Genomic DNA, 284702 nt, shown 5'->3' on the forward strand with positions numbered 1-284702 from the left:
TCTCAAATAATTTGGTAGCATGCACATTACTTTTTTTTTGAATTTTATTTTATTTTTTTATACAGCAGGTTCTTATTAGTCATCAATTTTATACACATCAGTGTATACATGTCAAACCCAATCAAAGTGGCCCCCGCCACTTTCCCCCCTTGGTGTCCATACGTTTGTTCTCTACATCTGTGTCTCAATTTCTGCCCTGCAAACCGGTTCATCTGTACCATTTTTCTAGGTTCCACATATATGCGTTAATATACGATATTTGTTTTTCTCTTTCTGACTTACTTCACTCTGTATGACAGTCTCTAGATCCATCCACATCTCAACAAATGACCCAATTTCGTTCCTTTTTATGGTTGAGTAATATTCCATTGTATATATGTACCACAGCTTTATCCATTCATCTGTCGATGGGCATTTAGGTTGCTTCCACAACCTAGCTATTGTAAATAGTGCTGCAATGAACATTGGGGTGCATGTGTCTTTTGGGATTATGGTTTTCTCTGGGTATATGCCCAGTAGTGGGATTGCTGGATCATATGGTAATTCTATTTTTAGTTTTTTAAGGAACCTCCATACTGTTCTCCATAGTGGCTGTATCAATTTACATTCCCACCAACAGTGCAAGAGGGTTCCCTTTTCTCCCCACCCTCCCCAGCATTTGTTGTTTGTAGATTTTCTGATGATGCCCATTCTAACTGGTGTGAGGTGATACCTCATTGTAGTTTTGATTTGCATTTCTCTAATAATTAGTGATGTTGAGCAGCTTTTCATGTGCTTCTTGGCCATCTGCATGTCTTCTTTGGAGAAGTGTCTATTTAGGTCTTCTGCCCATTTTTGGATTGGGTTGTTTGTTTTTTTAATATTGAGCTGCATGAGCTGTTTATATATTTTGGAGATTAATCCTTTGTCCGTTGATTCGTTTGCAAATATTTTCTCCCATTCTGAGGGTTGTCTTTTTGTCTTATGTTTTCCTTCGCTGTGCAAAAGCTTTGAAGTTTCATTAGGTCCCTTTTTTTTTTTTTTTTTTTTTTTGTGGTACGCGGGCCTCTCACTGCTGTGGCATCTCCCGTTGCGGAGCACAGGCTCCGGACGCGCAGGCTCAGCGGCCGTGGCTCACGAGTCTAGCCACTCCGCGGCATGTGGGATCTTCCCGGACCGGGGTACAAACCCGTGTCCCCTGCATCAGCAGACAGACTCTCAACCACTGCGCCACCAGGGAAGCCCCCCATTTGTTTATTTTTGTTTTTATTTCCATTACTCTAGGAGGTGGATCAAAAAAGATCTTGCTGTGATTATGTCAAAGAGTGTTCTTCCTATGTTTTCCTCTAAGAGTTTCCTAGTGTCCAGTCTTACATTTAGGTCTCGAATCCATTTTGAGTTTATTTTTGTGTATGGTGTTAGGGAGTGTTCTAATTTCATTCTTTTACATGTAGCGCTCCAGTTCTCCCAGCACCACTTATTGAACAGACTGTCTTTTCTCCATTGTATATCCTTGCCTGCTTTCTCATAGATTAGCTGACCATAGGTGCGTGGGCTTATCTCTGGGCTTTCTATCTTGTTCCATTGATCTATATTTCTGTTTTTGTGCCAGTACCATATTGTCTTGATTACTGTAGCTTTGTAGTACAGTCTGAAGTCAGGGAGTCTGATTCCTCCAGCTCTGCTTTTTTTCCCTCAAGACTGCTTTGGCTATTCGGGGTCTTTTGTGTCTCCATACAAATTATAAGATTTTTTTGTTCTAGCTCTGTAAAAAATGCCTTTGGTAATTTGATAGGGATTGCACTGAACCTGTAGATTGCTGTGGGTAGTAGAGTCATTTTCACAATATTGATTCTTCTAATCCAAGAACATGGTATATCTCTCCATCTGTTGGTATCATCTTTAATTTCTTTCATCAGTGTCTTATAGTTTTCTGCATACAGGTCTTTTGTCTCCCTAGGTAGGTTTATTCCTAGGTGTTTTATTCTTTTTGTTGCAATGGTAAGTGGGAGTGTTTCCTTAATTTCTCTTTCAGATTTTTCATCATTAGAATATAGGAATGCAAGAGATTTCTGTGCATTAATTTTGTATCCTGCAAATTTACCGAATTCATTGATTAGCTCTGTAGTTTTCTGGTGGCATGTTTAGGATTCTCTATGTATAGTATCATGTCATCTGCAAACAGTGACAGTTTTATTTCCTCTTTTCCTATTTGTATTCCTTTTATTTCTTTTACTTCTCTGATTGCCGTGGCTAGGACTTCCAATACTATGTTGAATAATAGTGGTGAGAGTGGGCATCCTTGTCTTGTTCCTGATCTTAGAGGAAATGCTTTCAGTTTTTCACCATTGAGAATGATGTTTGCTGTGGGTGTGTCGTATATGGCCTTTATTATGTTGAGGTAGGTTCCCTCTGTGCCCACTTTCTGGAGAGTTTTTATCATAAATGCGTGTTGAATTTTGTCAAAAAGCTTTTTCTGCATCTATTGAGATGATCACACGGTTTTTCTTCTTCAGTTTGTTAATATGGTGTATCACATTGATTGACTTGCATATATTGAAGAATCCTTGCATCCCTGGGATAAATCCCACTTGATCATGGTGTGTGATCCTTTTAATGTGTTGCTGGATTCTGTTTGCTAGTGTTTTGTTAAGGATTTTTGCATCTATATTCATCAGTGATATTGGTCTGTAATTTTCTTTTTTTGTAGTATCTTTGTCTGGTTTTGGTATCAGGGTGATGGTGGCCTCATAGAATGAGTTTGGGAGTGTTCCTTCCTCCGTAATTTTTTGGAAGAGTTTGAGAAGGATGGGTGTTAGCTCTTCTCTAAATGTTTGATAGAATTCACCTGTGAAGCCATCTGGTCCTGGACTTTTGTTTCTTGGAAGATTTTAAATCACAGTTTCAATTTCACTACTTGTGATTGGTCTGTTCATATTTTCTATTTCTTCCCGGTTCAGTCTTGGAAGGTTATACTTGTCTAAGAATTTGTCCATTTCTTCCAGGTTGCCCATTTTATTGGCATAGAGTTTCTTGTAGTAGTCTCTTAGGATGCTTTGTATTTCTGCGGTGTCTGTTGTAACTTCTCCTTTTTCATTTTTAATTTTATTGACTTGAGTTCTCTCCCTCTTTTTCTTGATGAGTCAGGCTAATGGTTTATCAATTTTGTTTATCTTCTCAAAGAACCAGCTTTTAGTTTTATTGATCTTTGCTATTGTTTTCTTTGTTTCTATTTCATTTATTTCTGCTCTGATCTTTATGATTTCTTTCCTTCTGCTAACTTTGGGTTTTGTTTGTTCTTATTTCTCTAGTTCCTTTAGGTGTAAGGTTAGATTGTTTGAGATTTTTCTTGTTTCTTGAGGTAGGCTTGTATTGCTATAAACTTCCGTCTTAGAACTGCTGTTGCTGCATCCCATAGGGTTTGGATCATCGTGTTTTCATTGTCATTTGTCTCTAGGTGTTTTTTGATTTCCTCTTTGATTTCTTTAGTGATCTCTTGGTTATTTAGTAACGTATTGTTTAGCCTCCAAACGTGTTTGTGTTTTTTACGTTTTTTTCCCTGTCATTCATTTCTAATCTCATAGCGTTGTGGTCAGAAAAGATGCTTGATATGATTTCAATTTTCTTAAGTTTACTGAGGCTTCATTTGTGACCCAAGATGTGATCTATCCTGGAGGATGTTCCGTGAGCACTTGAGAAGAAAGTGTAATCTGCTGTTTTTGGATGGAATATCCTATAAATATCAATTAAATCTATGTGGTCTATTGTGTCATTTAAAGCTTCTGTTTCCTTATTTATTTTCATTTTGGATGATCTGTCCATTGGTGTAAGTGAGGTGTTAAAGTCCCCCACTATTATTTTGTTTCTGTTGACTTCCTCTTTTATAGCTGTTAGCAGTTGCCTGATGTATTGAGGTGCTCCTGTGTTGGGTGCATATATATTTATAGTTGTTATATCTTCTTCTTGGATTGATCCCTTGATCATTATGTAGTGTCCTTCCTTGTTTCTTGTAACATTCTTTATTTTAAAGTCTATTTTATCTGATATGAGTATTGCTACTCCAGCTTTCTTTTGATTTCCGTTTGCATGGAATATCTTTTTCCATCCCCTCACTTTCAGTCTGTATGTGTCCCTAGGTCTGAAGTGGGTCTCTTGTAGACAACATATATATGGGTCTTGTTTTTGTATCCATTCAGCAAGCCTGTGTCTTTTGGTTGGAGCATTTAATCCATTCACGTTTAAGGTAATTATAGATATGTATGTTCCTGTGACCATTCTCTTAATTGTTTTGGGTTTGTTTTTGTAGGTCCTTTTCTTCTCTTGTGTTTCCCACTTAGAGAAGTTCCTTTAGCATTTGTTGTAGAGCTGGTTTGGTGGTGCTGAATTCTCTTAGCTTTTGCTTGTCTGTAAAACTTTTGATTCCTCCATCGAATCTGAATGAGATCCTTGCCGGGTAGAGTAATCTTGGTTGTAGGTTCTTCCCTTTCATCACTTTCAGTATATCATGCCACTCCCTTCTGGCTTGTAGAGTTTCTGCTGAGAAATCAGCTGTTAACCTTATGGGAGTTCCCTTGTATGTTATTTGTCATTTTTCCCTTGCTGCTTTCAATAATTTTTCTTTGTCTTTAATTTTTGCCATTTGATTATTACGTTTCTCAGCATGTTTCTCCTTGGGTTTATCCTGTATGGGACTCTCTGCACTTCCTGGACTATTTCCTGGGTGGCTATTTCCTTTCCCATGTTAGGGAAGTTTTCGACTATAATCTCTTCAAATATTTTCTCGGTGCTTTCTCTCTCTCTTCTCCTTCTGGGACGCGTGTAATTCGAGTGTTGTTGCGTTTACTGTTGTCCCAGAGGTCTCTTAGGCTGTCTTCATTTCTTTTCCTTCTTTTTTCTTTATTCTGTTCAGTAGCAGTGAACTCCACCATTCTGTCTTCCAGGTCACTTATCCATTCTTCTGCCTCAGTTATTCTGCTATTGATTCATTCTAGTGTATTTTTCATTTCAGTTATTGTATTGTTCATCTCTGTTTGTTTGTTCTTTAATTTTTCTAGGTCTTTGTTAAACATTTCTTGCATCTTCTCGACCTTTGCCTCCATTCTTTTTCGAGGTCCTGGATCATCTTCACTATCATTATTCTGAATTCTTTTTCTGGAAGGTTGACTATCTCCACTTCATTTAGTTGTTTTTCTGGGGTTTTATCTTGTTCCTTCATCTGGTTCACAGCCCTCTGCCTTTTCATCTTGTCTATCTTTCTGTGAATGCAGTTTTTGTTCCACTGGCTGCAGGACTGTAGTTCTTCTTGCTTCTGCTGTCTGCCCTCTGGTGGATGAGGCTATCTAAGAGGCTTGTCCAAGTTTCCTGATGGGAGGGACTGGTGGTGGGTAGAGCTGGCTGTTGCTCTGGTGGGCAGAGCTCAGTAGAACTTTAATTCGCTTGACTGCTAATGGGTGGGCTGGGTTCCCTCCCTGTTGGTTGTTTGGCCTGAGACCACCCAACACTTGAGCCTGCAGGCTCTTTGGTGGGGCTAATGGCAGCCTCCGGGAGGGCTCATGCTAAGGAGTACTTCTCAGAACTTCTGCTGCCAGTGTCCTTGTCCTCATGGTGAGCCACAGCCACCCACCGCCTCTGCAGGAGACCCTCCAACACTAGCAGGTAGGTCTAGTTCAGTCTCCCCTGGGGTCACTGCTCCTTCCCCTGGGTCCCGACGTGCACACTACTTTGTGTGTTCCTTCCAAGAGTGGAGTCTCTGTTTCCCCCAGTCCTGTCAGAGTCCTGCAATCAAATCCCACTAGCCTTCAAAGTCTGATTCTCTAGGAATTCCTCCTCCCGTTGCCGGACCCTCAGGTTCGGAAGCCTGAAGTGGGGCTCAGAACCTTCACTCCAGTGGGTGGACTTCTGTGGTATAAGTGTTCTCCAGTCTGTGAGTCACCCACCCAGCAGTTATGGGATTTGATTTTATTGTGATTGTGCCCCTCGTACCGTCTCATTGTGGCTTCTCCTTTGTCTTTGGATGTGGGGTAACGTTTTTGGTGAGTTCCAGTGTCTTCCTGTCAACGATTGTTCAGCAGTTAGTTGTGATTCTGGTGTTCTCACAAGAGGGAGTGAGAGCACATCCTTCTACTCCGCCATCTTGGTTCAGGCTCCTACTTATTTTTTTAAATTAATTAATTAATTATTTTGGCTGCGTTGGGTCTTCGTTGCTGAGCACGGGCTTTCTGTAGTTGCAGCGAGCGGGGGTTACTCTTCATTGCGGTGCGTGGGCTTCTCATTGCGGTGGCTTCTCTTGTTGTGGAGCACGGGCTCTAGGCGTGCGGGTGTCAGTAGTTGTGGCATGTGGGCTCAGTAGTTGTGGCTCGTGGGCTCTAGGGTGCAGGCTCAGCAACTGTGGCACACGGGCTTAGTTGCTCTGCGGCATGTGGAATCGTCCTGGACCAGGGCTCAAACCTGTGTCCCCTGCATTGGCAGGCAGATTCTTAAACACTGCACCACCAGGGAAGTCCCAACCACCTTGGTTCCTGATTGCAAAATTCAAAAGTTTACTCTGGCTAATTTAAAGAAAAAAAATAGAGCTCACAGAATGGCTGGAAGACTTGACAATTGGAAGTCAGGTTCTCTCTCTGGGGCTGGGCTCATCTTCCCTAATTTCAAGAAAGCCCTACCTAATACCTGAAAATAGGATTTTATTAGCAAGAATGGAAAAGAAATAGCTCCTCTGTATTGGGGTAACCAGTCTCTAGAATGGCTCCCAATGACCCTTGTCTCCTGGTAGTCACACTCTAATGTAGACCCTTCCCAAATGAAATAAGGCCCACCTGGGTAATTGATAGGATATTGTGGAAATGACAGAGTGTGACTTTCAAGGCTAGGTAACAAAAGACCCTGTGGCTTCCGTCTTGCTCTCTCACTCTAGAGAAAGCCAGCTGCCATGTCTTCAGCACACTCAAGCAACCCTATGGAGAGGTTCATTACACTGAGGAACTCAGGCCTCCTGCCAGCTTCAGTTTTCTTGTTTCCTCATCCATAAATGGGTACAACAATCACCATCTTGATGCCTTTAAAAGGTAATTGAGGGCCTTCCCTGGTGGTCCAGTGGTTAAGACTCTGCGCTCCCAATGCAGAGGTCCCGGATTCTATCTCTGGTCAGGGAACTAGATCCCACATGAATGCTGCAACTAAGACCCGATGCAGTGGAAGGGAGGGAGGAAGGGAGGGAGGGAGGGAGGAAGGGAGGGAGGGAGGGAGGAAGGAAGGAAGGAAGGAAGGGCAGGAGAGAGAGAGAGAAAGAAAGAGAGAGAGAGAGGGGGAGAGAGATAGACAGAAAGAAAGAACGAAAGAAAGAAAGAAATTGAAAGAAAATTACCTTCCAAAAGGTAAAGAAAAGCCCTGCATAATCTGAGGCCCCATTTCCTCTCTTCCTCAGAGCCTACCTGTCACTGCTATTCCTGGGATATGCTAACCATCCCCCTGCCTAGAGTGTTTTTATTTTTTCGGCTGAGCCACATGGCTTGCGAGATTTTATTTCCCCAACCAGGGACTGAACCCAGGCCACGGCAGTGAAAGCGCTGAGTCCTAACCACTGGACCTCTGGGAAATTCCCCTGCCTGGAGCTTTGGCACTGGCTGTTCCCTCTGCCCGAGTACCCTTCCCGAAGATATGCTTCCTCACTTCTCTTAGGTCCCTGCTCAATCATCACCATATCAGTGAGGCCTTTCCTGACCCCCTTATAGAAAATACCTCCCTCTTCTCCTTTAGTCCTTTAGTTTTCTCCCTGGTGTTTATCACCGTCTGACTTACTATAGACTTGTAAGTTTGTTATCTGTCATCCAACACCCACCAACATATAAGCAGCCTCCATGAGGTCAGGGACTTCATTTATAGCTACACCCTCAGGGCTATAATAGTGCGTGGCACACAGTAGGTACTCAGGAAATATTTGTTGAATGAATGCATTGCTGTGGCCATGGGGTGAGGTACTATGATTGACAGCCCACTCTGGAGGAAGCACGTGGGTAGAGTGGGAGGGGTTCTCCAGAGAACTTAGGGAGCATGGTGCACAAACAAGGCTGCTGGGAGAATCAGTGAGAGCTGGGACCCCCCCAGTCTTAATAGTCTGATACTTCCCACATTCGCGATTCCTCTATTCTTCACAACACCCTGGAGAGGTAGATATTATTATTCCCATTTTATAATTGATGCAACTAAGGCACAGAGAGGCTAGGCAGTATATGAAGGCCACAGAGGGCTTCAGGAAAGGGTCCAAGGCCAAACTCATGTGTATGGACTCTGTCGCTGCATCTATTTCATCCCTATCCTACGGTGCTCACTAAACACCAAGGGGCATGGCATCCCTGGCCCTGCTTCTCGCCCTCATTTCCCAAAAGCCCCCACCAGTGTCAACCAAGTGAGAGAAGCCAGCCCCAGCCTTCCTCTGCTCCCCAGGCTCCAGGGCGGGCAATGCCAGGAAGGGTTAACAAGGAGTGTTTGTAGCAGTCACTGTCTCCAAGGAGAGGAAAGCAGAGTGGAGAGGCCGCCAGCCAGACTCCAGGCTGGCCGGTGGTGGGTGGGATGCAGCTAGCACAGCCTGTCCAGCCCTGGGGGGAGAAAGGAGTATCCTCACCTCCATCTGTCCTGGGAGGTGGCGACCTCTGAGTGGACTGGGCAGCTGGGGTGTGAGGTCGCTGCAGGGCTACCAAGTAGGAAAGTTCTGGCAGGGACTGAGGAATGGGGAGGGGGAGGGGGCAGGCCTGGCCCAGCCCAGTGGCGGCAGTGACCGTGGCTGAAGCCAGCGGCAAGTAGCAGAGCCGTCCTGGGCTCTCGGAGGACAAGGGGAACCCCTGAGTCAGGGAGAACCCAGCAGGTGGTAGGAGTGAAGACACAGCTGTGGGAGAGAGGAGGCAGCTGCCCCTTCCCCGGCTGGTGGTCCAGCCATGGCCCAGCCTGGGGTTGGCAGGAGGAGGCCTGGGACCCCGAGGCCTCCGGTGAGCAGCATCCGGCCCTTTAAGTCCAGCGAGCAGTACCTGGAAGCCATGAAGGAGGACCTGGCCGAGTGGCTTCGGGATCTCTACGGGCTGGACATCGACGCGGCTAACTTCCTGCAGGCGCTGGAGACGGGCCTGGCGCTGTGCCAGCATGCCAACGCCGTCACTGAGGCCGCCCTGGCCTTCCTGGCTGAGGCACCTGCCCGAGCCCAAAGCATGCCCCTGCCCCGGGCCGGGGTTTCCTGCAATGGGGCCGCCCAGCCAGGCACCTTCCAGGCCCGGGACAACATCTCCAACTTCATCCAATGGTGCCGCAAGGAGATGGGTATCCAAGGTAAGCACCCTGGCCCCCCCCCTCCCCAGACCCTTATCTTGTCAGGCGTCAATCTCCTCTCTAAGGCTCAGGCTGCATCAGGGGTCAGGAGCCACGGTCCTCCTTCCAGATTTGCCTTGGGCCAGCTCATTCCTTTTCATGCCTCAGTTTCCCAATCTCATAGGAAATCCCCAATAAATAAATGTGTTGATTGGATGATTCGAGCACCTATCTCCTTTGGGTAGAGCGTCGTGCTGGGCACCGAGCGCTAAGAGGGCTGAGAACCAGTGCCAAGAAGTTTGTGGCCCAGGAAGAGAGACAGCTGAGAAGATGCATAAATTATAGCCCAACGTGGTAGAAGCTCAAGGAGAGGCATCTGTGCTGGGGAGACAGAGGCGGAAACAGCCACCTGATGGGCCTGGAAAGACCATATAGTGGATGGAGATTTGAGCTGAGTCTTGGAGAATAAAAAGAAGTTTGGCGGACAGGGAGTTCTAGGCAGGGGGGCACAAAGAAGGCGTGTGTTTGGGCTACAGTGGGGTGGGGAGGGGACAGGGGAGGAGGCAAGTGGATGTTAGGGAGGGGCCAGCCGTGTTTGGGGCTTCCAAGACTCTAGGACTGATATCAGGCTCCCTCATCTCCTTGGCCTTGGACCCAGCAGCGGGGATGAAGCTGGGTGCCGCACCATCCTTCAGACCAAAGGCAGTGGGGGTGTGGCAGAGGGAGGGGTCAGGCCTGGCCTACCGGCCAGGTGGCAACACAATACGGAACAGGACTGGAGGGTTGATAAAGTCCAGCGTTTTATCGGGCACTTACCACGTGCCAGACATTGCCTGCAAACACGTAACTAGCCCTACAGCAACCCATGAAACAGACTACTTTCCCGTTTTACAGAAGAGGAGACTGAAGCTGGGACTAGCCCAAGGTCATACGTCCGGTGCGTGGGAGCGTCAGGGTTCCAAAGCTGGCAGTCAGGCTCCAGAGCCTGTACTCACCCCAGCCTGGTTATGTGTGGGCTGGGAGTTGAGTCTGGGGTGCCTGGGGGTTACTGGAGGTGAGAGGCGCGGATGGGAAGCAGCACAGACTGCTTCTTGCTCCTGGACCCATCCTGGCAAACAGAGCGGGGAGAAGGGCTGGTGGAGTTAGGCTCCTTCGCTTGGCTGTGTCCCCTCTTCTCCCCCACACCCTGCCCCGCCATAAGGCAGCCACCTCGTCTTGCACTCAGTACCTGAGCAATTCTGTCCAGACCCTCCTAGGGGCTGGCTTGCCGCCAAGAACCTGAGACGCAACCCCCCATCCCCCATGCCTGCGTCCGCGCCCTGGTCCAGGATGGCCCCAGGGCTATCCCACCTGTTCCGCTTGCTTGCTCCGGGCAGGTCAGCAGGGATCTCAGGCTGCCTACCCTCCTCTCCCTTCTCCCGCCCCGGCCAGAGGTGCTGATGTTCGAGACGGATGACCTGGTGCTGCGCAAGAACGTGAAGAACGTGGTGTTGTGCCTGCTGGAGCTGGGCCGCCGGGCCCGGCGCTTCGGCGTCGCGGCGCCCAGCCTGGTGCGGCTGGAGGAGGACATCGACCAGGAACTGCGGCTGGAGCTGGCCCTGCCCCCGCCCGACCCCCCGCCGCCGCCCGAGCCCCCCACGCGCCCGCCCTGCCACTTCCGCAACCTGGACCAGTTGGTGAGGGCTCCGGACACGCCCTCGGCCCCGCCTTCCTTCGCCCCGCCTCCCTCTCCCCCTCCGAATCCGGCCCCTCTGAGCCACCCCCTTCTTCAGCCCCAGTCCCCTCCTCGACACTCTCTCACCGCGTGGTTGTTAAGTAAGTCGTGTCCACTTGGAGCCTCGATGCTCATCGTTTTCTTTATGAATCCAGCACCCTACGCCTCTCTCGTTTAAACCCCGTGGGACGGTTGTTAAGAACGCAGAACCTTTTCTGACTGCTTGGTTTAAGTCTTAGTTCCACTGCTTTGCAGCCGTGTGACTGGGCAAATTATTTGCCCTCTCTGTGCCTCAGCTCCCTTATCTGTACTGTGGGGATGTAACCGTGCCTACCTTCCACGACGGCGGTGGCTGTTAGATGAGCCAGCGCACGTGAAGCGCTCAGCCAGTGTCTGGCACAGAGGGTCCTGTCCTGGGAGTTAGCTCTGACTGTGACTAGGAATCACTTCTACCACCAAGGAATCGAGCTCAGGGAGGTTTCTTACCTTGCCCAAGGCCTATAGTGCGGTGGAGGCAGGATTCCCACCCAAACCTGTCAGGTTCCAAGGTCCACCTTAACCATCACACTCCACGGCCTCTGTTAGCTGACTCACGAGGGTGCTGGGCCGTAGGTGACCGACCACTCAAGGTCTTGTTCTCGTTGAGCCATTAAAAGGCTTCTCTACTTGCTTCTCAGACCCCCGCCCTGACTTGGCAGAAGACTTGGGTCTGGGGGGCAGGCAGGCCGCCCGTTGGGCTTGACCCAGCATGCAGGGGGAGCTTGGCTACCTGGGCAGAGGGGAGGGCTGAACCCATTGCCCACTGCCCGCAGGTTCAGAGCCTGGTGAGCCGCTGCACGTGCCCGGTTCAGTTCTCCATGGTCAAGGTGTCCGAGGGGAAGTACCGCGTGGGAGACTCCAACACCCTCATCTTCATCCGGGTAAGTCCCTGGTCGGGGGTGGAGGGCCCTCTCTGGGGTCGGCAGAATCAGGTTTCCTTCCGTGGGACTTTGCCCAGGCCTGAAGGCAAGGACAGGAAATCACCATTCATCGCCAGTTATCAGGCCTTGGGGCTTTCCTTCTCTCCCTTGGAGAATTCCAGAAGATTCCTGACAAAGTTGGCAAGCATGTCCCCTCCTTCCATGAGGGCAGCCAGAACTCCTTCTCTCCCTTGGAGAATTCCAGAAGATTCCTGACAAAGTTGGCAAGCATGTCCCCTCCTTCCATGAGGGCAGCCAGAACCAGAACACCCCCCCCCATCTGCCTCCACCTTAGTTCAGAAGGGGGTCTCCCCAGTCAGAAGTGAGGATGAAGCATACTCCCACTTTTCCACCCACAGGCTTGGTCACAGCAAGGGGCCTGAGACCCTGTTCCCCGCCCTCCCCGCCCAGTTTGTGTTCCCCGCAGGGCCCAGCCACATCAACCCCGCGGCCCGCGGCTCACATGCCCAGCTTGGTGCCTTCTGAGCGGCAGTACAAGTCTGAACTGTGCCTCCCGCTACTCCCCACTCCCCACCCCCTCCACCGCGCCCCATGCCTGGCCACCTGGCCAGAAGCAGTCTGCACCTGGGGGTGTGGCCAGCGGCTCAGGGGCACAGCTAAGCCTTCTTCTCCTTGGGTCGGGCCACACCTGGAGGCAGAGCCAGCTCCCTGGGCCTTCACCCAGAGCCTGAGCCAAGAGCTCTGTGAAGCAGGTGGGGATGGATTGTGGCGCCCCGTTTCCACTAAGGAAGTGGACGCCTGGAGAGGCTACGTGACCTGGAGCGGAGTCGGGCCAGGACTCCTGCGGGTCCTTTAACACACACACCACGAGGGCAAAGCCAGCGGCCCCCCCCCCCCCCCCCCCCCGTTTCTGATACAAACGTGCGCAGGCGTCAACCGCTTCCCAGCGAAGGGAGAGGAGGGAGTCGGGAGGTAGACTACACAGTGCTTGGGAGATCCCTTGTCTCGCCGAGGGGCAACTTGCTGTATGTCAGCTTGGCCTCCACCCTTGACAACATGTGCTATCTGATGCCAGTCCTGCAGGGGACTCAGGCTGCAACATAGGCACGCTCCCAACTACACGTGTGCATGTGTACGTGGATGGGAGCAAGGGCTGAAGGCCTGCAGGCTGGTCCATGGAGAGGGGACTCCCTCACCTTGCCCTCCACCTCACCCTTGCCCCCTGCAGATCCTCCGGAACCACGTGATGGTGCGTGTGGGGGGCGGCTGGGACACACTCGGTCACTATCTGGACAAACATGACCCCTGCCGGTGCACATCCCTCTGTAAGTCCCCTGAGAGTCCCTTCCCTATGACTCCGGGTCGGGAGGCCGGAAGCAGACGCGGGAGGTAGGCCTGATCTCCAGGGGCAAGAGGTGTGCAGGGGATGGAGGAAGGAAGATACTGTAGAAGGTACAGGTGTGGGTGGCCTCTCAGTTCTAGGCGGAAAGCGGGCCAGCCACGGTGCAGTACCAACTTGAGCCACAAGGTGGCGCCAAATACACAGAGAATCAGTATTTGGTCATGAGGGCATGTGGGCAGGGCTTAGGTCTGGCTCTGATGGAGGCGCCAAGCATGATTTGGAAGGTCTTTAGTCTTCCCGTAACGTCCATCAGCACCTCAAGCCACCCCAAATAAGCATGCAATCTAAGCTAAAGACGTGGACTTGCAGCTTTAAACAAGTCCCCCAGCCAGGCCCTCTGACCAGATTTCATCCCCTAAACCCCTCCCTTGAGGAAATTGCGGTGCTGTCACTGTCACAGTAGGTCCCACTGTCTCTAATGCGGGATTCAGGGTGTGGGACAGCTGGGGGAGGGAACGGTGGACCCCATCAGCAGGAGTTTAACCCTTTCCTCCTCTCCTGTCTCTGGGGGGCTGTGTTGGTAGCACACAAGACGGGCAGCTTCCTGAAGCCCCCTGTCCCACTGGTGCAGCATGAAGTGAGGGTGGACGATGGGCCCTCACAGCCCCAGCCTACGATGACCATCAGCCGCTCCCAGAGCCCCCTGCCCTCCGTGGACTGGACGACATATACCTCTTCGGGTCGAAAGCAGAGGCCCCCTGCCGCCTCCTCCCCTACACCCCACCGTGAACGGAGAGCAGGAGCAGGGATCCTCAGAGAGACAGCACCATTCCCGAGGTACTGGGGAGGGACAGGGCAGGGCCTTTTCCTGCTTTGGAGTCTACATTCTCAGAGGCCACCCCACCCCAAGATAAGGGGAGCAGGTCTCCCAGCAGTGCCCCTATCCCAGCAAGACCTCAGGTGTTCAGAACCAAAAAACACCCAGTACCTTTAGGATCATCTAGTTAACTTCATACACCCTCCCATTTCACAGATGAGGAGGCTGAGGCCCATAAAGGGAACAGACTTACCCACGGTCCCTCTGCCATTTCATGGTAGAGCAGAAACTAAGACCCTCCCCACCCAAGACTGGTGACCTGTAGCTGTGGGATCTGAAGCAACCTGGGGTCCAGACCAGGCTGCTTTCTCTCTGCTACACAAGGAATGGGGGAGGACAGACTTAAGCAGTATCTGCTGTAAGGAAGAGTCTCTGGCAGGCACGGGGGAGAGAGAGCATCTGCTTCCTTCAACATGAAGTCTGACCCCCTGGGAGTTCTGGCTGGGGAAAGGCCATCCCTTCGCAGAGCCAGGGGACTGGGAGCCAGGGGACTGGATCAGATAGCCCTGCCGATAACCTATGATTCTCCCTTTCAGGTGCCAGGAGAAGTCACTCGCCCTGTGTTGGAGGCAGCTGCCAGATGGGGACAGCCCCCCGAGCCCCCAGTCCTCACCTACTCCCAGGTGCCAAGGCACACAGTGCACCTCCTCAGGGAAGAGGGAGGACAGATACCCCCCTGAACTCCCCGGGAGAAGGACTCCCACATCTTGGGTTCATGAGGAGACAGACAGCTGGGGAACTCGTGCCAGGACCCCCATCCCCCAGGGACTCCAAGCCCCTGAGGCCACTACCACAGGGACACCAGCAGGAGGAGCATCTCCCCTGCCTTGTTCCTCCAGCCCAGCCAAGCCTGTGGGCCCCAGGCCACCCCCCGGGGATGAGGCCGAGGGTGCTTCCTCCCAGCTTAGGGAGACAGCATCTGTCCATTCTCCGTCCCCTGTTAAAGGACCCACCAAGATCCTGGTCCGGTTGCCCCCAGCTTGCCCCCCGACTCTGGGAAGAAGCTTTCCAGGGACTGCAAGTGGAGGTCCCAGGACAGAACTGGGGAGAGGGCCCATTCCATTAAGGGCCGTCACTGGGGACCTGTCTGGGTCCAGACATGGGGACTGCTCTGTGGAAGAGAGGCAAGAGGACCAGAAGCTGGATGTCCAGGTGACAGCAGAGGCCGGAGAGCCCTGGGGCCTGGGCCCACAGCACCAGGAGGGGAGGTGTACTCCCCTGCCCTCGGGTGGGATCAAGGAGCAAGCCATCCACCACAGCCTTGGGGAGCAGCTTTTGGCCAGCATGAAGCTGCTAGAGGTGGCCGCTGTCTGCCCCCAGGGCGCAGCGTCTGGAGTCGTTCCTCGCAGTGGAGTCTACGTGCCCAGCCTGGGTGGGCGGTGGCCTGAGCCTGGGGGTCCTTATGACAAAGTCATCCAAGAACTGGCTCAGGGCCCCCCACCCCTCCTTAAGGTGGACCTGGGAGCCTGGAAGGCAGCCCCTACAGGCTGCCCTAAGCCGGCTGTAAGTGCAGGCCCAGGAAGCCCAAAACGGAAACTGGGAGCCGAAGAGAGTGGGCTGAGGACGAAAGCAAGCCCAAGTGCCAAGGGTGCCGGGACAACGAAGGTCCCGGCTCAAAGGGGGCAGGACTGCTCAGCCCCTGCTGTGTCTGCCACCCCAGAGTCCTCCACACCTTTGCCCTCCGCCCCCAGTTCTGATAAAGCCAAGGCATGTCCAGGCAAGGGCAAGAGAACACTCCGGAAGCCCCGGAGAGTCCCATCCATCTACAAGCTGAAGCTCAGGCACAGGATTCGGCCCCGGAGAGACCACAGGCCCGAGAAGCAGCCTTCACGAATTCCCAAGCCGTTGACCTGCCTCCACCTGGGTCCAGCCAAGGCACCCCCCAGGGGCAGGCTGGTGAGAGCAGTGCTGGGCAGCAATGGAGGGAAGGCAGCCCTGGGGGCTGGAGCCTCGGCGGGGGAGAAGGAGGAGGGAGAGGAGAGGAAGGGGCCAGCTGCACCCCTGGAGAGCAGCTCCCCGCCTTTGGAGGGGCCTCAGCAGCTTGATCAAGCCCCCGCCTCACCTGAGGAGGAGTCTTGGTTGTGAGAAGGCGCTTCTCCTCCCCGAGCCTGTGGGTATAGAGGAGGAGGGAAGTGAAAAGATGCCCGTGTATTCGTTGCACTCCCAACTGCAGGAACAGAAAGGAAGGTCCCTCACCTCGATACAGGGCCTTGGCCAGGAGAGTTTAGAAGACAAACAGAGACTCCATCTGGTCGGTTGAGCAGGAGGGCAACCCATGAGTCCCAGTCCAATTCCAGGGTGGTAGGGCTACTGTCTCCCAGAACAGCTCCCCAAATTCCTGTGCTCTGTCCTCCGGCCATGCCCATTTCCACAGCTCTTATCAGTTATTAAACATGAGTGGGTCTGTCCCTGAGCCCCCAGCTCTTGAGTCCTTCACTCTACCACGGTGCAGGAAGGTGTGGCAGCATTTTCCCGCTGGAGGGGAGGAGGGGGAGGGAGCTGGGGTGAGAGAGGTTTCCCCTCTGTAGCCCCAGCCGACCTTGCCAGACAGCCCTTCTCTCCTGGAAGAGGCTGCTGCCTCAGCATCACGGACAGGGACAAGGTCGCCCCACACGGGCTCCTGCAGGACTTCAAAACTTTTCTCTGGGGGCTGAGAACTGAGATCACTGAGTCAAGAGGGATGGCTGAGAGCATTCCTTAACACACCGACACGCCTGGAGTTATGATGGGTGTGGGCTGGGGGGGGCTGCAGAGCCTCGGCCATGAGTGCGAGGAAGACACAAGGCAGAAGCTGGGATTGAGTCCACTTCTGAAAGTCTTCCCAAGAAAGTGGCAGAGGGAGATGTTATGCTTCTCTTCTGAATGGTTTTGATCACCTGGCGGGGTAGGTGGAGAGGAGATGAGTCCCCAGCTCTCTCCCTTTCCCTTCATTCTGGTGGGCCTGGGCTTTAGGACTCAGGCCACCTCATCGCCCAGACTGTCTGTCCCTCCAGAGCTCAGCAGGCAGAAACCCTGCGGGGAGTCCCTTCCTTCCCACGGCAGGAACTGAGCCAACACCTTGGTACAGAAACGAGGGAAAACACTCCCTGATTTTTAATCTGACTTCTGATCACAGCGCAGTGGGCGTCACACACACTTCCAGACCCTGTGGTGGGAAACCCTGGGGAAGGGAGGGCAGGGTGAAGGCCAGACACTCAGAACGGGGGCGGAAGGAATCAAAATCAAAGATCTGGGGTGAAGCGGGGGTGAGAGGGTGGGTGAAGGGGGCCAGCCAGGCAATAAATTCCAACGGCTCCCACAGGGGGCAGCCAGAGGCCTGGGTCCCTCACTCTCACCTCAGGTGCCTCAGAGCTCGGGGGTGACAGTGATGGGGCAGGTGAGATGCTGTCACCACTCACCCCATCCCCCTGGTGAGTCAGGGGGCAGGGATGCGGGGGATAAAGGGGGGCAGCCCCTCTTCCTTACCCTCCCAGCCACTGCAAGGTGTGGGGGGAGGGGAGCCACCTCCTCTGCTTCAGGGGGAGGCTCAGAGAGGGCAGGTCACTTGCCCAAAGTCATGCAGCACAGCAGGGACCAGAACCCCAAAATACTGGACTGCCCAAGGTCAGGGCAGTCACTGTCGGGCTGCGTCACCCCCAGTGAGCGGAGTGGGAATCACCTGGGGAAGCAGAAGAGAACATCGAAGCTTCCCTCTCACGCTGGATCTGGATGAGAAGTTTGCCACCCATGACGCCTCCCCCAGACTCCTCTCCATCACCACCCCGAGCTACCTGGTTTCCTGGTCTATAGGCCACAGCTTGGCTACATCGAGGCTAGGCTCTTCTCTCTGTCTCTCTTCTAACAAGGGACCTCGCTATCCTCCCACCAGAGAAGGGCTGAGGGCTCAGCCTCAGGGAGAACTTGGCTAGGCGGCCGGGGACTCGCACCATTTCTCCCGCCCTCCAAATCCCCCAGTAATCCCGCAGGTCACTCCTAGTATCTTCATTACTTTTGTTATTTCTAAATCGGTACAAAACTGACAGTGATCAGCTCCGGTGACAAGAGGTAGAAACTGGCCAGGCAGCCGGAGAAAATGGGGCGGAGTGAGTCAAGGTATGGGGCCAACTGGTGTCGGGACGAGGGGGCGTCAGATCCTGAGGGCCTCCATCCAGGGGTGGGGATGCCGGTATATCTCCCCCAAGCATAGGGGTTCCCATAATTCTTTTCCCGGCTCTGCCCCTCCCCAGATTAATCGGGGTAATCGGAGATTCAAGGCGGGCAAGGTCTGGGGCAGTCAGCTTGGGGTCAGATGGGGAGAAAGAGTCTTCCCTGGCACGACCTGACTGCTTCCCTCCACACCCCGCCCACCACCAGACACCTCCCCTCCCCCTCAAACATCCTCCAGTCTGGCAGACCACTGGACGCTGGCATCATGGAAATAAATCTATCATTTGTGGGCGATCCCTCTCCACACTCGGTCAAGAAAAAAATGTTGAACCCAGAGGGTGATCTGACTTTAGGGTCAGGAAGTGGGAGAGGGGCACCCGGCAGGGACGGACCATCGAGTTAAGGCTGGAAGGTAGCTTGTTGCGTCTATTGGGGCTGTTGGGCAGGGAGGTCTCCCTGGAAGCGGGGGGAGCTCTGCCTCCTCCCCCTGACTGATCCAGGACTTCAACCCTCGGACCCCGGTTGTGGTCCCTGGGCCACCCGCATCGCCCCGCCCCGTGCCGGTGGTGCTGACGGTCAGAAGGCTGGCCTCACGAAGAGGTGCTGCCGGGACCTGCGACAGGGGGTGGATAAAATGAGAGCCCTGTGAACGAAGCTGGAGGTGGCGAGGGTGGGTAAGACAGCTGAGGACCAACTGACGCTTGGGCAGACAGACAGACACGGGAGAAGACGACGCGGAACAATGACAGACACACTCTCTGGAGGTGACGGGTGCGGGCCCGGTCAAGAATGCACCTTTCCACCCCCGCCCTCCGTGTCACGCGCTCACCCCCAACCCCCAGGGGCGACGGCGCTCCTAGGGGCCCGGCCGGGCTCTGCACGAACTACAGCACTAAAGGCGGCCGTCCCAGGAAGACAGACTGGGGAGAGGCGGGAGGACGGGGCAGCTAAGGGGAAGCTCCCTCTCGCCCTCCGCCTCTCCCGGGGAGGGCGTGGCTGCGGGGGCGGTCCAGGAGTTCTCTTCCTGCCCCTCCCCGCCCAGGCCTGCCGGGGCTGCGGCCCGTGGGGCGCGGCGTCACATGATGGCGCAGCGGTTGCGGCGGAGCGCGCCCTGGAAGCGCAGGGCGGCGTGCACGTGCTTGCAGCGTGCGCAGCCGACGCTCTTGAGCAGCTCGCTGAAGAGAAGCAAGATGTGCCAGTTGTACTTGGCCGAGCACTCCACGTAGCCGCACTTCCAGGTCTTGCGCACCAGGTGTGACACGTTCCAGCGCGGGATCACGCGTCCGCGCTGCAGGTCCCTCTTGTTGCCCACGATGATGATGGGCGTCTCCGAGGTGCCGATCACCCTGCTGGGCGAGGTGGGAATCTCAGAACCCCACAGTCTAGTCTCACAACCTCCCCCCCCCCGCCCCGGACTTCAAGAAGGGCGGGCTGTGCCTGGTCAATACTACTACTACCATCCATCTGTTCCAGGCGCAGCGCTGTAACTGACGCAACTGATGCAAAAGGTGGGTGTTAATGTTCTCCCCATTGTACAGATGAGGAACCTGAGCCTGGCTTAAAGCCGTGCGGCTGAGGCGCCCTGGAAGTCTCCTTCCCCTAGCCTCTGCTCTTTACTGCACTAGACTAGCCACCCCATGGTAAGGGTCCCCAAATGAGTTAACAGAAACGGGGACAGCAAAATGTCGTGAGTGTGTGTTTGAGTGTGTGTGGGAACCAGAGGCACGTGATCTGTTTCCCTCCCCCTGCACCCTTTTCACAGGAAGTGGCCAGCATTGGGGCATCCACTGAGGTGGCAGTGGAGTGTATCCTGGCCCCTCACCTCGTCTCTAGGATCTGCTGGCGGATGGTCTTGACGTACTCAAAGCTGTCAAAGCAGCAGATGTCGTAGACCAGGATGTAGGCGTGGACGCTCCGGAGTCCCCTGCAGCAGGCGTCTGCCCACTCCTGCAACACCCCCAGCCAGCACCAAGGTCAGAGCAGCCATAAGGGCTCCCCTTGCCCCCAGCCACCTCCCGCCATACACAGCACTCTCACCTGCCACTGCACCCTAAGCCTTGCACACTTGCCGATCCCCAGGAGGCCAGGCCCAGGGCACAACGGCAGAGCTCAGGTGTGGCTTCCCCACCTCCAAGCCAGGATGGGGCAGGGCCGCTGTCTGTCCTGTGCACTCCTGGAGCTGAGATCTGCCTTGTCCCATTTTGTCCCCCAATCCATCCATCCAGTCCTTTGTTCGATTACATTTATTAAGCGCCTCTACGAGCCCAGCCCTGAGCTAGTTGTTGGACCTGTTGAAATCCTCTCTATCTTCCCAGGCCTCAGCTCAGATGCCTCTTCCTCCTCTAAGAAGCCTTCCCGCAAGCAGGGGACTATTCCCTTCATCTTCTGTGTTCTAAGAACAGTTCAATTATACCTTGGTCAGAGCTGTTTCCATTCCCAGGTCCCCACTTCTGCTGTGAGCTCCTGAGAGGACCAGAGTCCAGCCTTCCTCATTTTTACATACCTCCTCCTCCTAGGCTCTTTAATTGCACTACCTAGGCTGGTGAACTCTCCACGGTCCTGAATCCCACCTGGTCCGTGCTGGAATCAACCCAATTCCTGCCTGTAACGCAGCCCTTAGATTGCTACCTGATGTACCCCTTCTGTTGGCTCCACTCTGCCCTCAAAGTTGAGAAGAAGGAGGCCTGAGGAGAAAAAGGTGGAGACTGGATGCCTGATGGGGGCTGATGTAGAGCAGGGCCCCAGGGCAGCTCCAGGGAGATGGAACTTCCTGAATGCAGGTGGCAAATTCTCTGGGAAGGGCCCGCGGCTCAAGCGGAACAGGCCCCAGGCAAGCCTGAGTGCACGAAAGAGAAGATTGCTTAAGAGATGAGTTAGCTAATTACCCTGCCAGCAGATGAGAATTGCAAGGGCAGCGGCAGAAAGCAGCCAGAGTGTGGAAAGACAGGGCCTCCCAGGACAAGGGGAACTAGGGTTTTCTCTAGGAACTAGAGCCCCGGCAAAAGATTAGAGGGAGAGGCAGGCATATCTCCTGTGCCAGCTTAGGAGCTGAACTGGGGTAGGGATCAGGCATGGAGGACTACAGCTGGTTCTACACTGCAGAGAAGGATTAAAAGGGGAAAGACTTGGGCGACCGTGGTGGAGCGTTAAGTCCGACTCCAGAAAAGCACTTCCCGATCCAAAGGCTTAGGAGCTGCTGCAGTGGATTTCTCCAGGGAGATGATGTGGCATCTTTTCTTTGTGCTGAGTTTTAACTTTGGTGCAGGGGCAAGATGCTGAGGACAAATCTAAAATCATAGGAAACCATGAACTGGTTTCTCAGGCCAGGAAAGACTGTATTCCACTGGACACAGGACCTCTGGGAGCTTGGGACCCCAGAGCGTACGCTGTTCCTCCATCCCATGCACGGAGCGGAGATCAGCAGGAGTGGGAGGGATGGGGAAATAGGCAGAGAGGCTCCCATATTCCTCCAGCTCTCTGCTGGGGAGAGGGAACAGCTGCCAGCCTTCGAGGGGGACAGCCCCACCTCTCTCCCAACATGCTACCTCCTCAAGGGGGCCTCCAGGCTGCCTCCCACCCACTCCCCTCTGGGGGCTCCTAAAAGGGAGAGAAAGAAGGCTCCCGATTGGCTTGGTTGCCCCTTCACCCCTGATTGAAGGGAGGGAGTAAGAAAGCTCAGCTTGCCTTCCAGCTAGCTCCATGCAGCATTCCAGATGGTAAAAGACCATCTTGGAGCTGTATCAAGACAGAGAAGGAGCAATGGAAACTGAGTCCAGTTCCGAGGACACAGGAGCTGAGGGAGCCTCAGCCACCTGGGTGCCAACCATGCATTTGCTGCTTGTTCCTTGGGTGGGTTGCACACGCCCTCTAACCTTAGCTTCCTTCTCTGATAGGAGGAGAGAGGCTGCAGAAGCAAGAGCTGAGACGGCCCTAGAAACGCCGCTCTCCTGGGCTGGATCTCATCTGGCTTTGGGGAAGAATGTATTCTTATTTTCAGACAGTAACCAGTGGGATTCTACTAGTTGATCTTTGGGGCATGCAGGATCCTGTCTCAGCATTTCTTTGCTCAAAGTCCCTTTCTTGTGCTTCAGGGGTGACGTCTTGGACATCCTTGTAGAGTCCAAAACTCAGGGTCAATCAGGAAGAAAAAGGCCAGTGATCCAACAGAAAGATGGGCAAAGGCATTAATAGTTTTCAGAAAAAGAAAGGCAAAGGCCCTCAAACATATGAAAAGATGCTCAACTTCACTCATAAGCAGAGATGTAAATAAAAAGTACACTGAGATTATCCTATCTCATCTATCAGACTGTCAAAAATCCAAAAGTTTGACAATACACTCTGATGGCTTTAGGGAAACAAGCACTCATGTAACATCCCTCACAGGAGCACAAACTATGCACCTTAATGGAGGGGTGTGTGGAATCTGGCACCTTCCAAACTCCAGTTGCATTTATCCTTTGACCTAGCAATGTCATTTCCAGAAATCGATCCCACAGATATGCCTTCCTGTGTACAAAATGACTATTACAAGGCTATTCACTGTGGCATTGTTTTGAAGCAAAAGTTTGGAAACAACCCACTTGTCCAACAAGAGGGGACTTCATAGTACATCTTTCCAATGGAATACAGTGTAGCCATGAAAAAAAGAATGAAGAAGACCTCTAGATACTGACATGGAAAGACCTACAGGTTAAAATGTCAAGCCAAATAAACAAAGAAAAAACCCAAACAAACAAACAAAAGGTGCAGACAGTTTTGGTTTTGTTTTTGTTTTTAATGCAAGAAGGGAAGTGGAATAAGAATACATTTTCTTATTTGTGTAAAGAAAAACTGGAAGTGTGAATAAAAAAACCAATGAGAATGGCTATAGAACGGGGCAAGAACTGGGGTAAAGGGAGCAGGGGTGGGACTGAGATTTCTTTGGGTGTACTTTTTGTTTGTTTGTTTTAACAAAGTTTGGGCTTTTAAATTGTATCTTCCCGAGTCCAAAATCGAAATTACAATTTAAACACACAACAAAATGTGAAAAATAAACCCAGCTCAATGCACAGGACCAGAGCGGGATCTGAGCCTCCACTCAGGCTACTGTTAGTCTCCTCTGGAGGAGAAACAGAACACCTGACCTTGGACCCACTGCCCTGACCTCACTGTTTCCAAGGCGTGATGTGTGGATCAGGCTTTTGTCTTTGGTGCTGATGCTCCCACACCTAGGATGGGAGAGACAGGTGTCCCTGAGGTTGGGCGAAGGTCCTCCTGCCCGGAGTTGCTGACACAGTGCTGAGCCTGAGCCCTTCCCCAGCCCCCAGCTCCACCCGAGAGATTGCTGTATTTGCACAGTTACAACTGGCCAAGCGGTGGCCCGTGCCCTCCGGGCCTCCACCGTGCCTAGCCTTCCTGGAGAAACTCTGCGCTCTGGTCAGGGGCTTCTTTGGTGAGCCAACATGTCTAGGGCTCAGCTTCCCCCTGCCCCCAATCCCCGCTCAAGCCAGAGGTAGAGAGCAGGAAGAAGGACCCGGTCCTGCAGGCTGGACCCTGTAAGCCAGGGCACTGGGGGCATCTGAATCCAACCCCTGCAGGAAAGGCCGCCCCGAGGGCCAGTCCTGAGGTCAGGGGACAAAGCATCACTTAAGAGAAAAGGCCCTTGGGCAAGAGATCTGATTGGGGTCTCCAGTCTCTGAGAACACACCTTTCCCAGGTCCCAGCCTTTTCTTCTGTTGTCCCTTCTACAGATGACGTGGGTCTGAGGCCACGGGAGGCAGCGCCCAGAATATTAACAGGCATCCGGCGCTCTATGCCTTTCTCTTCACTGACCCTTACCTGCCCAGATCCTACCTAGCTGAGACATCACCTCCCGTGACCCCCACCCTCACACACCTTCGTGGGGCAGATGCCCCTTCAGGGCTGTCTTAGTTCCCGCATCCCCTGCAATCATGACACTCATGGAACTATGTAATAGCTGACTGTTTGTCTTCTCACCAGACTATGAGTTCCTTGAGAGCAAACTGCTCTGTCTTGAGCACCATTCTATCCCAGTGCCCACCACAGGGCCTGGTACACATTAGACGTTCGTCAAATATTTGTTGAATAAACCAGTGCACAAATGAATGGATTCCTGGCACGGCTCTAAGTAGGGCGGCCCGTGGTGCAGCGCGGAGTTCTCAAAGCCAGCAATAGGGCCGGAGCCAGGAGAGGGTTGGGGTCCAGGCTGTCCTCCACCCTGTCCCCCACCCCCACCCCCCTACCTGCAGCGTATTGACAGGGAAGGCGCTGATGGGCGGGAAGTCGAGGATCTGGAGGTCGTGCACGTGGCCGTTCATGACGACAGCAGGCAGGTAGAGGCGGCGGGCGGTGGTGGGCACGCAGACCTCGCTGAACTCGTTGTACAGGAACTGGCGCACGATGGCACTCTTGCCCACGCCTCGCGCCCCCAGCACGGCCACCCGGTAGGTGGAGACCATGCCTCCCGCCCCGCTCCGCCACCTCGTCCTCGCCGCTGCCTGGGGCTCCCCCGGGCTGCATATTCCAGGGGCTGGGGGCTCAGCCACCGTCAGGACCAATCATCGCTGCCCCTGCTTGCCCTGGGCCCTCTGCGGCCTCCACCTGGACTGTGGAAACGAGAGGTGGGCTCGGTGGGGCTGGCTTCTCCTTGGACAGATCCTGTACTTTTCTACCTTGGGGAATGTCACTGGAGCTGTTACTACTGCCACTTGGGATGCCTTCCCTTCCCCAGAGCCCCTATCCCATCTATCCAGAACCTCCCCATCCTTCCTTCTGCATTCTCCCTGCCGTCCATCCCATCAGTGGGAATCAATCTTTCTTGACTTGTATTATGACCTGACTTTTGGCCGGTCTGACTCCCAGACCCAGGCAGGCCACAGAGCGGAGCGGAAAGAGCACTAGACTTAGCTTCAAGTCCCCGCCTTCCCACTGAGCCCGGGGCAAGACAGCAACGCCTCGCAGCCTTGGTCTCCTGGTCCTCAGGAGTGAGACCAGGCCAGTGCGTCTCCGTGGAGGCAGTCCTGGCATTTTGTGGAGAGAGAATTCTTTATCGAGCGGGGCATTTCACATCCCCAGCTGCCTGGAGGTACTTGCCAGCAGCAGCCTCTAGTGACCATGATGACCCAAAATGCGCTCCCCCCGCCTTCCCAAGCGCCCCCTGCTGAGAATCCCTGGATTGGCCGATGACTTTGGCTCTGTGGAGCGCGACACCTGTGGAGCAGTTACTCTAAGTCAGCATGCCCACGCGGTTATCCTTAGTCGATACAGTATCCCCAGGTAATAGGTATTCCCACTTTGGAGAGAAGACCCAGAGGGAGGGAGACACGAGCCCAGGCACACAGCTGGGAAAGGCGGGCTACTCCTTTCTACAATGTTGCATTACTTCAGCTTCCAAGTTTAGGGATTCTAGCTGGCGTAGGCCACAGGCCAAGGGCTGGGTCTGATTATCTGGCAACCCCCTGAGCTCAGAGGACCTGGCATGCAGCAGGTGCCCGGGAAAGGGCTGCTACAGGATTGAACCTTGACATGGATTCGTTAGCTCATTCTTGCTCAGTTTCAATGACTTTAGAGCATGGGTATAAATCCAGCTCTGATGTTTCCTGGCTGTGGATCTGAGCCACATTCTGCACACTTACAAAGAAGGATCATTAGCCTCTACTCCTGAGATAATCCAAGTAAGCCTCTTAGCCAGGTGCCTTCTCTTTCTGTTGAGGATGGTGACCAGGGAGGCTGGTACATGCCTGAGACCTCCTGTTTGGGGACTATTCCCAGGAGGGTGACACCAGTGCCTGCTAAATGGGTCCAAGGCAGATGGGTTCGCTGGGTTTGGATGGGGCCATGCTTTCCAGCACATATGCATGTTTTCTCTGTGGATGCATGCCCTTTCCACATATGCACAGCTCACAGCACAATGTCCCTCAGTCCAGTCCATCCTGGTTCACAGGACCCAATCCACAGGGCATGTGCACATACAGCATAGTAAACCAATGGCAGGATCTGGAGTGAGGTCCACCAGCATTGGATTCTCCGCTCTGCCACTCACCTAAAGTGTGATCTTCGGCAAGGAACGTCATAGGGTGTTGTGAGGCCATAGGGTGTTGTGAGGCCGGAGTAGGTGTTCAATAAACAGTGGCCATTGTTATGCACAGGGGTCCTTCACTCATCGATCACAATGGGACCTCCTAGCCATCCCAGATGGGTCACTCTGCACTACTGCACTGTTGCTCACGTACATGTAGTGTGTGTGTGTGTGTGTGCAATTCTCCCCATTTTATTGAAGGTAAAAACAAAACCAAAAAAACTCCCACAGATTTAGGGATGTGAAGACCACATAGCCAGTTGAGCTGTCAACTAAGACTAGGACTCTCATCTCCTTCTTGTCCCAAGCAGTGTCCCTTCCCAACAAGTGCTTCTCTATTTCTGTGAGCTCCCAACTGGGGGAAGTACCAGCCCCTCCTCCCCATAAATCCCTCCAGGGCCCTGGGCTTCTCAGGCATCCCTGGACACTGTCAGCATGGCAGAGAGCCTCAGCTGGGTTAATTACATAACCAGCACAAGCAGGTGGGGAGGGGGCACCTTAGGGGAGGAAGAGAAGGCAAAGAATGCCAGAAGTGTCCCGGCCTCCCCCTGGGTGTGGCAACTTAGAGGGATCTAGGATGTAGCCTACCTGCAGATTCTCCTGGATAACCCATTCCCTGCCCTGAAATCAACCCTTTCTGGGGGAATAGCTGGGAAATAAAAGCGGGGCACAGCGCTAGAGCCAGGGAGGGGGTGCCAGAGAGGCCCCTAGGCTGGGGACAGCCTCCTGGAAGTCACCAGGCCCTGACTCAGAGGTGACTGGTGTCCCCTGCCGCTTCCCAGGCGGGGGTCCTGGGTCTAAGTGTTTGTTAATGCAACATCCCCAGCTGGGTGGGGGTGGAAGAGGGCTGTCCGGAGAGGCAGGGCCCAGGCCCCTGAGCCTCCCTCCCCAAGGCCTGTGCTCTGCAGTGAGTCTGCAGACAGCGCCCGGGGACATACACTGGGGCCAAAGCCTGCTTCTGGTTCCTCTTCCCTGGACCTGGACGCCTGAGTCCCAGCCCCAGACTGAGGGCGGGGGCTTTGCAGGTCCCGTGGGCCGAGTCACACGTCTGCCCGCTGTCTGTCCCCATCACATTCATGTGGGAGTGGGTGGGTGCGGGCGTCGGAGGATGCTGAGCTTCCTATGACCTGATTGGTGGGAGTTCTGGGTGAGGGGGATGCCGGAGCCCAGCCTGCTCTCCGCCTCCAGCACCTCGCAGGCAACCCCCCTCACCACCCCGCCAGCACCAGCTCTCACGTGGCCGCCCCGCGCCGCTTCCCCGCCAGTCCGCCGGCCCCCACCTCCCTCCTCGCCCCCGTCGCGCCCCCCCATTCCCCCACCGACCCACCCCGGCCCCGGCCCGCCCGCTCGCCCAGCCTCCCGCCGCTTACCCGGGGCCGTCCTAGCTACCCCCAGCCCGGGCCGGCCGGCCGGCGGGGCCGCGCTCCCCCCGGGCTCCGGTGCTGCCCCCCGGCTCCCCGGCCCGGGGGGAGAGAGGTGGGAGCGCCCCCGGCTGCGCAGTCTGGGCGGGCTCAGGGCGGGCGCGGGGGGAGCAGGTGCTGGCCGCCGAGTGGGTAGGACACCTCCAGCCCGGTTCTCCCTCCGGAGCGCGCCGCCCGCTCGCGCTGGGAGGAGGAGGAGGCGGGAGCGGGGCGGGGGGCGGGGGGCGGGGGGGGCGTGCCCCGCTGGCGTTCTGCTGGGTCCCTGAGCCTGCCATATTCACTTGGGAAGCCCTGGACAAATTCTTTAATCCCGAGCCTCGACCTTCACCCCTCCCGACTCTCCCTGCGGTATTTTTAGCTCTAACCTGGAGGGCTGGGAGAAAGGGACCGGAGAGGCCCTAAAGCCTTTGGCTTCACTCCATATCCCACCCCCGCCACACACCCCAGGTTCCCTCTCTAGGTCTCTTCTGACCCTTCCCAGTTCAGTCATTGGACGGTCGCCCACTGTGTGCCTCGCACCGTGTGCTAGAGAGGCATCCAGACTCCTCTCCGCCACCGCACCGGAGGACTGCGAAGGGCGGTCATTTTCACCCCTCACTGCAGCAGGGAAAGAAGAGCAGAGCAGGCTGGCAAAGCAAAGCTCATCCCAGGCCAACGAATGACCTCCATCCCCTGAAACGACTGCTCCCCTCCCCTCTCCTCTCCAGAGGGGGTGATGCCAGCATTTGCCAGGGGAGAGGGCAGAATCGCCCGTGTATTTACTCTAAAACAGTCGTGGTCAGTGTCATTCCTCACGGGTAGCTAACATTTAATGAGTATGTGCCAGGCCATGTGCTCTCAGCTTTGCCTGCATCTTCAGAGTTAACGCTCACAATACTATGAGGTAGATTCTGTTTCCCCCGTTTTACAGATGAGATAGTTGAGGCTGAGAGAGGTTGAGTGACTGGTCTTACTGAAGTGTAAAATGCGGAAGACAAAAATCGGGAGTCTCTAGAGGGGCAGCCACTGACGAACTTGGCCAGGGGCCCACAGTTCATCAGGGAGGCCAGAAGCACACACGTGGCGCGAATATGTGATGTGTGCAGAGTCAAGGTTCTGGGGAAGGGTAGAGGGAGCAGGCCAACTAGGGAGAGGAGTCAGTGGAGGCTTCGGAGGAGGCAACTTTCAAGGAAGAAACCTTGAAAGAAGTGGATTTCGGGTGCCAGGGTCGGGGAGGGTGTGGAAGAGGAGGGTTCAGATGAGAGAAGTTGGGAGCAATTACAGGGGTTTGAGAAGGGGGTCCAGGACACAGACAGGCATGGCAGTGGGGGCGGGGGGCTGGAAGCACAGGGAGAGGAGGCTGAGAGGTTGGTGGAGGTGAAGTCACGAAGGCCTTGACTGCCGAGGAAGGAGTTGGGATCTAGCCCTGTTTGGCTGGGATAGCCTGTAAGCGTTTTGAAGCAGGGCAGCAACCTGGTCAGTGGTGCAGGGAGGAGGAGGGGGAAGCTGGGAGAGATCTCCCAAGTGCTTCTACCCCTGGACCCAGCATCCCGCACTGCACTGTGACTTCCTTCCTATTCTTTCTAGTACTAGCAGGCTGAGCACCCTCCCGGTCACTCCCCTTCCCTCTCCCGTCCAGACAGAGAGTACAGTGGTTACGAGCCTGGGCTTCAGAATCAAGCAGATCTGGATTTAGGTCCTGGCCCTACCACTTACTACGCGACTGAAGGCAAATTACTTGAACGCTCTGAACTCTATGCCTTATTTGTAAAATGAAGAGGTGATCAGTTGTCCCCACAGCATAAATGAGCCTGTGGTGTGTAGAGTCTGTAACGCAGTGCCTGGCGTGGAGTCTCACTGTGTGGCCTTTCGTTTTTCTTTTCTGTTTTAGAGACACAGCCATTCAGAGGGAAGGCTGAACATGACCTTGGGAAAGCGTTTCCATTTCCATTTATGCTAAGACGGCTCCCGGGTGCTGGGTAGGGCTTTGCAGAGAAGGGCCAGGGCAGCTAGAAGCAAATGGAGGGCTGAGAAGGAGACAGGGGGCCCCCTCCTGGAGTGCCACTTTTGTTCTGGAGACATCAGATTTACTGGCCCTGTGGAATTGCAACGGTCAACCAAGTCAACCAAGAGACTCCTAAACTTGATTAAATCATCCAGGGCACTACCAATCCCCCCACTGTATTTGAAAATCTTTCATCCTTACCCCGCCCAAGGATCCCAGAATTTATGTCTACTCCCCCAGGCTATGGCCCGCCATTCTGGTTCTATTTCAGCCCAAGGGAGACTAGAAAGGAGAAATCATGCAATGCTCACACACACCTTGCGGCCAGGCTTCTCAGAATTCTCAACTTAGCTATACTAGGAGAACACAAAGCCACAGGTTCATTAAGGGGCCTCACACTGGCTTGCAGTGATGGGTCATTTAAAGCATTATATCTTACATAAAAAAACAAACCCATAATATTAACATAAAATGCAAAATGTGCCTGAATTTAAGACTCGGTTAAATCATCTTGGTTCGCTGAGAGTCACTTTGGTCTAAGGATGTACGCCCCTAGGAGCCTATTCACTGTCTTCTATGATTAGGATTACCTTGGTGAAAAAACCTGAGAGGCTCTGTCCTTAGTCTGTGGCTCTGGTTCAGCTGAGGACGCCTGAGGTTTAAGGGGATGGAATGCATGGGTCCACCTGCAGCATCTGAAGCCCAGACACGGAGCGGGACAGAGAGGACGAGGACCCGAACCTGCCACTCCGCCGCCCTTGCTCCATCGTAGCTGAGGATCCCACTGGCTTTCAGAAGCTGGCTAGCCAGATCCTGGGGCCTTTGACCATAAGTGGAGAGTGAATGAAACAAGGGAGGGAAAGCCAGAGGCTAGGCTAGACTAGAATATCCTCCTCTAATACCTACCCAGTGGGAGAAGGCGGGTAGTGGAGTTCTCTCAGTCCCAGAGTATTGGGGCAGTCCTGTCTCAAAAGGATAATTCCGGAAATGAAGTCCATCTGGGTCTAACCAATCCCTAAATTAGTCTTCCTCTTGTTGGCAGCATCAAGAACAGCAGGGCAAAAGCTAAATGGGAAACTGAGATGGCAAGTTTGGAGCCAACTCGGAAACTTTTCAAGAAACATCCTTGTTGCTAATAACATGTCTGGGGGCTGGTGGGGATTCTAGGATTAGTGTTCAGGAGACAGAAATGGGTAACGACGGGGGAGGTGTGATCTTTCCCAAGTGCCACACCAGGTATTAAAATAAACAGGCTCTTGCCTCCTGGAGCTGGGGGTGGCAGGAAAAGAAATCTGGGTCCAGGCAAAACCAGAAAAAGCATCAGTGCATGAGGTGGGAGTAGGAAGGCTCCAACCCGGGAGTCCTCAGCTGTTTTCTGGCCTCAGAAACAATGTACCTGAGATCTCTGGTGGCGGGGGGTGGGGGCAGAGAAGGATGGTGCAATCTCAGGTGGAGGTCTGGGGGCCAGTATACCCTGCTTTTGGAGACTGAACACACTGGGACCTCAGGGGCTTAGCAAGGCTGGCTTTTGGCCTGGTGGCACAGATGAAGGGAAGCTGTAGTAGTTAAGGACTGAGGGAATCAGAAGACGTGGCTTTGCCTTCTCTCACCTGAAAAACGGGGATAACGCTCTCCATTCATGAATGGGCAGGCATCTCGCGCGTCTTGTGCATGAAAGTGCTTTACCGTTTTTCAACTGCCACAAGAGCACCATTACTGCAGGAGAGGCAGGAGGCAGACAAGTGTGAGTCTTTCTCTGGCAATGAGTCTCAATCCAGCACTTCTAGAAACATCTGAGGAGTCTTCTGAAATGCAGATTGCCCCAGGCCCCACCCGACTGGCCAAGAATCATCAGCCTTTTGTGAAAGCTCTTGGGTGATATCGATGTGCACCCAAGAGTTGGAAGCTTCTGTCCTAAGGATTTTCTGGGCCAAAATTGACACTCTCAGCTGGTGAACCCAATGAGACCTCAGTAAGGCCCCTCCCTCTTCATATCTCTGACTCTGACCCCACACCACCCTAAGTGTTACTCCAATTAGAGCGCAGCCTAACTGCAGCCAGCCCGTGGAGACAACCAAGAGCTCCGAGAGTTCCTAGCTGCCAAAGGCAGTTTGTTCACGGTGTCTGGACATCCACGTAATAAAAGCAGTTACTCTGCCAAGCATGGTGCAAAGCACCTTACCTACACTCACTCTACTGGTGAGAGAGGCTCAGGGCATCTGGGCATTGGATCCCTCAGCCTCCTTCCCCCACTCCAGGCTGTGGGAGACTTCAGACGCTGTCCACTCATCACAACCAGGGGCAGGGCCTCTAGCTTGACCACACCTGGCTCACGTGTCCCCCCGCAACACAAATGCAGGTGATTAGATATGAACTCCTTGGGAAGTTTGCTTGAAAGCAGCATTAATTCTATCCACTTGGGAACATGCAGGCCCTGAGTGCAGATCTGAGACGCTTTTATAAATTCATTAGTGGAACGTCCTGGGTAAGAGGACACTGACGAGAAGCTCTGCTGTGCTCCTTCTGCCCCTGTGCCTGGCTGGCTGCCTGCCCCTGGACCATCTGCTTTGGGTCCTAGCAGGGGACCTGCCAGGGAAGATGGATGGGCTCCTGCGAGCACTCCCTGCCTGCGGCGAAATGCCTGTGTGGTGATGGTGATGGGGGCTTGGTTAAGAGGAGCCTCTGAGACATATGATCCTTCCTCAGGCCAATCTTAATTTCATCTGGCTAAATCCCTGGGAGGGTTAGGACAGCCAAAAGGCAAGTTCTAATAGAATGCTTATTAATGCCCATCCCTCCCTTGGCCAGCTGTGTCTTGTCCTAGATTGTCACTCTGGGAACAAAGTACATAGGCACAAACTTCATTTTATGTAAATGAGAGTTTATTGACGAAGACAAAGTCAAGCTTCCCCTGACCCCCACCCTCCCCAAGAACAGATCCCAACAACAAAAGAATGATAAGCCTTCACTGGGCAACGTTTACCACTCCCCCCCCACCCCCTTCTCTCCAGAGTCCCAAGGTTCACAACACAGACACACAAAATGGGCTCGGGCGAGGACAGACACTCAGGGAATCTCTGACCAGCAAGAGTTCTGGGTGTGTGTGTGTGTTTCCCTTGCCCTTTGTAAGACACCAGCTGACGTTACAAAGACATACTGAGGCAGAGGAGAGGGGAATGCAGGGCAATCTCCACTCCGATCCCCAGTTTGGCCAGGCTTGAGATGGGCCCAAAGGGAAGCTGTGGTGGAGGCAACAGGCTTTGTCTCCTCAGGAGAGAGGTCCTTTCCGTGGAACAGAATCCCTCCCTAACTGCTCAGGGGCAAACCGGGAGGCAGCCTCTCCAAGGAGTGAAGAGTTCGCACGCGGATTGGCTCAGTCAGGTCAGCTGAGAACAGCAGCTGTTTCCCCTCACTGCCGGGGAGGCTGAGAGAAGCCTGGTTTCAGGGGTGGAGGAACGTATCTTGGTGCAAAATTGTCTTGTCTGCTTACCCTGACACACGCTCTTCCTTCTGGAACTGCAGTTTGCTTTGAGATGAGAACACTGCATTTGTAGTGTGGACCTTCTTCACTGCTTGTATCCAACTGACTCCACGAGTGATTTCCCAAAAAGGGGACTTTACCCACCTGCTTTTCTACCCCACCTGTCACCAACTGACCCACCTCCCACACGCAATCCTGTGCTACTTCCTGATCTCCACGTGCCCGAGGGGTGGTGAGCGCAGGACATGGCTCCTGACCCTCACCCCAGAAATTCTTCTCTCGGAGATTCTCAAGGTTTAAGAAGCTGCTTTGGGGGACCTGCACCCCCAAACTTTGCAACTGGTATGAATCACAGTCATTTCACTTGCGACAGGGTTGGGGGGTAGTTTCTGCTCTTGTTTTCTATGATTCCTCCTTCTCTTGGACTCACTCTTAGGTCTGGGTCCTACATGAGGCCTTTGGACCCAAGTGCCTCTGATTTGAGCAGGGGCATCTGAGAAGCAGTCTTGGTCACGGACCCTGAATCCTGGGCACTGGTCGGCACAGGTGCCCACAGATGAAACAGTGTGAACTCTGCTAAACAGACTGGTGTTCCAGGCATGAAGCATTCTTTGACAGATCACACCCAATGTGTCCAGGGGGCAGGGGGTCCTCACATCTCCCAATCTTTTGAGAGATGAAAAGAACCGCTTGGCCCTCTAGGTGATCTCAATTGCCTTGGAGCCTAAGCAATACAAGTAAAGAGCAGATAGAGAACTGAAGGATCAAGTGAATCTGTGGCATCCCGAAGCTCACTTCATCCCTGCACCCATCCTGCTGGCCTCAAGAACTGCGGCTCCAGGAGACTATTAGCTACTCCTTCATTCTGGCATCAGGATTTACCTTCAAGTCCCTGGAAAGATACTCTGCTGCTACCGGATGCCAATGAATGGAGTGCCAAAATCTGTATGAAGTATGAGAAGAGCCATAAAGAAGCAGGCACAGAAAAGGTAAAAGAAAGGCATTGAAGGAAGAAAGTCATGGAGCCGGTCCTGCAGTGAAGACAACACTGATGAGGACTTCGGAGACCCACTCCCCCACCTCTGCTACTGATCATTAACAGGCCTTAGGCAATAACACCCTGTTTGTCTTTTATCTTTTTCCTTTTTAGAAAAAAAAGGTTGGGTAAGTTATTACTTGAAGTCTGTTTCAACTCTAAAACTAAGATTTTAGATCTGAATTGGACCTGAGAGTTAAAATAAATCCAGAGCGGGAGATGGGGGAAGGGCATTTTGGTTCCTGTTTCCCATCTCTATTCAAATTCCTTAATCAGTGTTATTAATAGATTAGATCAGTGGAAAGGAATGTAGTAAGTTCTCATTTTTCTCAGCCTCAATGCTGACAGGTCCTATTTCCTGCACCCTGCAGCACCATTCAAGAAAGACCACCATTCCTAACTGCAGAGCATCAGAGGAGATGATAATACGGGGCAGGGGGAATCACAAGGAAAAGGAGTTTGGAGAGAAAAAAAAGTGATCAGGGACAAGGCTGCCACAGACAAAAATCCCCTGATGAGGTGGGCAAGAAACTGCGTCTCTTCCTCCAGGACTGTGTGGTTGTTTTAACACTTTTTATCAGTTACACACTATTCCCTCAATTTCTCATATGTACAAAAATATAAAACAATAAAGTGCAGTTTACGTTTCAGTGACACTTTTCCTTGCTTTAATTTTTTTTTGTCTTTTTCTGCTTTTGAAACGGGCTCTCGATCACAAAATATCAAACTACACTCAAAAATGCCAGCCACTGGTACAGGATGGAGAGGCCCACAAGTAAGGACAGATAGCAGCAGGTGGCACGAGGTGGGAAGTGATTGAAGCAGTGGTTACAAATGGTCACAGGAAGCTAAAACTATCCAACAGGTTGTGCCCTAATATTAGCACAGGTTAGACTAGTCACTACCTTGGTGGGTGGCCTCAGTGTGTTTGGGTTCAGATTCTACACGGCAATACAATTTTCTTCCAGTTAAGAGTTCTTGGCTTGCACCGATCACAGGGTGGCCAGAGGGCACCGGACCAGTCTATTAGTTTTTCAAAATGCTGTCGTAGACCTGATAGATGTACTGGGAGACTTCAGGAGCTCTACACTTCAGCGACAGCTGTTCGGAGGAAAAGGAGAAGGAAGGTTAGCACAGAGGCTGGCATTAACTCGAAAGGTATCCAAGTTCTCAGTACAAGGACACCTCTTCCTGATAAAAGGGGAGAAGAGCTTCTACCACTGAGTAGCCAAACAAAGAGATCCTGTTAATAGGTTACATGGGTTTTAGAATTTCGGTTTAATCAATGTCAAGCTGTGCTGTGTTTCTAACGACATTCTATGTGGGTCTACGAGGTTAGGAAATAATCCATATGAAAAAATGTACAGGAAAAGATGCTCTACTGCTTTCCTAAGAGTCATAGGGACTACTGCCAAATGAAAAGGGAAGGGTTAAAACCCTTAACGTGGTCGTCATTTCAGCTGCCTGCTCCAGTTTCTGTCTGACAAGGATGGTTATCTCGGTCCCAATTCAGGAGGATGTATATTCAAGTAAAATAAAAGTGTAAGCTAGATACTAGCTCCAATGGTACTAGCCTTTCCTGTATTACACTGAGGAGAGCATACACTGTTAAGGAGGGAAAACAAGAACCAACACAAAAAGACATTTACTGAGTGTAACTGTACAGCCATTTATGCCAACAGCATAATCTTCCATTTTCTGCCTGTTATTCAGGCCTATCAGGTACTGCTGATAATACTCTACTTCTCTACCACCACCTCTTCTTCTAGTCTAACAATTACCAAATTAAAATTAAAATGTTAAAAAGATTTCAATGTTGAACACTGAGATTTTCACTTTGTGGGTCAACAAGTGCAAAATTTAAACCCATATTTGGACTCCTGAATTGTACGAGATTAGGCAAAACACTATTAACAATAACATAACAGCAAAACCATGCAAACTGCATTTAGAACCAGAAAATTTAATACTTGCTTTTTGTATTACTGACATCATTGCTCTTGACTATTAAGGTAGACTAACAAAAGTTGTCTTTAACGATATATCACCATGAGATTTTAGATTACCTCCTTATTCTCTTATTAGAGACTCTGGATGATTTAACAAAGTACAAAAGGTGAGAATATTTTTGGCAAAAATGTCAAGAAGATGATTGGTCAACGCTGAACTTGAGAAAACTCACATCCTCAAAACTTAGTGATATTTTAAAAATGCAAAACGAAACAAAACCAAGCCAAACAAAAGAACATCAAAAGAGGCTCTATTTATTTGCAGCTTTAATATTCAGTCTCTAAGGCATTTCCAAAATTGCTGCTTGACATGAATCAGGAAGATAATTCTGATAAATGTAGAACAAAACAAATGAACAACTAATTTAAGAATATAAATACGAATAGAGGACTTCCCTGGTGGTGCAGTGGTTAAGAATCCGCCTGCCAATGCAGGGGACATGGGTTCAATCCCTGGTCCAGGAAGATCCCACATGCCACGGAGCAACTAAGCGCGTGTGCCACAACTACTGAGCCTGTGCTCTAGAGTCCGCGAGCCACAACTACTGAGCCTTCATGCCACAACTACTGAAGCCCACGTGCCTAGAGCCCATGCTCCACAAGAGAAGCCATCGCAATGAGAAGCCCACGGACCGCAACAAAGAGTAGCCCCCGCTCACCGTAACTAGAGAAAGCCCACGTGCAGCAACGAAGACCCAACACAGCCATAAATAAATAAAGTAAAAAAACAAAACAAAACAAAACAAAACAATAACGAGTAGAAAACAGCTCCCTTCTTTGGTCAAAGTTGCAGCTATAGGCATTTCCCTGACTTTCAAGCTCCCTGTAGAGGCAATCTGTACCTCCTCCTCCACAGCCTCTTCACTGTCAGTGTTGTAGAAAATTCTCGTGGGAGAGTATGTGGGTTCAGAAAAGGAGGAGGAGAGGAAGCTAAAAAGAGTTAAGAACTGCCTAAGGGAGTTAACTCCCAGCCTAAAGAGAGGGTAGTTCCTCCCCTTCAAAATACTGTTCTGTATTTTTTCACATCTTTGTAGCAATACTGGAACTTCCAACCAGCTGGAAATCCACTTCTTCGTTCACGAGTGATAAGGAAATGTTGCCTTCCTCAATAAAAGCCCTATCTGCCAAGGTTGGCACTGGCAGGGGTCATGGACTGACCACGCCTGGACCCTGAGAGTTTCAGCTGCTCTTTGGAGGGGGAAGAAGGGAGGCGAAGGAAGAGAAGGAAGAACCTCTCTTTCTGGACTGTTCTATCACCTCCCTCCCCCAGACATCCCAGCCTTTAACAAATGGTTAAGTTTAGACTTAAACCCATTCCTTGCTTTCCAACTAGTACAGCTAAAACAAGCCAAATTAAAAAAAAAAAAAAAGATTTTTTGTTGTTGTTGTTGCTAATTCCTAAAGAAAGCAAAAGGGAAACATACATAAAGAACAAAGAGGCTAAAAAATCTCACTTAGGACTCTGGGTCTCATTTTACATGGCTCCTCAGGGAAAAGAGGCCTTACCAGGATTTTAACTTTTGAACCGCTAGCCTGCTTATGTGACACATCTTTAACACCAACCACTCAGGAATGCCACCCACCTAGACTCACCCCCCCCACCCACCCCCGCCTAGGTAAGCCAAGGACTTACACATCCACTTCTGGTTTATAGCCTGGAACACAGACTTCTTCACCTGGGACAAGTTATCTTCCCAGGTGAGATAGAGCTACTTAGAGATATGAGGCCTCTTCCTCATGGGATAAACATACTTTCTTAATGAAATACAGTAAGGGGTTGGGGGAAGTGATTTATCATGTAGTGCACCACTACTTGGTCATAAAAAAACACATGCAACGACTTAGATAGACGTCAAGGGTATTATGTTAAGTGAAAAAAAAAGTCTCAAAAGGATACAGGCTGTAGGAATTGAATTTATATAACACTCTTGAAATGAGAAAATTACAGTAATGGAGAACAAACATACCAGTGGTTGCCATGGGTTAGGGCTAGGGTGAATGTCTAACTATAAAGAGATAGCGAGAAGGAGTTTTTTTGTGGTCATGGAACAGTTCTGTATCCTGACCGTGGTGGTGATTATACAAATCTATATGTGTGATAAGATTTCATAGTACTGTACACTCCTTAACTAAATAAAATAAAGTAAGAGTAATGATGTAGAAACTGGTGAAATCTGAATAAGGTCTGTAGCTTAGTTAATAGTATTGTACCAATAATCAATTTCCTGCTTGAAAATGTACTATGGTTGTAACATGTTCTCAATGAGGAAAACTGGGTGAAAGATACATGGGAACTCTATGTACCATTTTTAAAACTTTCTGTGAGTCTTAAATTCTGTGAGTCTTAAACTTTCTGTGAGTCTTAAAAAGTTTTTAAAAATTTTAAACAAACTATGCTGTTACTAAGAGGTCCTTCTCAAAATTCTCACTATCTTTATAATGAATAGAAAGAATATGGTAGGAAGTGTTGAGATACCTGAGTTCTACACACAACTCAGCTACCAACAACTTATATGATCTCGAACAAGTCACTAATCATTCTTAACCTTGGTTTCCTTACCTGCAAACTGGGGGTAATCATGCTTCTTTAACCTAGCTGAGATGGAATACTATATACAATAAAATAATGGATGATAAAAAATAAAACACACACAAATATATATACTTTGAAGAAATTTCTGGGGAAGCAAATGGAGTTATTTTACAAGACCTTGATTTTACAGTGAAAACCTGTCCCTCCAGGAAGAGTACAGAGGAGTTTTCCTTTCTTAGGGAGCTCAAGGAAAATGACAGAGTAGTTTCTTACAAAAAAGACAAGGCACTGGTCATGGAGGAGGTGGGTGGGAGGAGCATACACTTTATGAGGGAAGCCTGAAGCCTCTCAGCTCACAAATGCTTGGACAAACATCTAGCTTGGTGGAACTCAGTAGCTCACACACACACATGCTAGTCCAGTTTACTTCAAGGGAGGGAACTAGTGGGGAGACACCAAGAATTTTTAGTTCTGGTGGTATTATTTCCTTAATGTATGCTAATGAAAACAGACTTGCCTTAAAATTAAGGAAAGGAGTCACAGACTTTTCTCAGCTACATGGCTAAAAAGCTCCCTTAATCTACTGAATATGAAGCTTCCTCAGAGTTATTCAATTCAAAAGCCTTAAACATAACAGAAGAATAAGATATTTCCCCCATCGCAAGGGTTTTTCTTGTACTTGACAAAATGCAGATGACAAGCAGCATCCTATTGGGAGACTGCATTTCACAACAGCAAACAAACACTGAGTGCCTAGGTATTAAAGCTTTGTTGTTTAACAAAGCAACTGGCTCCTCCCCTAAAAATACTGCCAGGATTCCAATTTTAGTCCAGTGTGGTAATGAATGAAGTTTTCTAAACTAAAGTCCCCTTACAGGCTGTGAAAGGTATGTCCCATTTTGCTTTAACTTTTCAACAACCATTTAGGCCACACAACACAGCTAAAAAGGCTCATATGTCTGGGATTCTGATATCCTAAGAAAAGCAGGAATGAGCTTGAAATGAGCTACGAAAACAATCCTCTTAGCAGCTTGTTACAGTACCACATGCATAGATATGCTAGGTTAAGTATTAACCAATACTGATGAAGTTTTGTGAGCAGCTCTGTATATACCAGGAGGAGTCTGAGACTCGTGCTGGGAGGCACTGTGCCTGCTGGATGGGGCAGACACTACAGACAGAAGGTCTTCTAAGGAGGCAACTGGGGACTTCTTTACTGACTGCTTGTTTTGGATACCTGGTGTCTGAAGCACCTCTACCAGGTCTTTCCTGGATGCTGAGAAAGAATGAAAGGACTCTTACCCACCTCCTTGAACCCAACTCACCCATTCTGAGAAAGGCCTTACCGTGTAATTGGGGTTTCCTGGCTGGATACGTAGCTCAGCCAAAATCCAAATGCCATTAGTGAGCTTCAGGGATTGGTACAGCATGTCCTGCCCTTCCACATTCCTCTTGGCAATAGTATAAACATTGTTGTTTTGCAACTTGCTGGAAACAGTGTCTAGAAACACAGATTCAAAATCCAACACCTTCAGTTAAAATATCAAACAAATGTGCTATGAGCTATGTGTGCTCAAGTCTCCTGAGAAGCACTGTTACATGCATACATGCACATTTCAGAAAGCTCTTCTCCCACAAGAGCGAAGGATAAGGAAGAAGCTCCTGAAGTGCCTGTCCATCACATTCCAGGACAGAAAACAGAATAAGGTGCAAATAAGCATTAGTGTAAGAATTACCTGTGGAGATTATGGTGGGTCTAAGGAGTTGGTAATCTTAAACTAGGTGTTAGACACGTAAAAATGCACTGACGAGGACAAAGACAGAAACAGGTACATGGGTGTGCCACAGTGACTGCCACGTCAGATTCATTTCTCCAACGCTAGTCCCAGATTCACGGGGATACAAAACTGACACTCAAATGCACAACACTGCCTCGCAAGTTGCTACTACTTCACCGTAAGCCATTCTGGTCTCAAGTGCCAGGATCAGAAAAGCACCCAGTTGCAGAAATCCTGCAAGTCAAATTTATTAATCTGGATGTTTAAGATTTTTTTTTAAAAGCAGGCAAATGATTTCTTAGGTCTTAAATTAAATTATTAATTTGGGGGAATACCATGCCCCAAATTAATAATGAAACAAACTGTCTCAACAAAAGACTCTGAGGAAGACTGAAGTTGTGCAAAGATGATTGCTCCAAGGCCATGTAAGCCCGGCTGCCGTTGCTGGTCAGAGTGGAGGACTTCATAGACACCAACACAGGGTAAGAACAGGTTGGTGTTTGGGGTTTTCCTTGTGACTACAGCATCAGAGAGACATGACATTCTAGAATTAAAGGTAATTTCCCTCTCCTTGTTCTCTGACTGCTAGCATGAGATGCTGCAGCATCACAGAAAGAGAAACTTTAAAAACACAGATGATAAACACTACTTCTTTGTTGATAGTTTATTATGTTCATTTCTGATGAGAATTCAAATTACTCAGGGACTAAATTCTCTCCACATAAAATCCTGTCATGTTCTATTGTGCTCTCTAGGAAAAGGCTGTTGTGATGGACAGTCTTTCTGTTCTCCAAGACAGTAAGTAAGCTGAGCATAGGGATCCTAGAGTTTTTCATCACTGTATTTCCCACAGTATCTGGGACACAATGGATACCTGCCATCAATACCTGTGAATAAGCCTCTGACTCGGGTGTTGGAGACGCTGATATGTACATAATGCCATAGGCATTAAAAAACATCTATTTAAGACACTTCTCCAAAGAAGAAATACAGATTACCAATAGGCAAATGAAAAGATGCTCAACATTTCTAATCGTTAGAGAAATGCAAATCAAAACTACAATGAGGTACCACCTCACACCAGTCAGAATGGCCATCATTAAAAAGTTTACAAACAATAAATGCTGGGACTTCCCTGGTGGCGCGGTGGTTAAGAATCCGCCTGCCAATGCAGGGGACACGGGTTCGAGCCCTGGTCCGGGAAGATCCCACATGCCGTGGAGCAACTAAGCCCGTGTGCCACAACTACTGAGCCCACGTGCTGCAACTACTAAAGCCCACGTGCCTGGATCCTGTGCTCCAGAACGAGAAGCCACTGCAATGAGAAGCCCGCGCACCTCAACGAAGAGTAGCCCCCACTCGCTGCAAGTAGAAAAAGCCCACGCAGCAATGAAAATCAAATGTAGCCAAAAAATAAATAAGTAAACAAATTTATTAAAAAAACAAACAAACAAGTAATAAATGCTGGAGAGGGTGTGGAGAAAAGGGAACCCTCCTACACTGTTGGTGGGAAATGTAAGTTGGTGCAGCCACTATGAAAAACAGCACGTAGATTCCTCAAAAAACTAAAAACAGAACTACCATATGATCCAGCAATCCCACTCCCGGGCGTATATCCAGAAAAAACTATAATCCAACAAGACACACGCACCCCCACATTCACAGCAGCAGAGACATGGAAACAACCTAAACGTCCATCGACAGATGAAGGGACAAAGAAGATGTGGCACATATATACACAATGGAATACTACTCAGCCATAAAAAACAATGAAATAATGCCATTTGTAGCAACATGAATGGAACTAGAGATTATCATACTAAGTGAAGTCAGAAAGACAAATACCATATGATATCACTTATATGTGCAATCTAAAATATGACACAAATGAACAAACCTATGAAACAGAAACAGACTCACAGACACAGAGAACAGACCTGTGGTTGCCAAGAGGGTGGGGTGGGAGAGGAATGGAGTGGGAAGTTTGGGTTAGCAGATGCAAACTATTATATACAGAATGGATAAACAACAAGGTCCTACTGTACAGTACAGGGAGCTATATTTAATATCCTGTGATAAACCATAATGGAAAAGAATATAAAAAGAATATATATATGTGTATAACTGAATCACTTTGCAGTATAGTAGAAATTAACACAACACTGTAAATCAACGATACTTCAGTAAAAAAAATCTCTGCTAAGAAAAAAACCCTTTATTTATTTATTTATTGGAAGTATAGTTGATTTACAATATTGTGTTAGTTTCAGGTGTACAGCAAAGTGATCTGGATATATATACATATATATGTATACACATACACACACACTTTTTCAGGTTCTTTTCCATTATAGGTTATTACAAGATACTGAATATGGTTTCCTGTGCTATACGATATATCCTTTTTGTTTATCTGTTTTACATACAGTAGTATGTATCTGTTAATCCAATACTCCTAATTTATCCCTCCCCCACTTTTCCCCTTTGGTAACAGTAATCTTGTTTTCTGTTTGTGAGTCTAAAAACCACCTATTTAGAAGTGGTCTAATTTTAGAGGTAGTTTTTTTTTTTAATTTTTATTGGAGTATAGTTGATTTACAATGTTGTGTTAGTTTCTGCTGTACAGCAAAGTGAATCAGTTATACATATACATCTATCCACTCTTTTTTTAGATTCTTTTCCCATATAGGTCACTACAGAAAACTGAGCAGAGTTCCCTTTGCTATATCGTATTGATAGGTCCCTATTGGTTATCTATTTTATATATAGTAGTGTGTATATGTCAATCCCAAACCCCCTTGGAGGCAGCTCTTGCCCTGATGTCTTTCTTCCACATTCAAACCAGTGAGAGCTCAAGCGAGGAGGCACTAAAGCCCATTCATTAAACAACTGCACCACACTTAGTTATGACTTAATTTCCCTCCTTTTATTTCCAAGGTTTTCACTAACACCAAGCAGAGTAGTTAAAACTCAAGAATTGCTTCTCTTTGGGGAGCTAAAAAGTATATCTCAAGGTTGTTATATGCAAGACTGCTGAAGGAGAGGGCCTCAGTATGCTTTTTAATCACCTTTTGGAGGTTCAGGCAGTTCTGGCTGTCACCTTGGTTCCCACAATGAAGGGCTCTTGCAGCTCAGACTGGGTTGCCAGGCAACATCACCAGCTGGAGTTTGGCTACTGCCTTTTGACAGGACTGTCTTAAATACAAAGTGGGGGGGGGGGGTGGCTTCCCTGGTGGCGCAGTGGTTAAGAATCTGCCTGCCAATGCAGGGGACACGGGTTCGAGCCCTGGTCCGGGAAGATCCCACGTGCCGCAGAGCAACTAAGTCGGTGCACCACAACTACTGAGCCTGCGCTCTAGAGCCCGCGAGCCACAGCTACTGAGCCTGCGTGTCACAACTACTGAGCCCACACGCCACAACTACTGAAGCCCATGTGCCTAGCAGGAGCTTTTGTTGAAGATCTACCTTGTTGCATAGGCACATGTTCTAGACAATATACACAGCAAGGCCCAGATGCCTACAGATGTCTCGTGATTTTACCACCTAAGTAAGAGATAATAGGCTAAGAAAAGGAAGCACACAGACACACATACACACTCGCCCCTTCCAGAATTAGAAAATGTGGCAAACAGCCAGGTAGAATAAGCAAGTTGAATGGATGTAACTTTACTGTGTTTGGAAGCATTCCAGTTAGGAACCTGGCTCTGCTCCTACTAAATGGCTGTTATCGTGATTTCTATCAGAAGACTGAATGGAGGGAGGAGGGTTCTATAACATAAGTATGTGTGAGTCAATTTTCATAAACCTTCGCTATCAGGTTTGAGTTAGAGGGTATGTAGATGGCAGGATAATCAGACTCTGCTAAATGAACCTATTAAGAATGGCAATGCGAGCCAATGTTAAGGAGGCTTCCTTGTCAGACTGGGATAGACTTCTTTACAAGATGTCAGTTTTTTGTAGTTGTCGTTGTTGTTGTTTTAAATATACCTGAACTCCTGGGAAACATGATGGAATCTTACAGTTGTGAGACTTTGAGAATGACAATGCAATGTTAAGACACTGAGATTTGCCCTAAAGGACAGAGTTTTAAAAGATGGTCAAATATGGTTACAAGGGCATCAAGGTGTGATTTCTTTTGGTTCATTTGTCTCCTACCTCAAACCTGGCTTTGGGCCTGAGGCCTGAAGTCTGAGAAGGTGTGAATGTGGTCTTCCCTCCTTCATTTTCCTACTTCAGCTAAGGTCACATCTCTTCCAGCAGCCATAAGAGTGAAGATTCTCAGTGAGTGGGAAGGGGGAATCTGTACAGGGGTCCCAGCTGTGGTACATACTCATCAGCAAGTTCAAAACCATTATGCTTGCTGAAAAGGATACTTTCTACCATTTGAACAACCAAACTATATTTAAGTGCTGGCTGGCAAAGCATTTGCATTTATGAAATGTTCCGAGGGATGGGGAGAACCACGACAAAACAAAGAAACAGAATTCATCCTCACCTAGTCCCTGTGGCAGAAGAAATATTTGTCCCTTACTAGAGAGCCCAACTAGTGAATATAGATACAACATGTCTCTGAGCTCTTCACAGTATAATAAACACTTAATTTAAAAAACAGGTTTGTAGATTGCTTGCCAGAAAGATTCCTTTCTGGATATGGGTGGAGATGCAACTACTTCTTGTATACTTAAGATAGTGGTCCCAGACATGTACTAAGCCCAAATACAGCTATAATATAAGCTGTAAAACAGATTCATACAGACCGCTTGACGCCAGTAGAGATGACCAGTGCTAGGAAGCAGGGAGACCCAAACATTGGTGCCTTTCTGATCTAATATTTTCTAGTATTTACACAACTAGTGGCACCATAAGCACCCCATCATATACACCTTTCTATTAAGAACTGATAAATGATTAAGGCTTAGGAAGAGGGTTTCTTTTCTTCTTTCATCTCTAGAAGACATGGAAGAGCAAAAGTAAAAGCTCAACGCTAGGTGGTCAGCCCTTTAAGCCTGCGACTTCCTGTTGCCCTCAGTGTTAGCTCCATCTGTCAAATGTCTACTCTGGCACAAAAAAGCTATTTAAAGGGTTGGTGCTATTGTGATTAGGACAGATCAGCTGGGGAGGATGGTATTTTTAGCTCTCAGCTAGACCCAGGGTGTTGAATCAGAAGGCACTAAACCCAAAAATGTTCATGTTAATAGAGCCCTCAGACTGGAAGGAAATGTAAAGGCCAGGGTACTCCAGACCTTGGGGTGGCGGCAGAGGAAAAGCTAGAAAGGATTAGTTGCAGGAAGTGGTCTTGTAAGCGATTAGCAATGATTCAGTGTGGGAAATGATGGCCTCGGGCTCCTGAAGAAAACGAAGTGGCTGTTTTTCCCTCTGCTCCATGTGCTGCACTGCCATGTGCTGCACTGTGTGTCACTGGAAAACTGATTCGCTGGTATTTGGAGCACCCGAGGCAGGGAGGAACTGGCGTGAGGCCATGGCAGAACTGATCAAAACTGAATTTGCTTTGGGAAACTGTTCCAGTTTACATCAGAAGCCAAAGACCCTTTGGGAGCAAGACCAGACACCCCTTCTTTGGGCAAGATCACAAATGTACACCAAGGTTCAATAAGGGTTCAGAACCCCAATCTGGAAGCAGGGGGATCTTTTCTATAACTCTGACAGGCCACAGTAAAGCCCTCAATCATCCAAACTTCCATTTTCTTTTTTGAAAAAGCATGTCCCTTTCACACCAGACCTCTGAAACCAAATCTGCTTTCCAATTACTCTGGCCTTTCTCTGCTCTCTATAGGCCAGAGTTTCCCAGATCGTGCATGTTCAAGGAACACCGGTGTTCCATAAGACGTTAATAATAAGCATTTTGTGACTTTAAATTCCACAGTGAAAAAATTCAGTTAATGTTGAGTTAAACTGGTTTCCCCGATGCAGGAAGCCTCAGCTTCTAGTGTGCTCATGTGCAATGGCAACACCCAAGAGAGGCACTTCATACACTGTATTTTCCAACTTTTTTGACCACAGAACCCTGTTCTGAGGGACAAGTGTTCTCAGGAGCATAATAAATGAAATGCCCTGGGACTGACTACACAAGGGTGACTATAACTCTCGCCATGAACCACTGCAGTTCTGCACCTGGAGCTTCCTGAAAAACAGCTTACACAATGGAAGACTGCCCGACCTCCCAACTCATCAAATGAGGCTTGTGGTAACTAACCAGTGAGCCTAGCAGAGAGATAACACCGTCACCTACCTAGAATATGGCATAAAAAGCAGCTCAATTTAAGTATGACTTTTTTGTGAAAACTCAGCAAAAATCTGGTTTTGTTTAATAACTACATAACCAGTCAGGCTGAAAAACCCAGACCAAGAATATGTTCAAAAGAAGGCAGATATGTGGTATTCCTGAAGAGAATCGACAAACTAGTAGCGACAGTGGACATTACAGAAAACTATCTCCTCCAACACCTCTCCAAGGGCTCAGGAGAAGTCTATAAGAAAAGACTTGTCTGAACACAGAGGATGAATGCATCATAGAGCACTCCCACTCCCCGCAAAAAAACTTTTTAAAGAACAAGTTGAACTGAGAAGACAGTGAGTTGTTTTTTTTTTTTTCTTTTTCTTTCTGTACTGCTATACTGCCTCTTTCCCCCACTCAATGCTCCAGCTACAGTGGGAGGGCGGCAGCCAGAAGGAGGAAAGGACGGGTGAATGAAGAAAAGAGGAAAAGAGGCGGCACCCAACAGCACCAAGGCTCACTTTCATTAAAACGCCTTTCATTTCATAAGGCCTTATACTAACCTCAAAGAGAGACTGGAACAAAGGCAAGACCCTGAACAGCTGAAGGCTCCTTCCACTCCTGAGGATGCTTCAGTGAAACAAAGCCCTAGGCACTGTCAGCTGCTATTGTTTCTCCTCCTGGGCTCCCCAGTTTGATGTTCTAGTACAGTAATAAAACTAACTACTAAGGGGGCTGGAGCTTTTTCATGGTGATTAAAGAGGTCAGTATAACCATATGAAAGCTGACACAAGGCAAGAAAGAAAAAGGCTACCAACTAGGCTTTAATCAACTATGATGTAGTCTTATTTAATAGTAAACACAGGATTCCAAATAAGGATCTCGGAAAGAGTCACTACTGAAGGCTGATGTAAAATGACAAACAGTCCTTTTAATTTTTAGGAGAGTGCATATCTTCAAGTGCCACTTCAATTACCTAATGCTTAGAATGTTCAAGTAACATGACTCATACATGTTCAACTACTAGAGAATTGGGTGGGTGGATCCATTCTAGTTCTCTTCTTAAATCTGTTAGTTTGTAAGTAATCTAGTACCTACATCAAAACATCCCAAGTTTTTAAAGAGAAGTTTGCAAAGTAATACCATATACTCACTAGAAATAAGGTAGGTGTGAAAAGGTAGGTAAAGAAAAGACAACATTTTCAAATATCTAATATAATACACTAAGATGAAAATGAAATTTAGACTCATCACTCACCAGCATTTAAATGACATTCCTTAATCTGAAACTGAAGTTCATTTTCATTGGGAATATCCTTCCACGTTGCAAGGAAGACCTGGCGCTCTGTATGGGGAAGCAGAGGGAAAGGAAGGATGTGCACAATCTGTCAATATTCTGACATCTAAGCCCTTGTACCATTTCTCCTTTGGAGTGCTGGTTCTAGCAATACAGCCAGCAGTAGCCTGGGACTGGAGTCAACTCCTAGCTATGCAGAGGTGCTACACTCCAGGTCAATTAATCCCTCATGAGTAGCACTAAGATACACTGGAAAAAAGTCAACATCTAGGGTTTAGTTTTGCCTCCACTGTTTTCCTATTTGGGTGACTTTGGTAAGTCTTGTGATCTTTCTGATCCTTAATTTCATCATATATTATTACATCTGCCTACCCTACCCAAAGAGCTACTGTAAGAATGAAACCAATGTTAAGTGCCAATACAACTTCATATGTATCAATACAAGCTAGTTTTATTAGATGGTGGTTTCCTAAGTAAGGGAAGAGAGAAATATCAACAACCACATGGGGAATACCAATAAATTTATCACAAATTATTGAATTCTTATCTTGAGACAGTAAGAACTCAGGACAGGGCTAAATGCTGAATTTCCATGTATTATCTCAAGTCATTATAAAAACGATTTCTGCTTTGGAAACTGAAACTCAAAAAAATTAAGCACCTTGCTACAGTCACATAGCTGGTAAATAGCCAAGCTGAGATTCAAATCCACATCTACTTGTCACCAAGCCACTTACTCTGTATGCTGTGGTGACTGGCTTATTTGGACAATAGGCATTGTGACTTGGAGACCAACAGCAAAGCAAGATCAACTGTGACTCAGGAGAATATATAATTAGCAATTATTAGAGCTTTAGAATAGCCTTCCTCCATTTTTTTAAACCTCAAAATAGCTTGTCCTTCCGGGGCTATGCTCTGCCTGACACATTCAGAGAAAGAGCAAAGGTATATTTGCAGGACAGGAGGACATACTTACCCATTTTGCCATCTTCTACAAAAAGCACGTTGAGTGGGATGAGGCAGCTGAAGTAGAAGACATCAATATTGTTTTTCACAGCCACCTGCCAGTAAAGTAGCAAGGGAAAATTAGGACATCATAAGAAGCCAGGTAGGAGGGAAAGAACAGTTATGTGTCTAGAAATAAATCACCCAATTTCCTTCCTATTTATTTATTTTTAAATATTTATTTATTTATTTGGTTGCGCTGGGTCTTAGTTAGTTGCGGCACATGGGATCTAGTTCCCTGACCAGGGATCAAAGCTGGGCCCCCTGCATTGGGAGCACGGAGCCTTAGCCACTGGACCACCAGGGAAGTCCCAAAAATCTGTTATTTATTTATTTAGCCTCACTGCACGGCATGTGGGATTTTAGTTCTCCGACCAGGGAATAAACCTGCGCCCCTTGCATTGGAAGCGCAGAGCCTTAACCACTGTACGGCCAGGGAAGTCCCTCCTTCCTCTTTTAGACAGGTTAGGAAACCCCAAATCAAGACATACCAGCCCATACACTGCAAAGCATGTCCTTATTCACTCCACTGTCAAGAGCACCGTGGACAGCCTGCAACTCTGCCTTGCTCCAGTAGGGGCCCCAGGAGGAATGAATTCAAGGCACAATTCTATACCTGCGATATCCAGTCAGTTGTTTTAATAGTAGTTTCTGCTACCACTTACTAAGTACCTATTAATGAGAATATTTCTAATCCTCATTATAACTATCCCAAACAAAGTACTGTTACTACCCTCTCATTTTACAGATGAGGAACTGAGGTTCAGAAAGATTAAGTAACATCCAGTATCACACTGTCAGTACACAGAAGAACCAGGATTCAAATGCAAAATTGACTCTAAACCTTGTTTTTTTTCTCTCCACAATAACTGGTGGCATACTGCCCCTTATCTTTTTTCAGGTATCAGTTTTAAAGCTCTTTCTTTTATAAAATCTTACTTTCCTAAGTCACATGGCTGGAAAAGCTTGCTGGGTCAAACACTCGTAAATCTGATGACTCTCGGAAGGAAAAGCCTTTGAACAAATGAAGAAATGAGTTTTCTTCTCACAATACAAACTTCCGGATTTGGGCAGGCTGTGATTCCACCATGGCCCATTCAATCCAGGGCACGCTGTTCATATTTTTTAAAAAGCTATAATAAGTACCTGTGTTCAGGGGCAACACTGATTGGTGTCTCTATTCAGAAACAGGCAGACTCCACCGTGGCAGATTATAAGAGCCATATACTGTAAGAGGGGAGAGTAGGAGAAGAACTGCTCGAAACTACCACTTCCCGCTGGTTCCTGTCACTGGTGACTTTCCTATTTATGCTCTTGGCACTGCAGAAAACCATTTCTCTGGGTGAGTTTTATAATCAGTAACCAAGTCTATTTCTCTCTAAGAAAATAAAGGTAAAAAGTGCTTATCTAGCACCACTATTCTCTCCCCGCCCCTTCTTGGGGCAAATGCCTATAACTTCAACAGCATATTGAGATTGAAATATCCTCTTTCCGAAGTACTTCCAGTTCTTTTACATTTGTTATCAACTCATCTTCCCCACCTTTTTTTCTTTTGTCTGCATTGGGTCTTCGTTGCTGCGCTTGCTGCGCACGGGCTTTCTTCGTTGTGGTGGGTGGGCTTCTCATTGCGTTGGCTTTTCGTTGTGGTGGGTGGGCTTCTCATTGCGTTGGCTTCTCTTTGTTGCGGAGCATGGGCTCTAGGCACGTGGGCTCTAGAGCGCAGGCTCAGTAGTTGTGGTGCATGGGCTTAGATGCTCCGTGGCATGTGGGATCTTCCCAGACCAGGGCTCGAACCCGTGTCCCCGGCATTGGCAGGCGGATTCTTAACCACTAAGCCACCAGGGAAGTCCCTTCCCCACCTTAAATAGTACCTTTATTTCACCCTCCATAATCTGGTTTGGGTATGTCTACTTGATATCTTTCTGCCCTCTTTCCTGTAAGAATTCATCAAATTACTTTCCTTGTAACTTGTACATTTAACCTTTCAATGACCCACACCCAGGAGTTTCTGACCTATATCACACAATCAGATGCCCAAAATGCTGAGACAGCAGGAGTCTCAAAAAGCTTGAGTCTGGTGAATACAAGCAGAGTAACTAACCTCAGGAAAGAGGGACCTTAGACATTCTTTAAGATGTACTAGAGCACCACTTCAAAAGATCTATACCAGCTGTGGGCTTCTGGGAAGGAGGTATTTTCTAATTCATCTGGTACTCAGCAATGAGAGAACGGGAACTCTTATTTCAAATAAGGGCACCAAGAAGACCTTGAGGGAGTGCCAGGCTCTGTAAAGGTCATTTAGAAGTGAAAACTGGAAGTGGTTCAAGTGGGCTAGCATGGGTCATATGTCCTCCAAGAGGTAATATTAGCGGTTCTCAACCAAAGACTTATATTAGAATCATCTGGAGAGATTTCTCAAAACAGAATCCGGGACTCCATCCTGTATTAAAAAAACAGCAATCCCTAAATCTGGGACCTGGAACATGTATTTTGGAAAAAGTTCCTAGGAAGATCAACCAGACAAGTAATTAATTTACAACAATGTTACCTAAGAAGTCTGTGTGGGCTTATAAATAGATTGTTCATCTGAGGGAATCCTTATTCCAACTGAAGCCCTTTAACAATGGAAAAGACATGAAAATCTCTTCTAGGTCAGCAGTGCTAAAACCATTCTGCCCCAAGGACCCTTTTGACAAACAGATGAAAGTCAGGGACCTTCTTTCTGAAAACCGTACATGCAATGTTTCCACAAAAACTTCAGGGGTTTCAGGACACCCTGAAGACTATCCCTGGACTTCTGCTCTAGAATAATTCTCTGAGAAGCTGGGACACCCAAATCAGAGGCAGCAGACACAGTGGCTCTGAACACGGACTTGGGAACCAGACCAGACCACCTGATTTCAAATGCTGACTCTGTTACTTACTAGCTGTGTGACTTTAGGCAGTAGTACTCAGCTCAGTCTCCGGTCTGAAGGATGGAGATAACAAACAGGACCAAATGCATGGGGTTGTTATGAGGCTAACGAGTAAATGTTTGCAAAGCACTTACAATGGTGCCTGACTTACGATTAAGTACTATTAACAAATGTTTCTCAAAGAAAAGTTCCCTCTTCTTTCACCATTTTCTGCTTTACCTTTTTACTCAGAATTTTTCATAATTAAGGATAACCACATTAGGCTTATGTGACATCTTACACATGCTCAAATGTAGTATTACAACTATGCTAACAAGAGCTCAGTGAGGAAGCGTTTCATCTCTTTTACATTAGATTTTCAAAATCTGCATCTTGCAGCTCTCAAACTTTTACTCTTGGTTATTTTTTTAGGACCACATTTATTTCAAATGTATATGGTTCCCTTGGATCTGGGCCCTGCCTACCTCTCCAGCCTATTTCCTTAACTTCAAGCACATCAGAATTACTTCTTGCTCCCCAAACACTGAAACTGACACGCTGTTTCTTGTCAGATGTTGTTCTTTCTGCTTAATATGTTCTTCTCCTAAAACTTTATCTGTCTGGAAAATATCTATTTAATCTGAAGATTCAGTTCAAGCTTGACAAGGATTTCTCAGGAAGGCTCTAGTTCCTCTCCATAGCACCCAATCCATGCACCTCTATATAGAATAAATAATTGTTTATCTCTGCCTCACCCACAACACAATGATCTCTCTCTCAGTGCAGGGGCTCTCATCTTCATTCGCATTCTAGTGACTCAATAAGTATTTGCTGCATGAAATTTAAGGGGAAGAAGTTGAGCAAATGAAATGAAAAACTGGTTTCTCAACCTTTTTTTTTTTTTCCTTTTTAACCTGTACATCGTTCATATGCAGAACATAATTTCAGGGACTTCCTTGGTGGCACAGTGGTTAAGAATCCGCCTGCCAACGCAGGGGACACGGGTTCAAGCCCTGGTCCGGGAAGATCCCACATGCCATGGAGCAACTAAGCCCATGCGCCACAACTACTGAGCCTGCGCTCTAGAGCCCGCGAGCCACAACTACTGAAGCCCGTGTGCCACAACTACTGAGCCCATGTGCCACAACTACTGAAGCCCATGTGCCTAGAGCCTGTGCCCTGCAACAGGAAAAGCCACCGGAATAAGCCTGCGCACCGCAACGAAGAGTAGCCCCCACTCGATGCAATTAGAGAAAGCCTGTGCCGCAGCAACAAAGACCCAACGCAGCCATAAATAAATAAATAAATTTATTTTAAAACCCCCATAATTTCACCAGTAACATGGCTCATTAGGCACACAGATACTTCATGAGGCAAGGATGGGGGGATAGAATGATACGTGGGCTCTTCTGGTTTCAAATACACTGGGCTAAAATAATATTTAGATGTTGAGGAAGAATAACATAGGCAGTAGATCACAACCCAAAGAATATTAGATTCTCCAAGGATATGCCAATAGCTCTTCAGGAGTCTCAGCAAAAAAGATTCAAGGAAAACACAGTATGAAGCCAGTCCAATTCCAATCCAGACGGCAGCTCTCTCTCTTTTTAAATTTTTATTTATTTATTTTGGGCTGCGTTGGGTCTTCCTTGCTGCGCGCAGGCTTTCTCCAGTTGTGGCAAGCCGGGGCTACTCTTCGTTGCGGTGCGCAGGCTTCTCACTACGGTGGCTTCTCTTATTGCAGGGCACGGACTCTAGGTGCGCAGGCTTCAGTAGTTGTGGCACGTGGGCTCAGTAGCTGTGGCTCGCAGGCTCTAGAGCACAGGCTCGGTAGTTGTGGTGCACGGGCTTAGCTGCTCCACAGCATGTGGGACCTTCCCAGACCAGGGCTCGAACCCATGTCCCCTGCATTGGCAGGAGGATTCTTAACTACTGCGCCACCAGCGAAGTTCCCAGAAGGCAGCTCTCTTAAAGAGAATTGAGTAAACCTTAGAGTATGATATTGACTGCTTCAGCGGGAGAGAGGGGAGTTCTTTGTTTTCTTATTTTGAAATTCACCATCCCAACAGGTACAGAACAGAAAGACACAATCCAGACAAGGTGGAGAAGTATTTTCCAAGAGCTTTAACATCAACGTCTAGCTTGCCTATGGCAAATCAATTATCACATATATATCCAACTGCCTACTTGGTATCTCTACTTGGATAACTAACAGATATCTGAAAATGAACATGTCTAAAACCAAATTCTTGATCTCCCCATCTCATCCCTAAATGGACCCTCCTGCTGACTTTCCAAACTCAGTATATGAAACCCCGCCAAGCTTTTTATGGTGTCCCTGGTTCTGCACTTGTCTCTCCCCACCCTCCCCACCTAGCTTCCCAGTCTACTGTCAACAAGGCAGAGTGATCTTAAAATGTAGATCAATTCATAAATACTTCCCTGCTCAAACTTCCAATGACTTCCCAAACTTACAACTGCCTATAGTTGGATGTCTCTTACCTCTCTGTCGTCATATGCTATGACTCTCCCGTCAGCCACAGGAGCTGCTGTTGTGCCCTGCACATACCAGGCATACTCCTGTCTCATAGTTTTTTGCCTTTGTTGTTTCTTCTGCTTGAAATTCTCTTCCACCAGAAATGTGCAAGGCTCATTCTGGCCTCCTTTAGGTCTTTGCTTTAAATCAAATATTATCTTCTCACGTAGGTCTTCCATGACCAACATATTTATAAAATTATACCACCCAACCTCCAACTCTAGGACTCCCTATCCCAACCTCTGCTTTGTTTTTCTCCATCGCTCTTACCTGACATATTATTTTACTTATTTGTTGGTGCACTGCCTGTCCCTGTGCCACATAATCCACCTCGAGTAAAATGTAAGTTTCACAAGGGAAGGGATTTTTGTCTCTTGTTCACTACTGTATTCTCAGTTTCTAAAACAGTGACTGGCACAGAGTAAGGGCTCAATAAGAATAATGACTGTAAAATACACTACTCAAAGTTCCTGACAGCCATTTGGGTTTAGACAAGATATGAACTTGGTCTAAAGTTTCCAAAAGGACAGGACTTCTCAAGTTTTTTCCAGTGTACTTCCCTTAACAGAGGAGGAAAGAATGGACATATATAGTGGTGTGGAGGTAGGGGTAAGGATCAGGATTAGGGGCATAATATGAAGTAGCCCATCATAAGAACAAAATTTCTTTGAAGTTCCATGCTATTCCATAATGAATCCATGTGTTCTAATATGAAAATGTGTTTCTCCATTTTCCTTTAAATAAAACTGATGCTCCAGGCGAACACACCGTGTGTATTCTTCAGCCTCACGTACCTCCTAACATGGTGGTTTTAAAACCGGTGTTTTGGGGGTTTTTTTGGCAGTATGCGGGCCTGTCACTGTTGTGGCCTCACCCGTTGTGGAGCACAGGCTCTGGACGCGCAGGTTCAGCGGCCATGGCTCACGGGCCCAGCTGCTCGGCAGCATGTGGGATCTTCCCAGACCGGGGCACGAACCCGTGTCCCCTGCATCAGCAGGCGGACTCTCAACCACTGCGCCACCAGGGAAGCCCCTAAAACTGGTGTTTCTTAAAATTAATTTAGTGGGATGAAACTGGCATAAAAAATAGAATAGAAAATGTCATAGTGTGTCTCACGAAGAGTCAGTAATGTTTCCTGAAACTCAGTTTTATGTATTGTGTGTATACACTATGTAAAATGTATCTCTTACTGTAAATTGCAGTCAAAAAAGTATAACAACCATAATACTCATACACCAAATTAAAAAGGAAGCAGTGAGGAAATGGGCTCAGTGAGCTTAGGAACAGAGTGCACACCTCAGTTTCTGCTTTGAGGATGCCTAAAGCAGATCACAGATGGTACCAAGGAGCTGATTACCTAATCCTCTGTTCCTCTGGTCTGTCACGTGTGACATGCGGACATAACAATATTAACTTGCCTCTCAGGGACATCAATAAGAAGAGCAAATAGAAATGATTATAAGGCACTTGGAAAACACAAAAGCGGGCTATAAATGCTTAATAATAATAATGATTCTTAAGAGTTACTTTCAGTGGCTGCTGGGGAAAGAGCAGCCTGTCAGCTTCAGCCTGTAACCAGCAATTAGTTTCTTTCCACAGTATAGGAAGCCTGCTGCAGGAGCTGCAGCCTCTTTATGGTGGCACAGCTGGAGAGGAGCAGACTGAATTAATATTCTAACCTTGTTTCAGTGTGCTCAAAAGTACTATAAAAAGGTACGAGATGAACTCAGTGTGAACTCCGGCAAATGCGGCCTCTCCCCACAGATCACCACAGGAGGCACTGCCACAAGAAAATTCAAGCCAAGTGGTATACAGCTCACCTTTGACAGTATATCATCTACTCTTCCGTGACGTCACTTGTGACCTTTCCAAGTGTCTGAGAATTTTTTTTTTTCCTCCTCTCCATTTAGCTTTTAGAAAGATTATTTGCAGGCTGGTCCAAGCCAGGACCAGGCAGTGACGCCAACCATCGCCAGTTGTCTGAGGAATGATGATTCAGATGTGTGTTAAGCACCACACCACCTAGTCAACAGAGCCTAGGGGAATGGCTCTGAGTGACAGGTTTATAATGACACTGACTCCAACTGTGTGATATGTCATCTGAGACTCAAGCAGAAGAGGCTCTCTGCTAGCTGCTGGAGTTAAATCTACCTGTAGTTCTGCATTCCTAGTCAAGGCCAAAAAATATCTACCATCTTTAGTTTAAATATGGTCTTCCATTTCAAACCCTATTGACTGATACATTATCTGAGACTTCTCAGAGACGTCCTGACAAATCAGGGCTATCTATAATATTTGACAATGTCTGAATACACTTAAAAATATAGCAGAAATAGTCATGCAACCCACCATAGAAAATGTCAATTTACTTTCCTTCCGATGCTAATTACATTTTAACTTGAACAGCCATCTTTAGTTTACTTCCAGGGCTAAGACTCAAACAAGAAGCCTCTATTTTCTTTTTTAGTTCACCCAATAGATCAGATGGACTGCACGGCAGCTGAGCAGCCCTCAAACACTGCCAATCTGCTGTCATTATAGATAAAAGCCACACTCGTTGATTTTCATTGTTAAGAGCATGTGGACGGTGGAGCCTCTTACAGGGAAAACTTGACAGGTTCCTCTCTTCCTGATAAAAGCAGTAGCTCCATGTCCCTAAGCTAATTTCTCCTTGGGCAACAACATGCACTTCAGCATCTGAAATTTCCATGTTAAAGTGGCTCTCAGAATGGAAAGGAAAGCTCTGAACAGACCCTCAGATAGATGATCTCTTAAACTTAAATCTTCTAGTGGTACACATGATTACTGGGTTTTAGAATGGCAATGAGGGGGCTTTCCCTGCTGGTCCAGTGGGTAAGACTCTGCGCTCCCAATACAGGGGGGCCGGATTTGATCCCTGGTCAGGGAACTAGATCCCACATGCATGCCACAACTAAGAAGTCCACATGCCACAACTAAGAAGCCCGAGCCTGCATGCCGCAATGAAGATCCTGCATGCCTCAATTAAGACAAGGCGCGGCCAAAAGTATATATATAATAATAAATATTAAAAAAAAAAAAAGAATGGCAATGAGAACCTAAGAGACAAGCTCTCTTGGTGGGCCCTGTTTTGAAAGGCAAAGAGAAACCAAAAGATCCTGAAACTGATATAACTATGACTCCTCCTGGAGTCCCCATTCGGTCATGCAGTTTTGCTTAATCTCAATCTCAGAAGCCTCCCACAGAGTTAACACCATGAATTAGAATGTAGGCAGATTAAATCTCCAGAACAGCAATGAGAAGACTAACATTGTAAAGTGGTATATATACACAGACATTAGTTTAGAAGAGGAAGGAGTCTATCAGAATGATAGTCTCCAAGGCTGTACACTGGAAGAAGCCTAAAGCACAGGAGGGTTAGAACTACTGGAATCAAATTCTGTAATTCTTCTGCAACTTAAGCTAGACTCTCAAGTATTGCTTTAAAAAGGAATTCCCCCTCTCCGTCAAAGCCATTTGGAAAAGAAGTGGAAAGGTCACAATTTTCATGAAAGACTGCCTCTGTGGACAGAGGCAGTCTTTCATGAAGCTTCCTTTTGAAGCCCACCCATAGCCACCACTAAAGCCATCTGAACTGCAGAGTCAGCCTGAACTCACACCCTTAAAGTCCCAGCACAACCTCCAGTGCCGGCATTGTGACACCTCACCCCAGAGTGAATTTCAGTTTAGGAGTCCCACCCTTTTTACTGCTTACCTCTGAACTTATAAACAATCACACCCATTCCCACCAAAGCAAACTCTTCTGATAGGAAGGGTGGAAAAACCTGGAACTGGGACGTGCTAGACCATTACCTTTTTAAATAAAAAAATTTTTTTTTCCCTTTTAAAGGCAAAAGTTAGACTGTTTTGAGTATTATTTGAAAAAACTGTTTTCTGAAAGCAAAGAACTGAGCGACAAGATACAATGATCATCTACTGGCAGAAGGCAAACCCTTTTGCCCTTCCTTTTAAAGCTTGCCTTCTCATCACTTCATATCCATCAGAATTAGAAAAAAGTCAGGCTTCTTTCTGGTCTCATAGAAAAAGGGGCTTGCTCGGCTCCATTTCCTGTCAGACAGCTAAATGATTCTGGTTTTCCCTGGGGCTCCAAGACACACACAGAGCATCCTTAAGCTTCCAAATTTACTCTGAGAATATGATACAAAATAGTCGGAGGGAATTAGGATAATGGCTTAATAGTTGTGTGGTGACAAGTTGTTTTTATTTTGAAGTGGCACACAGACATAGGTTAGTAACAGAAAAAGTTCCCCAAATGTTAGAATAGTCACATGTTCTATTTTCCTAGTTATCGCCAGCCTTGGAAATAGGGTCCATTAACATGTTGTGATCTTGCCTTTTCAAATATCAATGAACAGAGTAATGGAAGCAGCAGCTTCTGTTTGTTCCGCCCATTTGAGAGAAAATGAATCTGTGACTGTAGGTCCTCAGATTAAACTTGGGATCAGGACCAGACCCACCCAGGTAAAAGGGTATTGAAACAGGGGCAGGGGGTAGACTGCAAAACCACTAAGAAACAACTGGCAGACAGAGTGTTTAGGGATACCCTGTTTGCTAAGATGAGGAGATGCCCTTGCTGAGTTTGGTCAAGAACCAGATGCACCTGATATTTGTAAACACTTTCTTAAATGAAAGCAAAAAGGGTCATTCAACAACAAATATTTATTAAGCACCTATTGTGTGCCAGGTATTGTTCCAGGCACTAGGAGATAAATCAGTGCAGAAAAAAAACGAAGACAAAAACTGTTGCCCTTTTGGAGTTTGCAGTCCAGTGACGGGGGTGGGGGTGGGGTGGGGTGGGGGTGGGGTGGGGGGGGTGGGTGGGCAGGAGAGTAAGAACAATAAACAGTATTTAAAATGGGTAAGTGCTCTGGGGGAGAGTAAGGGTAAAGGGGATCAAGAATACTGGGAGTAGAGTGAGGTGGCCTTATCAAAAAGGTCCTACTTTAGCAAAACCCTGAAGGAGGCAATGAGTCATGCAGATATGGCAATTGGGAGAAAGAACATTCCAGACATGGGAAAACAGCCAATTGAAAGGCCCTGAGGGTGCAGCATACCTGTTTGAGGATCCATGAGGAAGCCAGTGTGGCTACAGTGGAGTGAGGGGAGGAGAAGGAGATAAAAGTCAATGAGGTAAGGGGGAGGCGGAAGGCATGGCTAGATCACACAGGGACTTGTAGACCATTGTTAGGACTTGGGCTTTTCCGCTTAGAAAAAATATCAATGCAAGTTGTTCCACACTGGCGATGTAAACCCATGTATAACAGGGCAGTGGTACAGCAAGAATTAAGCAACTGCCACAACTCTGATAGGACCATACCTAGGTAGAGAGGGTCACTGGCAGCTGTGTGCCTCAAAAGGAACACAGGGTCAAGGGAAAATAATGCTAAGATATACTGCATCCATTCCTGCTCCAGGCAGCTTCCTCCAAGTTTTACATGTTAGGCAAAATAAATCAGAAACTTACAGCAAAAAGCGTACTTGATCTCTTTCTGTCAATACAGAACCCACCTGCCGTGCTATACTGACCAATCTGGTTACTACCCATAAGTAACCAAATGCTAACCAAATTAATCACAAGCCCCTAATGCTCTCCTCCAGCAGCCTACAACAGAATTACTCTATGCAGTTTCAGCTGCCAGAAAGAGCCAGCAATATTTTCACAGGCCTTTCAGCCTGACAGACAGATAAGTTCCCCAAACCCAAGGTCTTACCTTAAACAGGTTCCGCCCGACCTACATAGGCTCTCACCCTAAAGGCACGATCTTTCTTTTTCCCTTTAATGACAGATTTGTGCACCTTGCTAGGACTGGGTGACGTGCCCCTGGTTGCAGCTGTTGCACCATAGAATACTATGAATACACAGAATACGAGTACACAGAATACATCAACAGCACGAACTATTTGCTATGCAGGGCTTACTGTTAAACTTTAAAATACATTTCGTACATACAGTACTGAACCACAAAATGGTGAAGGCAGGACTAATAAACTATCAGTTAAAGTTATCAGCTATTCCACACCCCAGTCTGGTATATCATGGGACTGAAGACCCAGTAAAAACTCAACAGAAGAACAGACTTCAGTAATGAGAATGAATGAATATTATTCATTTTTAAAATCCTGAGGTGAAATTGATCTAGAATCTAATCTAGGTTCTAGGTGGTAAACACACAGATTAGTTCATAGGAAGTTAGAAATCAAGAGGGTTCACAGGTGTGCCTATGTACTGCCCACTATATTATTTAACCTCAACATGGACAAAAAGGCAGGCAAAGGTGGCTGTCAAGATGACTGGGTACATGGGTAGCCCACTGTGCACAGATGCTATCTCTGGGCAGTTTTACTGGGGAATCAGGTCACATACAGAAGGGGCAGAAACTATTGTCAGAAGCACAGCATGAGCTATGGAATTGAGAAGTTTGGTGCTTTCATAGTTGGAGTATCTGCCTTCCATCTCCTTCAGTGGCTCCTGGAAAGGATTGTTGCCACTAAGCTAAGGACCACCATTCATTCACACACTTTTCAAAAATAATTAAATAATGTTTTCCTTTGTCTCCAAACTGTAACTGAGTCTAAGTACATTTACCAGTGTCTCCACTTCTTTCTTTCTTTTTTTAAAAAATATCACTTATTTATTTATTTATTTAGGCTGCATTGGGTCTTCGTTGCTGCACACGGGCTTTCTCTAGTTGCGGTGAGCGGGGGCTACTCTTCGTTGCAGCGTGCAGGCCTATTGCGGTGGCTTCTCTTGTTGTGGAGCACGTGCTCTAGGCATGCAGGCTTCAGCAGTTGTGGCTCGTGGGCTCAGTAGTTGTGGTTCACGGACTCTAGAGCACAGGCTCAGTTGCTGTGGCTCACAGGCTTAGTTGCTCCGCGGCATGTGGGATCTTCCCGGACCAGGGCTTGAACCCACGTCCCCTGCACTGGCAGGCGGATTCTTAACCACTGCACCACCAGGGAAGCCCAGTGTCTCCACCTCTAACCGTTTTTTTTTTTTTTTTTTAATTAGAACAGTAAAACTGATATCTATTTGCAGAACACACAAACATATGTCCTTCCATAAATTTAGGCCTTCCTGAAGTGGAATAAAAGGGAAAATGAATTCAGACTGAGTATATTTTCATTATAGGCCCACCTGACTGATTTTCAGGCCCTATGAACCTTGATTCAGAGAGAAACTTGTTCTATAAAACCTCAAACTGTAGAATTAGGATCTACAGATAGAATTTAAAGACACATAAATTTTAGTTCAATATAAATAACTTCCTAAGAGAGTTTTAGGAAGATGGAATGGGCCATTTTAGGGTAGTAAATCACTAGTAGTATTCATGTAGATGCTGAGGCTCCAATCACAGCTAATACAAGGCAAATTCCATCAGAAATAGGGTTTGAAACAGACAATATTAAAGGTCATCCTTACAACCAGGAGATTTTACATTCTTTCTGTCTGCACACTCATACAGCTCAAAGCTTTTCTCAAGTTTTATTTTCAACATGTATGAACCTCAATACCATGAAACCTATGTATAACCTCTATATTAAAAAATTGTGAATAAAAGAAATTCTTTTCCTATCTCACTGAACATGACACCATAGCAAAATAGCAATATAAAGAGAACAACATGAATGAGGGCAAGATATGGCTCTCAAGTGGGCTTCAATCCAGCTTACGAAAATCCCAGGGTGTTTCCTTTAATTCCAACCTATAATACACCCTAAGGCTTTGCGTAAAAATTATTAGCCATAATGAGAACATAAGTACTAGAAACAAGTACCGACTTTTTATTCAGAATTTAAAGTCCCCTACTGCAAAAAAGATCACATGATTCAATCTATTTTCTAATCATTTATCAAACCAGAAATACAAAACTAATTCCATTTTTCATCATCAACTCCTGACTTACTATCATGATATAAAGATGGCTGAGATTTTAATAGACGAAAATGCACAAATCGCTTCTATTACCCTGTAGAACTACTTTGTGAAATTTATTACCATTTGCTCAAGATTCTCAGCATGGACTTCTGTTACTTGAGTAACCTTAGCTCACAGGCTCTTTTCAATGAGAGATTAGCTCCCAAGCTTGGGTGTCCTACGAACTGAATTCTGGGTTTCAGGAACAACTGTCTCCTACCACTGAGGGCAGATTATTTTTGGCCACGCCACACGTGGGATCTTAGTTCCCTGACCAGGGGGTGCGGGATCAAACCCGCACCCCCTGCAGTGATAGCACAGAGTCTTAACCACTGGACTGCCAGGGAAGTCCCTCAGAATACAGAATTCTTATCTACTGCTTATGTGTGGTTATTCAAGCAGGGCCGTCGCTATTAACAAACATATTCCTGGGACTTCCCTGCTGGCGCAGTGAAAAACAATCCGCCTGCCAATGCAGGGGACACAGGTTCAATCCCTGGTCCAGGAAGATGCCACATGCTGAGGAGCAACTAAGCCCGTGTGCCACAACTACTGAGCCTGTGCTCTAGAGCCTGCAGGCCACAACTATTGAGTCTGCTGCTACAACTACTGAAGCCTGTGCGCCTAGAGCCCATGCTCCACAACAAAGAGAAGCCACCGCAAGGAGAAATCTGTACATTACAACGAAGAGTAGCCCCCGCTCGCCACAACTAGAGAAAGCCCACGTGCAGCAACGAAGACCCAACGCAGCCTAAATAAATAAATAAATAAAAATTAAAAAACAAACATATCCTAAAGGAGAGTCCCAGAAGCCAGTAGTTGAGTTCCGGTTATAGAAAGACAAAAGATACCGTCTAGCAGAATCCTGATTATCCAGACAAAAAGGATAAAGAGGGTTCTTACTAAGGCCAACCTAGTGAAAAAGGAACATCTAGTATATAAGATACCCTATTTCTCAGATGAGATTAAAAGAAACATTTATAGTCCTGATGTGACATGAAAAATATATCAAATTTGAAGCAGCAATCAGAAAAAAACAATTTTTCCTTTGGTGGTAAAATATTTTCATCTTTCATAACCAAGATCTTTCATAACCATTACCTACATACTGCTAATGGAATATTTCAGATTCTGTCCTGTCTACAGGGGTTATTTTCAGCATTGGATCTATCTGTGACCTGGGAATCTCTTATAGTTCTCCTAAGATCCACCACTTCAAGGACTCAACGTCTATTCAAGCAGCATGTGGTTCCATAAAAGCAATCAGAGTGCACTGTCCTCAACTGTGGATCCCGGAAGAGCAAAGGAGGCTTTAATACTGAAGTTGTTTGGCTTGCACAACAGTCAAGAAAAGTCAGTAAATGCCAAGCTGGTTTGCTTCCTTTCATGGAAGCTGCTGAAAAGGTCTTCCGTTTGGAAGCATTTACCAGTTTTTCTGGTACAATAGCTACAGCTGTGGGCTTTCTGAGTGTGAACAGACATATGGAAGACATGAAATATTAGGGACAGGCACCATCTGCAACTGATTGTCTCACAGGCTGGGACTGCAATATAGGAGTAGCAAGGGACACACTTTTCTAAGGGCCATACACTGGCAAAAAAAAAAAAAAAAAATTGGGGGGACTTCCCTGATGGTCCAGTGGTTAAGAATCCGCCTTCCAAAGCAGGGGATGCGGGTTTGATCCCTGGTCAGGGAACTAAGATCCCACATGCTGTGGGGCAACTAATCCCGCACTCTAGCGCCCGGGTGCCGCAACTAAGACCTGATGCAGCCAAACAAACAAAAACACCCTTTTGGCTGACAAAGATCTTAAAGATATGAATAAATGGGATTGTAAGACTGTGTCCTTTGCCGCTAGCATCCTCAGCACTTCCTGCCCTAATCATTCAAAGGTTAAATGAACACAGTTGATGAATACTGCCTTGTTTTAGAAGAGACATTTAAAGAAAAAAACAAGACATTATGCCTTTTCCCTAATTAATATCCATCCTCTTATTAAACAACACTTATGTGGGGTATCAAGGGCATACAAAGATAGATAATAAAAATCATATACACTAAAGGACCAATTCTTCATCCATAGGTTAACCTCTAACCATAAAGTAGTATAGAAGGAAAGAAGAATTTTTATGAAGGGGCCATCAGGCTTTCAGGTAAAGACAGTAGACTGAAAATCACATTTAAATTTTCTTTCTCTTGGAAGAAATTCTGCCATAATTAAAGGGAAAAAATTTAAAGGTATAAATTCATAAAGACGGGGAAGAGAATATACAACTGCAACAAAATCTCAGTAACTGTGAAACAAATGGTGTTAGCAAAAATACCACAGAATTCTCAAAGGCTTAGGACTGGTAGCGCCTCTGGAACTGTATGGAGGGGAAATAGGGGGAGGGGATGTTAAAAAAAAGAGGATCAAGAAACTGTTACAGCCCTAGATCCCCCCACCATTCTAAGCTACCTCAGCCCCTCAGCCCCTGAATAAAACTGAAAGATTGATTCTTTCAGAGAAAATAAGATAGATGGCACTTTGGGACTTCCCTGGTGGCGCAGTGGTTAAGAATCCGCCTGCCAATGCAGGGGACGTGGGTTTGAGCCCTGGTCCAGGAAGATCCCACATGCCGCGGAGCAACTAAGCCCACGTGCCCCAACTACTGAGCCCACGTGCCACAACTACTGAAGCCTGTGCGCCTAGAGCCTGTGCTCCACAACAAGAGAAGCCACCACAATGAGAAGCCCGTGCACTCCAACAAAGAGTAGCCCCCGCTCGCCACAACTAAAGAAAGCCTGTGCGCAGCAACGAAGACCCAATGCAGCCAAAAATAAATAAATATATAAAAAATAAAATAAATAAAATAGTAAGATAGATGGCACTTTGAAGGGGATGCCAGGCATGGCTGAGGGGTGGTGAAGGAAGTAAATTTATGCATATACTGAATGCTGAGACTCTCCAGCCCTCTTTCCCAATTTAGCTCCCAGGAGGCTGGTAGACACTCTTTATATTCTAAACAGGAGAGGCAAGGATAATTTTTTGAAAAATTAAGCCAGCCCCTAAAGAAAGACATGAAAGTACTGACATAGAGGATTCTAGCTACCCTCGGTGATGGGTAACTGGAGCTCCTAACCTGGCCCTCATGGTTTAGAGGGCCATACTCTGATCTTCCTCTGGCCTCCTCAGAACCGCTGTATAGAAGAATCCACACAGCCAAAGAGACATGCCCAGGTAGAACACATAGAATTTCCTGGCTAAAAAGCCCTAACACTGTTTCCAGGGCCTTCTTGAAATGCTTCTACTGGTCACTTTTCCTGAGGGTCAGTAAGCATATCCGTAGGCCCAAGGGATGGCCAAAGGGTGGAAGTTGAATAAAGGAAGAGTAGGCTGTGAAACAGGGTTCTTCAGTTGCACTCCTGAGTGAACAGATGGGGAATTTTAGTAAAGAATCAAATGGAAGTCCTAGAACTGGAAAGTACAGTATCTGTTGTTGTTTGTATTTTTTTTTTTTGGCCGTGCCGTGCGGCCTGTGGGATCTTAGTTCCCAGACCAGGGCCTGAACCTGTGCCCCCTGCAGTGGAAGTGCAGAGTCTTAACCACTGGACTGCCAGGGAAGTTCCGAAAAGTACAATATCTGAAATGAAAGTTATACTGAATGGATGTAACAGAACACTGTAGCCTATAAAAGGAGAGTCTGTATACTTGAAGACAGATCAACAGGAATCACCCCATCTGAAGAACAGAAAGGAAGAAAACAATAACAACTAAAAACCACCCTTAGTGATCTGAGGGACAATATCGAGTGGTTACACATATGTGTAAGTGGAGGTCTGAAAGGAGGGAATAGAGATGCTGAGGCAGAAAAAAATTTAAAGAAATAATGGAAAAAAAAATTCCCCAAATTTGGCAGAAACTATCAATTTACAGATCCAAGCTCAGTGAACCCGAAGCCAGATAAATACAATGAAAACACCTAGGTACATAACAGTCAAGCTGCTGAAAGCCAGATAAATACAATGAAAACACCTAGGTACATAACAGTCAAGCTGCTGAAAGCCAAACATAAAAGAAAAGGAGAGGGTGCCCATAGATCAGCACTGTCCAACAGAACTTTCTGTAATGATGGAAATGTTCTACTTCTGCACTGCCCAATCTAGTAACCACCAGCCATGTGAACATCTGAAATGTGGCTGACGCAACTGAGGAAGTGAATTTTTAATTTTATTTTATTTTAATTAATTTCAATTTATACAGCTATAAGTGGCTAGTGGCTATCATACTGAACAGCGTAGCTAAGAAGCCTTATGAGATATCAACCCATCATAATATGTGCACTTTACTGATTCAAACCAACAGTAATAATAAAAACAAACAAAAAGTTTAAGATATGGAGATAATTAAAAACTTGAGAACTGACTGGATATTTGATGTTAACGAATTCTTGTTAATTTTTTAATGTGCACATAATTATTGTGGTTATGTTTTTAATAAGACACCATCTGTTTTAAACATATATATTGAAATATTTACAGATGAAATGATATAAATGTCTAAGATTCACGTCAAAACAATATGCTGCGGACAGGGGTATAGATGAAACAATATTAACTATGGGCTGATAATTATTGAAGCTAGATGATGGGCACACAGGGACTCATTACACTATTTTGTTTACTTTTGTAGAGTTAAAAATTTTTCATAAAATGTTTCTAATTAGAAAGTAGAGCAAAAGGAGAAAGAGATGGAGAACAGGACAAAAAAAAGGGAGATCGGTCCAGGAGGGTCAACATTCAAATAGCAAGACTTCCAATAAGAGAGACAGAGAAAATGGAGGGACATCTATAAAAAAGAAAAACTCCCAGAACTGAAGGATACAAGTTTCTACATTGAAAGAGCCCAAAAAGTACCTAGTAAAATGTGTGAAAAGAGACACACACACCAAGGCACATCACTGTGAAATTTCACAACATGGAGGATAAAGAAAGGATCGTACAAGCTTTCACTGAGAAAGAACATGGCATAGAAAAGGATCAACAATCAGAATGGCTTCAGACTAGGAAGTAAATTATTTTCCTAACCTAGAATGATATACAGAAACCATCAGACAAGTGTGAAGATAAAAAAGACATTTTAAAACATGTGAAGTCTCAAAAATTTTATTCTCTACATACTTATTCTTAGGAAGCTACTAGAGGATGTTTTTCATCAAAATGAAGGAGTAAACCAAGGAGAGAAAAATACAATAGGAGACCCAACATACCAGACAGGCAAAGGGAATGAATCCCCAAGGCTATTATGAAGGGAGATCCCAGGATGACAGTTCCAGGTGTTGAAGGAAGTCAGTTCAGACTGACACAGTCAAAAGACTCCAAAAGGAGACTATAAGAAAGTGAAACTGATTAAGACTATCTTGAAGGGTCTGATCTCACTGCAATTTGGGAATGAATTACAGTTAACACAAAAAATTAAACAAACAAGAGCGGCCAAGCAGTGCCAGGCCAGGTGGGTACGTCTGTCGGTCCTGCCATGCCTGCACCGGAGACCAGCCCTGGAGGCGGCCCGGGCCCGTCCTGTGGCCGGCACCGTGAAGCAGGAGTTGGCAGCCCAGAACACCCCACCCACCAGGACGACGGCGGCCCCCAAGCGCTGTGGATTTCCGGGTATGGCTCCCTGGTGTGGAAGCCCGACTTCACCTACAGCGACAGCTGTGTGGGCTTCATGCACTGCTACAGCAGCCGCCTCTGACGGGGAGACACCTTCCATTGGGGCAGCGACAAGATGCCTGGTCGTGTGATGACCCTCCTTGAAGATCGTGAGGGCTGCACTTGGGGTGTGGCGTACCAGGTGCAAGGTGAGCAGGTCAATGAGGCCCTGAAGTACTTGAACGTGTGGGAGGCAGTGCTTGGTAGCTATGATACCAAGGAGGTCACCTTCTGTCCTCAAGATGCCCCTGACCAACCACTCAAAGCACTGGCCTACGTGGCCACCCCGCAGAACCCTGGTTACCTGGGCCCTGCGCCTGAGGAGGCCATCGCTACGCAGATCCTGGCCTGCCGAGGCTTCTCTGGCCACAGTCTTGAGTACTTGCTGCGCCTGGCAGACTTCAGGCAGCTCTGTGGGCCCCAGGCACAGGACGAGCACCTGGCAGCCATCGTGGATGCTGTAGGCACCATGCTGCCCTGCTTCTGCCCCACTGAGCAGGCTTTGGCACTGGTCTGAAGGGCTGAGCCCCTACGTGGACACAGGGGCCAGGTCCCTACTCCAGTGCACACAGACAGACTTGATATAGCTGGAGCCCACTGAGAACACTTGGTGGGCCGACTGGGGCCTCTCTCAAGCCCCTGCCTGTCTGCCAGCCCCCAGATCTCCTACCTGACACTGACTTACTACTTGAAACTTTATTTCTTGCACCATGTTGGTGTGGTGGGCAGGGTGGGGGGCCTGCCCTAGATACAGGGGCCCTGCTGAGCGGTGCCCCACCCCAGGCGCCTGTTGCCTGATCAGATTCCCCCCAGTGCTGCTGCTATCCCCATACTACCCAGGCCTCTACCTCCCCAGGGAGCCTCCAAGAGCCTTGACCCTCTGCCCCTGACTCCAGACCAACCATTCCCTAGCCCCAGAAACAACACCCGTCAAAGGTCCCAGCCTGCTGGTGAGGGTAGGAGAGAGTGAGGAGAGGGGGCCCTACAAGAACTGAGGCCCCTGCCAGCCGTGCTCATCCCCCAGGTCCCCAGGGCAGAGCTGGATCTGGAGGCCAGACACAGCTGCTGAGGCTGGGCCTAGGCCTCTTACCCATTTGGCTTTGTTTCCCTGTCCTTCTGTCTGGGCTACTCCTGTCTGTTTGTTGGTCTATTCCTGGGAAGCTCATCACTATAGGTCCTTGCACCTTCCCAATCTGTCCCATACTATAATCCATAAACTGATCTCATTAAAAAGAAAAAATTAAACAAAAAGACAGGTATTAATGTGTAAATATCTAATTACTTATAAAAATTTTATGGAGAAAAAAATAATCACACTATATAGCTCAGCTATGAGGAGTATATATAATCATAACAACATAAACAATGAACACTGATGAAAGCAAATTCTAAGACAGCTCTATCAGGAAAACAGGAGGATTGGAAATATGTATGTAGATGACGGCCATAAGTGGTGAGAGAAGGCTGGGGACTGCGTTTTTCTTTAACTACAGAACTAGTTGACTCTAAATTGTATTTTTATAATCCCGATAAAATTAAAATTTGAAAGAACGGTGCTATCCATTTTCTCACAAGAGTTTATAGCCTGGTGAAAAAGGAGGCCAAGCAGCTGTGAGAACACTACAGCATCTATACAAAGATTGGGATGAACACGTGTTATATCATTGTTCTACTGTCTTTTTGCAGACACTGACTTGAAGAAGCAGTCAGCTGCCAGGTAGCAAGTTTGAAGGAGTATATTGGGAAAATGTTTCTAAGCAACTGACACAGATGATATGAAAAACGAGGATATCAAAGTTGGAGAAAACTCAGAGAAAATTCATTTAGACATTTGTTAAGGTTTTTGTTTTATTTAAATAGAGGGGATCAATTCTCTTTTCTTTTTAAGGAATATAATTATATGATATAAATAAACTCAAGAGAAGCTCCCAACGGAGGCAAGCTAAGCTTTACTTTGTGTAATATTGTTACGTTGAATTCACAAAGGCTTTTACAACCAACATTATTAGTACAGCTGAAAAAATTTTCTAGGTTCAAATTTCTAGTAAGTATCTAAGGTATAACCTATTTTACATTTTAAGAGGGAACAGTGTCTTTCAATAATGTTTCAAAAAGACTATAAGCCAATAAGTAGTTTGACTATGTTTTTAATGAAAGGTTTTTGTACTAAATGTTACATTACAGTTTTGGCGACTAGGTTTGATTTATCTGTCCTATGTTGATATCAATTTAGCCAAAATAGCTAAAACTCACACTGCTTTCAAAATTTCATTTCCTAAACCCCCATTTTTTCTTTCCTGATTTTATGGTCTGGAGTACTAGAAAAGTACTAATTTTTCCTGCATGAGCTCTTGAATTTAAACATTATGTTCGCATAACATTTAAATGCCAATCAACCTTTACCTGGCTTTATCTGGATCTTTATGGTCTAAGCTTGTTGAAGTTAAGATCTGATTCTTTTTGTTCATACTAGGACAAGAGCAGAATGGAAGCTGAAATCTGAAGTAGCCCAGCACTTTAAGCTAGTCATTAGTTTCACCTTGCACTAGCAGACATTAAATAGAGCTGCTCACAGCGGGGAAAGAAACTTCACCTCTTTGCAAGTTTTTGCTTATCTTCTCCATTGGGCAATACCAATTAATGAGAAAATAGCCATTATTATGACATCCCTGCAAGAAAAGAATCCATGGGGAAAACATGGAGAATCGATAGTTGACTACAGATGGAAACTGCTTCATTACATTCTGCTTAGATAGAAAATTTTTAAGATTGCTTTTTATAATGTCACGTTTGTGAAAATGAAAACTTGCTAGTCCTAATATCATAACAATACTTTTGAGGGAGGGGTTTGGACTAAGATTCAATTTCTTTTATGAGGGTTCCTATTTGGGATGTTCATTTCACTGAATGTGAAATGGAAATGCAAATAGGGAAGTAAACTGACATTTATTTATTTACTGTTTCCTTTTGGTTTTAAGAGTAGGAAATTTGCCCTCATTTCTGTGACCCAAATTCCCTTTCCTAATTCTAAAGTAAAGCCTTCTCGCACCCATGCTGACTGTCCTCAAATATTTGGCTTGAGGCTCTGTGGGCCAACAGGAGGTTAGATTTCAATGAAAAGAGAGGAGATGTAAATTTGAGTTAGTTAGTTTCTTTTAGGATTCTGTGCTGGAAAAGCCCCTTAACACATTAGTCTCATTATAGCAACAGAGCCAATTCCTTCTGCACAGAAATCCTTGTTTTGTTCTTCTAGACTGAGCCAAGTTATATTGTGACTCACTCATTGTCACTCTAAATCATTACACCCTTTGCTGAGAAAGAAGCAGTCAACTGCTGAGGCAGCAAGGTAGTTAGTCAACTGGCAAGCAGGCTTGGTGCACTGGCACTTAAACTCTTGAAGAATGTTACTTTCAACTCTAAGTAATTTTATTGCTGATGTCTCACCATAAGTACTAGTATCCCACACTGGTATTTCCAGGAGATTGAGCAATGGGATCCCACCTGTCTTGATTGGAAAGTGGAAGGCTGAAATATTTTGCTCATCATTTGAAACATATTTTATAGTCTCATTCATACTATTCTATCATTTCAAGTTCTCGATAGAAGGGGATAGCAATCCTCTTTGTTGCATCTTCTGACTGACTGTCAGTCACAGTGCACCTTTCCCTCTTGTTTTTTTTTTTTTTTTTTTTGGTTAAATTGTGAGCTGACTTTCAGTAGAGATTTTCTTCTCAGATGGGAGTCCTGATGGCCTTAAAGTTCAAAACCATTGCATAAAGGCCGTTTTGCATTTGCTTCTGCCAGGTACCCTGGGTTTCACCAGTTCTGGTCCAATTTTACATTCATTTACTGGTTTGGAGAATTCTTCACGTACACAGTATAAATTCGGGCCCTGGATTTCTCACAAGAGGTCGCCCAGAACCCAGGTCAAAGAGAACTCTCTCATCACTTGCCCCTGTGGAAATCTTTTTCTAGTTCCCCTTTCATTGAGGGACTTGCCCTTCCAGGGTCTCAGCTTTGTACAGGGATCAGTTACAGTTCCCCATCTCAGGTCAGCCCAAGGTGGTCTCTTCTGTCCTTGTGAGCATTAAAACCCTCAACTTCTTGGGCTTATATCTGTATTTTATCCCTTGAGGGTTGCTACAGCTTCAGCTTACATGCTTACTACTCTGCCTTCACGTTGCTTGAACCCCAGAAGGCTTAAATTTCAAGAGAAATTCAAAGTGGTGAAAACGAAACGATACTCTAAGCTAGGACCTTAAGCATTCTAAAAATTCGATATTTTCAAGATGGAGAGGCTCTTATAAACTTCATAAAGTTCTGAGCTTCTCTAAGATGCTGCTACACTTACCACACACTTATATTTAAATACAGATAACCCAACTATTTATAGCTGTGTGTTCAAAATGACCTCCACACAGCTCTACTGAAATCTATTCTTGTGACATTCAAATTCCCTATGAAAGTCTTAAGAAAGAAAAAAGTTTGTACATAACACCTTGAAACGTTTGTTTGTTGAGTAAAAAGAAAATAACTTTGTGTCAATGAGTGACTTCTGTGTGTATTTTTAATGAAAAATGAAAGTCTTCTCCACAGATTTATTTCAAACCCTATTCCATGACCAAATCTAATATAAGAAAGAGAGGGGTTGCTTTACAGATAACATTGGCAAGACATAAACCTGCACCCCCTGAGTGAAGTAAAAGTCTAACCTGCAGGTTGTTCAGAGGCTCCATCTTCATGACTGGGCCCAAGGTGTTGAGAGGCAGGGAGACATCAATGCTCTGGTTTGGCATCAGTGGTGTATGGATGGCCAGAGGAGTGCTGGGGATGACACCAAAGCTAGGAGAGAGGATGAAGAAACCCCAGAGGTTAATCAGGAGGCAGGATTTAGTCACGTCTTTAGGTTTCGATGGCTTTTTACTCCATTTGAAGGAAACAAATTCTAATTTGCTGTAACACTAGTTACAGCATAACCTCTTTTTTCCATTAAGAAGATTTGAGGAAGGAGAAAACATTCATAAGCACAGAACTGGTTTGCTAATGCTCTGATTCTGAAAGTTTCTTATGTTTATCATGCCACTAGAGGGACAGGTTTGATAAGCATCTTTTTCTTATACATCTTCCTTTAGATAATCTTTGGGAGAAAGAACACTTAAGAATACCCACCCTGTAAAGTATAATGATATTATTTCACTTGCTTGATAACCTGCCTGATCAGACCAGAGGATGATTTACTGGTAACTCTCATTTTCTTTCTTCTTTATTTACTTACACAGGATACGATCATTGGGAAAGAGCCAGTCTAAGTAAAGCAGAGTTGATTGGCTTAAACATTCCAAACAACACCCCAAAGGATAAACTGCAGACTCAAATCTGGCCACTTTCTTCACCTAAGGCAGGCAGTGAGTACCCACCAGTTTGACTTCTCAGAGAAGCCTGCCTAATAATAATACAAGAATAGTAAAGAGATGGGAAAAGCCTGAGTCTGAAGTTACAAAAAAACCCAAAAATATATGAGGGAAGACGGACATGTCTTATGTCTCAGAAACATAAGAATACAATTTTAAAAAGATGGAGCAGAAAGGGAAAAGTAGGCCCATAGGTATAACAAATAAACAACTTAATGATATAAATTTATAATGAATTTATGTTCTAATGAGCCTCAGGAAGGAAGATGGGATTTTAATATTTATAAAATAATTATTGAGTTTATATAGGTAGTATCAATTTCAAGAGTCACAGACTAGCAGAAGAAACATTTTCCTTTTTGTAGATAAACTACACTTTAGAGTCCCAAATGCAATAAAGAAATGATTTTGAGTAGACACATCACTCATTTTGGTATCAACGTTTATGGGTCAGAAAACCCTTTTGCCCTTTTGATCTTGCTCTCATTATTTATCTATGTGGAAAAACATAAGGAATCTAAAAAAAAGGCTACTAGAACTAATAAGTAAGTTTAATGAAGTTTCAAGATACAAGTTCAATGTACAAAAATCAGTTGTATTTCTATATACTAGCAACAATCAAAAACTAAAATATGCTTCTTACTATAACATCAAAACTATAAGGCACTTAAATGTGACAAAAGATGTGCAAGATCTGTACACGAAAATTTATAAAACACTGCAGAGAGAAGTTAAGGATGACCTAGATAAATGGGGAGACATGCTATGCTAATGGATTAGAAGACTCAATATTGTTTGATGCCAATTCTTCCTCAAACTGATCTGCACATTCACTGCACTCTCAAGCAAAATTCCAGCAGGCAAAAGACCTAGGATTTCCAAAACAATTTTTGAAAAAGAACACACATAGTAGGAGGGTTTATACTATCTGACTTCAAGACTTACTACGGAAAAAAAGTTTACTTTGACTCTTACTTTACACATATTATCTCACCAAAAGTACCTCAAAGTGAATTCTAAAAGGTAAAGGTAGGAGCTAAATCTATTAACACTTCTATTAAAAACATTTTAAAAAAATTGTAACTGTGGGTCAGGCAAAGATTTGTTAAACAGAACACAAAAAGCAAAAGACATTAAAAGGAAAAAATTGTAAAGTAAACTTTATTTAAATAAAAAACTTGGGCTTCCCTGGTGGCGCAGTGGTTAAGAATCCTCCTGCCAATGCAGGGGACACAGGTTCAATCAATCCCTCGTCCAGGAAGATCCCACATGCTGCGGAACAACTAAGCCCGTGAGCCAGAACTACTGAGCCTGCGCTCTAGAGCCTGAGAGCCACAACTACTGAGCCCACATGCCACAACTATTGAAGCCCGCGTGCCTAGAGCCCATGCTCCGCAACAAGAGAAGCCACTGCAATGAGAAGCCCGCACACCTCAACGAAGAGTAGTAGCCTCTGCTCACGGCAACTAGAGAAAGATGGCACGCAGCAACGAAGACCCCATGCAGCCAAAAAAAAAAAAAACAACAGTGTATATGTGTCAATTGCAATCTCCCTAAAAAAAATAAATAAATAAAACAAAAAATAAAAAACTTGTTCTTTGAAAAATACTGTTAAGAAAATAAGGCAAGCCACAGACTGGGAGAAAATATTTGCAAGACATATCTGACAAAGGACTTGTATCCAGAATATATAAAAAACTTTATTACTTGATAATAAGACAATTAAAAAGAAAAAGGAACAATTTGAGCAGATACTTCACCAAAGAAGATATAAGAATGGTCAATAAGATTATGAAAAGAATGCTCAATATCACTAGTCATTAGGGAAATTCAAGTTAAAATGAGATACTACTATACATGTATAAGCATGGCTGGCATTGGTAAGAGTATGGAACAGCTGGAACATTCACACTTATTACCATATGACCCAGCAATACCACTGCTAGGTATTTATCCAGGAAAAATGAAAACATATATCCACACAAAGACCTGTACATGAATATTCACAGGCGCTTTAGTCAAAAAAGATAAAACTGGAAACAATCCCCAGTTCCACCAACTGGTGAAAGTGTAAACAAATCACGGTATAAGCATCGACGGAGTCCTACTCAGTAAAACAGAACAGACTGCTGAGACGTCTCAAAGCGTTATGCTAAGTGAAAGAAACCAAATGCAAAAGACTCCATACTACGTGATTTCATTTACGAAACATTATAGAAAAGGTATGATTATAATGGCAAAGACAGTTTTCTTATTCCATATGGATGAGTTTTCCCAGCAAAATTCCCTAGGGCCTCCAGTGTTGAAGCTGACCACTGAACAGATGTGCAACAGCCTCCACTCACTCTACATCAAACATCTGCCAACACGAGAGTTTTTACCCACTGCTAAATAGAACACTCTCTTGTTGGACACAAAGTACACTGCTGTCTCAGGATCGAGCTGGGGAACTCAGATTTCTTACCTATTCTTGTTAAACTGAATTGCAAAGTCTGTCATGTGCTGCAAAGCTTTGTTGGTGAAGTTCATTTCCATATAGATGTGCCCTTGGCGGTGAGTAAATGTTCCCGAAATCTCCAGGCCCTTAGCCTTTACTGCAGGCAGCCAGACCTGAAACACAGTATAAAGCCCAATGAAACCAGACAGGACGCTTCTGAATAAAGATGAAATTAAGATTTCACTTCCTTAGGCAACTAAGGTGATTTTTATACCATAAATACCAAGCCAAATGCAAAAGGCTCTGGATAAAGTCATATTTGCTGAATTTTGAGATCATTCTCAACTATTTAAGAACCAAAAAGAACCCACCAAAAATCAAAAAAACAAACAAAAAAACCCCAAGCAAACAAAACAAAAACCCAACCCAAAACCAAAGCCAAAAACAAACAAACAAAGAAAAACAAACCCCAAAATAGTCTATGGGTAACCATGGCGAAAGGAGAAATTCCAATGAGCATAACATGGGGTTTCTTTGGTTAGTAGCTTTGGTAAAAGGCTTAAAAGGGCAAAAAACTGATCTAATGAAAATCGCATGTTTACAATATTTGAAGACTTTTAAAAATCATTACCAAATTCCTTATCAGTAATCTGTTAAGGGCAAGGACCATGTCTTATGTATATTTTTAACTCTCATTATAGTCTCTGGGAAATAGTAAGTATTCAGATGTCGTTTAAGTAATCTGAATGCCTATTTTCTCTATATAATTCATTCGTGACCCACCTCTGGCCCCAGAATCTGTGATACTCCTGGAGTGTACCAGTTTACATATATATATATATATAAACCAACAGGAATTCATGAACTGTCCTGACTAAAGACAGAATACCCATTAGTCAGTGGGTGGCTAGTAAACATGAGAATATACTCAACCACATTACAGGAAAAAAAGGAAAAAGAAAAGAAGAAAATGACACTATTTAATAGTACAAGATACTATTTTTCATCTATCAGAGGGTCAAAAATTCAAAAAGTCAGTAATACTCAGTGAAGGAGAATATAAGGAATCTGGCAATATTACATTCTGCTTTGGAGAACACAATTTGATGTCACCTTTTTGGAGGGTAAGCTGATAATGTCTTATTTTAAAAAAATAATTTATTGTTTTATTTTTGTCTGCGTTGGGTCTTAGTTGCAGCACACAGGAACTTCGTTGCGACAAGCAGGATCTTTTTGTTGCTGCACAGGCTCTTCGCTGTGGCACGTGGGCTTCTGTCTAGTTGTGGTGTGTTGATCTCTCTCTCGTTGTGGAGCACAGGCTCCAGAGCGCATGGGCTCTGTAGTTTGTGGCACATGGGCTCTCTAGTTGAGGTGCGCGGGCTCAGTAGTTGTTGCATGCAGGCTCAGTAGCTGTGGTGCGTGGGATTAGCTGCCCGGTGGCATATGGGATCTTAGTTCCCCAACCAAGGATCGAACCTACGACCCATGCATTGGAAGGCGAATTCTTTACCACTGGACCACCGGGGAAGTCCCTGTAATGTCTTTTTCTTTTTTGCGGTACGAGGGCCTCTCACTGCTGTGGCCTCTCCCACTGCGGAGCACAGGCTCCGGACGTGCAGGCTCAGAGGCCATGGCTCACGGGCCTAGCGGCTCCACGGCATGTGGGATCCCCCCGGACCGGGGCACGAACCCGTGTCCCCTGCATCGGCAGGCGGACTCTCAACCACTGCTCCACCGGGGAAGCCCCTGTAATGTCTATTTTTAATGCTTAAATGATCAAGCACATTCCAAGTTTATCCTATAGATATGCTTACAAAAATATACCATGATACACATAAACAAGAATGTTCATGGTAACATCATAATAACAAAAAAGGGGGTGGGGATAGGACTAGATGAATAACCTAAATGTCCATCACCAGGAGAAAGATTAAATACGTTGTGGCACACATCAATAAAGTGGATACAGCCATTCAAAAGACTGTGGTAGAGAAAAAACAAGGTGCAAAACAGTATATCCCACTGACAGTATTTAAAGGATACAAACATACAGGTATATGCATGATCTTTCTTTCTTCTGAGAGGACACAGAAAAAGTTAATAGTGACTATTTATGGGGAAGTGGGGACAGAGGGAAACTTAATTTTCCACCTGATCTTTCTACATTATTTAAATTTGTCATTTCTAGGTATTACTGTAATGTTAGTAAACAAGTACGTTGCATAATCTCTTAATCAATTAAAAGTGTGTGGGGATAATATCCAATGCAGTAACCTTACAACAAAGCTACTAAGCTGTGCCAAAACACTATAGCTCAGTTTTGAATCATATTTCTGGTTACTCTACGTAATGGGTGTGTACACAAAGACAAGACTCCTGGGATGGACAACTGGTTTACTATCTGCAGCAGAGATCCCCCACACTGAGCTGGTTGAGCAGGCAGAGAATTCAGAAAGCAACCAGGCATGCTGCCCCTCAGAAAGGCAAAATTAAAAGAAACCTAGCTTAGCCTGGAAGGCACTATTCCCAAGGGCCGAAATATGCTTCATTGACAGGGAGTTTCCCCTTCCCCTTTTGAATTTCAATCTGAGCATGACATCAAGTGAGGCTGAGACTAGAGGGACACCAATGACACTAACCTAAATCAAAACTCTAAAAAGGTGTAGTAAAATGCATGGAAACCAAATCTGGGCAATGGCACTCTAGAATCCATATGCAGTACCAATGGAAAAAGGAGTGGAAAGAATGCAAAGTAAAATGTTACTTCTCTATTACATCTCTTTCCTCCTGCTGTTGCTCTGTATATCACATCTACACTAGACTGACTTCAGTGTTGACAAGCTAGGCAATATTTCTAAACTAGAGAACAAATACTAAATGCTTAGTATTTCCAATTTTAAGTCTAATTATACAAATGGTTAATAAGGATGCTATGGTGCTTCCTATTGCTAGGTTTAAGGCCGCCTTTCATCCTCCTTGTAAATCCTCTAGAAAAAGAGCCCCAACCTTGGATTTATTATCAGTGAGAGTAACACAAATGTCAGATGCTAAATAATTCAGGTCCTGTCCACTAAGAAAGTGTTGTTTTACTTACAGCCTTAGGAGCCACATATCCACCAGGTGCCATGCCTATCCCCGTGGAGAGTTCAAATAGGTCATTCAGACCACTGCTGACCACAGCAGGAGTAGGTGAAGGAGCAAAGGTTGCAGGCACTGATGATGGGATGAAGGACTGTCCCACCTGCAGGGAATAAAAGGGAAGGGGAGCAGGGAGATCAGGAAGAATTCATTAATAGTCCTTAAAATGTTGCTATATATTTTAATAGTATTGATAAATCAATAAGAACACACCATAATTCCAATATTCTTAGGCGTTTAATTCGTATATTCTTTGTCCTTCAAATCATCATGGTTATTTTTCATCATTGAAAAGATACACACACTCTTTAGAAGTTCTATCAAGAGAGTCATCAGTAGGATCAGGAACACAGTGATCCAAAGTTTTTTATGTTTGTTTCCAATTTTAGCTTCCATGATTCTGTGCAAAAGGCCTACAGGTACCCTAATGAAGGGGGAATCTGTTTCTATAGGAAGAAGGAGAAGCATCCAACTTAGACAGCAGTTCCATTTCCACTTGGGCCCAGGCAAGTCTTATTTCCGCATTTAGGCATAAATATCTAGTAGGAAACTCTCCTGGGGGAGATGGATACTCACACCCCCCTAACTCACGTACGAGGAGAGTCTCACTCTGAGTCCAGCTGACGCTCAAGCTCTTTCTAGACGACAGAAAAGAGTATTCTCTCGTCAAGATGGGAGGTTCCATTTCCTTTAGCCCTTTAATGTCAGGAAGACAAAGAACTCTGTAGACACCAGAGCGCCAATCCCTAAAGAGACCCCTACACCACATGTGGTGTATGGTCCCAAAGAATCCAAGTAACCCTACGCTACTTTCTACTCTTCATACACTGCTACAGAGGTTCTGGTGTACAGGGCTAGATAGCAGCAGTGGCTGGTCTGAGAACGTGTGCATAGGAAAGGCATCAAACAGGGGGCAGTGCATCCCACGGTGAAAAAAACCGATGGCACTTACTGCCGGACTTCCTCCAATGCCCCCGCCAAGGTCACTGCCAAGCTGAAAGAGAGAAAGGAGAGAGAGGAGAGAAAGGTAGAGTTCATTTAGCTAAGTACTAGATGCCCATACAGAATCTGTAAATTGCTCTACCAAGTTGCGGGGAATACATGCTATTCAACTTGACTCCCAAAGCCTAAAGAAATTCTAGATTGCAAAGAAATATAACCTAGGGGAACTGAGTAGGGGAAGTGATGGTGTGTGGGAGTTTTGAGAAAACGTGGAAAGAAGACGGAGCTGGGACATCTCAGGGATGTTTCAGATCCAATCTTTCCACTGGGGTACATAGGCACAAACCCAAACAGGATTTAAAGAGTTTACATATTCCAAGAAGCTATATCTCTAAGTCGTAATGTCCTGAATATGTTTTATTTTTTCTTTAAAAGGAAATTTAAGGGGGGGAAAAAAAAGAAAAACTAAAATATGTTTTGAACTACAAAACTTGCCGCCCCACTGAGTAAGTGGGAACCAAACCAGTAATGAGCTGCAATTTCAAGCTTCAAAAATTATAGCTTGAACAAGAGTGATTTTTAGAGTTTAGAACTCTCCTAAGAAAGCAAACGGCTGGGTTAGGAAGATATCCTATCTGGGTAGGAAATGCGAAGGCATGCAATTCCTCAAATCTCTCCCACAGTCAATACAGCTACGCAGAAATGCTGTGATTTATCTGGAGTAGATCATTTAAAAGGATGCTAACTATTGGAGAATTAGACTAATGCAATTAGCTAGGTGACAGGAAAATAATTCCACATGGTCTTACTTCTGCCTCTTTTTCCCGTCAGGGCTCTGATATAATTCACCCTGAATTCCAGGACAAAAGCATTAAAGAAGAACTGAAGCTGAAAATAGCTAGCATGAAGAAACATAAAACACACATACCCACAACTAATGGTGCTGTTCAGAAAGCAAACAATACGCTTTTGTGCTACGATTCTATACTGCAACTTCCCTAGTTCTCACTGTGCATCTAACATTCCCCTCTGAATCACCAAATGCCTTGTATGCTTTACAAAACACTGTTTCCTTTATTGTCTGTCATTTAGTGGTAGAAACTTGGAGAGCTCTAGGCTGTGGTTGTGTTAAAAAAAAAAAACAACAACAACTGTATTTGTCTTCAGGATTTGAGAGAGGGGATTTATTACCTTCTCAATGGACAGATAAATAAAACTGGGTTGCCAAAATCTCAAAAATAATATATATACTGAAAAATAATGGGACTTATTTCCACCACGACAGAACAAAAACCCCAGGCGTTTCATAACTGGCATAAATAAGCATGTTCTGCACTAAGCTACAGAACACTCCAAACCTCAAAGAACCAACATTTGCAAAGTCTGGTTCCTGAAGACTATTTACTGGTTGGACGTGGGGCGAGAAATCACAGGCATACAGATAAAAAGGTCATCACAACCAAGAATTCGAGTAACTGGAAAAGAATGACAGCAAACAGAAAAGATATTACACACCTACCTTCTCCCTGTTTCTAGAATAACACACATCCATAGCATGACATCTGAAAAGCATGAGATTCCTTTTATTCAAACACACACTCACATTTGCTGGACATAAGGTACTATGGGGACTATAAAGATGCCGGGCAATGAGGGGAAAACAATAGATGAACAAGATCCAGGCTTTGCAAACTGGCAAAAAAACAAAACACGAATGCAAAAACCATACAGAATATACTAAAGCAAAAAAAGAAAGTTCTGAATAGAAGAGCCTCCTTTTGGCTGAAGGATAATGAAAAGAAGCTTCAAAGACATGGTAGTGTGAAATTATAGAATGCAAAAATGGGGGGGGTTATTTCTCAAATAGCCTGAACAAAGGTTAAGAAGTAGGAATAAAAGCATGATCAAGAAGGATGAGTAGGGACTTCCCTGGTGGTCCAGTGGCTAAGACTCCATGCTCCCAATGCAGGGGATCCAGGTTCGATCCCTGGTCAGGGACTAGATCCCGCATGCTGCAACTAAGAGTTTGCATGCCGCAACTAAAGATCTCGCACACCACAACTAAAAGATTCCCTCATGCCGCAACGAAGATCCCACATGCCACAACGAAGATCCCGCATGCGGCAATGAAGATCCTGTGTAGCCAAATAAATAAATAAATAAATACTTTTTTTTAAAAAAAAAAGGAAGAAGGAGTAGTAGCCTAATTAGACTGGAGCACAGGGTAGATATGTGTTAAAAAAAAAGTCAAAGAAAATAAGTTTGCAAAGGCAAACTGATTATGGTTAAGTCTTTAGTTTTCAATTCCTCCATCACAAAAACCTGGAGGTTTCTTAGAGTAAGATTCAATCTTTCTAAGATTACTAATAACTACTTCAATTGTGTTCTATTAACTATGGTTTTCAACCTTAGACACACAATGGAATAAACCACCTGCGTGTGTATAACTGTGGGGAGGAGGGGGATTTTTAGAAGTACTGATGCCCGAGTCTCAATCCCAGCCATGGTGATTTAATTGTTCTGAGTTGTAGCCTGGACATCAGAATTTTAAAAAGCTGCCCTAGTGATTCTAATGTACAGACAAGGTTGAAAATCACTGCCTTAGAGAATTAACTATGATCTGGAATCAGACAAGAATATATGCTCAGGAATTACTTTGGCACTAACTCCTGAATTGAAAAGGAAGCTAGAACTTAAGAAGAAAGAAAACCCCATTTATTTATTTTTAATAAATAAATAAATAAATAAATTTTTGGCTGCGTTGGGTCTTCGTTGTGGTGCGCAGGCTTCTCATTGTGGTGGCTCCTCTTGTTATGGAGCACGGGCTCTAGGCACACGGGCTCTAGACACACGGGCTTCAGTAGTTGTGGCTCACGGGCTCTAGAGCCCAGGCTCAGTAGTTGTGGTACATGGGCTTAGTTGCTCTGCGGTATGTGGGATCTTCCCGGGCCAGGGCGCGAACCTGTGTCCCCTGCATTGGCAGGAGGATTCTTAACCACTGTGCCACCAGGGAAGTCCAAGAAAAACCCTTTCTAAGGAAGGGTATGATGCAGAATGTCTCACTTGTCCTGATGCTGGTTTTGATTTAGTTTTATGACTTTCTGATGGGCTTACACATCCTCCCCCCAGCCACTCTCCTCCCTTCTGGCCTATGTCACAACTGAAGCTTGAAAGAGATGGAATTCTTTATGGGCCTTGTCGGCACTCGACGGCAAGAAAGAAAAAACACACTGGAAGAGAAATGACAGTATTATCAAATATGCTACATTCAATAAAAGGCATTGAGAAAAGGCACTCACTAGTGGTGTTATTTCCAAAGGAAATAAAGCCCATTTATAGCCCTTATTTTCTTAGATTTCATTCTTATTATACATGAGTATTATATGAATATTATCTTAGCTGGACAGGATCTAAATGTACTCCCACCCCCTCCCCCCCACCATGCTGCTTGTCAATTTTATTCAAAAACATGTAAGAGAAACTAAAAAGTAATTCTGATACTCCTTTGTTTATGTTCAGCTTATCAAATACAACTCAGCTGCAACCCACAATCAAGAACTCTTGATCTTACAGAGACAGAAGCCAAAGGGTGTTAGAGACATGCAGCCAGAAATATAAAGGTTCACATAACTGTGCTATGTCCAGAGAGCAAAAGGAAAGGACAATTTCAATATGTTTTCTAACTAGCAGAACTATAGCTTACTCAGACTTTATTCAGCATCTTTCCTTTTGACTGAAAAGTTTCTAAGGGAGGTTATCATCTTCCTCTCTGAAAATATGACACAGGTGACAGCACAGTGTTGGGCAAGAGTAACTAACAGGGAGATGTCAGCAAGGATGGGAGCCAATTCCCCAGTAAGGGCCTCTCCTATCTACAGGGACAAGCAGGATGATGCAGATATTAATCGAGGAGGGGGCGGGGAAGGCAAGAAAGCTTAACAAAACACAGCAATGTCGTTGTCATGTTGGCCTGAACTAGCCACTAACCATTTCAGTTCAGTTGCTGATATCATCTGGAGTCAGACAAGATTCATCTGTTTGGTAATACTTACTAATCAGGCAGGGTACAAAATCAGTCAAACTGGACTAGTAAAATTTCAGTGATATCTATTATCCAGTAAGCTGGGAGAGGTGAGTGAAAAGTGCCAGAGGCATAAGGCATGGCTTTAATCTCAATCTTAGGTGTCAAAATACTGTGTACGTTTTAAGTGTCTTTTGGAGCTGTCCATTTCCCGTTAATCCCAGGACTGCCTTAATGAGGCCGCTATTTTCTCCACGAAGGAAATAATGTCAACTACAGACCAACTAAATCAGGATATAGGAAGATGAAGGAGAGGTGCCAATTTCAGGAAAAGAACACTTCAAATGCTGAAAACTGAGCAGAATTTTCCTACAGGTCCATAGCTGATACCCAAGTCTAAAATTTCTGCTAGTGGTAAAGATTCCCCAGCCCCCAATCTAAATCACATTAAACGGCACTAAGAATAACATTAACATTTCGCTACTGCCACAGAGTGGGTGCTTTATCATGCCTGAAGAAGTGCTGAAATAGGTTCAGTTCATGTGGAACTAGGGAGATGTGTCGCTGCACTGTTCATTCAGTAATTGGATGGAAAGTAGTGATTTCATGGTGACTTATTTTATGGGCTAAGGGAATTTCAGCACGGTTGCATGAGCTCTGCTGCAGAACCAGGTTGAGTCAAAAGTTTGAGAGCTGCGTCTGCATACCAAAAGGAAATACCTTCATCCAATGGCAACATGCTACAAAAGCAGAAGTACAGAGAAAGAACTCAAGACTGAGGTTCTGTAGGGGACCAAGTCTGCCTGACTCCAAGAAAAGGAAAAGCCTTGACATGGCCACCAAGCAGACCGAAAACAAAACAAGAACAACAACAACAAAAAACCCTACATGGGATTTCCCTGGTGGTGCAGTGGTTAAGAACCCGCCTGCCAATGCAGGGGACATGGGTTCAATCCCTGGTCCGGGAAGATCCCACATGCCACGGAGCAACTAAGCGCGTGTGCCACAACTACTGAGCCTGCGCTCTACAGCCCGCGAGCTACAACTACTGAGCCCAAGTGCCACAACTACTGAAGCCCGCACGCCTGGAGCCCGTGCTCCGCAACAAGAGAAGCCACCGCAGTGAAAAGTCCGTGTAGCACAACGAAGAGTAGCCCCCACTCACCACAACTAGAGAAAGTCCCTGCGCAGCAACAAAGACCCAACGCAGCCAAAAATAAATAAACAAATAAAAATAAAATTAAATGCAAAAACCCAACCCCCCCCACAAATGTTCACAATCACTGCTCTGGGTTAGCTAGCCCCTTTGAGGTCCATCTGACCAGTCTAAAATATACCTGTCTGCTTCTGAAACTGGAGCTGAGTATCTGAAGACATTCTCTTAATTAGAGGTGTAGATCTTAAGCTCACACATTTCTTTGCTCCTGTCTAGAATTATCACCTCCTTTATTTGACACTTTCCAGAACTGATTTAATTGAAGGGAGTCTAAGGAATGCTTCAGGTCATATAGCTCTGCTAGTTAGGAGTCAAAACAGAATGATGTAAAAATAGTACATAATGATTCCGATCACAAACAAAACTTATACCAAAATCCTACTGGTGTCAGAAACATCAGTCTGTGTTTTTCCTATTAGCTTTTAGATTTTAGAAGGCACACACTATCTTCTAGGTAAAAGTATGGTTTTCCAACTGCTGGGCTACAAATTTTAATTTAATCTTCAAAAAGCTATTTAGAAAAGCACCATAAAATATAACTAATCAAATTGGTGAAAAGAATAGGTAACCATGCAAAAGCTATTAGACAAACTCATGGTGAGAATAGACTTCATGTGGAATAGCATAAATGAGTTGAGATCATACAAAATCATCAGAAGACTCCTTAACTTGAAGGGAAAAAAGTCTTACATCAACGGAAAAATAGGGAGATATAATAGATTACTTCCTGAGATGGGACAGGGAATAGAATGTGACAGAAAGTCCTTAGAATGGCCACTGTTGGTCTCTTAGGTCAGATATAACTCAATGTTCAAGGCAGTAAAAATCCACAGGAGAAGCTCTGCATCCTGTCTCATTTTCCTTTGCAGTAATTACTACCTATGTACTTGTTTGTCATTCGTCTCCCCTCACTAGAATGTATGTTTGTAAGGACTCACCACAACCATATTCCCAGTACATAGAATAGAGCCTGACAAGGAATAAGCACTCAAATATTTACTGAGTGAATGCATTTCCATATAAGCACCACTATGGCAGTATTATTTCTTGGGGAGACAATTTGGAAATGAATCATTTTATTGGTGAAAATTATCACAAAATGGACAGAAGGCTGACAAAATTGTTTTCCCAACTGACTTAGAGCACCATATCTGCATCAACACTGCCAACACATATGAATACAACCAATTAGGGGAAAAAGTGACCCCACCCCCTCCGTTCCCACCCCAAGGCCAAAGATCTTTCTAGAAAGGAAATGTATTGTCTGAGTGGTTTTGATTGCCAGTTTTCAGCACAAGAATGTCCTGTGCATCATTTATTTGCCTTGAAAGTACTTGCTTTATATCACAATTCACCACCAAATAGATGGGAACACAGGATTTTCTGGCTCTACCTGAAAGCAATCTTATTCCTTTTGCTGCGAGACAGATGTGTAAACTTATCCAATCCCTCTCCTCATTAATGAATAAACTTCTAAAGTCTTTCTCAAACTTTCAAGTGCCTCCTAATGATAAGCTAGCCCAAACTCACACACAGGGCATCTGGGAGGTATAGCATGGAGAGGCCTAGGGCAAACAAGCCTTGTGTTTTATCTTAAACATTCATGCAATTTTACATTCTAAGCTGTAATACAGTGTGTTTACATTCCTTACCATCAAGTAAGACTGACACTGCAAGATGATGAACCAGGTTTATCCTGCAGCTTCAAATGCACCCTGTACTCTGCTGTGTACTCCAGAGACTGTGTACCCTAGTCTGAGAAGGACCAAAGTTAAGTGAGACTGAATTCTATTCTGGAAAATGACAATAACAAAAAAACTGGAGGAATCACAGGACAGTGGAAAAGTGCGTATAAACTTTAAAGTTTTGAAGAAGTCTGGGTTCAAAATCCTGACTCTGAGTCTTACTTGCTATGCAACCTTCAGTTTTTTTTGTAAAATGGGACCCAATGCCAATTACCTTGCAGACTTATTTTGAGGATTAGGAATTATAAAAGTTCTAACACAGAGACTGGCACAGAAATAGGCACTCAGTATTTGGTAATTATGCCCAACACTGCCTGAGGCCAGCCTTCACTAAATCTATGCATTGATAAAAAAGACAGTGGTTACAAGAGCCACTGAAGAATTTACCAGGCAAAATTAGGCTACAACTTACAAAACTGTCTTCACAAGACTACCAACTCTAAAACTTAAGCTCTTAAATCACAGCAACTCTTTTCCAGAGGAAGAGATATGAAGATGCAAAACTAGTATGTACAACGGATTTCCCATGGGCTAAAAAAACCCTCAAAATCATTACTACAATAGTTCATGAGCTGAAATATCTGGAAGGTAAAAACCTGTAAGAAACAGGGTAGGAGGTTCTGAAAAACATACACTGGAGTCAGGAGAAGGCAGTTTCTCCTCTCTTCTACTCCATCCTAGCTGGGCACACTGAAGCACATATCTCTGGCAGGAAACCCTTCGTCAGCACACAGAAAGGGCACTCTGGATAATGCTTCCTTTCTATTCTTGATGCACAATAGCACCATTTTCCTAAATAGAATAATGCACAGCACCTTGGATAAACAGAAGGCCGTAATTTAGCCAAGGCCTGACAGTCTGTTGACAGTCTGAAAGTAATGGCAACAAATAACTGAGATTCAATTATTACTCTAGCGATCCTCAGCGATGTCAGACTCATTAGCAGATGGTATATCTTTATAACATGTATGCAAGATTTACATACTGGCTGCCGGGTCACCTCTCACACTACACCAAACCAGAAGGATCTGCACCACCGTCAGAAATGTCACACTACCCAAGATGAGCAGTTTCTTAGATTTGGTAGCAGGGGCGTAAAAAGACACCTGTACTGCTTCTAAAACAAAGAAACAAAAACCCCAATAACATTTAAATAGTATACTATATTGCTCTATACACAGATCAGAGTTTCATTACCTGAATTCATTCCACATCAAGGTGACAGTTAAGTTTACACTAATGGGAGAAGGAAACTATCTACATTTAGGCAAAAGAGAATACACTAAAGGGCAAGCAAAAACTAAGGAGGAAAGTGAAGAGTATGTAGGAAATCCATTTTGATTTGAGTTTTGTGATGAAGAAGCAACATTTTTACAAATCTGAAGCTCTGCCTACATCAGTGATTTTCAAAGGTACCTGTCTCCAAAAACAAACAAAAAACCAAACAACGAAAAACACCATCTAAGAGTCACCTGGGAATGGTGTGCACGTGTGTGTGTGTTTTTTACATCACAGCAATATACCTACTTCACTCTCTTTGGTTCAAGAATCACAGTTGTTATATATGAGTCACGATTATTGATGGAAGAAGGCTGGAGCCTTCAGGTAGCTTGTGACAAATAATAATAATGAATAAATAAATTGATAAGTATTTCCTGAATGACAGTTCTAGAAAAGTCACAGTTCACTAAATCTCAAAACTTCACAAGTGCAATGATGAAAGAGGGCAAACAAGATCTAATGGGAGGGTCACCAGGATGTGAAAATGGAAGAGTAATATTATCCTCTAGTGAATATCAAGTTTTAAAACAGAGGAACAGAAAATGGGTAGATAATCCAAAATACAAGACAATTTTCAGTCTCCAATTATGGAACATGAACAAGGGTGAGAAGAACCCTGGGAATGAGCAACTAAATCTAAATCGGTCAAATTCAACTCTTGGTCAATTTCTGGTAGGCTGGATCACCTAACAGCAAATCACAACAGGAAAATGTCCTGGGGTCAGGGGGTGAGGGTGTGGAGGGGTAGGAGGCAGAACAAAGGTAAAGTCAGAGAGGTCTGTTTTGTAGGAGGTGCCAGGGGCTCACCAAAATATAATTCTTCTGTGAAAATCACTGCCTTGGTTTAAAGATCAATTTTGTAACATCTCTACCTAACTTCACCTGGAGCTTCATTTGGCTCAATATTCTCAGTCTTGGCTGCAAAATTAAAATAACTTCGATTTTTAAAAAAAAATACCAATGTCTAAGGTCCTGTCTCCCAGAAATTCCATTTAATTGCTCTAGGGTTGGGTCCAAACGCTGACAATATATATTTTTAAATACCAGTTATGCAGCTAGAGTTGAGAACCACAAAGCTTGAAATAAAAGGTTAGTAGCTGCCACGCTTCATTAGCAGCACACCACTGACCTCTATGGGTAAGGTTCTGTTAGAAACCAGTGATAAAAGCAGCAAAAACGCTGCTGAGAGCTGTTCTGAGATGAACACCACGTAACCTAAGTGCTGCTTGCCAGACAATCACATAACTCTAATCCAGGCCATATTTTAAATGGGGACCTGGGTCAAATTCTACCACACCCAGCAACATTCTTCTTCCTAGAGAGTGAAAGACAGACCTTTAACAAAATAATTTCAAGAGTTTCTTGCCCTCTCTCAATCTGAGGCAGAGTAGGAGCCCCCTTTCCAGGAGTGTGTTTACTACTGAAGCCAAGAGAACAAGGCATCTGGGTTTACCAACAGCTATTCAAACACTAAAGTGAACTGGTTCACAGTGATCACAGATACTCTATGTCTTTACTATGCAAAATGTGGTCTACAGACCTGGGTGTTTGTTAGAAATGCAAACTCCTAGGTCTCACCCCAGAGCAACAAGAATCTGTCTTGTTCAAGATCTCCAGTTGATTTATGTACACATTAGCTTGAGAAGCACTGCTGTAAGGCAACAATTCATTCAAGAAACAGCACTATCTGTATAGACTAAGTAAAAACTTTGAGAACGATTTTCCTCTTTAAATTAGATAATTTACGTAAGAACAATAAAAGCATTTTAAAACTGGCATAGACTACTGCTGCCACAGAAACTCGTCATTCACACAGCCAGATTTAGGCCTCTTCCTTGTGATATTCTCTTAAAAGGAATCTTGGTTCTTTGAGTGATATATATTTAACTACATACAGATCCAAAGCAAAAAGAAGGGCTTTTACTCCTCATTTTGATTTCTCAGACATATTTATATCACAGAATAAGCTGAAGAAACCTGCATGTAAACACTTTCTGGGGCTATAACGCCAATTATACCATTTTAAATCCCAAAGTCAGAATAAGCTAAAATTTAGAGTTACACAGAAACATTACTGGGCCTACCTAGCAAAGGCTGTATAATATTTTGAAATCCAATTATAAAAACAATTTATTCTCCACCCCAAAGAGAATATCCTTTGCAAAAAAAGAAAATGAAAAAAGGCCCATGTGTGACTTGGGCTACTACAATCTGAGAAAGTTCTAATTGTTTTTCTATCTGATGTAAACTTGCCAGAATTCTGACACATGACTGGATTAGCTGTGTAAAATATAAGGAGAAAACTCACTAGTTTTAAGGGCCAGCAAGAGCTGATACAAAGCCAAATGGAAATAACATGTTTCTTTCCCTTCCATGCTAAAGTGGGTTAAGAAACAAGACGACAGAATCCTGGGCCAGTCAACATCAAAATATAGAGCCTCTTTCTCCCCTCCATCCTTCAAACTTAATTTCTTTGTCTTCTTAGGTTCAGCAAGTCCACTATGTCGTAAACCACTAGGGAAATAAGCAGGGTTGGTAAGGCATAACCGTGGGGAGGATGTAACATTTAACTTGTAGCTCATGTGTCAACAGAATAGGATGAGCTATTTCAGTGTTTATAAGGGATTTCTGAGTCTCCATGAATATTTCAATATTCATTTGTCAGTCTCCTGAGTCTATAAAGGAGGTTATACAGCAACGCAGGATATCACACGAGGAAGCTATTCAGTCAACTCTATTCATTAGAGATATGAAAATGAAAAGCAAATGCTTTTATTCCCAAGGAAGACAAAAGCAGTGCTCATTTGTGTCACCATTAGCTAGAGTCCAGAGCTTGGTCAGTGTACAGACTCTGGAAGCAGTGACTTCCATTAGTAAAATGCATCACCCACAAAGATATGACGGTAACCCTATCTCCTTAGGCTCTCTGTCAGCCAAAAGTAAATGTACCTGTACCAGCTGGCATAAATCCCAGACATAATACTGCTCGTAAAGTAGAAGAGAAAATGCCAGTGTATGAAGCAGAAAGTAAGGTCGTTTTGTTTATGTAATCTCTAAGACATATGTATTTTTGTATCTATGGCATTGCCTTCCAATTTCTGATGCTGGGAAATAAATCAGTTTGTTGGGCATATTTATAGTCATCAGGTTGATGAACAACTTATTTTCAAGTGTTCAGCTAAAAAAGCCCCTCTAATTCCACCACAGTTAAGTATCTAATTTGCAGGGAGCCGTGTGATGAGACCTGCTATTTTTCTGGCCTTCTCTACACAGATGGAAGGTCATCCTTAATATTTCTCATTTATCTTTTACAGCAACAGTAACTAATTGGCTTCCACTGGTGGCACATATTCACAGATACTCTGGACATTGGAGCCTTTTAGTATTAGAATCCTGGAAGCTAATTAAATTGGAAGTATGACAGGGTGGAGTGGGGGGGTGTGGATGGAAAAGGGGAAAAAAGAACCAATCAAGAAGTACTTCTCAACTATAAGATACATTTAAAATAAAAACACAAATGGCTCCAATGAACCTTTTGGAATTAGACAAGGCATAAGCCAACAAAATACAAAAAAGGCAAAAGTCTGAAAGCCTCAAAATAGGATGATCACTATGAGGTCATCTGAACGATGTTCAGGTCAGAAGGGGAATTACAGGGGCTATCCAGAGTTAAGCAGCAGGAGCAATAATAAGCTCTGGAAAGGTGACTAGGTTGGTTAAACATCAAAAGTTCCATTCAGAGGCAGGACAACAAAATAATCATGTACACTTGTAGACATATCCCATACCAATGATGAACAGTATCAATTACATCTCTAGAAAAAATAATCCTGTCCTTTATCAAAGGACATTGCTCTGCTCGTCAAGGAAAGGTCTAGTTCTAAAAAGCAGAATAATTTAAAGTTCTTCAGCATATCAAGAATTAAAAATAACCCCAGAAATTTAAAAATAAAAAGAATTTAAATATCCAAAAGAAAGAAGAAAGATGCTTACCAGACTATCTAGTCCTCCTCCCAAGAGATCCACTGCTCCCATCTGCATGGAGGATACCTGTGGCACATTGACTGGGGGACCAAGGTCAAGGTTTAAAAGATCCCCCAGAAGGTCACCTTGAGAGGGGATAACCTGAGGCTGTTCCAGGTTGGTGGCAGTGGTGGTGCCAACAGGGCTGTCACCCGCATCAGTGCTGCAAGTCACACACAGAAAGAGGGGAAAAGAGAAAAGTCAGTTTCACCCGGGACATAGTAACAAGGCAATGAGGTGAAGGTCAGATATACAAAAACAGGAGGGGGAAAAAACTCTTATACTATATAACTTCATCAGTCAATCAATTTTAATTGAGCACCTACTCTATAAGGGAGCACTGTAATGAGAACTCTGGGGAAATACATCTTTTTTTTTTTTTTAAAAAAAGGAAATATATTTCCTGTCCTCAAATAACTTATACTCAAACAAACAAAAAACCAGCATTCACAAAACAAGTGAAAAGCACACTCACTGTGTAAAAGCAGAAATGAGTATTGTGTGTCTGCACACTGACAGGATACAGATGAGAAGCAAAACAGAACCAGGTGGGGCTGATCCCAAAAGACTCTGAGAATGGTATAATGGCTAGATTTTCAAAAACAGCATAGTTATGAGGAACTACCAGGGAGAGACCTTCAGAAAAAGAAAGGATAGCTTGTGCAAAGGCACAGAAATGAACAATTTGACTTTAGGGGTGGTGAAAAAATTATACTGGCAGGAGCAGACACTGTAACTGGTAAGATTTGGGGGAAGTGAAGATGAGGGAAATACAACTCTGAAAACAGGTCTGGAGAGTTAATTTTTTATGATAGGCAATGTACAATCACTTTTATTTGATGAACAAAGAACTAAAATGAACATTTAGAGGAACATTACCCAAGCAGCTGTGTGTATAATGGACTGAAGTTGGGAGAATGGACATGAAGATGAGCTAAGAGTGACCTAAACCGTTACTGCCACAACACTGTAAAAATAAAAACGAAGTGGTGAGTTCCAAGAGATGTTAAATGGACTAGGCAGGGGGAAATGATCTTAATAGATGGTGCTGGGTCAACTGAATAGCTGCATGGGACAAAAATGAGCCTTGACTCCTACACCTCACAACATAAACAAAAATTAGAGATAAATCAGACATAAACGTGAAGGGGAAAACCAAGAGGATTTCTATGACCTTGGAGAAGACAAAAGTTTCTACAAAAAGCTCTAACCAGGGCTTCCCTGGTGGCGCAGTGGTTGAGAGTCCGCCTGCCGATGCACAGGACATGGGTTCGTGCCCTGGTCCGGGAAGATCCCACATGCCGCGGAGCGGCTGGGCCCGTGAGCCATGGCCGCTAAGCCCGCGCATCCGGAGCCTGTGCTCCGCAACTGGAGAGGCCACAACAGTGAGAGGCCCACGTACCGCAAAAAAAAAAAAAAAAAAAAAGTTCTAACCATAAAAGAAAAAAAGTGATGAGCTGGATTTCACTAAAATTAAGAACATTTCTTCTTCAAATGACACCATTAAGAGAAAGTGAGAAAAGGTATTCTCCACAGACTGGGAGAAGTTTGCAAAATATCCATCTGACAAAATACCTGTATCCAAATTATATATAATTCCTACAAATCATTCAATCGTTACATAAAGAATTCCTACAAAGATGATAACTCATTAAAAAATAAGGAAAAGATCAGGCATGACACAAAAGAGGATATACTAGCAGTCTATAAACATGAAAAGGTACTTCCATCTTTACTCATCAGGAAAATGCAAATTAAAACTATAAGACACCACTATAAATCAACCAGAATGGCTAAAATTAAAATGATTGACAATACCAAGTGCTGCTAAGGATGTGGATCACCTAGAACTCTTATACATTTCTGGAAGGAGTGTGCACTGGTACAATCACTTGGGAAAACTGGCAGTATCTCCCATAGCTAAATATACATCTATTCTATAACCCAGCAATTCCACGAAGTGTATACACAAGAGAAATGAGTATATAGGTCTACCAACAGAAATATATACGAATATTCGCAGCAGCTTTCTCCATAAGAGCCCCAAACTGGAAACAACCCAAAGATACATCAACAGCAGATATAAATAAATTGTGGCATATGCAGCAATGGGATACTATGCACTAATAAATAGGAACACGCAACTGATAACACGGCATTAGAGTAATCTCAGATATTATACTGTGCAAAAAAGCTAGAAACAGAAGAGCAAATGCTGTATGGTTCCATTTACATGATGTTCAGAAGAGGCAAAACTAATCTACAGTGATAGAAATCAAAACAGTGGTTATCTCTGGAGGGTGGATATAACAGCAAAATGGCATGAGGAGTCTTCTGGGGTGCTGGAAATATCCTATATCTGAACAGAGTGGCAGTTATATGAGCGCATGCACACGTAAAAATCTATTGAGCTATACACTAAAGATTAGTGCACTAATACTAAGATAATTATAAATGACATATTCATTTAAAAAGTGAAAAAAAACAATGAAAATTTCAGGCTCAGATGGCTTCACTGTGAATTATTCCAAACATTTAAGCAAAAAGTAAAACCAGGGCTTCCCTGGTGGCGCAGTGGTTGAGAGTCTGCCTGCCGATGCAGGGGACACGGGTTCGTGCCCCGGTCTGGGAAGATCCCACATGCTGTGGAGAGGCTGGGCCCGTGAGTCATGGCCGCTGAGCCTGCGCGTCCAGAGCCTGTGCTCCGCAACGGGAGAGGCCACAACAGTGAGAGGCCCAGGTACCGCCAAAAAAAAAAAAAAAAGTAAAACCAATCTTAGATAAACTTTAAAGTAGAATAGAGAATGACAACTGAAAAAATCTGAAAGTATTTCAGTTTTATTGAATGTTAAGGAATTACCCCTAATTTTGGCTTGATAATATATTGTGATTTTTTTTTAAGTCCTTATCTTTGAGAGATACCAAGTTAAGTACTCATTGGTGAAGTGATATGAGGTCTGGAATTTAATTTAAAATACTCCAGCTCCCTCAAAAAAAAAACGTGTGGGGGTGATAAATGAAACAAGATTGGCAAAATACTGATGACTGTTGAAACTGAGTGATGAGTAAACGTGTTTGTTATACCATTCTATCTTGTATGTTTCCTAAGATTTATATAATTTTTTAAAAACTAAACAACGACTATAAAAATTCCATTAATAAACAAATGCTTTCTTAAAAAACGAAAACCCTACGTAGGTTCTGACAACACTTGAACAAAGAAGAATGAAGAATCAAACTCAGAAAAAACAAAAATGAAGAAGTGAAAGACTAGTGTTGCTCCTTATAAGAGGAATCTGGAGGGATGATGGGGAAAATAATATGCTGCTTTCAGTTCTGTTAAGTTTCAAGTGAGAAAAACAAGTAGGGAAGACCAACAGACAGCTAAGGAAAAGGGACTGGCAGTCAGAGTTACAGAAGTAAACTTGGGAAGAAATTCACACACATGCCTCAGGTGAAATGAGCAGAGTAACTCGGGGGTGCTGTGCTAAGAGCAGGGCGTCTTTAACAGAATATATCAGTGGTAACTGCCTAAGGGAATACATAGAGAAGGTTCAGAATGAGCCTTGTGATACAACCAGAGAAGAGAAGGAACACAAAACTGCAAAGATTAAAAAACAATCTAAAAAAAAGAGGGCTTAGGAGGAAAAAGTGTCAAGGAAGCCAAAAGGAGACCTATCTAGATTGGGGAGAGGGTGGGTACAAATAAAGCCAAAAATTAATAAGGAAGTCAAAAGGGGAAACAATTTCATATACACCTAGCAAGAAATGTATGAAATCTCCATAAGGGGTATCCTCTGCCCGTGAAATTCTATCATCTCTCAACATGTACCATTTGGGAAATGTGACAAAACACATGGATTTATCAGCACCTTTAAATAGAAGGCAGAAAAGGCACATATTTTCCTCCACTCTAATAGACAAGTAGGAGTATTATGAGAAGACAAAAGTGAGTTAGATGAAAAGAAATAAATGATCTTACAGTTTCTACAAATTAAGAACATGATAAATCGTTATTATGTATTTTTTCTAAACTGAAGACACAAGAAAATAACATGAAAATCTTTCCCCATTGTGAAGGCATGGGAAATAACTGCATAAAACTGTCATCCAAGCAGTATTTTTAAAAGGTGAGATATTTCCAAGTTAGACGACTATTTACCATCTCATGCCCACAGAGCAGCTGACAAGTATAGTAAGCAATACTCAACTAAAAGGCACTTTTCCCTTTCCCAAGTGATTTTAAAAGACCTCATGAAGTAAAGCATTTTTAAGCCTCTAAGGTTTTATGGTGCAAACGTATTTCATGTCAGAGGCATATCACTTATTACCCTTAGGACGCAGAAGCTAGGTGATGTCAGTACTCTTACAGACATGCCATTTGCAGCAACATACCCATATTTATTTCAAAGGGGATTTTTCTGCACTTGTGTTTCTTTTTTAAAAACAGGGCTTCCCCGGTGGCGCAGTGGTTGAGAGTCCGCCTGCCGATGCAGGGGACACGGGTTCGTGCCCTGGTCTGGGAAGATCCCACGTGCCGCGAAGTGGCTGGACCCGTGAGCCATGGCCGCTGAGCCTGCGCGTCCGGAGCCTGTGCTCCGCAATGGGAGAGGCCACAGCAGTGAGAGGCCCGCGTAGCGCAAAAAAACAAAACAAAAACACAAAACAAGCACAAATGGACAAAAAAGTCATCCAAAAAGAAACCACATAAGGAATTGTGAAGGTAACAAATTGAAGGCTATTAATCTGATAAAGACCTTATGTAAAAGACTGTGCTTCTTTTTACATATTGGTTCTCTTTTTGTGTTCTAGGAAGAGGTGTTTTTGTTTGTTGATTTGTTTCACTTTCCCCATCCCATTTGAGGGTCAAAGTTATCAGGAGAAAGGTAATTTAAATGGCAAACAACAGAAAGTCCATATCTATTTATCAAAACTTGAAGCACAGACTGGGAGATGTACTTAGAAGTTAAATGGTCATATCTAGTGAATGTTAAATATGCTTGCCCACGAGGTCAAACACCCTGTAACGAGGCCTGATCCTCATGAAACCACAAGTTTCCTTTGGGTGAAAATCACAGCACTGCCCTAAAACCAAAGATTCAACGCAAGGGCTAATGAAAGATTAATAATCATTTTCTTGGGTACTGCCCTTTTCTTTTTGTTTATCTGTGCCCATAGTCTGTCAAAACAGAGCTACAGTATTGTAAACGTTGACTACACTAATTTGTAAAGCAATAAATCCTACACTCTGGCTATTCATGAACCACTGAAACAGCAATATATATTACACAATACGAGACACTCAGATACGGTGCAAGTGCAGATACTCTAACCACTCAGAGATCAAATTCTACTTAGATTTGAGGTTTATTATAATTAATGAAGGGAGATTCTGAAAAGATTCCAAGATACCCATTATAAGAGTTTATTAGAGTACTGCCACTTCCAAATTAAAATTTTAGGGTTATCTACAAAGCAAGAGTTCCATGTTACCTGACAGTCTGTTCATAATAGCATTTCCTTACTGATATGGAGCAATTTATTTTGGTAAAAAAGGTACAGGCAACTGAACAACTATGTCTACACAGAACCTAGGCTGCTCTTATAAAACAATCCTGCAAACATTATTTCATTAACAGCTAGCTTTAAGCATAAGAGAAGCAGTGTCTGCTAACTTCATCCATAAGCTTGAACCAAAGTTACAGTAAAGGATAAAAATAGCTAAATGTATACATGGGCGGACCTCATTTTATTGCACTTTGCAGATATTGCAGTCTTTACAAATTCAAAGTTTGTGGCAACCCTGCATTGTCAGATGATGATAAGCATTTTTTAGCAATACAGTATTTTTTTTTTTTTTTTTTTGCGGTACGCGGGCCTCTCACTGTTGTGGCTTCTCCCATTGCGGAGCATAGGCTCCGGACGCGCAGGCTCAGCGGCCATGGCTCACGGGCCCAGCCGCTCCGCGGCATGTGGGATCCTCCCAGACCAGGACACGAACCCGTGTCCCCTGCATCGGCAGGCGGACTCTCAACCACTGCACCACCAGGGAAGCCCCAGCAATACAGTATTTTTAAATTAAGGTATGTAGACTACTTTTTTAGACATAATACTATTGCACATTTAATAGACTACAGTATAGTATAGACATAACTTTTATATGCACTGAAAACACAACAACAAAAGAATTCATGACACTGCATCGCAGTGGTCTGGAACTGAAGTGCACTATCTCTGTGGTACGCCTGTACAGGCTTTTTACCAAGTTTTCAACTCTGGGAAAATTTCTAGCCTCATCTTTCTGGAAACTTTAGCAACTTTCAAACTTTATCCATTTAGAAAATCTTCACCACAATTTTCTAAAGGCACAACCTTACCTACCCTGAGATTAGAACACAGAGGGGCCTTTTAACCCATTGTTTGTGTGTGGTCACTAGTATTCAGATGAAGCCTCCAGGGCAGTAGAGTAGGTTTGCCAAATGCATAGCAAATTTTTCTAGGCTATAAAAGCTTGAGGAAGACCAACTTCGTCTAAACAGAGAATCACTTCTCACTCAAACCTAGTTTACCTGCTTACCTCCCATGATGCACTGGCAAGTGTTTGCGATGGATTCCATGACTTCCTTCCACAAAAGCATTGGGCGGCTTATGGTACACTGAGGCCAAAGAACCAATGTGGCAGATGAGCTCATCCAACAGAGTTGGCTCAATAAGATCTGTCTCCTCAGAGATCAGTGGCTTCTCGGACAAGACTACTTCTTTGGCTGTGACAGGATCAGTTGAGAGAAGGCGCCAATAAATATAGCCCCGGTCTCGAAGGTCAGGATTATCAGAATCCTAATGAAAAGACAATGGCAAGAAGGTTTAAATGTAACCTTTCTCCATACAGAAAGCCAAACTGCTGGATTTATTATCAAGGCAATGCTGAAGTGATTTACACAGAGCTGGCCGTTAAGAAGATATTTAGACTCAATATATTGTTAATAGTCATAATTCTGTAATCTCTAATGTTTCCAAGAATTTAAATATAAATTGAAGTGGGTTAGTTCTAAGACTCAAATTCAAAATGAAGTTGGGAAAAGGAAAATAAATTTTAAGCCAGTAAAAATCAACTGCTTACGATGGCCTCAGAACATAAAAATAATGTTTTTAACTGCTTTAATATTAGCAGGATTATTCATGAAACACATCTTACATATATTTCACTCATACCTTCTTTCTTCATTCAAATATTTATTAAGTATCTCCTATGGAGACACTAGCTAGGCCCTGGATATAAAGAGACAACAACACAGTGCCTGACTTCAATGAGCTCAAAGAATATTAATTATTACAATATAGTATGAGAGGTACTATTACCTAAATAATAAAAAAAAAAACTGTTCAAGAGAGAACATAACTAAGTGCTTCTAAAAGGGGTGACACTTGAATTTAGTGGTCTCATTTTTTTTTTGTGGCTGTTTAAAAATAATTTTATACATGGTCATGGCTAAGAAAAATTTATTATCAATGACACATCACAATTTAGAAATGTATAATATAAAAATAAGTCTCCCCCATCATCCAACCCTACCCCACCTTAACTCCCCATCCCCAAAATAGCCATATTAACAGTGCACTATATATCTTACCAGAGCGCTCCCACACATACATATATTTATTTTATACAAAACCAGTTTCATAGTATATATACTGCTCCTCAAGCTGCTTTCCATATTGGCACATACAGCTGTCATTTTCCACTGTATATGCAGCACTGCATCATTATTTACTAGTGTCCTATTGATGAACATTTAGGCTGTTGCCTCTTTCTCCCTCCTTCCTACTATTTATTTTTGCAATCATTACAAAGTGGCAATAAATATCCTGGTATCCACCTCTCAGAATGTCTGTATAGTGGCATTCATTTACGCATGAATTGTTCCAGTGGTATCATGTTATTAAAGGCAACAATCAGTCCCATTTCAATTTCTGTATTTAAAACACATACAAAAATATTTTCTTTAAACTAGGCCAGGGTTTTTCCCATGAGTTTCTACATAAGCAGATGAACTGGTTTATAATTTAGCAATTTAAGGCACGTATCATTCAACTCAATACCGGAAGTGACCCTGATGGTTTTATATATATTTTCTTAATCATGTATATTTAATTTGCACTCAAAATGGAGTGCTGGTTAAAAACAAAAAAGTATAAAGAACACTGAGATACAAGTTAATACAGTATAAAAATGGTAAATTTCACCTCAAGATAATCTTTATCACATTCATAGGTTGCATTATTCTAATAGAAATGCACATATACATGTATTATTCATATCAAAATGTTTGTAGTATTTGAAATGCCAGGGTTAAAAAAAGGAAACAGTGATACTATCCAATCTAAATGAGTTTGTTTTGTTGCTTGCTGGGAGGGGGGCTAATTTGCTCCTGAGGAAGTGTTTATAAATAGCAGCCTGAAACCTCCTCACTTGGATTTTCATTTGGAAACAAAGCGTGAATATTATGAAACATAAACAAGTTGAGTTTTTAAAAGAGCAGAATACAAGTTTCTCCAAGTATCACATTAGGAAAGCAATCCCCTGCCCAGCTTTTATTGCTATTTAAATTAAAAGTTAAATTTTAATCTGTATATTCAGTCCCCAAAGCATGTCATTTAAAATTTGTAGACTATGCTTTTTATTACATAATGAACACTACACATCACTTAACTGGGAAAACTTAATTTGCCTTTATATAGTAGTAAAGTTGTTAAACATATTAAAATAAACTACATAATACAGCTTAATAATATACTTATCAAAATATTTTTTTTTTTACTTTAAACTATTTCTCTCATATAGCTGGTACATATTTAACCAAATGGCCAAAAAAAAAAAGATTCCTGTGGGGATTCACAAAATATATACTTCCGTGAAAATAGCTTGAGTCCCCCCACAAATTCAAAACACTGCAACAGGACAAACTTCTGAAGATAGAATCACTGGATCAAAGGGTATACGTACTGTAAATCTTAACACTGACTTAAAAATTTAGTCCTATGAGAAATGAGAAAATGCGTGCAAATTTTCCAGGACTAGAAGTGAAGAGTGGGCAAGGATCTCCACTGTCCAAACTCAGTTATCCTGAGGGGTGATCTGTTAGGACTACTATCGGCTGGCCTTCACTGCCTCACTAATTCACATGGAGACCACGATAAATCAGGCCCAGTCAAGGCTAATGACAAGAAAATAGAAACTTTTTATGATTTTAAGGTGCCATTATGTGTTTGGTGACTCAGAAAATTTGGTTTCGGATCTACTGTACTGCTAGTCTGATAGGCCCCCATAAGGATCTCGAGAAAATAGTGTATTTTCCAAAATTTGAGAGCTTCCAAAACAATTCTTACCAAGCAGGCTCTGAAACAGTAATTCTTAAACTATAATGTGCATCAACATTTTAACACACCAGGAAAGCCACTGAAAGTGCAGATTCCAGAGTTTCTGATTCATTATGTCAGAAGTGGGGCCCAGGAACTTTTATTTTTAACAAGCAGCACAGGTGATTTTGATGATGACGGTCTCTAGTTCACAGACGGAAAAACTAAGGTGAAGACTTCTTTTCCATGTACTAAAAATAGTAATTACTAAAGTTTGGACACTTCTATGAGTATTCTTTACTAATTCCTCTAAAACTATCAAAGCGAAAAGACAAATCTTTGAAATAAAGCCATGGATTCAAGGGTTGGTTTTCTTTTCCCCTAATTATATACATATATATATATATATATATATACACACACACACACACACACATATATATATACACACATATATATATAGTTTTTTTTTCCTAGCCTGTTGACTTCTGTCATTTAACTGGGGTGTTTAGACAACGTTTAATATACTTATTGATATGGTTAGGTTTGGAACTGTTGTCATTCCTTTTTTGTCTTATTTGTTCTCTGCACCCCTTTTATTCTTTTTTCTTTATTGTTGTTGTTTTTATAAATTTATTTATTTTTTGGTGCATTGGGTGTTCGTTGTTGGGTCTTCACTGCTGCGCGTGGGCTGTCTCTAGTTGCCGCGAGCAGGGGCTACTCTTCGTTGCGGTGCGCAGGCTTCTCATTGCGGTGGTTTCTCCCGTTGCAGAGCTTGGGCTCTAGGCGCATGGGCTTCAGTAGTTGTGGCACGTGGGCTCAGCAGTTGTGGCCCACGGGCTCCAGAGCACAGGTTCAGCAGTTGTGGCGCATGGGCTTCGTTGCTCCGCGGCATGTGGGATCCTCGCTCGAACCCGTGTGCCCTGCATTGGCAGGCGGACTCTCAACCACTGCACCACCAGGAAGTCCCATAACATTTCTAATCATACCACCATTTTATTTAAAATTAGAAGCACAAAGATTTCACGTATACTTCACTGAATTCTCAGCATAGATAAACAATAGGATTAAGTCTACTATAAAGACAGAACAGTAGTATGACAGAGAAATTTGCCCAGTCACGTCCTGAACCAGGGGATGTAGCAGAAACAGAACCCCACCACCCAATTCAAATTAATGTAACTCAGCAGATCATGCTGCCCTCAACTTAAAAATTCATGGCTGGTAACATAAATATTAAATTAGGTTCTTATTTCACGAACTTGAGAAAAAAATTCCAGAGGAAAATTCCAGTGGAAAAGACTTATATAAATGTGCTTATTCTATTATGCTAATGCCTCAGATTTCATTAACTGGACAGAAAAGGCAAGCCTAGAGAAACTGTTTATTATTTATAGCCAAATATGAAATAATCATCCACAATAATCTTAAAACCTCTAAGTTCACTTATTTATACTGGCTTATGCACAACAATGCTTCAGGCAGGGAAGACAGGAAATGAGTATTCTCAAAAGTCATTCTTAACTTTCAGACTTGAGAAGCAGCATTAACAGAGTAGAAAAGGGCAAAGACTCTGCAGCCAGGCTACTTGGGTTTGAGTACTAGTTCCATCCCATATTAACTGGGCCGGTCTCTCTATGTCTCAGTTTCCTCACCTATAAAATGGGAAGAGTAACAGTGTTAAAACCCTTACTGAAAGCCTGGCACATAGTAAGCACTATACAGATGACTGTTGTTACTAAGATTCTCTACTAGTCCTTGTACAGAAAATCTAGAATTAGGAACGTCTGATGGTTTATTTATACCCTGCCCTGTTCTAGAAATGGATTTAGCAAATCTTATAAAATACATCTAAGGCTAGAGAACATAAATTAGAAGCAAAGGCAGAAAAATGCAAGCCACGATGACCCACACATTTTCTACGGGAGATCCTTAAATCTGATTCTAAGGTTTCAAACATCTGATATGAAAAACAAGTCTAGTCAGATAAGCCATTCAGAGGGGCAGTTAATTACATACTAATGCATAAGAGAATCCAAAACTGGTTAGGAATTTTTTATGGGGTTTCATACAGGAAAAAAATATATAATGGAATAAATACTTTGATAACAGACCTAAAGAGGATAGTTTCTCATGACAACCCTTACTACAGGATGATGATATTAGTGTAATTCAGTAAAAACTATTCTAATAAGGGTCAAATACAATGCAGTCTAGATCCCCAGCTCTCTACTAATCTGGCTTGATTCAGTGGTAAATTTCAACATCTATAAGAACATAGGGAATCCTCCCTAAACACTTTATCTCAGGCAAATACTGTAATAAGAGTGAGTTTGAACTCTGACAAGAACCTAAAACACAGCTCTCCTATGCTGCCTGTTAAATACAGATACAGAGGCCTTAAGAGACAATGGAGATGAAGGCAGGGTTCAGAACTTGTGAATACAATAGATATCTACCAAAGACACTCACTTGATTATGAGGCTAGCCTTATCTATTCAGAAGTGAGTAGACAGGATTTCCCTGGTCACACAGTGGTTAAGAATCTGCCTGCCAATGCAGGGGACACAGGTTCGAGCCCTGGTCTGGGAAAATCCCACATGCCACGGAGCAACTAAGCCTGTGTGCCACAACTACTGAAGCCCACATGCCACAACTACTGGAGCCCGTGCTCCGCAACAAGAGAAGCCACTGCAATGAGAAGCCTGCGCACCACAACGAAGAGTAGCCCCTACTCGCTGCAACTAGAAAAAGACCGTATGCAGCCAAAAGTAAATAAATAAATAATTAAATTTAAAAAGGGAGTAGAGAAGGAGCAAAGCCAAAATTCTTTTTAGAAAATTGTTCTAACTCCATCTTAACAGAGATACAAATGGGTAATAAAGGGTCTAGACTAGGAAATCTAGAATGCTCAATATAGATAATATTAATTGCTTTGCTTCAGGCAAAAGGAAGTTTTAGAAAAAACACTTCAAAGAGCTCTAACAGATAAATTTTAAAAGATGTAAAATTAATAATAGGAAAGGTGTACCTATTTTCCAAGGTGGATGAATGTCAAGTGGCCTCTCAGCAGTTAAGATGATTTTGACTATTCCACACATACATAAACACAGAATCTTCAATTTGGCTGAGGCATGAATCTGTCACACAATGTAAGCCGAGACAGTCTCTTACCTGCCGAGTGATTCTAGGTCACCACCCAGCACTCCCATCTCTACATTTTTTCTTTCCTTATTTTCTACTTCTTGTGGTAACTTTCATGGAGAGCCAAATATTGCTGATGCTTTGAAATGTGGCCGTCAGGGGAGAGTTAAAACTTGAGATACTTTAATAAACAGAAATCCCATGATTCTTGAAGAAAATGAGATTTCTGAGAAAGCTAAGAGACTGTATAAATAGGTATTTATCTGTGTTCAGGGAGTTTTCTGAAGTGTTAGTACATAGGCCTCATTAAAGTCAAGTTTACTATATTACCATCTAGAATAAACACAAGACTTCTTTGAATCTGGTTAACTTATACAGAGCTCTTTCTTTCATAAAGGAGAGAGGCTCCAGGGCCTGTAGCAAAAGACAGAAATGAACTTCAAGGCCCTAAGATGAAGTCAAATACATGGCTAATTTAATGGCAATCACCCTACGGAGTCTGTAATAAGCACTACATGATTAAGAAGGGGCAATTTCTATTCAAAATGGCCCCCTGTAGATGACCTATTAAACATTAACGTGAAAATTAACGTCTAACCTAAACTATTTTGATTCAGAAGATGACCAATTTCTGCTCTTAGTGCCAAGACATGCCTCATCAGTGATGGACAACCTCCCAGTCCACTTTTCATGGACAGATGGTGAGCCATGGCCTGCCCTTGACTCCACATACTCATATGGATGCTTCTTCACACTAACCATAATGGGGTCAAGTGAAGGTTTAGAGACTTGGGGAAATAGCACATTAAAAAGTTCATTCATAATTTGTTGGAGAAATGGAGAAAACTGAGAGGTACAAGGGGTGGAGTGGGACACCTCTATTTTCTGTGAAGTGAATTTTCTGACATCCTTTAACTCAACTACTGTTGGTCAACTGCTCCTTAAAAGATAATCAAGTGATAATTCTCAGTAATGCTTACTTGCATCAGTAATCAGACAAGACAATTATCTTAATTTTTAGTTTCAGGTCTTCTTCACATTTGAGTTCATTGATTGTAAAACATCTGTACTTGAATCAAGTGTCAGAAAGTAGCCTTTGACTCTAGCAGTTTTCTTGGCTGTATTTTTTTCAGAGCTGTATAGCATATCCTATAAACAACTTATTTAATAATGTTGTCTGCTTTATAGTATTCCATTAAGTATTCAAATGCCTTATCTGCCCGTCAAACTTCTTTTCCTTAAAATGGATTCCTGGCATTTCTAAAATTAAATTCTGTCAGAGGAAAGAAGAACTCTGCATTTATCATGTGCCAAATGATGAGCTTTGACCACTTAACAGATGATGTATTGGCAACTATGCAAGGTTCACATTTGTGGTCTCAGTTTGGAACTGGTTTTCAAGAAGTGTACTAAGTGCACACCCCAACCGTACTAATTAATTACAGGATTTACCATATTTAGTCCTCCAATTGTGCTCATTATTGATATGAAATAAAGCTCCCCAGAGCAAAAAAAAAAGGAAAGATGACAGCTCAGAACTAGGTTAAATAACTATAGAAGAGTTCAAATGCTGTTAATATACAACTATAAAGAGATGAAAGGGGAAAATGGTAAATTGAATATCTGAATCAGATTCCATGTGTAAACACACATCATAACTCTTGACAGCCTGCTAAAGCCAGCCTGTTCTCAAATCTAATTAAGAACATTACTGGATCATGATGGACTGATCATTATACTAGTTACGTCAGAAAAAGTAATTACTTTGATTTCTGTGTATCCAGCTGGTTGCCACATTCCTGAAATCAGAACCCTCCCTAAAAGGACCAAAAATACTAAATAAATAAGGAAGCAGCATTAGCACTTTAAAATTACTTAAAGAGAAAGGCAACTTATCTAGAAGGCAGAACAGCACACGAGATATTTGTCAAAGCATTTACCATCTCTACAGGGTACTTTCATTTGAAAGCTGAAATTAAGTCCCCCAGAAGGAGATACTGTGAGACTCAATGTCATTTTCACTAAGTCATGTCCTTCGTTAACACTAAAGAGTCTAAGTTCAATTTTCATGAATTATTATTAAAACTGGAGTCAGTCAATTCATTTAGAAGCCATACAACCAGTTCTAATTCAGCAGAATATGTAAAAGAGGCACTGTTTTTATTTTTTTAACAGAATCTAAACTCCTTCCGTTTAAAATCTCTGCAAATGAACCTTCTTGGAAGAAGTTTCACAATTTCCTAGAATTTAAAACAAGACAAATCAACTCCATGCTTTTTTCAGACTTCTTACCTGTGTTGCCAAACTCAAGACCTGCTGTACCAGCTCCTGCGTTTCTGATGGTTTCTTGAGAAACAGCTTCACTATGGCAGTAAGCAGAGTGAGCTGTACCTAAGCAAATGTAATTTAATAGGTAAAGTGAAAGACATTTGCATTATTCCACACCATGAATTCCAAAGTGATATTTTCCCAAATATGACTTACTATGAGGTCTTTCTGATTTTGATTAAGAAACAAAGGTTAAAACTCAGCCAATATCCACAATAGCAGTCAAAGGTTTTCATCAACTGAAAACTCACTAGCCTCCTATCTCCAAATTGCATTTTTTGGCATCAAAAACTGCTGGTTTGTTTCTGGCCCAGATAATCACCTGTATTTCTTAAAGTACATGCTAACATACTGATGGCAATAAAACTGGTTCCTGACCAAATTCTTTATTATTTACTTCCACCAAAAGCTACAACTTCCAGGGAATTAGGGAATCATTTATCATACTGAGGCAAGAGCCAAGACAGTAGAATTATGCCAGATCACAACCAGTTAAGAGTGGCATGCTAGGGCTTCCCTGGTGGCGCAGTGGTTAAGAATCCGCCTGCCCATGCAGGGGACACGGGTTTGAGCCCTGGTCCAGGAAGAACCCACGTGCCGCAGAGCAACTAAGCCCATGCGCCACAACTACTGAAGCCTGCGTGCCTAGAGTCTGTGCTCCGCAACAAGAGAAGCCACCACTATGAGAAGCCCTCGCACCGCAATGAAGAGTGGCCCCCGCTCGCGGCAACTAGAGAAAGCCCGCGCACAGCAACGGAAGACCCAATGCAGCCAAAAATAAATAAATGAAACAAATCAATTAAACACACAAAAAAAGAATAAAATTTTAAAAATAACAATTAAAAAAAAAAAAGAGTCGCCTGCTGAACCATGAAACTACTGGCTGGTATATGTTCCTTGTAGGGCCTATTAAAATTACTATGATAGATTACACACATGAACTTCAATTTGCAGTGAGTACAAATGCCGGGGAAAAAGCTTTAATAATTTATCTGCTTCTCTGGGCCTTTGACTCGAAGGTCTCTCAGTTTTGGTAGAAGACAGACAGAAGATGGGAAGGAGTCTAACCACCCACAAAGAATCTTTTCAAACTGCACATGCCAGCCTTCACCCTAGACAGAAACCCCAGCTGCAACTGAGCCACAACCGTTACTAACAGCAATGGGTAATCATCTTTAGGTGACAGAAAATTAAAAAGTAATAACTACTGCTCTAAGTCAGTAGTTGTCAAAGTGTGGTTCTGGACCAGCAGCAGCAATAGCATCACCACCCTCAACCTTGTAAGAAATGAACATGCTTAGGCCCATCTCAGACCTACTGACTCAGAAACTCTAGGGGTGGGGCCCAGCAACCTGTCCTTTAACACAGGTTAAACACCAGTGCTTAGGTGCTTCTTAGGCTCATTAAAGTCTGAGAACCACTGTCTAAATTAGGCAGGCTTGTTCCAACAGAAGTTAGCACAACAGAAAAGGTTACCCCTTTTTGGGAGAAAAATGAACATACTATATGTGTATATAAATTCACACACATGAAACTGCCTAACCTTTACCTTTCCTGAAATCGTCCCCAAAACATCTAATACATAAGATATAGATGGGAACTTACCTGGGTGCTTTCATCATGAAAACCTTCCAGGAAGCTCTCTAGTAACTCATCTGCATTGTCAATTCTTTCAGCATATTCTCCCACAATCCAAATCATAGCTGCTCGAGCGTCTGGTTCATCCAGTGAGTCTAAGTTCTCACACAAAGTGGCAATGATACTTTCATATCTGATATAACAAAATGGACTATGGTTACTGAAAGCAAAACTGAGAAGTATATTTAACAATGAAGCCTAAAAAGCAAAAAACCATGGACAAGGTACCCTAAACCACCACCAAACTACAAAGACTTTTAGCCAAGAGAATGTACAGGCTTTAAAGCCAGAAAATTATAAATGTCTTCAATTTTCCTTCAATTATGTTTTAATAACTAGACCATAAATCTTTGTAAAAGCTTATCAGATATTCTTTTCACAAGGAAAAACTAACCTATGGTTTAAGATAATACCACTACCTTACATTTCTCACAGTCTTTCTCATAACTAGATCAGAGAAATTTCCTATTACTTCATTTTACCTTCATCGTAGAGGAACAGAAATTCCACTTTACTATTAGGAAAATGGAGTCAGACAACAATAGCATCCAGAGACAGTAATTTTGCCTCTTATCCACCTATCTCTGCTTTCTATAGAGATCTTTATGTTCCTTCCTCCCAAGGCACCCACATTAATGACCTGTTTTTCTAAAGAAATAAGCAATTCGAGTATTTATTTTTACAGGTCTATAGCTCTCATTCTTTACCATGTTAAATCCATCTCCTTGGCTAATGTGTTTTTTTTTTTTTTTGCGGTACGTGGGCCTCTCTCGTTGCGGAGCACAGGCTCCGGACAGGCAGGCTCAGCAGCCATGGCTCACGGGCCCAGCCGCTCCGCGGCATGTGGGATCTTCCCGGACTGGGGCACAAACCCGTGTCCCCTGCATCGGCAGGCGGACTCTCAACCACTGCGCCACCAGGGAAGCCCAGCTAATGTAGTTTTAAACATCAGAATGAAATTGTATAATAAATGAGATATGGACAACTGAATAATACACTTAATTGTTTGCCCTATTTCCACTGATTAAACCAGGTTCTCGATAATGCTTTCTTAAAATTAAACTATCATAATCCCTCAGTAATACAGACCAGAAATGGACACATTTCTTTACCAAGCATATTAAGATATACACCTCCCCACTTAATCAAGAAGTTTAGAAACCCAACCCTCCTCTTTCCTGGGAGAACGGTAAAAGTATATGATCCTTTTTCCAAAAATACCATTTCTAGAATTCAAAAAAAATATATATATATATATACAGTATATATAATGCTTAATAAACCACTGCCTTATTAAAATATTTCTTCTAATTCTGAGTCCACCACTAAGCTAACTAACTGTAAGTCACTTCATTTCACATTATCTTTAACGATAATCAGAAGCCTTAGCACAGTTCATCTCTATGATTATAAGGTAAAATGAGATTTAGGATGCTTATAAGATCTGCTCTTATTTCACTCTTTCAGATTCCTTAATTGTTTGCCTTCAAAAGCAAATCTGAAAAAGTATTTTTGTTTCATAACTAAGAGGCCTCAATGTGAAAATTTTTATGGAGTGAAAATGTAGATTTTGTATATCTTAAAGGAAGCAGCTACAATACTTCAGAAAAGGCCTGAAACTCTGACAGTTTATTGTTGCATGTTCTATAATTTTCTACAAGTACTACATAACATACTAAGTGAGTAGTGAAGCTGTCACCTCCCTGGCTTTTACAATAAGGTGACCATATAATTTATTATTCAAACTGAGACGTTTCTGAGAGTGAAAAGGGGCACAATTATTAATTATGCCTGGTAAGAGGCATAAAATGGATTATGCCCAGACAACGTAGAATATATGGGTATCCTTATTTAATAGTAACTTCATCACCAAAGAATCTGGCTAACTTTAATATATGCCAATTGACAATGCATATTCAGACAGAACTTCAATTCTTCTAAAAGTGATAAAGCAGAGTGAAAAATCAGATTTTAATCCTTGTGCTAACCAACTTATACGTTTCTGATTTTTAATAAAGTATTCAATTATGACCAGTTACTTTACAAAGACTAATTCTTACCTAGCCAACCTCAAAGTGCCTTACTTAAACATTTCCTAAATGATCTGAGGAAGAGGGGCAGAAGTATCTGAACGTACTTGTTGGGGTATTTGCGGAAGATATCCCTGATGACAACAATCGCCTCTTGGACCACATAATTTACTTTGGTTTGGATGAGATCAAGCAATGTGCTTACACAGCGCTCTGCAGATTGCTGCAAAGAGGAACATAATGAGAAGTCAGATGATCTATCCAATAACACAACCTCAACATAAAAAATATTTTTTTGGAACATTCAGGTGTATCAACTAAACTAGACTAAAAGATGAGGCACTTAATTTGACCACACTATACTAGAGGCTGGGTTATCTGATGGAGATATACAGAAGTTCTAGATATACTCCAAATTTGACTCATTACAAGAAACAGTTCAAGTGAAAAAAATCATCTTGGATAGCCAGGATGACAGAAATGAGAAGAAAGCATAAGTCAAGGTAGAAGGAAAGAATAAGAATGAAAGAATAAGCCAAGCGAAGAGGTCTTTATCTGAAGTTCATGAATGAGCACAGACAGAAGGCATCTTTAAACCTCTTGAAATGAAACTGCCAAATTTCATTTGTGCACACAAGCATATTTTCCTGGGAGAAGGTTTACAGTTTTCATTATATTTTAAAAGTTCTCTGTGACTCAAAAAACTCTAAGAAAAATTTGCCATCTTCTGGGCTATATAACTGCAAGTCTATGGCCTTAGATAAACTGCAATTTTCCACAGCCTATGTTTCATCTATAAAATAGAATTTAATCTATTAATCTTTTATTAATGAAGGGAATATGGAAGAATACAAGTGACAAAACTAATGTATTGAAACAATAAGTCATAGTTTTTAAAAGGGTTCCAGAAGAGAGATCCTAAAAACCAAGGACTGATTTATCATATATTACAATGTATTATGATGGGTCATTCCATTATATGCCTCCTGATAAGATGCAACAGGAAATTCACAGCAGCATCTAAGAGGTATTCTTGCCAAAAACACTGAATATGAATATTACCAAGCCTCTAGATTTAATTTTCTAAAGGGGATGAAGGGATGAGATAAACAACATCACTAAAATACTATCAGCCAAATCTAGATTCTGCAAAATTCTACAAGCCTAATGAGCTAGTCCTTTCAATAAATGGCACCCAAATAAATAAGTAAAGACTTAAGAGACATATTAACCAAATGCAATGTATAGCTAGCTCTTGTTTAGATTTTGATTTGAACACGGCAACTGTAAGAAGATATTTAGACACGATTAGGGAAAACTGAACATGGACTAGGTATTTAATGAGATTAAGAGTTACTGTTTGTTGAATGCGGTAACGATATCATGACAATTTTTTTTTAGAGGACCTTATCTATTAGATATACACATTGGACTACTCTAATAAGATCATATCTGAGATCTGCATTAAAATATAACAGTAACCCACTCCCTTGAAGGGGGAGGGAGAGGGAGAAGATCAAATGGGAACAGCAATGTGTTGCTATTTGTTCAAGATGGATGGTGGGTATATGAGAGCTCATTAATCAATTTTACCTTAGTGTATACCTAAAAATTTCTGTAATAAAATCTTTTAAAGGTACTGTAATTTAAACCATTCCAAGCAATATAACGAAAACAAAATTGCATCTTGAGGTTATTTATATGAGGTCATATATATGACGATTCTGTTCTCTTTTATTATTGTAGTTTTCCCGTTTTTGAATTCTATTTTATTCATTTTCAGCTAGTTATTTCCTGTGCTGTTATTACAACAGCAAAACAGTTGGGAAATTTTAAATATAAAAGTTATGATAAATTATAAAGCATGTAAGGGTTAAATTATCAAATTAGATAGTACAAATAAAGTACTCAGCATTAAGGCTTGATAGAAAGCTAACATTTACTGAACGCTTAGTTTCATTATTATAATAAAGATAAACAAAAGGCCATCTCCCATGATTCATCAATATTCAAAAACAATTAAGTCTAGGATAGTAATTTTCAAGCAAATTGTCATCTCACCTATATTGCTTTTGATTAAATTTTAAAAACACCATTAAAGCAGTATGGCAGAGGAACAAAAGTAAATATCCAATCATTGTATATACAAAGTAAGTCCAGAAACAGAGAAAGGCATACAGACATATAAAATTTAGTATATGATAAAGGCAACATTTCATAACAGTAAGGAAAGGATGAATTGTTCTGGTGTTTGATCTCCACACTCTTATCTTTAACCAAACCATTGCCATTGAAGTAGAAAATAAAAGTGAATTTTATATAACTTTGAAGTGAAGCACAATTTTCTAGGTGGTCCACTAAAGATATCATTGGGAGAGGGACTTCCCTGATGGCTCAGTGGTTAAGAATCCACCTGCCAATGCAGGGGACACGGGTTCGAGCCCTGGTCCAGGAAGATCCCACATGCCACAGAGCAACTAAGCCCGTGACCACAACTACTGAGCCTGCGCTCTAGAGCCCGCGAGCCAAAACTACTGAGCCTGCACGCCCCAACTACTGAAGCCCAAGCACCTAGAGCCTATGCTCTGCAACAAGAGAAGCCACCGCAAGGAGAAGCCCGCGCACTGCGACGAAGAGTAGCCCCCACTCTCCGCAACTAGAGAAGGCCCACACATAGCAACGAAGACCCAATGCAGCCCCAAATAAATAAATAAATAAATTTATTATTTTTTTAAAAAAAGATACCATTGAGAGAAAACTCACTACATAAGGAAATGCAAACTCCTATGCATCAAGAAGTCAAATGAAATCAAAAGGAAAATAATTGGGAAAATAACTATTAATGAAATGAAGGGGTATTAAATGAATTAATACCTTTAATTAATTATAAAAAACTTTAAAAAATCAATGTGGAAAAGATAACACATTGAAAAAAGATACACATGCCATGAAAAAGCAATTCCAAATGGCTAAGCGTAATGAGAAAAATGTCACCTCAACTAGAGATCAAAGATTTAGCTAAAAGGATCCTCCTTATAACCATTATTTGGAAAAAGAGCAGAAACAATTTTAAGGTCCATACAGGAAGGGAAAGGCTAAATAATTATGAAGCAATCACACAGTATGTCTACAAACCACTAAAAATGATGTAAAATATTATCAGTAACATGGGAAAATGTCCACGTATAATAAGCAAAAAAAGCAGACTACAAAACATAATAGCATTTGTAGAATGATCTCGTTTTTGTAAAAAACACACCTGTTTATGGAGGACTATGTAAACAAAGACTTAAAATCATGTCCACATCATCTCTGGAAGGGTAGAACAGGGGTAGGAGAAAGCAGAGTGTTCTACTTTTAACTTGTCTATTTTTTATGATTTTATGTAGTAAATACATATGCTTTTTGTTTGCATAAGACATAAGTCAGTACCTTATCTTGAGCTACAAAAATGAGAAATGGTAAACACCAAAGAACAGAAGAGTGGGAAGTGAGGAATACCTTAACTTAGTGACTTAATCTCTCTCAAACAAAACCAAACATATAAATAAGTCTCGCAAACAAAATCATTTTATTTGTAAGAAAAGGAGGGCAGGGGTTTATTTCCTCCTTAAAGAAACAGGTATACACTGTAATATATACAGCTTTAAATCTGTCAATCATACCTCAATAAAGCTGGAGGTGGGGTGGAGAGTAAAATCTATTAAAAAAAACAACCAAACAAAAAAGAATAGGCAAAAGTTACTGAAAAAACAGTACTATGAAATTGCTTTTTCAGTGTTATTTATTGACTCAATGGCTTATGCTTAATCTTTAACCTAACCAACTTAATATGATAAAATTATACATTTTTTTCACCTCAGGATACTTAAAGCAACAAGGAAACACCTGTACTTACAGTCATGATAAAAAACAACTCCAACTCTTAACACCCAAATTTTACAATAGGCCCTGTTACCTTAGCTAAGCACTACACTAAAATTCTTTTTTTCTCATCTGTAATATCTTTGAAACCAACTACACATTAAAAAAGGGTCAGATGCCCTGAGAGAAAAGCAGCAGCTCAGTCTGGAAGCTACAGAGAAAGGCTATTACAATTCCCTCGCTGGTTCTTGCCCTTGTCCCATGGATACGTTAGTTAAAAACAGGCAATCACTGCCTCTCCTGCCCCAACAGCTGTGTCTGGACTAGGCAACTCTTTCCAACTAATAATTTTCATGATTTAACCAGTTCTAAGAAAAGTTCTTAGGCAAATCCAGGTAACTGGAGATAAGAGAACACTATCTAAAAGGCAGGATTCTTGAAGGCTGATCTTAAGCTTCCAAAGGAAGTTCATTCCTCACACACTCATATTCCCACCAGGGCACCCTGAATCAAAGGAAGAAGTGAGAGCCACCAGTTCATCTCTTCCAGAAGATGATGGATAACTTTTCCAGTTAGTCACAACAGACGGTACTAACAGCCGCTAGGAATCTAGATGCTTTGAGAACACTTTCTAGTAATTCCAGGGATAGAAAAATCTCTTTAACTTTGGAATGAGACTCTTTGCAAGAGCACTGTCAGAGAGGTTAGTAAGACAATGACATTCTGGCAGTGAAAAGCACAAAATGACTCTTCTGCTACCAAAATAGCTCTGAAAATTGTCTGCATTAATACCATAAGCAGGTGGCTATTCCACAATGAGAAAAGAAAAAGAAAAAAGTTAAGTAGTGGTGGTAAGTTAAGAAGTGTGGTAGTTAAAAAAAAGATGTAACACATCAAGATCCAATAAACAGATTTTCCCATTTCTCAAATGGAGAAGCAGAAGTATATATTAAGTATGTGAAGCAACTGAGCTGGCAGAACCAGAAGTAGAAACCAGGATTAATTGACTTCTTGCTATAACAACTAGTCTACTAAATGATTTATCAGTGGTAACTATATGAAGCAGCATTCAGTAAATAAAAACAAGGAAGGCCAATTAGGAATTTGGCTTTCAGAGACACTTCTCTGAAACAGCATCTGTTTCCTTCTGTTCCTGTGAAGCACTGGTCATACTGTACAAATTATTTTAGTAACTATCCTTGTGAAATCATATGGTCCAATCTGACTCAAAGTAGAACTGTAGGAACTTCCCTGGTGGTGCAGGGGTTAAGAATCCGCCTGCCAATGCAGGGGACACGGGTTGGAGCCCTGGTCCAGGAAGATCCCACATACGGTGAAGCAAATAAGCCTGTGCACCACAACTACTGAGCCTGTGCTCTAGAGCCCACAAGCCACAACTACTGAGGCTGCATGCTGCAACTACTGAGGCTCGTGCACCTAGAGCCCGTGCTCTGCCACAAGAGAAGCCACCGAAATGAGAAGCCCCCATGCACCTCAACGAAGAGTAGCCCCCACTCACCGCGACTAGAGAAAGCCCATGCACAGCAATGAAGACCCAACGCAGCCAATAAATAAATAATTAAATAAAATGTCAAAAGAAAAAAAAAGCAGAATTGCACATAGTCAAGTAGTAAGAACAAATATGGAGCTCTGAATCCACAATATCTTTGTGAACAGAAGCCGTCATTAATTGCAACAAACTTCTGAATGAGGAAAAACAATAGAGGCTTGGTAACTGATGAAGCAGTGCATTGTAAGTTGTAGCCCTTAATACCTACTGGAAGGCTGCAACCAAGCTAGAACCAATCTGCCCTCTAAGACCACAGAGAAGCTCTTCAAGAGGACTTCCAAGTAAAGATCAACTCCCTGCCCTAAAGCAGAAACCTGCTAGTCAACAGTCCTGCCTATGTGCACAGAAGTCCTGACAACTTTTCTGTCATCTCATTTTTAATATAAATAGGCAGCAATTTACTGTAAGTATGGTATACACTTCAATTAAAAAATCATATATAAACATGCAACCATCACCATAAAATGCTCCAGATAGTCAAATTCAAACTGCAGAAACAAAACCAAAAACTGTAACTCACATCACAAGAGATTTAAGAAACTATTGCAACCACAAAAAAAGGAATGCTATGAAAAAGTACCCATAACAAGAAACAGCAATGAAGGGAGGCTGTATGGAAAGACGGCTGTGCAGAAGACAAGAAAGCAACCACTCAGACTGGAGTAAGGACTGGAAGGACAGAGGACTGGAAGAGAGAAGGGTCTAGAACAAAAGAAAAGTTTTATTAATTTGATATTATGCTTGAAAAGCTGGAAGAAGATAGGAGTGCGATGAAGGCACAATGAAATTTAAAAAAAAAAGGCCATTATAAACTACAGAAAAAACAAAAGCCTTTATAAGAAAGAAAACGCAATCACTTGATTGTGTAGGCTACATATTTACAGGCATAATACGCACAGCAAGCTTTGCAAGACTCTAGTTGATAGAACAAGAAACAAAGGTATATTATCTCAATTTACAAAGATAATACAGGAACAAAAACCTCATGATATAACTATACAGGGGATCTATACAGAACGGTAGAAGTAGAAGTGATGGAGTATATGAACCAAGTTGCTTCTCTCATAGCGGAAAGTTAATAAGCGATGTCTACAATTGGTAAATCAATAAATAGTAGCATAAGGATATTAGAGATATGGAAGTAATCAAAATAACTAAAACTAGGAACAGAGTTAAACATGATTCCCTCGGGAAAGAGACGGACCAGGGACAGCTGTTTTTCATTAAAAATTCTTTAATATTTTAACAATGTGCTTTATTATTTTGATAAACTTAAAAATGTAAGGAAAGAGGTGAAGAGAATACCCAGAGTCCCACAACGTGATCACAACTACCACGGGACACTTGCCTCCACCTTGATGGCACACCGTCCAATGGCCCGCACAGCTTTGCGCACAAAGTCGACATCCACCTCTGTGGCATATTCCTTCAGTTCTGCCAAAACCTGTTAAAAATCCATGAAGTGAACAATCATTAAGGATTCTCCAACAGCAATTTCATGGCCTAGATTTTTCTGAAGGCCAGATCTTAAGATCTAAGTTATTAGATCTTAACTTGAATCTACTTTAAGTCTGACCTGAGCAATGTTGGCTTGGGATGCCAAACGAATCATGATGTCCAATTTCTCTAGTTTCACATAGATGGGATCGTTGTACTTCACAAAGAAAACTTTGATCTCCTGCTTCAAGATTTCAGGCCTGTGGTACACAGAAACACAAGATAAGTAAGGTGAGGCATATATTGTTATACCCTTCTGAGTCTGCATTAATACCTAACCTGTGCTTCTCTGCTCTCCATTCACACACTCCACTCCAGGGGAAAAAAACTCACAAACTTCCTCTACACCCCTCTAACCAGATCCATCTGGCAGACTATTTTTATCCTTTTTAAGGAGTATAATATATATTGCCAAGAAGAATCACTGGAAGAACAACCACCTGATCTAAATTACAGCCTGAACCATATTAAGCACACATTAGCTATCATACAACTAAGAGTTCCTTCAGAAAAGGAACTAAACTGTAGAGCAACACCAGGCATTCATTGTAGGAACACTCTAAAATCAACTGTTAGCCTCCTGACCCTGGGCAAGTTGCTCTACCATACAGTATTTTCATTTCCATACATTAAACAGAGTTTTAACACAGTCCTCTTTAATAATGTTATTAAGTTTAATTCAAAATTACAAACACTTTAATCACCAATTCATTTTTTCCCAACCTTTTCTGGACGATTAAGTTGATGTTCCTCAGGGCAACGTACTGCACCTCTGGCTCCCCAGACAGCAAAGTGACAAGTGGAGGGGCCAACTTCTTCAGCAGCATATTGTAGTAGTCAGAGTCCTTGGGTAACAACTCTAGAAATTTCATTAGGACTTTTACTGCTGAAAGCACCACTGCTGAGTTGGCATGAGATAGCCGAGGAGTTACCCGCTCACAGATACTGAGGACAGAAAATGAAAATTAGTACCTTAAATTATAATTTCTTTGCTCAATCCAATCTATAAGGTAATGTTGTCAGAGGTTCCCATGGCCCAGGTATAAAGAAATTAGAAAATCAGTTAGAAAAGTCAAAACTCCATACATAGGTAAATTTGGGATCTAACACTGCAGACGCCTCAATCCCAGCAAACTACAAACAGAGCAGGGATATCAGAAGACTTTAGGAAACCAGCAATAAGGGATGTTCAAACTGGAAGGGAACTAGCCAATACCCAAAACACCTGAAGCTCACACCATTTACCTTCCTATTTTATAGTCCTCTCTGTCTCCCCATATTATGTAAGGGCTCCCTGCCTCACAGCCCATTTCTCCTCAGCCTATAGGAAGTCAAATTAAGCATTCTGAGAGTTATTTCATAGTGAGAGTTATCAACCAACTGTGGCTGAAGTTTCACTGTAAGATGCAGAAGGAGATGGGCTGACAGGGAAAACCACCCAACCCCTTGTATTCAGCATAATAGGGAATCTCGGGAAGGGTGTTTGTTTGTTTGTTTTTAATAACACAATACCACTGCAATACTCTCTCAACCTCATCCCCTTCTCCTAGTCCCTGCCACCTACACTTAAATGTCTCATAAAATATAGAATATTTAGTTATCCATTGAGGGTTCTTCAGAAATTAACCTAATTTTGATAGCTCTTAGGCAACGTGAGTGGCTAGCTGACTCAGTTAAGGACACAAGGTAAGTAAGCTGTGTTTCTCTCCCTTCCTCCTGTATCTACTTGGCTGACTCCCTGACCTCCTTTAGGTATTTATACAAATGCTACTTTCTCAGGGAGACCTTTCCTGATCACCCAGCATATTTGTTAGATCTCTTCCTTACTTTATCTTTCTTGTTAGCACTTATCATCATCTGACCTATTATATGCTGTATTACGTATACATATTATATATACTTCTGCCCTATCCCTCAGAATAAGTGTTCCATAAGAGCTATGATTTTTGTCTGTCCACTGCTATATCCTCAGAGCCTAGAACAATGCCTGGCATACAGCACAGGCTCAATAAATATTTGCTGAGTGAATGAGTAAGTGTGAGATGTCAATGACCAAGAGAAAATAAAATTGTATGTAAAGTTCTTTCCAGAAGATATTTGTACTTTCAGCGATGGAAAGAAACTATCAGGGTGAGCTTTGGTTAAATCCAGAGGGAACAATTTCCCAGACGAGTGAAGAGCACTTACATTATAGTAGCTCGAGCTTTAGCCGGGCGAGGAAGGTTTCTATCTACCATAATTAAAATGAAGAGGCAGGGCTTCCCTGGTGGCGCAGTGGTTGCGAGTCTGCCTACCGATGCAGGGGACACGGGTTTGTGCCCCGGTCCGGGAAGATCCCACATGCCGCAGAGCGGCTGGGTCCGTGAGCCATGGCCGCTGAGCCTGCGCGTCCGGAGCCTGTGCTCCGCAACGGGAGAGGCCACAGCGATGAGAGGCCCACGTACCACAAAAAATAAATAAATACATAAATAAAATAAAATGAAGAGCCAACAATTCTTCAGAATTATTTTGCCTAGTACAGTGCCTATATACACAAAATGCTCAATAAAAACTGATGATACCTCCGATTCTGTAAACTAAAATGTATGTATGTGTATGTGAAATTTAGTAGTCAGTATCTGATAGTCAAAGAAAATCTGCAACACTAAAGTGGTAGAGAGCTGAGCAGAACAATCCAGGTGTGCCTTCCAAAATCTTCTCCAAATTCAGACTGATGAGATTCCTATATCTAACGGAAGACATCATACATTTTGCTGGCTCCAACACAGTTTCTCTAGTACTAATTATAGGTATAAGGCAGCTCAATAACTAGTATCAAGCCACTTACTATGTATCTAAAAGAACGAAAATTTTGTTACTACAGTGAGAGACGCTCAAAAAACCTTTGCCAAATGGCTAGGAATTGCTGTATGGGAGATGTGAGACCATGATGAGGGAGAGTTTTTCAGAGGGTTGTAACTATACTGTTCAAAGAAGAAATGAAAAATACACATCTCCTCTTAGGAAGAGCTATTTTTTGCATGGTTTACTCTACCACCTAAAATGTTCCTAAATACATTGAGAAAATACCACAGGATAGCAATATATATCCCATAAGCCACTGATTTTCTCAATGTAACAGACCCTTATTCTAATACAGACTTACTAGAAATTACTGAACCAGGCAAGACTCCTAGATACTATCCAGAAAAACAGACTGACCTCTGAGCCTCCCGGTCATCTTTAGGGTTGTAATTAGACAGGCAGTCCAGGATGAAAATCTGGCCCCATTCGGTGCACTCATTCAGGGCTGTCAGTAGCTTATTAATGTTCTGTGGATTCAGATCAAGTAAGTTGCTGTTTGGGTGAGATTCACTGATTTCAGATAATGCTGCTACAGCATTAGCCACCACCTGGGAAAGAAGCAGATATGACCTTGATTTGTCAAGAACAGTACAACTATTTCTCTGGATCACTTCACAGATCTCAACCCATAACCGTTCCTGAACATTTTACGCAGTCAGCTAGAAAGAGATATACTGCTTTCAAAACGTATAATAAACCACCAATGATGGCATATATAGCTTCCTCATGGTCAGGCAACACAGAATTAAAACAATTCACATATTAGCAGATAGTCCCTCATGACTTACTATTAAAACAATAATAATTTTAATAGTAGTCAACACTATCAGTAGAATTAAGACACATGAACAGCTGTAAAAGAAGTGAAGGTCAGGGACTTCCCTGGTGGTCCAGTGGTTAAGACTCGTGCTTCCACTGCAGGGGGGCGTTGGCTCGATCCCTGGTTGGAGAACTAAGATCCCACATGCCTTGCAGGCAAAACAAAACAAAAAACACAAAACAGTGAAGTTTAAATATGAAACATGTACATTAGGCAATGGAAAGAAAAATCTAGGCCAAACAATTTTATAGGTGTATGGGTGTGCATGTACTGGGGGGTGGGGAGATGATACTTCAGGTGTCAATCACACCTTAAGTCTCAGAGTAAGAAAATGTGACCTTGAAACCATAGTTCACTGTAACATGATGTTGGGAAAGCACATAATCTCCGTGAAATTCAATTTCCTCATCTGAAAATGGGATAATTTAATCCACCTCACAGATTAGCTTTAGTTTGAGGATAAAATCAGATGACTTATGTATAAGTGCTTTCTACAAAGCCTTATACAAAGTTAAGGTGGCAATATTACCATAATTCATCAAGACTAAGTTGCACAGTTTTTCATATTAACATCTCTGAAGTTGGGATATATTTACTAATCAACAGCATGTCAGTTTAATAGGAGGTATTTTTCTTTCTACGTAATACAGGAAATAATAATGCATCTTAGAATCAATGAAATATAGTACCTCAAATGTATCCTTAACTCAGGCAGTATGATAAATGAAAAATTGCTACCAAATATAAGAAAGTACACTTGTATCCTGACTTACAGACCCAGAAATCCATACTAGCTGCAAGAAAAAAAAGTGGACACTTTATCAAAATTACAGATTATGTCTAATTTAACTAAGAAATCTACAACCAATGAATGTTTAAAGTAATTTTAAGATTATAAAGACACCCAAAAATAAACAAAATAGACAAAAAACTATAGCTCTGTACAAATGAATTTAAAACCACATTTTGCAGTGAGGCTCTCAGCTGTCGCTAAATATTAGCACAGTAAGGCCATATATAAATATTCTGTAAGCATAAAGAGATGCAATAGGTAGCAGCTTCATTAATTACGTATATTGAAAAGATTCTCAGAAATGTCAACTCATTTTTAGTTCTGACTGAAGTCCCTGTTAAAAGCTTGAGAAACTAAGAGCTGTATGATTATCCTTTTGCTAGCAAGAGAAGAAACATAACGGTTACAGTTTAGCTATTGATTTTAATATCCATATCACTTGGGTACTCCGCAGATTATCCCAGTATATGATTTTACCTAGAAGATAAATTCTAGAGAATATGGTTTTTTAAATCAAATAATACATTCATGACAGTATCCATTAACTAAGATAATGATGCCACAAATGGAATCGCCTTCAGTTATAACTTAGTGATCAGGACAAAAAATTCCAAGATGAAAAAAAATCAAAGGTTCACTTGGTAAGTATGATTATGGATATAATATTCTATTGTTATTAAGACAAATCGAGAAGGATTATCTAGTTCACCTATCACATGATAGCATGCATGAGGTTCTTTCCTGACTTAATTTTTCTTTGCCAACCACACCATCAAGCATGGCCTTTAGTAAAAATTAAAAAGCATGAAAAGTGAAACAATAATCTCCATCACCTCAGTGCTTTACATGCAGGGAAAAGGTACTGTGTTTCCCCTGTATAATACAATTAATACACTGGATTACAGGATAAAGGATCTAAATGTCACACTGGAAGAACAAATGCCTGTTTTCCTCTCTTGCTGCCAACACATGCCCAGTCTTGGTTACCAGTTTGTCCAAAACAAATGTCCTGTCACAACTTACCATTTCTGCCAGTCAAATTTTTTTAATGTTAAAAAAAATTAAATATGAGGTCTGTTAACAGGAAATGTTGAACAGAATGAACAATTAGAATTCCTCTGCTAACATCACAGGTAACTGGAAATTAAACCAAGTATATAATGCAGCTAATGAAGTATATGTTCTGGTGGTAAAACAGGCAATTTTCACTTACTATCACATTAAAACAAGAAAAGAAACAGGGAAAAGTAAATCTAATTAAAAGATCCAGAGAGATCAGATTATATGATTATGTTTAGAAAAGTCTGCATGGGGAAAAAAGATCACTGCCAAATGGTCACTGAGCCAATGACTGACCAGAGGAGATACACCCCCAATAACAAAACTCTACTGCTATTCCTCTAAAATTCCTTCTATTCTACCTTTCCACTTTCATCTCCTAATCTTCACATTCATACTGCTAAGTTTTCAGAAATATACTGAGTGAGCCCATAAAGAGCTGCTTAGAGTTCTCCTGGTCAGTAAGCCATGCTTCTCTCACTCTAATGGAAACTCAAAATGAGCATCGAATCTCAAGCAGGCAAAGACTGACTTCAAGACAGCAGCTGGGTAGCTGGGGTATACAGGACAACTCACCTGTCTCTGTGTTTCTTTGGAATTTTGTATAGAATGTAGTACATATATTATCTGTTTGTAAAAATAAACTTTAAAAAATAATGGATTGAAACATGATTTACTTCCTCTTCCCTGAGAGTTTTCTCCAAACAATAATTCATTATCAAAAGAAAAAATCTGACTCTTGCAGTAACTGCCCTGGTCTACTAGTGTATTAAAACAAAGGTTATGTCTCTTTCTCTTGTACCATCACTTTGAATCTGAACTAAGACTAACATGCATAACATTTTCCCCCCTAGAAAACTGGCAGTTCTTTTAGGAAACACTGCCATGAAGAGAACAATGGCCTTTTAATTATAATCTCGGAAAAACTGGAGTTCCCAAGAAAGAAAGGGGTTTCTAAAGGAAGTTTTGCTTTAAAAATGGATTTATAAATAGGGTTTAAGTGAGTTTTCTCAGCACACTGGTTGAGTTACAAAAAGCTGGCATCTAGGCTACAAAGGAACATATCCCATAGCATCAAAAAAAAGTTTTTTTAAATTCATCTTGCCTCCCAATTATGGTAAATTCTGTTCTTTGGAAGATTGCAATGAAACATTCCTCCTCCCCAACCCACCCCTACCCCCTGTAGACCTAATATAATATGTATACTTTACAGATACAGATATTAAACACAAACATATACATATATACAGAAGTATGCGTGCACGTGTGTGTGTAAAATCACACTCAATATTAGACAAATTGTTCTCTGCCCTAACTACAGACTCCCCTTCAATTTGACAGTTCACTGTGGACCCTTGGAGTCTGCTGATTTTTTTTTTAACATAAGCAGTTTGTGTTCTGACTTACTTTATACTATGCCTAATAGAATTGGACAAAGAGATAAAAGACAATAATAGCTAAAACTTACTGAACACTTACTATGCCATTTACCTTCCCAGCAACTCTAAGGTAGTTGCTATCAAAATCCACCTATTACAGATAAGGAAATAGGCTTTAAAAATGAATTTATAAATAGGATTAGAGAAATTCAGTGACTTGCTTAGCCAACAAAGCTGGAAAGGGAAAATGCTTGAATACAAACTCAAGGCCTGGGGCTTCCCGGGTGGCGCAGTGGTTGGGAGTCCGCCTGCCGATGCAGGGACACGGGTTCGTGCCCCGGTCTGGGAGGATCCCTGAGCCATGGCCGCTGGGCCTGCGCGTCTGGAGCCTGTGCTCCGCAGCGGGAGAGGCCACAACAGTGAAAGGCCCGTGTACCGCAAAAAAAAAGAAACAAACTCAAGGCCTGTATCTGATTCTAGTGTCTGAGTGCTAATCACTCTGCCGCCTGCATTTACAGAAGTTCCAAGAGCTGTGAACTTCAAATGGGGGAAAGGGAAAGAATAATCGGAGCTGGGGAGAATAATATAATCAAAACATTATTTCCAGGCAGATTTATACAAGGAGAAAAATGTATTCTCCTACTTTATATATTTCAGAGATAATCACATCCTAGCAGCACTTCAAAGAGGCAAGATTTACTATCCAGCTATAAAATCTGATTTATAAGCTACCCCTGTCTCATATGCAGCAATTCTGAGGACATAAATTTGACATTACTTTTTTTATTTTTATTTTTTTGGCTGCGCCCTGCGGCTTGCGGGATCTTCTTCCCTGCAAGTGGAGTCTTAACCACTGGACCACCAGGGAAGTCCCAGACCTCATTTTTTTTTTTTTTTTAAGGAGCAAGCTGGAGTGGTGGGTATGATTAAAATAAAAATGATCCTGTAAAAAAAGAACTCTAGAAGGAAATCTAGATATACGTTGGGAGTAGAGTATCACAGACAGAAGCTCCTTTAGGAGAAATCTCTCACACATTTCCCTGTCCCTTTGAATGATCTCTCTAATTTCACTCATTTTCATAGCCTCAGAACCCAAGAAAGATAGCACTTCCCATTATAGTGACTTCCTCCTATTAACTATATTTAGAAGACTTTCATTTCTAGCAATGACCTTCAAGGTCACACACTCTGAACAAACACTTCAATTTTCCCACTCAATTTACAATCGTTTTGGCTGCTGCCCCTGAAGACCTGAATAAATTGAACGCAGTAGAATAACTGACCAAAACTATTATAATGGAAAATAAAGGTGATTTGCATACTTTTATCCTCTTGAAAATCAGCAACGGTTCAGAATCTCACTTTCTTCTTTATGGAGTTGCCTCAAATAACACGTTAAAGCACAGGGCATTTATTCTAAGCATGTTTCAGTCATTATCATCTCCTTAAGAATAAAATGACTGGACTTCCCTGGTGGCGCAGTGGTTAAGAATCCGCCTGCCAATGCAGAAGACACGGGTTCGATCCCTGGTCCGGGAAGATCCCACATGCTGCAGAGCAACTAAGCCCATGCGCCACAGCTACTGAGCCTGTGCTCTAGAGCTCTCGAGCCACAACTACTGAGCCCGTGTGCTGCAACTACTGAAGCCCACGCACTGCAACTACTGAGCCCACATGCCACAACTGCTGAAGTCCCCGTGCCTAGAGCCCATGCTCCGCAACAAGAGAAGCCACTGCAATGAGAAGCCCACGCACCGCAACGAAGAGTAGCCCCCGCTCGCCGCAACTAGAGAAAGCCTGCGTGCAGCAACGAAGACCTAACGCAGCCAATATAAATAAATAAATAAAAATTTTAAAATGCATTATTTAAAAAAAAAGAATACAATGACTATACGGTACCAGTTAATTTTACAGTCATGCTTTAATCCAAGACACTGTCCAGACTGCCAACTAATAATATGCTGACTACATGTGACATTCTGTAATGTTCCGTTTTTTTCCCCATCTTCTTTCCCAGAATGAGGAAGCTAAGTGAACACATCTACCTAGTGGAGTCAACACATCCCATTACAGCAAGAAAGTCTGAATATCTGGTAACAAGTAAGATTTAAAAATTAGACTCAATAAAACTCATTACTTACTTAAGGGGCTTACATAAGTAGCTTAAGATGTGTTTTGATGAAATGCGAATATTCACAAAGCTAAAACACTACAAATAAATATCTACAAATGGACAAAAGGCACTCCTAAGAAGCCAAGAGTTACTTGGCACACCAGCCCTAAATCACACAAAAGCATGCTGCAACATGAACAAAACAAAACATTTATTATCACACCATTATCTCCCTTTTGAGAGTAAGTAATCCCCTGCCAAATTAGAGCCTTGAGATCATTTTAAAAGGGACACTAAGAAATGAATAAGCCGTGATCTTTCGGTACACTACTGAATTACTATGTACAACAGATCCAGTTTTCAGGAAGTTGCCTACGAAAACTGCTTTAGGCATATCCTTGAACAATTATCTTTTAAAAGTAATCCTGCAATGATGTGTTAAGTAATATTGTAAATAGATTTACTTCATTTGTGGATAAGCTGCCCTCAGAATCACCCTAAAAAATAATGCCTGGCTTTAAATAATGTATACAAAAGAATTAAATATTTTGGGGACTTCCCTGGTGACACAGCGGTTAAGAATCCACCTGCCAATGCAGGGGACATGGGTTTGACCCCTGGTCCGGGAAGGTCCCACATGCCGTGGAGCAACTAAGCCCGTGTGCCACAACTACTGAGCCTACGCTCTAGAGCCTGCATGCCATAACTACTGAAACCCGTGAGCCTAGAGCCCCGTGCTCTGCAACAAGAGAAGCCAATGCAATGAGAAACCCGCACACCGCAAGGAAGAGTAGCCCCCACTCACCGCAACTAGAGAAAGCCCACACACAGCAACGAAGACACAACACAGTGAAAAATAAAATAAAACTATAAAAAATAATAAAAACAGCTTAATTTAAAAAAAGAATTAAATACCTTTAAAAAATAAATTTTCCGTTGAAATATTAACCCTTCTAAAATCACTAATAACCAGCACCACGATCACTATACAATAAAGAAACCTTTGTTGTTATTAAGGGCTTACTCTATACCAGGTTCACTATTAAGTGCTTTGCAAGCCCTCTTTTATTTTTCACAACGTTCCAATGATAGAGGCACTGTTTATAATCTCCATTTTGTAGACGAGGATACTGAGATGTTCAGGGAGACCACCAAGCTAAGAATGGCAGACCAGGATACAAATCCAAGTCTGGTTGGTTTCAGAGCCTGAGTTTTAACCCTCATGTGTTAGTACTGGAGCGGAAAAAAAAAAAAAGTTCACAGTTACAAAGCACTTTTCTGTTTTTGAGATACTTTCATGAAGAGTGAGTCAACTCTTTATAAAAGGAAGTGATTAAATGCAATTTGGTATGCTGGATTGAATCCTGGAATAGCAAAAGGATATTTGTGTTGAAACAGGTGAAATAAAGTCTGTACTTCAGTTTATAGTAATGTACCAATGCCAATTTCTTAGTTTTGACAAAGGTACCATGGTTATGTAAGATGTTAACATTAAGTAAAACTGTGTGAAGATAGGTATATGAGAACTTTCTGTATGGTCTTTGCAACTTTTCTCTAAATCTAAAAACCCGCCCCCAAAATGAGATTTAAAAAAAACCCAAAAACGTAAGTTAGTGATAACTGATAAAATGAAAACTGATGATTAAAATTCCTAAGGTGAGAATACACATAAAAAGATCTCCACAGAGTTTATCATAAAGGAAAACAAAAACTGTTTCCTTCCTCTGCAAGAATTTAAAAACCGAAAAGCACTGAGATGGGCACTTGCCCTTATAACAGAGCAGCCTCCAATGATTCCACTTACTCAACACTCTGATCCTGCAGAAATTACCAGCAACTCATCTTTTAGTACCAAATACAACATTACTTACTTGGGGCATCCAGACACAGACTGAGTGAACATGTTACCTCCTACATCATTCTTACCCAGTGCCTACCACATACTGACACTCTCACACATGCCTAAAATTCTACCAGCTCTGGTACTCCTTTATGGACGCTGGGCATGAAGAGCATCACGCATTTCTAATTTCGCTTCTATATAATATTTTAATTTTATAACTATTCTCCTATTTATTGATAGATATTTAGGGATAACAGAATTCATATAATTGAAGTACTAAATTAAATGAGGTCATTAATAAATGATTTAACGTTGCCCACGAGGACAACAAACATATTCTGACAAAAATCCTTCTCAAATTTACAAAGTGATCTAGAGAGACTTCAGTTTTTCAACATTTATCATCTCAGACAGACAGCAAACCACCACAAACCTTCTAAAGTCTAACTAGAAATTACAATAATCAGAAAGTACGTCACGTTAGATCTGTTTCTCAAGAATAGCTGTCAGTTATTAAGCATTTACTATATGTCAGGCATTATTTAAGTTTTTAAAACAAATTAGTCCTTCATGTTGTTGTAGGGGGTTCCCTGTGCACTGCAGGATGTTTAAAGTATCCTTGAACTCTACCTACTAGATGCCAGTAGCAACCTTCCCATCAGTTGTGACAACCAAAAGTGTTTCCTGACAATGCCAACTGTCTCCCAGGAAGCAAAATCGTCCCCAGTTGAGAACCACTGTCATAATCTCACGTGGCTTCTACATGCTGGCTAGCACATGGATAAAATACATACTTTTTCTGAGAAAAAAAAATGTTACTTTTCATAAAACAGCTTTCCAAAATAAGTTCATATTAAAAGAAGCTGGCAGTTTAACTAGAACCGTTGCTAAAGGCCATACCGGGCCAAGTTCTGAGAGCATGCTGCTTGTGCAGAAAAACCCTCAACAAACGAAAATATGTTTCTGGGGTTGTTTTTGTTTTGTTTTGTTTAACTAATTCAGTAGTCTGTGCTTTGGCAGACAGGATAGAGCAATGGAAGAAGGGCATTCCCAGGGGCAGTTCTCAGAGTGATGGTAGAACTCAGAAGGCTTAGAAGACAAGATCAAAGGGGCTAAGGCGCTGAGCCAAAGGATTTAGGAGACCTGAGCTCACAAACAAAAAGCAAAGTACATGTGGTGGGGCTGTCAAGAGAGTCTCTGGAGTGGCAGATTCTGGTGTAAACATTAACTGAAGTTGGAATACCTCAAAATGCCTCTAAGAGAGAAAAGGAAAACTGCAGTAAGGAGGGAAAATCCTAATGCATGGGCAAAAGCTAGAGAATTATCACTATCACCCAAAAGTGTATCTTTCTTGCAAACGTCAATTTAGTGAGACAGAATTCTCAAAACTCTGATTATTTGTGAAGAAATCATAGGAGCTATTTTCCTCTCGTGCCAAAGTGCTTCCTCATTCTGAATACGTTTACTTTCAAAATAATGGACTAATAAATCTGTGTCTGGAAATAAGTTTAGCTTTAATTCTCTCAGAAAGATTTTACCATATGAACCTGTATAGCTATCAAAGGGGTCAGAACCCTTTAAATTAATATTGTAGCAATAATGTTAACCTTTGCCTAATGTCTACTTCATAATCATGGCAGCAGCAGCCATCATTTCATGAACTCTCATAAGCCAGGCACTTTCACAGATGCTTTTTATGCAACAGTTCAATTAATACTCCTAACGACTCTCTAAGTTGGTACCTCTCACTCTACAGAAGAGGAAACAGACTCAGGGAGGTTAACCTAGGACTTAACAGTGAGAATTTTTTTACTTCAAACTATCTTTTCTCTTTCAAATAGTATTTCATGGAAAGTCAGTTTTAACTAAAGTATAAAATGGTAGAAACAACTGCAGGAAAATGAGGTGTGTGAGATTCCCCCATAAAAGACACGAAATGAAAATATAATAAAGTCCTATTACTTGTAGCAACGCATACTACCAGGAATGAACCTGAAGGTCAACATAACCCCAAGAGTAGTCAGATTTTTGTCAACATGCTACCCTCCAATTTCAAAGTAATTTCTCCAGATGTTCTGGTGCTTTCACATCTAGGATGCCCTTCTAAAGTGAGCTACGAGAAAACTACTAAGGCAGAACACCCTAGAAGCATTAATTCCTTTTGCAAGAGGTTCTGATATTTGCTGGTACAGTGCTGCCACCATGTGGAGCAACTTCTGAAAAAGTGGAACAAAATTCCCCCTCAAGAACAGTAAAATAGGACCCATACCCATCATCAGATTAAGAGGATTTGGAGGATTTCCATAGTAAAACAGTTCTCAGATAATTAATGCCTTTATCCGTTCAAAATTTTAACCATTTTGAGAAAACGAAACAGTTCTAAACATGTTGTATATATATACTCATGAAGGCAGTGACCAGTAATGGCTATTGGGACTCAGACCTAGGTTAGAATTCTCGCTACATTACCACTAGCTGTATGACTTTGTGATTATTCTTTTTCTTTTTTTTTTTTGCGGTACGCGGGCCTCTCACTGTTGCGGCCTCTCCCGTTACGGAGCACAGGCTCCAGACGCGCAGGCTCAACGGCCATGGCTCACGGGCCCAGCCGCTCCGCGGCATGTGGGATCCTCCTGCACCGGCGAACGAACCCGTGTCCCCTGCATCGGCAGGCGGACTCTCAACCACTGCGCCACCAGGGAAGTCCTGGGATTATTCTTTAGCCTCTTCGAGTATACACTGCTTGATCTCTAACGCGGAATAACTTTTTTTTTTTTTTTTTAGGTAAGGAGTGTATTTATTTAAGGAGAAACACACTCCACAGAGTGTGGGCCATCTCAGAAGGTGAGAAAGGCCTAGAATAACTTCTAATTCAGAATAACCTCTAGTTGAGAAGATATGAGGACTATAAAAAACACTGTAAGTAAAAGCATCTGTCCCTGTGCCTGACACAGAATGCACTTAAATTTAAACTTCCCTTCTCTTAATGACATTAGGAAGGTCATCATTAGCCTCAGGACCTTCTCAGATGTTTGAGTCACTACACCTTATATCTACCACTAGATGTTGGAATTTACTTGACATTCTTGCACTCATCCATTTCTTATCAGCAGCATTTGACCCAACTGATAAAAGGAAAATCAATGATCTAAAGACAGTTGTAATACTTCTGGCAAAAAAACAGGACATACAGTTGAGATGAAAAGTATGGGTTCATGGGCTTCCCTGGTGGCGCAGTGGTTGAGAGTCCGCCTGCCGATGCAGGGGACGCGGGTTCGTGCCCCGGTCCGGGAAGATCCCACATGCAGCGGAGCGGCTGGGCCCGTGAGCCGCGGCCGCTGAGCCTGCACGTTTGGAGCCTGTGCTCCGCAATGGGAGAGGCCACAACAGTGAGAGGCCCACATACCGCAAAAAATAAACAAAACAGTATGGGTTCAAGAATGAAAGTAGGCACGTGGGTATATGTGTTGGTTATCTCTTAGTCCAAGATTTTCAGTTCTTCACTTAAGTAACAAGAATGAAGAGCTCAAAAAATGATTTGAATGTATGTAAAATAAGGCCAGGACAGAGTGAGGCAATCGAGGTATCCCACTCTCAGGCTTGTGCAGGTAGAGTGGGCACCTGAGAATGAATGCCTCCTTAAATTCTGTATCCTGGGCATCTTACTAGCAAGACGTCAAACAATATCAGGGAAAAGTTTTGCTACTAATAAGTCTGACAAGAATAAGAAAAATTTCCTATTTAGTTAGAGGGGAGTAGGTCCAACAATTTAATCTCTAATGCTGACACCTGTCCTAGGAAAATCTGTAATAAAGACACAATAAAACATAAGGCATTCCTGAAACAGTTTCTCACAAACCTACCAAGTAACCGTAAATTTTCTCTAAAAGTTTTCTAAAAAATACTTAAGAAAATCTCCCCAAGTCACCTCCTGATTTGTTGTATAAAAACAGGTTAAGAGGGCTTCCCTGGTGGCGCAGTGGTTGGGAGTCTGCCTGCCGACGCAGGGTCCGGGAAGATCCCACATGCCGCAGACTGGCTGGGCCCGTGAGCCATGGCCGCTGAGCCTGCGCATCCGGAGCCTGTGCTCCGCAACGGGAGAGACCACAAAAGTGATAGGCCCGCGTACCGCAAAAAAACCCAAAAGAACAAAAACAGGTTAAGAATTATTAAAAGCATTATGGTTTACTATAATATCATGATACTTTAAATTCAAATAGAGACCCATTCATGTGTGGCCTCTTTAAATTACCTATATATAGATAGGGGATGGAAGAAGAAAACAGGTAAAAAACAGGCATATATTAATAATTATTGAATCTGGTGATGGTAACTGAGTTCATTTTATTTACTCATTTAGTCACTCTAATTTTGAATTGTTTGAAAATTCCCATATTGATAAGTATAAATAAAGTAATGGCATACATATACTACTTGAGTACTATGGACTGGACAAATGCCAACCCTTCTACTACAGTGAAAACTTGGAATAAATCAGACAAATTAGGCTTGTTCCAGAATTGTTCCATCCTCTCAACTGATTTGGATAAAGATCTCTAAGTGCTACGGGGGTACCAAAAAAAAAAAAAGCCTTTACTAAACCCTCAGTTAGTCCCTTACCCCTGAGGATCTAATTTTACAGGTTCTGCTTTGAAAAATTTACATTAGTGTAAAGATGCCTTTTTCTCCCTGAACTGGAATTGCTTATATGAGCTAGAACTCATTTTTACCTCACTCCACTCCACATTCATAGGCCCACTGAATATTTTAAAAGTTTCCACAGGGTACATGATACTCTGTTCATCTGGATGTCCAAAACTTGGAGAGCAAAGCCCAAACACTTTCAATCTTCTCATCTGTCCTCAGGTAGAAAATTTCAAGAATATTTGCTCAAAATAACAAAGTGAATCAAAAGCAATGTCAAAGATACAACTTAGTACCAGCTAAACATTCTAAAAACAGATACTACTGCTTTATAAATTTATTTCTTTATGGAATTTTTAAAAAGGTAACACGGGCTTCCCTGGTGGCGCAGTGGTTGAGAGTCCGCCTGCCGATGCAGGGGACACGGGTTCGTGCCCCGGTCCGCCTGCGCGTCTGGAGCCTGTGCTCCGCAACGGGAGAGGCCACAACAGTGAGAGGCCCGCGTACAGCACAAAAAAAAAAAAAAAAAAAGGTGACACACAGGGCTGCTTGAGTGAAAAACGTAGGGTTGAATCTTCTAATGACGGTGGTGATTATACCCTGTAAAGTCACAGTTTAAGCATATACACCCACATCATTTCTATGCCTAGAAGGTGGCTAAAGGATTGCTGATAGTAATTAGAACAACAGTATCTTTCAAAAATGTGGCTTACTTCATTTTTTGACCTTGATACTAAGTTTCAAAGATAATAAATAGAAGCCAAGGTTACCCAAAGAGTAAGATGAACCAAATGAAGTATCAAAGCAGAGATCTGAGCAGGTAATTTGCAAGTGAGACACGTCTATTTCACAGCAAATCCAACTCTCTCTTTCAAAAAGTTCAACAGTGAAATATTCAGAGGTTATCCACTGATTAGCTCAGTGTTATTCAACTCCACATAAAGAATGCCTTAGGCAAAAAAAAGGAGAGAAAGTGGCTAAGTTCCTCCATCTTCTCAGTAATGATACTTAATAACCAATCACTCAATTCAAATGAACTTCAGTTACTAGCAGAGCCAATGTACCACTTTGAGACCTACTCTCCTTCATTATATAGGCAAAATTAAAAATGTCAATAGGAGAAATAAAAGGTCTCAAAACTTTAAGGTAAAGTTTCTTTAAGAAAATGATGAAAGAACCGGTTTGTTTCTGAGCAAACACAGGGGTAAGTATTATACAAAGGTTTGCTTTAAGACCCCTGTATTTTAGATACATGCACCCCAATGTTCACAGCAGCACTATTTACTAAAGCCAAGACATGGAAACAGGGGCTTCCCTGGCGGCGCAGTGGTTAAGACTCCATGCTCCCAACACAGGGGGCCCGGGTTCAATCACTGGTCAGGGAACTAGATCCCACGTGCATGCCGCAACTAAGAGTTCGCATGCCACACCTAAGGAGCCCGCGAGCCGCAACTAAGACCCAGCACAACCAAATAAATACATAAACTAAATTAAAAAAAAAGTCTAATCTTTAAAAAAACAAAGACATGGAAACAACCCAAATGCCCATCAACAGAAGAATGGCTTAAGAAGATGTAGGGTGTGTGTGTATATATACACACACACAATGGAATATTAGCCATAAAAAAGAAGAAAATATTGCCATTTGCAGTAACATGGATGGACCCGGAGAACATGATACTAAGTGAAGTAAGTCAGACAGAGAAAGACAAATATTATATCACTTACATGTGGAATCTAAAAAATAATACAAATGAATCTATATACGAAACAGAAACAGACTCACAGACATAGAAAACAAACCTATGGTTACCAAAGGGGAAAGGGGGGGGATAAATTAGGAGGCTGGGATTAACATATACACACTACTACATATAAGAGAGATAACCAACAAGGACCTACTGTATAGCACAGAGAACTATACTCAATATTTTATAATAACCTATAAGGAAAAAGAATCTGAAAAAGTGTGTGTGTGTATATATGTATGTGTGTGTACATATATATATATATATATGAATCGCTGTGCTAACACAATACTGTAAATCAACTGTACTTCAATTTTTAAAAATTTTTAATAAAAAATAAAAATATTGGGCTTCCCAGATGGCGCAGTGGTTGAGAGTTTGCCTGCCGATGCAGGGGACACAGGTTCATGCCCCGGTCCGGGAAGGTCCCACATGCCGCGGAACGGCTGGGCCCATGAGCCATGGCCGCTGAGCCTGCGCGTCTGGAGCCTGTGCTCCGCAACGGGAGAAGCCACAACAGTGAGAGGCCCGCGTACCACACACAAAAAAAAAAAAAAAAAAAAAATTAACCTAGAAAAATTAAAAAATAAAACAGAAAAGCAACAGGATTTACTGTATAACACGGGGACAACAGTCAATATCTTATAATAATCTATAATGGAAAATAGTCTGAAAATACATATATATAAAAAACAGAATCACTTTGCTGTACGTGTGAAACTAACAATATTGTAAATCAACTACACTTCAATTAAAAAAAAAAAAACACCCTTGTATTTTAGTACTTGGTTTTCAGCTCAGAAACATGTAGGGTGTGAGACAGACAATCTGTGGGACACAAAGAAGTCATGCTTCACATAGCTAACCTATGGCTCAATGTCCCAAAGATAAAATTTATTTTAAACATGCTTTTTAAAGGGACCCATTTTAAATACTGCTCTCTTATAAACGCAGAAACATATTACCATTGGATTTGAATCTGCTATGAGATCCCGCAGAGAGTCCAGAAATCCCTGATCTTCCACCATTTGGGCATTGATGTCATGGAGTTTTGCCACACAGACTGCTGCTGTCTTCCGAACATAGGGATCTTCATCCTTTAAGCACTTGCGGAGGGGCTCACAGAGATATTCTGTAATCTTGTCCACCCGGATGCACCCCATGGTTCTGACTGCCAAGGCCCGAATCAGAGGATTGGGATCTTCACAGTCCTATAAAAAACAATCATTGACAACTACAGGTGTACATAAACCAGAAAACTAAACAGTCTGGTTTATATAAGCAACAAAAGAATATTTAATTAATGTAGGCTTCCAGTTTCACTCTACACCAGAACCCACATCTCCCATACGATTCCCTTCCTAAGTACAACAGTTGCCTATTTAAGAGTTTAGGCTAGGAATTCATTTAACTACTTTACATACACAATGAAGAAATGCCCTATAGGATTCATTCCAGAGCTGGGCAGAAGCTTAGATACCTGGTGTTACCATCCCCATGGCCATTGTTGGACCTGCACTAAAAGCAGAAAAGGGCTTTGGGCTTGTATTCTGGTACAGGATAAAATCAGAAATTGGGGCTTCCCTGGTGGCGCAGTGGTTGAGAGTCTGCCTGCCAATGCAGGGGACACAGGTTCGTGCCCCGGTCCGGGAAGATCCCACATGCCGCGGAGCGGCTGGGCCCGTGAGCCATGGGCGCTGAGCCTGCGCGTCCGGAGCCTGTGCTCCGCAACAGGAGAGGCCACAACAGTGAGAGGCCCGCGTACCACAAAAAAACCCAACAACAACAACAAAAAATCAGAAATTGGAAAGATATGTTCCACTCCACAAATATTAAGCAGGGAGAAAAGAGGGCTGGATATCTGGGGCCTACAGCCAAGAAAGCAAAGGAGAATCTAGAAGCTGGTTTGGGCCCAACATAAGTTCCTTGCGTGAAGCAGCAGAGAGGGCCCTCTGAAATCCTGATTAACATACATTCTCCTTTCCTAGCAAGTGCCTCCAAACACAGTACAAGTAGAACACTTACCAAGAAGGAACACCCCTTAAATTGTTCTATATTAAAAAATTTCTTTAAACATTATAAACCTATGCACATGCTAACTTCCAAAAAATGTAAACTAAATTCTTTCCAATGATATCATCCATCTATGAATCACCACACAGAAAGAATGTAATGTTACAATGATCCTGTACATTGTAGCTGAACACAGAAAACGAACAAAAATTCCATGAGAAGGAAGAAAGCATGTTTATTTTCCAAAACAATTTAATAGAAGCTAATTTTAGAAATGCTGTCTGATTTTTGCTTTTAATGTAGACTAAATTCCAGGCAGAGGAAAAAGAAGTAAACAAAACAAAACAAAAACCCTAATAAGAACAACCTTATTACTGTGTTCATCAAGTCTAATGATAGAATTCTGACTGGATATCCAATAATATTAAGGACTTTCTATAATGATCAGCTGATTAAATGATTTTTTCATTCTTAAGATGTTTGGGATTTGCTTTAAAATCATCCAGTAGGAGAGGAGGTGGGGGTCAGGAAAGCATGTATGGAGAGTTTACGTTAAACAAAACTGGCCATAGGTTGGTAACTACTGAAACTACAAGGTAGATATTTAGGAATTTATCATACTATTCCCTCAACCTGAATATGTTTGAAAATTTCCACAATAACAAAAAAGTTAATCAACTATTGTAAGACCTATTCAATAAAACAAAATTGAAAGGTACCTCCTGTAGTTTCCACTACGTCTGAACCATAAACATAATTTCTACAAAGATAAAATAGGTAAAGCCCCAGGTTACTGACACTACAATGATATGCCCAACTTTTGTCAGCCTTGGAAGATAAAACAGTGAGGTTTCACCTGGCTTTCTTCTCCCACCTGGCAAGGATGCACCAAGCCCAGCTGACAGAAGGCTCACCATATGGTCTGAACTGGAAGACAAACTCTGGCATACAGAATGCTTAAATCATGAATATTCCTACTCAATGGCCAATACTTCTCTAGAGGCCCTCTTTTGGAACAGAGGTTGCTTATTTGCAATGCAGACACTAACCATATCAAGAGACACTTCTGAAAAGGTTTTCTGAGGTAGAAGAGACTGTTCTTAAGCCCCTGGGAAAAAGTTACCTTCACAAAGCTGTTGACAGCCATGATGGCCATGTCTGGCTGACTCTTGGCATAGTTCATCAAGTAGAGATACACGAGCTTCTTTAGTTCCAGGTTGTCAGTCTGCATACAATTCACTACATCTGGAAAGAGAGAGCTGAGAAAAGAGGAAGGGAAAGCGAACAGATGTTGGTGCCAGGCTGTTGGACAGAACACAAAGAAACAGCCTTAATTTAAAAAGTGATTTGATGTGAGGACAAATGTCCACTAGTGATAATACTTACCACAGAAATGAATTACTAAAGAATTTATAATAATGGTCCCAAGAAGATGTCTAAAAATAGATTTTTAAAAAACTTTTTACTATGAAAATTTTCAGATTAGAGACAGCAGTTTAATGAACCCATGTATCCATCACCCAGCTGCAAACAAATATTGATACATACCCGATCTTGTTTCATACACAACCTCAACCCACTCGCCTTCCCCCAGTCCCTACCCCATCTAGTTGCTCTAAACAATTTCGAAACAAATCCTGCACATACATTTCATATATAATATTTTAGTGTATATCTTTACAAACTTAAAAAAAATCACTATGTCACAAAAAATTAACCATAATTTTTCATATCAATTCTTTGCAGTTCAAAGCACTACAGTTGTTATGCTTTTTAAGGCACATATTCTTCCATCCGTGACCAGTGGGAACTTATTTGATTAGTTTCCTTATTAAAACAGTTCTCAGATAATTAGGGTCTTTATTCAAAATTTTAACCATTTTCAGAAAATGAAACAGTTCTATACGTGTGTGCCACGTACACATTTAAGTTCTATTGTATATATACACCCATGAAGGAAGTGACCAGTAACAGATATTGGGACCCAGACCCTAGGTTAGAATCCTGGCTACATTACCACTAGCTGTATGACTTTGGGATTATTCGTTAGCCTCTCCAAGTATACACTGCTTGATCTCTAACATGGAATAACTTCTAATTCAGAATAACCTCTAGTTCAGAAGGTATGAGGACTATAAAAAACACTGTAAGTAAAAGCATCTGTCCCTGTGCCTGACACAGAATGCACTTAAATTTAAACTTCCCTTCTCTTAATGACATTAGGAAGGTCATCATCAGCCTCAGGACCTTCTCAGATGTTTGAGTCACTACACCTTACATCCACCACTAGATGCTGGAATTTACTTGGCCTTCTTGCACTCATCCATTTCTTATCAGCAGCATTTGACCCAACTGATAAAAGGAAAATCAATGCATTTCATATTAACATAAATATTTTAAAGTAAAAGTCTACCTATTTTACTTATTTTTTTAAATTAGGATGACATTGTTTTAATTTTTGCTAATCTCTTTAATGTCTACTTTAAACAAAAACAGCTGGATTCTCACACATGCTCCTGCATTCAACCTGTTGCAGAATGTTGTTTAGCTGAAGTGTAAGAAGAAAATCCATTTGCATACACGTATATAAATTGGAAAATGGAGGAGTATTTTAATAGCTTTTTCATATAACTGGATGTTCTCCTTTGATACATTAAAGCTAAACAAATGGTTGTTTTTCTTTTTGTTTTTAGTACACAAATGGTAGTTTCTTAAAAGTTAGGTACAATATGGAATCTGAAACCATATCAATAAACTTTCTGTACTTGGTTGCATTAAATTCCATTCATTTATCACTTATTTTGAATGGATATTTTACCCATGCATAATTTTGTGATGTATGCACTGGTCATTTGGAAAATATTGGTTCAATGAGTTATGCAGATCTTCTCTATGGTGGCATATTTCATTATACAGCAGCAAATAATCACAGTCATTAATTTCACCACCAATCTCATCAGAAAAATCTCTAAGTATTGGGAAGCTATCAAGCTCACGATGGGAGATACAAGTTTTCCAACACTCTAATTTTTACTTTAAAGTCGAAATTTATCTACTGTCAAATTTTTTCCCTTGAAGTGACAGGTTCACTTTGTTCATTTTCTATAAAATGTCTCCCAAATACTGAAGTCTGATTAACTATAGTTCTGTCTGTTAATCTTTCTTTCACAAAGAAATGGTGTTCCCAAGTCAAACAATTGTGCAAGGGCTTTTTTTCAAGTCAACTGTCACACTTTGCTATGCAGTAGAAGTACTTTATGCCTAATTCCTATTTCATCACACAGAGTATTAAAAAGACCTGAACTCAAGGTTCAAGGTTTACTGAAATAAATTTTTAGTGCTTCATGCAGGACAGTCCTAAGGGAAACTGCCCTTTTTTCCTGCAAGCACATGATGGTGAAGAATACAATGACTACTTTTACAGTTTGGCACCACTGCCTTAATTCACACTAAGGCACCAGCCATGCAAATGTCAACACAGTGAAAAGGGTAAATAACACCTAAGTATTATTACAAGAATAGCTTTGACTTCATGGATTTCATGGAAAGGATCTCGGGAATCCTCAGGGGCCTGCAGACAATCCTTATTTATTTCCAAATGGCCTTCCTAAATTACAGGAAAAAAGAGAGGGAAAAAAAAAGACCCTTTGGATTTTGTTACCACTGATTTTCATCTTGAATTCGGCAATTAAAGGCAGAGTTGTAAAGTTGAGGGCACTGGCTTGAGCCAATTGAAGTACACATGGGCTTCCGCTTCTCAGTATATTTTTATCATCTTCTAAAACTACCTCAGCAACAGATTTGTAACTGTGTCAGCTCTCAAGAGGTTTTATGCTAGATCTGTATGCAAGTGAAATCAAACTCGTTTCACTCTTAAAAAAAACAAAAAAAACTTAGTCACAGAGTTAATATAAAAGCAACTACACTTCCTGATGTTTCCAGTGGGACAAACTCATTCTTATATGTTCTGACTGTAATAGCTTTAAATAAAAAGCAGTAGGGCTTCCCTGGTGGCGCAGTGGTTGAGAATCTGCCTGCCAAGGCAGGGGACACGCGTTCGAGCCCTGGTCTGGGAAGATCCCACATGTCGCGAAGCAACTGGGCCCATGTGTCACAACTACTGAGCCTGCGCGTCTGAAGCCTGTGCTCCGCAACAAGAGAGGCCACGATAGTGAGAGGCCCGCGCACCGCGATGAAGAGTGGCCCCCGCTTGCCACAACTAGAGAAAGCCCTCACACAGAAACGAAGACCCAACACAGCCATAAATAAATAAATAAATAAATTTAAATCATATGGGCTTCTAAGAAGACCTCTGCTTAAAAAAAGCAGTAAAAGCCATAGAGTAAGAGTCTAAAATGAGCAAAGCAGAAGAGATTACCCTTACCTCACATCTTTCCCCACAGTCATAGCAGCAATCACTTTCTTCACAGCCTCTTTCCTCTTTTCTTTCTTTTCATTGTTGAGTTCAGCCTTTAATTCAAAGATTTCTCCTAAAAGACAACAAACGGGTGAGGTCCCAGGATCAGAGAACTAGAGCAGAATACTGTACTATATAGCAAGTAACACAACAGCTGACCAGTGGCAGAGCTGCAACTGAAATAAGATTATTTAAAAATTATAGGATAGGTACAGTTCAAATCCCTAGAATATTAACCAACGCATTGATAAGGATGCTATTTTGGGGTTATCGCCAGAGAGGAAGGTGTAAGCCAGATCTCAGGAAGCATAGAAGTAGGAAAAAGGAAAGATATCTCATGATATCTTACTACGATGGGGAGAGAACGGCATCGGAGGGATGATCTCCCGTCAGAATTTCAAAGTCCTGGGAAAAAAATAAATGCAGGCAGCAAACAGGTTCACAAATCAATGTTTTCAAACCAGAAGAGACTCCTCATTCACCTACTCTCAACTCAACAACTGAGGCTCAAAGGTCACTAAGTGAGCGAGTGACAGAGCTGGCCTTAGAACTGTTTCTCCCGACTCTTTAATCCAGTGTTTCTCAACGTTGGCTACACACTATTACCCGGGAAGTATCTAGAAATGCCAATGCTCAGGCTCCACTCTGGACCAAATAAATCAGAATGTCAAGGAGTAGAACTCCTACGTTCACATTTTTTAAAGTTTCCTCAAGTGATTCTAATGTATAATCAGGGTTGAGAATCACTGCTCTAATTAGTACTTTAAGATGATAATGGGCTTTAAGGCCCTATCCTGTTCAATCAATCTAAGAACAGAAATAATAATCTTGAAGCTTCAAGAATGGTACAAACCAGAGTCATTTCTAAAGGTATAATCTTAAATGACTGACTGCTCAGGCGCTGCGCCGTGAAATGCCAGGACTGTCACCACTATTTTAAGGCCCAGGCTCACCTATCTTCAGAAAGCTGGAGCTGAAATAAGAAAAAAGGTTAACCACCCTCAACTGGTTTTAAAAGAAAGAAGAAAATATACTATAAGACCACGAAAAAGAAGTTGACTATTGTCACGTCAACTTTCAATCCACAGAATTGCCTCATTTTCTTCCACCTTTATGACTGTTCTTGATGTTCACTTTAACCTCGTTCACCAGTACAGAAATAGTGGGGGCAGCAAACTAGGTGATCTGCTGAAGCCTCTAAATGGGAAGGATGAACTGGCAAGAAGCACAGAAGTTGAGCACTAAAAAAGCCTGTTACATCAAAATCCATCGCTAACAAAGCAAACAACCTGTTACAAAAATCACCCTTTTATTTGACAGCTGCAAAAATAGCACAGACAGAAAAGCTGGGCCCTTTAAAGAGTCACTCTCCTCTTCTCCAAGTCCTCTGCTGCCAAATCCAGCTCTTAGGGTTCCCATCATTTACTTCTGAAAACAGTAAAGGACAAGCAGCACGGTTTCAGAAAATCTGAATTGTGAATAGCAGCAGGAGCTGAAGAATCAAAACAGGATATAACTGAAATTATTCCAACTCCAACAGCATAAATTTAAAGAATATGCTCCAGTGGCAGTTCTGGTGGGTGTTACAGGAAGTAAAAGGAACACAGTCTATCCATTTTTTAAAATGTGGTATTTACCCAGCCATGATTCATCTGTAAGTCTCAAACCTTTACAAAAATCCCTGAATTAAAAAAAGGTTACCAGGACCCATTATAAGTGAAGGTTTGAAAACTTAGGTGAGTTTTAAAATTACATCTTTTTGTGTTATTATAGAAACATCTTGGCCATCAAAGCACACAAAATGTTAACAGAAGAAATAAATACATTTCAGAATGATAAGAGAATAAGAAAAAATGCTGAAAATGAATGCCAAGGGGCTAAATGCTTTTGTACGCTATAAGCAGTAAAAACAGCAAGAAGTTGGGTGGAGCCAAGGAGGAGCACGGAGCCAAGGTATCTCACACATACTGCAGCTTTATTAAATTCTTATCTTCCCCCCTCCTTTTCCCCTGAATCAAATCTACCAAGCATTGCTAGCAGCTAGCAACAGTTCTCAATCTCGGCTACGCATCAGAAAATTCTGGGGAGATTTTAAAAAAACCCCACGTCTAGGCCATATCCCAGACCAAAGAAATCAGGATATCTGCAGGGGTAGGACTGGACATCACCTATTGTCTTTTACTTCACTGGGCAATTCCAATGTGCAGGCAAGGCTGAAAGCCATGGACTAGTAGTAGCTAATGTAATTAAGCAACTCTCTATGGTGTTTTCTGTATTATAATAGAAGTTTACCCTTAAATAACTCCAAACGACAGAAATATGCTTGTGCTTTCTAGAAAATTTTCTGGTGCTCCAGGCCACTATGTGTGCCCTCCCATTTTCTTTTTCTTTTGAAATCATTTTAATCTTAAAGAAAAGTTGCAAAATTCCCCATCTGCTAACATTATGCCACATTTGCTTTATCATATTTTTATATATTTATACATTTTTTTCTGATTCATTGAATAAGTAAACTGTAGACATCATGTCTCTTCAACTCTAAATATGTCAGTGTATAACTTCTAAGAACAAGGAATTATGTTACATAACTATAATACAATGATGAAAATCAGGAAATTTAACAATGATATACTGTCATTATCTAATCTATAAACCTTATTCAAAGATCTTGATAAAGTCTTTTATAGTAATTTTACCCCCATCCTCCTTGGGCCAGGATCCAATGCAGGATCATGCATTACATTTACTGTCAGGTCTCTTTAGTCTCCTTTAATCTGAAACAGCTGGTCAGCCTTTGTCTTTCATGATAATGACAATTTTAAAAAGTACAGGCCAGTCATTTTATAGAACACCCTCAGCTGTCACGGGTGTACCTTCATGATTACACTGAGATTATGCATTTTGATAGCCATAATTCAGAAATGATGGTATGAAATCATCATGTGTGGAAGGATAAGAAAATATCAAATTTCCATGCATTGTTTTGCATAATCATTTTTTGTTAAAAATTTTAAAAATCATATGTATTAATACATACATAGAAAAGATTGAGGATACATAACGAGTTCCCATCAGGAACAGGAGTAGGGAGGGAGAGAACTTTCATTTTTACTTTTTATTGCTGTATTGCTTTAGTAGTACTCCTTGTAATAAAATGTTTATTTCCAAGTAAAAAATAAAAGAATTTGGTGCAACCACTATGGAAAACAGTATGGAGGTTCCTTAAAAAACTAGAGTTACGGGCTTCCCTGGTGGTACAGTGGTTGAGAGTCCGCCTGCCGATGCAGGGGACACAGGTTCGTGCCCCAGTCCGGGAAGATCCCACATGCCGCGGAGCGGCTGGGCCCGTGAGCCATGGCCGCTGAGCCTGCGTGTCCGGAGCCTGTGCTCCGCAACAGGAGAGGCCATGACAGTGAGAGGCCCACGCACCGCAAAAAAACCCAAAAAACTAGAGTTACCATATGATCCAACAAACCCACTCTTGGGTATATATCCAGAGAAAATTCTAATTCGAAAAGATACATGCACCCCAATGTTCACGGCAGCTCTATTTACAATAGTCAGGACATGGAAGCAACCTAAGTGTCCATCCACAGATGAATGGATAAAGAAGATATGGTTTATTTATACTATGGAGTATTATTCAGCCATAAAAAAGAATGAAATACTGCCATTTTCAGGAACATGGATGGACCCAGAGATTACCATACTAAGTGAAGTAAGTCAGACAAAGAAAGACAGATATATGGTATCATTTATACATGGAATCTAAAAAATGATACAAATGGACTTATTTACAAAACAGAAACACCCAGACACAGAAAATAAACTTATGGTTACCAAACAGGAGGGGAAGAAGGGATAAATCAGGACCTTGGGATTAGCAGATACAAGCTAGTATATATTAAATAAACGACAAGGTCCTACTGTATAGCACAGGGAACTATATTCAATATCTTGTAATAACCTATAATGGGAAAGAATCTGAAAAAGAATATATATATGTATACATATACACACACACATACATACACACACACACACACACATATACACACACACACACCCCTGAATCACTTTGCTGTGTACCAGAAACGAACACAACATTGTAAACCAATTGCACTCAATTTTTTTAAAAAAGAGAAAATAAATGTGCTTCTTCCTTTTACCCTCCTCAGATCTATCAATCTTCAACGGATCAATCTTGGATCGCTTCCTTTCACTAAAACCTTCAAGTCAAAATGATGTGCATCACAGCCGTATCTTTAAAAACCCATACTTTAATAATTTACTCAATACACTTTTCTGTAGAATATCCCCAATGAGATGGTCCAAGACATACATGTCTGAAGAGGTCAGGAGCATTCTACTTGGAACAATCTTACACCATGACTTTTGAAGAATCTTCAAAAAAGGTTGTGATCAGGTTCTCATACTGACCTTTTTTATTGGTTGTGAAGTACTTGGAGTCAGTCATGGTTGTGGATCTTTAATGTGCACCTATAGCAAGAGAAAAGAATTCCTTTAACCAAGTTATTTATGTCCAGCAAGGCATTCAACTAATTTTAAGATCATATATACAAGAATTTCTGCATTCAGAAAGTATCTTCATCCTTACCACCATCACTGGTGATCCAAAGGGATGCAAGGATAATTAAGAATGTAATCCTTGCCTCAAAAGCTAACTGGAACAAAATCCAAAGGCCTAATGGAATAGAGTGATAATCTGAACCTATCATAGTTTTATGATTTTATCCACAATTATCTCCTCAGAGCCTCCAAGACCTAAAGCTACCTTTTTTTACAAATACATCTTCAGTTAGTCACTCCAATATTTAAAATAAGGAAAAGTTTGTTTCAAAAGATCTCCCCATTACTTTCCGTTAAAGCAAATCTGATTTACTTCCCTGCCTCAAGATGGAGTCACTCTAAGACATATATTCTGAAACAGAGTAAAACTGAAAGAGAAAAAAATTTTATCAACCTATTCACCATTACATGCAACTATCAATAAAAGGAATTTCTTTCAGAAAAAAAAGAAAAGCCTAGATTAGTAGGACAATACTCTTTCATGACAAACACCTAGAGAGGCAAACATCTTAGAGAGGTGTTATGAATGGATTTTTAAAAAAATTACGGTTTTCATATTTCCAACAACCTATAATTCCCCAAAATAAAAAATATCAGTTTACAGTTAAAAACAATGCAAAAAACTGAGATATTTGTTTAGTCACACTGAGTACTAAAGAGAATCAGAACTGGTGTTAAAACATAAAAGAACATGGATCCCAGCTTCAACTTTAACTTTTCTGTTCCAATTTCCAGAATTAATCCAGTTGACATAAGGCTCCACTGGTAAAATCAAAACAGCATGGACTGATCACATTTCTCCCCAACTAATGAGACAGTGTTTTCTGATTTGAGAAACCCTAAGATTTTGTCCAATGTACTTGACTTCTTTACATACATTAAAATTTTCTTTTAATAAAGAAAAATGAGCACTCAAAAATGAGTATCTCAAAAATGAGTATCTTCTGGGATTTCCCTGGTGGCACAGTGGTTAAGACTCTGCGCTCCCAAAGCAGGTGGCCCAGGTTCGATCCCTGGTCCAGGAACTAGATCCCACATGCGTGCCGCAACTAAGAGTTCGCATGACACAACTAAGGAGCCAGCGAGCCTCAACTAAGGAGCCCGCCTGCCACAACTAAGACCCGACACAACCAAATAAATAAATTTTTAAAAAAATGATTATCTTCTTACTGACCACCATCATTAATAATACTTATCACCAAATTTTGGACAGATGCCCTGGCACCTACTCATTATTTTCTGGTCAAAACAACATGAGTGATAATACATTTGGCAAACTTGAGTGATAATACCTCCACACACAATGGTAATTATGGATCTGAGAAAAAAGACCTAAGCACTCAACAAATCAATGCAATTAAGGAAAAAAGCCAGAAAATCATAGAATAATGAAAAAAGGTTGGCTCAAATTTGTTCTCTAAAATGTACTACTTGGACTATTTAAGGGAAATTAGACTCATTTGTTATCTTTCCAAGGAGCTACTTAATGTTTATAGTACTGATCCTTATACAATAGTGCTTTTAGGTTGTACAAGAATTTCAGTGAATTTACCTCGTTAAAAGAAGTGAGCTAGAACTCACACAAATCATTACAGAATATAGAAATTTCTGATTTGACACTAATTGTTATAACTTAAAGTGAGCCTGTAACAAAGGCTTGTCTTTTTTGTTTTTAACATCTTTATTGGGGTATAATTGCTTTACAATGGTGTGTTAGTTTCTGCTTTATAACAAAGTGCATCAGTTATACATATACATATGTTCCCATATCTCTTCCCTCTTGCGTCTCCCTCCCTCCCACCCTCCCTATCCCACCCCTCTAGGTGGTCACAAAGCACCAAGCTGATATCCCTGTGCCATGCGGCTGCTTCCCACTAGCTATCTACCTTCAGAGGCTTGTCTTATGTAGTATTTTCATAATGTCTTTTCTAGCTGAAATTCAAAGAATTATAATCTTTTAATCAATTTAATCATTTAATCCATTCACAATGTAAACTAAATGTGAAGCAGGCAAACTGAAGAAAGGAGTCCTTCACATAAAAGACCTGGAATAGGGACTTCCCTGGTGGTGCAGTGGTTAAGAATCCACCTGCCAATGCAGGGGATGTGGGTTTGAGCCCTGGTCCAGGAAGATTCCACATGCCACGGAGCAATTAAGCCCATGTGCCACAACTACTGAGCCTGTGAGCCACAACTACTGAGCCCACATGCCATAACTACTGAAGCCCACAAGCCTAGAGCCCGTGCTCCGCAACAAGAGAAGCCACCGCAATGAGAAGCCCATACACACCGCAACTAGAGAAAGCCCACGCACAACAATGAGGACCCAACACAGCCATAAATTAATTAATTAATTTTAAAAAAAAGACCTGGAATAAATTTGAAGTTATCATCTAAGAACTTATATATACAAAGAGGAAAACCAGTATACAGAAATGATTACAGTACTAGAGCCTGACAGGAGGGCCACAGCTCAAGGCCATTATGGTCTATCCAGGATGTTGTTAAGCCACTCTAGTCCTTTGGGATCATCAAAAGTTAAAACTTGCTTAACATTTAAAGACAAAAGCTGCTTGGAATTTCTCACTGTTTCTTTGAAAAAGGGCCCCAAAATCGTTCTGTTTTCTAAAGCTCTCATACACATTCACATATATTAAATTTTTAACAGAAAATTTCAGCACAATCTGTTAAACATTAAATTAACCTAGTCTTAAATCGTACCTTTATTAGTGACCCACACATTTCATTACTTCCCCTAACAAATTTCATCATCGAGGAATAGATTTGTCCTTTTACATTGTGAGCACTAAGTTCTTAACTAGAGAATAATGTACCAGCCCACAAAATTTCAGGGAAGAGGAGAGAATCAAGTACATGATCTTAGACCCTAAATTAAGAACCCCTGCTTTTAAAGAGAAAGGAGAAACACACCACTCTCTTATCTCGCACTGTCCTACACAACAGTAATGAAATATCCCTTACACATATTGGCAGAGCAACATTTTATCATGTCAGTTCCTGACTTAAGCCAAAAGAAACTCCCCCAAAATAAAAATAAACTAGCCTAAACAAAAACAAATGAGAAGAGGCGGGGCTGCACAACACTGTGAATGTACCAAATGCCACCAAACTCTAAAATGGTTAATTTTATGTTATGTGAATTTCACCTCAAAAAATTGCATATGTATGTATTTTTTGGCTGCGTTGAGTCTTCGTTGCTGCACATGGGCTTTCTCCAGTTGTGGCGAGCAGGGGCTACTCTTCGTTGCTGTGCGCGGGCTTCATTAGTTGCAGGACTCAGGCTCAGCAGTTGCAGCACATGGGCCCCAGAGCGCGTGGGTTTCAGCAGCTGCAACGCGTGGGGTCAGTAGTTGTGGAGCACGGGCTTAGTTGCTCCGTGGCATGTGGAATCTTCCCAGACCAGGGATCAAACCCCATGTCCCCTGCACTGGCAGGCGGATTCTTAACCACTGCACCACCAGGGAAGTCCCTGTATATATTTTTAAATGAGACACTGTTTTTTTTTTTTTTAATGAGACACTCTTAATCACACACCAGAGATGAATATGGTCAGATTCTCTAAAACATAGGATGGTGAAAACTGTTGTCTGGGGCTTCCCTGGTGGCGCAGTGGTTGAGAATCCGCCTGCCGATGCAGGGGACACGGGTTCGTGCCCCGGTCCGGGAGGATCCCACATGCCGCGGAGCGGCTGGGCCCATGAGCTACGGCTGCTGATCCTGCGCGTCAGGAGCCTGTGCTCTGCAACAGGAGAGGCCACAACAGTGAGAGGTCCGTGTACCACAAAAAACAAAAAAAAAAACTGTTGTCTGCTTTAGAAGCCAAAGAAGAAGCAGCCAAGATAGAGTTCAAAGAGTAAGTCAAGTATTTGCTGAAGAGCCTCAAAAATCAAGTTCCTTCTGGGAGCGGGGGGAATTTATTCCTCAGAAGAGTCCCACGGCAAAGCCAAGCCATCATGGAGCTGGAAGTCGCACTACCTTTTTACCAGATCAAACTAGAGAAGTCACCGGCTGTTCTGAGGACCTGAGGTATGACCTCAGGACATTGTTAAAAAAAAAAAAAATAATGCTGCCACAGTCAAAAGCACAATCACTCTAACTTTCCTAGCCCAGAGTATGACGTCACTGCATTTCAAAAAAGGTCTCCCTGTACAGGATTATACATCTAGATTTAACATAACCTAGTTTCTACTAAATATAGGTTCTAAAAGTCCCTTCTCAACTACTCCTCCCTCCTTCCGGTGCCCATAAAGAGAATACGGCCAGAAAAAAATTAATAGGGTCTTAATTTCAAATGGCTCTCTGGGAAATGGCAGCTAAATTAGAGCTGGTGAGGCCACTAAATCCCCTCTTCGCATAAAGTAGGACTTTACACAGTTGGTGCTAGTAGGGAAAAAGTGAACTGTTGACCAAATTATAAAGCAGAAAGGTCATCTCAGCAATCTTTCATTACAAGGGTGAGAGGTGCTAATCAGATATTTCAATAATGCAAAGACAATGGCATCTTCAGGTATCATTTATTGCCTAAGAAATGACAGCAGACAACTCATTACAACAGACACACCTGCAATTTCCATTTAAAAATGGCCACAAAATAATTTGTTAATATTATCCGGTAAGAAAAAAGCTCAAAAGTTTTACATTCAATTCTTAACTGAAATAAACTCTGGAAAACTTACGCCTGGAAGGAGAGAAAAGAAGGAAGAAAGGAAAATGCGTCCTACCTGATTCGTTCCCTGTTCAGCTTGGTTCGTAATATTTTAAAATACAGGTGTGTTAAAGAAGAAAAAGAAAAGATGGAAGAACAGGACTTTCTTGAGTCTCTTAAGTCACAGAACGTTAGCTTTGTATTAAGTTTACCACCCAATTTTCAGTGAGGCTATTTCCAGAACACACTATACTTTCTGCTTCTTTGGGAGTTTAAAATATTAAGATACCTGCAAACAGTTCTCATCTTACCACCACGCTTAGTCATCATTGGAATGTGTTACACGTTTTCTTGTACAGCTTCATCTCCTTCATCTGCTGCTTTCTATTATGACTTTGTAAGTGTACCCTGAGGCTAAGCAACAGAATTATACCAGGGAGGTAATTAATAATTTAAATTGTTCCTCACTGAGACCACTTCCTTTGTCATTCTTCCTTTTCTAAACTTACTGAGTTTTCTTTACTTTCTCTTTTAAACCACATGATTATAAGTGTTTGGCATTTAAAAAACACTTCTTAAAAGTCAAAGTTTAATGAAGCATTCACACTTTATTCACACTGCTTCATAATGAAGCAGCCAGGTGAGTTTAAAAAAAGTCTGCCCCGCAAATGGGCACTGTTTTCAGTGCTCTGAAAACAAAGAGCATGAATCAATTCTTTGGATTCAAAGAATATGGAATAACAGGAAGTTCCAGTTTCTTTACCTCTGTCTTAATCTACAGTCTTTCTCAAACCACACCGCTCCTTCTAAGACCAGAAAGAAAAAACTCCGGGCTAAGATTTACTCCCACCTGCTTCCCCCTCTCTCACATCGGGTCAATTCTGGAGGTTTCTCTTCCCTTTCTCCAATGTCAGGAATTCCTCTTCTCTCCCCAGGTGGTCAAGATTCTAGGGATATGTTCCCCCATTACGAGGTGAGGGAGGAGAGGTGTCTCAACCTCAAATTACAGAAGACGGGCGAGGTCTGCCCATCTATGAGCAAAACTTTGGGGGAACCCCTTTCCCCTTCTGGTACCTGGACATGTCCCAGCCTCTCAGTGAACAACGCCAAACCGGGAAGAATGTTCTCCCCTCGGCCTCCAGTCTCTACCGGCCACACCCCTGGCCTCTGGCCCTCCTAACCCCCCACTTCGAACATATCTTTTCCCCAGTGCCCCCCAACTCCCAGTTGCCACCCCGCGGATTCCCTCACCCCGCTCCAGCGGTGGAGTTCCTTTCTCCAACCCTCTTCCTCACAACGGTCACACCCGACGGCTCACTCCATCTTCAACGGTCACGCTCCTAAGATTCCTCTCCTCCGCCCGCCTCCAACCAAGCCTGGCCCCCTTCCCCATGAAAGGGGGACACACCCCAAAGTTAGCCGCCCTGAACTCACCGGAGGCAAGGGCAGGGGTGGCAGCAGCAGCCACAGAGCACGGCCCGAGCGTTGTTGTAATGGTTTCCTGCACGTCACGACTCCTTCTCCAGGTCTAAGCCACTGCGCAAAACCCACTTTGCCAGGGACAAAGATGGTGGACAGGAAACTCTGACTTCAGAAAGCCTCGCCGTGTGACGTCATCCAGGCGCGCGGGAGAGCCAGAAAGGCGGTCATCTCTGTCGCCTTGGAGATGGAAAAATTTTGCGCAGTCGGGAAGCGACCTGAGGTCCGGGCCTCCGAGGAAGTTCACTGACTATCGGAATGGATCTTTTAAACAAGCTGACATTCCCTGGATTTGTTTCCTCGCACAGGAGTTGTCTTAAAAACTTACACATAGGGATAGTGAAACACCCTGTTTTCTTAAAAAAAAAAAAAAAACCCAGCTAATTTCCCTGGCCAGTTCAGGAATGTGGACAATGGTGATCCAGCCCAAGACCATACAAGGGCAGTGGGACTGGTGGAGAGTTGTGCAAGGAAAAGAGGTTGACATGGCCTCAGATCTGAGTTTGAATCCATCTGAGACCGAATCCCTGTCCTGAATGTGATTAGGAAAGTTACTTAACGTCTCCTCAACCTTAGTCTTACTTGTGAAATAAATCCAGTGATACAACTCTCTCCAGCCTGTGAAGCTTAAAGTAGGTAAGGCTCCCAGCATGTAATAGGCGTGCTTACACAAAAGTAGGTTCCTTTCAGAAACCGAGACCTAGATATCTCTGTACCTTCCCCTCTAAACGAAAACTTCCCACCTAAAACTGCTCTAAGTAATAATAAAGTCTTTATCCAAACAAAAAAGGAATGTGAAGAATGAGAGCCTGAGGCAGAAGCTGGGAAAAATCCAAAGTGCAAAGCAGACTGAGAAGTAGAGAGGTAGAAGGAAAAGCAGGTGGTCATAATCATTTAGGACGTTTTTAGAGTTCTATGAAAGTATAGGAACTATATACTATATCTCTGAGGCCTAGCCGCCCCCTCCCCAAAATCTGTTGAATGGATAAATGTATGAGTGGATAAATGTATGAGTGAGTGGTCAACAACAACAGTTGCTATAGAGAAAAGGAGGAAGGGCCGAAAAGTGTCCAAGGATTTAGCAGCACAAAGGTCTTTGATGTCATTGCTGAGACCATCAGCAGAGATAATGAAGGCAAAAGCCATGCTGTGGAAGTCTGAAGATAAATGGGAGGTAAGGAAATGAAAACAGATAACTCCATAAGAAAGTATGGCTGAAAGAGAAGAGATATAGGATGGTATCTGAGGGAGAAAGTAGCAAGCATTTTAAGTTCTATATTCATACATTTTCTTTACACTAACCCTTTAGCAATACCATGGGTTCAATCATTTTTCCTACCCATATGACTCCAAAATATCTATCTCTAGCCTTGACCTAGTCCCCAAACTTCACCACCAAATTGCTAACCGCACTGATTGTAAGTCCGCACATATGGCCCACCCAAATTAAGCAAATCGTAAGAGTATGGGGGGGTGTTTAAAAAATGTGATTCCAGGTACAACTCATAGAAGACAGAGGTGGATTTTGTAAAGAGATGCCACCAGAAAAATCTTTGATTCATACCTCTCCCCGGTTCAGAAACTTTCAACAGCTCCTCATTTCCTAATTTGTACAGAACCTATCCTTCTCCCAGTTTTCCCCACTTCTTTGCTCTTTAGTTTTCTCATCTATAAAATGGGAGAAATACTAATATCCAATCATAATATTATTACAAGGATGAAGTGAATTAGTGTACGTAAAGCACTTAGAACTATGCCTGCACATAGTATGGACTGTGTAAATATTTGCTATGATTGCAATTATTTGAACAAATTACACTGCCAGAAATTACTAGCCAGAAATCTGGGGGTCATTCTTGATTTCTCTCTCTCTTAACTGCCACATTCATTCCATCTCCAAGTTGTCAATCCTACCTTCAAAATATATTTCAAATTCATCCAATCCCTTCTATTCACCTCATTATTCCAAGCCACCATCGCCTCTTGCCTGAACTACTAGAAACCTCAACTCTCCTCCCATTATTCATACAGCAGCCAGATTTTTGTTTCACTTTTTTTTGAAGTATAAACGAACATTCCAAAAAGTGCACACCAAAAATATAAAGTTTGATGAATTTCCACAAAGCAAATGTAACCACATAACCATTAAGGGGTCATCTTAAAAATATAAACCTGGTCATGACTCCGGTGTATAAATCCTTCAGTGACCTCCCATTATACTTTGACTAAAATCCAGTTTCCTTCCCATGGCCTATGAGTGGTTAGGCTCCTGTCTACCTCTCTTAATATCATTTCATCCTTTCAGTCACTCCTCATTTCCTCTTCATTTCACCTCTTGCTAGCTTTTGCAGCTCTCAAATAGGCCAAGCTCTTTCCCATCCTAGGGCCTTCACAACTACCGCTCCTCCTACCTAATATTCGTTTTCCCCAACTCCACACAGGGCTGGCTGGCTTATAATTTAGGTCTCACTTTAATTGTAATCTCATAAAGGCACTCCCTGATTACCCAGTCTAAAAGGTTCTTCTCTCCCAGGCCCCACTGCCACCCCCATCATAGCCCTCTTATTCCATTTGTAAATTAGGTATTAGTCTCTTTATTTGTTTATTATCTCTCTCCCCAACTAGACTGTAAATTCCATGAGGGCAGATACCAAGTCTGTTTTTATTACTACTGTCTACCCAGCACCTAGCATAATGCTTGGCACACAGGATGTATTCAGTAATAAATGAGTAAGTAAATTATTCAGGAGTAAATGAATGAATGTCCACAAGCAAAGTACTAAAACTAGCATTTAAGAGCCTCTATATTATGGTCAACAGTATAGACTATGTATTATTGGTCTATTTTCCTCTCTATATTTAAAGCAAACAATTTCCTCCTCAAATACAATCCACGCTGCTCCCTTAGCCTGGAAAACCCTGTCACCATGACTGCGACTTTCCCCAAATGTACTCATCTTTTGAGGTCCACCTAATCCACAAAACTTTCTCGGTGGACATCTGGTCCTGATGTAAGATGCAGGAGATACCAGGTTACATCGCTGTATTAGAAAGCAACTGGCAGAAAGAAGCTGAGATAAAACGTGAGGTTAGAAACGATCTTCCCTTTGGTTACAAAGGCCAATATAGCTTCTGTTTAAGCTGGTTTGAACGGCCTCATTTCTCCCAGCTGTTATTGTCTCTTCCTCTAAACTCACCATATTAACCTATCTGATGGCTCTTCACACCTTTTAACATAAGTGCAATCAATTTTTGTGTCTTACTTATTACACCATAAACCTGGGAGTGGGATTTGTGATGAGGTGTTTATTATTTATTGGCTGTAATAATTGACATTGTTAGTTTTGACTGCCTTTTTTCTCACATAACATCAGTTTACTTTTGGAATATTCTCAAAGGAGTATTAAGGTGTCTTGCACTCTTCTGGCTAAGAGTGAAACAGGGAGTGGAGATGAAATCTGAACCAAGGTCAGTCAATACGGATCTGAATCATAAGTACAGTGACAGAAATTTGTTGAAGCTCATTCATTGCAACAACGATGCCTGTATGACACTTTGCTAATTCTTGCTAGAAACATCCAGTAGGACTGTGTAATTCCTGTTCCCTCAGAGCTGGTTTTCCTTATTTTGTTAGCTACTCCATATTCTTCTAATTTTTTAGTTTAAATTAGCCTGTTTTCTGTTGCTTGTAACCAAAGAACCCTAACTGACACCAATGTTTAACTAACTTCCCACTCGTCTTAGGTGATGCTATTTTTCAACTTTGTCTTTTTGCTGTTCACTTAAGAAAAGCCTCTCTGTAAGAGCTACCACTGACCAAGAACCTAAAGCTAGGTGTTTTATATAGATACATTATCTCTACTCCTTAAAATTCTGCAAGGTAAAATCTTCCATCAATGTGACTTTCTCCAGCAGGTATCCAATCAGACTATAAAACACTTTTTTTTTTTTTTTTGGCCACGCTGCATGCAGGATCTTAGCTCCCTTGGCCAGGGATCCAACCCATTCATCCTGCAGTGGAAGCAGAGTCCTAACCACTGGACCGCCAGGGAATTCCCTGAAACACTTTTTGGAACCACAATTACGGTTAATTTGCAAGATTTTATTTCTCCTATTGAAACAACTAAACCCAAACCTTGTTCCAGCGTTCTCATTATGTGAAACAATTAACTATCTTTATACCATAACGTCCTCTATGGTATAAAGTAAGCAAATAATATCTTCCGTTTCTAGCTATTTAGCCCAGGGGTTGAGGGGAGAGGTTGGAGAGAGAGGAGATGAACTTTAACTATTATCCAAATTCAGTAAACCTACAGCTACTCAAGGCAATTGCATACGATGTAAAAGCAGTTTGCAAAAGGTCAGGTTAATTACATTAACTTTGGTATACAATGAAAAGTACCTTCTCTGCCAAGCCTCCCCAATTCATGCTAGTTAGAATTCAACAGCATCACTCCGTTTTAGCACTGTATTCATATCGCTAATGTGACGCAGCCTACCGTGTTCGAGGGTAGGAACCATTTTCATTTAGTGTAGCAAGTGCCTAGAGTTCTGCTTGAACGTAACCTAACCTAGAAGACAATTAAGGTACCAGCTTGAATGAAAAATAATCGTCCCAAATTCTGAACACCAGCAGGAAACTTTTTTTTAAATAATTGGCAGCCATAAGGCTAAGGCTTCTATCTCGGCTTTGTCGCTTCAAATCCTTCCCGAAGGCGGCAAAAATAGTGAGCCACCACCCCCGCCGCAAGCAAAGTGAGCCTTCCATCTCCACATTCCCTTGGGTCCCTCGCCTCTATCTCTATCGCCCCAGGGAACAAAGGCCTCAGCAACAGGCCGAGCTCTGGCTCCAGGCGCCAGACGTCAGTGCGGCGACCCAACACCTTGCCAGAAAGACTCTGTAGAGAGATAGATATCAGAGCTGTGGCTTTCCAACAAGACAGCGATGCAAAACCAGCTAAGAAAAGTAAAACCAACCCGCGGGAAACTCCTCTCCAGCCGAGCCCGCTGGAGCCTTCTTTACTTTCAGCTGGGGGCAGAAGCGGAAGTCGCTGTGAGATCATAGAGTTCTCTAGTTCCGGTCGCGGGGCCGCGTTCGAGGCTAGAGCGCCTCTCCACGGCCACAGGTTTCCAAGCGGCTTCTATTTCCGGTTGCGGCTTCTGACATAAAGCCGAGACCTTTCAAACGCGGCGTCGCGGGTTCCTCGCCCCTCGCCTGGGGTTAGCTCGCAAGGACTGGCGCGGGCGGGGGGATTGCACAGCCAACAGCTGAGCCAGGCCGTTGGGGCCGGCCTGCACTGGCACCTTCGATCCCTCAGAGCCGCCTGGCTTTTGAGCCCTCCGGATTGGGAGTCCGTGATTGGCCGCCTCCAGGACTGCCGCTCGAGAGGCCAGCGCTCCTTCGCCGTACCTGTCCTCCCATAGTCACGCTTTTCCCTGTGAGGTGCAGCATTAATCAACTCACCTCTCCCACACACTACTTCCCTAACGTGGGTGTCCGCGTTGACTTCATTCTTCACCTTCCCTTGAGACCCCTCCCCTCTGCCTCCGGAAGAGGTCTTTTTTGCCCAGTTCCTGTAAAATAGCACCCATCTGGCACCCCCAGAAAGTTCATGCTTACTAGAGAGTTTGTGGGCAAAGTAAAACCCAGTGCACACACGAAACTATGGCTGAGCACGGGGCTCACATCACAACTGCTTCTGCGGTGGATGACCAGCCATCCATCTTTGAGGTGGTAGCACAGGACAGTTTAATGACAGCAGTGAGACCTGCTCTTCAGCATGTGGTCAAGGTAAGGATTTAATTCTCTGAAAAGTTTTAGGAACGTCCGGGTAAAAACCAAGCCAATAATCTGAATTTATTTGTTGGCCTAAGTTTTGAAATAACCAATTAGCATATAATGCACATCACATGATTTAATGGTTATGGAGTCTCTTGTTATGTGTACTGAATACCCAGCACTTCAGGGAGGTTAAGGTAGACCCAGAAAGAAAGGTGTGGAAATTCAGAGGGAAAAAAAGGAAATATAAATACAAGGCATAGTAGCTGTGTAATGGAATGAATTTCATTTATTTATTTTGCTTTAGGTTCTTGCAGAATCAAATCCTGCCTGCTACGGCTTCTTGTGGAAGTGGTTTGATGAAATCTTCACCGTGCTAGATCTTCTGCTCCAGCAACATTATTTGTCTAAAACCAGCGCCTCGTTTTCTGAAAACTTTTATGGCTTAAAGAGGATCGTAATGGGAGACACACACAAGCTTCAGAGACTGGCCAGTGCTGGTCTCCCAAAGAAGCAGCTTTGGAAGTCAGTTATTTTCCTGGTTCTTCTTCCCTATCTGAAAGTGAAGCTGGAGAAGCTGATTTCTAGCCTGAGAGAAGAGGATGAATATTCCATCCATCCCCCTACTTCCCGCTGGAAACGATTTTACAGAGCCTTTTTGGCAGCCTACCCATTTGTTAACATGGCCTGGGAAGGCTGGTTTCTTGTACAGCAGCTTCGATACATCCTAGGAAAGGCTCAGCATCACTCACCACTGCTGAGTCTGGCTGGGGTTCGGCTAGGTCGACTTACAGTTCAGGATATACAAGCTCTGGAGCACAAACCAGCCGAAGCCAGCATGATGCAGCAACCAGCTGGGAGGTAAGGCTTAACATTTCCCCAACATATTTGATTAATAAATCCTAAAATCTTATCCCAATTTTATGAAATTTACCCCCCTCAGTCCACTTCGGGGTATTTCATAAAATCATCGAAAAATTCTTGTGTCCATAAAACAAGGATTGCCATCCTGGTAACCTTCCTCATCATAATGGCTACATTTTTGCACACACTTGCTATGTACCAGGCCCTTTGCTAGGTGTTTACGTATATTATCTCAATCCTCATCACAGCTCAATGAAATAAATGCATTAGCACCACTTAACAGTTGAGGAAACTAAGTTCTAACATTTGAGTACCTTGCCAAGGCCACACAGCTAATAGGCGGCAGAGCTGAGATTCAAGCCAGATCAGTACAATTCTAAAGACTGCTCTTAACCATGGTGCTACCCCGCTCCTAGTGTCTGTGTTCTCTGACAAGTTCAAATATATTCCTCAGTACTGCCGAGTTGTTTTTTAAGTGAGTGATTTTTCTGGATATACTATCTTCCACCCCCATAAAAGGTCTATATAATCAATGGCTCATTAATTTCTTTCTCAAAACACAAAGCAACAAAGCCCTAGTCATTAAAAACAAAGCTTGGCTCCTAGAACTCCTAAAATACGGTAGGTCAGAAAGAGGAATTGTTTCGAATAGACACTTACAAGAGAAAACGCCAGTCCAGCAACTATTCAATCCCCAAGCTGAATCAACGATTCTAATGAAAAGTGTAAGAATTACATGCGTATTAGTTGTTCTGTGATTGTACCTAAGTAAACAGTTTCTCCTTTTGCCTCCTTGTTCTGTTCTCCAAACAGCGTTGGCGGGAAGATAAAGTCAGCTCTGAAGCAAGCCGTGGGAGGTGCCGCCTCATGCCTCTCTAGTGGCCTTTCGGTGGGTGTATTCTTCCTGCAGTTCCTTGAGTGGTGGTATTCATCCGGAAACCAAGAAACCATCAAGTCATTGGCTGCCCTGCCTACTCCACCACCACCGGTACATCTAGACTACAATTCTGATTCTCCCCTGTTGCCCCAAATGAAGACTGTGTGCCCACTGTGTCGTAAAAACCGGGTGAATGACACCGTTCTCGCCACCTCTGGCTATGTGTTTTGTTATCGCTGTGTGTTTAATTACGTGAGGAGTCACCGAGCTTGTCCCATCACAGGTTATCCAACACAAGTACAGCATCTGATTAAACTGTACTCCCCTGAGAACTGAAAGGGATTAGCACCTTGTCTCACAATGAAATGACTGCGCTATAAGGCCAGAGGGCTGGTTTTCCGCATGGTAAATAGCATTGTTTAATCATCCTCAATTAATAATTGTATGAACTTTAAACAGCCACATGGATTTCTTTAAAAGGATGTACTCGTTGATCTTAACCTTTTAGCTTGCTCCCTAGACCACTCTACTTAGAGTTGACCGAGCTGGTCAGAGTGAGAGAATCAGGACTGGCAGGGGATGTGAGGGTCAGCATAGAGAAGGGGATCAAAGAGGGTACTCGGCACAGAAGCTTTTCCTGTCCCCTTCCTTAAAGGACAAGAGGTATAGAAGCTCTCAGGAAAAACCCAAGTTAGACCTCATAGAGTGGGTAGTGGAGGGGAAGCAGGCCTTTTGAGAAAGGAAAGCATTTATCTGCCTATGAGGAATAGGTTTTATCGGTTTGCAAACAGTATGAAATATGGACCTGCTTTTTTAATTTAATTTTATTTATTTTTTAATACAGCAGGTTCTTATTAATTATCACTTTTATACACATCAGTGTATACATGTCAATCCCAGTCTCCCAGTTCATCCCCCCCACCCCCGGACATGCTTTTTATAAAAATACTTAGAAACACTTTCTCCGTCCATATGCTGAGACTCATTTGTTAAGTAACATTTGCTATAGTTTATCAGCTTTTAAAGATCCCTTTGTGAACTCACACATATCTTCCTTGGGAAACTGGTTACAGGAAAATAGGGGTTGAGTGTGTATACAGAATAGTCTGAAGACTTCAGTGTGAAAGCAAAGCTATTAGTGAAGAGATGAAGTAAAATACTGCCCTAACTATGACTGTGTAAAGACAGGATCTTTTCATAAGCTCTTTCTGCTTGCTGTTAAGAGTTTGCTAAGCTGACATGAATTATTCTGGCTATTACTAAAGTTTCTATGAAACGCTTAAGTAAATTTTAAGAATAAATGTTTTTTGGCAAAGAGCTCTTCCATGTCATGATTATGTGGAAACTGAAAGATTAGTCGAGATATTTAGAGTAAATTTTTCATTCAGGCTACCTTTGCCTTTTTTTTTTTTTTGCGGTACGCGGGCCTCTCACTGTTGTGGCCTCTCCCGTTGCGGAGCACAGGTTCCGGACGCGCATGCTCAGCGGCCATGGCTCACGGGCCCAGCCACTCCGCGGCATGTGGGATCTTCCCAGACCGGGGCACGAACCCGTGTCCCCTGCATCGGCAGGCGGACTCTCAACCACTGCGCCACCAGGGAAGCCCTCTTTTTTTTTTTTTTTTAAGGTAAGTTTTTTTGCTTGTCTTTATGCAAATGATGTTAGTCCTTTTTTATGTTTTTTATTTATTTTATTTTTGGCTGCGTTGCCGTGCGCGGCCTTTCTAGTTGCGACGAGTGGGGGCTACTTTTCGTTGCGGTGCGCGGACTTCTCATTGCGGTGGCTTCTCTTGTTGTGGAGCACGGGCTCTAGGCGCGCAGGCTTCAGTAGTTGCAGCACGTGGACTCAATAGTTGTGGCTCACGGGCTCTAGAGCGCAGGCTCAGTAGTCGTGACACACGGGCTTAGTTGCTCCGCGGCATGTGGGATCTTCCCGGACCAGGGCTCGAACCCATGTCCCCTGCATTGGCAGGCGTATTCTTAACCACTGCGCCACCACGGAAGCCCTCAACTTGGTGCATTACTTGCAGGTTTCAGCTCACATACCATCTCATTTATGAAATCTTATCTTGTTCTCACAAGCATAGTCACTGTCACTCCTTAGAACACCCCAAGCACACTGTTCATATGTTTCTAGCTCTCCAGAATGGCACTAGAGTGTAGTGGTCATGTATATGGACTATAGTATTTGCAAGCACCATAAACTCTGTGTTCCTCAGTTTCCCCATCTGTGAAAAGGGAATAATGACAGTACCTACCTCACAGAGCTGTTACGAGAACTGAATGAGAACAATGCGATAACATCTGGTGTTATCACATATGTTGTATTTCAATGAGTTCTTTAATACATGTTTTCCCCCTCTAGATTGTGAACAGGACATGTGTCTTATTCTTCTTGCTAACAGTAAAGGCTGCATGGCAGAATGATAGTAAATGGGTTTGGGAATCAGATAGATAGGAGTCCAAATCCCAGCTCTGCTACTTACTAGGTGTGTAATCTTCAACTTTACTTCCCTGAACTCAGTTTCTTCAGTTATAAGATAATGAAAATAATGCATGTCTTATAAGTTGTTACGAGGACAATTTGAGATCATCACAGTTGCAGATCTGGCCCAAAGAAGGCAGTCACTAAATGGTGCAAATGATGGGTGGCCCCAGGACATAGTACCATGTTCAGAACACAGTAAATGCTTAGTAACTGATTATCGAATGAAAAGCTGACGTTATATGCCAGGCACCATGCTAACATTTTTATATACATCATCGCACTTCACTCTCACAAGAACCGTATGGAGAAGGCACTATTATTATCTCCACTTTACAAAGAAGGAATGTGAGGTTTGGATTATCTTAACGAAGGTTTCTAAGCTAAAAAGTGCTAGAGCTAGGATTTCAAGGCCCTTGGTGCTTTATAAAACAGCTGACTGAATGAGAGAACGAATGAAAGGAGACTTACCCAGAGTCAGGTGGTGGCGTGGTAGAACCAGCACTGTTACTCTTGGTCACCATGCTATCTAGTCTGCTATTCTAGCCGAATCATCTTGACAAATGAATTGAGAGTGAGATGGACGCTGGTATTTGGCAGTTTGTGTCTACTGACCAGGAAAGCTGTGCTATACCTATCTCGGCTGATAAATTGAAGTGCTCGGTGAATAAACACAAATAAATTGGGAGCTCTAGTTCTTCGCCAACTGTCAGCAGTGTGGCCAGATCATTTTCCCAAGACCTAGAAAAAACCCACTGTACAAGCTACTGATTTCAAGTTGCTCTGTATCATGAACATTTGCTTTGAGGTATCAGAGCCAGAATGTGAGCTCCTCGCTGGCCTGATAACGTACTATTCATAGCCAGAGGACTTAACTAAGGAACTCTGAAGAAGGAAGAGAAACCCTCTTTGCTCATCTTTCACATTATCCTTCCTTCTCCTGATTTGGTCCCTAATAGTGCATTAAAGAATAAGAAGGAGAAAACAATACAGTTCCTAGTTCTTCTGCCCCAAAAATGTCCTTCCTGTTGATTGGGAAGGAAAAAGGAGGTACTTAGGTAGATTTCAGATTTTGAAGACTCCAAAGCAATCCAGAATCCCAAACTTGAAAGGCAGTGGAAGGAGTAGGGGCATTTGTATTAAACAGACCTGGCTTTGCATGCCATCTCTTCCACTTAACTGGCCATGTAATCTCAGGTTCCGTATCATGTGCCACACTCCCAGCTTGGTCCCTTGTGCCCAAATGCATATGTCCAGTACATGACGGTCCTTTTTATCTTTCTAAAAGTAAGTGATATCAGAAGGATTTCAGTGTGAGAGTGAAGCTGAGAATTAAGGTAGGTAGTAGAACTAAAAATGAGACTGGGGACTTCCCTGGCGGTCCAGTAGTTGAGACTCTGTGCTTCCACTGCAGGGGGCGCGGGTTTGATCCCTGGTTGGGGAACTAGGATCCCAAATGCCGTGTGGCACGGCCAAGAAATAATAATAATACATTTTAAAATGAAATAAAAGTGAGACTGAATTTGGAAATGACGTGAGTGAAAAAGGGTTAAAGTTGAAGCTGAGAGCAGACCTCTGCAGTTTACTATGTTGCTGTGCTGATTATTGGTCATAGTATGTATTCTGCCTCCTATCCTGGAAATAACTTTTGAGCCAGACAGGTACAAAGTGTCATGCCAACAACGCAGAACTCCATAGGAACAGTAACCTCAGTTAAAAAAAAAAAAAAACCCGAGGGGGTGTTCAGAAACCTATTTCAGAATGCCATTTCAGCATAAGCAAATTGGAGTAGAAACAAAGAGTTGTTTGATGGTTTGACTTACGGGGAGAGAAGTATGTTAGTTTCCTGTGGCTGCAGTAACAAATTGCCACAACCTTGGTTGTTTAAAACAATAACATTTTATTCTCTCACAGCCAGAAGTTTGACATACGAGGGCAGAAATCAAGGTGTCAGCATGGGCTGTGCTCACCTCAGACGCTCCAGGGGAGAATCCATTTTGTGCCTCTTCCAGCTTCCTGTGCCTGCCGGCATTCCCTCACTTGCGGCCATATCACTCCGATCTCTGCCTCTGTGGTCACATTGCCCCCTCCTCTTTTGTAGGTATCAAATCTCTCTCTACCTCATTCTTTTTTTTTTAAGATTTTTTTTGATGTGGACCACTTTTTCAAGTCTTTATTGAATTTGTTACAATATTGCTTCTGTTTTATGTTTTTGGTTTTTTGGCTGCGAGGCATGTGGGGTCTTAGCTCCCTGACCAGGGATCGAACCCACACCCCCTGCATTGGAAGGCGAAGTCTTAACCACTGGACCGCCAGGGAAGTCCCTCTACTGAATTCTTATGAGAACACTTGTGATTGGATTTAGGGCCCACATGGATAATCCAGAATAATTTCCTCATCTCAACATCCTTTCTTAATCACATCTGCAAAGACCCTTTTTCCTTGTAAGTTAACGTTTATAGGTTCATCATCATCATCATCATCATCAATAATTGCTGGCCAATATTCACTTGTTCCAGTTTAACCAGCATCCCCAAAAGAGATAACTGTCTCTTACCTGTTTATTTTTTTTCACTTAATTGTTTTTTTTAAATTACGCAAACGATGTTCATTGTAGGCCATTTAGAAAATACAGAAAAGTTAAAGAAAAAAAGGAAAGGAAAAGAAATTCAATGAAAAATCATCTGTAATCCTCTCACCCAGGGGTAGCCAAACCTTCACCAAAGAGTATTTTTCTAGGCTGGGTCTTGTGTCCAACAAAGAGGAAAAGTAGGAAAAAGAGAATAAAAGTGAATAGAATAGGACAAACGATTTGGAAGGTGATAGAATAGGTTAATATTGTTCATAATAGATATGTACAGGACAGCTTAATATAAAACAAACGTAGAGCTTTGAAATGAAATTAACCGTGACAGGAGATGCTTGTATGATGTATAGAAATAACACTCAGCCCTTTAGAGGAGGGACGTTTTAGCTTTGGCCCCTCACTTGAAAACCCCTGAATTTCCCCACTAATACTTCATTCTCTCCCAGAGGTCAGACCCTGGGCTGCCAATCTGCCCTGTCATAGGCTTTTCTTGAGTCCTTATCAGCCTTCCTCAGGGGTCAATGTTATGAAGACTAGGGGAGTCTGGCAGAGTTCCTGCTCCTCCCAGGCTGATATCAAAGGGCAACAGGGGCTGTGACAGAAGGCAAACATTCAGACCAAAGCCAGATGTGGAACTGAAGCAACAAGAGGAAAAGCAAGAGCATCAGGTAAAAAAATAAAATAAATTTTTAAAAAATCTCAAAAAAAAAAAATCTTATTCCTCTCAGTTTATGTCTGAGAGCATGAAGAGCTTAGTAAAATCATAGCTCAGGAGCAATTTGTAAAGGAGAATGAGTGAGAAATTTGGGGAAATGTGGAGCAGATGTTCATATGGAGCTAGACTCTCAGAAAACTTTGTATCTATCATGGTTGTCATCAGCAACCAAGTAACATCAATGAGCCTTGGGAGTCATGAGAGTATAGTTCTGCTAGTTCAAAAGCAATTAGATTTGTTTGTGAGTCCCAGCAGGTGGAAGTTATAGGGAGACAAATTATAGCTGAAAATAAAGAAGCTATTTCTTTTTTTTTTTTTTTTTGCGGTACGCTGGCCTCTCACTGCTGTGGCCCCACAATCCCGTTGCGGAGCACAGGCTCCGGACGCGCAGGCCCAGCGGCTATGGCTCACGGGCCCAGCCGCTCCGCGGCATGTGGGATCTTCCCCGACTGGGGCACGAACCCGTGTCCCCTGCATCGGCAGGCGGACTCTCAACCACTGCGCCACCAGGGAAGCCCAAGACATTCGGACTGTTTTGAAACTTGGGAAATATAACATTTGAAAAAACAATTTTAATCTGGAGCAAAATAACATTTGAAAAAAACAAGTTTAAGTTGGCAAATGGATGACACAATCGAAACAGCAGAAACCTGCTACAGTTTCTAAAACAAAGCCTGTCCGATGCAGAAAATGCACATTTGAAGCAAATTAAAGAATTTGGACATTGTTGAAAACAGGGCCCAATATCTTGAAGTTTCACCACAAAATTTTGAAAAAGTGCAAATAACTTTTTTCTTTTTTTCCAAAAAAGGATCTTTTTGGTTTCTTGTTTTTTTGGGTTTTTTTTCTTTTCTTGTTGAATCTGCCCCAAGAGCTTCTTGTTTTTTGGTTGTTGTTGTTTTCTTTCTTCTTTCTTGATCCTCTTTTTTGTTGTTGGTTTTGAATTCTTGTCGCCCCAGCCCCCCTTCCTGCTCCTCCCCTTTCTGACTCCCCCTCCCCCCTCGCTGGGAGTGGAGGTGCTGGGTGGGGAGGAACGGGGAGGAGTGAGGACGTTTAGGACAGGACCTCGGAGGGAAGGAGACCAGCCTGAACTGTTGGAAGGCCACTGGAGGTTCAGGAACAAAGGGAAGAATAGGATTGGGGGAGGACACAGAGAGGGCACTGCCCACCTAGGAGCTCCTGGCTAAAGTCAGGTGGAAGGAGTTGTCATAGAAGGTCCTAAGAGACAGGAGGCAGGAAGCTGTCTGTGGGGGGATGGAGGGGAGTGTCTCAGTGACCTGTTGGTTGACCTTCCGCCAGGAGGGAAGTTCCTAGCAGCATGAGGGAGGCGGGCAGAGGCACTGGGGACCAGCTGTGGAGGCCCAGGCCTGGATCTTATTTGCCCAAGTGCCCAGGCTGGTCAGAGATTGCAGGTGTCAAGAAAGGGGAGGGCCTGGAGGCCAGGGTTGACGCCAGCACAGGCACTGCGGCTGCATCGTGGAGGAGCTGCAGGGGCAGGGAACCCGGCAAGCGCTCTCAGACTCCCACCCTCTTCTGGAATTAGTTACCCCTCAAGGGGCCTTCTACATATGGGAGTGATCATGGGATCCTTTGGGGACATGGCAAGAGAAGGGTCCAGAACTCAGGACTTAGGCCACTTTGGGGGGTCCGAGACTAGAGCTGCACCCTGGCTTCATTAGGCAGGCTATTTCCCACCCTGCCGCCTCCGGCCACAGTAATTAAGCTGGGGGTTGCCATGGTAACTGGTTCCTTGCCATAGAAAGGAATTAGGGCGGGGAGGAGACCAAGCCCCCAGGGACCCTAGGGCCTGGCACCCCCTCACCCACAGACCAGGCTACCATGTGGAGCTGAGGCCCACGGCCTGAGTCGAAGGAAACGCCAGGACCCTCCCAGGATCTCTAGCTCCAGTGGCAGCCTTGGGAGCTCGCTCTTCCTAGGAGCAGGAAGGAGGTTTGCTGTGTGTGTGTGGGGGGGGGTTCCCCTGGGTCCAGCAGATGCCCTGAGGAGGGCCAGCCCCCAGCCCTGCCTCTGCTAGGCTTCTTGGAAGGTCTACCAGGCATGGGGAGAAGTGCTGTAGGGCACACCGGCAGGAGGTGGGGTGGGATCTTCTGCCAGGGCTAGCTGGGGAGGGAGGGAGGGGAATCCAGTCTTTCCCCCCAGGGATGGGAGTGACATGTCCCCTGAGCTCTGAGCTCAGGGAGAGCGAGGACGGCGTGTCCGCCAGCGCCTTCGACTTCACCGTCTCCAACTTTGTGGACAACCTGTATGGCTACCCGGAGGGCAAGGATGTGCTGCGGGAGACCATCAAGTTTATGTACATGGACTGGGCCGACAGGGACAATGGCGAGATGTGGCGCAAGACCCTGCTGGCGCTCTTTACCAGCCACCAGTGGGTGGCACCGGCTGTGGCCACCGCCAAGTTGCACGCTGACTACCAGTCCCCTGTCTACTTTTACACCTTCTACCACCACTGCAGGCTGAGAGCCGGCCCGAGTGGGCAGATGCAGCGCACGGGGATGAGCTACCCTACGTCTTTGGTGTGCCCATGGTGGGTGCCACCGACCTCTTCCCCTGCAACTTCTCCAAGAATGATGTCATGCTCAGCGCCGTGGTCATGACCTACTGGACCAACTTCGCCAAGACCGGGTGAGGGCCAGAGGGGCTGGGTCAGGCATCCCTGCAGGTCAGGGCACACACCGCCTCCATCCTCAGCCCCTTCTCTCCCTCTCCTTCACACGGCCATCATTCCTCCATCAAGGCACTCTTGCCTTCTCGACTCAGACACCTGCCGGACAGCTCCTCCGTGTGTGTTGGAGACGCAGAAGAGTTGGACAGAGAGGTCCCTGTCTTTTCTGGGGGGCGGGCTCACTTGGTGCCTTTGGCTCTGAGTCTGTCTCTCCTTCCCTCCCTTGCCCACCCAGCTCTCTCCTTCTCCTCCCAGAGCTCGGCCCGCTGTCTGAGTGCTCCCATCTGTGTATCTGAGTGTGTGTGAGGGTGTGCTGTCTGTCTATTGCTGTCTCCACCTCTCTCTCTTGAAATCTATTGATATCTCTGCTTGCTTTGATCTGGTTTCTCTGTACTCGCTGGTTTCCCTCTGGCTGTCTCTCATGTCCTTTTGTGTCTCTGTTTCCATGTTTCCATATCTCATTCAGTCTTAGACTCTGCCTCTGTCACTGGTGGGGTCTGTCTCTGCCCTCTCTGCCCCTCTGTCCTCATCTCAGACTGTCTCTGGCAGTCTGGCTCCATCCCTATTTGTCTGTCTGTCCGTCCGTCTCTGGCAGTTTCTCTGTCTCTTCGTATCCGTCTCTGTCTCTCTTCCCGTCTCCCCAGCTCACTGCACCTCTGTCCATCTCTCTCCCCATTCCTCCCATAGCACGCCTCCACCCCTGCCTTTCATGGGAGCCTCACCTTACTCCTCCTTTCCCTGCCCCCCTGTGTCTACAGCGACCCCAACCAGCCGGTGCCACAGGACACCAAGTTTATCCACACCAAGCGCAACCGCTTCGAGGAGGTGGTGTGGAGCAAGTTCAACAGCAAGGAGAAGCAGTACCTGCACAACGGCTTGAAGCCGCGCGTGCGCGACAACTACCGCGCCAACAAGGTGACCTTCTGGCTGGAGCTCGTGCCGCACCTGCACAACCTGCACACGGAGCTCTTCACCACCACCACGCGCCTCCCTCCCTCCCTACGCCACGCGCTGGCCGCCGCGCCCGCCCCCTGGTGCCCCCGGCACTCGCCGCCCCCCGCCTCCGGCCACCCTGCCGCCCGAGCCCAAGCCCGAGCCGGGTCCCCGGGCCTACGACCGCTTCCCCGGGGACTCCCGAGACTACTCCACGAAGCTCAGCGTCACCGTGGCCTTGGGCGCCTCCCTCCTCTTCCTCAACATCCTTGCCTTCGCCGCCCTCTACAACAAGCGGGACCGGGGGCATGAGCTGCGGTGCAGGCGGCTCAGCCCCCACGGCGGCTCGGGCTCCAGCGTGCCCGGCGGGGGTCCCCTGCTCCCTGCTGCCGGCCGTGAGCTGCCACCCGAGGAGGAGCTGGTGTCGCTGCAGCTGAAGCGGGGCGGGGGCGTCGGGGCGGAACCTGCGGAGGCCCTGCGCCCCGCCTGCCCGCCCGACTACACCCTGGCCCTGCGCCGGGCGCCGGACGATTTGCCACTCTTGGCCCCCGGGGCCCTGACCCTGCTGCCCAGCGGCCTGGGGCCACCCCCTCCCCCGCCGCCCCCTCCCTCCATCCCTTTGGGCCCTTCCCCCCCCCCCGTCTCCCCCCACCGCTACCAGCCACAACAACACGCTCCCCCATCCCCACTCCACCACTCGGGTATAGGGGGCGGCTCGGGGAAGCCCTCCTCCCCGGCCCTCCCGGCCAGCTCAGAAGGCAGGGAGGAGGACTTGGCGACAGGCTTTTGTCGTGTGGAGCTGTCGCACGTCGAGGTGCTTTAGGTAGACTTGGGTTTCCTCGCCGGGATGTGTGCGCTTCTCCCGCGCGGAGTGGCCCGTTCTCTTCTCCGGACCTGGGCCTTTGAACAACTCCCCTCCATCGTCTGGACACCCGTCTTCTGTGTGTGGAGACGCGGAAGTATTTTCCCACGTGGAGGTGTGCTTTCTCATGAGGGGGTGAGAAACCATGTGCAGGGTGAGGTGTTTTTTTTTTGCCACCCTGGACACATGTTGGCTCCCTCAAAGAATTTCTGTGGGGATTTGTGCCCCCACCTCCTCCCTCCTCCCACCCCCTGGAGACCCTGGAAGTGGTGTGTTCACAAACAGCGACCCTTGGCCACCGGACGACGCAGGGTGATGCCTGGGAAGTAGCGAGGAAATCACAGCCCCCCTGCCCTGCCCCCAGCCATCCCGCCCCAGCGAAGCATGTGTATCCCCCGTGGCACAAGTGAGGTGAAGCACGGTCTCCCCCGGGCAGGCCTCGCCTTCTACAGATGACAGACACACATTCCTTGCCACGGGGAAGGGAGGAGATCTTGCATCCCTGTGCTGCCTGGGAACTTGTCTTCCCCTGGGTCCAGGATGCATTTCTGAGTGGAAACATGTTCTTGCATGTGGATGTACGTTTTCCCATGCAGACGGCCCCTTTCTCTCCAGCACTTCCCTGCATCTTAGGACCTCAGGCCCAGCACTTAACTTCTCACACAGCAGGTGTGAAAGGACTTCAAACTGACAGAAGCTGAGGGGGAGGGACAAACCCTGAGGAGATGAACAGACCCTAAGTTCTGCCCTTCTTTCCCCTAGAGTTTGGGGGGTGGGGGGCTGCGTGGCACCTGCCACCCACAGAGGCCGTGCATGTTTGACCAAAACTCTCACCGCGGTCTGAGGGCAACCCTTCTTCCCTCAGTCCTCAGACCATCTCTCATCCGTGCCAAACTGGTGAGGTGGGTTTGAGGGGCGAAGACCCCCCAAAACGTGCCAAGGATTCCTCAGCCCTGGGCCAGGGCAGGTAGGATACAGGAGAGGGGGAGGTGGCAGCTAAAGGGGTCCCGCCTGCGTCCCTCTTCTCGCCATGTCTCATCCCTCCCTCTCTGCCCGTTTTCCCTCCCCCCTTCGCCGTCCCCCTCTGAAGCCATCCCTTCCTGGTCTCAAGCCAGCTTCTCCCCTCAGCTGCCCACCCCCTCCTTTGACCTGCCCCCTCTCCCCTGGGCCCCCAGGGCTGAAGGAAAGGAGCAGTGGAGGGGGGAGGGGAGGAGAGCAGGGGAGAAAGGCTTCCCCGGACAGGTTGGGGGAGAGAACGGGGTCAGCTGTACTGAGGAACAGATGGAGGGGGCAGTGGGGGACGGCGCTTGGGCAGACACCAGCAGGAAGAATTTGATTTGAAAGGATGTGTGTAAGGTGACTGCCCAAAGAGAAACGGTTTGGGCCTCTGGGGAAAGGAACAATGTCGGGAAGGGTTTCAAGGGACACCAGCCGAGAAGGAGCCAATCCTCGTCTGCTGGCATTTTGTGGGTTCATTAGTGCCAAATTTGAATAGGGGGTGGAGTGCTGTCTTCCACTGACCCCCAAATCCCTGGTCTTGGTTCCCCAGAACTTTGCCTCCTGCCTGTCCCTTCTGCCCCCACCTCCACCCATGGAAACTTAGTTCTTTTCCCACCCCTTCCCTTGCCTGGTCTAGCTCCTTTCCAAACAGCCCTGCCTTCTAAATGCTAGGGACCTGGCCCCTGAACCCTGTAGACAGATGCCCCCAAACTGGGGCATGGGAGGGGGGCTGGGGGACCCCATGATTCAGCCACAGACTCCAGTGCCCAGCCCCTGTCCCCAGAACAATTCCTTGACAATCCCATGTCCCCACCCCAACCCTTCGCGGCACTGTACACATTTTTAAACCTGGCAAAAGATGAAGAGAATATTGTAAATATAAAAGTTTAACTGTTGGATTTTCCTGCTGTTATGTTGGGAGGTAGGGGTGGGGCTCTAAAGAAACAAACCTTGGAAAAGTGACTCTGCCAGTGAGAGAGGAGGAGGGGGTCCGAGCCCACAGCCCTTGCCAGTGAACAGCTCTGAGGTCAGAGAGAAAGGGGGAGTGGGTGCTGGGGTGAGGTTGTCATTGGTAATGGGGTTGTTCGGGGAGTTAAGATCAGGACCAGTGTCTGTGCAGAGGTCAGAGCCTGGCGTAGAGGACCAGGCAGGGGCTGATGGGGACAGACACCAAACAGGCCAGAGGGCCTATGGGCTGGTGCAGGTGGCTGGCTACAGGAGAGACATGCAAGGTGAAGGGTTTGGCCTCTGCTAAGCCCTGGCCCAGGCTGGAGGGTCAAACACAGGCCCAGGACTCTCCCTCTTGGCACATTTTGAGGGAGAGCCCCACATCATTGTGACCCACTTATCCCCAGGAGCCTCTGGGACAGGAAGGCGGCCAGTGGTACTGTGGGCACAGTAGGTTGGGGCCCTAGGGACCCCCATGGCCACGGCTGAGTGGCCCCGGCCCGGGTGGGCCTTGTGTCACAGCCCCAGCACCAACAACTGCCAGGACCTGGGCAACTCCATCCTGTTGCTGCTGGACCTCATCATCTGCGTTAACATTGGCATCAATATGGTGACACTGGTCAGGGTGGGGCCGGGTGGGAGGGTGCTGGCAGGATGGCTGGGGGGCAGGCCGGGTGGCGGGGGCCTGCCTGGAGTCACTGTGTCCTCCCCCACCTAGCTCTGGCGCAGACTCCGTGGCTTCTTACACCAAGTGTTTCATGTTATTTGTGAGAAAGGTAAGTGGAGGATGGGGAGGTTGGGGAATAGGAAAGACAGAAACCAGGTGTTCTAGCCCTGACCTTAAGTGGGCCCCTTCCCCTCCCGCTCTCCCTGCTCAGACACCATAACTATGCAAGCTTCTCTTCCTGCAACCTGCCTCTCCATCCCTGGAGGAGCCAGGCTCCCCACCAGCCTCTCACCTGTCCCCGATCCACAGAAGCTTCTAAGTTATGCTCACCTGGAAAGCAGACCCAGCCCCCGAAGCAGAGCGCCCCTGCAGTCTGCCTTCGGTGCACCATGGACCCTGTGAAAATGACCGTGTCCCCCCCACCCACTCGCCGCCGTCGCCGTCGAGACTCTTCAGCACGCCGCGCCCACCGCCCCATAGCCTGGGCCCCTGACAACTGACAGCGATGACGAGAAGCCCCCACGTCGGCACACAACAATCTGCCCCCACAACTGGAATTGCCCCAAGGACTGGGAAGGCTTTCAGTCCACCCAGGGGTTCTGGACTCCCTGGGCCCAGGATGCCGTGGAGCCACCTACCCAGACCATCCGCTTCCAGCAAACTGTAGAGGGAAGGCCGCTCAAAAGAAAGGCAGTCAGAGCTGGGCCTACAGGCCTACGCGTACCCTGTGAACACCCGCCCCACAGCCCTCAGGCCCTGAGCCACAAGAACGGGTGGGGGGTGCCCCAGGCAGAACAGGAGCAGTGTTCGCCAGCCCAGCCACCCATCCTGGGCCCGGCCCACGTCGCAGACATCCCCCGGCGCCACTCCTCAGGGCGCGTAGCCTATAATGCCAGAGACGTGAGGCGGCGGCTGCGGGAGCTGACCAGGGAGGTGGAGGCCCTGTCCCACTGTTACCCCCCGGTCTCTGGATCCAGCATGGCTGAGGGGATGGGAAAGGCCTAGGTATACCGTTCCCTGGCAGAGAGGTGACTGGGAGAAGAATAAAAAGAAGAGAGGAGGTGGTTTGTGGTGGTGTGGGGGGTGCCAGGGCCCACACAGCACCCAGAAGCCTGGTTGCTAAGGAAATGATCTCCCTGGCAACAGGGCCTAGAGAGCCCTGAGGACCCTCATCAACCTCTTGGCCTCACCAGGCCCTGTCCTCAGCCCTTTCCCAGGCCCTTCTTGGTTCCAAGCCTCCCACCTGCCTCTACTCTGTTCTTTAGTGCCCAGGGAAGCCCCCCAAATCCCACTCCAGATCCCCAGGCAGTACTGCCCTTGAGTGGAGACCCTCATCCCCATGGCCTCAGTCTCTCAGAGGTCCAGCTCCTACGAGAGCCCAGGTTTAGGCTGTAACTACAGGTGAGGTGTGGTCCCTCTGAAGCCCTGGTTTCTTTGGGGAGGGATGGCTGAGAGTGAGGGTACCCAGGCCCTCACAGTTCCCCAGTCAGAACCCAAAGCTCCTGTATACTCGAGAAGGCTTGGAGCGGAGGATAAAATATTGAGGACACTCTCAAGGGCTGCCTCCACACAGCCCTGTGTGCCCTCACTCCTCTGATTAGCACTTCCATGTCACAAATGAGGAGACTGAGGCTCAGAGACGCCAAGTGACTTATTCATGGTCACGCGGACACCAAGGATCAACTTCATGGCCTCAGACGCTCCGTCCCCCTGCTCCCACAGGTAGATTCCCATTGCTACTGGCCCATCAGAGTCTCCTCCCGCCTTCCTCAGTTTCCCATGTAAACTCATCAGGATATTGCATCCACTGGACAGCAGGGAAACCCAGGCCCTACCTACTTCTAGACACTTGGGATCACACACACGCACACAACCTGGGAACAAGGAGCCAGGTCGAAGGGACTAGACCTCACCTTCCATACCAGATGGGTTCCTGGAATGTGAGCAGATGGGCCTTTTATGAATCACCCTGCTTCTCTGTTCATTTTCATTTGACTAACGTTATCGATCATTTTAAGCTGATTCCATTAAGTGGGTCTATATTGAGCACCTGCTGTGTGTTCGGAGTCTTGATGGAAAATGCCCACTGGCTCTTTCTATTTCTTTCTCCCTTTTTTTTCTTTTTGGCCATGCAGTGTGGTTTGCAGGATCTTAGTTCCCTGACCAGGGATTGAACTGGGGCCCTCAACAATGAAAGCGTGTAGTCCTAATCACCGGACATCCCGGGAACTCCCTGTTCCTCTATATCTGTTGAGATGTTCATTGTGCAAAGAAAATGACTTGAGGTTCCCCAGGTACCACTTTCACAGACCCCAGCAATGAAACCGGTTGATAACAGTAGATTCCGTTTGTCATATCAACAACTACATCTATTTTGTGCTTTGTGAATTTCATGTGGTTTTCTTAAGACAGCAGCTAACCGTTTTTCAACTCGGAGGGTTGGCTCAGTGGGAGGGAAGTTGGTTAGGAAGGAGAGAAACCATGGTTTGGGGTGGTCTCTGGCAAAGGCAGCAAACCCTTGCTCTGAACTAAAGGGGCCAGTGACCACCAACACCTAAGGCTGCAACCCCTGGCAGGAAGGGGTGGGTACGGTGGGTACTAGAGGGGTTATGACAGGGAAATCAGCAGGACAAGGAGGGGATGGTGCAGTGGGGCGACCCCAGAGGGGACTCTTACTGTCACTCATCCATCTAGTCACCCTCGCTGCTGGCCCCAAGCAGGCGTGGGTGGGGAATCACAACAGGCTACATAAGCTGCCATAATGTCTCGAACAATGAAATGGAGGAAATCCTTTATGCATGATTCAGTCCCTATGAAGACTGTCTCTCATCTGTAGCAACCATGCTTGCACATCAAGTTAAGCAAGGTCCCATGGAGACAGAAGGACCGACTGAACTCTGGGGACTAGGCTCCATGTAGTGGGAGCCGAGGGCAGAGATGGCCACATAAAGGGCCAGCTGAGTGGATGAAAGATTGGCCACCTCGGCATTGTGACTCCCTGCAACGTGCCCCATTATGACCATGCTCCCTCACCTGTTGGTGGGTGTCCGCAGGTCCTGACATGAGTGCACTGTGGGTCGGGGCCGGTGGTGGTGGGGGGTGGCCCGCGGCCCAGGTGGCCCTAGGACCCCCCCACCATGGAAAACCGGCTCTGGTATGACAACCTGGGGTGCTGCCATCAATACCAAGAAAGTACCCAGAATGCGGAGGACTTCCTACTCCTGCTGCTGGGCCTTGTCGTTCTTGTCAGCATTGGGATCAGCATGGCAACTATGGTCAGCGATGGTTGGGGACCACCAGTAGGGGTGAAGAGGGCTGAGGGTGGGAACCAGCTGCAGCCTGCACCTCCGTCTGCAGGAACGGTCTTGGCTGGGACGGGGGGTGAGGGTGGAGAGCCTGGCCTTCATTTTCACCCACCCCACCCCACCCCACCCCAGGTATGGCATGGGCTCCAGAATGCCTTAGACAAGACCATCTATTGGATTAATCAGAAAAGTAAGTACGGAAGACAGGTAAGGGGCACCACACCCCTGCTACTCCCAGGGCCCTAGAAACCCAGGCCCCCAGATTCCCAACCCTGAACTCTTCTGACAGTTGCCCTGCCCTCACGGACTCTCGCCTCCGCCAGATGAAATCTCGCAGGCTTGTGAAAGTTCCCCCAAACATCCTCCTGCCAAGGCCCAAGACGTCCACATCCACTGCACCCTGGACCCTGTGGAAGTGAAGATGGCCCGGCCCGCTTGCTACTCCCTGTCCTCCTACCATCATCTCCGCAACCGTAGCCGCAGCTGCAGCCGCCGCCCCTGCAGCCACCAGCGGAGGCCGAAGAACCGCAGACAATTCCCCTACAGCCGCTCAGGCTTCCGTAGGCCGCATCGCAGCCACGGGATGTCACAGCTGCGGCCGATGCCCTCCTTTGATTGGGAGGACCCGGACTCCTACCTGGAGGAGGAGGAGGATCTTTCCTTCCCACAACCCAAGTACCCGTGGGGGTGCTGGGGAGGGCTCTACCAGCAGATGGGCCTGCCCTCCAACGTGGGTCTCTGGGGCCGCCAGGGTGGGATCCTGGCCAGCCTGCCACCACCCTGTCTCTACCTGTCGCCCGAGCTGCGCCGCATGGCCAAGCGTGTGGAGGCCAAGTCCGAGCTAAGGCTGCAGTCCTTCGGGGCCCCCTGCTCACCAACCCGCATCTGGAGCAACGTGGAGGCTGACCAGTGGACCTCGTCTCCACCACCTCCCCGACGGCTGCCCCCAGCCCCTCGTGGGTCCCTGGGCACAGCACTTACCCCTCAAGGGGCCAGCTCCCGTATGACTCCTGGGATCAGCGGCGGCGTGGTCTGGAGGGCTCTGGGCCTCCATCCGCTCTGGTGCCTCGGGGCTGCCGGCCCGAAGCCTGGCAGCGCAACTCGCCACCGGCCCACGGACGGAGCCTCCCCTGCTGTGCTCACAGCCAACCCAACCGCAGCCCGCACCCGTCCACGGGACACTTGAACTACTCCCGGGATCCCCACGAGGTGCGGCGCCGGGCGGCCGAATGGGCCGAGATGCTGCCCGTGCGGCGCCCTCTGGCCGCCTCCACCTCCCTCATGGTGCTGGCAGAGGCCTCGTACAAGCGGGCCCCGGCTCCCAGCTCAGCACTGCTCCTCCGCCCCTTCCAGTCCCTGCCCGACGTCCAGGCTACCGAGCACCCTCCACCCCCACCCACCTTCATGCCACTCAGCTGGAACCCGGGGGGCAATGCCAACTACCAGGTGTATGACAGCCTGGTGCTGAAGTGGCAAGTGCAGGAGAGCCAAGCGCGGGCCAACTCGCTGCTACCTTCCACCTCGGCCTCGAGGCCCTCTCTGCACGGGAGCCAGACTGGGCAAATGAACTGACCAGCAGCAAATGGGGGCGGGGGCGGGAGCGGGAGCGGCAGGGCATGGAGAGAGGAACAAAGAGCGCCAGAGTCCAGGAAACACTGGTGGTCTGTGGCTTGGAAGCACCACTCCTTCTGCCAGCCTGGGTCCCTGCCCTTGGCTTCCTGCAATAAGAAGCCAGTGTCCCCTTCTTGGCCTGAGGGTCCCCTTAGTTTAGTGGCCACAGTCCTGCCAGCAGGCCCCTCCCGGTCCTATACCATGCACTAAGTACATCTGCAGCTGCAGACTCCAAACCCCTGGTCTCTGGGCACCTCCTCTGTGTCTCAGCTGTCCCTGTCCCCAAAGAGCCTCATACAAGAAGCTGCTTCCAAACTGGGAGGTTCCACATCTGGGCAGGTCCAGCTCCACGCCCAGTGAAGGGCATGAAGAAGGCTGAGGCTCTGGACTCCAGCCAGGCCTTCCGCAGGGCTCTGAGGCCAAGGTCTTCCTAGTCTCAGGAGGGGCCAAGAGATGGAATGTGTCATTTGAACAAGTGAGTCAGCGGGCGGTGAGCGAATGATTGACCGCTCGAGGGGATGTATGCCGGCCACCGGGCCCTGTTTCACTGTCCAGGCTCAGCTTACCTGACCCTGTTTAACCAGGGAATGCCACTCTGGGCCCTCCTTTTCATCCCCCTCCCTCACTGTGACCTCACCACCTGCCCCATTATGACCCAGTCTGACTCCCAGTTAAAAGTGGAGGGCAGGGGGCCCAGGCAGTCCTGGGACCCCCGGCCATGGGTGAGGGAACCTGCTACACAGCCGAGCCGGCCCCTAGCCCCGAACCCAGGAAATGCCAGGACCAAGAAGACTTAATTCCTCTGCTGCTGCTCAGCCTGATCTTCCTCATCGTGGGGATCAACGTGGTGACTATGGTCAGGGCAGGATCTGGGCAGCGGGGTTGGGGGAGCCCTGGGGTCTTGAAGGGGCTGAGGTGGGGGGGCTGCTGGGGTGTGGCCGGACAAGGGTTGGATTTCAGGGCTAACCCTGCTCCCGGCCTCCCCCCTCCCCTTCTTCCCTCAGCTCTGGAGGCATCTGAAGAGATTCTTGCGGGCACTCTTCAATCGAATTTTCCCCAAAGGTGAGTGGGCGCCAGCGTGGGCTCAGGGGATGTGGGCCTGTCCCCTTTCTTCCATCCCTGCCTTGATTCTCAGCCCCTCATGAACCCAGGCCCTGACCCATCTCGCCTTTCCCCGCAGACAAGCAAGCCAGCTGTGTAGACAGCCATCGCATGCGCAGGCGCTGCTGCGTGGATCCCAAGAAACCGCGCTCAAGAGTTTCTTCCCGCCTCCGCCATCGCCCAAGCTTCCTGCTCGGGCAGCCAAACCACCCTGACTCCTGGATACGAGACAAAAAAGATGAGAAGGCTTCTAAGTACTGCCGGATGCCACCTCAGTGTGGACGGGCTGGGGCTTCCATGCAGGTTCCACGGAGACTGTGGAAGGAGTGGGTAGTGGGAGCTGGGGAGGCCCCTGCTGTCACAGCCTTAAAGTCCCAAGCCAACTTTTACTCCAGGTAAGAGACATCTTCCAAGCTCCGCAGGATGAGCAAGGTGGACGTGTTTCAACTCCGCCTGTCCCAAGAGAGCAAGATTAAGACCCCAAAGTATGACCCAACCAAGGCCCCAGCCCGGGCCCAGACCCGCCCCCCAGTTCAGCCCCCTGCGCATGCTCCTGCGAAGGCCCAGACCTTCTCCTCAGCCCAACCCCCTGCGCACTCGCCCCAGGCCGAGACCTGCTCCCGAGGCCTCGCTCATGAGCACACTTCCGCCCGGGCCCAGGCCTTCTCCCTAGTGCACCCCACTGGGAACACTCTGCCAAAGCCCAGACCTTCTCCTCCACCCACCCCTCTGAGCACGCCCCACCTCAGGTCCAGACTTGCTCCACATTCCACCCCCCTGAGCACACCACCCCCCAGGCCCAGACCCCCTCCCCAGCCCTCACCCCTGAGCACAGCCCTGCTCAGGTCCATGGCCCTGAGCATACTTCAGCCCATACTCCAGCCCAGGCCCAAGCCCAGGCCCCCTCACCTGCCTCAGCCCAATCCCTGGGCCACACTTCTGTCTGCAGCCTGACCCATGCTCATCTGACCTATACCCATGCCAACACTCTGGTCCCTCCCCCAACTGCTGCCCCTGCTACTACTCCTGCCCTCGCCCCTACACCAGCCCCTGTCCCGATCTCTGCCACAACCTCTGTCCCAGCGCTGGTCATGGCCCTGATGACCACTCCAGTCCCTTCCACCACCCCTACCCCCATCCTAGGTTCTATTTCCTCTACCTTGTCTGCCTTCAGCCAAGGCCTCTCCTCCGGCCGTGTGGTCTATGATGCCCGCAGGGTAAAGCAGAACTTATTCCATGTGTGTCCCCCTCAGAACTCTGGATATTCCAGAAAGGACTTGGGTACCCTCTCCAGGCCCCAAGAGAGGCACGGTCTGCTGAGCTCTGGTACAGCAGAGCAAACACTGAAGCAATGTAGTGGGGACAGTGCCAAGCCCTCCACAGGATCCATACTGGGTTACCTGGAGTTGGGGAATATGGAAGGGAAGACCTCAAATGATGCCAAAGACAAATTTGTACAGTCCAAGACCTTCCCTTACTGCAGCTTCCTTCCTTGCAGGTCTCAGAAGAGAAACACGGACCCCCAGACTCCAGTCTACCCCACATTCCTGTACTCCAAGGATGCTGCACCTTCCCAACCTTACTTCCATTCTCAAAACAGTGCCCAGAGCTCACCATGCACCATGCCTGCACCATGCACTCTTTATCTACCTCTTGTTTCTCCCAGATCCTGGGTCCTTCATCAACACAGCAACCACCAGAAGCCCTCCACCTTAATGCAACCCCCCATCTTGCCCCCAACCTCCAAGTCTTCTCAGTCTGTCCTCTCTTCCCAGGGCCCCATCCCTCCCCAGTTATCCACTACTTCCCAAACCCCAAGCCAGGCCCAACCCCCTGAACTTCATGAGAGTCTAGACCTCAACCAAGGCTCTGTCCTCCCAAGGACCCCAGGCCTTTCCAAAGTCTGCAGAGTTTCCAGAAACCCAGGCCTTACCACAAACCCAGGCACCCACAAGAGTCCAGGCCTTATCCAAGACCCAGGCCTCCCCAAGAACACAGGCCTTGCTCAAGATCCAGGCCTCCACAAGCTTCCTGGCCCCCATAAGGGTCCAGCCCTTACTCAATACTCTGGCTTATCCCAGAGATCAGGCCTCCATAACAACTCATGCCTTATCCCAAATCCTGGCCTCCACAAGGATGCAGGGCAGCACATACCATGGACTTCTATCCCACCCAGTCAGAACTGCCGCTCTCCCAAGGCTCAGGTGGCCTACAATGACCTGCTAACCTTCTCAGAGGTACCTGTGCTGATTGTGCTGCAATCACCCTCCCAGCAAGCAGGCAGCCAAGGCTGGGTGTACCACCCCCAGGATACAGTTCCTCCAGCCTGCCAGAATCATCGCCAGATGTCTACGCCTCCCAAAACCAGCTGGAAGCCCTACCACCCGTCAGGCACCCGGCTCGGGCATGTGGTCTTTGACGCCCGCCAGAGACAGTTCAGAGCAGGCAGGGACAAGTGAGAAGCTCTGTCTCCCAGGCGCCTTCACCGAGAGACCTCCAACAACTCACCGGAGCCCATCAAGGAGTGGGGATATCAGTGTGCTCAGAGCAACTTAGAAAAAGAGGGGACAGATATGCATGAGGAATAAAGAGACAAGAGAAGTGTTCTGTGGTTGCTTGAGGACATCCACCCCAGCCCCATCCCACAGGGCCTGATGAGGACCTAAAATATCCCTGCTTTCCCTCCATCACTGTCTAGCTGAATCCTTCATCCCCAAGGCCCTAGAGCTGCATTGTCAATTACAGTAGCCACTAGCCAAATGCCTATTAGAATGTAAATTAGTTAAAATTAAGGAAAATTAATTCTGTTAAAAATTAAGTTAAAAAGTTAAAAATTCTGTTCCCTGGCGGTCCAGTTGTTGGGACTTGGAGCTTTCCCTGCTGTGGCTGGGGTTCAATCCCTGGTCGGGGAACTCAGACCCCGCAAGCTTCATGGCTTGGCCAAAAAAAAAAAAACCTCTGCTCCTTAGTGCCATGACCTTCTAAGTGCTCAGTAGGCACATGGAGCTAGCGGCTACTGCATTGGACGGCACAGATTTAGAACATTTGCATCACCATGGAAAATGCTATTGCAGAGCAGTGCTTTAGAGCTTAGAGCAATTTCCCTTTCCCTGTCACCCACCCCCAGCATCTTAAAGCTCCCCCAGAGCCCAGAGAACTTAGCTCTTTTTAGGGTGGCTCAGAAGCCACCCTCTGGGGAGGAGGTAAGATGTGGGGATGGACAGCCAATGCCTGATTTCCCCAGACTGTGAGAAAGAGCCCAGGCTTCAGTTTTCCTCATCTGGTCTCTTGGGTCACGACCAGATGTATGGAAACTTGCCTCCCCCGTTCTGGGCTGTGTTTGGGGCTCTTGGTTACTGAGGGAGAAGACCTCTCTTTGTCAGTGACTAGGAAACCTTGTGTTTTAGGCTCCCCAAATTGAGCCCTGGATTCTGAGGGTACCCTCCTTCATAGGCCTCTAAATATTTCGAGGTGTCTCCACTTAATTTTCTTGCCCATGGACTTAGTCCCAGTTCAGTGTGGAGACAGACCCCTGGGTAAAAGGCATGTAAGAATTCCTGGTCCAGTGTGCATCGGTCTAATCTGTGAGCGTGTCTCTGGTGTCCTGTCTTTCTGTCCTATTATTCTGGCTCCTAGTTTCATCCTGGATCCTAGCTGTGTCCATGATAGCACTGGTCGCTGAAAGCCATTTCCTTCCCCTGATAATTTTTCATTGCCCTGCCCTAGCCCAGCTGGAGTTTCCTCTGGACTTGATTTTCAGTCCTGATAACTCTTCTGTATACACACATAAGCTGCGAGATTCCAAAGCGTTTTCCCTGCCACCACTTGTGTGTCTGAGGTGGGCAACACTAATATGTCCCTTCCCTGAGTCAGATGTCCATCCCTGGGTCACTACATGCACACTATCGGTGTGTTCTTGTCTAACGTTACCACCGCCGATTCCAAGGAGATACGTCCCAGCCGGAGAGCCCATTTCCAACACCTCTCTGGCTCAGCTCTGACCTTGGACAAGTCATGTGCAACCTTTCTAGGCTTGCAGTCTCATCTCTAAACTGAAGTTATAATTGCATGCAAGAACCCTTCTAGATTTAAATGACCAGGGCTCCTCTACTCCCAAGTGAGATGTAGAGTCCCCTACTTCTCCGCATGCCCTAGTGTATGTCCCTCATTATTGTTTGCTATTCAGATCCATCCTATTAGGCCTCTGTTCTGACCCCAAGGAGTGTTTGTGCGGTTCACCTGGCCTTGTAAAGACACAGAATAGTTTATCATAAAGACACAGAATAGCTTACCTCCATAGAAACTACAACTTCCATCAGGCACTACTTCAACGGAACAGGAAAGGATGTGGGGGCGTGGCCCCAACGCCCTGGTAGCTTTGAAGACAAACTACAACTCCCAGGACAGCCGCGAGATCTCTGCAGAGCAAAAGGAGTGACTGAACTCTGACTGGAGGCCGGGCTGGTCCGGAACCACCCCGACAGTCTCCAGAAAGGGGCGTGGTTATAATTTAAGGGCGTGGCCTTACAGGCAGCAGGAAGAAGTTACCTGTTGAATCTTCCTATCCATTCTCTTCCCAGCCTTTGCAGCTAACCCTAAGAGGGAAGCCGCAAACCACTAGCCTCTTCTGAAAAAGAGGTAAGGGGACGTAGACAAGGGGCAGCGAAGGAGGCTATTGCATTCCTTAGGAGGGGCCAAACAGCTACTTTCTACCTGCTGAGTCAGGTGAACCGTTCCATGGGGGCGGGGACCAGCATATGAGAAAAGGGCAAGGATGGAGGAGGTATTTATTTGTTCTCTTTCAAGACTAAATTTAGGGCCCTTCGTCTGCAGACCCATTGGCGGACTGTGTCTTGGGAACCCTCTTGGCCTCTGGAAGAGCAAAGAACGGGGGCCAGTTTTCCGCAGCAAAAGGTACGGCCCGTCTGGGCTTCCTCCCGTCTGTGTATTTCCTAGCCCCCAAACGACAGAGCCATATGGCTTCCGCGGTCTGGGGGAGTGCTCCCTGGTGGGGCCCACCGCCCCCAGCCCCAGCCCGGCCGCTCACGGACATCGACTTCTGCTCTGCGGCGCAGCTGCAAGAACTAACCCAGCTGATCCAGGAGCTGGGTGTGCAGGCGAGCTGGAGTGAAGGTCCCAAGCCAGGACCAGATCTCCTCCAGGCCAAGGACTTTGTTTTCTCTTTGCTTGGTAAGTAACCCTCCCAGCCGTCGGGAACTTGCAGCTCTCAGCTCCGCCTCACCCCGCCCCGGCTCTGGATCACGACTTTACGGTCCCTTCTCTTTCCTTAGGTCTCGTTCACCGCCGGGACCCTCGCTTTCCTCCTCAGGCAGAGCTCCTGCAACTTCGTTGCGGGATTCGCGAGGGCTCCCTGGATCTGGGGCCTGCGCCTCTAGGGCCCTACGCTCGGGGACCTCACTACGACTCCGGCTTCACACTCCTGGTGCCCGTGCTTTCGCTAGATGGCACCGGGTAGGAGCTGCAACCGGATGTGGGATCCTGTTACACATGGCTCTTCCTCCCAGAGCAGGTACGCGGAACCTCGGTCCGGGAGGCATGACAGGATTGCCTAGGACCCCCAGTCCCAGGAGGACGTGATTCGATCCACCCAGCCCAAAGCAAAGAAACTCCCAAGGATCCGCAAATCTCTGTGGACCAGCTACACGTCACTGAGCCTGAGGCACACGAGTCTTTGGAAAACTCACCTAGTAATGTTTCAGTGCCAGAGTTGCCTCAACAAGACGTAACCGATGTTGACTTTCCCTCACCACTGAAAAAAAACGAATGGTGACGTCACCAAAGCAACCGACGTTAGCCCAGTGCCACAGCCGTTGGAGGCTCCGGAGGCATGGCCCACATTGTGCCCCGCCCAGGTGGCTGCCCGGTTCTCTGCTTCGCTGGCTGCGGTCACTGAGTCCCCGTTTCCGGTTCCGGGTGCCCCGCGCTTGGTCGAGGCAGCCCGCCACGCGGGGATCACCACCATCCTCCTGGCTACGCCCGGGCCCCCGCGCCGCCTCCTGCTTTTCGACTTGATCCCCGTGGTGTCCGTGGCCGGCTGGTCCCAGGGGGCTCGGAGCCACTCGTGGGCCGGCCCGCTGGCCTCGGAGTCGTCTTCCTTCTCCCTGGTGCCCGGCGGCGGCGGCGGCACAGAGCGGCCGGACGCCTCCTGCTGGCAGCTCTACTTCGCACGCCAAGAGCTGGCGCTCAAGACGCGCATACCCGTTCCCCTGCTGCAAGCGCACGCGGCGGCCCAGGCGCTGCTGCGCCCTCTGGTGGCCAGGACTAGGGTCGCGGCGCCCTACCTCCTGCGGACGTTGCTCTACTGGGCGTGTGAGCGGCTGCCCGCGCCCTATCTGGCGCGAGCCGAGAATACGGGCGCCAGCTGCCTCGGGCTGCTGGATGAGCTGGGCCGGGTGCTCGAGGCCGGGACGCTGCCCCACTATTTTCTGAGTGGCCAAAAGCTCCGTGCGGGGGACGGTGCCGCTTCGCTGCTCGGGGCGTTGGCCCTGCCCGCGCCCTGCGCGCCGCTGTGGAAGAGGCCAAGGCTGCACGCAAGGGGGGCGTCTTAGCCGGCGTGGGAGGCGGGGCCCATTAAAGACGCTGTTCCTACTAACCTGGAATGTGCTTCTGTTGGCCAGCGGGATGTGGAGGGCACTGCTCTCCCCTCACCTGGGAGACAGGCTGAGCGCTTTGGGCCCGAAGAGCCCGTTCTAGAAGGCCTCCTCGCCGGTTCCTCCGCTTCCTCCCACCCTCCTCCCGCCCCATCCCTGGCACAGGTCGTTCCATTCTGGCCTTTCCACTTTCCAAATCTGTGGCCAGCACCCCTCCCACTCCGGTGCAGCCTCTGGCATCCATCTCCCTCCAGTTCTTATGCTCTTTTCTCTTAGGAGTCAATCGGGATGGGGGTAATATATTTGCTGAAAAAACGTGTAAAGGAGAAAGGTATGGAGACCAGGGACTGACCAATTTGTCTCACACAAAAGCAGAGACATTAAGGAGGCCGGATTTCACCCCAGGCTAGACCTCACCACCACCGCTACCTCTTCAGTTATTCCCGCCACCTTCCTCATCCTGTTCTGCCCTCCATCCCGGGCAGTAGGGTCCCTTTCTCCATTCTCGGGGCATCCGCCATTCCATCTATCTAAGCCCAACCTCTCCCCCCATCCAGAGTTCCATTCAGTGGAGTCGCCTCCTTGTCCCTCCTCCTCTGAACCCCGAGACATGCGAGACATGCGGCCTTGCCTCGGCTCCGCCTGTCTCTAAGACCGTCGCCGCTCCCTGCCTCCAAGGAACCCCGGGGTTCCGCCCGCCCAGCTTCACCTCCCGCTCTTTCCCGGCGTCTCCGCCCCCTGCCCCGACCCCGGACCGGCTCTCGGAGGAGGGGGAAGCCGCTGTCGCCGCCGCCGCCGCCTCAGCTTCCCAACCGCTGCCGCTGCTCCGCTTGGTCCAGCCGCCAGGCCCAGTGCTCACTTCGCCAGACCAGGGCGCTCTGCGGAGACACCCTCACTCCTTCCTGGGGTCCGGGACGTCTAGCCGGGCGTGGGGGGAAGCTCCGCTTGTGGGGTACAGGGAGGGAGGAGCCTGGAACCGGAGCCAGCGCCAGCCGTCCCCGGATCGACAAGACAGGACAGGTTGAGGGGCCTTCTCTCCACAGTGTCCCTGAGACCTCCCCTTCCAGTCCCCCTGGCCCCTGCCATGTAGTCCCCGGACTGGAGGCTCCCTGCACTCGCCACCACCGCAGCCTGTCTCCCAGCCCTGCTTCTGGCCCTGCTCTCACCCCTGCTGCCACACTCATGCCCTGAGCAGCCCACCAGGTGCTCTACCCTGAGGGAGCCTAGGGGCCGGCCATGACTTCCGGGGCTGCTGAGACCCTTAGATCCTTGGGCCCGGGAAAGGGGTCAGAGAGGGGGATGTCTGAAAATGGACCTGGCTGATCACTTCTTTCCTTCCACACTCACACCCTCCAAAGCCTTTTCCCGAGATGGCACGGCGGGTTCCAAAACTGACAAAACCAGGGCATAAATCTTCCCCACCCCGGGCTCAGCCAGTTCCTGGAGCCCTTTGCCCTTTTCATGGCCACCAAGCCGTAGACTTATAGGTCCACTGCAGCTCAGGATTAGTTTCCTTCTTTCGCTACTCCACCTTTTGCCTTGTTGCAGACAGGTTCTGGAACACCAGGCACCCCAGCCAGGGCCATTTCTGCACCCAGGGTCTGTGCTGGAACACAGGCATGCTGCCAGGCTCTGTTCTGGATCCATCAGCCTTCTGTCCTTCACCCAGATGGACCCCTGTTTTCCAACTAGAGAGAGGCTGGATTTGGGCCCTGTCCAGCTGTTGGTCTTGGCCTGAATTGGGCCAGTCTCAGATCACCACAGGTTTAACTTTCTTACCCCAGAGACACCCAGTTCTAGAGCGTGGTGTTCTAGACACATACGGAGCCATACTTCCTTCTGAATCTTAGCTCTAGGACATAGACCCCGACTCTCAGCCCTTCCCTCTAGGATGGAACTAGAGCCTATATAGGCATGTTATTGGTCTAGAGTAAGAGTTCTAGACCCACGCTCCAACCTTGTCTCGTGATACCTGTTAAGCAGGTGTTGTAGTTTCTTAGGACAGGGCCGAAAGTAAGCTCATCACACGAGATGAATTGTGCCAAAGCACAGCAGTAGAGGGCTGCCGCTCGCTCAGGCAAAACAGCGCCGTCTGTCTTGTTGTGGTAACTTTTATTAAAGTATTATCTAGGTTTACACTTTGAGACTTGTTTTTTTAACATTTTAGAAGTGCCAAAACAGCAAGCTATGTTTTTATTAATTATACAAGCAATAATTGGCTTTCGTGAGCACCTGCCGTGCTTCATCCTTGAGCGCAAGAACAGCAGAAAGTTCCCACCATTATTTTGATTATACTGAAGTAGCAGAAGGAAATTTTCTTGCGTTCCCACCACTCTGATTATACTGAGGACATCTCATGGATCAGTGCCCAAAGCACTCAATGCTTCTTTTGCAGGCCCCCAGTTTGTCGGGGGGGGCGCTCGAAGCATTCAGAACTGTTCACAACTCTGGCTTATTCGCATGCCTCCGGTTTGCCGGGGAGGGCTCAAAGAAATCAGGACTGTTTGCAATTCTGGCTTATTCGCCAGCCCCCAGTTTGCTGGGCGGGGGGGGGGGGGGGGGCTCGTGGGTCACGTCTCCTTTCCATGTCCTCAGTTATCCCACTACAGCAGGAGCTCTGGAAAGGTCCCAGCTATGATTCACAAAGAACTAAGTTCTGGATGGATCCTCCAGAACTTCTTGTTTTCCCTAGACAATTTCCCAAAACTCTCATTCTTCCTATAGAATGCTCACCTTATTTTTTACATGCAGTTTCTAGCTCCTGCAACTCAGCTGGGGCCCTGCCAGGGAACAGAGGCTGAGGAAAGGCAGAGGAGTTTTGGAAGGAATCCCTGACTCATAGACGGGCAGCTAGGATGGGAAAGTGGCCAGAACCATGGCATGACTGGACCTGTGCCTGGGTTGGGGGGACATGAACACTTAACTACCTCAGCAGGAATTCCTTCCAGGTCCCCTTTAAAGCTGAGGTCTTTGGGGTAATGGGTCTAGAATAGAAAAGACAAATGGGACATAGCTTTGACCCCCCTCAAATGAGGAGACACCAATTCAGCAATAAGTCCCACCCTTCTCCCCTACAGGTCAGGCCAAGGAGGGTGAGGGCCTCTTGGTCTCTAGACCTCATACACCCCTCCAGCTTCTAACTGAATAGAACTTGCTTTACCTCAGCTGGGTGTTAGGTATCCAGAAAGGCTCTGCTCCCAGGGGACCAGTCTCCCCTCCGTGCTTTCTCAATTAAAGACGATTTATACAGTTGAAGTGTTGTCTGCCATCTGTGGGTAGCAGGCTTTGGCAGTCGCTCGGGGAGGGATCAAGCCCCAGGGGCGGGGCGGGTAGGCTGGCGGCTGTCCCCTAGTAACAGGTGCACCTTCCTGGGCGCCTCGTCACTTCTCCTGCGCTGGCAGTCCTGGCGGCTCACCCAAGCGGACTCACTGAGCGACGCGGGCGGGCTATGACCCCAGGGGCGCTGCTGCTGCTGCTGCCTGCTGCTGCTGCTGCTGTGGGCGTTGGGGGCGCCGTTCGCCTCGGGTAAGTCTGGGCGTCAAAGGGGCAGTGACAGGGCCAGAGGTCGTGGTCGGGCACCAGGGCTTCACTCAGTTCTCTCCTCCTCCAGGCGCCCGCGTCTCAGAGGCGGAGGGCCGACTCCGCAAGAAACTTTTCTCGGGCTATGATAGCTCGGTGAGGCCGGCGCGGGAGGTGGGAGACCGCGTCGGGGTTAGCGTTGGTCTCAGCCTAGCGCAATTAATCAGCCTGGTGAGGGCGCACGCGGGGAGTTGAGGCCTGGCCCACTAGCCGGCTGGGGGGCGTGGCTTTAGGCAGGGCGGAACCCAGGGACCACTGGGGGCGGGGCCCGGGGCGAGGCCAGGCTGGGTGACTGACGGGCCGTTAGTAGAGGTTGGGTCGAAATCGGACCAATGGACAAGCTGTGGGCGTGGCTGCTGGACGGGCCAGGATTGAGCCGGGTAGGATGATGAACTGGCCTGCTGGCGGATCTCAAAGTGGAGCTGGGGCCGATGGACAGGCCGGAGAGCGGACCTCGATGGACAGGCCGGAGAGCGGACCTTGAGGCGGTGTCACAGGCTGGGGCGGACCTTGGTGCCGGACAGGGTCAATAAACAACAGCGGGCAGAGATTCACTCCGGCCGGGGCCGGGACTGGTAAATGAACTGGCTGGCTGTACGGCCAGCAGGAAGTTTACGAGATAGAGGCGGAGCTTAAGCCAACGCAGTTTATAGGAGGTGGGGCTTGAACCCAAGAGGGTGCGACTCAGAAAAAGAGGGGAGTTTCCAGGGAGAGTTTACCCACCGAGCCCCTCATTTCTCTACACTGACATCATATCTACCCTTTAAACTTTTCCCTTCTAGGACGAGAAGGATGAGGAGATGAGCACAAAGGTCTACTTAGACCTGGTACGGAGACCCCCGCAGGGTGGGAAAGGGCGGGCATCCCGCTGCCTTTACAATTTCCTCGAAAGTTCCGACCAGTAAGATTTTTTTTTTTTTTTTTTTTTTTTGCATCACGACCTCAGAAAACACATTTATAACTGAAACAGAAGCTTCAGGAAACAATACCTATCTTTGCTATGGGAGATGCATTCCATGCATTTTTCATTCTAAATTTTTTTTAACACTGGTTTGGGGCCACTCATTTGATTCCGGACCTATGAAATGGGTCGTTAACTGCAGTTTGAAAGCCACTGTTTTAGAGGCTAGCGTGCAACCCCCTCGTTTTTACAGAAAGAATAAATTGGGGCCCGGTGAGAGAGAAGGGGAAATTAGTTGATAGGGTCCCAAAGAGTGCAGGTGGAGTCTTAAACAGAGCCCCGGCCTCCAGAACCACAGACCATGCCTGCGCGGCTCTCCTCCTTTGCATTCCCTGCCCGGGCTTCCTCAGCACATCCCAAGACTCCTTCCAGCCTCCAGCCCCAGACGGCCCCTCAGCCTCTGCTTCCCTAGGAGTGGACTGACTACAGGCTGAGCTGGGACCCTGAGGAGCAAGAGGGCATCAATTCACTCTGCATCACTGCCGAATCCGTGTGGCTATCAGACGTGGTGCTCCTAAACAAGTAAGGATGTTCCCAGAGTCTGGGAGGTGGGGCAGGGCCTCTGGAGGGGCGCGGCCTCCGGAGGGAGGGGCCTGATCCCAGATGAGAAGATTCTTTCCCGGCAGCAACGACGGAAATTTTGATGTTGCTCTGGACATCAGAGTCATGGTGTCCTCCGACGGCTCCGTGCGCTGGCAGCCCCCGGGCATCTATCGCAGCAGCTGCAGCATCCAGGTGTCCGGGCCCCACCTGGGAAGCTCAAGGCGCTCCTAGAAACCCTCACTCAGATATCCCTCCTCCATTATCCCCATGACCCTCACGTCTCTCTTACCCTTCTGATTTTCCGTTGAGTTTCATCTTCTCTGTCCACTTTCATTGACTTCCAGTCTTCCTCAGTGACCGCCCCCCTCCATTGTCCATGACCTCCCCACATAACCTTCTTATTCCTCTGTGACTCCACTTCTCTGTGATCTCCCCCTGGTGGTCCCTATGTCCCTAGTGCCCCATATCCTCTGACCCCTGTCTGCCCTGTGACCTCCCCAGCTCCCCCAGCCCTGACCAGCTCTCTGGCAGCTCTAGTAACTCTCCACTCCATCCAGGTCACCTACTTCCCCTTTGACTGGCAGAACTGCACCATGGTGTTCAGTTCCTATAGCTATGACAGCTCAGAAGTCAGTCTGCAGACCGGCTTGGGTCCCGATGGGCAGGAGCGGCAGGAAGTGCACATTCATGAAGGCACCTTTATTGGTGAGTGGGCTTGGCTCCCATGTCCATGGGCTTTACGATTTCCAGTTTCTGACAGGCTGATAAATATATTCCCTCAGTGAGTCCCTGTGGGTTCAGCAAGATAGGTGTAACTGTCTATATTTTGTGGTTATGGAAATTGAGACTTGCTCAAATTTATTAGAGATGGGCTGTCCAGCCCAGGGACCATAGCTGGCCCCATATTACATCAGTCCCCCCTGCTCTAGGATGTGGCAGAGAAAGCCATATCTGGGAATTCCCTGGCGGTCCAGTGGTTAGAACTCCACACTTTCACTGCTGAGGGCCCGGATTCAATCCTTCGTTGGGGAACTAAGATCCCACAAGCAGCGCGGTGGCGCAGTGAGGCACACACACACACAAAAACAAAAACAAAAAAAGAAAAGAAAGCCGTATCTGGCACAAACAAAGACAGGTTCCACATCTGTGTCACCTTCTCTTCTCCCCCCCTCCGCCACCCAAAAGAATGGTCAATGGGAGATTATTCACAAGCCTTCTCGGCTAATGCAGCCTCCAGTGGATCCTAGGGGAGGGGGGGAAAGGCGGCGTGAAGAAGTCACCTTCTACCTCATCATTCTCCGGAAGCCTCTCTTTTACCTGGTCAACGTCATTGCCCCATGCATCCTCATCACTCTTCTGGCCATCTTCGTCTTCTACCTGCCACCAGATGCAGGTAAGAGGGGAAGGGGCCCAGCACTCCTTCTTACCAATAGCTCAGGTTCTTGCTCTTCACCCATAAAACAGGGAAGGTTTTCCTGCCAACTCAAGCCTTCATGAACTGTGCCTCAGCAATCTCACCCAGGTTTTCCTTTCAGGAAGAGCCTTTGCCTCTGCATCCAGATTTCCCCTCCAACCTCAAGCTCTACCTCCCCTCTGCTGCTCACTTCTCTGCACCCAGTAACTTCTGAACTCTTCCCTTCAGAATCCTAGGATCTCATCCTTGGAACTGCCACTCCTCTGACCAACAAACTCCCAGGCTCAGCTAACGCTTCCTTTCCCTTTCCCCATTCCTGGCATCCTCTCTCCCCCACTTGTCAAATGCCGCCTACTAGTCCCTTAACCTCCTATGTCCCTTGGAAATAATAGCCAACATTTCTCTGGGAGACAGCACAATATGCTAACAGAGTAACCTTGGGCAAATTCCTTAATCTCTTAGTGTCCTGATCTGGAAATAGGACAGTCGTTGTCCCTCCCACATAGGACTATATTGAGGATTAACTGAGTTAATAGAACTATGCCTGGTACTCTGTAAGCTTTGTGTAAGTGTAGGTATAGTCTTCTGATTTGGAGCACTTGCTATAAGATAATACAAATAATGTGTTACATATGTTAACTCAGTTCTAATCGTCACAACTCTGTGAGGTAAGTACTGAATTGTCTGCCCGTTTCACAGAGGCTAAGTGAGTTTAAGTCATTCACCTGACATTACACAGAGAGAGGCAGTGTTGCTATTCCAACCCTGCTTAGTACTAGTCTGATTCAGAGACTGATATCCTAAACTCTTATATTCAGAACATGCTTTCCTGGGAGTTCCGTGGTAGCCTAGTGGTTAGGATTCTGGGCTTTCACTGCTGTGGCCTGAAACACAAAACAAAACAAAACAAACAAAAAACACAGGCTTTCCTTCTCTCTGTAATCAAGCCCTCTCTCAGTCTGGGGAAGGAGAGTGATGCATCTCTAGAACACACTTCCACATGTAACTTCTCCTTCTTCCTGGAGCAAGGCAAATCTTGGAACCCAATATTACAGGACTAAAGTAGAACAGACCATAATAGTTACTTATTTCAATAGCTTCCATGAAGTTTGCAGCGCCTGTTGTATGCCACAGTAATAACCAGTCACCTGGCATAGTCTTATATACTTGGTTTCATTTTTAGATCCTTCGATTTGCTATATAGTTCCTGCTACAGGGGTTGGTCCACTCCCTCATTTAACAATATTTGTTGAACATCTGTAATGTGCAAGGCACTGGGAATACATCAGTGAATAAAACAGACAAAAATCCCTGCTCTCATGGAGTTTATATTCTAGTGGGGAGACAGTCAGCAAACATAATAAATAAACCCATTGGATAGTATATTATTATTTTTAAAATTAATTAATTAATTAAGGCTGCGTTGGGTCTTCGTTGCTGCGCGGGGGCTTTCTCTAGTTGTGGTGAACAGGGGCTACTTTTGTTGCAGTGCACGAGCTTCTCACTGCGGTGGCTCCTCTTGTTGTGGAACACAGAATCTAGGCGCGTGAGCTTCAGTAGCTGTGGCACGTGGGCTCAGTAGTTGTGGCTGGCGGGCTCTAGAGCACAGGCTCAGTAGTTGTGGCGCACGGGCTTAGTTGCTCCGCGGTATGTGGGATCTTCCCTGACCAGGGCTCAAACCCGCGTCCCCTGCATTGGCAGGCGGATTCCTAACCACTGTGCCACCAGGGAATTCCCAGATAGTATATTAGGAGAGGTCAATTACTAAGAAGGAAAAATGGGAAAAGGGTTTGGGGAGGATGAGAATGGGGGTAGGGGTTGCAATTTATTTATTTATTTAAACAATTTTATTGAAATATAGTTGATTTACAATGTTGTGTTTCATTTCTGCTGTACAGCAAAGTGACTCATTTATAGATATATATATTTTTTCATATTCTTTTCCGCTATGGTTTATCACAGGGGTTGCAATTTAAAAATAGGATGGTCAGTGAATGCCTCACTAAAAAGGGAATGTTTGATCAATAGTTGAACAAAGACTTGAAGGAAGTGAGAGAATGACCCTGGTAGATATCTGGGGGAAGAAATTAGCAGGAGGAGTTAACAGTGAGTGCAAAAAGATCTGAGGTGGGCATGTGCCTTGCATATTCAAGAAATAGCCAATGAAGTAATAACTGAATGAAGTAAGCAAGAGAGAAAACAGTATGAGATGTAGTCAGAGAACTAATGGGAAGGCCTTGTAGACTTCAGTATGGACTTTTATGCTAAAGGCGATGGGAAGCCACTGGAGTGTTATGATCTGATTTACATTTTAACGGGGTCAATCTGGCTGCTCTGTTGAGAACAGTCAGCAGGGGGCAAAGGATGAAGCAAAGAGGAGGCCTTTATAATAACTCATATCTGAGGTAATGGTGGCTTGTGCCAGGATGGTAGTGGTAGATGTGATAAGTCATCAGTTTCAGGATATATTTTGAAGGTAGAGCCAACAGGGTTTGGTATGGATTGGATATGGGATGAGAGAGAGGAGAGCTGAGAATGACTCAAAGGGATTTGGCCTGAGCCACAGGAAAGATCGAGTTGTCATTTGTGAACTGAGGAAGACTATGGCGGGAGTCGGTGGTGAGGGAATTAAGTTTTGGACATGTGAAGTTCGAGATGTCTAGTGGACACCCAAATGGAGAGGTTAAGTAGGCAGGTGGATACAAGTGTGGAATTTAGGGGAATCAGTCCAGGTTGGAGGTATAAATGTAGGAGTTAGGCATGTAGGCATGCAGTTGGCCCTTCCAAAAGCCTGTCCTTGAGTGGGCTGGAAACACGGTCACTGATTATGCCAGGGAGATTGCTTTCTGGCAAAGCCTAATCCTTTCGCCTTCCCCTCTGTCCCCCAAGGAGAGAAGATGGGGCTCTCGATCTTTGCCCTGCTGACCCTTACTGTGTTCCTGCTGCTGCTGGCAGACAAAGTGCCTGAGACCTCCCTGTCTGTCCCCGTCATTATCAAATACCTCATGTTTACCGTGGTCCTCGTCACCTTCTCAGTCATCCTTAGCGTCGTAGACCTCAACCTACACCCTCGCTCACCCTACACCCACCAAATGCCCCTTTGGGTCCGTCAGGTAAGAAGATCTCCTCTCCAACCTGTGTTAACTCTCAATCCTAGTATTTGGCTTTTTGTCCAGGTATCGCTCCTCCCTCCCACCAACTTCAACCTTCCCTTTCACAGACCTGAGGGAGAACTACAACTCCTGGTAGAGTGTCAAAGTGCCAAGGTCTTTGAGTGTTGAAATGTTGCCCAATTAATTTTATCCTCCCATCATTGACGTTGCGTAGATCCCAGACTCTCTTCATCAATACTGCCCATCGTGGGTCCCAAGGAAGCATTCTAAGGGTGAGGTACTATCAGGGTTGAAGCCCTCAGAACTTTTCTTTCCAGTCAGGATGTCTCCTAACCCACTTAAGAACTCTTGGGCTGTGTAGTTGCATTTCATCTGTGGGACGCATGGACGCATGCGCAGGAATGGGCACGTGCCGTGGGGGTGGTTGGCGGCTTCCCTTCTGGTCTGAGAGCATAAGAGCCCCCTCCAATACGCCTCTTCTTCTACTCTGCAGATCTTTATCCACAAACTCCCTCTGTATCTGGGTCTGAAGAGACCCAAACCTGAGAGAGACCAGATACCGGAGCCACCTCCTATACCTCTCAGAGATTCTCCACGAAGTGGCTGGGGTCGGGGAACAGATGAATGTTTCATCCGCAAGCCACCAAATGATGTTGATAGTCCGCCTGACGATTCAGGGGACACGGGTTCGTGCCCCGGTCCGGGAAGATCCCACATGCCGCGGAGCAGCTGGGCCCGTGAGCCATGGTCGCTGAGCCTGCGTGTCCGGAGCCTGTGCTCCGGAACGGGAGAGGCCACAACAGTGAGAGGCCCGCGTACCGCAAAAAAAAAAAAAAAAAAGAAAGAAAAAAAGAACCGTGTAAGAATCCAGATCTATTTCCACCGCAGGGTACCCATTTCTGACCCTCTATTCACAGAGGTTGTTTCTGACCTCAGGTGCCCCTTCACAGCCACTGAGCCATAGCTGACTTGTCAAAACTGCGTTACGAAGATGCTCATTGGGAAGACACGGAGGAGAAAAGAAAGAGAGAGGGCAGAATGAACACTTCCTTAAACAGCACAGCCAAGCTGCTGGAAAAAAACAGCTGCTGAACTTGCATGACCTAAAGTTTCGTTTTAACTTTTATGATGGGATTTCTCGAATTCAGTTTAAAAACAAAACAAGAGAGGGAAATTTCATAATCAAAGTGACTTACCACTTGAGATCTCTGAGCTCCCTGTAGAATTAAGACCTTGGTGCCCCTTGGTGTGTCAGGCTTGGAGTCTGACCCCCATCTCCTCTGGGGCCCACTCTTCTGGTTCATGGCAGGATCCCAGGACTGCACTTCTCTGCTTCTGGGAGACTCTTTTTCTTTCCTCACCTATAGCACAGATATTCCCAGAGGTCTATCCCTACCACATATCTTTGTTTGGAAGCAATTTCAGAGAGAACTTGTACAAGAGACCAAGAACCACACTCTGGGTCCCTTCCTAGCATGTCCTAGACACCATACCCTTCTTATTTGACTATTGATGACAGCTAGCTTATTGATCACTTGCCATATGCTACTCACACTGCAAAGCAAGTTTTGGGTATCAGATAATTTAATATTCACAGTAAACCCCATTTCCACATAAATAAAGAATAGGTAAGGAATTTGAAGTACAAAGAAGTTATATAACTTGTGCTTTCTCTGATACAGATATTAACTAGTGTTCATAGTATCCAAATTCAGAATTTTAACCACTATGCTATTCTGCCTTTCCTAGGGCTGACAGCTAAGAAGCTTCTCTGCCAGGCCTGCTAGCTTCTCTTGTCTCTGACTAGATACTTTGCAAACAATCATTAATGAATTAAATTAGAGTTTAAATATTATTTAATCCAGGAATAGCAACTATGTTACATAGGTAGTACCACTTTCTATTGCTGTACCCATGGCAGACATCACTAATCAATCACAGCATTGCATTTCTTTTGCCCTACCCAGGTACGTGGGGGGGGGGGGTTTCTTGCCTTTTGGGAGGTCTGAGGTCTTCTGCCAGCGTTCAGTAGGTGTTCTGTAGGAGTTGTTCCACGTGTAGATGTATTTCTGGTGTATCTCTATCCACACATTTTGATTGATTAATCCCTTAGCTATGGAATTGAATGGAGACATTATGAAAATATTACATCAGTTTTCTCATAATTATTGTTTATGATTGTGAAAAAATGGAAATTATATAATTCCCAACTGAAGTTCTTCAATTAATTATGGTGCCTTTATATATGGACTCCTGTGGAGTCTTTAACATTCAAGATTATTGGAGAATATTGAATGATTTGTGGACAATCTGGAAATATTCATTGAAAAGGTGATATGCAAACTTGGGTTTGATGATGCGATTTTAGCTATAATACCAAAAGCAACATCTATGAAAGAAAAAACATTGATAAATTGGACTTTATTAAAATTTAAAACTTCTGCTCTATGAAAGCCATTGTTAAGAATATAAGCTACAGCCTGTGGAGAAAATATTTGCAATGCATATATCTGGTAAAGGACTTGAATACAAAATATACAAAGAACTTCTTAAAGTCAACTGTAAGAAAAAAGAAATTTTTTTTAATGGGCAAAAGGTTTGACACCAAAAGCAAAAGACCCTTTTCAAACAGACCCATTCTACCTGAATCTGCATGATATATTGGGCTTCCGCATATCATTTCACTTGGAAAGAAACTTTAGTGTCTAGATAAAATATTTGGAAATCACTACCCTAAAAGATCGGTATTTGCTGCCCAGTTCTTAGGCTACACAACAGAACATTCCAGGGCATTAAGACTTGAAGATTCCTGGATTCTATCGTTCTGCTAAGGTTCTATCAAGCTACCTGTATGAGGTTCTAAAGGAGCCTGACTGATTTAGGATGGCAGGGACACAAATCTGATAAAGAGACCAGGCAAAGCCTTAGGGCCCCATCCCAGACCTCCCGGGACATGGGGAGGGTCAGGCACTGGTTCTCTTCACTCTGTTAGGAACTCAGCTTCTACTCTTCCTTTCCAACAGATCATGTTCCATTTCAAAGAAATCAGAGCCCTTCATAGGCCAATAAGGTCACTTCCTACACTTTACTGGGCATAACCACATACCCTTCCACCACTGCCCCACCATCTAAACAAATGATGGAAACTGCACGACTTCCTTTTCTCGGTATTTGGAAATCACCACCAGGATCTGGTACCTACTCACCACATTTAGGGGCCTATTTTATCCTTCCTTAGACATGACCCTGCCCATGTGCTCTGCTCTCTATAAAAGGCAGGCAGATCAGCCAGAGGAGCCAGAGTTGCAGAGAAGCTGAGACCAACTCAGAAACCTCCAGCTCTCAGGCTGAAGCTCCCGTGCTCACCCTCCGGTATGAAGGTCTCTGCAGCACTTCTGTGTCTGCTGCTCACAGCAGCTGTCTTCAGCACCCAGGTGCTGGCTCAGCCAGGTAAGTCTCCTCTCTTCTTAAGCCTTAACATTTTAACTACCCCAGGTACTAATACCTGGCATGAGTCATCCCATGCTTGCTGCATAGCCTACATTAAAAAGATGGAGAGAATGAAATCCAGAGGGGAATTAAGAAGAGCTGGCATGTCACAACTGGTCAGAGGCAGAACCAGAACTAGAAGCCCAGGCCACTGGAGCCAGGCTCCACGATCTTTCTCAACACCAGCTTTGGGACATGAAATGCAGCTGCTATCTCAACAATCCTCACCTTGTTTGGAGATGTGGCACAGAAGGAAGAACCATTTCTCATTGTGGGTAGGAAGGACATTTCAGGAGTAGTAGAGAGGAAGAAACTCTTGCTGGAGGTTTCAAATGTTGGATTACAGTCCAGGGTAGCTCCCAGAAGGGTGGCTGTGTAAGGAGGATAAGGACCCAGAGGCATCTCAGCATGTGACTTAGGTTGGCTCTAAGCCCATGGGGACAAATAGCTGGGAAGCAAGGTCTTAGAACTTACCTTCCCAGGGTCAGAGGTTTTGGATCTGTAGACCCTCCGAATCACGCTACAAGGATTAATCTTGTTACTCAAGATTTCGCCATCTGCAGTCAACAATGAGGGGCCCCATAGTTCAGCATAGGAAACTGACTCACAGATAACATTTTATCTATGGGATCTGGACTAAAGCTCTGAACTAGGGAATGGTAGGTCTTAGTTAGAACTTGTGTATTTGCTTTGTCTTCTACCTTCTCCTTCTTCTCTTACAAATGCAGGCTGACAATACACTATAACTCTCTGATGCTTTGCAAAGTGTTTTTCAGATTCAGTTTCCATCCCAATCACTTGCTGCTTTATTGTGATCAGTAAGAAGATCCCCTTCAAGAAGCTGGACAGCTACACAAGAAACACCAACAGCCGGTGTCCCCAGGAAGCTGTGATGTGAGTGGACCATGCCCGGGCACCGTCAGCCAAACATTCTATCTGAGTTCTATACTTCCAAATGAGTCAGATAAATATGCCATCTAATCCAAAGGACCCTTTACCCCATAGACAAATGAAGCCCATGAGAAGGAATCCATACTCACTCCAGGCTCTTCTGGAAGCTTGGTCAGATCATCCAAGTTCCTTTAGCCAGGAGCTAAAGGAAGGCTTCCCCTGGAGCAGTAGCAACAGAACTTCCTTTCTGGAAGAGAGGCCTCTTCCTCCCTTTTCCCCTTCTTCCTGTCCCCATCCAGGCTCCTCACCCAGGGAGCAAGGGCTAATCATGTCCAGGGGCCAACGGGCCAAGCTCCTGGGCAAAATCCTCAAGACACTCCATTTAACTGTGCCCTCTTTTCCCCACAGCTTCAAGACCAAAGCGGACAAGGAGGTCTGTGCTGACCCCAAGCAGAAGTGGGTCCAGAATTCCATAAACTCCTGGATCGAAAGCCCCAAGCCCTGAAGGCTTGAACCTTCGTACCTGGACTGAGAGACAGTCAGAGCCCTGGAAAATCTTATTTATTTCCCCCCACCCTTCCCCAGCTGTATTATTTTATTATCATGTCCAAAAAGAGGTTCTTTGTTTAATAATTTAAAACACATAGTTTCTTAAACAATAATTATATTTAAGTTATTGATGTTTTAACTTTATCTGCCATAAATCCTAATGAATGTAAAAACACAACATCTGGTGATGAGTTTTCCTTTGTGAGCTCCATTAAGCTCATGGTAAGATGGCACTGTTCTCCCTCCTACCTGCCTGTAGTATCCTGAGGTCCTTCCACTGATCATCAGAGTGAACACCTTTGGATTCTTAGGAAATCAGTGCTCCTGTAAGTCGGTGTGTGCTATGTAGTATTGTGATGGAAATTAATGTTATTAAATGACTATGGTATTTTCAAAGAAAAAAATCTATATAATTTTAAACTACTTGGTCTTATTTTTCATGGGGTAACATTTGGCAGGAAGGGAGAAAATGGCAGCAGTGAGTGACAATTGGGGGTGTGAGGATCATCCTCTAACTTGAGTCTTTTGGACTCAGCTGAGGATTACGGAGAACCTAGAAGGACCAGACCAGACTGTTCTAGCCCTGTGGCTCCAGTCCCTAAATCACCTGCCCTTATTTAATAGAATCTAGATTCCTATTGCTTTTCTCTCCACACTTACCTTTGCCTGGTCTCTCTCTTGATCTCTTGCAACAGTCTGCAAACTTTTCTCCATAGCCCCAGGTTTTCTCCATCTGATTAATTCTCAAACCCAGAGTAATGTCCCAGAAATGAAACTGAGTCTAACAGGAAACTAGATGTCTATAACTTAGAGGTCCACTTAAGGTTCTTTACTGGAGATGAGCCTTCAACAGGACCGGTCTTGAGAGATTGGAATATGATGGGAAATGAAAGGATTCTTCAGAACTGATACAGGAGGGAGATGAGGGGAGGGGGCCAGAGGAAGGAATCCCATCTGGCTGGGCTCTGGGAAGAAAGAGGAGTCAGAGTTTTAGAAATGCAGGTTGGAGCCAGGTTGTAGGGGCTCTTGAATTTCAGATTGGGAAGTCAGCAGGTAATAGAGATGCACCGAAAGTTTTGAAATAGGAGAGAAGGAGAATATCACATTCAGAGGCGAGCATCAGGAAGAATAACCTAGTATCTGAGTACAGGATGGAGTGTGAGAGATAGAGGCCTGAGAGCAGGCTGCTGCCATGGTGCAGGGGAAATGATGGGGACATAAATGGTACAGGGTGGGAGTGGAGATGAAGTGAGGAAGAATGGGCCAGAAAGAGTGATAGGTTAAATGTTGTAGAAGGTTGAGAATAATTGACCAAGACACAGACCCTTCTCTTATAATCTTGCAAACCAATATCTACAGGGCTTGCACCCTTGAGACACAGAATGAATTCATCTCTATCACTATACCCTCAGCCCCCAATCTCAAGAATTTGCAAAATCCATTTGAAGGCATGGAATCTCCTTTCCTTAATAGCCTCTTAAGGTCAAGATTCTCTTGTACTTCGTGAGCATAGCTGGCTCCTTTTTCAGACATGAGACCCACAGTACCAAGGCACAAAGACCAGACCCCTCATTAAGGGAAAGAAGATTATTGTCCTGCTGACCCAAGTCCAGGGGGGCTGTCATTGGTTGGAGAAATACCATGATTCCAGTACAAACATGGAAACATAGCAAGGCAGTGTTTCTGGGCTCTGATCCCAGAACTGACCCTGACTCTCTGAGTCACTTACAGCAAGTCAATTTCTCTCTCTGGCATTAAGATGCCCCATACAAAAGTGGAAGTTGTTCTGTGTCACAGGCAGGAAGTGAGAGGATCTGGCAGACAACCTCATAAACTCTCTCCTGCTCTAGGAGCCATGTCTCCTGGGACCTTGGCCACATCTGTTGGCTAGGGTAGGGCCAGGAAGAAAGTGCCTAGAATTAAAACCACTGAGCCAGCCAGGAGCCCAGCCTAATGGCAAACACCTGCAAGTCAGGTATATAACCTGTCTGAAGATGAGCTTTCCATTGAAGTCCAAGGTAGTACACCTAAACCCCAGGCATCTAAATAAGGCACCTAAATGTCAGCTGGGCAAAAGGAGTGCTTTCCAACCACAGTAGGCTCCATCCAGTTCTAACCACTCTCTTCCACAGCCTCAAGGTCAAGCTCCCTCTGGAGATCTGGGCCCAGGGTTTCATGAACCACCTAGACACAAATCCTAAATTCCAAAGGCAAGAGACTCACCCTAAACTGGCACCAGGCCACAGCACAAGACACAATCCATTTGTTTTCCCCGAGCATTACCCAGAGGTACTCTGGGATTATGTCGTTGTATTTCAAATCACAATGAACTTTATGAATGACATTAAACATAAATGTGTTAAGTGATATGTCATCTTATTTAAATTGTTGATGTTTATGTGCCTTAACTTGGATATTAATGTTTTGAAAATCCCCATAAAAATAGAGCTAGCATATGACCTTGCAATCCCACTCCTGGGCATATATCCAGAGAAAAACGTTGTCTGAAAGGATACATGCACCCCAGCACTGTTTACAAGCCAAGGCACGGAAGCGACCTAAATGTCCATCGACAAAGGAATGGATAAAGAAGATGTGGTACATATATACAATGGAATATTACTCAGCCACTAAAAAGAATGAAACAATGCCATTTGCAGCAACATGGATAGACCTAGAGATTGTCATACTGAGTGAAGTAAGTTAGGCAGAGAAAGAGAAATATCATATGATATGCCTTGTATGCAGAATCTAAAAAGAAATGATACAAATGAACGTATTTACAAAACAGAAACAGACTCACAGACCTTAGAGAATGAACTTATGGTTACCAGAGGGAAGGGTGGGGTGGAAAGGATAGTTAGGGAGTTTGGGACTGACATGTACACACTGCTACATTTAAAATGGATAACCAACAAGGACCTACTGTATAGCACAGGGAACTCTGCTCAATGTTATGTGGCAGCCTGGATGGCAGGGGAGTTTGGGGAGAATGGTTACATGTATATGTATGGCTGAGTCGCTTTGCTGTGCCCCTGAAATTATCACAATATTGTTAATTGGCTCTACCCCAATATAAATTTAAAAGTTTTTTTAGAAAAAGAAAAACACATCCTTCCACGAATGGGTTCATATCTGTGAGCACAATTCATTCCCTTGTCAACTGGGGGCAAAGAACTGGTGAGGTCACTTGAAGCTGACAAGCATCCTCTTGGGCTCTCCTCTGATTTCACCCTGGGCTCGGGCAGGGAGCTTGCTGCGGGCTTGGACTCATTTCACTCTCTCAACAACTGCTCTGTGTCTCCTCACTTCTTGCTTTCTGCACACAGGCTCCTCCTTGGGTGTCATCTCAGGTCAGGGGTTGGCTCAGCCTGCACATTTGCCTGAGGCTCACAAGGGCGGGGCAGTGAACACTCTGGGTGACAACTTTCCACCAATGCAGGGTGGAAGGCAGATGCTTAAATGCTTCTGCCACCCTTCCTTCCAGCAGCTGATTCTGGGAGCCATTCTACAGGCATGTCAGTCAGTTCGGGAGAAGCTATCCCCATCGCCCACTATACCGACCTTATTCTGCATGCTTCTGTTCATTCCTCCTCCTTTTCCGTCTCACTCGGCTGCCTCTCAGTCATGATCTCGGGGTCACTTCCCAAAGGAGCTATGTATGAGAGAAGATCTCATCTCAGGCTCTGCCTTATTGATTCATTGTTTTATGCAGTCAATATTTGTTCTCCTTCTCCCAGCCAATGCCTGGATTTCAACAGGCAATTTCGCTGGCTCAGGGCCAGGGATTTAGCTGGGCATTTGTTTGGTGTGTTTACCAAGGCTGGGGCTGGGGTCAAGATCAGGGACTCACCCAGTATGTTCTTTGGGACCAGGGCTGGGGCCAAGACTGTGGACTCAACCAGCATGTTTGGTAGAACTGGGTTCAATAGGTCAGCCCACAAGTCAGGGTCAACCGGATGAGGACTGAGTTAGCCACGTAGCTAGGAGAATGGTGACCTAAAGAAGGATTCAGCAAATAAGTAAATGTATTGAAGATAATGGAAGCCATCTCCCTTACTGTTGGAGAAGCTTCCATAGAAAAATATGGAATGTTGGAAGCTAGAAAAACCCTGTGGTGTTGGACTGCAATTGGAGGTATCAGTGTGAACTTGAGGTTTTACAGGTAGATGGTACATATAGATAGATAGATAGATAGACAGATAGATAAAGATAGATGGATAGATAGATGGTAGATAGATGGATAGAAAGATTGATAGAGATAGATAGATAGGTAGATAGATAGATATACACACATGGATGATAGGACATGTATATATTAAGCATATGCTCAACCACCAAACACCTTTCCAGATATGGCTAAATATTTTCCAGAGTTATGTCAGCAGTTTACACTCACTCCTACCAGCAATGTATGAGAGTTTGAGTTATTCCATATTTGGTATTTCAACACTGGGTACTGTCATTCTTTTTAAGTTAGCCATAATGATTATGCGTATAATTCCACATACTTATGGTTTAAATTTGCATTTTACTCTGACAGATGAGGTTGAACATCTATTTAAATGTTTATTAGATATCTTCTTTTATGAAGGTCCACTTCATATCCTTTGCCCATGTTTAGATTGTTTAGATTTGGATCTTGTCTATTTTCAGATTGCCTGTCTTTGTATTATGAATTTGTAGAAGTATTTTCTACATTCTGAATAGGAATCTTTTGACAGACATGTGAATTGAAATATCTTCTCATAATCTGTTATTTTATTTTTCACTCCTGTTTTGCCTTTTGATGATACAGCTTCCTGATTTGATTTGATTGATTGATTGATTTCCATGGAAGGGCTTACAAAGACCAAGATGTAGGTAACTAGAGAGATACAGGATCAGGGTGCTGTACACATGTGTTGAATTGTTCTTAGGTAACAGGTTCAAATGTAATTAATTGGCCTAAGAGAAATTTCTGTCTCAATCTTCAGTGAGTAAGTAGATCAGAGCCTAGTTTTTAACCCCATTGAGTTGGAGCTTCTCTGTATATATCTCTTGGGAGAGAAATGTATTTCAATTCAGCATTGTCTACTGAGTGCCACTGTGTGCTTGGCGCAATGCTGGCACTGTGGAGGGTGCCATAACGGTGGTAAAAGAGACTCAGCACCCCCATCAGGACCTCCTCATCATGCACTAATGAGTATCACTGGGCAGAGGCCAGAGGATAGTTGGCCCAAGATAGGCCTTTGCTGATTTACCAGAGAGAGATGGGGTTAAGAGCATCCAAGGAGGGGGATACTTAGAGCAAAGGCCTCAGATAAGGAAAAGTCCAGAGGGATTGGGGAATGGCAAAGAGACCTCAGTGGCTAGGGTTAGTTTCAGGCTTTGCATTGTGTATTGGATAGGGAGAAGCTAGGAAGGGGAACCCCCGTCTTGTTGACCTTCCTAACAGGAAATACAGCTTCCTAATTTTAAAATAGTCCATTTATCAATATGTTCCTTTATGGTTAGTGCTTTTGTTTTCTGTTAAAGAAAACTTTTTTTAAGCAGACAGCACAAAGTTATTCTCTTACATTATCTTCAAAAACAGTTATTTTTTGTTGTTCACATTTACAACTACAATCCACCTTAACTTGATTTTCGGGTATGCTGAAAGTTAGCGATCAAGATTTTATTTTTCCATATAAATATCCAATTGGTTCAGCATCAGTTATTCAAAAGAGTACTTTTTCTTAACTAGTCCACAGTGCAAACTTAGGTTATATCCAATATCAATGTATGTATGGTTCTATTTCTGCACTCTTTAATCTGTTCCCTGGCATATCATCCACTCTTGGAACAGCGGCACCATGTCATAATGACTACTGCTTTCTAAAAACTGTTATCATCTGGGAGTGTAAGTCCTGCAACTTCGTTCTTCTTTAAAAGTTGTCTTAACTATTTTAGGTTTCTTATTTCTCCTTTAAAAGGAATCAGCTTATCAATCTCCACAAAATTCTGGCTCGGATTTTAATTGGGATTACATTGAATTAGGAGGAAAATCTGTTACCGAATCAAATTTGGGTCCACTCGCCTGTGGACAGAAGAACTTCCGTCTCTTTGGCCACTGCACCAGGGTGTGCCAAATACAAAGCTTTTTCTGCCTGCATTTTTTATTTAGTCGTGGGAAGGGGCAGCCTCAGGCATTCATCCTGGGAGTCTCCCCCAAAGAGAGGACAGCAGAAACTAAAAACTATAAACACCTGAATTAGCAATGCAACAACAGGCAAAATGCTAAGACCCCAGTGGGTAGGGAGACCGCACACCTCAGTTTGCCCAGGACAATTCTGCCTCACCCCTGTCTGGCTTGGAAAATCAATTACATGATAATCTTCCCACAGAGGAGAACCCTTATGTCTTTTTAGGCTCCTTGGATCATTGGTAAGTATTCATTTTTTACTATATGCTGGTCCAGAGCATGACCAGAAGGATGAATCTGTTTTCTAGAGTAGAAGTAGGAGGGCTTGAGCTGGAAGGTCATCAGCCATCCATTTCAGAGCAAGTTTGGTTCCCTATGAAATCTGTGAAGCCAAACCCAATGTAAGCCAGAAAGAAAAAAAGAAAACCCAATGTAAGCCAGAAAGAAAAAAAGAAAAAAAAAAGAATGTTTATTTCAAAGAGGATAAAAAGAAACACCCAGAGAGCTGAAGGAGTGTGAATGCCTGATTACAGTCTTCTTTGGATAAAACAGAAACTTTGCTTCTGTGGTATGTGTGTTTAGGCAGATTAAATTCGTGTTTGATTACAAACCCCAGGGTAGAAGGAAAATAAATATGTTCTTGAAGACTAGGCGTTCCCAATGGGAGGAGGAGAAAAAAAAGTCATTAGCTAATACCCTGATGGCTGCCGTCTCTAGGAGAGTCTCATCATGGTACCCCTGTGCTCAGAGACCCTCTGGGATGGTTCCCCATCTCCCCAGCATAGCCATGCTCCCTAGCATGGCACTCAAGACCCTCCTATCTGAATCCAAAATATTTTCTCTTCCTCCTTCTCCTCTTGTACCCTCTCCTAAGTCACACAGCAGAGGGCTTCCCGTGTGCCAACACCTTCTGAGCTTTGCTGCCTGAGGGCCTTCATCCCTCCCCTTCTTTACCTGATGGAAAATGCTAATCAATCTTTAAAGCCCAATTGAAACGGCTAAATGCCCTCTAAGTCCTTTCCTAGCACCTTTTTTCTGCCCCCTTATTTTTTTTTGCGGTACGCAGGCCTCTCACTGTTGTGGCCTCTCCCGTTGCGGAGCACAGGCTCCGGATGTGCAGGCTCAACGGCCATGGCTCACGGGCCCAGGCGCTCCGCGGCATGTGGGATCCTCCCGGACCGGGGCACGAACCCGTGTCGCCTGCATCGGCAGGTGGACTCTCAACCACTGCACCACCAGGGAAGCCCTGAAATAAACATTCTTGTAAAATAGTGCAACCTCAGAATACAGATCAAGGGATAGAGCGCAAAAAAAAAAAAAAAAAAAAAAAAAAGATGGGTGGAAGACCTAAATAGACATTTCTCCAAATAGGATATCCAGATGGCCAATAGGCACATGAAAAGATGCTCAACAGCGCTAATTATCAGAGAAATGCAAATCAAAACCACAGTGAGGTATCACCTCACACTGGTGAGAACAGCTATAGTTTAAAAGTCTACAAATAACAAATGCTGGAGAGGGTGTGGAGAAAAGGGAACCCTCCTACACTGTTGGTGGGAATGTAAACTGATACAGCCACTATGGAGAACAGTATGGAGGTTCCTTAAAAAACTACAAATACAGTTGCCATATGATCCAGCAATCCCACTCCTGGGCACATATCTGGAAAGAAACTCCAATTCTTAAAGGTACATGTACCTCAATGCTCATAGCAGCACTATTTACAATAGCCAAGATACGGAAGCAACATAAGTGTCCATCAATAGATGAAGAGATAAAGAAGATGTGGTGTGTGTGTGTGTGTGTGTGTGTGTGTATATATATATATGACCTTCAAGATGGCGGAAGGGTAAGACGTGGAGATCACCTTCCTCCCCACAGATTCATCAGAAATACATCTACACGTGGAACACCTCCTACAGAATACCCACTGAAAGCTGGCAGGAGACCTCAGACCTCCCAAAAGGCAAGAAACTCCCCACGTACCTGGGTAGGGCAAAAGAAAAAAGAAAAAACAGAGACAAAGAATAGGGACGGGACCTGCACGAGTGGGAGGGAGCTGTGAAGGAGGAAAAGTTTCCACACACTAGGAAGCCCCTTCGCGGGCGGAGACTGCGGGTGGCGGAGCGGGGGAGCCTCGGGGCCACGGAGGAGAGCGCAGCAACAGAGGTGCGGAGGGCAAAGCGGGGAGATTCCCGCACAGAGGATCGGTGCCGACCGGCACTCACCAGCCCGAGAGGCTTGTCTGCGCACCCGCCGGGGCGGGCGGGGCTGCGAGCTGAGGCCCGGGCTTCAGTCAGAGCGCCGGGAGAGGACTGGGGTTGGCGGCGTGAACACTGCCTGAAGGGACTAGTGCGCCACGGCTAGCCGGGAGGGAGTCCGGGGAAAAGTCTGGAGATGCCGAAGAGGCAAGAGATCATTGTCTTGGAGAGCGCGAGGAGAGGGGATTCAGAGCACCGCCTAAAGGAGCTCCAGAGACGGGCACGAGCCGCGGCTAAAAGCGCGGACCCTAGAGACGGGCATGAGACGCTAAGGCTGCTGCTGCCGCCACCAAGAAGCCTGTGTGCGAGCACAGGTCACTATCCACACCTCCCTTCCGGGGAGCCTGTGCAGCCCGCCACTGCCAGGATCCCGGGATCCAGGGACAACTTCCCCGGGAGAACGCACGGTACGCCTCAGTCTAGTGCAACGTCACGCCGGCCTCTACCGCCGCAGGCCCGCCCCGCACTCCGTGCCCCTCCCTCCCCCCGGCCTGAGTGAGCCAGAGCCCCCGATCAGCTGCTCCTTTAACCCCGTCCTGTCTCAGCGAAGAACAGACGCCCTCCGGCGACCTACACGCGGAGGCAGGGCCAAATCCAAAGCTGAGCCCCTGGAGCTGTGCGAGCAAAGAAGAGAAAGGGAAATCTCTCCCAGCAGCCTCAGAAGCAGCGGATTAAATCTCCACAATCAACTTGATGTACCTGCATCTGTGGAATACGTGAATAGACAACGAATCATCCCAAATTGAGGAGGTGGACTTTGGGAGCAACTGTAGACTTGGGGTTTGCTTTCTGCATCTAATTTGCTTCTGGTTTTATGTTTAAGTTAGTTTAGTATTTAGAGTTTATTATCATTGGTAGATTTGTTTATTGATTTGGTTGCTCTCTTCCTCCTTTATATATAAATAAATATATATATATATATTTTACTCAGCCATAAAAAACAATGAAATAATGCCATTTGCAGCAACATGGATGGACCTAGAGATTATACTAAGTGAAGTAAGTCAGAAAGAGAAAGACAAATACCATATGATATCACTTATATGTAGAATCTAAAATATGATACAAATGAACTTATTTACAGAACAGAAACAGACTCAGACATAGAAAACAAACGTTGTTACCAAAGGGGAAAGGGTGTGGGGGAAGGATAAATTAGGAGTTTGGGATTAGCAGATACAAACTACTATATGTAAAATAAATAAACAAGGTCCTACTGTGCAGCACAAGGAATTACATTCAATATCCTGTAATAAACTGTAACGGGAAAGAATATGAAAAATACACACACACACACACACACATATATATATATATAAAACTGAATCACTTTGATATATACCAGAAACTAACACAACATTGTAAATTAACTATACTTCAATGAACATAAAAATTTTTCAAAATTGAAATTATCGGCACAGGCCTGAGCACTTTGCATGCACTCATTATCTTATTAGGTTCTCAGAACATCACAATGAGGTAATAATTAGCAATCAGTTCCTCTTAGAGGCTCAGAGAGGTAAGCAATTTGCTCCAAATCATATAATCAGTAAATGACAAATACAGTACTTAAATCCATGTCTGGTTGACTCCAGACCCCAGGCTCCTAAACATATTTTCTTACAAGATAATAGGTCCTGAAGCAGAGGGAAGGACAGACAGGAGTCCCTTCAGCTGGAAGTGTTGGAATGTCCCCCCGCTCACTCAATTTGGAGAAGAGTTTGGGGTGCATGTGTAGGAGTGGATTGTAAGAGGATAATAACATACAAGACTCAGTTGGTTAAATTCATTGGCATGAATGTGCTTATCCAGAATTCAGGATTCAATGCACTAGCACAAGTACTTGGGGATGACAAATATTTAGCTAGATTGGCTGATTGGAATCTAGGCTTTAAAACAGGCCTGCAGTTGATGAAGTTGAAATGCCAGAACTCCCCTGGGACATTAGGAAGGTGTCTAAAGGCTCAGGGAAGTGGGTCTATTGAAAAGGATCTATTATGTGCAAGCTGCCTAGCCATCCCTAACTGCACTCCTGGGCAAGGCCAGAGGACACTTCCTTTACCAAGGCATGCTTTGATGGGGCCGTGAGAGGAGGGCAGCGTCCTTAAGAGCTCTCTGGTGGCTATTCACTACAGATCAGAGATGGCCACGGGATATGCTGGAATCCCGCGGTTCTCAAATTTTAGTGCCCATTAAGAATCACCTGGAGGGCTTGATACAACACAGTCTGCCATCCTACTATTGGTGACAATTTAAATAATCATGATGCCAGCAGCTGCCATTATTATGCTCCTAAAATATATGAGCAACCCAATTCCAGAATCCCATTTGGAAGGTCTATTACCAGAAGCCACTTCTGGTACCTAAACCTATGTCAGTGAGGAAGAAATAGATGACACTGAAATTGGAATGATTTGAGGAGGGTTGAATAAAAATGCTATTTACCAAGATGTGGGCTGGGTGTGGAGAAACCATAGGGCTGCTTTGGTACTCTGAGGCTAGTGACAGCATGGTGACCACCCTTGGACCCAAAGGAGCAAGGACAGAGTGTGGTTCCCCAAAACTGGACGGAGAGAGTCATAGAGAGGGCCACCTGGAAAGGAAGTGAAAACCATTGGTTGAGGGCTGCATCCAGGCAGAGGTATAAGGAGGCAACAGAGAAATCAGTGCTTCACCCTAACTACTCCCTCTTTCCAACACCCTGCAGGGTTCCCCCATGTCCAAACCCAACCCAAAGCCAGAAGACCTGCAATCTCACTGATGTGATCCACAAAAGAATGGCATGTGTGTCTGCAGGGACAAGCTTGAAATCTTTTCTTTTGTGGTTCCTGAGAAGTTTTTATGTCAAAGACTTATAAAATGAGTCGAAGAGTGAACACTTTTGATATTCCCTGGAAGCGATTGTGTAAGATCAGAATTATTTGTTCTTGGAATGCTTGGAGGAAGAGCTGTTAAAGCTTCTGGAGACTGGAGGATGTGTTGTGGGAAGGTTTTCCATTACTGACTCAATTTTTTAAATAGTTTGAGGATTTAAAAAAATTTTTTTCTTGCAATCTGGTAAGTTAGATTTTAAGAAATCCGTCCACTTCTTCTAAATTAAAGTTGCTGGCATAAGGTTCTTATTTTCTTCTTGGTGTCTGCAGGCTCTGTAGTGATGTTCCCTACTGGTGCCTTTTTTCATGGTCAGTTCAGGAGAGTTTCAGCTTCTTTGTAGGCTTGTCAAAGAACCAAATTTGAGACTCTTTAGCCCTTTGTCTATATATTCTTTTCTATTTCACAAAACATAGCTCTTTATTTCATTTCTTTTACTATCACTGGGCTTGTTTTGCTAGAGTAGAAAAACTTGCAAGGATGGAAAGTGGACAGGAGAATATTCCAAGCAGGTGCAAAAAGTAAGCAAAGTCTGGGAGCCAAGAATGAGCATGGGGATAGGAACACTCAGGCCAAGGGCCTTGCCAGGTATTCTATCATAGTCCAAGCTGTCCCCTCCTTGCCACCCTGCTCATTGGCACTCCCCCCCACCCCACCCCAAGCTCCTAGCTCAGACCCCTTGCAGGAGGGAGCCAGGTTCAGGAACAAAGAGCCCACTTCATTGCTCTGTTCCCCACCCCGTCCTATCAATGATTCTTCCCGAAAACAAGGGGCTTAGACAAATCAGTTGTTTTCAAACTGTATCCGTCTGGGCCTGAGTAGCAGAAGGGAGCACTTAGATGTGATGGGAGGAGCCTGGTCACCAGAAGCTGGCTTTAATTTGTCTCCAGTATGAGACTTCCACCTAAAACTTGCCTTGGAAAAAGACATCAGCTACATGAAACTCTCTTGGTGATTATATGTAAACAGACTGGCTTTTTCTCCCAGTGTCACCCCTCACTCCCCATGAGACGTTGGGCAAGTTATTTAATCTCTCTGCCCCTCGGTGTCCCCATCTGTAAATGGGCATGATAATAATAGCGCTTACCTTGTCAGGACTAAATATGTAATAGGGGAAAGTCCTTAGCATAGCAGTTCTTTTCTATGGTTTCTTTTTCATTTTGGAGAAAGCAGCTCCTCGGATCACTTACTAGGGTGCGTGCCAGCCATCTGTGTTCTGTCTCCATCTCTGTGGTCTGGGCGGCTGGAGGGAAACGGTGCCTACCCTGCTACAGGCCACAGCTTTTGCCTTGCACTTCCTGGAAAACTCTTCGGCAACCCAGCCTCCAGCTTAGTAGATTCAGGATACACGGTAAGAATTCAGAATCTTAGTAGATTCATCTTGACTTGACTGTACCCTGGCCAGGCAATGATCCCTCTGGGGGCCCCCATCCTCTCTGCCTCTCTACAAAGGCAGGCGGGGCAGCCAGAGCTGCCAAGAGGCTGAGATAAACCCAGAAACCAACAGCTCTTAGGCTGAAGCTCACATCTTCCCCCTCCAACAGGAAGGTGTCCACAGCGCCTCTGTGTCTGCTGCTCACAGCAGCTGCCAGCAGCACCCAGGTGCTCACTCAGCCAAGGAGATTCAATCTTTCTCCCCCTTCCCTTCCTCTCTCTCCTTCCCTCTGTTCCTCATCTTCTAGGAAGGCCTAAGCCAAAGTGACCCACTTCGGAGACTCTCAGAGCACCCGGGGTCCTTGGAGTTTTAACATCTAATTTTGGAGACAGAAAGCAGAAGCCCGGGTTGGGGACAGCAGGCATCCTACCTGCCCCTCCCGCCTCCAGGACACCGCAGAGCCAGAATAAAGCCTAAACTCTACTGAAAATCCAGGGCCTTTTCTTTGACCCCAGATGATCGCCCCAAACCCTGCAGGTTGGGGGGCCATATCCAGGACCTGTCGCACTGGCCTCCCTCAGTCAGCAAAGATGTGTCCTCACCATGCAGAATCAACCTCAAAGTCTTGAGCCACATGTTTCTGGTCCCACCCCCTCTCGGGGCGGCCGGCAGGAGCACTGGACCTGCGTGGAGAAGACACACTTCTACCTCTTAGCTTTCCTTCCCCTGCTGCGTTCAAGCTGAGAAAAGCCTGACATCTCAGATGCTTTTTCTCCGTGACTTTATTTCTAGATGCACTCCGCGACCTGTTCAACTGCTGTTTCACATTTAACCATAAGAAGATCCCCTTGCAGACGCTGAAGAGCTATGGAATCACCAGTGTCCGCAGGCAGCTGTCCTGTAGCTAGGAAAACCCTGCTCCCCTCCAGCCCCCCACCTCATCTCACCCCTTCCCTTTCTTCCATCCCCCCCATCCTAAGTTCTGCCCCACAAGACAGACATAGACTAATTTGAGATGTCCTACTCAGGGGATAAGATCCAACCAGACTATGTAATCCAAAGCCTCCTATTACATCAGGGACAGGCCCAGAGAGGGCCGGTAACATCCCACACCCTCCTTGCTGAATGGGTACCAGCTCACACTCGGGTGGTTGCTTTGCTGGATGCCAGGCCAGCTTCTCCCAGGGCGCGGCAAGAACAGCAACTACCCCCAGAGGGCCTCTCCTTTCCACACCCCTCTGACTTCCTGTCCCAGGGCGGCCCCTCACCTGTAGCAGGTGGGTCTGGTCATCCCTAATGAGTCATCCCTTGGATAAAACCCTCCAACATTTCACCTAACCCTGCCAGCCCACCTTCATCCACAGCTTCAGAACCAAACTGGCCAAGGACATCGGTGCCGACCCAAAGGAGAAGTGGGTCTGGAATGACATGAAACACCTGGGTCAGAAACCTCACACCCTGAAGACTTGGACCCTTTCGGCCACACTAAGAGCAAGCCAGAGGCTGAGAGATGATTCTTCTCCCCCAGGCTTCCTGTCTCTATCCTGGACTAAATTGACCTGAATTTTCAAATAGGGTGCTTTCTGTTTCCTGATGCAAAAGGTACTATGTCTTAAGTAATATTTAGTATTATTTGAATTGTGGCTGGTTGGGGAGTTATTTTGAATATTGGTGATCTCTTTTTTTAAAGCAAGGCCTTGAGCCACTTGGTTCCCGTCATGAGCCCCAGTTCCTTCTCCTGTAAGCTGTGGGCAGTGGGTCTTTCTCCTGCCCAACTCCCCAGGGGTGATGAGCGTGCCTATGAGAGCCATGGCGATGAAGGGCTACTGCAATCTAGGGAGGACAGCGCCTGGTGAATGTGAGGTGTTGCGAAATGTGTTATTATGGAAACATGAATGCAACTGTAGGATGGCTGACTTTTTGCAGAAAATACATTTTGTTTAAAATCTCTAATACGGTAATGGTGTTTTCTTCAGGGGTAACTCCCAACCAGTAGGGGGTGCTCTCAGGTGCAGGTGGATGGCAGAGGGTGCTAGAGGAATGTGGATGTAGCCAGGGCCTGGCTGTGTGGCTAACTTGGGCCCATCTGAGTGTCAGGGAGGGCCTGGCTCATCAGCCCAGGATATTCTAGAATGATGGCTCCAGTCCCCAGCATTAGCTTCCAGTGGGTCTCCCTGCCCTCGTCCTCCACCCTGGAGTAATACAGCCAGTAAGTGCACTTGACACACCCGTTGGCGGGGGTGGGGGAGGGGGAGGAATCAGGTGGCCCCGTCCTGATTAGCATCAGACTTGACAGCAAAGATGGGACTTGGACAGATGGTGTAGCACCGTCACAGCAAAGACTCTCCCGGAGGAGATGCGGGATGGAAAAGAGGGGAGAGGGCCTGCATGGAATATCCCCAAATAGTCAGAGTAAGGGCTCCAGAATGGAAAAGCCAGAGACCTTTGGAAAGGAAAGTTGAGGCACGGTTATAGAGGAATCGGAATATCAAGGTGGGAGTTTGGAGTCAGCTCTGAAGTCTTTGGAGTGATAGGGAGGGCAGGGTGTGGGGTGCCAGGAGGAGTAGCCTGGGATCGGGGCCGAGGGCAGGATGGGGTTGGCAGGGGGGCACGGAGAACAGCCTACTGCAGTGGTCCAGGTGAGGGGTAGCCAGAGAAGCAGGGCAGTCATGGGGGCAGAGGGAAGAGATGTCCTAAGAAGAATGAGCCAGATGCGCTGCGTGCTGAATGCCGGGGCAAGAGGGAAAAGCCCTGAGACACAGGACAGGAGACCGCCTCCCCTAAAGCCACCGAACCCTGAGACCCAGAATTCACTGCCCTCCTTTGCTAGTCTCCCTAGAGTCTCAGGTCACACAACTTGGAGCTTGTGATTGTCCCTCTTAAAGGGACAGGACCTCCTCTTCCTCTCTATCCCCTGAGGGGCCCCCTGTTCTTCCCGAGACTGCCTCCCTCCCCTGGATGACTTGTGTTGGCATCTTCATCAGACGTGGACCCACCGATGCCTGGACCCTCCCCAGAGCCTTTCCTAGGAGAAGGCCCTGCTAACCAACTCTGCAGGCTCCTTCCGGTTGAGACAGGGTCCGGGTATCATGCTGTACCACACAGTCACGTGGCATCTGGGGACTCTGAAGAGTTCTACCCTGGGAGGCATTGTAAGCAGCTTTGGTCAGGAAAGCGCTCTCTGCAGGAGGTCCCTTTTGTCTTGTTGCTAAACTTAAACCAGGCACCCCCATGCTCTACTCGTCTCTGGCCCTAGCACACTTTTCAAACCTTTTGATCACACAATACTTTGCCTAACTTGTTGGTTCTTTACATAGATCAAAGAAGCAGAAATGAAGAGTAAGTAATTAACGGAGTGCCAGATCTCTTCCCCAATTTCCCCTTCAGTAATCTCTCGAAAAAACTGCTAGCAAGCGAGCATCTAAAAAAAGATCACAAGGAGTCCACAAGTCTGCACACAGTGGGGGATGGTGACGACTCTGACCCCCTATTTCAGTGATTAACTGAGATTACTTCCCTGTTTCCCCTTAAAAACGTTCATGGCCGGGCTTCCCTGGTGGTGCAGTGGTTAAGAATCCGCCTGCCACTGCAGGGGACACGAGTTCGAGCCCTGGTCCGGGAAGATCCCACGTGCTGCGGAGCAACGAAGCCTGTGCGCCACAACTACTGAGCCTGCATGCTACAACTACTGAAGCCCGTGCACCCTGCAGCCCGTGCTCCACAACAAGAGAAGCCACCGCAATGAGAAGCCTGTGCACCACAACAAAGAGCAGCCGCCGCTCGCCACAACTAGAGAAAGCCCGCGAGCAGCAACAAAGACCCAACGGAGCCAAAAATAAATAAATTAATTAATTAAAAAAAAAAAAAACTTTCATGGCCGGGCAGAATCTTCGGAGGTGGCTTTGGGGGGACACTGAGTCCACCATCTCCCCAGATTGCCAGCATTCTGATTAACGGCAACTTTCCTTTCTAGCAACACTCGTGAGTTTGGTTTTGTAAGCAGCCGAGCAGCGGGAGCCCTGGGCTCTAACGCCAGATCTAATCCTGACTTTCTGCGTGTCCTCAGGCCTGTGGGTGTCCCTCTCCAGCCCTCAGTCACCTCATCTATGCAATGGGGCCAGCATCGTCTTACAGGCACATGATGCCCAAGACCCCATCCAGCTAGGGCAACTTTTGGATATCATCAGCCTCTGAACCCTCTGGGCAGCGCAGAGTGGGCGGGGGTGATGGGGAACATCCTGCATCCAAATGGGGACCCAGCCCCACAGGGAATCTACATCACAACCCAGAGTCGACGCTTATCCCCCAGGACAAAGGCAGTCAGCTGAGAGACGTAAGTCATTTATTGGCTCCTATGATGAGAAGTCAGTTCTCCTGGCACCTGGTCCAACATGTTTCCTTTTCTCCGGCCCCTGACCCCATCTCCTCAATGTCAATCAGCTTTGCACCCTGAAATCCCTGTGGGGTCCAAGAGGCACAGGGAGGCAGAAGTTGAAGATTCTAGAATTTAACTATATAAAGTGCGACAACATATCTTAACAGGACCCAGCAGACCCTCTGGCGTGACCCGGCAAAGTTGGGGCAGAAGGACTGGTGTAGGGTTGGGCGTTGAGGGGACAGGTAAAGCCACACGGTGTCCAGAGTCCAGGATGGAAAGGAATCAGCTCATATTTCCTTTCACTGGCAGGGGTTTATCCTTTTTAAATAAGCCCGAACCCACGATTTTGTCTGTGAGACACAGGCCTCTCGGCCTCCGTTCAGCTTCAATCTGTAGGCAGAGAACAAAGGAAGGGCTAAGTCACCTGAGCCACCCCCCGGCTGCCACACACAAGTCCCCTCACCCCCTCATTGCTCCTGGGTGCCCCTAAGCTTTTCTCCCGGGGCCTATAAAATGAAGTCGTTGCGTAAGACCTACAGTTTGTACGCTGGGAGGAACACCCAAACTTCAGGGGCAAGGGATGGGGGGCTTTAAAAATTTCATTTCGTGGACCCCTTTTGCGGATTCATTGTATCAGGGTAGAGCGAAGGCTGCCGACATTCTGAGGATCTGCTAACATGGAAAATTCCCCTCCCAGAACATCTCTGAGGGCCCACCTGCTCCATCTTTTCATGTGTCTGTGTCCATCCGGGACCCCTAGTCATTGCCTTGGATGTGTGTGTGTGTGTGTGTGTGTGTGTGTGTGTGTGTGTGTGTGTGTTTCTTTTCTGATCTACCCACCTCCCAAACTTGGCTATTGTCCAAAACCGTAGATCAATTCTGCCTTTAATTATCTGCAAGACCTTAGACAAATCTCTCCAATTCCCTGAACTTCAGTTTTCACAATAATGAAAATGTGTGCACCAAGAGAGTTAGATGAGATAGTAATATACACGAAAGTGCCTTATAGACACTGAGTGGCAAGTGTAAGCTACCTCCCTGGAGCTTCATAACGACCCTGTGATGCAGCTATCGTGTTTACCCCACTTCACAGGTCAGGAGTGCAGAGGGGCTACCCAGATAAGGAAGTTCAGAAGACTTACCTGTCCAGAGTCACTCAAGACTATAGGTTGGCAAATCCAGAAGCAGGAACTATCTGAGAGCCCCTCACTCTTACCATCACCCAGTAGTACCTGGAGCTTTTAAGCTCTGGGCATAAAATATTAAGATATAACACTTGGCGCCTTGCAGCTCCAAGAAACTCATGTCACTGCAGGAACACAGGTGTTCGTCCTAGCGCCCACTCTCAGCTCTGCGCCCAGGTTTTGGCCTCCTCACTAGTTCGGTTAAAAAACCTTAATCCGGTGGAACATCGCCATCTAGCGTCTGCTATTCTAATTCCAGGGCGGCCGCTCTCTGTCCTCTGGAGAAGGGAGTCAAGGATGGAAGAAGATACAACCACTCACATTAGATGGTTTTTGTAGGAGCAGGTGGAGCTGGTGTTCTTGTAACACTGGATGCTCTGCAGGGACATCTTTCTCTCCACCAGTGTGAAACAACACTTGGAGGATGGCACATGCACTAGAAGAGAAGCGCAAAAATGGTTTGCATCCATTTCTCAAGCTGGACTGAGTTCCTCTCATCCAGGATGGGGAAAAAAGCAAAAACAAAAAACCCTTCCAGAACAGGCTCAGGCTTTGGGATCCCATCCAAAGGGCACTAGTGTCTCATCAGCCACCCAGTTCTGTATTTAGGCAGTCAGGACACTGGGGTTCAGATCCCAGCTCCCCACAAAACAGCTGTGTGGCTTTGGTCAAGATGAGCCCTCCCCTGGGCCCCAGACTTCCCAGCTGAAAAGCAAGACTCTTTAGACTGATTTCGAAAGGCTATTCTAGTTCTGACATCCCACCACTAGGGTATGGTTCTGTCCTTACATTTGGGTTCAAGGGCCCTGAGACCCTGTGAGTCTGATTCAACAGCAGTCCACTATTTGGGGCAGGATTAGGGACTGTTTTAGGAGCTCAGACTGATGAAATGACCAGGCAAGAGCTTCCAGGAACTGATCAGCTCCACGCAATCCCAACCTCACCCTCCACCCTGGTCCTCTCAGCTCTGACCCACAACTCCCACTCTGCCGGTTTGTAACCCCCCCTACACACACCCCACCTTCAAAAGACTTGCATTTCAATCCTGGCTCCTTCCTCCTAGTTTGACCGTTTGCAAAGCCCCTTCCATATGTCTGCTGTTAGGTCAGTATTCTCTCATCAGCCTTAGAGGGTAGGCATGATCAAACCCATCTTACTGATAGCGAAACCAGAGTTTGGGAGGTATAGTAACTTGCCCAAGGTTAGCCAACTGTTAAAGCCCCAGATCCTGACCTCAGACTCTGCCCGTTATCTGTTACACTGTGGAGGCGAGACCCCAGTCAGTCCCTCCTCTGGACCTCAGGCCTCCAGCTTGGCCTCAATGACCTCACAGCTGCCCTCCATCAGTCCGCAGGGTCTGGACGAGGCTGGCCTCCTTTGGCTGAAGCCAGCTGCTCAGCGGTCTGTGTTGGCCCCAGGCTTATGGCTCTCCTGCTGTCCCCCTGCCCCCGAGCAAGTCCTCCCTTCCTCGTCTTCAGGGAGAATTCTTTCTGGAGGAGTGGAGGTGAAGGGGTGAGCCTGCCCCCAGCCCCAGAGCACCTGCCGGCGTCTCCGCCCTCCCCAAGGAGGAGCAAAGTGACTCCAGCCAAACTCACTGCTCTTGGCATCCACATCCTGTAGCCATGCCCCGGCCAGCAGCAGGCACACCAGAGCGGAGGTGATGACCTTCATCTCGGGACGTCCAGCTCAGGCCTCCCTGGAAGGAGTCCCTCAAGGAGTCTGGTGGAGTGAAGAGCTGTCCTCTGGCCCATCCTGCAGTACCCAGAGCTTTTATTAGAAGACATGGGTGGGGTTTTCCAAGCCCCAGTGCAGAGGTGGGGAAGTCACAGGAAGAAGAGGTGGTTACTCACATCCAGTGACCACATGGAAAACTCCTTTCCTTACCTCCCCTGGGTGGTGTGAGAGGTGTAGGGAAACTTCCCTAAGCGCAGGAACAGATACGGATCTTGAGAGGCTGAGTAGAAGCTGTCCCAGCTGAACGGGACGTGGAAAAAGGTGAAAGAGAGGAAGTGGCCTGTCTGTGGCTCCTCTGATGTCACGTCTTTCCATCCAGGGACGGAGCTACTGTCCCAGGAACATGGTAGAGCAGAAGAGCTCTGCACCAGCACTGAGACACACATGGGTTTGAATCCCAGTTCTGCAAATCAGCGGATACATAAACTCGCCCGAGTCACATCTCCTGTGCAAGATGGAAAGAGTAACTCGTATCTCACAGGTGACCGAGGAGCATTCAATAAGATCCATTCTGTCAAGGGCCTGGCCCAGATAGTTGCAATTTCTATTTTTTCAATCACTCAACACTTTTCAATCACTTGCCCTGTTCTTGGGCCTTGGTTAGCCCCAGGGAAGACAGCTACCGATGACATGCAAGCCATTGCATCACAGCTAAATAAGGAAAAGCCAGTTGGTGTAAGGACAGCAGTGGACGTGCCATATGGAGGGCGCAGGGCAGGCTGGGAGCTGCCCACAGGGGAGAGGCCTCCCAGGGGAATGTTCTTCAAGCAGAGTCTCCCGCAGGAAGGCTGAAGTGGAAGGCGGCCTCTCCACAGAGGAAGGAGCTTGTGTAAGGACAGCGAGGCGTGGAGGACAGTGCCCGGAGTGAGGAAATGGCTGGAGAGATGTGTGACTGTCCAGCGACCAAGTGGCCAGGTCAGGAAGACATGGTGTGCAGTGCGTGGAGTAAGTAACACTAGCAGGTGCTCAAGAAAAAGTAGCTGGGCCATATCCGTGTGTTAAAATCACAAGGCCAACGTGATAGCTTCCCATGGTCAATGGGATGAAGTGCAAGCTGCTGACCTGGCCATTCGTGCTCACGTGATGTCTCCATGGATTCCCGCATGTTGCAATATTTGCAAGTCTCTGAACAGGTCACATGCTTTCTTATCTCCGGGATTTGCTGCCACCGTAACCTCCACCTGCAGGGCCCTCCTCCTTGTCTCCCTCTGTGAATTCTATCCATTGCAAATGTCATTGTCTCTGTAAAGGCCCTTCTGCTGTCCCCACAGATAGGCCTTCAGCCTCCTTTGAAGCCCCTCTGTGCCTGGATCTCCCACATGAAGGTCTTACATCCTTACAACCCCTCCATTCCGTGTATTCTCCATCCTAACACCTGCGTGGGAGTCCTGGCGTGTTGGAGTTGAAAACTCCCTTGGAGACCATCTGCAGCAGTGGCTCTGAAAGTGTCCTGGGAGAGCAAAAAATGCAAAAATACCTTCGCCCCGTTTCTGAAGCAACATCAAGACACATGTGCCTATACGTGTTGAGGGGCAGGGGAGGAAAACTCCAGGTAATTCAGGCACCAGCAGATAAGAATCTAGTACGGTCTCTTTCTATTACAGATGGGGAACAAACGAGCCTCAGAAAGCAGAAACTGCCTTTGCCAAGGTCATACCGAGACTCCGTTGCACAGATGGAACAGTGGATGCCAAGGCATCTGGTCATCTGACCACCGCGTGTGGCCACCTCTGGGAACACACTGTCAGTAAGGACCACACACTTTCACTAAGGACCTGCTCCATCAATTCTTTCACCTGGCCAGCTGCTTCCTGCCGCCCAAAAAGTACTTAAAGCAGTTGAAATCACTAAGACACTGTTGTCACTCTCCTATTTTCTTTGTCCTCGCAGACTGATACTTTTTTATTCCTTGGTTGTCGTTTTAGTGGGGTCTCAAAGAGGAAGGAGATTAAAGGCATGTGGCTAGTTGGTCAAATGTCACCTTAGATCCTTTAGACTCACTTGGGACACAGAGAGGGGCCAGGTCGCCACCCAGGAAATACTTTGCTCTCCCCTCCTCCCGGGGATGCTGCCCGGCCCACTCGAGACCAGGACAGGGCTGCCCCTCCAGCTGCTCACTTCCCATGCTCCCCCTCACTGCGGCTACCACGAGCCCAGGACAGGAAAAGAGGCGACAGAAAGACTTAGTCATGCCTCCCCCTTCCCAGCTCCCGCAGCCCCAGAAGGAACTGGCCAGAGGCTCCAATTGCATGGAAACCTAGTGTCCCACAGGGTCCCGCCCCCAGCCCCACGCCATCTCTTCTTCTCTAAGCCTGGCACAAAGCACGGGCCAAGTAATAACTCAATAAAATCTCCATGGCCTTGACTGTGATGGATCAGAACTACATAGTTGAGGGAAAGGTAAGAAAAGCTCCCAGCCTCGACACTGAACCAGTTTCTCATGTGAACTACCCTTTTCTTAGTTAGAAGTTTGAAAACCAGTATGTGCCTGTAGAGAGGTTTTCTTTTTTTAAAAATTTTTTTTACATCTTTATTGGAGTATAATTGCTTTACAATGGTGTGTTAGTTTCTGCTTTATAACAAAGTGAATCAGTTATACATGTACGTATGTTCCCATATCTCTTCCCTCTTGCGTCTCCCTCCCTACCACCCTCCCTATCTCACCCCTCGAGAGGTTTTCTTATTAGTCACCTTTTGTGAAGTAGGGACCAATTTACTGCGGATGGGTAGAGGTCAGACAGAGCTCAACTGGTGCGGGTTCATCTTAAGATCATCTCCTCCTGGAGTGGCCCCAGATTCTTGCCTCAGCCCTGCTGGCCTGGGGGTCCTGGAGCCTGGTCCTGCCTGCTTCCCCTCCAGTTACATCTCAGCCTGATTCTTCAGACCAGGACACAGAAACCCATGCAGGTGGAGGAAGGAGTCATTTTCCTGGCATTGCACAGCTGCAGCAATACTGGCCTCACTTTGTCCATCTCTGGGGCCAAGTTTCCTTAGTTCCCTCACTTCGGGAGGAAGCGTGTTTGCCCTCAGAGGTAACTGTGTCAGATTTCAGCCCCACTACTTTTTAGCTGTGTGACCTTAGGCAAGTAACTTAACACTTCTGAACTTTAGTTCCTTCGTTGTAAAATCCACTACCGACTGGATCTGGTAAAACTCTCCCCAATGTTTTCAAAATAAACTCCTCAAACCACAGCCTAACTTTGGGCTATTTGAAGGATTAAATGAGATGTCTCACCTTATCTTGGAACAAGGGAAGAGGAAGGGAAGGGAGGGAGAAAACGAAAGAGGGCAGGAAGGAGGGAGAGGAAAAGAAAGTTGGATCATTCAAAATCATTGTGGAGCACCTAAAATATGACAGGTCCTGAGGACACAGCAGACACAAGACAGACACTTGTCCTGCCCCTGTGGGGCTTACAGCTCACCGCAGGAGGCAGGTACTGGGAACTGTGTTTAGTGCTCGAGAAGAGACCTTGTGTCCTATGAGCTGCAGAGTATACGGAAGCGCTTACCATGGGGCCTGGCACATAGTAGGTGCTCAATAAAACTGCACCCCTCCCCCCTCTACCCATTAATCCTGGACCATCTGAGGCTTCATCACAGGAACCAGGCAGTGCTGCCACCTCCCTAGCTGGGACCCCCTTCCTGGTCTCTTTCCTCTCTAATCCTGTGCTGCCCAACGCCCAGGCCAGGCTTTCTGTTGTCACCCACAGGAGCACAGTGTTCTCTTCCATCCTCACCTCCGCACCCGTCCCCAGCTGCCTCCTATAAGTGCAAGTCCAGCCACAGTGCCTCCAGCACCCAAACATCTTTGAATTAAAAACCGTTTCTTTTGTTTTCCAGCGACTCTTACCCTCCGCCTGGGTTCCCTTGTACACTGTCTTCTAACATTCAGCACCTTTTGTTCTTTTCAGGAGGCCTCTGTTATCCAGCTCTCAGCAACAAAGTGAACGAGGCATCAAGCATCTCTTATAGCAACAGCAGACCCTGGGGATGCCCAAAGAATGTCACAGCAGTGACAGTCACCAGTTTTTCAATTCGCGTCCACAGCCGTGGAGCTCCAGAGTGACAACTCAGCCTGCTGTGCGGAGGTGAAGTACAAATGTCTCGGCTCGGCTCACGTAGTCCCGCACACCGTGGCCCACAGAGCTCTAGCCGCACGGCACTGTTACTGCTCTGCGCACCTGTGCTGGGGCGTCACTGCCCCTTCTGCCTGGGCCGCCTGCTCCAGCTTTATCTGGAAGATCTCCTGCAGGCTGCCCCATCTGAGCTCCCAGCATGAAGCAGGCTCACGCCCCACAGCAGCAAAGCCAATCTTGTGACTGCCTGGTGGTCCACACCCCTCCCTCTTCTGGAAGCTCCCGGGGAGCAGCAGTCCCTGTCGTGGTCCTCATTTCATGTCCCAGCGCCCCACCCAGGGTGGGTGCGTAGTGACTGTTGCTAAAGCAGGCGGAAGGAGAGGTCTTCACATCATTCTCGTCATCCCCCAGCCGCAGATGAGAAACAGAAGTCCTGGAGGTGACAGGAGTCATACAAGTAGCAAGTGACAGAATTAGGATGAGAAGCTCTGGCCCAAACCCTGGGCTTGTTTATACCCCCCTGGACCCTCTAGCATGGATGGGCCATTTTCCGACTGTGCTGATGGGCACCATTCCACACACAGGATGCTGGTGACAGGTCTCAGTTCCTGATGTGGTCATTCATTCATTCCTTCACTCATTCACTCAGGAAACATCTTCTGAGGGCCCACTTTGTGCATGGGCAGTCAGGTGAGAGAGGAGAGCTGACCACAGAGTCAGGGCCTCCAGAGGGAAACAGATACGCAAACCAGTAAGTGGGCACAGATGGTCAAGGCTGCTATAATATGCAGACTAGACTCTGCACATGCCCACTCTAGGGGAGCGGAGAGCTCACTGGGGTGCAGTGTGGAATACTGGCTGGGCCTGGAAGGATGAAGGTGGGATTTCCCCTGGGCAGGGGCCTGGATGGTACATTGTGTGTGGTTACAAGGGTGGGCTCTGCCTGGCCCCCAGGCCCAGCTCCTCTGTGCACCACTGGTGGGACTTCTTTCCCTTTCTTAACCTCCCAGCCTCATCTCCAAACAGGAATAATAATGATACCCGCTCATAGGCTTGTGTGAAAACGAAACGCGCTGTATCTCTTAAGGAAAATCAAACAATTGTTTGATGGCATGCTAATAGCTGGTGTGGAGGCTGATGTCTTCAGGGCATGCGGGGGTGAGGAAGGCCTGCAGAGAGGGGCTGGAAATGGAGCCAGGAGGACCTGGGCTGGGTTTCACAAGATCCTGTTTCTGGGCTCAGACCTTGGGACCTAAGCTTGCTGTCAGTGGAGGGAAGGCCTTAAGTAATCTTTTGCTTGGGACAGGGGTGCGGCCAGATGTGTGGTTTGTGCTGAGGGCTTGTGCTAGAGGCTGCAGGACAGTGACTGGAAGCAGGCAGTCAGACTGGGAAGTTTGAAGGAGTCCAGGAGAGGTGACGGAGGTGGGGTTCTGTAGAAAGAGGGTGAAAAATTAGGATTTCTGAGCTCTGCCGCTCATTTTCTGTGGGACCTTGAGCAGGTTACTTCCTGCCTCTGGGCATCAGTTCTCCCACCTAAAATGTGGGCAAGTTGGCCTAAATCAGTGACTCTTTACCCGGAAATGGGATTCATATTAGGATCATTCGGGAAGCTTTTATCCAAAGACACGTGCTTGAACCTCACTGCGGACCTTTGTATTCTGAGTTCAAGGTAGTTGGAGTATCTCGAAAGGGCCCCCCAGAAAATCCAATCCCACCACTTCCCTCTAGCCTGGATGGCTACTGAGACCTTCTCTGGTTTGGCATGAAATGATATTCTGGGTCCCTAAGGGCAGATAGAGCCCTGCCCACAATCTACACCCTAAACAGCCCCCTCGTCCATCCGAGGTGGAACTGGCCTTTCGGATCAGGCCTGTTGTACTGAGAGAGCCTGCTGGGGAGGGCTCCCTGCCCTTTCTGATGAGGATAGAGGGCAAAGAGCCTAATAAGGGCTGATCCAAGTCCCTGAGGCATTTAGATCCCACCCACCCTAGGAGCCAGGGTCATCTGAAACTTAGAAATCTCCCAGGAAGCCAGAAACTCAAAGAAGCCTGATAGGCAACACACAGGCTTAGATTCAGAATGTTTTGTAGCCTCAGTTTTGTGGTTCTTGAGCCATTCGGCCCTGGACCAAAAATAGCCACATTGCCAAGTCTCTGTGGGTGTATTCGGGGGTCAGCGTGGGTCAGGTGTGTGCCACATCCCCCCAGCGCTCAGCAGGACACTCAGGACAATTGGGGTGGGCCATCTCACGTTACAGCTGAGGAGCCGGAAGCCCAGAAAGGAAAAGCGAGTTGTCGCATGGGGACCCCGTGACAGAGCCCTGAAGATAACCCACCTTAACTCCCAGATAGGGCTCCTTCTCTGTGGTTTTCTGGCTTTATGCTCAGGACCAGAGAGCTGGGCTATGATCAGAGAGAGAAGCTGGGCATGATCGGGGCCCCTGGGATGCTGGAAAGCCCTGCAGGGTTCCTGCAGCCCACCTGGAGGCCAGGGCACGATGCCAACTTTGCAGGGAATGGCAGAAGAAAAAAGCCCCAGCTTTTCCACCCAACAGAGCAAGGACGCAGGGGCAGGAAGTGGCAACAGTTTGACCCCAAAATATACCCACCAACATCAACAAGGTCACCCATGATTCAGCAAACACGCCCACATGCTGCTAGGAAAGTCCCCTGAGGAGCCCTCTTCCCCTGAAGTAGTAGGTGGACGCCTGGGTCCCACCTCTGCTCACCACCAACTTCCCAGTTCCTCTTGGGGCCACAGCTCTGGGAGCCCAGGGGAGCCTGAGCAGGGATGCTCTTCCTTCATTGCCCTTTAGGCCAGGCTCTCAGACTCAGCTTAGACCTGGCCACCCAAAGAGACACCTCCACTGCCAGGTCTGGCTTCATGGGCTCTGGAGTGAGCTGAACTGGTCACAGAGAGTGCATTTAGCTCAGAACTGGAGCCAGGCCTGGGATATGCTAGACAGCACAGCCTGGACATCTGGGTCCCCTGGCCTTCACCTCTATCCTCTAGTGTGATAGGAAAAGCACTGGACTTGGGATCCAGACACCTGCATTTTAATCCAGGTCACCGCTTACCAGCACCATCAATTCTGATCATCTTCCTGAACCTCTGGGTCATTATCCCTAAAACTGAGATCCCAGTGCCTCTGTACTAGGACCATTGTGAGGACTAAATATGGAAATGTGTCAGAAGGCTTGCAGCACAGAGCCCTGCTCATTATCGTGGTTTCCAGGACTGTTCTGTGTTTCCTCCCTCCCTGCTCGGTTTGTCTGAGGCATCTTTACAGCTGCTCTTAAGAGCTGACTGCAAATTGGCCAGGTTCTTTCTCAACTCCTGCTGGCTGGCCCAGCTTTCCCAAGGGTGGGTGAGTTTCAGGAGCCAGGTTCACGTGGGGAGCATCTGAAGTCAGGGCTGCTGCCTGCCAGACCTAGCTGAAGTCTGCAGGCCATGTGTTCCACCAAGCCTGCGGCCCTGACCAGGAGGTTCACATAATTTGCAGGGTCCAGTGCAAAATAAAATGAGGGGTCTTGTTTAAAAACTAAAAATTTCAAGCATGCAACAGCAGAGTCTGCACAAGTCATATGCCATGAAGGCTGCCCTGCGCCTCTCAGCCCTCCTGCCATGTTTCTGCTTCATGTTGGACAGGCATCCATTGGTTTTCTCCTTGAAATATCCCACTTTGGGTCTCCTGTGCCCTGGTTTGGAAAATGATTTTCCAAAATCCCACCATTATGGTTTTATCGTTCCAAAGCCCTTGGCATAAAGACATTTCCCAAACAAATCAGAAGGACGCATTTTACTTCCCACAATCATTGCTGCTTTAAGTGACACATCAACCTGCAAGCCACTCCCACCCGCAACTCCCCAGCTGCAGAGTCAAGGAAGACCAGACCTATCTAAAGTGTCAGAGAAGGGGTTGCAGAGAGGGGCAGCAGTGAAAAATAGACAGTGTTGCCTCTGCTGATGTGGGAGCCCTCTTGCCTCCCGTTTCTAGCTGGAACCAATTTCAACCAAATATTTCTCCCACCACCTGGATATGATGTGATTCAGTAGGATGGGACATACTGGGCACCCAGCGTATGTTAGTTTAAAGGAATCTGTCACCAGCCTTTTCTGCCACCTCCTCCATCCACCTTCAAGAGATAGGTCCTTTACATCCAGGTGTGGTAAAGCAGGTAGACGGCACTGAGCATCCTCCACCCTCTTGCCCAGTCCCCCCTTGCCCACAATCACATCATGAAAAGGGAGAGGAAATGGGTAGCCGGCCTTTCTCCCAGCTCTGCCATTCTTGATCTGTCTATACACGTGTCCTCATTTATGACTTATATTTTCTGCTCTTTCTCCTGCTTAGCTGACCGGAGATTGTGAACCTCATAGGAGACAATGGCGGGATGCAGTGGGTATTTGGCAAAGCACGTGGTTATCGACCTCACCGTCCCTCTACCTCTGCTGCCTCTCACTTGCGTCCCTTCCCAGCCAAACAGCTGGAAGAGTTGGCGCCACTCTCCCCCGTTCCTCCCAACCCATGTGTTCAATATACTGCAAACTGGCCTCTGTCTCTACCACGTCCCCAAAACTGCAATGGCTAAAGTCAACGGTGGCCTCCTTATTGCTAAATCCATGGCACCCTTGGCTGTCATCTTGCCTGACATCTCGGCACCCTTGACCCTGTTGGCCCTTCCTTCTGGAAACATCCTCTTGCCATGGCTTCTATGACAGGTGGCCCTCATGGTTTTCCTCCAACCACTCTGCTGTTACTTCTAGACTTGGTTAGAGGTTCCTGGTCCTCTGTTCCTCCCTTAATCTTGATGTTCCCCTGGCCCTCCGTGGAATAACAGCGGTTATTAGCTAACGTTACGTTGTGCACTTCACGTGTGTCAAGCTACTCTAAGCACTTCATGTGTGTTCAGCTGTCTAGTCTTCCTCATGGTCCTGGAAGTAGTCATTATTATTAACACCCATTGTACAGATGAGGAAACCAAGGCACAGAGAAGTTGTCCAAGATTACTCAGCTAGTCGCTGGGAAGGTGGGATTCCAATGCCGACAGTCTGGCTTCAATCCTGAACCAGTACTCTGCACCACCTCTTGGTAGAGACTCACCCCTGGGTGCTGCCCAACGTCTTAGCTTGTCCTGCAATCTGCCTCCTAATCTGGCCACAACCAACACCACCTGTAACCCCATATATACACTCTGTGCCCTTGGACTGGATTCCACACCCTTCTGCCAGACACACCCTGGTCTTTGCACATGCTCCTTTCTTTAAGGGGAATAAACTTCAACTCTTGTTTCACGTGGTAAGTTCCACTCTTGTTCAAAATCACCTCCTCTGTGAACCCTTCTCTTGTTTCTCCCAATCCTCCGTCTTCCCTGGACCCCAGGCACCGTGCTTTTCCCTCTGTGCTTGCACAGACTGCCTTATAATGTAATTTGTCTGTTCCTGAGACTGCCTTCCTGTCTAGACTCTGAGTTCCTGGTTTAACACAGGCATATGATCCTGCTGAAGAATGTGTAGGTGAACTAATGAGCTGGCCCATGTCTCAGTGGAACCTGATGCTACCGAACCAAACTTGGGTCCATTCATCCAAATGCAGTAAAGCCAATCTATTGATGCTGGGTTGTGGTGAAGGACAGTGCAGCATTTATTGCAAGGCCAAGCAAAGAGTATGGGTGGCTAATGCTCAAAAGGCCTGAAGTCCCCACTGGCTTTTGGGGAAAGGTTTTCAAAGACAGGGGGAGAGAGTTGTGAAGTGCTTGATCAGCTCGTAGACATCCTTCTGATTGATTGGTGGTGATGCATTCTGGAGTCAACATCATCAACCTTCTGGTTCCAACTGGTCTGGGGGCTACATGTAATGGTCATCATGCAGTTAACTCCTTCCATCTGGTGGGGGTTTTAGTATCTGTGAAACAGCTCAGGAATGTGTGTCAGGTACTGTCATTTATGTTCTTCAGGGAAGAACTAAAGATTCTGTGACTCTACTGTATGGCTGATCTATTGTTTAAATTATTACCTGTTCTCCTGACCCAGCTGCTGTCTTTTGTTATACATGTTCACATTCTTCCAATCATTAACTCTTGAGCCACCCTGTTGTGACCAACAGAGGCCTGGGAGACGAAGGCTTTTCCACAAACAAGAGGCAGGCCAGGACATGGGGAGGGCTGTCCCAGGAAGACCCCATCAGGTCCTGCTTCTTTATCCTGAGACTTTAACCTCATCTACCCTGTGTTTTTACCTAAAATCTAAGCCTTCACATTCAGATCCACACATGCTCTCATGTGCATACAATGATACACACACACACACACACACACACACACACACACACACACACACACACATATTCCCAGGCTCAGAAGTTCCCTTAGGCAGTCCCAGCCCCCTCAGGCCATTTTCCTAACTGTACAACCTTCCAGGAGTCTGAAAATCCTGCCTTTCCACAATGTCTCATCCCAACTCTGAGACTGAGTTTTGCATTCTTCCATAATGTTCAGGCCGTTTCATGGGGCCTAGCAGCTACAACTTGACTACTGAGTCATGTCCCACATAGACAGGACTGTCTCCAACAATAGTTACCAAAATAGTCCCTTATGTGTTCATAGCTATTTGTGGCTTCTTTGGTCCCTTACACCCATGTGTTCATTTAAGCTTCACAACAAGGTATGGAATAGTTGCTATAAATCTATATATTTGACAAATGAGGAAATCAAGGTGCATAGAAATTAATACTACACACACACACACACACACACACACACACACACACACACACACACACACACACGCCTCTACCCAAATGCCCCCAGGAAAGGGTTGGGCCCTATGGGTCCAAAGACTGCTTGTCCCATGCTGAAGCAGGTTTATGCCAGGTGAGCATGAGATGGGCCAAGGCCACATAAGAAATAAGTTTTCTCCAAGACTGTGTATGGAATTTCTTTCTGGCCTCCACATCTCTACTTCCCCAGGGCAAGCCTCTGCCAACATCCCACCTGTGTAAATAAGCAAGCAGGTAAGTGTAGTCCAGTTGCACTTGTTCAGGTACATCAGTGGAAAGGCAAGATGAATTCAAGACTGTTATTAAATAAATGTGGTTCTCTTACTTCCAACCATATATAAATCCTTCTAACAGTATTATCGTGTTGAAGCTTCTTCGAAGATACACGTTAATGGAGAGTTTATCAGGATTTGTAATTAGCACAGCAACTGAGAGCACTTTAAAGTAGTTGGAAGCAGGGTAACTCACTAAAGAGAATCAACCACTCAAAAACACAGTTGCAGTATCCATTTACATGCCAGCAATTCGTTTGCCAATTAGAAATGCATAAATTCAAACAGCTACTGTAAATCCTACTCTTGATGCAGTATTTGACATCCCTCCCAGCAAAAAAATACTCATTAACTAAGTCAACAGATATTTAAAGGGTGCCTACTGTGTGCCAATCACTCTCCCATGTGCTGGGAACCAAGATACACAAGGCACTTGCCTTGTAGAGCTAACACCCTGGGAGAGACATAATTTTTCAGTTAATTATATAAACAAGATAATTTCTGATAGGATAAGTCAATGAAGACATATAACAATGGGATATGACCAGAGGGGAGATTAAAGAGTTGGCATTTGAGCTGAGACCTGGAGGGGTAGAATATTCTAGGCAGGGAGAATGGTGAGTGCAAAGGCCTAATGTGGTATCTTAACACTACCCTCTGAATAAGACCCAAGACAAAGATTTAAAGAAAGTAATCTATTTGGGAGGTGCAGGAAAGATGAGTAAGGGAACAGGAGAGCAAAACAAGGACTTGATAAAGAACGTGTTATCAGGCCAGCTCCTTTGTGAGTCGTGGGGCCGGCTCCCCAGGGACACTCTGGGAAACAGTACAGAGCACACAGCTGAGACACAGCTGAGTTATCTCACCTAGGAGCAAGGGAGTTGCGGTATTTATACTCTACTTCCTGCCTCTCACTGGTGAGGCCTGCTCCCCGGCACTTCTGTCCTGTCCTGCTCATGGACAGAGTGATCTTCCATGGCTGAAGGCAGCTTATATGCACTGAGACGGAAGGCCTAGCTAAGCCATGTGAGCTGGCTACTGGGAGCATCTGCTACATGCAGAGACCAGCCTGGAATATTCCAGAAAGAAAGTCAGTGAGAGTGGCATATTAAACTTGGGCAGGGGGTGGGGCGCAATGGTAGGAAATGAAGCCTGAGAGGAAGTCAAGGACCAGCTCAGGTGAAGCCTGGGAAGCCATGATGAGTCTGAATTTTATTCTAAGTGCTTTGGGAAGACAGCTGAGAAATTCAGAGATAAGAACTGACTTTTTTTTTTTTTTTTAAAAAAGAAGATTCCTCTCTCAGTTGTACAGGAAACAGGTGTTTTGGAGAGCAAGAGAGAAGGTAGGAGGATCAGTCAGGAGGCACTGGCTGAAGTCCAGGTGGGAGATGAGGCTGGCTTTGGCTCCTGGGGGTGGGGTGGGGTGGGCACTGTGCAAAGCAGATGGACCCAGGTGTGTCAGAGCGGAGCAGAACTGATGGATGGGTTAGATGTGGGGCAGAGTAAAAGAGGATGAAGCCTTGGCTTGAGCGTGTCAGTACTGAGGTAGGAGGATTACAAGAGGAGCAGGCTGGGTTGCATCGCTCAGGAATTGTGTAACTTGGGTCAGTCACTTCTCCAATCTGGTCCTCAGTTTTCTCATTTGGGAAATAAGGAAGTAGAACTAACTGACTTCTAAGGATGCTTTTAACTCTAATAGTCTATGACTTAAATAAAAACAATCATATATACATACACACACACATTTATATAAATGTATAACTGAATCACTTTGTTGTACACTTGAAACTAACACAACATTATAAATCAACTATACTTCAATTAAAAACAAAACAAAATATAAAAGAGCAATCAAGGGACTTCCCTGGTGGGCCAGTAGTTAAGAATCCGTCTTCCAGTGCAGGGAACGCAGGTTCAATCCCTGGACGGGGAACTAAGATCCCACATGCCACGGGGCAACTAAACCCATGTATCGCAACTACTGAGCCCACGCGTTCTGGAGCCCATGCGACACAACTAGAGAGAAGCCCGTGAACTGCAATGAAGAGCCCATACGCCACAACGAAAGATCCCTCATGCCACAATGAAGATCCCGCATGCCGCGACTAAGACCTGACACAGCCGAAGAAATTAAATAAATAAATACTTTAAAAAGCAATCAAAACAATCCCTCTTTTTTAAAGTTCTAGCTCTTCTTGATAATGCCACAAACCCATGTGAACCACCACTCCAAACAAAAGCTAGAACCTTGACAATAACCTGCTTCTAATTGTATCTTCCCTCTATACTATTTTTCCTGACTCCTTCAACCCAAGGTAACCAACAACCCAAATTCCCTTGCTTTTCTTAATCTGTGTGTTTCTAAAAGTATATATATTTTTACTTTATAAAGAGTATCATAGTGTTTATAATTGTAGGGACTTACTTTTTGGCCAGTAGTATTCTATTAATATATATCCATATTACAGACTGTGCCAACGCAGTTCATTTTAACTGCTGTATAATATTCCATTGGTTAAGTATGCTCCTATTTATTCATCCACTCTCTCTTGATGGGCATTTGAGGTTTTTCCCAGATTGTCGCCATTGTAAATAGTGCAGCTATGAACATTTTTGTACGAGCAAGACTTCTACTACATCTATATGAAAAAGTGCAATTGCTGGTTTAGGATAGTCACTGTTTTGAGTACAGTTTCAATCATTTTCTAAAGTAGCTGCCTGAAGATACCAGCCATGTGTAAGAGGTCATGTAGATCCATGTTCCCTCCAACACTTGATGTTGTCAGAGTTTCCCGTTTTTGCTAGTCAAATTACTTTGAATTGAGATCTCTTTCTTGTCTGGATTTGCATTGCCCTGAACAGTAATGAGGTTAAACATTTCTTCGCTTGTCCATCACATCAATCATTAAGTGTGTCCTCTTCTGTGAAATATCTGTTCCTGTTTTTCATCATTTTTCTTCTGGGTGTCTGTGTTTTTCTTATCAATATCATCAATCTGCTTCCTGCCTGTAAAGTCTGGGGCTCAAGACTGTTTTATGTCCTGAAGAGTCAGTCTTATTTAATCCAGACCAGCAGCACTTTTGGTGATGGAACTCTCAAAAACTTTTTGTGAAAGGTCAGTAGCCAATTCAAGTGTCAGTGGCCACAACATGTGCTTTGAGACACGCCTCTCCGTCCTTCTCTAGATACAACTCCAAGTATTTGGATGCTATCAGGATTAATGAGATTCAGTTTCTTTTCTAAGAAGTGATGTTGTCCAACTGGCAGGATTCCCTGGGACTATCTAAATCTCCTCAGAGGTCTTAACAAAGGGAGTAACAGTCATGTTCTTGATTTGGTCTTGACCCCAGGTCATGCCTTTGTTTTGATATTGCCCCTAAAGCTAGTTCCTATTTTGAGAATATTTTGCAGGCTGCAGAGGCTGACGTAACAGATGATTGCACCTTTCCATCATGCAAACCCTACAACTTCTACACTTTCTACGTTCTCTTTCAATTCTGCTTGCAAATGAGCCAGTCTTATCTGCTGTCACCTCTTTCTTGTATCTGATGAAATGTACTTAGTAACAAGTAACTCACACCAACAGCATTCTGTCTCAAAACTTCTTCTCCCAAAGCCATAAATTCAGTAGGTATATTTTCTGCCTTCTGAATGATCACATGTGACAGTTTTTCCAAATGTTTAACTATTACATTACATAGCTTGCTGGTTTTCCAGCCCCCTATAGTAGTTACTTCCCTGCCTGTCACTCAGCCCCAAAGCCAAAACCACACATTTTATTCTTTGGGTAGCACAGCACCCCACTGCTAGGTACTAGTTTCCATATTGGTCAGCTTTCGCTACCATAACAACCCCCCCACCTCATCCCCCAAATCGGTGACTTCTAACAAGAAATATTCCTTTTTGCTCTCAAGTCTGCAGGTCAGTTGCATCTCTGCTCCAACCTGTGGGTCAGCTCCTTGCCCCACGTCTTCCCACTCCTGGGCTCAGGCTAAAGGAACAGCTCTTGTTTAGGATATGTCATTCTCCTGGCAGAGGATCCAGGAAAAAGACACTTGCAATGCTTTTAAAGCTTCTGCTAAGCTATGACACATGTCCTGTCTGCTCACATTCTGTTGGCTCAAGGAGGTTACATGGCCAAGCACAAAGCCAATGATGTAGGACAATATATTCTGAATCATTTTAAACAAGAATAGAGTCTCTCACAGATGTCAAGGAGCTCTTGATACATTCTTATATAATCCTTTGTTAGGATGTGGATTGCCATATAGTCTACGATGTGTAGCTTATTTTCTTTTTTCTTTCTTTCTTTCTTTGGCTGCGCCGGTCTTAGTTGCAGCATGCAGGATCTAGTTCCCTGACCAGGGATCGAGCCCAGGCCCCCTGCACTAGGAGCGTGGAGTCTTAACCACTGAACCACCAGGGAAGTACCTGTAGCTTATTTTCAAGTTGTTTTTTTAAGAAAGAAAACTCTTAATTTTAATACAGAAAATGTATCATTCTTTTCTTTTAGAGTCAACATTTTTGTATCTTGTTTAAGAAATCTTTCCCTTCTCCAAAGTTCAAAAGATATTTCTATTAAAATTTTCAGGGGCGTATTTTTTTTTTAAGAAGATGTTGGGGGTAGGAGTTTATTAATTAATTAATTAATTTTCGCTGTGTTGGGTCTTCGTTTCTGTGCGAGGGCTTTCTCTAGTTGTGTCAAGTGGGGGCCACTCTTCACCGCGGTGCACAGGCCTCTCACTGTCGCGGCCTCTCTTGTTGCGGAGCACAGGCTCCAGACGCGCAGGCTCAGTAGTTGTGGCTCACGGGCCCAGTGGCTCCGCGGCATGTGGGATCCTCCCAGACCAGGGCTTGAACCCGTGTCCCCTGCATTAGCAGACAGACTCTCAACCACTGCGCCACCAGGGAAGCCCCAGGGGCGTATTTTTAACACTTAACCATCTGCAGTTGATTTTTGCGTATGGTGTAACGTAAGGATCCAATTTAATCTTTTCTTCCATATGGACTGCTATTTTTCCAGGCCTAATTTTTGAATTGATGTGACGTACAAGCCATATCACATACCATAGCGTCATACATACGTGGTTCTCTTTATGGACTTTCTTTTTATTGGTCACCTACTTTATCACTGCATTGACCATAATGAGCCATGGTATCTGGTTAAGAAAGGCTCCCCTCTCTTTTTTTTGTTGTTTCTTTGTGCTTCAACCAGAAGTGTTCTGGCTATTTTCACCCTTTTACTCTTTTATGTCAAGTTTGGAGCCATTTCATCAAGTCCCAGGAAAATCTCTGTTGGGTACCAGTCTGTGCTCTTTACACGTGTCAGCTCATTGAACCCTCACCACTACCTGATGAAGGTCAGTGTTATTTTCCTCATACTACAGCTGAGATGCACAGAGATGGACTGCTGGCACACAGCTGCAAAGCAGTAGCTCCTCTGCATGCCCCCAGCACCCAGCTCACCCAGGCAGCCCAGTGGATACACTGATAAGCCTGAGACCACAAAGCCTGGGTCATCTGCGGAGTCACTAGCAGTGCATGCTGTCACTTTGCTGAGGATCCCTGGTGACAGCAGAAACCATGCAGGTTTCTAAGTTGACCATCTAAGTTTCTAAGTTGACCATCTAAGTCAGTTCATTCTCACTGACTGAAAAACAAAACAAAAAACAAACAGGAAACTGACCCCTGGAGATAGTTCATATTGAAAAAGAAGGCAGGCTGGCAGTGGGTCTCCATAATAGAGGAGAAGATGTGTGTGTGTGTGTGTGTGTGTGTGTGTGTGTGTGTGTGTGTGTGTGTATTGGTATTCACATCAGTGCAAATGACTAGTATCTGGATTGTCTCACCAATTCCATATTTCAGTTCTTGAAAGAGAAGGAGGTAATCTTATTACCAAGAAGATGAAGTCACTCAAGTTCTCTATCCTCTTAGTTCATGGGAGTAATATTTAAGGCACTTCATTTGCAAGGTTATTTTGAGCAAAATCTATGTAGAGCAAGTGGCCCTCCACACTGGGTCAGCAGCTTCAACACCACTTGGCAGCTTGTTAGAATGCAAATTCCTGGGCCCCACTCCAGTCCTACTGAGTCTTATCACAGGGTGTGAGGCCCTGTAACCTCTGTATCAACAAGAAACCCCTCCAGGTGATTCTGGCGCTCCTGAAGGTTGAGGACCTCTGGTGTAGGGCATCCACCACAGCACCCAAAGCGGTCAGTTTTCAGTGAATGCTAACAAGTTCGGTCAAAGGTCACAGAGCTAGTTCATGGAAAGCCTAGACCTTACTTGGTCTCTGGCCCTACTGAATAACTTTTTTCACCAACTGGAGTCTTATCTCCAAGGATCAGGAGCTGCAAGGTCAGATATTGGTATTAAATAGATCACCTGAAAATATTCAAGTTTAGGGCTTGGAAGAATAACAGAGGTGAGCCTTAGGCCTGGGAAGCACCATGGACAATTCTTAGCTTGTCATTTAAGACTCTTGTAGGTTGAGGCTGGGAGGCTGACCAAGTCCAATGTACACATGGCATTCTTAGAGGTGCACGTGTCTGTGTATACAGCCCCTCGAACATAGGAGTTGCTAAGGGTCCATTATCCGCAAGTGGGTTAAATCTTTACTGCAGTTGTCAGGCTGGCTTACATTGGGATTTTTATATTACAGATAGCTTTGGGAACAGAAATCTTTATTATAACAACATTAAAGTAAACAAACAAAAAACCAAATCAATAATAGTCATATCTCTCTCAAAGAACTGTTCGTTTCTCACTTTCCATTGTTTAGCTCTTTGTAGACAAATTTTCATCTCATCCCATCCACAGTGAGCTCCCAGTTTTGTGCTCTTCTTTTCCACTGACTTTATCATAAATATTTTCTGTGATGTTCCCTAGTCTTCATAATTGTCATTGTGATGTGGCTGGAAAAGATTGCCTCAAACTGAGATGACGGGATTTAATTGTAGGTATTTATCTGGCTACCACTATTTCCTAAGTAACAGTGTTGTGGCTATAGGTCAAATTTTCTTCTTGTTGATGTTTTTCTTTAGATTAACTTCCTAGAAGTGGAATTACAGCAAAAGAGAGTATAAACACATCTGACTACTGGAGCGATAAGAAAGATGTTTCCAAAAAAAAGCGACCATTTCTTTGTTAGTGGCAATGTATAAAGACACTTGTTTTATAAAAAGTAGTCCTCAGCATCGGGTGTCATTATTCAACTCCCCTCCAACTTTTTTTTTTCCCAGTTTAGTGAGCATGTAAGTTTACCCTGTTATCGTTGCAATTTTCCTTTTTGTAAATCCTATATCCCTTCTTCCTTCCAAAGACATCTGGTCAAACGGGCTTCAGAGAGAATTCATTTCAGTTAGGGTGTACGTATATGTGTGTGCATGCGGTGTAGCTATGGTTCTTTGTATCTGGATACATATAAGAGTCCGAGTATCTGACCGTCTCTGTGTGTGCATCCGCTTCCATGTTTATGCCTCAAAGAACAGACGTGTTGTGGACTGTATATGTCTGGGGTTCTGCTGCGGACACCTTGTTTCTGAGCATGTATTCCTTAGAGTATGCTCATGTGTATGTGTGAATAAATTGTAGCGTGGAATCATGGAGGAGGTGCAAGGAATGAAATCAAACACAGACCACTTGTGGCTTAACACAGTTCTCTCATCTGTACCTTCCTGCATAGCTCTGCTAACATAGGGAACCAATGAATGAATTCCAAATAACAGTGAAATGTTTAGAAGAGTTGGGACGATTTGGGAAAAAGTGGACAGATCCTACAAGCCTCTAGTTTTCATGCAGAAAATAAATAAAGCTTCAGTGGGCTGGGACTTTGAAAACCATTTATCAAATGAGTGATACTGGGCAGTGATACATACCACCACCAACAACCCCCGCCCATGCCTCCGTGCTCTGTTCTCTGAGTCTAAAATGAAGATCGGAGCAAAGGATGCTTGTGAAAGTTAAATAAGATGATGCTCATAGAAGGTGCTCAGAAGACGTGGTCCCCTGTAGGAAAAGGAGTGGAGGGGACCCAAGTCCCAGGCCTAGGGCCCCAGTCTCTTCTCAGACTCTGAAATAGACAATGACGATTCCTAATTGTAAGTGTTGCCAAAAGTCTTCCCAAAATACCTTAACCAGAGCTAAAAATCTTACACGTCATTGTTAAATACATGTAGTTTCTCTTCAAACCATGGGGTTTATGATGAAAAGATAGTCAAAGGTCCTCATGGGGTAGAGGGAGCTGGAAATCACTGACACAAATCTGTAGATTTCAAACTTCTAAAAAAAAACCAATAGAACCACCCACCCCCCAACCCTGTCAACACACGCACACACTTTTATCCAAACAACTTTTACGGGGAACCCCAAGCTATGAAACAGATGGGGGCAGGGGCAGAGGCAGAGGATAGGTGGGCCTGCCTACTCCTCTCTGGAATCTGACGAGGGGCTCCTGGGGCACGTCCACACACCCTGGAGCCCCCCAGGTGAAAACCATGCATCTAGATAACCCCAGAGTCCCGGCCAGCACTGCGACTCTCTAAGGCTAAACCGCAGTTTCCAAGCAGTAACAGACCGGCTAATGTTTTCTGAGAGCTTCCTATACTCCAGGTTCTGTGCTTAGCTCCTGACACATGCTATCTTATTTTGGCCTCACATGTTCTCCAGGAGGAAGACCCTAGTAGTACTCTTAGGATCCCCATCCTCAGCTGAGGAAGATAAGGCCCGATGCAAGGATACTGGGCATTATAAGAAAAGTGTCCAAGTTCATTCAGCTTGAACATCATGGAGCCAAGAAGCAAACCTAGATAGTCTGGGTCTCGAATCTGTTCTTAACCCAGCCTGTAAAGCCTCCCAGTTTTGAGGGTTAAGTAGCATCTTTGCGAGTTAAAGTTCCCAATTCTCCATCAATTGACATTGTAACACCATTTTTAGTTTTGGGGGGTTTTTTGTTTGCTTGTTTTGTTTTCTTTTGCTTTGTTTTTAAGAAGAGGTATGGGAGTGACCCCCAATTCTCCTCAATCTCTTATCTAAAACCCTCTGTGATCAGGACAAAAGAGTAGAGCTCAGAGTTACTCTCTAACCTGAGGATCAAGTCATTGACTTTGACAGCAACCATGGCTGCTGGGAAGATTGTTCCTGCAAGTATTTTTTGATGACAGGACAAGGTGGGAATGGAAACAGAGAGTAGCATCCAATACCTCTCAGGGCTTTAAAACCCGCCTTATTGGACTCCCCTGGTGGCACAGTGGTTAAGAATCCACCTGCCAATGTAGGGGACACGGGTTCGAGCCCTGGTCAGGGAAGATCCCACATGCCGCAGAGCAACTAAGCCCGTGCATCACAACTACTGAGCCTACGCTCTAGAGCCTGCGAGCCAAAACTGCTGAGCCCACGTGCTGCAACTACTGAAGCCCATGCGCCTAGAGCCCATGCTCTGCAACGAGAGAAGCCACTGCAATAAGAAGCCCGTGCAACACAACGAAATGTAGCCCCTGCTTGCATGCAGCAATGAAGACCCAACGCAGCCCAAAATCAATCAATCAAAAAAAAAAAAAAAAAAACGCCTTATTTACCAGGCACTACACTCCAGTGAAGTAGACAGGATTATCCCCATTTCATGACGGCAAAACTGAAGCTCAGAGAAAATCTGCTGGAGATCCCCTAGGTCAGAAGCGTCAGAACCTGGATTTGAACCCAGCACTCTCTGACCTTCCATCACTCTACACGAGACCTTGGGAAGAGTGGGTCGTTGCCCTTCTTCAGAGCCTTCCTCAAAGCCTTCCTTCTTTGCCTGCTTCCACCATAGCCCTTGTCACCAGCCATGCCAATACTTGTTGCCACTTCTGCCTCTTTTACTACCCAGAGAGCCTTGGTGGTAGAGTGTGAGTACACACAGGGCCCTCTGTGAAGGTCTGCTAGGGAATGAACAGCCCAGTCCAAGTAACCCAGCCCTCCGAGGAGATGAGAACCACCCCTCCACGAAGGAAGGATCTTAGATTACAGGAAAGCACCACTGGACTGCCCAGCACCACTGGACTCCAAGAACTGAGAACCCCTCCGGCCCCTGGAAGTTCACACTTCCTCCCTCCCACACATGGTGGCCTTCTTTGGTCTCTGAGAACTCCCAGGGCAACTTTTGACTTCTAAGTGGGTGCCCAGGGGTCAAATTTTCCCCCAAAGTTGAGTGTGTGATGGGGTATTCAAATTCTCCCAGCAAGAAGGACTCTTGTCTGTCTTTCCCTCTGCTTCAGGACCAAATATCGCACAGGACAGTGTGTTTAAGAACCTGGGATCTGGAATCCACCAGACATGGGTTTGAGTCATGGCTCTGCCTAGCTCTGCGATTTGGGGTAAATTCCTTAACCTCCCTGAGCCTCCAAGAGGAAACAGTTAGTAACTAACCGTGACCACACAGTGATGTTTTGAGAGTCAAATAAGATAATGCACAGAAAATGCTTAGCACAGGGCCTGGTTCAGAGCAGGTTCTCAAAAGGAGTGGAGCCTTGAAATTGAGCCCTGCCCTCTCTCAGAGGCTCTGAGCGGCTGGTAAAGGAGGAGCCGGTGGTCAGAGTGGAGCAGGGAGAAGCTCACCTGTGGGGGGGGGGGGGATGGGGACAGGAAGGGAAGCCCAATGCTGAGTCAGTGGGAGCTGCGGAGGGCACATGACTCAGACAGATGTTCCCACTCAAAGAGCCTGCCCCAATATTAACCACAGGAAGCAGATAGGAGTTCAGGCAGTAGGGCCTTTCCATGGTAGAAACCCACGGGCAGTGTGCTAGGGAAGTGGAAAGGGGACACCAGGGTGGGCAGGGAGGGGAGAAGATTAACCTTCAGGCTGTAAAACAGAGAGGGAGACACAGGGCACAGTCTCTCCCACAGCCCCTCGGCGCGAGGTCCAGGAAGATGAAAAGGGCAAGCTGCCTGGGACCAGGAAGAAGCCGGCTCCAACTTCAGTAGAACACCCTCTTTCCTGTAATCTAAGATCCTTCCTTCGTGGGCTGAGACCGGAGAACCTTAGCTGAAGCCTAGAAAGAGAAGAAAGGAACTCGGGTTGACTGAGCCTCTACCCTGCGCCCAGGGCCAGAACTTTGCAATGAGCTTTATCTCTAGATGCCTCTCTTGTGTCCACACAACCCAACACTGCAGGGCAGCACCCCCATTGCATATCTAGGGGCCCAGGTGAGAGAGACGGCACCAGCTAGATGTGGCAAAGCGGGGCTTCAAACCCAGACCTATATAGCTCTCTCAAACCTGTGCTTTTCCTTTCAGAAAGGCAGCACCATTCTTAAGCACTGAAGCTGTCGGTCCTGGGTTCAAGTTGACACTTCTGTCAACCACTAGATATGTTAACTCGGATCAGTCACTCATCTCTCTGGGCCTCAGTTTCCCTGGCTATAAACCAAAGAGAGTAGTGGTACCCACTGCGTAGGGTGTGGTGAGGATTGAAGGAGTTCAAGCCAAGCCTGGTACAGAGTCAGTGCTCCATTTACGTCGACTGTGGAGCTTGTGTTCTTCTCCAATAAAGCCACTCCCTGGGAGAGTGGAAGAAAGCACGGCTGCCCCCACCCCATGTAGGCTGCAAAGGAGAGAGCCCTGGGCTTGGGGGCTAAGGACATGATTTCAGAGCCCAGCCCTACACGTTACCCGGGGTGTTACCTTGGACAAGTCACTAGACGTCTCTGAACTTCAGTGTCCTCACCTCTAGAATGAGGATAGTGAGGCTACCAACTGTGCAGGGTAATGGTGTCACGCCGGGTAGGTGACAGCCCCTAGCACGGTCCAGAGGAGAGCAGAGACCAGGAGGCAGGGACTGGAATTGCCCTGTGGTGGAGACTGATGAGCTGTGGGCAGTAAGAAAGAGAGGGGAAGGGGCGTGGAGGAAGGTTCAGATGCCCAAAAAGATCCAAACCCTACTGCCAAACCAAGGTGGGCATTTCCCAGCCACAGAGAGAGATTATGATATTCACGGAGCAAAGATGGATGGGAACATTACAGGACTGGGATCTTTACCCTTTTCTGTCATCTTCTGCTGACGGTGGCCACCAAGAAACTTATTGTCCACAGAGACCTTCCCGCTGTGTAACCCAGGGGAGGTTGCTCACCCACTCTGTTCCTTCTCTTTTTGGTGTCTGCGCTAGGAGAATGATGTTCACAAAGCTCCTGATTGGGAGGGATGAGAATGAGGAGGAATAAACTACTGGAAAGGAAAGAGGTAGAAGACCTCAGCAAAGAACCCCTCCCCACCCCCACCAGGGCATTCAGTGGTATCTCCCTTCTTTCGCTCCCTGGCTGGGAGATGGGGGCCTGAGGACATCACAGGAAGGTGTGGCAGAGGAGGACCAAGCCACAGAGACCAAAATTAGCAACAAGTTGGGGCAGGGAAACCCTGTGTGGGTGCAGCTCTGAGGGAGGCAAAGTTCCAGTAGAGGAAGGTAGGTGTGGACTGCTGTTCCCTCCCAGCTTCCACGGGGTCAAAGTGGAACCAGCATGGGCTGGGGCTGGGGGGCGGGCTGGGGGAGTAGGGCATGAAAGATCCGGGATCATATTCCAGCTGTGTCTGTGTGAGATCGTCTATTTGACAAAGGTGTACTGAATACACTTTATACCCAAGGCACTATTCTAGAAGCTAGACAAGGGTATGACAGGAAGAAGTCCAAGGGCCTGACCTCAGAGAACTTCAAGGAGAAGAGAGATGCAAGGCAAAACCTGACCATGGTCCAAGGGCGAGACCAGTGAAATGCCATGAGGAGTTCGGAGGACAGAGCTGGGAAGGGAGAGAGATCCAAGTCAACCATCTGAGCCAGAGCTATGAGCATCACAGTTGGAAAGGACCTTAGAGGTTTTCTGATTCAAACGTCTCATTTTCCAGATTAGGAAACTGAGACCCGGGGAAAGGGAATTCTTTGCATGAAGTCATGTAACGTACTGGCATCAGCAGAGCCAGCTGAGGACCTAGGTATCCTGACTCCTCGGGCCCATCCCCAGCACTATCATGGTTCCATTTACACCCCTGACCAAGGCTGACAGGTGATCTAGCAAACGGAGCTCAGGTAGCCCAGGACAAATCCATTGTCAGAACCGCAAGAACTCAACATACTCAACCATGGCCTTCAGCTTCAGGTAAGGTTCAATTCAGCTGCACAAAGAAACCCAAAACATTCCGAGCTTTTGCACCCTAGTTTTTAATCTCTCAGGTGAAAGTCTGGAGGCCTGAGGTCCAGGCTATAAGAGAGCTCTGATCCACAAGGTTGCCAGGGACCCAGGCTCACTCCAGCACCTTCTTTCCATCCCTAAGTTATGGCCTTGGTCCTACAGCCTCGAGTGAGGGCACCTGCACTCCAGGCAGCAGGGCAGGATGAGGAAGAAGAGGGGGCCGACCTTGCCTTTTAACAAGGATTCCTGGAGGCTGTCACATGACACATCACTTTACAGCCTCCAGTGGGAGGCTGGAAAATAATTTTTGTGTGTGTGTGTGGTACACGGGCCTCTTACTGTTGTGGCCTCTTCCGTTGTGGAGCACAGGCTCCGGACGCGCAGGCTCAGTGGCTGTGGCTCACGGGCCCAGCCGCTCCGCGGCATGTGGGATCTTCCTGGACTGGGGCGTGAACCCGTGTCCCCTGCATTGGCAGGCGGACTGTCAACAACTGTGCCACCAGGGAAGCCCTGGAAAATAATTTTTATTCTGGGTGGCCATAAGCCCAGCTAAAAGTTCTGTGACAATGGAAAAAAGGAAAAATGGATACTTGCCTTTTGTTTTCACTCCTAAGTGCATTTTCTGGGCCGTGCACCTTCAGCCTGTCCTTCCCCCGGTCCTAAACACCCTGGAAGGAGCCCTCCCCTGTTGCCTTGCCTTATCAACAGCTTGGGCTATAATCACCCTCCCTCCCCCAGCCCCACTCCCGCACCTTCCCCAGCTCAGCTGCTGTTGCCTGCTTCTCTGGTGAGCCAGGGGGCCACGTGGAGGTGGGCAGAGGCAATGCTGGATGGATTAGGAGGCCCGGCATCCGAGTTCTAATTCTGACTTAGCTCATCACTTATTCTACGATCTTCTTCTAATTATACCCCCTCTCTGGACTAAGAGAGAGAGTGCATTTCAGATCCAGAGGAGGACAAAATGAAAATTAAAGGGAAAACATCACCCAGTTTACCCTACCGAGAACCCTGTCCATAGACCCAAAGATGTGTGTATCATCTTTTGAGCACTCGGGAAAGCTTTGATAATGGCAAAAGACTGGAAACAATCCTTTAATTGGGAGCTGGTTAAGCACATATACCTCTACACAATAGAATGTTCTGGAACTTATAAGAAGGCTGAGACCACTTTATGTGTGCTTATATGAAACAATAACCAAAACTACAGTAAGTACTAAGAGCCAGAGACAGAACAGCATGCATAGCAGGAAACCATTTGTGTGAAACCATATGCACTCAGAGTTACATACTCCCTTGTCTGTGTGTAAAATTCCTCTGGAAGGATACTCCAGCAGCTGTCTCTAAGGAGAGGAACTCATGACTGGAGAAGACAAAGAGAGGCTTACTTTTTACCCTAAGGGCTTCTTACCTTTTACACCACGAAGCTAAGAAAGAGAAAGGAAGCATTTCATGATAAATATTTAATCTTGGGCTCAGAGAGTTTTCTTCTCTAGACCTTAACTTTTAGAAAAGGTGAGAACACTTGATAAAGCAGCTGAGGCCCCACCTGGTTCAGCTCTGTCCATGATCATTGTCACGGCTGCCCTCAAATCCACCAGGATCCATGACCCTCCTCCCTTTTGATGCGGCTCTTGTGAGGAAGAGACTGCAGATGCTGGGGAGGAGGGGAGAACCTGAGAAGGAGGCTCTGGGTCTTGTCAAGCTGAGCTCTTTCTCCCAGAGATGCACCCTTCTGCTCCTCTTATGGAGGGAAGAAGATTGGTCAGGATGCACATATCTCAAGGGACAGAAATCGCTAAACTGAACTTGCTAAAACTGCCCAACTAGTTTAATGGCTCATATAACCCAGGGAAAGAATTGGATTTGGGGACACTGGATCAGGAGCCTCCCCTACTGTCAGAACTCTCCATCCAGCCCATCTAAGTTTTTTCTAATGCGGTCTTGATCCTTTCTTCCATCAGGTAAGATCCTTCCAACTACAGAGATGTAACCACCAGCAGCTCTGGGCTCACAGCCAATAGCTCAGCTACCTGGAAAAAAGGGATCACTTTCTCCCACATCCTGATAGAAAACCCCCAGGGCATGGAGGCCTGGTGACAGTCATTGACCTAGCAAGAGTCACAGGTCCACGTGTGCACTAATCAGCGCACCGAGAGAACCATGGCCCTCCATCATTCCCAGCTCAAGTATCACCTCCTCTGAGAAGCCTCCCCAGATCCTTCCATTAAGCTCTCATCGCACGAGTATCTCTCTCTTACAGCACTCATCTGAGCTCCGCTTCTGCATGTTTGCGCAATTATTCAGTTAGTATATGTCCCCCCACAGACACTAAATAGAAGCTCCACAAGGGTAAGAACTGCTATAGTTTTGCCATCGCTGTATCCATAGCACTTGGCACACGGACTGGCACATAGTGGCAGGTAGTGGAAATAGTGGGTTCCAAAGCAGAACAATAAGAAACTGAACCTGAACCATAAGGCTATCCAGGGGAGAAGAATTCCAGGTGGAAAAACTAGTCAGTACAAAGGTCCTGAGGCAGAAACATGTCTAGAAGAACAACAAGGAGTCAGTGTGCCTGGAGTGGGCGAGGAGAAGTTCAGTGTTAAGCCTAGGGAAGAAACAGCAACCAGATCTCTACAGAGACTGGGAAGCCATTGCAAGACCTTTGACTTTAACTCGGAGTAAGTCAGAGGTATTAAGCAAAGAATTGACATGATCTAAATTGTGTTTTAAGAGGAGTTCCCCTGCTGCTTTACGGGGCAAGGACAGAACAAGGATCCAGTTAGAAAGCATTGCATAAGCCAGGTGAGAGATTATAATACCATGAGCCAACATGTAGAGGGGACGGTAACTGTTGTCAGGGTTGGATATATTTTGAAGTTAGAGTCAAAAGGATTGGCAGATGGATTGGATGTTGGTTGTCAGAGGAATAGAGGATTCAAGGATTTTTAGCTGAACAACTGGAAAAATGAACTTGTCATTAACTGAAATAAGCAAGAATATTATGCTTGTAATGCATCTTAGACATCCCAGAGAAAATATGAAGCCCCATATACAAGTAGATGGGGGTACCTGGAGCTCATGGGCAATGATGTTTGGGAGTCATTAGGTTTAACTATACGAAGGTACTGATATTCAACCCCTTGGACCCATAAAATGGTGACTTCTTATGCATCAGCCTAGAGATGGTTGTTAAAACCATTGTATTGGATCCGATCACCAAGGATTGGATGTAGGCAAAGAGGAGGCAAGGTTCATTGACTGATCCCCGGCATTCTCTATGGTTAGAATGTCAGGAAGGTTAACAGAAGCCAGGAAAGAACACTAAGAAGGAAGGGAAGGGTGGTGGTGAAGGAGGAACAATAGGAAACCAGGAGACTATGGTCTCCTGGAAGCCAAAAAAAGGAAGTATTTCAGGAAGGAAGGGGTGATCAACCGAGTCAAATGCTTTTGAGAGTTCAAGGAGAATAACTGACAACTAGCTTCATCATTGGTCCCTGGGGACCTTGACAAGCCTTATTACAACGGATTCAAGAGAGGATGGAAGAAAAGAATTGAAGACAGTGAGTATAGACAACTATTTACAGAGCCTACTTTTCTCTTAATACCTGAAAGGGCTGCTGTATTTGAGGACTGACAAAGGACTGAGAATAGAAGATTCGTAATCATACTACATAGAGCGAAATTCAGACACAACTTCCAATCCTCCCCGCTAACAGTTAGTGGACCCCTTAGCTAGGAAAAGAATTTCTATGTGTAGAGCCTACCTGGATCCCTATTCTGTATCATCCAGGACCTGCTTAACTTGACCGAACTGGTCTCATTCCACACCGGTCCGAGCTGGGAAGGTCACTTCCACGTATCAACATGTTTAATATTAATTATAGAGATTTATCAGTCTCTCAGTGTGCAATTGTTCAAAGTGCTGACTTTAAGCAGAGTTCTTATTAATTATTTTCTCAAGAGAGTTGCTGTCTCCAGTAGCCTTGCAAAACATCTGCAATTACCTGGAAAGACTTTCTGTGTAGCCGCACTGTAGCTCCCTCTGGGAGCTTATTAATGTTGCCAAGGCATGAGCCCAGGCCTTCAGACTTCGAGAACCATGCCCTTTCCACCGTGAAACACTGCTTTTTGAGCCATTTTTTGAGATCTTTGGGGAAGTAATACCTGCAATGTAATTGATATGTTTACCTATAGCTTACTCTGCGCTCCAACCCTGCCTGCCCCTGGGGTCTTCAAATAAATCACCACAGCTAGAAAGGCAGAATGGAATTTTTACAACCGCAGTAAAGAACAATTATTTAAATCATCCCATCTTGAAAGAACCAGGAACTCAATCACCCCAGACAGATGTGGGCCATAAAAATCTGTTAGATCCTAAGATCTGCCACCCCAAATACTGACCATTTGGGCTGATGAAATTCATCCTGTCAACAGCAGAATGTCCACACGTCATCAGTATCAGGGCTGTTCGTTTGCTTGGGTTTCTTTTAAAGGTCGTTGTTTAAAGGGTAGCCCCCTGTGGGAAAGAATGCATGAGAATTCTGGTGAGTTTTTTAAGCCTATGACATTTAGGCATTAAATGATATTTGAAAGCTCTCTCTCTCTGCTTTGGTCTCTATCTTTGCCCCTTTCTCTCTCTTCTCTCTCTCTCTCTGCCCCCCACCAGATACTTTATAGGGAAAAAAAAAGAGTGGCATTTAAATAATATATGATTTTTATTATACACGACCTTAAACTTCTAAAATTATACAATAACCTTGAGACTTTAAAAATTCCCTTTGTAGCTGTCCTTGAAGGGTTTGTGGCATTGTGGTCCAGCCTGAGGGACAGTTCTAATTCACAGCCCCCTTACAGACATTAAATGATTTGCCTGCCCTGGGACCTGCTAGGGATTTACCTCCAGGGCTTGGGCTTTGCTTCATTCCTCGGGTGGGGACTCTCTCCTCGTACTACCATCCTCAGTGCCAAGCGAGCACCAAGGAACTTGGGAAGATGACTTTCCCCCGTTACTGAGATTTTAATAGCAGCTGCATGGCAGACAAGCCCACCACAGCTTCCAAAATGAACCCAGTGGGCTGGGAGCTTCTGCTGTTGGATGAAAGTAGACGAGTGACCTTTTTGCAAAGAGGCCATGTAATAAAAATCAACATCAAAAGGAAACGGGCAACATCCGTTCCGTCTGCCATGTTCCCCTTCGCAAGCTTGCTGACTGCCCCGAACAGATAACGGATGGGCCGCTACATGACTCCCCCTGATAAGTGGTCAAAGGAGATGAACAGAATTACTCCAGGAAATGGAGACAGTAAATCACCATGTGGAAACAGGCACCATCCCGCCAACCAGGAAATAAAGAACCAAGCACATTTCAGGTCCCATTACATGCCTATTAAAGTCACAAAAAATAAATATGATAGAACCCAAGATGGGCAGCCAGTGAAAACACATCCTTCAGCATTGCTATTGAGAAAGGCTGGACCAATTTACATAAAGCATCAGGCAACAGATGTGAGGACTCTTTATACTCTTACCCAGCGATCCTCTCTCTGGTAACAGACCCCATGGTATTAGCCCCAAAGAAAGAAAAACACGTCTATAGCGGCGCTGCTTGTGATAACTAAACACTGTCAACCACCTAAAGGCCAAAGAAGAGGGGGCTAACCAAGTAAAGAGAAATGGGTTAACACAGTGGAATAACACGCTGCCATTGTGAATGACGGAAGTGGGGGCTTGGTAAGTTCTGGAAACGTTTCTATGAAATATGCATGGTGGTCATTAGCGAGCACATCAAATGTCTTCCTGGATTTTGACAAAGAACAGACTTTGGATGGGATATCGTTCCCTTCAAGTTTAACGTTCACAAAGATTTTATGGTAAGTTGGATGCTAATTTTAGTGGTTCATTCACAATTCAATGAGTATTGACCCCATGCCAGACACTAAGGATATTAAGATGAGGAAGAAATGCTTCCTACCCCCAGGAGCCTGTGGTCAAAAGGGAAGAGACACACACACACACACACACACACACACGCACACGCACACGCACACACACACGCACACACATACATACTAAAATCAAGTGTGGCAAATGGTACAAGAGGTATAGATACGGTGTCATGCACAGAAGGCAAGCCATGTGGACGGCATCACAGATCATCATATGCAGAATTAGGATAATTCACAGGTTGGGCAGAAGTGGAGGAAGGCAGTGTTCCAGGGAAGGAACAGAATTACGCAGGCAGTGGCCATAGAAATCCAGTGTGTGTGTGTGTGTGTGTGTGTGTGTGTGTGTGTGTGTGTGTGTGTGTGTGTGTGTGTGTGTGTGTGTTCTCTATCCCAATAGATCTGATGAGTCTGGGATGCTTCTCTCCTGGGGCTCAGGACTGTCTTCCCAAGGCCAAGCCAACCCTGCCATTTCTCATCACTACCTTCCCCTCCCAAACGAGCCCCTTCCCCCATTCACCCCCACCACACACACCCCTCCCTGAAATCATCCAGGGCCATTTGCCCTGGGTAAAGATGATCTGGTTGTGTCATATGCTGTGTGAATAGGATTATTCTAAAGGCCAGTTTAAACAGGAAAGGATTCTTACTTTTTAGAGTCCACATCTTACTCACGGTGGAGTGTTCTTTCTTAAAAGGGCGCTTGGATAGGATCCAAGCGTATTAAAAGGACACATAGGGCCTCAGGAAGGAAAACAGTCTACAAAATGCTGCAGGGCCACCAAGGCACCGTGATCCACCCCTGTGCTACATGGGCTATGACCCGCTGGACCCGTGAGGCGCTGGATGCCACCTAAGGGCAGCAGACGGCTCTGACATCAGGGCAGCAGTGGCAGGAAAGGGGACCTGTGGGGAGGCCCAGGCAGCCAGCCACATGGCGGGTACATCTGCCTGTGTCTCACACCTAGCGGTCTCTTCCTAGAAAACATCCCTTCCGTTAAATGTAATAAGTCTCCTTTTAAGTAACACATTGTTGGGCTTGTTACTTCTGCTTTCAGGACCCCGAAACTGGTTAAAAGAGCAATTCACGTGAGCCACAAGGGAAGGAATGACTCAGATACCTGGACTGGTGACTCGGATACCTGGACTGGAACAAACTCTCTCCACAGCTGGGCAGCTTTTTAAAGAGGAAGGCTGAGTCACTTGCTAAAGACTTCTCAAAAAGCCAGAATCCGTGTGCTTGCATCGGACCCCAGCCTCGTGTTCAGTTCTTGACTTTATACTGACTGACAAGAGCATATGGAGAAAGTCAACCAATAGCAGGGACAGGAAACCAAGTAGCACACAACAAAGTCCAGGGGCTGCTTAGTCAAGAAGAAAAAACCCCAGGATGGCTCTGATTCTAAAGGTCATATATCTGATGGTCCCCCAGATGGGTCCAATGGGGCCAGGGCCATGGCGGTGCAGTTAGATAGATAGACAGGCTTGACTGAACACTCAGTGTAGAGGAGAATTCATGTTCTTACGGTTACAGCTGTACCAGGGGTGGAGTGAGTTGGTCTGGACAGTGCTGAGCTCCCTGTCATTAGAGGCATACAAGCAGAATCAGAACGGCTGTCTCTCAGAAAGTTTGTTACAGGGGATCCTCTTTCTCTGGGAGAGCAGAGGCATGTGTTCACAGAAGCTTTCAGGTCCAAAGTGCTATGCTTCTGAGTCTTTCCCCAAATAGAGCAGCAACTATTGTTTTGTGTTCTCCCTCCTGGTTCCACTCCCCTTTCTTGGGATAATAAATGCCCCAAACACACTTCACGGGGAACACCTCTCCTAATCTACGGGCTCTGGAACAAGCAGAGCCAACCCCAGCCCCAGGCACACATGTTATCCAAGTTGCCTAAGCTTAAGGTCAGGCCATATGACAGTGATTAGTTCAGGAGTTAGTGAGCAGCTAAGTTAGTCCGATCAGAGTGAATTCTGGGGTTTATATAGGAGCTACCAGGGAGAAATTCTTTCTCTGTCTCTCTCCTACAGGCCTGGAAACAGGCAGGCTGAAACTAATCTTCTACAGTCTTCTTGACAGTGGGCTTCAAGATGGAGTCACCAACAGAACTGGGCTTAGAGTCAGTGAAAAACCAGGTTCTGATCATATTGCTTCAGCACCTGGATCCAGCTATACCTGAAGTCAGAAACTTTTCAGTTTATTGAAACAATATATTCTATTTTCAATCAATAGTTTTCTTCACTTTCAACAGAGAGAGAGAGAGAGAGAGAGAGAGAATCCTGGTGAATGTGACAGGTTTTAACAGAGGAGTCTTGGGAAAGAACTTATAGGTCCTGAGTGAATAATGAGAAAAAGAAATCAACATAGCCTTCAGAAAAGGCTGTAGAAAGAGGAGAGGGGACCTGTTAGCCTTCTGTCTTGGACCCCCAAGACTGGGCCGCCCATGGGATCACCTGTGTGCAGTATTCTCCCTAAAATTCCAGTCCAAGAAAATCATCCTAAATATTCAAAGCCATCCTACACGGAGCTGCTCTTTGAAGCATCGTGTGTAACAGTGAAAAACTGGAAACAGTCTAAATGTCCAACAATCAGGGGTTGGTCTAGCAAACTTCCTGCCTTCAAAATGACATTTATGAAGTGTATGTAATAACATGGAAAATACTTATAATAGTGAGTGAAATCAGGGCATGAAATGGTCTAGTCGATATGAACTCAATTATGTGAAAAGGAAAAAAAAAAAAAGAATCACATATATCACATACAGGAAAAACAAAGGACGTAAATGTACCCAAAAGTTAATGCTTGAGTGGTAGGACCATTTTGCTTCCTACTTTGCTTTATTGTCTAAATTCTCTTTGTATTTTTATAATGGAGGAGACTTTTGTGTGATGTCAGTGGATGATGTATGTAGGGAGAGGGACGCACAGAGACAAGCAATTTCTGAAATAAGAGACAGATGGGCGACATCACTAGCCCTTTGCCGGTTACAGGCAGGAGACCCTGGCAAGATGGTAAGATCTGGTCCCTAATGTGTCACTCAGCAGCTAGATGACCTGTGGGTCTCTTTGCCTCTCTAGAGCCCAGCATCCTACTCTATCAAAGACAAGGCATCAGAGCAGATGTTCCGGAAACAACATCAAACAAGAGTCAGAGTGCCTGGGTTCTCCACCCAAATGCTTAGCCATACATTTGCTGAACGAGTTCCCCTCTGGACCTCAGTTGTATGGATGGAGACGATCCACCAACTCCCCCCTCCCCGTGGGCTGTGAGTCACTGTGCATACAGGGGGTTGTCTTGTTAGAAAGCCCTCTCCCACTCGGTCCTGCCTCGGCCCTGTCTGCTGTCACCTCTGCCCACTCGAATTAAACCCTCCGTAAATAACAAGACAGAGAGAACTCCGTCTGTCTCTCTGATGACTTTTCAGGCTGTGTCCTTTCTGATTTTCCTGTTGCAAAGCCTGTTTACCTGCTCTCCAGAAACATGGCTGGGCAGACAGGAGCCTGGCACTGGTCCATCAGACACAGGTCCCAGAGGAGGAGGGTCTTAGGAATTCACAACAGTAGATTCCAAGCCTGTGACTCTTGGGGTGCCCAGCAGAGCACCTGATAATACATGTCCCAAAGGGCTGCCTTCTCCAAGTGAATAGAATTGTCCCCGTTTTATTCAAGACCCAAGTCCTGGAAAGGGGGAGTGGTCCCACCCACTGGCTGCTCGGAAGCCAAAACTCCAGAATCAGGGCTGAGTGGCCCCGAGGGGCTCAGAAGCAGAAAGTGCAAGAACAAAGGAGGTGGAAACTAGACAGGTCATTAAAGATGATCTGGTCCACCTGCTCCCAGGACAGATGGAAAAACCAAAGTCGGAAAGAGCTGAGGCCCACCCCAGATCACAAGGCTTGTCAGTCAGCAGAGTAACAGATACAGAAAAGCAAAAGACACGATCTTATAAAATAAATATCTCCTATCCCCAAATTACGGTATATGTGGAGTATAATACCTGTAACACTGTAGGTCAAAAAACAAGTTATTAAATTTAAGTATAGGGTTGAGGTATCTGAATTTCAAAGACTATTTGTACTAAGCAGAAAAAAATTGCTCCAAGATTAGGAAGAGAGTTGATACAAATGATGACTGACATAGTACAACCCAGTGGTCCTCAGACTTCTACTAGATTTTGTAGTTCAGCAAAATTTTTAAAGAGAAAATTGGAGGATTCAACATAAGGTTGCCAGCTTTACAGCCTGCCAAGCATAGATGCTCAAGAAATCAAGTTTAGTCTACTATTATCACAGTTTCATAAATGTTTTAACACCAAGAAAGGAGGAAAGAGAGAATCCCAGGAAAAAAAAAAAAAAGACAATCCTATTGAAAATGAATAAATTTAGCTTTGTGGAAAACTCACTTATGTTTTTCTCACTTCCCCACAAGTGCATGGAAACTTTGGCGTGGAGCACTGGAACACCTAAATTAAACACATATTAATTCTCATAAAATATGCAGAGTCTCGTAAGCTTTCAAACCTCACCCAGATGTTGCCTTTTACACATCTGCACACAAACTGCAGGGGCCCGGCGATGATGTATGAGGGGTGAGGGAGAGGGGTCCTGCCTTGCCCTGGGAACCTCCTTCCTTGGAGAACTGCTTCCCTTTGTCTTTTTTAAGCAGCTGAGTTCATCATCATTCCCAGCCTTCCCAAGCGTCTCCATTTTATTTTCCCATCACCAATTTTCCCCACAGGTTTCTGATGAAATCCAGCACCACTTTCCAAGGAACTGGTAGCTGGATTTCCAAGAGTGGCCACTTCTCAGTAAACATCAGTTAAATCTGGGATTAAGGGTCAGGCTCCTCCCTGCTGGGCTCTGCAGCAGCTCCTGGTCAAGCACACATAGAGCCAGACCTTTAACCCTCCAACCCCGCCACATTTCCTATTGGTCTATTCTAAATATTTCCCATCATTATATGTGTTACTATTAATATGTGTGGTTGGTATACCTTCCAGGGGGATGGAACATAGTGGGAGTAAATGGTATGAGGAAGGAAGTTGCTTTAGAGTCTACAAAAGTTTAGATGTCATAGAATTATGTGGTTCCTGAGTCAGAAGGGATGAGAGAGTCTATAGCTGCTGCTGGGGCAGTGAAAGCTCAGGAGCTGAGAGATAGAGGGAGGAACCAGCGTGACGCCAAGGCGGTCAGGGGCCTGTGGGTTCCAACGCTAGTTCCACCAGCCACGTAACTGGGCAGGTCATTAACTTTACTAAACCTCAGTGTTTACACCCACAAAACACACAAGACGACCAGCCTCCAAGGGCTCTGGTGAGGATTAGAGGAGTAAGGTATACAGAGGCACTAGTACTATGCTGGCCCAAAACGGGGGCTCCTCTCTTTCCATCCTTGTTTTCTTAGCTCTAGGGGAGGGTGGCCAGGCAGAACTGACTTGGAGAAGAGAGGTGTGTTAAAGGTCAAGGGCAGAATCTAGGTGAACATGGGACAGATTCAATAATATCACAAATAACTCGTCCCTGGGTCCGGCTGGCTTACGTGACCAGGCTCTGCAGCACTGAATTGGTTTCACACACCTGCCTCGGACACTGAGATGTTCCCGTGATGCAGTGGGGTCCCTGCACCAACTGCCTGAACGTCTGTCAGGCTGGAGGGCAGGCAGCAGGCCCTGCACCTGGGCTGGGTGCTGTGCTAGGTACCTTGCATACAGGAATTTCTGTGAGGCAGATGGTAGCAGCTCTGAGCATCAGGCACACTGCCTAGCGAGAGGGATTTGTAAGCTGCCCCAAGTCTCCAGCTGGTACCTGAGAAAATCCTCATTCAAACTACATGTGCCCTTGTTCTGGGCACCCCGTGTTGCTCCCGCCTAAGACAGGAAAAACTACAGGAGAGATATAAGCAGGAGAGCCCTCTCCAAGGCGTCAGTTCAAGGAGAGAAACTCTTGGACCATTTGCTGTGTGCTCCTTGAGTTACCCACAGAGGTAGGGCCAGTGGGGGCATGACTGAGGGAGGGCGTTATTTACATGTAGAATTAAATAATATAAGAGGAGAGGGGGAGGTGCGGTGGAAATGAGGAGGGATGGAAAGGGAAGTCAGAGTCTCTATCACCACCTCCTGCCTCCCGCCTTCCCCCCGCTCCTCCTCTCCCTCCCCTCTTCTCCCTCTCTTCCCACTCCAAACAGGAGCAGCAGGGAACCCAGCCCACCCTGCCACAGCTCCTGCCTCCCCCCGCCATGGCCCTGGCTCCTCCCCCCTCCCCCAACCTCCCCCACCACCCCCTGTCCCCCGCTTGGCCCAAGAGAACATTCTGCCACCTTCCATTCCCTCTTCTAATAATTGATCATTTCCCTGAGAAAGACTCAAAGGCAAAGGAGAGAGAAGATGATTTCTCGGTCAATAAGCCCTTAAGCAAGTTTCTCAGAAGGATGCTTTCCCGACAACCTTGCAGGCCTTGGTTTCCTCCATGATTTCAAATGAAAGCAATGTCACTTATCCTCAACTGATAGAGGTTAATCGATCGGTCATCTCTGAGTGCCAGTGATATGCTTGACACTAGCAGGACACTTAATCCTCACAATAATCCAGGGAGCCCTACCCTCCATCCCACCCCTCATTATACAGAAGAAGAAACTGAGGCTCAGAGAGGTGAAAGGATTTGCCCAAGGTCACAAAACAAAGAAGTAATGGAGACAAATATAGAAAACATTCAGAAGAGAGTTCCTCCGTGCTGTCATTGAAATACGTATAAGGCCTAGAGGTGTAGCAGCCAGGTTCTTGAAAGATAAGCTCAATGAAGCGAATGGAACTCTCTTGGAAATATATCTGAGGCTCAGAGAATCAGCAGGAAGGCTGGGGAGTTGGGCTCAGACGTGGATGGGTCCCAGGACCACTTGGAGGGCCAGGTGTGGAAGGGGGAGAGCAGTGTCCCTCTGCTGTGGGCCCTGCCCCGTGGGTGCATGAGCTCCCTGTTTTCTGAGGTTTGGCGCCTCTTCTGTACTCCAGAAGATGCTTTTGAATGGCTGTGCTTATTCACGTGTTGTCCTTTTGGTGACAGGCTCACAGGCTCCAGATTACCCTCCCACCAGATTGTAGTTAATGGGGAAGAAGTAAACCCCGAACAAATTCCACCAGGAGAAGACAATCCACAGTGGTAGGGGATACAGATCAGAGTGGGCTTCACAGAACAGGTGATGCTTAGCCGAGGCTTGAAGGGAAAGCCATAGCAAACTAATAATGGCTCATCGGGACCGCATTCTGGGAAAGCTGGCACCAGCCCGGGCATTAATTCCTTTATTCCTCCCAGCACCCCTGAGGTAGGGACTGGTATCACCCGCTGCATAGGTGAGGAAACTGAGGCTCCAAAACCTTAGGTTTCTTACCCAAGGCCTCACAGTATAAGTGACAGTCAGAATTCAGTTCCGGCCTCACTGACTCCAAAATCCAAGCTCTTAACGGCTCTGCTAGCAAATAATGCCTCACTATTAGAGAGGCTTCCACGTGTCAAAGTGCTCCCAGATCCATTATCTCAGCTCACACTCACAGCAACCCTGCAAAGTAGATAGGGCAGGTGTGATTATGCTCATTTCCCTGACAGGCAGATGGGGCCCAGAGTGACCCACCCAAGGTCACACAGCCGCTTAACAGAAGGGTAAGGCTGGCTGCCCCGACTCAGCATCCTCCTCATTGCTGCATATGCTCTGAGGGTCCTCGTGCCCAGCCAGCTAGAGGGACCAGAGTCCAGTCAAGAGAGAACAAGGCAGAGCCGTTCATTTCCAGACTTCAACATTTAATTCCCAGGCAGGCACCTGACCCATCACCCCACGGGAGCACTCGTGGGCCATCCAGTGCCCGGCACGCTGCCGTCTCGGGGTCTGGGCACAATTAAGCACAAACCAGGAATTGGTGCCTAACAAATTAGCAACAGGTAAAAGCCATCAGGCCATCTGTTGCCTCCCACCCACTGCCACCGCCTAATCCCCTTTCTCGGCAGCGCCCCCGGCTCCGGCTCCGTGCTCAAACACAAATCAATATACTGGCCTTTGCATATGTATTTATGGCTTCAGGTGGGGAGAGAGCCACAGGAGCAGGTGGCGAGAAGGCAGTCGCTGGAGATGCTTAGCTCATGCAAAAGTCCTTCGCTAGGGAGGGAAGTCAGCTGAAGGGCAGGGGATGGGTGAGCTGGAAGGCAGACCAAGGGCCTTGAATAGCCAGTTATGGGGGCAGGGAAGGGGTTGGAGGCACGGCTCTCGGTTCCTCGTGGGAAGCACTCCGCCAGCCCACTCATTCCCCCCCTCCCCCACCGCCCCGAGGTCTTGCATCATGCATCCCATCAGCCACATTAGAAACGCTGAGGCAAGAGGAGGCCATAGGATTATCCACGGTCAGCAGGAGGCCAGGACGGAGCAGGAAGGAGCCCCAGGCAGCCAGGTGGCCAGCCTGCCTAGGAGACAGTTTTGAGCAGCCTCTCCGAATCTGGGTCTCCTCATTGCAAGTTTCCAAGATGCTCATGTGTGCCAGCCGTGCCTAACCAGTTCGACTCAGGAATGAATATGAATAGAGGCTGGTATTTCCTGGTACTTCATGCTGAGCGCTTTACTTCGTTTTGCCCTTGCAGCAACCTTATGAGGTAGATGTCACTACACCCATTTTGCAAATAAAGAAGCGGAGGTTGCAAGAGAGGTTAAATTCAATGATCTGTAAGTAGGTACTTCCGGTGGACCTAGGCTGGACCAGGCTCCAGGTGGGCCCTTGGGATGCAAAGATGTACAAACTGGAGCTGATCCTTTGTCCTCACGGCAGGGTCAGAATCAGCCACAAGTGTTGCTGAGTAGATGACAGGGGGACAGTGGCAGATTAGATGGTCTGGGATAGGCAGGCTTCCCTGAAGCCCAGGGTATGAAGAGGAACCATCTAGAAGTGAGGGAAGAGTGTCCCAGGAAGAGGGGACAGTATATGCAAAGGCCCTGAGGAGGGAAGGGATGGGTGACTGGGGCTGGAGTGGCTGGGACCTGTGCGAAGAGAGGATATAGCTGGCTGCAGCAGAGACAGAGGCAGGCCCAGACCAGGCAGGACCTCACCAGCTCTGTAGAATGTTCCAGATTTTCTCCTAAGTGCAAAGCCAGGTTCCCACTGCCGTCCCATGCTGTCCCCTCCCACCTCGTGTTTCTCCTCCCACAGGAGGGACAGGAAGATGGCGGCCACCTCCTTGGAAAGTCTGCCCATTGTCACAGAGTGGGCAGAGTGAGGACTCTGGGGGTTCCCAGGCTGGGGTTTTCTTCTCCTAGTCCCAAACCGGGGCTGCACAGAGCTGAGCTAGTGTCCTTGAGATTTTAAAGTCCCAAATTACCCAGGATGGGGACAGCCAAGGAAGGAAGGATCACCCTTCAGTAAGTCCTCCTGGTCGACCAGAAAGATGAACTCAGGCTTGTGAAGCACATCTCTGAATGTCCAGGAATCTGTCTGGGGGCAGGGAAGGCAAGGAAAGATCTGAACCCCTACGCTTTCTATCTCATGGTGGGACAGGGTCTGGGAGGGGTCCCAGTCCCTTCAGCATCCCAGCCCAGGGAGTGGGTACAGCCAGACTCCACCCCTTACCAGCAATGCGACCTGGAACAAAACTTTGTTTCTCCACATGGAAAATGAATTAAGTCTGCCTCACAGAGGCGTGGGGAGGAGAGGATGGCCGTCAAGCACCCAGCTTGATGTCTGCACTTAGGTGCTCAGTCAGTGCTAAGGGACATTACTGTGATCCAGACCTGCTTCCAAGCCACTCCCCTCTCCAGCCAATCAGCATCAACCCTCTATCTCCCATTGTCCCGGAGCTTTGAGGCACCTGAAGTTTCAAATCCCTTGTTAAAAATAGGCTTTAAAAAAAAAAGTCAGAAGAGGAGTCAGAAAAGGAAAAAAGGGAGAGCGAGAGAGGAGGAAGGAACTTTTTTTCACCTGAAGCCAGATCTCTAATTCGGCTGGTGGCCAGGGACAGCCCTGCCGCCAGCCTCTCTTGCAAATCAAACGGCCTGCCGAGTAAGCAGCTGCAAATAGAGCGCTGGGCTCTTTGAAGGTGAGGAGCCAGAAGGGAGCTCTTATCATCCTCCTGGGCTCACAGGAATGCCTCAGGCTGGCCCAGGCTGTGCCAGACAGGAGGCTGGCGGGCATGTAACTGGTGGGGAGGGGAGGGCTGTCAGTGCCAGCTCAGGCTAGAGGGAGGGAGGGAGGGGGTGAGACCAGCATTGGTTGTGCTGTCAGACCTGAGTCCTCATCCTGTGATTCCAGCCAGTCACACACATCCTTAGCCTCCATTATTTCATCTGTGAAATGGGATGATACAGCCGCCTGGCAGGCCCCATGCATAGCACACAGTAGATGCTCCTTGAGTGGTGCTTCTCATCTCTGCAGACAAAGGGGAAGGATGGGGTGGGCTCAGGTGTCCAATCACCAAGGCTGCTATCCCCCTGCCCCCACCAAGCTGCCCTTCCTCTCTGGCTCCCTAGAAGCATCTTCCCCGTGACTCAGAGACAGACAAGCTTCACATCTGGGCTCCTGCGCCATTATTCTCTCTCTCTCTCCACCCTGACCCCCATGGATAACCTCCCCACTGTCCTTCTCCTGAGCTGCCCCAGCCGCCTCTTCACAGGCCTCCCTGCCTCCACCGAGCACACAGCTGCACATTCATTTCCCAGAAGCCCAGGTGTGGCTGCTCGCGTCCTCTGCGCAACACCCAGCCTCACTGCCCATCACCAACTGCTCCACTTGGCAGTCAAAGCCAGCCACATTCCAGACGCCCCTGACTAATGGAATGACCAGCATGGCACCCGGTGGGCCCGACCATGGCTCTCATGCCTTGCTCCGTCCTCCCCTCTCTCCACACTGCTGCCATCCCCAAGACTCAGCCTACCGTAGCCGGCCTCTTTGTTTTCACTCATGCTGTCCCTTCCACCTGGAAGGTCCATCGTCCTAAAATGCTTTCTTCTTCCAGAATCCTACCAGCCAGAATATTCTCTCCCTCACTCTGCGGAATTTGGACTCCTCGTCCCAGGGCTCAGCAACATCTCTTTATTATAGGGGTATTTGCACCTGTGGATAATCTAAATCCACAGTTAAGCTGGTATGGGGACCAGGATGTGAGTTCTAACTAACTGAGATGTCGATGAGAGAGATGCCCAGGGACACAGCGAGTGAGTGTGCGCCGGGGCTGCTCCAGGGCGCTCGTGGGATGCAAGGTGTGAGTTGTCAAGAGTGTGGTTGTGCTCAGGGGCAGAAGTGGGTGGGCCTTTGTGGACCACGGCCCACAAGTGTGTATGTGTGACCCTCAACGCACAGGGCCCTCTGTGTCAAGCCAGCACGCAAATACCCTCCCCACTTCCCTCGGTGTCTGTTTCTGTCTGTCACACACACACACGCACACGCACACATGACACACACAGCACATAGACATCTTGCAAATCTTCACATTCTTAAACCCTACAGTTGGTACAAAGTAATCAGCAGATACTGAAGTGCAAGTTCAGCTGTGCTCTCCCAGCCTCCATCCCACTGGGCATATCAGAACACTTCCAGCTGAATAATAAAATAATAGGGAGTCACAGCGTGGCTCTTCCTTGACAGAGCGTTATTCACACCACGATCTCAGAGTCCTCATAACCTGGTCCCATCTTTCAAGCGCAGAGACCAGAGGGCACAGTCTGTTAGAGGCAGAGCTGGGGTTCAGACCGCATCTTAGGACTCTGACTCCCCAGCCCCTGAGGGCAGAAGCTGTGGAAGGCTCTACATCCTCAGGAACTGTGGCCAGTTGGGTGTTTAGCTGGAAGCAGAGTTCCTGAAGCCTGTGGATCTGTGCCTCCTTATTCTGTGAGTTGAGACACTGGAATGTTCCATTTGCGTTAAGTAATGGGGGTTCTGAACATCATGTATCCTCTCTCAAGGCTCTGCTCAGAACCGCTTCCTCCAGGAAACGTTTTCTGAAAATCTCCCCTTACCCTGGGCTCTGCTATGTTTCCGTGGCTCCAAACCACAGAGGGTGGCACAAGGGCCTGTTTGCACTTCTGTCATCTGTCACCTACAGCAGCCTTTGAGCCCTAATGACAGGGACAGGGCCTCATTCACCTGTGCATCCCAGTGCCTGGCACATCTCAGACTTTGAACAAACCTTTACAGAACACATGAGTGAATGAATGAATGAAAGGAGGATTCGCCCAGGACACAGATCAACACTGTGCACAGCTTCATGCTTAGAAGCAAGACTCCCGTGTGAGTGTGGGGGGAGAGGGAGGAGGATGAATGTGCTAGAAAGAGGATGCAGGAGCCTGACTCCATCCTCATCTCTTTGACCTGGCGGTTTTCCCAAGGAGGGATGGGTTAGTCTTCTGAGGATGGAAGAGGGGAACCAAATAGGGAAGGGAGCCCTTTTGCCTTTGGTGGGGTCCACAGAAGGGGCCCGGTCCTCAGCGCTGGGCCTCCCGAGCCCCAAGAAGAGATCAGCCTTGAACGACAAAGCCAGCAACCTCTATAGCTGTGCCAACCAGGGAAGGGGAGTCCCTCCCGCACCGTCCCCCAGTGCCGTGGGCGCACTACCAGCTCCCTTGGCTGAAAATCTTGAGGGGTTTTCCCTTAAGTAATTCCATCTATAAGAATCTGGGAAATGACCACGGAGAACAATCTCCACCCCTGTCCCCTCTGCAAACCCAACAGAAGCTTGGAAAAGTTCGTCTTCCGCCAGACTCGCAGTGTTCCATCTTGTCTGTGGCCAGTAGCCAACTGTGAGTAAGTTCATTAATATTAATGTTAATAATCTCCTATATTTGCTTCACGCTTTCCTGCTTACAAAGCACTTTCAGATTCATCATCTCATCTGATCCTCACCACCAGCCTGGGAGGTCAGCGGGGCAGTGATTATCATCCCAGTTTTACCAAGGAGAGAACTAGGGTCCAGGGAGAAAAGGGATGGGCCCAAGGGCACACGTGGCAGCTAGCTGTCGTGACCCCAGGCCAGTCCTCACCCTCTCCATCTCCCACTGCCAACCCCTTCCCCCATCTACCTCGTCAATGTTATCGTCAGCATCATCTCCTGGTTCAGGGGATCTGTTCTCAGCCATTAGAAAGATAGGCTTAAAATAAATTAAAAAGTCAGGCTTTAGCCATCTGCTAAAATGGGTAAAACGACCTTCCAGAAATTTGCTGAGCGACCTTGGGCTAGACATTTCCCTCTCTGGGCCTCCAATCCATTTCCTTGCATGTCAGGTGAAAGGGCTGGTCTCTTTTCCTCCTTCTGCCCTGCCCTTCCGCGATGCGAGACCAGTGAAAGCTGAAGGGCCTTCCCTTGGTGCCAGACTCGGGCTGGCAGTAATCACACCCCTGAGGGCCCCTCCTGGAGTGTGAGGGGTCCACCTCTCATGAGCCTAGGACCGCCAGAGAATGGAGCTATGAAGCAACAGAAGACTCCTAGGAACCCTCCTGAGGATGGGGCCGGAGCTAACCAAAAATTGCTACAATGTGACAAGCGCTTTACACACTTTGTCAACATGCCTCAGAATAACCCTACCAGACGGCAGTCATTTCCATTCTTTATATGAGAAACTTGAGAGATGAAAACATCATTAGAGGAGAAACCTGAAGCTTAGAGAGGTCACCTGACTTGCCCAAAGTCATACAGCAAACAGCAGACTCAAGTTCCAAACCCAGAGCTGGTCTGCTTTCTTAGTCCCAAATGCTTAAGGATCCAGAGGTGAAGCGGGAAGAATGCATAGGGGGTTTGTCCTTCCTCCATTCCCTTTCTTCCAGCCCGCCTCACCTCCCTTCTCCCTTCCTTCTTCTCTACCCTCTGCGGTTTCAGCCCTGGGCAGGGCCTCCTCTGCTGTACTGGCTCGCCCTGTCATCTCAGCCCAGGCTGAGATTTATGGATCACACTTCAAGGATTTTTCTTTATTAATAACATTTATAATCATTTTAGAAATTAAGAGCTGAGGATGCAAAGCATTTTAATTAAAATAATCTGCAGTTGATAATTATAGGACTCTCTTAGCTGGAACCGTCTTCTTTCAATCTGTCACACTCCTGGAAGGCAGGAGATAGCTGTGAGCAAATGAGTGAGCCTGGTACCTGTGTGTGTAAAGCCGGGTGGCCCAGGGCTCGCCCTCAGAGGCTTCCGCTGGAGAAGTGAGCTCCAGGGTGAACCGGGCTGGTACCAGCTTTGGGGTGGGACCTCTGTGCACCGTGCAGGGCTGGCTTCCCATGGGATGATAGCCCTTCTAGAGGTCTGCCCACCCGGCACACAGTCTTCTGCTGGTTTCCCTGTGGGCTCAGAGGGGTTGAAGCCCAAGATGCAGAGGGATATGTAAGGCTGTGTAGTGAGAAGTAAAACTCTCAGCTCCTGCCTCTCTGCCCCAGTCCAACCCTCACCCTCACCCGAGGCACTGTCCTGCCCTCTGCGGTCAGGAGAGGGCAGCGAAGGCCACCAAATGCAGACCTGAATGGCCTCAAAGATGGGACATGAAGAAGGACAGAAGAGCCGGCTTGCAAGGCTGGGTACCAGCAAGTCAAGACAGCTCCAACCCGTGCCCATCACTGAGACGCTATTTGCTCAGCCCTGGCCCCATCGCAGCCCGTAAGACACCACGGGAGAGTGAGACACACCTCGTCCCCTTGGGAGCTCACATGCCTGCACAGATGGTCCACGTGTAAACCAGCCATAAGAGAACATGATGTTTGCCCAGGATGAAGCTACAGCTGTGAGGGGTCAGTTATCAGGTCTGTGTGTGGGGCTAGCAAGGAGGTCTTCACAGGGAAGGGGCTGCCTGGGCAGGGCTGTGAAGGATGAATAGGAGCCCACTGGCTCAATGACAGTCACAACTACTAGGGTTTCTTGACTGTTTACTATGCTCTAGGCACTGTGCTGGGCACTTGCAGCATCTCCTTCAAATTTGACAACAAGCCTTGAGGATAAACTTGATTATTAGCACCCTGGTTTTTTCCAGGTAAAGAAACAGGCTTGGAGAGGCTGTGTCATGTGCTTGAGGTCACAGAGGCACGCCCTGAACTCCAAACCATTGATGCCAGCCTTGTGCTTAACCAGTGGGATATGCGGTGCTCAGGATAACAGACTCCTGGGAGGGGCACGTCTCCTGAAGAGGGAACACGTACAAGGGCTTCAGAGTGGGTGACAGGAGTGATGGGCCGGAGTTATCCTGCCAGACTGGTTTTGGGAAATCCTAACTGAGCGAGTTCCCTCTGTGGGCCTTAGTTTCCCCATCCATAAGTCTAGGGTAGGGGCTCTCTCTAGAGATCCTCCTGGTCTGGGGAGTCTTCAGCTATCCCAGGCCCCCTGCTGCATCTCTAGCTCAGCTCGGGCAGTGTTCTTCTCCTCCCCCACCCCTCAGCCTTAAAGAGGAGAAGGGGGTTCAGGATAGATGCTCCCCACCAGGACTCCACCCCAAATCCACCTAGGTCAAAAATCTAATGGGGACTGGGGTCTTGATAGTGGGCTCCAAGTGGCCTCCTTTGGGCTCATTCGAGCCTCCCTTCCCTCTTGGAGGAAATGAGGGTCGTGGGTGGGCCAGCCAGGGGGAGGGCTTGGACATCTCCAGCAGCAGAGGTAGCTGTCCTGGCAGCCGAGGCCGGGCCTGTCCCTCTACTGCTTCCCTCTGCGGCCCAGATGTGGCTCAGGCCCTCCCAGCCCAGGCAGCTTCCCTCTCCGCCCTCACCAAAGCCCCCCCAAGCAGTGGACAGGGACCGGAAGAGGATTATGCAGACTCACTCATGGATAAAATTGGTTCCTGGCCTGAGGAGCAGCAAGGGAGGAGTCCACGAAGAGCCTCGTGGAGGGCCCGGGGCTCACGCTGGCACTGTGGCAGCCTGGGATGGGGGCGGTGCTGCGGCCAGTCCAGGGTGCGACACCAGGGCCTCCCTCCCCTTCCAATAATCACATCTCCGGAGCGTCCTGGGTCAGCGCCTGCTCTGCGTCCTCCAGAGGGCCCTTGTTGGCCAGAATCCCTGAGAATAAACTTGGCCCACCTAGACCCAGGGCTTCTGGGGAGCAGCTCTGCCAGGGCTGGGCAGAAGTAGCGGGGGGGTGGGTGGGATGTCAGTTATACAAGGCTCCAGGCTGCGGACGAAGATGGATTAAGTGAAGGCTTAGAAGGAGGGGGATTATTCAGAAAGCCCACCCTTCTGAACTCTGCCCAGCAAAGCACATCTTTCATGCCACTTCCTTAAAGAGTGGCCTCTCCGGAAGGAGCATTTCCCTGCTCCTCTGTCCCCTCCGCTTCAGAGAACGCTGGATGCCAAGAGGGTTTCAGGAAGCGTTTTATTGCAGCTAAAAATAAGGGAGCAACTCACATCTCATTTCCTGTATTCTACAGCTACAAGTTCCCCAAAGAGAGGGAGGGGGAGGGGTCAGCAAAGACTCTGGAGAACATTTAGATATGATAAAATAAGTATATTAAAAAAGAAAGCAGACCAGTGACAGATATGGGACTCACAGTGATGCTTACCTTGGGTGAGGAAAGCAGGGAGATGGGGTGGACAGGAGGAAGCCACACAGTTAGGTAGCCAGCATTGTCAAGGTCTTAGTTTTTATGCTGGGTGGTGGCTTTAAAGGTACTTATTTTATTTTTAATGTGAATGAATGAATGAACGAAAAATAGGGCCAAACTTGGACCAGAGGACCTGCCTTCCACAACACCATGTACAGCATTAGATACATCACTAAACTCACCAAATAAGAGTTGGATTTAAGTAGAACTTAGCTATAGGAAGGTGGTGCAAATACATGAAGACCCCCGCCCCTGCTCTCTACCCACAACCTCTGAGGAAAAGATTTTTGCAAAACATGGAAAAAAACTCATGCAGAACATGGGCAAAACCCAAGGAGAGCAATGGATGGGGCAGTGTATTGCATTAGACTTGAAAGACAAAATGGATAGATTCTAAGGCATGAGCTGCTATGGTTTACCTTCACTACTCTTTCCATTCCTTGGTGCAAATAAACAGAAATGGCTTGGTAGGTAGACATGGAGTTTTGGGTGGGCACATTGCAGCACCATGGATAGATAATCCCCATTGGTTGCTCCCAGGGACCACAGCAAAGCCTTACAGCAAGGTTCCCTAGTCTCACCAGAGTTTCAGAAAAGTTCACAATCCACTTCCATTTTCCCGCAGACTCCTACTGATCTCTAAGTCCTTCCCAGTGAGTTGAGAAAATAAAGTCCTTAAAGCCAAACAGACTTGGGATTCAAATTCTAATTCTATCACTTGTTAGTATGACATCAGGAAGATTACTTAATCTCTCTGAACTTGAACTTTTTAAATTTATAAATGTCAATTATAATACTTTTTTATTTCAGGTCTAAAATTTGCATTTGGTGTATGGATACCAAGGGGGAAAGCGGGTTGGGATGAACTGGGAGATTGGGATTGACATATATACACTATTGATACTATATATAAAATAGATAACTAATGAGAGCCTACTGTATAGCACAGGGAACTCCACTCAATGCTCTGTGGTGACCTAAATGGGAAGGAAATCCAAAAATAGGGGATATATGTATACGTACAGCTGATTCACTTTGTGGTACAGTAGAAACTAACACAACATTGTAAAGCAACTATACTCCAATACAAATTAATAAAAAAATAAAAAATAAGAGTCCGCCTGCCGCTGCAGGGGACACGGGTTCGTGCCCCGGTCCGGGAAGATCCCACATGCCGCGGAGCAGCTGGGCCCGTGAGCCATGGCCGCTGAGCCTGCGCGTCCGGAGCCTGTGCTCCGCAACGGGAGAGGGCACAGCAGTGAGAGGCCTGCGTACCGCAAAAAAAATTAATAATGATAAAAAAATAAAAAATAAAATTTGTGTTTGGCTCTCTTTCGTAGTGTTTTGTTTTGGTTTTTTTTGCTTGAAATTAGTTCTATCTTTACATTCATTGTGAGCATACTTTATTTACATCCTTCAGCACAATTATAAGAGCTACTTTAAAATCACTGTCTGCTAATTGCAAACTCTGGGTCGCTTTAGGGCCAGTCTCCATTGATCGTCTCCTATGTATCACATTTTCCTGTTTCTTCCTGTGTCAATACTTTGGCCATGGCTCACGGGCCCAGCCACTCTGCGGCATGTGGGATCCCCCCGGACCGGGGCACGAACCCGTGTCCCCTGCATCGGCAGGCGGACTCTCAACCACTGTACCACCAGGGAAGCCTAAAGCTACTCTTAAATACATGTGTTAGAAAAGAGAAATGACTCAGAATCCATTTCAAAGAGAAAGTCTTTAAAAATAAAGAATAGAAAATAAAACCACAGGAAAACAGGGGGAAAGATGTAACAAAAACAAGAGCAGAAAATAATATAGAAGACAAACATCAAATAATAAGTCCACAAATACAAAAACTGTTTCTTTGAAAATATAATAAAATTAACAGCTTCCTAACAAAAATGATTCATAAAAACAGAAAAAGAATGCACAAACCATCAATTTCAGTTAAGAACAACGGGACATCTCTACAGATTCTACAGATGTTAACAAGATAATAAGATGTGATTATCAACATCTTTGTGCTAATAAATTTAAAAATTAGATTAAATGAACATTTTCTAGATAAATACAACTTAAACTAAAAGAAATACAGGGAAAAATAAGGATTCTGAATAGTTTTATACTCAAATTTAAAGAAATTAAATCCGTTATTAAATTTTCCCACAAATAAAATTTCGAATCAGATTACTTGCCTAGTATATTCTTCTAAATATTTAAGAAAGGGTATATAACCCCAACAGTATATAACCTCTTCCACAGAACAGAAGAAAAAATGGAGAAAAACCCCAACTCATTTTATAATGTCAGAATAAGCTGACATCAAAATCTGATGAGACAGACCTATTTTTTTAATGAATACAGACACACATTCCTGACCGGAATAAAACTCACCAATATATAGGGAAATATATTACAACCAATTTGTGCTTCTTCTAAACAAGATTGGTTTAGCATTGAAAATTCAATGTAATGCACCAATTAAGAAAATAAAATGACGGGGAAAATCTACCATCATACAGATGCAAGGAAGGCATTTAATAAACTTCAAACTCTTTCATGATTTCACAACGAAACTCTCAGCAAATTAGAAATAGCAGGGAACATAATCTGATAAATCACATCTTTTAAAAAATCATACTTCATACATTTTCATGTCAAAAACTTCAAGGTGAAATATTAAAAGATCTCCCCAAGATCAGGAATGATAAAGCAATGTCATTGCTTACCAATTTGATTCAACATTTAATAATGAAAAAGTGCCTAGTCAAGGCTTTAGGATTAAATATATATATATATAAATTTTGAAAAGAAAAGCTAAAAGAGTGATTATTTACAAACTAATACATGGTTGTGTACATAGAAAATTCAGCACTCTGTGGACAATATATTAGATATAATAAGTGAATTTAGCAAGAATTCCTAATGACAAGGTTGATATACAAAAACCAATTGTATTAATAAACACCAGAAACAAAAACAGAATCATTTTCAAAAAAATTTATCAAAATATCATCCAAAAATATCTATTACCCAGAAATATATCTAAGAACCATGTGCAAGACTTTTGTACTGAAAATTAAAAACTATTATTGAGAAAAAAATTTTTAAGAAAAGATGGAACAAAAGAAAAAATGGATAAAAAGATGGAAAGAAAAGTCATGTTTAAATACGCAAAACTCAATGATTTAAAGTTATCAATTTTCCCTAAATTGATCTGTAGATCTTATGCAATTCCAATAAAAATTTCAAGGATGTTTGTGCGTGCAAATTGATGTCAATACTAACATTTTATAGGAATGCAAAGAATAGTCTAAACTTTGTTTTGAAGATCAAAGCTGTGCACTTACACTACTAGACATCAAAACTTAATTATGAAATTATAACAATTTAGACTGTTGGATATTGGTACAAGCAAAGACTAAAAGACCAATGAAAAAAAAATTTTTTTTAAGTCCAGAAGTGAAATTGCAATAAAATGAGAAAAAGATAGCCTTTATAATAATTGATGCTGGGCCAACTGAAAATGCAAATTGAAAAATTGGCCTCCTACCTCACACCATACATAAAAATCAATTTTATATGAACTGTAGATCTAAAAGTGAATAATAAAACAGTATGCTCCTGGAAAAGAAAATAAGAAAATATCTTCATGACCTTGGAGTAAGTAAAAATATTGCAAATGGGATGCAAAATTGCTAATCGTAAAAGTAATTTCTGCCTATCATATCAGTTTGGACCCAAAGTGCCACACCAAATGGCTTCTATAATGCTTGCCAACAGAGATTTAAAAAGCAACCCAGAAGTTTGGAGGCATTAACTCCCAATAAGACAAACATTAACCAATGAGAGACAGAAGATGGAAGAGGAGAAGGAACCAGAAGACAAATTCTCTTATCCTTTATCCCTCCAAGGTACCATTCCAAGGAACAGCTTCTCTGTCCCAAAGCATCCTGTGATCTTAAGTATTGGATCTACTGAGCAATCAGCTATGTCTGTTGTGACTTATTATAAAGCAGTAGCCACTTTTCTTTGAATGCCTCTCATCTCTCCCCGACTCATTTTCTTTTTCCCTATCTTTTTAACTGCCAAGTGAATGCGTGCTGATTGCATCAGAATTAATCCTTGCCTTGGGCTCTGTTTTGATGCAGACCTGTGACAAATGCATTGATGGATGGATAAATGAATAAAACAAATATTTATTATTATACCAAGTATGTCAATATAATATGAGAAGCACTATTATAAAAGTCACATGTAGCCCCCTACATCTAAGTCCAGAAATCATAACTGTAAAATTTTTTACAAATGTATATTTTGGTCCCTTTTTAAAAACTTCTTCAGCTTTATTGAGATATAACTGACATATAACATTATGTAAGTTTAAGGTGTACATTGTGATGATTTGATATATGTATATATCGTGAAATGATTAACACAATACAGTTAGTTAACACATCCATCACCTTACCTAGTTACTTTTTTTCTTTTTTTTTTTTGGTGAGAACATTTAAGATCTACTCTCTTAGCAATTTTCAAGTATATAAAACAATATTGTTAACTACAGTCACCATACTGTACATTAGATCTCTAGAACTTAACCCTCTTATAGCTGGAAATTTGCACCCTTTGACCACCTTCACCTATTTCCCCCACCTCCCCACTCCCCACCCCGGATTCCAGAGGCTGGGAAATCCAAGATCAAGGCACCATCGGATTTGGTGTGTGGTGAGGACCTGCTTCCTGGTTCATAGACAGCTGTCATCTCACTGTGTCCTCACATGGTAGAAGGGGCAAGGGAGTTCTCTGAGATGTATAAGGACACTAATCCCATTTATGAGGGTTCTGCTTTCATGATCTAATCACCTCCCAAAGGCCCCACCTCCAAATTCCATTACACTGGGAATTAGGTTTCAATATGTGAATTTGGGGGAGACACAAACATTCAGTCTTTGGCAGGGCTGATGCTAAAAGAACTATTCCTGTGTAAATTACAGGGTCTCCAAAATAGAACACAGCAAAACCCAGTGAAGCCTTCAGCAATATCTGTATCTAAAGAAAGGAGAAATCCTTAAAAAAGCTTTTTTTTGTTTTTCCTGGCACCTTTTATCAGCTTGTTTACAAAGATCATTTGTGGACTGGCCCAACTCTGGGAAAATAAACCAGGCTAAATGCGGCTTTACTGATACTATATCATGAAAAAGAAAAGGTGGCAAAAGTCAACCAACTATGCTTCTAGGAGAAGCTTACAAGTATGTTTGCTTCTTCCCTTGGAAGCGAAGCTCAGGAAGAATGTCAGGAAGAAGGCCACACTCGAGAGAGGCTACATGTAACTGGGAGGGGGCAGCTAAAATTGAGTAAGGCTATAACAGCGAGAACATAAATAAATTTATTTCCTTGTTACCTGCAACTTCTGTTTTTCTGCAGAAGTGAACAGAGAAAACCATCTGATGGAAGTAAAATAATGCACTCTTCCCACTGTAACCTTATGAGTGGTAATATATAGGAGCATCCCTTTTAGAAACAATTCTTGATTTTAATTTTATCAATGACATTCACGTTTGGAATTCATATTTGATTTAGACTAGGTCCTGTGCTGAATTTGCCATTTAAAAATCATAAATAGACATATATAGAGAGAGAGAGATATGTGATTTGTCTATTTTTATATGCTTTAGGAATGAAAGGATTCAGTGATCTTGATCATTTCTTGAAGCAATAATATAGAGTTGGGAGAGCAAAGGCATTTGAATTCTGAGTCTTTTCTTAAAAGACAAGAAAAAACAAAATAAGATATTTTTGAAAAACACATTGTCTGGCTTTTTCTCACTTTTCAATTCTCTATTTGCTTACCACAGGGCTTAAAGCATTTTTTGGAGTGGTAGGATTAAACAAAAGGCAAGCACGTTTCTCCACAAACTTCCCCATGTTCTCTCACCTCAACTTTTAATTAAAATATTGTCAGCTGGGGATAAGGGGAGCAAAATACAAAAGCAGTTATGTACAGAAAACAAAACAAAACAAAGCATATTTCACCACAGCATAAGCTATCAGCACTTTCTTAGCTATCTGACCATCTGAATTTAAAATCACATGCTGAGCTCCTGTGCGACACCAGCATCCAACTCTGTGGAGAGGGGGAGTCAACATCAAAGCAGGGAAATGGAGCAGATGCCCTTGTGAATGAACACAAGGCCAGAGCTAAGGACAGGGTGCCAGTCTCTCTATGGTAAATCCACACAGGCCTGAGCCTCATCATGAGGGGCACCAATGGCTAGTCGCAGTCCCTTTCAAGGGACACACAACAGACATGAGTACCTAGGAAAGTAGAAGCCCCGGTTTTCTACAAATGAGGAGGAAGAGAAATCAACTGTGATCAGTGAGTCCATTGATCGTCATTCCCACCATGTTGTTTGGAGGCCATGATTCAAGGAAAAGTTTAAAAGATAATGAAGAGTTCACATGGAGCAAGAGTCAGGCTTGCGCCCCTGTCGCCTCCTCTCACTGACACCCCCTAAGGCTCTCCAGAGAACACGAAGGCTCTCCAGAGCACTTTGAAAATCACTGATCTGGGACATAACTGTTGCCAGTGCTTGACTCTCTCTCCAACACGCCTGAGGGATTTAACTTTCTGTCAGTCCTGCCCCTACTCTGCAAATGGGTGGCCAGATTTCCACTGGCTGAAGATTTCCACCTACTTTCGATCCACGAAACTAAAGGTATCTACTTCAGTTGGCTTTGATTCCCTAGTTTGGTTGACTTTGTAATGTTACATCAGAAAAAACATAGGTTTTTTGTTTGGTTGGCTTTTTCTTTTTTTGGCTGTGCCAAGCGGCTTGCAGGACCTTAGCTTCTCCACCTGGGCCCCGGCAGTGACAGCGCCAAGTCCTAACCACTGGGCCGCCAGGGAACTCCCGGAAAACATAGGTTCTTAAAGGCTGTTACAAAAAGGAATGTTAATGCGTATTTTTAAACATCTATTATGTGAGAAGTGCTTGAAACAAATTGCTCATTTCATAATCTGGATGAGACGCATATTATCTCCATCGTTCACATGAGAAAACTCACCTGGATTATTGCTGCTTAACTTCCCCGAGCCTCAAACAGCTAATGAAGAATGAAACCTGGATTTGAAATCGTACACACACACACACACTTTTACCTCCCCTACAAATGACGACTCACAAGGGCCCTAGGGAACAAGAGTATCTCTCTTCAGATCTTTTTACGCAGGCCAACTCATCTACTACAGTTCATCTCAAAGAGAGGTGATGAATTTGAGCTGATGATTGGATGGAAACTTTGGTTTAAAGAGGACTTGGAAGAAACTGCAGGAGGCTTCCGGGAAGATGGCGGAAGAGTAAGACGCCGAGATCACCTTCCTCCCCACAGATACACCAGAAATACGTATACACGTGGAAGAACTCCTACAGAACACCCACTGAACGCTGGCAGAAGACCTCAGACCCCGCAAAAGGCAAGAAACTCCCCACGTACATGGGTAGGGCAAAAGAAAAAAGAATAAACAGAAACAAAAGGATAGGGACGGGACCTGCACGAGTGGGAGGGAGCTGTGAAGGAGGAAAAGTTTCCACACACTAGGAAGCCCCTTCGCGGGCGGAGACTGCGGGTGGCGGAGCGGGGGAGCCTCGGGGCCACGGAGGAGAGTGCAGCAACAGGGGTGCGGAGGGCAAAGCGGAGAGATTCCCGCACAGAGGATTGGTGCCGACCGGCACTCACCAGCCCGAGAGGCTTGTCTGTGCACCCGCCAGGGCGGGCGGGGCTGGGAGCTGAGGCTCGGGCTTCGGTTGGAGCGCAGGGAGAGGACTGGGGTTGGCGGCGTGAACACAGCCTGCAGGGGCTTAGTGCGCCACGGCTGGCCGGGAGGGAGTCCGGGGAAAAGTCTGGACCTGCCGAAGAGGCAAGAGACTTTTTCTTACCTCTTTGTTTCCTGGTGCGCGAGGAGCGGGGATTCAGAGCACCGCCTAAACGAGCTCCAGAGAAGGGCGCGAGCCGCGGCTAAAAGCGCGGACCCCAGAGACGGGCATAAGACGCTGAGGCTGTTGCGGTCGCCACCAAGAAGCCTGTGTGCGAGCACAGGTCACTCTCCACACCCCACTTCCGGGGAGCCTGTGCAGCCCGCCACTGCCAGGGTCCCGGGATCCAGGGACAACTCCCCCGGGAGAACGCACGGCGCGCCTCAGGCCGGTGCAATGTCACGCCGGCCTCTGCCGCCGCAGGCCCGCCCCGCACTCCGTGCCCCTCCCTCTCCCCGGCCTGAGTGAGCCAGAGCCCCCGAATCAGCGGCTCCTTTAACCCCGTCCTGTCTCAGCGAAGAACAGACGCCCTCCGGCGACCTACACGCAAAGGCGGGGCCAAATCCAAAGCTGAGCCCCGGGAGCTATGAGAACAAAGAAGAGAAAGGGAAATCTCTCCCAGCAGCCTCAGAAGCAGCGGATTAAAGCTCCACAATCAACTTGATGTACCTGCATCTGTGGAATACCTGAATAGACAACGAATCATCCCAAATTGAGGTGGATTTTGAGAGCAAGATTTATGATTTTTCCCCTTTTCCTCTTTTTGTGAGTGTGTATGTGTATGCTTCTGTGTGAGATTTTGTCTGTATAGCTTTGCTTCCACCATTTGTCCTAGGGTTCTATCCGTCCATTTTTAAAAAATTTTTTTCTTAATAATTATTTTTTATTTTAATAACTTTATTTTATTTTATCTTACTTTATTTTATTTTACTTTATCTTCTTTCTTTCTTTTTTCCTTCCTTCCCTCCTTCCTTCCTTCCTTCCTCCCTCCCTCCCTCCCTCCCTCCCTTCTTTCTTTCTTTCTTTCTTTCTTTCAACTTCTACTAATTCTTTCTTTCTACTTTTTCTCCCTTTTATTCTGAGACGTGTGGATGAAAGGCTCCTGGTGCTGCAGCCAGGAGTCAGTGCTGTGCCTCTGAGGTGGGAGAGCCAACTTCAGGACACTGGTCCACAAGAGACCTCCCAGCTCCACATAATATCAAACAGTGAAAATCTCCCAGAGATCTCCACCTCAACACCAGCACCCAGCTTCACTCAACGACCAGCAAGCTACAGTGCTGGACACCCTATGCCAAACAACTAGCAAGACAGGAACACAACACCACCTATTAGCAGAGAGGCTGCCTAAAATCATAATAAATCCACAGACACCCCCAAACACACCAACAGAAATGGACCTGCCCACCAGAAAGACAAGATCCAGCCTCATCCACTAGAACACAGGCACTAGTCTCCTCCACCAGGAAGCCTACAGAACCCACTGAACCAACCTTAGCCACTGGGGACAGACACCAAAAACAACGGGAACTACGAACCTGCAGCTTGCAAAAAGGAGACCCCAAACACAGAAAGATAAGCAAAATGAAAAGACAGAAAAACACAGCAGTTGAAGGAGCAGGATAAAAACCCACCAGACCTAACAAATGAAGAGGAAATAGGCAGTCTACCTGAAAAAGAATTCAGAATAATGATAGTAAAGATGATCCAAAATCTTGGAAATAGAATAGACAAAATGCAAGAAACATTTAACAAGGACCTAGAAGAACTAAAGATGAAACAAACATTGATGAACAACACAATAAATGAAATGAAAAATACTCTAGATGGGATCAATAGCAGAATAACTGAGGCAGAAGGACGGATAAGTGACCTGGAAGATAAAATAGTGGAAAGAACTACTGCATAGCAGAATAAAGAAAAAGGAATGAAAAGAACTGAGGACAGCCGCAGAGACCTCTGGGACAACATTAAACGCACCAACATTCGAATTATAGGGGTTCCAGAAGAAGAAGAGAAAAAGAAAGGGACTGAGAACATATTTGAAGAGATTATAGTTGAAAACTTCCCTAATATGGGAAAGGAAATAGTTAATCAAGTCCAGGAAGCACAGAGAGTCCCATACAGGATAAATCCAAGCAGAAATACGCCAAGACACATATTAATCAAACTATCAAAAATTAAATACAAAGAAAATATATTTAAAGCAGCAAGGGTAAAACAACAAATAACACACAAGGGAATCCCCATAAGGTTAACAGCTGATCTTTCAGCAGAGACTCTGCAAGCCAGAAGGGACTGGCAGGACATATTTAAAGTGATGAGGGAGAAAAACCTGCAACCAAGATTACTCTCCCCAGCAAGGATCTCATTCAGATTTGATGGAGAAATTAAAACCTTTACAGACAAGCAAAAGCTGAGAGAGTTCAGCACCACCAAACCAGCTTTACACCAAATGCTAAAGGAACTTCTCTAGGCAAGAAACACAAGAGAAGGAAAAGACCTACAATAACGAACCCAAAACAATTAAGAAAATGGGAATAGGAACAAACATATTGATAATTACCTTAAATGTAAATGGACTAAATGCTCCCACCAAAAGACACAGATTGGCTGAATGGATACAAAAACAAGATCCATATATATTCTGTCTACAAGAGACCCACTTCAGACCTAGAGACACATACAGAGTGAAAGTAAGGGGATGGAAAAAATATTCCATGCAAATGGAAACCAAAAGAAAGCTGGAGTAGCAATTCTCATATCAGACAAAATAGACTTTAAAATAAAGACTATTAGAAGAGACAAAGAAGGAAACTATTTTGGAAGGATTGATCAAGGGATCAATCCAAGAAGAAGATATAACAATTGTAAATATCTATGCACCCAACATAGGAGCACCTCAATACATAAGGCAAATACTAACAGCCATAAAAGGGGAAATCGACAGTAACACATTCATAGTAGGGGACTTTAACACCCCACTTTCACCAATGGACAGATCATCTAAAATGAAAATAAATAAGGAAGCACAAGCTTTAAATGATACATTAAGCAACATGGACTTAATTGATATTTATAGGACATTCCATCCAAAAACAACAGAATACACATTTTTCTCAAGTGCTCATGGAACATCTCCAGGATAGATCATATCATGGGTCACAAATCAAGCCTTGGTAAATTTAAGAAAATTGAAATTGTATCAAGTATATTTTCCAACCACAATGCTATGAGACTAGATATCAATTACAGGAAAAGATCTGTAAAAAATACAAACACATGGAGGCTAAACAATACACTACTTAATAACGAAGTGATCACTGAAGAGATCAAAGATGAAATCAAAAAATACCTAGAAACAAATGACAATAGAGACACGACGACCCAAAACCTATGGGATGCAGCAAAAGCAGTTCTAAGAGGGAAGTTTATAGCAATACACTCCTACCTTAAGAAACATGAAACATCTCGAATAAACAACCTAACCTTGCACCTAAAGCAATTAGAGAAAGAAGAACAAAAAACCCCAAAGTTAGCAGAAGGAAAGAAATCATAAAAATCAGATCAGAAATAAATGAAAAAGAAATGAAGGAAACAATAGCAAAGATGAATAAAACTAAAAGCTTGTTCCTTGAGAAGATAAACAAAATTGATAAACCATTAGCGAGACTCATCAAGAAAAAAAGGGAGAAGACTCAAATCAATAGAATTAGAAATGAAAAAGGAGAAGTAACAACTGACACTGCAGAAATACAAAAGATCATGAGAGATTACTACAAGCAACTCTATGCCAATAAAATGGACAACCTGGAAGAAATGGACAAATTCTTAGAAACGCACAACCTGCCAAAACTGAATCAGGAAGAAATAGAAAATATGAACAGACCAATCACAAGCACTGAAATTGAAACGGTGATTAAAAATCTTCCAACAGACAAAAGCCCAGGACCAGATGGCTTCACAGGTGAATTCTATCAAACATGTAGAGAAGAGCTAACACCTATCCTTCTCAAACTCTTCCAAAATACAGCAGAGGGAGGACCACTCCCAAACTCATTCTATGAGGCCACCATCACCCTGATACCAAAACCAGACAAGGATGTAACGAAGAAAGAAAACTACAGGCCAATATCAGTGATGAACATAGATACAAAAATCCTCAACAAAATACTAGCAAACAGAATCCAACAGCACATTAAAAGGTTCATACCCCATGATCAAGTGGGGTTTATTCCAGGAATGCAAGGATTCTTCAATATATGCAAATCAATCAACGTGATACACCATATTAACAAATCGAAGGAGAAAAACCATATGATCATCTCAATAGATGCAGAGAAAGCTTTCGTCAAAAGTCAACACCCATTTATGATAAAAACCCTGCAGAAAGTAGGCATAGAGGGAACTTTCCTCAACATAATAAAGGCCATATATGACAAACCCACAGCCAACATCGTCCTCAATGGTGAAAAACTGAAAGCATTTCCACTAAGATCAGGAACAAGACAAGGTTGCCCACTCTCAACACTCTTATTCAACATAATTTTGGAAGTTTTAGCCACAGCAATCAGAGAAGAAAAGGAAATGAAAGGAATCCAAATCGGAAAAGAAGAAGTAAAGCTGTCACTGTTTGCAGTTGACATGATACTATACATAGAGAATCCTAAAGATGCTACCAGAAAACTACTAGAGCTAATCAATGAATTTGGTAAAGTTGCAGGATACAAAATTAATGCACAGAAATCTCTGGCATTCCTATACACGAATGATGAAAAATCTGAAAGTGAAATCAAGAAAACATTCCCATTTACCACTGCAACAAAAAGAATAAAATGTCTAGGAATAAACCTACCTAAGGAGACAAAAGACCTGTATGCAGAAAATTATAAGACACTGATGAAAGAAATTAAAGATGATACAAATAGATGGAGAGATATACCATGTTCTTGGATTGGAAGAATCAACATTGTGAAAATGACTCTACTACCCAAAGCAATCTACAGATTCAATGCAATCCCTATCAAACTACCACTGGCATTTTTCACAGAAGTAGAACAAAAAATTTCACAATTTGTATGGAAACACAGAAGACCCCGAATAGCCAAAGCAATCTTGAGAATGAAAAACGGAGCTGGAGGAATCAGGCTCACTAACCTCAGACTATACTACAAAGCTACAGTAATCAAGAAAATATGGTACTGGCACAAAAACAGAAAGATAGATCAATGGAACAGGATAGAAAGCCCAGAGATAAACCCACACACATATGGTCACCTTATCTTTGATAAAGGAGGCAGGAATGTACAGTGGAGAAAGGAGAGCCTCTTCAATAAATGGTGCTGGGAAAACTGGACAGGTACATATAAAAGTATGAGATTAGATCACTCCCTAACACCATACACAAAAATAAGCTCAAAATGGATTAAAGACCTAAATGTAAGGCCAGAAACTATCAAACACTTAGAGGAAAACATAGGCAGAACACTCTATGACATAAATCAGAGCAAGATCCTTTTTGACCCACTTCCTAGAGAAATGGAAATAAAAACAAAAATAAACAAATGAGACCTAATGAAACTTCAAAGCTTTTGCACAGCAAAAGAAACTATAAGCAAGACCAAAAGACAACCCTCAGAATGGGAGAAAATATTTGCAAGTGAAGCAACTGACAAAGGATTAATCTCCAAAATTTATAAGCAGCTCATGCAGCTCAATAACAAAAAAACAAACAACCCAATCCAAAAATGGGCAGAAGACCTAAATAGACATTTCTCCAAAGAAGATATACAGACTGCCAACAAACACATGAAAGAATGCTCAACATCGCTAATCATTAGAGAAATGCAAATCAAAACTACAATGAGATATCATCTCACACAAGTCAGAATGGCCATCATGAAAAAATCTAGAAACAATAAATGCTGGAGAGGGTGTTGAGAAAAGGGGACACTCTTGCACTGCAGGTGGGAATGTGAATTGGTACAGCCACTATGGAGAACAGTATGGAGGTTCCTTAAAAAACTACAAATAGAACTACCATATGACCCAGCAATCCCACTACTGGGCATATACCCTGAGAAAACCATAATTCAAAAAGATTCATGTACCAAAATGTTCGTTGCAGCTCTATTTACAGTAGCCCGGAGATGGAAACAACCCAAGTGTCCATCATCGGATGAATGGATAAAGAAGATGTGGCACATATATACAATGGAATATTACTCAGCCATAAAAAGAAACGAAATTGAGCTATTTGTAATGAGGTGGATAGACCTAGAGTCTGTCATACAGAGTGAAGTAAGTCAGAAAGAGAAAGACAAATACCGTATGCTAACACATATATATGGAATTTAAGGAAAAAAATGTCATGAAGAACCTAGGGGTAAGACAGGAATAAAGACACAGACCTACTAGAGAATGGACTTGAGGATATGGGGAGCGGGAAGGGTGAGCTGTAACAAAGCAAGAGAGAGGCATGGACATATATACACTACCAAACGTAAGGTAGATAGCTAGTAGGAAGCAGCCGCATAGCACAGGGAGATCAGCTCGGTGCTTTGTGACCACCTAGAGGGGTGGGATAGGGAGGATGGGAGGGAGGGAGACGAAGAGGGAAGAGATATGGGTACATATGTATATGTATAACTGATTCACTTTGTTATGAAGCAGAAACTAACAACACACCATTGTAAAGCAATTATACTCCAATAAAGATGTAAAAAAAAAAAAAAAGAAAAAGAAACTGCAAAACTGTTTCGCAAAAGGACTGTACCATTTTACATGCTGACCAGCACTGCATTGAGAAGTGCTGACATCCTTGTCAGCACTAAGTATTGCCAATTTAAAATAAATTAATAGCCATTGTAAAAAAAAAAAAAAAAAAGAACTTGATTCCTGTATCAGTGTTCTTAATGCCAAGCAAAACTGACTCTTGTAAGTTTAATCATAAAATTCATGCATTCATCTCCACTCTTGACTATGTCTGTGTCTTTGGCAACTTACTCAACTCCTTGGACACTCAGCTTTCTCTTCTGTAAAATGGGATCACAGAGATTCCCAGATAGAGTGGATGTGAGCTCAGAATTTGATAACCGATATAAAATACCAAAACAGTGTCCAATAATTGTGAGTTCCTTTCCCTGTCCCCATTGTCAGTGGACAAAGGAAGTCTGACCCTGAAGAAGCAGGGGGGAGTTAGCAATGATGTCAGACTGCTTTAGAAAGCCGGAACTTTTAGCAGAAGCAGAAAGCATCTCTACAGAGAAGCTTCAGGTCAAGGGCCACATCCACAGACAGCTCCAAATGTAGAGTAACAAGCATCTCCAGTACTTCCAACATTTTTATTCCATCATGTTCAAGGGTAAGTGACACCAGCAGACGTAGAAGCCATTTTATTGGCAATTTTCACAAAATGCCCTGAGCAGGCACAAGAGCAGACTCCAAGGTGAGGTGATGCCAAGTGATGCCAAAGCAAGTACAGCCCACCTCTCTGAGCTGCAGTCTGGACTCTGAGCGCATCGCTGTGTAAATTGACATGGCTGAGGGAGGGAGGGGAGGACAAGGCATTGCAGAATAATTCAAATAAGTGTCCGGATGCAACCAGAAAAGTCTGGAAAATGTTGCTAGAAGTAAAGGAGAGACAATCTGGAATATTGGTGCTGGAGAATTTCCAGAGGTAGGTTGACCCATAAGGATTTTATGATTCTAGGCAATTATATATTCTAGATGATGAACAGCTATAAGGATAACTAGAGAATCTGTGGAAGGAATCTTGAAGGATAACTTAATACAACCTGCTCTTCCAGTGCTCAGTCCTCTCCACCACACATTGGCCAAGTGTTAATGCAGTTTCTAACTGAGCATCTCCAGTTGCCCATTCAGCGTTCCAACTGTCACATGGTAAAGTGCGTCCTAAGGTCAGACTGCAATCTTCTTCACGGTGATCAGAACCCATTGTTTCTAGACCGTACTTCCAGGGCAACATAAATGAAGACTCACTCTCCACAGGGAAACCCTCCAAGATCCTGGTTCCTCATCCCTGAAAATGTACTGGTCTGTCAACATTCTGCCTAAAGGACCCCAGAAATGCTTACTTTCAGTAGATAACAAGAGCTGAAGGACAGTGGAATTTTCCCCTCCCTCGCTTTTAATATTTTACTTCCATTAACTCATTCTATGCACTCATTAGTTTTCTGATAAGCCACAACAGATTGAGAATAAATACACTCAAAATTTATTGAGCTCTTGATATGTGCTTTAGGTACTTTATTATTATTATTATTTTTTTTTTTTTGCGGTACGCGGGCCTCTCACTGTTGTGGCCTCTCCCGTTGCAGAGCACAGGCTCCGGACGCGCAGGCTCAGCGGCCATGGCTCAGGAGCCCAGCCGCTCCGCGGCATGTGGGATCTTCCTGGACAAGGGCACGAACCCGCGTCCCCTGCATGGGCAGGCGGACTCTCAACCACTGCGCCACCAGGGAAGCCCAGGTACTTTATTATTATTACTTTACTTAATCCTCTTTTCTACCCTGGAAAGTGTTGTTTAAACCATTCATGAGTGAGCTAATTTAAGCCAGTCTGTGGCTATACAGTTAGAAAAAGTTAAAGCTTTCCAAGGTCATATCCAGGTTTGTCTGCTCTAGAATTCATGCTCAAGCCCACCAGTTTCTTATACTGTTCTTGTTCATGTGAGCTACAAACACAGACAGAGGTATTTTCAACACTGGTTGCACAGGCATGCTTTAATCTTTGTTAGTCAACAAAGCACTATGACCTACATCAATTAAAGAAAGACAAGTATTTTCTGACCTTCAAACCTTCAGTGTGCTCAGTTTCATACACAGTGCTATCAGGGAGAGAGGAAAAGGAGAAAAATCGGAGTGGGAGGGATAGAGAGAGAATCTGCCCTTGAGAAACTTTAGATGGAATTAGGAACTTGAAATAAACTAGCTTAATTCAGTTAGAAAAAATTACCAGGCATAACATGATAAAATATTAAGTAGTATAGGAAGGACCCCACACACTCCAAAAGCACAAAAGATCAATGCAGAAATGAAGTAGTCATGGGGGGCTGTACTCAAGAGCTGGAATTTAAATCAGTTCTTATAGGATAAGTCTGTATCCTGAATAACAGAAACTGCTGTTGTTCAGTCTACCAGGCAGGTTTTTAATATATGCAAATTCTATGCAAATATATACAATTTATGCAAAAAAGATCTTATTGGAAGGATATATTATACCTCATAGAATCAACAGAAAGCAGAGAACAGAACTAGGAAAATGAGCAGGAACCAAGCGAGGCCAGCATAAAAGTAAAACTCAGCCAAGGTCATTTGGCAGGATGCGTCTGAAGACCACCACTGACATGCAGCCAGAGTAGTCACCGGACAGCTGGTGTCACTACAAATGACCCTTGACCCTGCTGCTGTAATTATGAAATCCTTCACTGCTGGATAACTGCCTCAGTATTCAAGACAAAAGAGCAGGAAGGGAGGAGGGAAAAGGAAGGGAAGGAAGGAAGAGGAGGAAAGAGGGGGCAGAAGAGGAAGTGGGAGCAGAGGGAAAGAGGATGAAGACAAGGAGGAAAAGCTTTTGTTAATAATAAAATAGGGGCTTCCCTGGTGGCGCAGTGGTTGAGAGTCCGCCTGCCGATGCAGGGGACACGAGTTCGTGCCCCGGTCCGGGAAGATCCCACATGCCGCGGAGCGGCTGGGCCCGTGAGCCTTGGCCGCTGAGCCTGCGCGTCCAGAGCCTGTGCTCCGCAATGAGAGAGGCCACAGCGGTGAGAGGCCTGCGTACCGGAAAAATAAATAAATTAATAATAATAATAATAATAATAAAATGGTGTCGTGAATATACAGATGAAGAAAGAAAGATCCCCTTAACCCTTTACCCAACCCCCTTCAGTTTCTGAAATTGTAGGCACTCCTACACTATATACAATAGGGAACTTATTCTATATAGAAAGTTTGAAATCTGAGTAGCCTCAAAGTTTAAATTCCCACCCCACCACGCCCTTCACATGAAAGCGTCTTGGAGTTTAGGTGTTAAAGTTGTACCAGACAATTAAAAAGGACTAAAATTAAATAGATTATGAAAAGGACTGTGAAGAAGGTAAACTGGGTGCTAGTTACAGTATTTCAAGAAAATTACTTAACATGCTGACTTTAACTTTCTAAGTGTCTTCTCCATGTGTGTTCACAGGGAAGACCTCTGAAAAGTGACACTGTAGTTTTTTCTAGATTAATGGCTCTGTTGAGAAGAGGTGGGGTGGGAGAAGTTTTCCCATGCTAATGTAAAGGGCCACTCACTTGGTTTTAGACTCTCTTTCCCAGAATGAATTGCTCATCTGCC

The 284702-nt window shown here is 45.5% G+C and overlaps 8 protein-coding genes, 2 long non-coding RNA genes and 4 pseudogenes across 21 annotated transcripts; 10 read left to right on the top strand and 4 right to left on the bottom strand.

Annotated features, from left to right (window-relative positions):
• Positions 1-7216: 7216 nt before the first annotated feature.
• Positions 7217-16583, top strand: GAS2L2 (growth arrest specific 2 like 2). The gene is made up of 6 exons (XM_067717306.1): positions 7217-9294; positions 10705-10949; positions 11800-11907; positions 13136-13232; positions 13834-14086; positions 14663-16583. Exons 1-6 carry the CDS (start codon positions 8910-8912, stop codon positions 16209-16211), a joined length of 2637 nt encoding a protein of 878 aa, XP_067573407.1. The 5' UTR covers positions 7217-8909; the 3' UTR covers positions 16212-16583.
• A 601-nt stretch (positions 16584-17184) lies between these two features.
• RASL10B (RAS like family 10 member B) lies at positions 17185-27945 on the bottom strand. Of its 2 annotated transcripts, none has more exons than XM_067717318.1 (4): positions 27720-27945; positions 24515-24877; positions 20095-20219; positions 17185-19618 (listed from the first exon to the last, which is right to left on the bottom strand). In XM_067717318.1, the coding sequence occupies exons 2-4, from the start codon at positions 24728-24730 to the stop codon at positions 19348-19350; spliced, it is 612 nt and encodes a 203-aa protein (XP_067573419.1). In that variant the 5' UTR covers positions 24731-24877; positions 27720-27945; the 3' UTR covers positions 17185-19347. The 2 variants fall into 2 exon arrangements, with proteins under 2 accessions (XP_067573419.1, XP_067573418.1); XM_067717317.1 differs by having other exon boundaries at positions 17185-19621.
• Positions 27946-34910: 6965 nt separating this feature from the next.
• LOC137212723 (AP-2 complex subunit beta) lies at positions 34911-184590 on the bottom strand. Of its 10 annotated transcripts, none has more exons than XM_067716456.1 (23): positions 157232-157333; positions 152210-152434; positions 145960-146019; positions 141487-141592; positions 138226-138361; positions 136055-136300; positions 121048-121238; positions 118570-118791; positions 117926-118046; positions 117698-117793; positions 111023-111138; positions 108853-109018; positions 107212-107310; positions 98996-99255; positions 92389-92581; positions 80143-80184; positions 79147-79293; positions 76080-76225; positions 72917-73046; positions 49100-49184; positions 48085-48171; positions 40160-40314; positions 34911-35372 (listed from the first exon to the last, which is right to left on the bottom strand). In XM_067716456.1, exons 3-23 carry the CDS (start codon positions 145994-145996, stop codon positions 35298-35300), a joined length of 2856 nt encoding a protein of 951 aa, XP_067572557.1. In that variant the 5' UTR covers positions 145997-146019; positions 152210-152434; positions 157232-157333; the 3' UTR covers positions 34911-35297. The 10 variants fall into 10 exon arrangements, with proteins under 10 accessions (XP_067572557.1, XP_067572560.1, XP_067572558.1 ...); XM_067716459.1 differs by lacking the exon at positions 152210-152434 and adding an exon at positions 156754-156825 and having other exon boundaries at positions 157232-157276; XM_067716457.1 differs by lacking the exon at positions 157232-157333 and adding an exon at positions 156754-156773.
• Positions 68029-69095, top strand: LOC137212535 (glutathione-specific gamma-glutamylcyclotransferase 1-like; annotated as a pseudogene).
• PEX12 (peroxisomal biogenesis factor 12) lies at positions 157384-161089 on the top strand. The gene is made up of 3 exons (XM_067716467.1): positions 157384-158045; positions 158341-158894; positions 159711-161089. Exons 1-3 carry the CDS (start codon positions 157920-157922, stop codon positions 160108-160110), a joined length of 1080 nt encoding a protein of 359 aa, XP_067572568.1. The 5' UTR covers positions 157384-157919; the 3' UTR covers positions 160111-161089.
• LOC137211647 (neuroligin-2-like) lies at positions 167723-170332 on the top strand (annotated as a pseudogene).
• LOC137212731 (spermatid maturation protein 1-like) lies at positions 172464-173687 on the top strand (annotated as a pseudogene).
• On the top strand, positions 175485-177960 carry LOC137212730 (uncharacterized protein SPEM2-like). Its single transcript, XM_067716471.1, is given in 4 exon segments — positions 175485-175930; positions 176093-176150; positions 176284-176907; positions 176910-177960. Coding segments are annotated over 4 exon segments (1443 nt in total). The 5' UTR covers positions 175485-175792; the 3' UTR covers positions 177533-177960.
• Positions 178290-181375, top strand: LOC137211648 (uncharacterized protein SPEM3-like). The gene is given in 5 exon segments (XM_067714213.1): positions 178290-178427; positions 178576-178633; positions 178752-179067; positions 179346-181185; positions 181187-181375. Coding segments are annotated over 5 exon segments (2394 nt in total). The 3' UTR covers positions 181229-181375.
• Positions 182760-185285, top strand: LOC137212724 (transmembrane protein 102-like; annotated as a pseudogene).
• A 3446-nt stretch (positions 185286-188731) lies between these two features.
• Positions 188732-200220, top strand: LOC137212729 (acetylcholine receptor subunit beta-like). The gene is given in 14 exon segments (XM_067716470.1): positions 188732-188749; positions 188751-188808; positions 188894-189033; positions 189645-189689; positions 190236-190345; positions 190450-190558; positions 190924-191071; positions 191550-191759; positions 194670-194893; positions 195387-195716; positions 195719-195752; positions 198169-198343; positions 199202-199276; positions 199682-200220. Coding segments are annotated over 14 exon segments (1773 nt in total). The 3' UTR covers positions 199779-200220.
• On the bottom strand, positions 196716-210994 carry LOC137212732 (uncharacterized). The gene is made up of 3 exons (XR_010937601.1): positions 210692-210994; positions 198611-198753; positions 196716-197006 (listed from the first exon to the last, which is right to left on the bottom strand). It is a non-coding gene; the product is annotated as an uncharacterized lncRNA (long non-coding RNA).
• Positions 210995-216983: 5989 nt separating this feature from the next.
• Positions 216984-220586, bottom strand: LOC137212726 (C-C motif chemokine 1-like). Of its 2 annotated transcripts, XM_067716468.1 has the most exons (4): positions 219939-220586; positions 219650-219806; positions 218376-218490; positions 216984-217260 (listed from the first exon to the last, which is right to left on the bottom strand). In XM_067716468.1, exons 2-4 carry the CDS (start codon positions 219723-219725, stop codon positions 217170-217172), a joined length of 282 nt encoding a protein of 93 aa, XP_067572569.1. In that variant the 5' UTR covers positions 219726-219806; positions 219939-220586; the 3' UTR covers positions 216984-217169. The 2 variants fall into 2 exon arrangements, with proteins under 2 accessions (XP_067572569.1, XP_067572570.1); XM_067716469.1 differs by lacking the exon at positions 219939-220586 and having other exon boundaries at positions 219650-219907.
• A 14666-nt stretch (positions 220587-235252) lies between these two features.
• On the top strand, positions 235253-238107 carry LOC137212038 (uncharacterized). The gene is made up of 2 exons (XR_010937323.1): positions 235253-236274; positions 237958-238107. It is a non-coding gene; the product is annotated as an uncharacterized lncRNA (long non-coding RNA).
• The last annotated feature ends 46595 nt before the right edge of the window (positions 238108-284702 follow it).

This window comes from Pseudorca crassidens, chromosome 19, assembly GCF_039906515.1.
Source record: "Pseudorca crassidens isolate mPseCra1 chromosome 19, mPseCra1.hap1, whole genome shotgun sequence".
NCBI classification, from domain to species: domain Eukaryota; kingdom Metazoa; phylum Chordata; class Mammalia; order Artiodactyla; family Delphinidae; genus Pseudorca; species Pseudorca crassidens.

Excerpts from the sequence above, each read along its gene's own strand:
- GAS2L2 (XM_067717306.1), top strand. The coding sequence starts at position 8,910 with ATGGCCCAGCCTGGGGTTGGCAGGAGGAGGCCTGGGACCCCGAGGCCT. Across the intron at positions 10,950-11,799 it reads TCCGCAACCTGGACCAGTTG|GTTCAGAGCCTGGTGAGCCG; the intron begins GTGAGGGCTCCG and ends CACTGCCCGCAG. Across the intron at positions 14,087-14,662 it reads GAGACAGCACCATTCCCGAG|GTGCCAGGAGAAGTCACTCG; the intron begins GTACTGGGGAGG and ends TCTCCCTTTCAG.
- LOC137212723 (XM_067716462.1), bottom strand. The coding sequence starts at position 145,996 with ATGACTGACTCCAAGTACTTCACAACCAATAAAAAAG. Across the intron at positions 48,172-49,099 it reads TGTAGAAGATGGCAAAATGG|AGCGCCAGGTCTTCCTTGCA; the intron begins GTAAGTATGTCC and ends TTCCCCATACAG. Across the intron at positions 35,373-40,159 it reads CAGGAAACCCCAATTACACG|CTGTCGCTGAAGTGTAGAGC; the intron begins GTAAGGCCTTTC and ends TCCTCCGAACAG.
- PEX12 (XM_067716467.1), top strand. The coding sequence starts at position 157,920 with ATGGCTGAGCACGGGGCTCACATCACAACTGCTTCTGCGGTGGATGAC. Across the intron at positions 158,046-158,340 it reads CTCTTCAGCATGTGGTCAAG|GTTCTTGCAGAATCAAATCC; the intron begins GTAAGGATTTAA and ends ATTTTGCTTTAG. Across the intron at positions 158,895-159,710 it reads ATGCAGCAACCAGCTGGGAG|CGTTGGCGGGAAGATAAAGT; the intron begins GTAAGGCTTAAC and ends TTCTCCAAACAG.
- LOC137212726 (XM_067716468.1), bottom strand. The coding sequence starts at position 219,725 with ATGAAGGTCATCACCTCCGCTCTGGTGTGCCTGCTGCTGGCCGGGGCA. Across the intron at positions 218,491-219,649 it reads GGATGTGGATGCCAAGAGCA|TGCATGTGCCATCCTCCAAG; the intron begins GTGAGTTTGGCT and ends CTTCTCTTCTAG. Across the intron at positions 217,261-218,375 it reads TCCTACAAAAACCATCTAAT|ATTGAAGCTGAACGGAGGCC; the intron begins GTGAGTGGTTGT and ends CTCTGCCTACAG.
- RASL10B (XM_067717317.1), bottom strand. The coding sequence starts at position 24,730 with ATGGTCTCCACCTACCGGGTGGCCGTGCTGGGGGCGCGAGGCGTGGGC. Across the intron at positions 20,220-24,514 it reads TCCCTGTCAATACGCTGCAG|GAGTGGGCAGACGCCTGCTG; the intron begins GTAGGGGGGTGG and ends GGGGTGTTGCAG. Across the intron at positions 19,622-20,094 it reads CAGCAGATCCTAGAGACGAG|CAGGGTGATCGGCACCTCGG; the intron begins GTGAGGGGCCAG and ends CACCTCGCCCAG.